We start from the raw sequence: 288358 nt of genomic DNA, 5'->3' as shown, positions 1-288358 counted from the left end.
ACCTACCAAACACAGACATTTTTGAAAACTGGACCCCGGGGGGAGTATGGCTTGCATGGATACCCCAACATTTTCCTACCTAGATTACCATACAAACCTTAAATGTCGCTGAAAAAAAAACATATTTTCTCATGTTTCTGTGTGGGAATGTTATGGGATCACTGGGCTGAAAGAAATGTACCAACACCCAGCGTTCCCCAGGTCTCCTAATAAAAATGCTACCTCACTTGTGTGGGTAGGCCTACTGCCCATGACAGGGAATGGCTTAAAAGCCAACGTGGGCGCATCACATTTTTCTAGTGAAAACTGATCCTTTTTTGCATTGAGACCAGCTGAGAATTTTGAACCCCAGCATGGCCGACACCTGGGGAAACCTAGCAAACCTATACATTTTTGAAAACTAGACACCCAGGCTAATCCTGGATGAGTGACTTGTGTGGCTCACACCAGCTTCTGTTACCCAGAGTGCCTTGCAAACCTCAAATGGTGTAAAAGAAAAACATTTTCCTCACATTTCTTTGATGGTAAGTACTGGACTCTGTGTAAATCCACAAACTTCGACCCTGCCAGCATTCCCAAAAGTCTCCCAATAAAAAGGGTACCTCACTTGTGTGGGTAGGCCTAGTGCCCGTGACAGGAAATGGCCCAAAACACAACAAAGGCACATCACATTTTTCCAGTGATAACTGACCCTTTTTTTGCAATGTGAGTAGCTGTGGATTTTGAACCCTAGCTCAGCCGGCACCTAGGGAAACCTAGCAAACCTATACATTTTTGAAATTAGACATCCATGGGAATCCAGGATGATGTGACTTGTGCGCTCTCACCAGGGTCTGTTACCCATAATCCCTTGCAAACCCCAAACTGTGTAAAAAAGTAAAAATTCCCCACATTTCTGTGATGGAAAATTCTTGAATCTGTGTGGATCCACAAACTTTAACACACCCAGCATTCCTCACAGTCTCCAAATAAACATGGTGTGTGGGTAGGCCAGGTATCAGCAGCAGGGATGGGCCCCAAACGTATTGTGGCGACATCAACATTGCCAATCACAAAATTATCTGATTTTGCCAGGGTGGCACCTGGGTTTTTGTCGCCGGGTTTGGCGGACATTTAAGGAAACCTACTAATACCAGACATTTATACACCCGGGGGAGTCCAGGGAGGCATGGCTTGTGTGGTTCTCCTAATGTTTTGTTAACCAGGATTCTCTGCAAACCTCAAATTTAGCTGAAAAATACCTAATATTTTCACATTTCTGTGTGGGAACGTTGTGGGATCACTGGGCTGAAACAAATTTCTCACCACCCTGTGGTCCCCCAGGTCTCTCGATAAAAATGGTGCCTCACTTATGTGGATGGGCTAAGTACCCATGGCTGGGAAGGACCCCAAACGTATTGTGGAGACATCAAAATTAACAATCACAAAACAACCTGGTTTTGCAAAGGAGGCACCTGGGTTTTTGGTCTTGGACTCGACGGCCATCTTAGCAGCTCCAGAAATGCTGGTTTCAAAGCACAAAGTATATAAATATTGAAGCCAAGCCTTCTGAATGTGACCCATAAAGTCACTTCACGGTCCATTCACATGCCATTCATGCACTACACACAAGACTTCCACACCGCCAGCCACGGGCCCAATCAAACAGATCACTTGCACTCACATCAACATACCCCAGTCATGCAAGGGCCCATCACATTCATAAGCCCCCAACATGTAATGAGTTTGACTACATTTGACCACCTGTCAATTATCTGATACCTTCTTCCTGAACATTACCAAATGCATGCAGAGTGAACCTTTACTAATGGCTCCCATGAAAGCCACATAAGGCCCAGGAAGACAGGTATTTCATGCACATTTAGCACACTCACTGTGCTAAATCCAACTCCTTCCAGTTTGTGGATGCAAGTTGGGGAGGGGCCGAGTATTCCGCAAAGACAGTCCCCTAACTGAGCGAGCAGATCTACCTTTGAAAATAAGGCAAACTTGCATGAAATTTTCCAAAGCTTTCTAAAGAAAACATCATAAACTATGAAAAATAGTAGAATGTGAAGCACGGGTGGTCCGTGACAACGTAGAATATATTCAATCCACTGTAATGTGCAGTGACTGTAATGCATTTATCATACAGCAAACTGAACATCTACTAAGTTCTGACAGAGAATGAACATGGCAAGCAGGTCAAGCATTGACTCATAAGTACTATACTGAGTACTAATGTGAGTGTGGCACCAATGGATTTGAATCCATGGGTGAAGATGAAGTCATGACGTGTATATGTAATACCTTTACTATCTGCCTTCTACCTATGTAATATTCCTGGGAAAGTACACCTACTGCAAGCTCTTCTTACCCATTCATGTGTCTGTCCTCATCAGAGTCTTAACTAATCCTGTCTAATTGTCAAGTGAAGCTATACTAATGCCTTCCATCTGTAGCTACTTGAAGCTCGAGAAAACGCTACTGTCATGCACCATCAGTGCACTCACTGTGCTAAATGTAACTCCTTCCAGTTTGTGAATGCAAGTTGGGGGCGTGTCCGAGTATGCTGCAAAGTCATATCTTGAACTGAGGAAACATATTTACCTTTGAAAATAAGGCAAACATGCTGGAGTATATTACCTAAGTTCCCTAAAGTAATAAGCCAAACAAATGTCCAGAGGGTCTCATTCACCAACACTTTTACTTTGACGGAGTGAAAACTCAATTACTAGCTTGCATCACACACAATGTTATTGAAAAAGGTGCAGAACACAATATCTTGCATGATTATTGTTTTCACATCTTAAACTAAAGAAAAGAAAAAAACACCTCTACCGTCGACCAGATTTTTAGACTCCAACTTCTTTTCTGGAAATCGGCTACAATAGAGGGTGGCAGTCTCTATTTATTATTTGTAGATCTGAAGTCGGCTTTCAATCTTGTACCAAGGGACAAACTTTAGGAGGTACTTAGAAAGCTGAGAGTCCCACCTTATCTCCTTAATATCCTAGAGAGGCTACATGTAAACAAGTTTGACCAAGTGAGATATGGAAAATATGGTGAACTAACCCCAATTCCCTGTCAAGAAAGGGGTACGGCAGGGTTGTGTTCTTGCACCCACCCTATTCTGCTTATTCATAAACTGACTCATAGAACAACTCAGAAAGGTAAAGGACAGCGATGACCCTAGGCTTGCCTCTGGCAGGGGGTCCGTGGTGATGTTCACTGATGATACCCTTTTACTCTCAAAGACGCCAATGGGAATTCAACGCATTCTCAGCAGCTTTGAAGCTTTTTGTAAGATCAGGAGTTTCGAGATTAACACAATGAAGACCAAATACATGTTCTTCAATCCTGCTACCAAGTCTCGCCCAAATCCATCCCTGAATGGCATTCCGCTCAAAAGAGTATCAGTCTTTGACTACCTGGGTATCACCTTTTCAGAACATCTTGAATGGGGCCCGTAGATCACCAAGACAAGCCTTAAGCTAGTCGAGACAGTGGGAGGCCTCCCAAAACTATTTTGATTGTCCATATTTAAACCAGCTGGCCCAATACCTGAAATTTACAAAATCAAAGCAAGACTGCCACACTGTATAGGGCAGAATTGTGGGGACATTGCCCGACTACTAGTCTGAGCACAATGGAGAACAATTTTAGGAGGCAGCTCTTAGGCCTCTCCCCTAGCAAACCCCTCACCTCATTACTTTTGGATCTGGGCATGAGGCCATGTCGTGAGAAGATTGCCCTCAGACCCGTAACCTTTTGGCGGCAGTTGTGGGCAACCTGGAGCTGACCACTTATCGAACAGAACTCAGAGAACTCAGAGAGCCTACAGAGCATTGCGAACATACCCTGGCTTAAGCATGTAAGGGACCTTTGTATCAAACTGGGCAAAATTGAGATGTGGACCTCACCTGCAGATTCATGTCCCCTGATTTTGCGGGTGGAATAGGAAGATCATACAAACTCTCTGTCACCAACATTTTGCAGATTAAAGATAAGTATAGCATGGAACCTTTCCTGGATGACATTCAACCAAACCTGGCCAGAAAACTGTATTTGCAGTTTAGACTAGGGACCTTACCACTCCGTGTTTTTACAAACAACTGGTCTAATTCCTGCTCGCATGGATGCCCTGCTTGTAACTGCAAGGAAGAAACAGAACTACATGTTTTCAACTTTTGCCCTGCTTACAAAATACCCCGGCAGCGCTTGATTATTCAATTATGCAGGAACCTAGGTTTTGTGCATTGTACGGAGGCATTGAGAGTATTAAAGCATGACACCCATCCTCCCAGTGTCTTTGCCGTATCCTGCTTCTTAAATTCAATGTGGCAGCTACAGCAAACTTATTTAAGATAACACTCATGCTTGCATCATTTTTAACTTCTGTTTTACCATTTTATACTGGTGTTATAATTCTTAATGTATATTACCCTGTAATGTGGATCCTGTTCACTGATACATGAACCCACTGCATTTCACTTTCGAACCAGGACCCGGCTAGAGCAGACTAAGTCATGCACTTTATTTCAGTCAGATGTTTTTACATGTACAGTTTTGTGTTAATATTGACAGATGAACTATTGTAAGATTATGTACCAGCCTGTATTTAATAGTACATACTCCTTGTGTTTTTATGACAATGCACTTTTATGGTCTTTGGGACCAAAATAAAGTCTTTTGAAAGGAATGGAAAGCAATCTTCATATAAGATATTGTCTCATGTATTTGAAAACCATGGCTATGGCACAAATTAATAATTGAGTTTGAACCCCTTCAAAACAAGAAGAAATGGTGGTGAATAAGTCTCATTGGATATTTTTTTGACTTACTAGGCTTACTACGGTTCTAGCTGGCAATCAGGGTGGTTCTTGTGTAGTATACATAAGTTCCCTAACAAGCACTTCAAAATCGAGTCAAGCCTTTAACATTTTGCCAAACAGGGTACTCCATGCCAATGTGGCACATGTTCTGTCCCCCAGTATGTGCAGTGTCGGGAATATATTGCATTTGTCAAATGGAGAACAGAAGACCTACCACGTTCTAAAAGCACATAAAGGTGTAGAAAAGTCCATGATTTCCTGAATAGAGGAACAAATATTCTGTAGCAGCTTCCCTAGCGAAGAAGTGGCCCACAGACAGTAGGTATCCATTCACAGCAATTGAAAGGTTTGCCTAATGGCAGCTCCACCTCAGTCATTTTCCCAGTACTTTGTTTTAGTATTATACAACATAAAACAAGTAGGAAAACAGAAGGGCAGGCTTACTTTGGCAATGGGGACAGTAAACATGAGTCTCCTGCCTCTTTCCCTGCATCGAGCACACTTTACTATTGATGACTTGGTTGCTTCTTTTTGGGTGCTGCAGGAATTTTATCAGCAAAATGTCACCCTTGCAGCATTGCCACATCCTCCAGAATTCATGAAGTGGAGGCTGCTACTTCTGTACCAGTGAGACTTTCAATCACAGACAACTGAATGTCAAGGAAAGACATGAGTCTTCCGGTGATGGTCTGACGATAAACAACATATGCATTGTATGTTGCATCAGGATCATGTGAGTAAACAGTTTCTTATACCAAGTGCAAGTTTTATGACTCGCATTGTGTGGCTGAAGAACTTGGTCTTTCCTTTCCACTCTGCCTATGTACTTGTTGTAGTCAAGTATACAGGTCGGCTTGTGGACTTTGGCCATCTGACCCCAAACCATGACGGGGAAGTGCTCTCATCATGAATTGTAGTGTGCACAGACACATCACGCCTATCTGAGTACTTGAATGCGAGCAATTCATTGGAATGCAATGCAGTGCTCTGGCCTTTCTGTAGGTTCTTGCAAACAAGCTCCTGTGGAAATCCTTTACGGCGACAACCAATTGTGCTGAAGTCCACAAAGCCAGCTTTGTAGAGCTCACTGAACAGCTCCACTCCTGTATAGAAATTGTCCACATAATGGTTATAAACTTTGTGAAGGAGTGGCTCGACAAGGAGAGTGTCCATAAACTTTTGCAGGCTTTACAGTTACCTGCCCAGATAGCCGCTGTGAAATGTAGCATAAATCCAATTGACACTGACTATGTAATAGTGGGTAAGAGGTATGCTGGTGAAAGAGCATGATGGTGTGTTCTGAATACTTGCATCTTTAATGGGGAGTACCCCAATGAAAAATGAGATACCACACATTGCAATTTATTGTTAACTGCAGTTGATTCTTTGGAGGAAGTTAAGAGGTTACAGTAAAAAGTGTAAGAAGCAGAACAGCAAGTCAGAATTACAGCAGGTTGTGTCAAAAGAGATGAGGATGACATTTTGGTTTCAGGAGATGCAAGAGCTGTGGTGCCAGATAGCTTCCTACCTCCTATGGCGAGACATTATCACAGACCTGAACTTGTAGGGAGAGATGCCATGGTGCGCTTGTTTAGACAAACGTGGTTTAACCAAAGTATTAGGCTGATGGCTAAAGGCTTATGTCACAGATGTGTTGTGTGCCAACAGCAGAATGTAGGCAGAAGATCAGCAGTAACACTGAGTCATACAGAGATATCAGGAGGTCCCTTCAACAGGATGCAATTGGACTTTAGTGAGATGCCTGTGTGTAATGTGTTGCGATATGTTCTAGTGATTGTGTGCATCTTTTCACATTGAGTTGAAGCTTACCTGACCCGGAGAAATTATAGTCTCAGAGTGGCTAGGTTGTTGTTAAGTAAGCTAATATTTCCTGACTTTTTTGTAGTCAGACAGAGGAACTCATTTTAATATTGAGGTCCCAAAGATCTTATGTGCAGCATTACAGGTCGAACAGAGGATATATCGCATTTACCGACTGCAGGCTTCTGGCATCGTGGAACAAGTAAATGTCACTTTGAAATTCATATTGGCTAAAGGACATCCTTTTACATCCCTGAAATGGCCTGACCTTGCCTCTTGAACTGATGAGTCTTTGCAATACTCCAGATAAGAGGACAGGATTGTCAACCCATGAAATCATCATGAGATGGGCCATGAGACGGTCAACTGTACTTGAGAAAGTGCTTATGAACATTACAGATGACATGATTCTTGATGATTACAAATGAGACAGGCTGATGTGGTGCATTCTCTGTCTCACCAGGTTGGAGAGGTTACAGGCCCACTTCGACAGGATCAGTGCCATGATCTCAATACCGGCGACCGGGTTATGATGAAGAAGTATGTGTGCAAGTCATGTTAAAGCCTCAGCGGCATGGCCCCTACAAAGTGATTCTGATCACAACAGCAGCTGTGACGTGTGGAGGTCTCCCCAACTGGGTACATGCTGCTCATAGTCACAGAGTCCCTTGTCCCTTTGATATAACAGCACCTGTTCCTTATGTGGCGATGGTTACAGTGAGACAGAGGGAGCAGGTTAGGTAAGCTGTTGGGCATCAGCAAGAAGCTGGGACAGCACTTATTAGTCTGAGTGGGACTGAGAGAGTCAACAGCTGAAGTTGGTACTGAAGGGTCACATTCTATGGTGTTGACTGTGCCAGATTCAGACCCTGACGAAGGGACTAGTGCAGCAGTAGCACGTGTTGTACCTGGAGACCGGCACCCCAGAAGACAGGAGAGAGTGAGACGCTGTTTGTCTGAAGTGCATGTACCACACAACATCCCAGAAGATACTGAAGGATCTGGTTTAAGTGACAGTGATGAAGAAGGGCCAAAAGTAGGGAGTTCACAGAGAGCTAGCGTACCATGTTGGAGGTATTCTTCACCTTAATGGACATACCTATTTGTCAATGATTGAAAGAGAGAATTTTGCAACTTTTGCTAGAGCAATTTACATCTACATGAGTCTCCTTCAACTGAACTTTGTATCTGAGCTAAGTTTTAAAATTGCATTGCCACTAAACAGACTGAGTCAATTAATTCTGGAAGTGATCATTAGCGAGTTTGAACTGAGCATTTATTAGAGAAAGAACTTAATAGATTTGCCCAAACTACTTAGAAGAGTACCATGGCCCGAGTCTGCTGAAGAAACATAAGGTTGTCCCTTAGAAGAATACGGAGCAGGGCTAAGGAAGTCTCATGAAGATCCTTATACATAGTTCAATGGAAAAGACATTTGGACTTTGCTTTGCTAATTGTGAAAGTGGAACCAGATTGAAAAGACTGTGCTGCAATCTTTTAGTTAAAAAGGTCTGTCACCAGAGAACTCTTTGTTGTTGTGACATTAGTATTGATTGCATTACTTGTAATTGTAAGTGTAACCCATTCTTCACAAGTGGAAGAGCTTAGGTCTACAAGTGCCCCTCAAACATCAATTTCCATTGACAATAGGTTACCTGCAATAGGTGAGAAATACTTGCAATGTAGATGCTGCTAGAGGAGATTATTCACTGAATCTTTATTTAAAATTACTTTAAGATTCTGCTAACACAATGGATGCTAGGGATTGCTACATTTGCATGCAATTGCCTTCATCAGCTGCTTTGGGGATTAGATATCATCTCCCATTACCTGTAACTTTTTGCCGAGCTTATTCTAAAAAAAGGTTCATCTTCAATATTATTATGCAAATCATGACTTGGTGTTTTCAGAAGTCCCTGTGCTAAAGCATTTGAATTGACAGCCTGATGCTACAAACACTGAGATAGTGGAGCATTTCTTCACACCTACTGTGGCATTAGACACAGCTTCAGCGCATAGACATCGCTTAAATGTTCCTTAACAGGGGTGGAAAAGACAATAATAGATTCAGAAGAAGACAGACGAAGAGACATATTGGCTAAAATAGCAAATCATTCAAAAGTGCCACAATGGGCTAAGACGAACTTGAACATAGTTTAGTGGGAAATATGGCAGCATTAGCTATTGATTGGCAATACACAGGGAAACTATGCATATTCCTTAGAAAATCCATAACTGATTCAAATTTCATAGGGAATAGTGAATGTAATCATACTTTTGAAGTTTGAGGAAACTGAAGATTATACTTAGATGGAGGAGATCCTGTTTTTCCTGGAGTTTATTACATTGGTGGGTATGGGAAAAAGGCTTTTCATAGGTTACCCAAGAAATGGTATGGAGCATGTTACATGGGGATAGTTTTCCCAAAGATTTATCATGTGGGACAACTTGATGATCCAACAGCGGAACAACCTTTGAGGACAAAAAGAGGAGCTAGTGAAATTGAAAGAGATATTTGTGGTTCTCTGATATCATCTGTAGAAGTGATACTTAACTCACACAAGATTAGAAATGTTTCTACTGCAGTTGATAAGCTATCCACTAGTAAACCTGGAGGATTTTTAGTTACAGATACTGAAATGATTTCAATAAGATCAATGGTTTTGCAGAATTGACTTGCATTAGACGTCCTTCTAGTAAAAGGGGGTGGAATCTGTGGATGTTAAAAGTTCAACAATGTTGTACTTACATTCCAGACGAAACTCAGGGCTTGAAAAAATACATTAGGAACATTACCGACTTAAAGAATGATTTGAAAAGTTTAACAGCAATAGGGAATGGATTTACTGCTATAGGCAAAATGTTAGGAAACCTAGGTAGTGGAATTGTTGGAATTATTTTGAAGCCCTTAGTGGTAATTGCTTTTTGAGTATTATTCTCATTTGTAATCTATCAGGGATACACACATGCACAAGGAAGAAAGGGAGTGAAGAGAAATAGAGCAGATGTAGAACTAGAAGATAGACAGAGCAAATACTATGATGACATGAAATTTCTGGAGAATTCCTGGACAAATATAATGAAAACAACCAGATTGAGATTTGTCCATTTGATAAGACATTGATTTGATGGCTTGATTCACCATCAGATGGGGGATTGGTGCTGCACGTTTGTCCATCCTTATACCTCATACATTTGTTATAATTGTATAAAGAAAAAATGACATGAACAGGCACCTAGCACCATGTATGATCTTACAATAAAATAAGTGTTGCACTTGACATTAATATTAAAGTGCATTTACTGTAGGATTAGTGAATTTACTCCTGAAGTGTGCCTTGAACTGTATTAACTAAAACATTATTCAACCATCTTATCTAGTATATATGTATTACCTATAAAGATGAATTTGATTAACAGAAGTGTACCTGTATACATTAAATGATATTTACTATTTGGAACTTTGAGTAGAAACTAAACGATCTTCACATTATAAAATCTCATTTACATTAGACAAATTAGAAACAAATTAGTTTATGTAATGTATGCACTAATGTTTCATATATATGGAACTAAGAATGTAGCTCCTAGACATATGTATATGTTTATGCAATATGAATCTAATTTACTGACCATTCATATGCATTTGTGTTTAATTGTGCACAGACATATTAAATGTGCGCCACTGAGTTAATACTTTAAGTTGTCTTTAGTAGGCCTGTTTCATGTGCTGTATAAAACATTGTTTCCAATTTCTGTTAGAATTATGTTTCATGTAGGTATTCACACGCATTGTTATTTGAGAATAGATAGAAGACCTTGTGGAAAGAACATGGAGAGCCAGAGCAGTAACTGAAAGGCCTATTCATCAAAGTTACAACCTGGCCTGTATGTGAGAAGACAATATCTTCCCAAGTCTTGTGTAAGATACTTTGAAAATGTTGAAGTCTGCAATATGAGAATGCAAGAGGACAATGGACCCCAATGATGCGTACAGAAGGGTGTTACCTGATTGATTTTATTTTGAACCACTGAAGTCTACACTGTGTGATGCTACCGCACTTTAATTTGGACTTTGAGATATTCATCCCTCTATGCTTCCCTTTTAATTCTCCTAAGTGTGGCTTGAGCTAACATGTATTCCCTTACTCAAGAAGAATCTTGACCGAGGTTCTGAAATACTGACCTTAATAACATATTTTTCCTTACCTGTTCTAAATTCCTTTATGGAAATCCCCTGATTTCTGAGATTCTTTAGGATTCTAAAACCATCCTCTTAGCTCGGATTTGGATTTAGGAGATTCAGATTTGCTAATGTATAGGGAAGAAAACTTAAGACTTTTCTCTGAGCATTACATTTTAATGTTAGTCTTTTGTATTGCTGTGACTGAACTTCTTGTTTGTCTAATATTGTTCTGACTCAATTTCTTCTTGAGGTTGGTCTTCCCCATTGTTATTCTTTATGTTTATAGTATGGTGCTAAGAGTGGTATACCTTAACATGATTGCTAATTTGCAAAAACCTTCTTAACCGTAGATACTGACTCCTCATCCGTTTTGTGTGGCAACATGCAATAGAATGCTAATTGAAAAGGGTTGATGTAATGTTAACTCCCATCACCTCTCAGGCGGAAAATAAATGGTCCATCAGAGCACCAGTGGTAATAGGGTAGGCCCAAAATGCTGGATCAGCAGTAAGACAGCATCAGGTGTACCAAGGGGCAAGCCTTAAGTGACAACTGCTGCCCCTTGTTCCCACTAATTGACATCCAAATCTGTAGTTCAAGCGCGGTGTTAAAGGCCAGCAATGGATCTAAGCACAGTGATCATAAAAATACATACTACCTTGAAACACACAGTATTTTAAACATTCCCTGAAATCAATTTATTGTATGATTAGGTGAAACCATTACAATCCTGCACACAAAAATGATAATGTCTTATATACACAAATATTTTAAAATGAACTACATTGAAATTGAAATAGTCATCATTTCATTCATCCATCATCATTAAGATAGATTTTTCTAAAATGTCTTAAGGAGCTATTTGGTCAAGAACTTCACAATCTGCAGCAAAGGAGAGACCCATGGAGTTTCTTATTATTTTAATGTGAGTTCTAGGGGCTTTACTAACTTCAGATTAATTCAACTATACTATCCAAAAAGCAGGCTTCACTTTTGACTTTGATCGAATGTAACCTCACTCATATAAAACACAGCCTTAAAATGTTTTTACTTAGCTAAAGAAGGATTCACCAGGAACAAATTATCTGTGTAAAAAATTCAAAATGATAACCACGTCCTCTACAGCATTCACATGACCAATCATTGAAAGGTTTCCTCACAGATCGTATTTCTGCTAGTGCCAAAAGCTGAAACCTGAATCTCACAGATGCATTCGTAGTTAAGGGTCTGAGAGGAATTTTCAATTATTCTGTTGGGATAGATAAACAAATGAAAATAATTAAGTTTGACCCCTTTTTAATTTTAAAAGCTCCTCAATATTGTCACCAAAAGAGGAATCTATTACTGCTTCTTTTGTCTTGATCATCAATGAGCTACAGTTCATGTTCATTTTCCAAAATTTGATCAAGCACAGTTTGGCAAGAATTCTATTTAAATTTGATAGACCATTTACTAAATTAATTTTAGGTAAGGAACATAGTTATTATAAATTAACCCCTTCCATGCTGATGACGAACCCCAGCCGTCATGCACTACGGTGCTCGTGTGCTGATGACGGCTGGGGTTCGTCACGGCCCGCCCCTGTTCGTGCTGTTTACAGCACACCAGGGGAATCGCGGCCGCATGGAAAGGGTTAATTAAGATCCAATTTCTGAGCTTTTAAATTATAGGCAATATTTAACAAACTGGAGATGTAAAATCCAACACGGATTGGTTAAGCCAAATTCTAGTCTAAATTGTGATACAGGGGAACTATTTGTAAGGACAAACATGTATCTAACTGCAGCAAGTCTTTATATAATTTGGACCCTTCAGTTTGCAATCCATATTGGGATGGATGGGATGGATGGAAAGTTTATTTCTTTTAATACTTCTCAATCGGAAGTTTCCATTGGACTCATAAATTTAGTGTATATCTATTCTGGAATTGATATTGTATGTATTGAACCCTATACTTAATAACCTACAGTTGCCAAAGTTGGCCCATTCAGTTAGCTAGCCAAACACCCAGATACTGGAAGGATTCTGTCTGATCTATAATTTCATGCCAATCTTCCAGAAGTTACAATACTTATTTTTCCCAAATATCAGTTTATTGTTTATTTCTTACATTAATTTTAAATCATGGCTTATGTTATACTCATTTGAGGCATCCATTGAGTGCTTCAAACCAATCTTAAGACTCAATCCTAAACTTACTACTGTTTTGGTATTCACAGATTGCACTTACTACTTTTGGTATTCACAGAATGAACTTACTCCTTTTGGCATTCACAGAATGCACTTACTACTTTTGGTATTCACAGAATGAACTTACTCATTTCGGTATTCACAGAAGTTAGGACTCCTAACTTTAGGACTCCTAAATGCCTTCTGTGAATACCGAAAGTCTTAAAATTAGGATTTTTCTCAATTTAGTAGTAGTAAAGTTAGGACTCCTAACTTTAGGACTCCAAAATGCCTTCTGTGAATACCGAAAGTCCTAAAATTACGATTTTTTCTCAATTTAGTAGTAGTAAAGTTAGGACTCCTAACTTTAGGACTCCTAAACTGAGAAAAATCCTAATGTTAAGGCTTTATAGTTGTTCTCAATGTGTTACCAATGATGGCCACTATGAACTCCTCCATTGTATCCTGCTGAATCTTGGGCCAGGGGTCTATCATAGTATGCATGACCGCTATTAGAGGCCTTAACCTATCAATAATTACCCTGCAAAAGCAGTGGTTATCTGGTCCTGATTGAATTTTATTGGTCATAATAACGGGCCCTGACGAAAACATTTTTTCCTCAAGGTCCTGCAAATGAGCGGATCTTAAATAAAATATCTATTTGTGGGTCTATCTTCTGGGAATGAATATTATCGGTGTTAATAGAGCACCCATTGAATTAAGTGTATCTGCTAATGGATCTTTAGTGACTGGGGTGTCTTAGTCACAATGAATGATGAGTCATTCGAGCACTCCTAAAAGTTTATTCCAAATTGCATTCAAATCAAAGCGTGCTGGCCTGGAAGGCCCTCCCTCCGTCCAACGGTCACAATGAATGTGCATTGCTATAATTGAGACCAATCACTGTCTCACGTTGCACTGAAAAATCAAGGTAAAAATCTCCAAATAGTTAAAGCAGTTTTCGGTCCTTACAGAACTATTAATGCCGTGACCAATTACTCCCTGGGATTGATTAAAACCCAAGGACTTGACTGGGAGTTGGGAGAACTGAAAAGGTATGCAGTACGAAACAAAATATTTATTACCTACGCTTTCAGCGTCATGTGGATTGTGTGAGATAGTGACATAAGAACAAGACTCCACCATATCTGCCAAGATTTAAACATAAATATATAAGACATTTCAATGTTTGCAGTAGGTCTTTGTGTGAAATTGGCCAAAATATTGTGTGTGAGATTTTGAGTGAACTATAGAACAGAAAACTCTGCACGTCCTTACTTTTGAATTGAAGTTTATGTAATTCTGCATTCAAAATGATAATATCAAAACGAAAATTATTAGAATGCAATGGAAAAATGTGAATTGATGAACTGCCTGTAGTTGTCCAAGGTGACGTTCCCCTTATTGATACGAATCTCAGATGCTCACAACTCAAATAGTCACAGCTCACCTGTAGCAGCTGTAATATTGCCAACAGATAAGGTTCCTGTTCTTCATCTGACATAAAACGTTATGTAGATGCCACTGGTGTGAAAAAACGAGAGGGTACGCTGCCCGCGGAATCAAAACTATTCCCCTGGGATGGGCTGGATTTAAGACTGAGGGGGGTACAGAATGCCACTCTATAGCTGGTTGCTTATCCTCCCTCAGAGCAAATTGACCTGTCAGACATGCTGTAGTCAACCGGAAGATTAGAGCTTTTAACTTCCCTTTAGAAGTGACCCAGTTCCGCAGTGGGCTACCTTTAGTGCTAATGCTTACAACTTTGTTTTTAAAGCAAGGGGCCGCTGACTTCTAAGACTGAGTACCTTTTGATATCTCAGAACCTTTTTTCCCATTACCCTGGCTCTTCTGGACTGGTTGCTTACCTCTTCTCACTTTCGGATACTGTACTGCTCAGAATATTATACGGAGTACTATCATTATTATCACCATTAGCATAGACAGAGGCAGACTTGAATGGGGCATTATTGAAATGTCTGAGTTCACAGCCTGCTGGGATGACACTTAAGCAGATGACATGGGGAGGTTAGGTGCCTTCTCCCATTTAGTTGCCTTTGCTGTTAGCCCGACCCCAACCTCCTTATCTCCTTCCATAGACTCCTAGGCAGTAAATTCAGAGCCTGGACTCTGCACTGTCTCCATCTCTGTCGCATTTCCAGAAACTGGCTCAGCAGAGACATCAGGTATTCCAGGGGCACAGGGATTGATAGTTTGTTGTGGTATGCAAGGAGTCGCCGTAGCCTCCGCAACATTGTTGCCTTCCACTGTTGAACATACAGGAGTGGCCACCGTAGATGAGTCAAGCCCCCGGGTTTGGACTGCAGCCATGACGACATCAGCGAGGACATAAAACAAGCTGCTCCTTGCTGCATGCCCGAAGCAGACCAATCGCTATACGAGATTTCAGCACCTTTACTCATGCAGCTACTTGTGGCTGACTTGAGCCGCCATGTTAATTGTGTAGCTGAGCAGTGTAGCAGCGATCGAAGGAGCACTCATGGAGAGAGTTCTTTCAGCTGCAGCATCGGCCTGCCATCTTCCTTCTCCCTCAAGGAAATCTTTTCGGAGCCATGACCTTCAAGTGGTATATGTGCAGTCTAAGATCAAAGACCTGGAGAATCGTCCTGAAGGTGTTTGGAATACCGGAAGAGAAAGAGAGTGATGACCCCCAGCAGTTTGTTGTTCAGCTGTTTGGGAGAGCGCTCCCTGATTTTGTTGACTGGGACATGGACTCACAAATACAGCATGCACATCACCTCCTAATAACTCAAAATCACATCACAGCTATTGCCAACACTAATCCAATGCACCCTTGCCCATTGTTAATATATGTGGGGAATTTTCTGTTAAGGCAGGCGATCTCTTTTAAGGTCCACTCAACTACCTCTGTGGTTGTGGATGCTATGTCCCTAACAGTGTGCTCAGATCTGTGCAAAACTCCCATGGATAGACGTTGGCAGCTGCGTCAAATGATCAACCCACTGAAGGTTGTTGGAGCTCAAGTTTTCTTAAAGGAACTTGCGAGATTTTCAAAGAAGGTCGGACACAGATCTGTTACACAGACAACGATGCAGCACAGGCTCCATATGCATTGTAGATTAGCCAATCAGTAGATCTAACTTGGATAAATATATAGTTGGTTGAAGTCGGTTTTGGCCCTGGGCTCTGAGATGATGATGATGATGCTGTTTATGTTTAAATAGTTTTAATATTTGCATAGATAAGTTTGCTGTCACTTATGCTTTTCAGCTTACTGTGATTTCTTCTTTATCTTTTCTCTTTTTTGCAGATTTGGGTTCTCTTTTTTCTTCTCTGGGCGGCATTGTGTTTGGGTGGTCAGGGGGTTGGGGGTAGAGGCCTCTCACTGCTGTAATTCCAGCAGATATCCAAGGGGTGAGATGATTCTTTTCTTTGGTATGAGGGTTCCTATCAAAGGTGCAGGAGGGGATGGTGGGGTCCCACAATACATGTGTGTGGAGAGAAAGTCTGGTATGTGTGGGAGGGACCTATCAAATTTCTGATAGAAAGTCAAGGTGCACAATCCGGGGTATTAAAGGCAGTGATTGAACAATACATTCCAATCTCCAGGCCATCGTGGACCAACTGTAATCCTTTGACCAGGATCTTTATAGTCAATTTCAAATAATCAGTCAGCCCGATCTTATGGAATATATTCAGGGTTGTGGAATACCCTACTTAGCGGAGAATCAGGCGCTAACACTTCAGAAAGATCTCTCCGTGGGTGAAACCGGGGCTGCTCCTATCGCTTTGCCCTCAGGCAAGGCAGCAGGAGAATATTCAATTCCACTTGAGTTCCATGAAGTGTTTAAGAATATCATAATATCAGAATGTTTAAGGGTGATTCAACATATTGACAAGGGTGGCGAAGTGGCTGCCACATGGAATTTGATTAGCATCACAGTGTTCATGAAGAAAAATAAGCCATCACATCATAGGGGCTCTAACTGACCTACATCTTTGAATAATGCAGACGCAAAGGTTTTTGCAAATATTCTTCCAATCCGACTTGCTCCCCTATTGCAAGCTTTAGTCTCACAGTCTGCAGTAAAATATAGGGGTTGGATGAATGTTTCATTCCACCTGCGGATAACAGCCCAATTTGTTGACTGCGAATTACACTTGTAAAACAGAATTGAGGCCAAATTCCGTCACATGCCGCAAGGTGGAATATTTTTCCTGCAAGGTTCCAGAAATGGGAGCTGGTGAGGGCGAGTGAGATTTAGTGTCCCCTAGCGTGAATTTCAAACACGGGCTATCACGGTCAGAAGGCTGCTTCTCGAGTTGATTTGCTGTTGCTCGAGTAAATTTTCTGCTTATGAGGCAGCCAACTCGAGTGACATTGTCCTATTGCACACCTTATGGTGCCGTTTGCGTTGATTTTTTGGTGCTGCTTGCTCTCCATTGTTAAATTGCAGCTAGACAAGCGCAACATCCATATTTTCCACCCATATTCCGGAACTCTGAAAATGTTGCTGAGTTTTTTTGTAACTCAGCGGAATCCCGCAGAGTGATACTCTGTGGGTTCTGCCTACTCCTGGTAATATGCAGAAATGTTCCTAAAGTGTTAGGTAAACCCTTGAGGTGTGGCACTTGGCAGGGCTGCTCAATTGAAGCGTACAAAATGTTTAGATTGTTTCTATAATGTTATCTTGCTGCCTTATGATTGTGACATAATCCGCAAAGCATAAAGGATACGGATAGTCAAAGCTTATAAAAATACTAGCAAACAATTAGAAACAACAAAATGAGGCATACACATCATCAGGCTAAAACATCATGCTGGTGTTATCCATTGCTTAAAGAGCCCTCTTGTCTTGCTTTGGATTATCAAACATGTAGCTCTGTATCATATGTTTAATTTGTTCAAACTTCTCTATATATACTGTCCAATGCATTATGATCATTGTAGTATAACATATATATATTGAGTTTACTTCCTGACATGTATTATTCTCTTCTTGCAGATCTTCAAAGGAATGCAACACAGCTACTCTGAAAGCAGTTCAAATTTCAATGTTTCAAAAAATGGTGTCAGTACATGTGAAAAACAGACTCCCTGCAGGTAACATCTCGCCCTTGGGTGTAGCGCCAGTAGTCCTAAGGAACCTACAATGGAAGATTCCACAACAACAGAATGGGGTGCCCACACTCTGTCAGGCAGCAAACTTAGAGGCGCAGGTCATGGCTTAAATATCCCTTGCTTCATTTCTTATCTTACTTTTGACCATGGAGCTGTGTATCAAGCCATACATTATGAACATTTCATGTATGTCTTTGCTGCAAGAAGCTCCGCTTAAACTGGCTCTGGTAGCCATGATACATGTATACTTCAAATCAAATCAAATCAAATAAACTTTATTCGATTTTTTGCATTTAAAAATCATAAAAGTCACATAGTAAAATTTACAAAATCCGTTTTTAAAAATAATTAAAATATTACATACAAAAATTACATGTATACTTGAATTAGAGCCGTCTCCTACTTAACCCAAGCCCTAAAATCCTAATTTAGAGATGTGAGGTAGCAATCACATATTCTCCTGAGCCACAGATTAAATGTTACAAAAGTAGCAGATAAGCCCAGGGCATCACAAATTATGTGCACCAAGCTGGTCAGAGGGAGGAATTGAATAAGATGGCGTTAGTAAGTTGCTGGCTGCCAAGTCATTTACATCATAGTCTATTTTAAACTGAGCATCTGCTCCAGTGAATATCTTTATAATAATATTGGCGTTCACTGACACCTGCAGTTGCTTTTCTGAGTCCTGCTCTCAATTTTCTGACTGCTGTGTGCAGTTGAGAGAGGAAGCAGATCACCTGTGGCAGACTTGCTGCCATAACCAGCATGGCTGCTCTGGATCATAGTTCAACCGGCGAGATCTTATGTCCCTTTACAGCAAAACCATGCAACATACTGACCACCACAAGACAAAAAATATTTCAAAAATGAATGCAAGTCACTGTGTATCTCAAACAAAACTATGAACACTGAAAGAGTCAGTAGCAGCCTAAGGCACAACTCTCACATGGTGTTTATATTGATGCAGTGCTTTGGGCCAACCATCTTACCGTTCATCCTCTGATGTACCTTTTTTCCTGACTGAGAGGTGAAGGAAGTTAATATTTAATCAATCCATTTCAATTTACAATGTAACCGATGTGGCTACACAATAAGGGCCAGGAATCAGTGACTAGAGTTAAGAAGGAATATTTCAAATTAGCAATCCAGTCAAGGTACATGAATCTCAGCACCTTGCTATAAAGATCGTGATTAACTGCTGGAAAACACAACCTCCTAAAGAGGTTTATGCATACCAGCATTAGGCAAATGAGAATTTCAGTCGGAGAAATGCAAACAATCATTAGTAAGATCTGCTCAGAGAATAGTTTCTAGTTCTCTCTTCTATACATGTGTACCATCTAGAGTCATCTAATTTGAAGTACAAACTAAGAGGATGGTTCCTTTGTCTAAGAAGTTTCAATAAGCAGGAAAATAGGAAAAATGAGAAATGGAAGAAACAGTGAAGTGTCAGTATTGCAGAAGCACAGTCAAGAGTCTTCTTGGGTCTGGGGAATTTTGCGTATTAGCCTAAGCCACACTCAAGTGGTGCAAGCATCAGACAGTGTAGACTCCAGTTATTCACACTAGTATCTCTCAGTTACCACCCCTCTGTTCACATCATCAGGGGTTCAATTGCCTTTTCCATTCTCACATTGTAAGATGAAACATTTATTAAATGCCCCACACTGAACACGGGATTGACATCTACCTTGCTCAGCCAATATATGTTGGAACATTGCTGAATAAGACTCTTTAGTTAATGTTCTGGCTCTCCATGTTCCTTCATCAAGGTCTTCTTCTCAGGCTCTCTCTCTATAACGAATAAGGCATTGTTATCAATTCTCAAACTAAAATTGTGTGTGAACGCACCTGAAAGGGAAAAGTCATGAAAGCAAAAGTAGAAAATGTATGCAGACTGGAAAACAGGCCTAGTACGTGCAATTTTAGAGTATTAAGTCAATGGTTCACATTTAATATGTGTGTGCACTTTCAAACATAAATGAATATAACTTGTCAGTGCATTAGATTCATATTGCATATGGCATACAGTACATGTGTAAGTATGGCTAAAAACTATTTTATATGAACTATACATGTTACATTAGTGCACACATTACATACATCTATTATAATTTCTAGAGTAATGACATTCTAAATATGTGAGGATGGTTAATTCAACAAGTCTCCACTGATTATCTCACTTAATACGGTTAAGGCACACAGGGACAGATGTAGGAGCCTTAATACCGGTCGAAACGGCCGATTTCGGCCGTTTCCGACCGGTATTATATTATTATTATTATTATTATATTATATCTGATTTTGTAGAGCGCTCAGCTACCCGTGGGTTTCCCGGCGCTAAGAAAACAGAAGTAGGAGAGGACAACGGAAGTTAAGGAATCGGTTACAGAGAAAACAGCCAGGTTTTCACACCTTTGCGGAATTTGATATAAGATGTTTCAGACCGCAGAGGGATGGGAAGTGAGTTCCAGAGCGCAGGTGCCAGGTGGGAGAACGAGCGTCCGCCGACTCTGGCACGCTTGAAGCGGGGAACAGAGAATCTGCAGTGAGTGGAAGACCTAAGGGTGCGGGAAGGACAATATTGCTGGACTAAGGTGGAGAGATAGTGGGGGGCTTTTCCAGCTTTGATGCGGTGCATAAAGCAAAGTGCTTTAAATTTGGTCCTAGATTCTATGCGCAGCCAGTGGAGGCTACGCAGGGAAGAAGAGACTGAGGTTGTTCTCGGGAGGTTACAGAGTAGACGGGCAGCCATGTTCTGAACTACTTGGAGCTTCCGGGTGACCTCCTTACAGGCACCCAGAAGGAGTACGTTGCTGTAGTCCAGCCGCGATGTCACTAGGGCCTGGACCACTGACTTCTGGGTATCTGGAGGCAACATCCATGTGATCTTCCTCAGCCACCTGATGATGGTGGTACAGGTGGCCGAGACCTTGACCACATGTTGTCTCATGGATAACTGATTATCCAAGAGGACCCCCAGATTGCGTGCTGAAGTTGCTGGGACCGGTAAAGGTCCCATTTGCTGAGGCCAATGTTGCGGGCCCCAGAGAGTAGAATCCGGCCCAAACAGGAGAAGCTCTGTTTTATCGCCGTTCAGCTTAAGCTTGTTAGTCAGCATCCAGTTGGCGATATCAGTGAGTCCAGAATAGAGAGAAGAGGAAGGGGAGTGTTGATTAGAGGAGCCGGTATTAGGGTTTTCAGATGTAGGGGCATGATATTTTAAAAATCAGTAATTTTACTGATTCGGTAAATATACTGATTCTGTAAAATACCGAATCGGTATATTTACCGAATCGGTAAATCCATATGTAGGTGACACTCCTAAGAGTGCCACAGGCCCTTAAGAGTCGGTATTTTACCACACAATCCTATTGTGTGGTAAAATTCCGAATTCAGGTGTGAATGCACATCTGTGCATGTACACCTGTGCAATGTGACACACAGACATGCATGTGTGCCACATGTCACACTAGCCTGTACTTGGGGTGCTAGAGGGTGTCAAAGTGACACCCCCTGCACCCTTGCAGGATTCGGTATTTACCGATTCAGTAAATACCGAATCGGTATTGCCCATTGATTACTATGGGCTTCAAGGCCCAAAGGAATCAGTGGGCAATACCGATTCGGTATTTACCGAATCGGTAAATACCGAATGTTACAGATTCGGTAAATTTGATTTTTAATTTACCTGCATCTGCCTCCTTCTAATTTACCGATTCATAAATACCGAATCGGTAAAATTCGGTATTTATGAGTTGGTAAATTAGATTTACCTACATCTAGCCCACACTGTTATCTATAAATTCTCCAATTCTATAGTGAATACCCTTCAATAATGATTTCAAGTGCAACATTTTATATTAATTGTTGTTAGCCCACACAGGAACCAGAATAAAAGGATAGGGCAATGCCAAGCAGTGAGGGGGGATGTCTAAAACAACAAGCACATGCAATTCAACAAAAAATCTGCACAAAATGTAGCTTTCAATAAGACTTAGGTTCCGCTCTCTCCTCAAGCAATGCTGCCCTCAAAGGGCTGCAGACCCCCCCTGCAACCTTATAGCCGCAGCTGTCCCTACTCAATACCCAGCCCCAAAAGGAGGTTATTCCACCCATGGAAGACATGGCCTGTCCACTCTTGCACAACTATCCAACAGTAACAACTGTCGCTCACAACTGCTCAACCCACACATCCTTCTCTCCTCTTCAAACAATTTTCAGCAACACACACTATGCCTATTATAATGGATCAAAATTTGTTTCTAAACAGGCAATTAGTAACCTCAACAGTAGATGTATAAGAACAAGAACGAAACGAGGCTTAATCATCAGCGCTCCAATACCAGTCAGACTAGATGGACATCCAGTTGTCCCTATTGAACACCTTGGTGATGTTCGTTGTCAGTATTGATGAGAAATTGGGGGATCTCAATGGGTTAATAAAGGGAGTTTAATGAGAGGTGAAATTAAGCTGTGGCTGCGACCATATCGTCGACAAACTGTCCACTCTCCCCTCAGTGCTAAACACCATGCTCAAGGACCTGAGGAATGCATCAACAGCTTCCATACCCTCGTCCCTCACAGGCAAGAACACTGAATTCGGCCCAGATTGAGGAAAGCTATGCAACCCAAATTACTTAGAACTGCTCCAGAATCATCAGCGGGAGGGTGCAGGTACCCGAAACAGCAAGGGGCCTATAGGAACCCATAAATAATCATCTGTGATGGAGCAAGCAGGAACTCAAAACCCAAAGCTCAATGCTAAACAATGTCACCAGCAAAAAAGGAAAGCCTAAAACCAGAAAATCTTCCCTCTTTTCCCCTTTTCTTGCCAAAAAGGGCCCAAACAGATACTACGCCCCGTGATTTAAATAATCAAAATAGGTATCTGCAACTATGTGACAGCCAAACCTTACCTTGACGCCCGTCTTCACTCCAAAACATCAGGCACTCATTCGCCCAAGGTATCATGGCCACGCCATCGGGCAAGACCACTCCTCACAGAAACAGATGTTATTCAGATCAAAGTCCAGAACACACCCAGGCCCCCCCAATGCATCCACCTCCTCAGCCCGGTCTTGCCGAGCCTTTGTAAGGGAGGAGTAACAAACAGGATCAGTGCCAGTAGCCACTAGGAACCTTGAAGCAGCTGAGGATACAAGTAATGATCCTGGACAAGAACGTGCAGTCAACAGAGATCGGCCGAGCAAGAGTGTGAGGCACACTGCTCAAAACAAGTTTAACACTAGGGCGTAGCCAGCAGCACATCTGTGCAATTCGCACTCTCCCGGGCAGCTTTCAACAGGACCTGCTACAATCAATTTAAAAGGCGACAACGCAGGATACAGATTCCCAAGAGAGCTGAATAAATTCAAAATCAATGAGGAGACCCATCTCAACTGCCCTTGTGTAACTGTGCAGCCCAACAGAGAGCTACCTCAGTCAACACAAAGCCCCAGCAGTACGCAGCTTGCCACAAATTCCATACTGTTCAAGCCTGAGCACACCTCAAAAGGGAACAATGATATTCGGAACAGGGGGAACATCCTGAGGATATTATGGGACACCCCAAACTTATGGATTTAAATTCAACTGACTTACTCTTAATAGAGTTCATCCGCCCTGTAAACCTCTCGATTCCTGAGGCCACAAGGGCTATGTGGAGAACTATTGCAATCACCCAGAAAGTACTAGCTGAGCACTGTACCTTCAAAGCCTGAGAAATTAACATTGCCCCTCACCAAAATTCAGGATTCTAATTGCCGCTGCTAGCCCGAGGCCCATAGCAACCAACCCTCCCAGGCGCATCAACTCAGTGCTCAGAGGGGCCTAGGGGCAAACACCAGAACAGAGGACAACCTCAATGGAAAACCAACAAGTGGCCCCTTTGGCAGCTCCAGACCCCTGAAGCAGACATCCAGACGATTACTGGAACTATAACCACCCTTCTGGACACCCAATGACAATACACACAGAAGGAGGTAGGCACTAGGGCTAAGAAATCTGTACTCCACCTCTGTTTGTGGAATGTCAAAGGACTGGCAACTAAAATTTCAGACCCACAGTTTCTGGAGTATTTCAAATCATTTGACATAATACTGCTGCAGGAAACCTGCCTTGCAGACCTGTTCAATTTAAAAGGTTTTATGTGCAGACCCGTCTCATTTAAAAGGTTTTATGTGCTTTTGAACACGGGCTGTAAAGGGTGGGAGACTTTGACAAACCTCAGGCTGGCACCCTATGTTTTCACGTCCTGCACAATGCCAGCAGTAGCAGTCTGTATAGCCTCATCGGCCACAACAGCAGTGAAGATCACCCACTCCCTCCAAGTAGCACATGAGACAGTGATAGTCCTAGCTTACATTCACCCAAAACGCCAAGCAAAAGACTCAGAACACCTAATCAGCAAACTAACAAGCTTCATAAGGAAGTTAGAAACCTCAAACGTTATTCTCTCAGGGCACTTGAACCATACAGCCATGCAGAGGGGGAATGAAGTGTGTATCCAATCCCTACTGTGGGACATACCCATTCAAAGGGGATCCTCCTACAGGAAGACAAATAGTAAAAACAGACATCTAGAGGATTTAGAACATCTTACTTTCAGTGCACTAAATGGAAGATTCCCTGGAGACACTCCTTCATCATGCTCAATATTAGATTACACTTTTGTCAGCCTCTCGTTGTTTCCCTGCATACTCGGGTTCTGATTGGGGGACAAGGGGGATAGTGACCACAGACCACAAGAAACCCTCCTATCAGCAACTGCTCCTCCTTTCATCTACCCAGCGGTGGCCTTGGGCTCTATTTACATGACAACCTATAAGAGAATCAAATTTGTGGTGGCAAATATTGAGTCCCTGTCAGCAACAGCAATCGATCTCCTACACTCACAATCAATAGCTGCAAATATCCACATAACCAACTGGGAATGCTTCACTGCTACAGTATTTACAACAAGGGGTGGTGAGGGACAGAGTCTCTGAATTAAGCAGAAAGCTCTCACCCAGTCAAGAGATCAGGGCTAGATCCAACACCGTTTTTTAGCTCACTGCACCATCCCAGTTTCAGAACCTGGCTGTATGCAAATTAGTCTGTTCCTGTCCCAGTGCATGATGGGAACAGGGCAAACCAAACTACAAAAGCCAATTCTTACACTGGGAAGGAAACAAGCTCCCGGGGACCGGTTTCTGGCATTACAGCCGTCTTCGGCCCGGTTTGCTTGAATCCTGATGGTGCAATGAGCAAGGGTCTCACATCTGAGAATACCCTTCCACGCTTAGGGTGGACAAAAATATTTACAACAAGGGGTGGTGAGGGACAGAGTCTCTGAATTAAGCAGAAAGCTCTCACCCAGTCAAGAGATCAGGGCTAGATCCAACACAATTTTTTAGCTCACTGCACCATCCCAGTTTCAGAACCTGGCTGTATGCAAATTAGTCTGTTCCTGTCCCAGTGCATGATGGGAACAGGGCAAACCAAACTACAAAAGCCAATTCTTACACTGGGAAGGAAACAAGCTCCCGGGGACCGGTTTCTGGCATTACAGCCGTCTTCGGCCCGGTTTGCTTGAATCCTGATGGTGCAATGCACCATCAGGCCAGGGACAATGCACTGGGCCAGGGACAATGCACTGGGCCAGGGACAGACTGATTTGCATATAGCCAGGTTCTGAGCTGGGGTAGGGCAGTGAGATAAATAACGGTGATGGATCAAGCCCTGATCTTTGGACTGGGTAAGAGTGGTCTGCTCAATTCAGACACTCTGTTCATCACCACCCCCTTTCTGAATCGTTTTTGGCCACTATAGGTGTGGCAGGGTATACTCAGACATGAGTCCCTTTCTCACTGCTCCATCAGGATTCAAGCAAGCCGGGCCGAAGACGGCTGAAATGCCAGAAACCGGGCCCGGTAGCTTGTCTCCTTTCTGGTGAAGAATTGGCTTGGTAGTTTAGTCTGCCCTGTTCCCATGATGCACTGGGCCAGGGACAGACTGATTTGCATATAGCCAGGTTCTGAGCTGGGGTGGGGCAGTGAGATAAATAACGGTGATGGATCAAGCCCTGATCTTTGGACTGGGTAAGAGTGGTCTGCTCAATTCAGACACTCTGTTCATCACCACCCCCTTTCTGAATCGTCACTGCTACAGTAGCAGCACTTCACTCCTCACCACCCTAAAAGAAACTATGCCAAAACACCAGGCTGGGAAGTAGGATCACAAAAACTCTAAGGACCCAAATAAAGTACTCCAAAAATCAGTAAATGGCACCTTAAGACCTCTATAATACCACCAGGGGAATCCAGCTGTCTGCATACTCCTGCAACAGCAAAAAACCTCACCCAAAATGTTGAATTGGGACCCTAACAGAGATCAGGAAGATGAGACCAGGGTAAAGTTCCTCCATGACATAAATCACAATGACAGTACTCGCTTTTGAAAGATGGAGAACATTATCATGCTCCTGCAGCATGGCGGAATTGCTTCCCATATCTCAGAGGAAACCTGGGCAACCTTTCTCAGCAAGCACTTTAACCATCAATCTGTGGGAGAAAAGATAACTCTGAAAACCAGGGCGACACCAGCGGAATGCTTCACAGGAGACCTTTTACACGAGGCAATCACACCAAAAACGCTAGATACAGCTAATGCACCTGAGCATGAGCCCAGAGCCTCAAGGATACTCTTAATAAAGCAACAGATCGCAAAAGGGAGAAGGGAAGGGGTCCCAGGCCGAATTGCACACCACAGACACTGTTGAAACAGAGGGTGGCTGAAAGGGCAGGCTCCCTAAATCACTGTTTCTCGGAAGTCAGATCATTTGGCAGGATTCCAGAATCATCGAAAGGCTCTATGATTTCCCCAATCCACAAAAGCCGCGATGAGCCCTTAACGGTAAATTACCATCTGGTGGCATTGATTGACAAACTACTTTGCGGGCACCGTGCTAGAGGAACTTACAGTTTGGGCAATTGAAAATGAGATAACATCACTAAATCAGATGGGATTTCGTAAAATGTCTGGCAATTACTCTACTCATAGAAGCAGCAGACGAGAACCTTCCACTACACCTATGCTTTATTGACTTCAGCGCTGCTTTCGACAATGTTGACAGGGCAAGACTGTGGGGAAAACTGGCTTGGTTGGGTATTCCACAAGCACTTTTACATATGTTGATAGTTCTCCACAAACACTTGGGTGCATGTGAAATTGGGTGCAGGTACTCACCTCTCCAAATGACTACTAACAACTAAAGACCTGAAGCAGGGCTATGTCCTCACTCCCACCCTGTTTAATGTATTCTTGACAGACTTGCTACAAGAACCTAACACCTGGAATTCCCATGCTCCCAGGTTGAGTGGCAAAACATTGACTAACCTTCTATACGCTGACAATGTAGTCCTCCTTAGTCACACCCAGGTCGGCCTGCAACATCTCCTGAACAAAATGCATTATTATGCAACAGAGAACAACCTAAAAGTCAATTACAGGAAAAGAAGGACAGTGACCATCTACAACAAGAGGAAACGGCAGAAGCTTTGGCACTTAGGTGGCACTCAACTAGAACCCTCAGTGGACTACAAGCATCTAGACGTCAGCAATGACAAAGAAGGATCCTTCACTCGACAGAAAGAAGAAATTAGAAGAAAGGGCTGGCATTAGCATTAACAAAAACCTTGCATCAAACAGACTGGGTCCACACTAAGCCCTCTCCGGAAAGTAACAGAGGCCAAAATTCTCCCTAAAATAACCTACGGCAGCAAATCAATGCCCGGCAGAGATGCCAAATTATTGGACAGTATCTTAGTTAAAGCATATAGAATCATGTTAAGTCTCCCAAACTACACCTCACCAGCCCAGATAAGGCTGGAGTTTGGACTATTAAAACAATCCCTGGCCAGGCACAGTGTCTACATCATCTGCTGGAACATGATCAGATCCGCCACTCCAAATACCTTAAACCAAGTATTATGCCAAGAACGCTAGCAGAGGGACACATCTCCTGCAAGAAGCTATCTTCAGAAATCATTGGCAACCACCAGGCTCTCTGATGTCTGGAACATACAGATCCACCACTCAACCTTTAAGAAATTGGATTAGAAATCACTAAAACAACTCTCACTGGTGGAGGACACAGCTGCATTCACAGCTAGAGCTCACACCTGGATGACCTTGAATAATTGCAAAGTGCTTGCATCCCAAACAACGTTAACCAAGTCTACCCCAAATAAGTAAGTACGAAATTCTTGAGGTACCATCTGGGTCTGCTCCTATGTCCTCAGAAACTTCCACCCTGGTTGAGGGTGCTGACTCAAACTTCTTGCCGCTTGTTTACAACGGAACAGAAGACATTCTGCATCTAATCTGCACCTGCAAGGAGCTGCTGAAGGAAAGGAGACAACTGCTAAAGGCTCCGTTCAATCAGAAATGAATTCGCTCTTGGTGGCAAGCAGTGCTGGCCTGCTTTGGTCCAGGGGACCCACAGCTGAACTCCAGACTGGTAAGATTTCTTATGCTAGCTGAACAAAAAAATGCCACGAACCTCCGACCGGAGATGAAGCCAGGACGCTAGTGAAGTCTCACTAGGAATCCATTGCTGGGACATTTGAAAGTAAAAATACTTAATCACTGAATCCAAGGCCCATCAGCAGCACACATATACTTGAAAGGGTAGCATCCACTACCTAATAAGGAAGAAGATGCCCCAACCGTCATTTACATTTTTTGCATTCTTTGGGTTTTAACTTACTTGGCCTTATTGCACCGGGTATCTTAACCGTGCAACAAATATAACTCACTAAACTTATTTACTGGGCAATTGACACTTCAGGGGGTGGCAGCCCTAAACATCTTACCCCAAAAAGCAAATCAATATGGCAGCTGAGATGGAGATCTGTGATGAAGCTCCGGGACTAGGGATCAATTAATCTGGAATATCCCTGTTTTTAGTCTTGCCTCATAACCCAGCTTTGCACCTGACTCATTTGTGATTATTAGTGAGGTCCTGTCCCCTGTGGAGAAAAGCAAGAGGACCTTTTATTGCCCTGGATTGAAGACTAGCGGGTCCAGCAGTCGGAGCACCCCAGTCATACTGAGCCTGGAGGAGCCAAACCCACCTAGAGACTGATCACTTGACCTTCACGAATTTTACCAATTATCTTCTGCAAATCCAGCCCGCCATCTCTAATTTGCTTGGCGGATCAAGTGTGTGCATGTCAATGTGGTTGCATGCCCATCGAGTTGCGGCCACTTCCGTACCTGGATTGGGGCACTTTTGGCGGTTCGCACTGTCCGACAGGGTGATTATCCCTCCGTTAGTTTCACTTCAGGCATTGCAGGATGTTCTGCCGCTCGGCAGGGGTTGCACCGAGGGATCCTGCTGAGTCTGAGGCCCCCTGTACCTACATGGACATATTCTCCTGCTGCAGCTGCCCATCCGTTTTGCTGGAGGTCTGCACTCCGGGTTGATGTGTTTTATCTAGGACCCCGATCAATATTGTGACCTCATGCCCCTATATGGCTATAATCAATACATATCCCTATAATGGCATAACAATCAGAGCCATATTTCAGTAACTCGCCTCTGCAGCCCATGACAGTCCATGACACAGCAGAAGCCATTTCCTTAGATTCCTAGATAGCATCCCGAGTTCTTTCGACATACCAAACCCCCAGCAACCTGGGAAAGCCCCGCTTGCTTTGTTTTGATTAGTAATAGAACTCCTGCGAGCACTGTAAGAACAACCAGTTCTTAGTGACATCTTTATTGACGTCTTATGTCCAAAAACGTACGTCAAACTTGGCACCTTTCAGGTATAAATATACCAACGTTGCCTTTAACAAGCACACGGTGGTGGTGAATACTGGAGCAGAACAGCTGTCCCCTTGCAGAGAGCCCAGCAGATGCGAGAAGCCCATGGACGCTGCCCCTCCTCCTTGACGCGCTGAGAAAGACACTGTCTTTTCTGCTGCCGAGAAAATCCAGCTCCGGCGATCCAGCCTACCCTTGCGGGTGACTGGGATATCGGGTCCTAAGAAGGAGATACCAGACCTCCTGCATTTTATTCCAGAGGTACAGTGCTGACTAAACCCTTAGAGAGAATTCTTGAAACAAACTCTTGGCAAAACCAACTTAACTTAAACTGCTACTTACTTACTCAGCGCTACGAGGCCTCCGGGTTGTTTGCGCTTAACAAAACACAATTAATAATAATAATACTCCCTCCCATGTATTAGGCTTCGGTCAGGTACACCGGGGTAGGCGTAGTTAGAAGCACCAGTTGAGGTCGTTAGCCAATGTATATATGAATGTATATATTTTATTCATTTTAACTATCTTATGACTAAGAAACCATATCAATGCTTTTTCAGTATTATTTCGTAATACTCCTTTTACTGTACGCACTTTTCATAATAACAAGTCTTGCAATTGTGGCAATTCATTTCTCTTGCATGAGAAGGAAGACTGCTCAATAAATAATATATTTTATTGAAAACGCCTGTCTCTCCATTCTCTGCACTCTGGTGATAGTAAATCTGCACAGCTAACTGAGTGAAAAAGCTGTCTATTGTTTCACACGACTCTAGAGATTGACTCTTATTCTGAGGAGCAAAGTTGTCATGTTTATGCGGTTGTCGGAAGCTGAATCCCTTCTTGTCTGAGCCAGGGAAGCTGATCACTTCCTATTCATTCAAGAAAGTTTCCAGTGACCTCTGAGCTAGCTCGCGCAAACCTAAATTAAGTCTAACATAGTCAGTAGAGACCTAGAAGACCGCAGTCCTACGTCTACACTGCTGTTTATGTTATTCCAATGCGCAGGGCCTATAGGGAAAATAGGAACTACACTACAGGGTTTAGCTGGGGGAACGTCCTGAGTCAGTCGTGGCTGTCCCACTCCCCGGTTTTTCATTGGTTTCACTTCTGGCATCACAGGCTATTCTGCCGCTCGCCCGTGGCTGCCCGAAGGATCCTGCTAAGTTTGCAGGGATGTCATCACATAGCCAGGATCCTTCCCGCCTATTATTGATAAGGTGCGACCGGGTGCAGTTGTCTAGTGCCAGAGGTTGTGGTCTGCCTACACTGGATGTGGCCTCTTCCTGCGCCCTTGCTCTGACCGAAAGTTGAACTGAGGCAATGTCTGCTTTGCGTAGGGAATCCTGGGATCTGTCAGACCGGCTCGTGCTTTGGATGCATATCGATTCGGGCTGGATTGGGCCCTATCCTGCCCTCCATTTTGAGAGCTTACCTCCGTTCTATCTTTTGGGCTTCCCAAGATGGCGATCAGCAGCCCTGGTGAAACGGAAAAGGACTCTCCAAGCACAGATTATTTTATTAAAACTGATGTAGGACTTTGCAACATTTCTTAGAAACAAAAGAAAGACTCCCTACCCTTAGCACAAGCAAAAATGCCACTGAGTCTTAACTAGTCGGCCATACCGGAACAGTGATTTAGGTGTTCCCTCAACCCTTTACTCCCAAACCTCACACTATTCAACTAATTGGCACTTCAACTGTAATCAAAGAATCCTTCCACTCCCCCTTACCCGGTATTAACCCTTGATAGCTCCTCGGACTCCAGCTGTCTCCAAGGTGCACCTCTGCAGAACCACTCCTTACTGGAATAGTCTCTGAGCTGCTCATTATTGACTCTCTCTAATCCTCTGATATTACTTGTGTTGCTCTTGCATATTAGTTGTGACTCTCCTTGTCCAGCGTTTAGTTCTAACAGAAACCTCCCAGTCTTAGACTGCATGTATTCAATTCTTGTAAAGAAGCATATCTCCAACAAAACCCCCTTACAATCCCCATGACTCTGCTCTTGTTAGTCATGGCTGAAACTCGTGGAGCATCATATATCCAACAAATATCTCAAAGAACGCTAATAAAAATTCCAAACATAAATTATTGAAACTTCATCCGGAAACTCTGATAGTTGATACATACCACAGCCTGTCTAGTACCATGAAGAAAACTGACGTTATGTTCTACTCCAAACGTCTGACTAAATGGAAAAACATCTTCCTTCTCCCCCTTCATATCACTAAAACAATCAAACTTCCATATGGAATTAAACTGACGACGTCCCCCTCCCTTTTGTTCAATGGGGAAACTGATATATCCATATACAGGACTTGGAATACTCTCATTCTAGCATCTGACCCTCACCTCAACATTTTTGACAGACATTTCAGTACTGTGGCCACTTTGCTCTCACAACTGGGCCAAACACCCCAATTGCCTATCTCTTCCTTGACTCAACTATCTCTCCCCGAACAGTCTCACTCCTAAAAACCTGCCATCCTTATCAAGGCCCCCCCTGAATTCTTCCAACAACCCAATCACCCCTTCCAAATCACACTGTCCATCCCTGTCCTCTTTACCGATTTCTTTGCCCTCCCTAACGTGCAGCCTCTTTAACACTATCCTTGACAATTTGCATGCCTCGCCAAGGTTTGTGGGCCCCTCTCACAGTCCTGCTTCAGCAATGCCCTTCCTCCTAGCTGTACTTCTTCAACACCCTTGCTGATGAGGGTCAATTGCAGGACCTCACACATGGACTCAATTCATAGCTTAGAACTCCCTGCCCCGTCCCAAGATTGACAGTATACTCACCTACTCTCACAAACGCTCGATCTCTACTGGACTCAACCAACTACCCCGATTCACCTTCGAACACTCATCCTATACAATTGCCTTCTAAATGGTCTCCTCCCGCTCTCTCCTCAATGTTCAGTTACACTGCAACTAATGAAGTCCATTGCAATCTGTGCGATTAGGCATTTTCCCTTGAGAACATCTTCGCACAATTACTCTTCCAACACTAACACCTTCTAATGGCAGACCCTAACCATATCACCCAGAGTTTATTAAATCCTAGTCCGAAAGACATTGATCAATCTCCTAGCGTGGTGTTTCCCTCTTCCATCTAGACTGATCCTCCTGCGTCTCCCCCCAACTTCACTGCAGGATGCTCCTCTAACTCTCTTTCACAGATTCTGAATCGAATGGAACTGAAACTTAACTCTCTGGCTACAGAATTAACACATCTTAGACAGGATCTCTCTAGCCAGAACACCCAGGCCCACTCCTACACTCATGATACTCCACCTAACTTCTCTCAACGCTCCCCTTGGCCTACCATCCCCCTTTGTAGGTTGGCACACAGGCCTTATTGCGCTCATTACTCTCTCCGCTCTGGAATTAAATGCCCTTAGCAAATCCTATCTCCCTAAGATCCAGGTGACCGACTATTTCCCCTCCTCCAACATCTCAGTAATAGTGGGTTTAAATCGAGCCCCTGCCACTCACAACTCACCTAAACTTCTGGCGCAATATACCACCATCCACACCCTCAAAACGGCTAAGGATAATCCTAACCCTCTTTCTTGCATGCTTGTAAACTGCAGATCTGCGGCACTACATGTTACGGAGATTGCTGAAACCATCCTCGGTGAGTATATCGATATTTCTTTCTTCACAGAAGCCTGGCTCAATGATCATTCGATGGCCATCCTGATGGCCAGAAACCTCAAACAAGTCCCTCTAGCTGAACTTGAGTCAAATATTTATGCTCAATTCCAACTTCTCCCACACTCTCAAAATGCAAATGAGCTCACCAACTACTTCAACCAGGCGATAACTGATGTTCTTGACCAAGTTGCACCGCTTAACCTAAAGCAAAGAGCATTCCAATCTAAATCTTGGTTTAATCCTAATCTCCATAACGAAAGAAGACAACTTAGAGTAGAGGAAAGGACTTGGAGACCTAGCCTCTCATCATTACATTTAGCTCTCCTTAGATCTACAAGGTTAGATTATAAGAAGCACATTTTCAGTGAAAAAGCATCTTTCTTCCGTACCCAACTTGATTGCGCTAAAAATAGGACCAGAGATCTCTTTAACATTGTCAGAAGACAAACCTCATCTGCCCCTCCTGACCTGACTGCCTCCAATGAAAGATGTGAGGAAATTGCCAGCTTCTTCACAGACAAAATTGCAAAAATTGATTAATCCTTCCCTCAAATAACGGCCTTTGCTACTAGGCCATTATCTCTTAACATCTTCCCTTTCTCCGCATCAACCCGACCTTTTGATCCTTTCATCAAGCAATCTACTCCAGTTGGTACTGTAGACTACCTTTCCAAAACCCAATTGAAAAATGACGCAAATTGGACAAATTTCAAACCCATGACCGGGCTAGATTTAATATCATTGCGAAATTAAAGCCCACCTCTCATACCAAAGACCCACTCCCGGCAAAACCAGTACACAACCTTAACCATATCATCGACTCATGTTGGACAAAAATGATTAACACGGGGGCGTGGCCAAGATGGCGGGCTGAGCGGTCGCACTTGCCGAGGGCTCCCGGACCCCTGAATTTCTGCACCGCTTGGAACCGCTGATTCCCCCCCGGATCAAGCGGCCACCGAGCCTGGTGCTTGCGGTGGATGTGTGGAGAGCCCGCTGAGCCTGGTTAGCGCCGTCGGGGACGAGATTTTGGCCGGTGTAGCCCAGATCGGACCCCGCTGCATGACCCGATTGGGAGCTGGAAGCCGCGCGTCTCCCGACCCTCGGAGCGCGACGGGGTGATCGGCCCCTGAGGTGTGAAGTCCGCGGTGGTGCATGGGCTGGTGGAGTTGGATTCGGCGACGGCTCCGCACGAGGCTTGGAGCTGTCCAGCAGTAGCTGTACGGAGCGGAGCGGAGCGGAGACGCAGAGCGGTGGCGGAGTCGGTGCCCCCTTGCTACGCCAGCCCGCGGCTCGGCGAGGCCTGCCGGTGGGGGTCGCCTCGGCTGGTTATCTGTGCGGATCTGGGGACCGAGTCTTTCGAGGTTACCCTCTCCCTGACGCAGCGGACCCCGGTAGCTGTGGCATTGTGACTTGGCCCCCTGACCGGATTTCTGGTTTTTGGGTCGGAGAAGGACAAAGGGTCTCCATTTTGGGCGTTGTCCCCAAGACGCTACTGAGCGGCCATTTTGTGGGGACCCGGCCGGGCAGCTCATCCCCTCTGGCGCTCGCTACGGACACTCCCGGCTGGCATATAGCCGCTTTCTCTGCCATTCAGCGAGTCTCAGTGTTTGTTCTCGCTCAACGATGTCGAATGCCAGGGGACAGCGAAGAGGCGACCGGACCTTGCCGGAGATGCTGGGACGAGGCGCCCTACGCAGCGGAGGTGCTCAGCTGGCTGCGACCTCCCCGGCTCCAGCCAGGGGGGCGGAAGGAGGAGAACCCCCGGTGACGAGGTCCTTTCTCGAGTCCCTGTTTAGCTCCCTGAGGGAAGACTTCCAAGCACTCAAGAACGAAGTGGCCGGGGAAGTCCGCGAAGTGAGGAGAGAGATGGACTCCCTGGGGGACCGGGTGAACACGGTGGAGGAAGCGGGCCACTCCAGGGATGAGGAGATCACCCATCTGCAGCAGGAGGTCATACGGCTCCGGGAGCAACAGATCGAGCTACAGGCCCACGCCGAGGACCTTGAAAATCGGTCCAGGCGGAACAACATTCGGGTCCGCGGAGTGCCGTCTGGTGAAGAGGGGGAAGACGTGACGGCATATCTGGTGGCCCTCTTCCGAGCGATCCTGGGAGAGCCGGAGGACTTTCGGATTCGCATTGACCGGGCGCACCGGGTGGGTCGCCCCCGCAGGGCTACGGCGCCCGCCCCGGACATTTTGGCATTCCTCCCGAACTTTCCTCTGAAGGAGCGGATCCTCCGTGAGGCACGAGGGCAGCAGCCTTTTCGATTCCGAGACCACCCTGTGACACTGTTTCAGGACTTATCTACGGTCACGTTGCAGAAAAGGAGGTCCTTCAAGATCGCTACGGACTTCCTTCGGGAGCATGAAACGCAGTACTCCTGGGGGCACCCCTTCCGCCTGATCTTCAGGTGGAACGGGGTCTTACATCAACTTCGGTCCCTTCAGGATGTTTGCGATGTGCTGGGCCTCACTGCAACGGACACGGATACCCCGGCCCCGCGACGGAGGCGCAGCAATCGTAACGGCTGGCAACGAGCTGAGGGGGGGGCCTCTCCCCCGGCGGAGCGCCCGGGCTCGCCTGCAATCCGGGCTGAAATGGCGGCTGCCATCCAGGAGGCCTCCAGAGTGGCGACGAATGGCGAAGTGGCCTTGACGGCCTGAACTTACTCCGGGGGGAGTCTACTTTAGCACATTCTTATTGCAGGTGCGGGGTTTCGGGGGGTGGCGCGGGAGGAAGGGCGAGTGCGAAAGGTGGTGGCTGGACGTCCACTAGGTTGACTTTCCACGGCCTTGTCCGTTTGGGCCGGACTGGGACAATGTTTCTTGTGAAAAGTTCGAGAAGTGGGGGAAGGGGTCGGGGCGGTCGGGTAGTTGTTTCGTTTTTGGGACCTAGAGGGGGGGCCAGTTGCGAGGGGTGGCGCGGTTTTGTTGGGGTGGGGGTAGGGGGGGGGGGTTTTGGTTGTGGGATGTTGGGGTCCGGGGACTGTACTGTGCCAATGGTTGATTCAACGTTGCTCTGTTTTGAGGTCTCGAAAGTGGCCTTCTGTGTTTGCTGACCAGGCTTCGCCTACTGATATGTGCTTCCGGACCTCTCTCTTAGATGGCTCTTAAGGTGCTTACTCTCAATGTGAAGGGACTGAATAATCCGGTTAAGCGGCGGGCAGTGTTGTCCCTGTTGGAAAACTCACAGGCGGACATCTGCCTGTTGCAGGAGACCCACTTGCTGGCTAAGGACTGCACACGGATGAGAACCCCCAGGTTCCCCACTCAGCTATTTTCCTCTAGTACCTCCAAGACGGCAGGGGTGGCCATTTTGTTTTCTAGAAGGTTCAGGGGTGAGGTTGTGAGCAAGGTGGCGGAGCAGAAAGGAAGACTCCTGGCATATAGAATCAAGGTGGGGGGCTTAGCACTGACTGTAGGATCCGTTTATTGCCCCAATGATCATCAGGACCAATTCTTACACAGGGCCTTGGACGACGTTGCATTCACCTCTGATAGGCACATAGTGTTGGGGGGTGATTTGAATCTGGTTTTTGATGCAGCGCTGGATAGGTCTGTGCAGCGGCGCCAGCAGTTGGGTGAGCTCTCGGGCTCGATTCGAACTCGACTTGCGGAGCTGGATCTGCATGACTTGTGGCGAGGCCTCCACCCCACCACCCGCGCGTATTCTTATTTTTCACACGCCCATAGATCCTATGCGCGCTTAGACCACCTTTTAGTGTCGGGCCCGCTGCTTCTTTTGGCTTCGAATGCAGACATGGGGGTCCTTTCTCTTTCTGACCACGCCCCAGTTGAGGGCACTTTCACTCTTCCGCCGGCGGCTCGGTCGAGGGGGGTCTGGAGGCTCCGAGATACGCTTTTGCATAGGCGGTCGGTAGTGGAGCAGATCAGGGCGGCCATTTTGGCTTTTCAGACCGTGAACGATAATGGGGACACCTCCCGTGCAACGCAGTGGGCGGCCCTGAAGGCAGTGCTCCGAGGTGAATTCATCGCGATTTCCGCTGCCGAGAATAGGGACCGGCAACTTAAGAGGGATGAGCTCACCCAGCAGGTGAGGGAGCTGGAACAGGTTCATCACAGGACAGGGGCCCCCAGGGTGTGGAGGCAGCTGAAGGCGGCGCGGAAGCTCCTGGCAGCCCTAGACACGGATCGGGCGGAGTACGCAGTGCTCCGCCTGAAGCACAAATATTACACGGGAGGCGATCGATGTGGGCGGCTCCTGGCTAACAAACTCAGGGTGCAGCACCAGCAGCACCGAGTGAAGGAATTGCTAGACCCGGCCGGAGGCAGAGTCACGACAGACGACCACATAGCAGACGTCTTCCGCGGCTTTTATGCGGACCTCTACTCCGGGGAGCCCCCTTCGGCCCAGGCTGAGGGGGACTACCTGGACTCGGTTCCGCTTCCGTCGCTGACTCAGGATCAGGCTCAGTATCTGGAGCGTGACATACGCATTGAGGAGGTGGTCACGGCGATATCCCGGCTCAAACTGGGCAAGGCTCCGGGCCCGGATGGCTTCATCCCGCTGTTTTACAAAACCTTCTGTCAGGAGCTGGCGCCTCTGTTGACTCGCCTTTTTAACTCCTTCGCAGAACCGGGGGCCATCCCATCCGAATTTCTTCAGGCCACGGTCTCAGTGATCCCTAAGCCGGGCAAGGACAGGACCGCTTGTGGGTCCTACCGTCCCATTTCGCTGCTGAACACCGACTTGAAGGTGTTCACCAGTATCTTGGCGGCACGCCTGGCGTTGCATCTCCCTGGCATGGTTGACGCGGACCAAGCGGGCTTCGTGCCCGGTAGGCAAACGGTGGATAATACAAAGAGGGTGACGCACATTCTCGAGAAGGCCTCTAGGGTCCCTGGAGAGAGGATGCTCCTGTCCATTGACGCGGAGAAGGCCTTTGACAGGGTGCACTGGCCCTACCTTGAGAAAGTTCTGAGTAAATTTGGGATAGGGGAGAAGTTTCGTCACCTGATCTTTAACTGCTACCGGTTTCCATCTGCGGTGGTCCGGGTGAACGGCGGCAGCTCTCGACCCTTCCCCATTGAACGGGGCACGAGACAAGGGTGCCCGCTCTCCCCTTTGCTCTTCGCCTTGTACATGGAGCCATTTGCCCAGAGAGTTCGGCAGAACCCTGACATTATCGGTGTCCAGATGGGAGGGTTTCGCCACGCGATTAGCCTGTACGCGGATGATGTCATACTGACACTGGATGACCCGCGGAGATCGCTTCCGGCCTGTGTGGAGGAACTGAACTTATTCGCGGATGTGGCGGGCTTTAAGGTGAACCTGGGTAAGTCGGCCGCCCTAGATATCTCGCTCTCTGCTGCCACTAGAGTGGAACTGCAGAGGCTTTACCCTCTGAGCTGGTCCAAGGACCAGATCCCGTATTTGGGGATCCTGCTGGCACCCTCCCTCCCGGAGATGGTCAAGGCCAATTACGCAGCTCTAGGCACTAAAATCAAGGAAGAGCTGGGCCGGTGGGATAAAGGCACGCTGTCGCTACTGGGTAGGGTATCCGCAGTGAAGATGACCCTTCTGCCTCAAGTGCTTTACCTCTTCAGAGCATTACCGCTCCACCCCCCTGCGGGGTGGCTTGCGGAGACTCAGACTGCCATTGCACGATTCGTGTGGCAGGGCCGTAGGCCGAGGATCAAGAGAAGCATCGCTATGCTCTCACCGGAGTCCGGAGGGCTGGGAATACCGGACTTACGGAAGTATTTTCAGGCCGCCCAGCTCCGATACCTCGTGGAATGGAGCCGGTGGGAATCAGATAAACACTGGTTGTTCCAAGATCAGGCGGTGGCGGGTCGGACGCTGCAGGAAGTCCCATTCTTGAGGAGAGCCCATCGGCCTCCCAATCTTTACGCGTCCCTGGTGACGCGGGTCCCGCTCCAGACGTGGGACTCGGTGGCTGCCAGATGCGAGCTGACTACCTTCCCCTCTCCCTTCACGCCGCTCATTGGCAACCCGGACTTCGGCCCGGGGCTGGAACAGGGAGCCTATGAACGCTGGCGGGTGGCCCGCTGCTGCACTCTGTACCACTTGTACTCCCCCGAGGGAGTTGTCTCCTTCCAGGACTTGCAGAGGGATTATGGCCTCCCTGAGACGGAACGCATGCGATATATGCAGGCCCGCCACTGGGCATTACAACCCCAAGTGCGCGACGCGGCACACAGGGAGATCACGGAATATGAGCGTTGGTTAATTACTCGCACATCGGACGCCAAACTGATCTCGGACCTGTATAGGATGCTGCAGCCCCCCTCATTTCACATTCACAACCCTGGTCGGGAACGTTGGGAGCGAGAGCTTGGGCGTGAGCTGAGTCATAAAGAATGGGACCACATCTCCTACCGCGCGCGACACTCGGCCTATCACACGGGTCTTACAGAGACCTTTACTAAGATTTCGACCTACTGGTACCGCACTCCGGAGAAACTGCATGAGCTGGATAGGGCGATACCAGGGACGTGCTGGCGCAACTGTGGCAACACTGGTACACTGACACACATTCTGTGGGAATGCCCCCTGCTGGCTCCGTACTGGGAAGAGGTCCTGAGCGAGGTTGACAAATGCTTCGGGATAGAACTGCCTAGGTTTCCGGCCTATGTCCTGTTGGGGTTGCCGAATGGGTTGATGTATCCCCTTAGGTCCAAGAGGGGTAGACAGATCGCAATTGCGCTGGGGTCAGCGGTGCAGAATATTCTCATACACTGGCGCACTACAACACTTCCTTCTGTAGTTGGTTGGCTGCACAGATTGTGGCACGTTCTTGGAATGGAAAAGATGTCCTTAGTGGCCCTGGGGGATACTGATACCTTTGAGGAATTGTGGGAGCCCTTTCACAGCCTGTTATGCTCTGAGTTCCGAGAGATTACCTGCCCTAGATATCTGCGTCTGTTGAGGCTGACGCCGCCGCCGGACCCGCCTGCCTGAATGGGTGGGGTCGGTGTTGCATAGTAGTGATTCATCGAGAGTTCACAGTGGCGGAGACTGTAGATGCTGGCACAGTACAGGGGGTGGGTTGGGAAAGGGTTGTTTGGGGTTTAGTTTGGTTGGGTAGGTTTTTTGGAGCGGGGTTGTTTCCCCTCCCTTTTCCTCTCCTCACTCCTCCCCTCCTCTCCCCTCCCCCCCCCCCCCCCTCCCCTCCCCCCGTCGTTTGGCCGTACCCACAGGTGCTGAAGCTACGCTCCCGAGTTGAATGGAGCCTCTCACGAATTATGTTTGCATTGTTGTACTGGCTGTATGATGCGCACTGAAGCGCGGATCTTGTGGGTCACCTGTTTCTTACCCCTCTGTGTCCTATCCCACCCTGCTTCAATAAAATACTTTAAACCTAAAAATGATTAACACCTTCCCCTCTGGGTGCATGCCTGACTCCCTGCAACTTTGGCAAATCACTCCCATACTTAAAAACCACAAGGCAGACCCTAATGATCCCAACAACCTCCTTCCCATCTCTAACCTCCCACTCCTAGCTAAAACCATGGAGAAATGTGTCTTACAACAACTCGACAGACACATAGGCAAATGCAACCTACTGGACTCCTTCCAATATGGTTTCAGGAAAGGCTGCAGCACATTAACCGCCATGCTTAACATTGCTGAGGAAATACACTGTTCCTTAGAGAATGGAGATGCCTGCCTTCTTATCCTACTGGACCTCTCAAAAGCTTTCAATACAGTCAACCACTTATCCTTACTGGAATCTCTGAAGACTCATTCTGGCTTCAATGGCACAGTCCTAAATTGGTTCACTTCCTACCTCCAACACTAAACACAACAAATAAAATCAACCCCTGCCTCTATAATCCTACTCCTTTCTCTCTTGGTGTCCCCCAGAGCTCAATTCTCTCACCCTCTCTCTTCAACCTCTTCATGGAACCCCTTACTATCATTTTGAAACAAGCTGGGATCAATTATCACCTTTACGCTGATGACACGCAACTCTACTACAGAATCAAATCACACTGCGACATCCTTCATCTTAACATCACACTGAGCAAGAATCAATCCTGGTTTCACACCAACCATCTAAAATTAAAGCCCAACAAAACCAAAATCATTATTTTCTCCCCCAAAAGAAACCACCTCCCTATCCAAAGCTGGATCACACACCTCAAAGCCCTAAACTGCCCGCTCACTCTATCCAACACGGCGAAATCCTTAGGATTTACCCTGGACAAAGTTCTGTCAATGATGGACAATATTGATAACTCAACCAAAGGAGCACTTTACACACTTAAACACCTCAAAAAAATCCAACCCTTCATCCCATATGACGACTTCAAATGGGCCGTTTAATCGGTAGTCTTCTCTAAACTTGACTACGGGAACGCTATACTCACCTGAGCCCCTAAAACTCACCTCGCTCCCCTCAGATCAGTGCTCAACATGGCTACCCGGCTTATAACAGACTGCAAACAGTATGATCCCATCATGCCTGCCCTCAAGTCCCTTAACTGGCCCCCCATTGAAGGAAGATGATTCTATAAGACTGCCTGCATCACCCACAAAGCACTTCATTCTCAATTCCCTGACTACTTAAACAATAAACTTACAAGAGCAGGAAGTACCAGACCGATGACATGCTCCAATCCTTCTCAGGAAATGCGCCCTGCATCTGGAACGCCATCCCGAGGGACCTCCGCTGCAACCTCCTACCTTGGCTTTAAAAGAGACCTCAAACACCATCTCCTCAATAAATACTGGGGCCCATGAATCTTCCAGAACCTGATTTCTATTGGGCTCCTGTGATCAGGTCATCCCCTCTGCTGATCTGCTTGCCTTTCTTCTTCTTGTGCTCACCCTATTGTTCCCACTTGCCTTGCTCTCCATGGTCCCTCATTTATTTTTTTTCCAACCACATTTCTGTTATTTTCTGTACAGTGCTCTGTTAATGCTGGCTCTAGCCTAGCCAGCACTTTTATGTCTCCTAATATTGTTAATTGTTTTAACTAATTTCAGTAACTCTATCCCTCATGTCCCTACAAATGTTTCTTTGTATATTTAATGGGTTGTTCCTCTGGTACACTCCCCTTATTTTTAACTGTATGTAACCATCGATCCTAAGATTGTTGCCTTGCCCCGGACACAGTGTTTATTTCCACGTCCCTTATTGTTATTTTGTATGTCTCCTTTGTTCCATTGATATTTGCCTTGCTCTTGATTCTTGAAAGTGCTGTAAAGGTCTAGCTAGCGCTATATAAAACCTTTACAATAAATAAATAGCCCACCCGACTGACTTCACTGCACCTTGCAATCGACCTGGCACGAGGCCCAATGATGCCCTTTTTAACTACATCTAAGCAACCATGAGATGTTTTTAAGATGATTTTTGCAAAGTGTTACTACCAGATATGCACGCTTAGCACTGTATTTTATTGTGTGTACTAACGGTTTTATTGGTTGTTTTAGTGTATTGCATGCGAAACTTGACACACAGGGACCATTTTCTAAATGCTCTTTTATTTTATGCATTTGTCATGTGAAAAGGTGTAGTCATATTTCCACTGCTCCAATATTGATCCCTCCGGTGGGTGCTAGACCCACAACTGACTACATGACATAAAGGAGAATTATGGTCAGCATGCTGAGACCTGTCTACACTGTGTAAACAAAATACATTGGTTCAATGGGGTTGTGGCTGGGCCACAGGGGTGTGTTTTCTTTCCATGCTTCTTTGCCTTTTGGTAGTCAATTAATCCAATGTAGGCTCTGGTGTAAAGGGGCAAAATGTCACTGCTCCTGATGACTGGCATTCAAGTTAGTATCTGCCATGTGGGTTGAATCAAAATGTAATGCCACTTCCAACAAAGTAATAACTCATGGTCTGGGACTACCGGCCACCCCCCTCCTTACTACACAAAATGCATTACTTAATTCAACAAGTCAACACATGGGTCTTTGGAAGGCAGGGGGTCAGGGACCCCCTGGCAGTATTTATTAAAATATGAAATAAAATGAAAATTTTAATAAAATAAACATTTTGACAATTATTAAATGCACATTTCAGAACATTAGATTTAACATCCATTTTGACATTGTATGATGGGCTAACCTTAACAAATATCTAGTACAGCGTGTTTCCTAACCTAATCTAACATCCTGAAAATTAAATGCATTCTAATAATTAAGTCGGACGGCAAGGTCGCTAACCGGTGTCAGATCCTTTACAGCTACGCTCTCACGTTCGAGATGCGCATGCGCAACCCAGGGCACGTTTCACCCACGTGCGCTCTGAACTCCATTAAACCATAACAGGAGGGCCCACACTCGCGCACCTTGATGACGTCACAGTGTCTGTGAGGGGTGGCTACCAGCCTGAGGAAAGCGTAGACTCCGTCCCCCGCACCCTTCTAAGTAATGGATATCATATCCTGCCCCTGAAGTTCTGGGAGAGACCAATGGCCCCTCCCGACGGGCGGCCCCTTTCGTGAATGGGCCCGCCCCTCCCTAAGGACCTTAAAAAGCTGCTCACCGATTATGACCTTACTGCCAGACCCACATAATAAATACGACATTGCTATTCTAAGAGGGAAAAAAGGCCTAAGGAGAAAATTAGTTAACAGCACAGCAAAGCACATAACATCTACATATGTACATTTTCCTGTAAACGGGAAAAAAGGCCTAAGGAGAGAATTAGTTAAAAAACCACAGCAAAGCACAAAGCATATACATATGCACATTCCACCTGTAAACGGGGAAAAAAGGCCTAAGGAAGCAAGCATTCCCTTCCTATGATCCTGGACATCGCTAGACAGTATACCTACCATTGTCTTTAACCCAATTCCGCTAACCAAGGGGATGGAGGGTGGGGAAAATTAAACAGCCCCACGGTGGGGCGAGGAACGAGCCTGGGGAGCGCGGGCACAAAGAGGCCGCTTCCCGCGCTCCCCAGGCTCTTAACCCCTTCGTGGTCGTGGCCCCGCCCCCTCGGCCCGGAAGTGCACAACTACTTCCGGGACGAGGGGGCGGGGGCAAGCCACCACGAAGGGACCGGGATATGGGAGGGGCCGGGCCCCGCCATGCATGCGTGGGGGCCGATTGGCCCCCCCTTTTCTGAAGGAGGTTGACGTATTGCCCTATTCTATGTATGCAGTCCTATGGGCCGATTCAACTGTTGAATGGCATTTACAGCGTGCTATGGCTGACATAGACTTACCCAAAGCCCCTCTTGATGTGTTAGTTTATTATGTATTTATTTCAAAAGCTCCACTAAACAGCTAACACAATCTTTTACAGACCAAAAGCTCGAGTGATACAGTTACTAAAGATTTGAAGTTGCATATTTCTGAAAAGTACAATTCTAGAATATTCTCAACTGACCCTTGGCCAGTTTATAACCAGGGCCACATTTGTGCTCGCACATGAGATGGCTATCACGGAGCGACGTCTGTCCCTTGAGCCTGTGTTCGCAAAACGATCATCCCCAGGGGCATCATGAATGTGCGCTCGCCGGATCGACACTGCCGGCGTGTATCCGCAATGGGCCCCCAGTCTGGAAATGCAAACTCACAGCAATCACGGACATCTCTCATTGAGGTTGGAGATCCCTTGAATTCTTCCCCATTGTCATGTATTACATTGCCTGGTCCACCGAAGAGCACGATTACGTGCGCAGTAGAAATCCATAAAGAGCCCTCTCAATCTACAGACCACACGCAGGGGGTGGCCACTAAGAGAAAAAGAGGAGGCACACGAGGAGGCGCACAGCAAAAAGAAAAGAAGCCCAAGATTTCTAAACCACAGAGAGAGCCGTTGCATACAGTCTTAACAATTATCGAAGTCTCACAAGAAACTGTTCCCGAAGTAAATGCTACAACTATGGGCGAAATTGCAACTGGCTTACCATTGTCTGATGAGATCTATTGGCAGAAAATAGGGGCCCTTATATCAACTTCTTTGGAGCCACCATTGAATAGACTTGCAATAATTGAAAATAGACTTGAGAAAATGGAAGAACTGATAATGTCAACTTTGGGAGGTATCAAAAATAAAGTAGCAGGCTGGGGAAATGCAAAGGAAGCAAAGAGGGAGGGAGGAAAGGACTTTATTGCACGTTCTAGTATCACAGACCTCTCGGCTGTGCATCCAACCGGCCGAGAAAATGCAAGGGGAGAGATAACGAGTGGTGGAAGGGTGGTTCACACAGAGACACATGTGGAAAGCGGCAGTAACGACAAGGTCAGGAATAAGAATGTAGCAAGGAATATGTGCTCCCATTTAGACCTACCCCCAGCTGTACACCTTATGTGGCTGTTTTGACAGGTGTTCCTGAACTGGAAGATGGCAAAGTTGAACGGTATGATCAACTATAAAACAAGGCCACACATTGGCTAAACAATAATAGACCTCTGCCCAAGATGTAAAGTGTAAGATTCTCTTTGTAAGGAGAGTGAGCTGGGTAGGAGGAAAACCAAAAAATTTAACAGGAGACTGCATTGTCATTAATTTTAATGACCCTAAGGTGCTGAACTATGTCTGTTGGGAAGCCCGGACACACCCACAATCTTCTATTGAGGTCCAGAATTTAAGTTAATCAATGAGGGAGGGGTGAGGCTCGGCACTCCCACTGTACAATAGATATGCACCACTCCACTGGGGAAGACACCTTAGTGAAGTTGTCTGACTACAGGGAGAGAGGGTAGGTCAAGAAAGGGTGTTAGTTGTGGTCTCTCCAAATTTAAGATCACAGGTCGAGGAGCAGGGAAGGGGGGTTATTTCGAATATACATCAGTTTGCTCCAGAAAAAATAGAGACTCTTAGAACTGAGGTATTCTAGGGTACCGATAGGCCAAATATAGGTATTTGCTCTTATGCAAGTACACCAGGGAGTGCAATAGAATTAGTATCCTGGAATGTAGCAGGCCTGTCAGGTAAGTTTCGGAATCAGGAATGGTTGGAATACATTAACAATTTTAAAATCAATTGTATCCAGGAAACCTAGGAGGTAAACCATTTTAATTTTCATCTAGCTGGGTATAAATCGTTTGGGATCCCTGCAAGTAAGTCGACGGCTGGAAGAGCGAGGGGAGGTCTCCTAATATTCGTAGATTTGTGCTTGGAAGGGGGGTGACTGATTTAAAATGGAATTTAGAAAATATGATAGGCCTTGATTTTAAAAGTAGGGGCCTTAATGTAATTCTGGTAAATTTTTGTAACCCAGGAGGGAACAGAGTGACAGAGCTGGATGGAAGATTAAGCCGTGTTCCTAATAGTGGGGGATTTCAATTGTCATCTGTGCCCCAAACTGTTACCAATTAGCGAAGTTTGGACTTCATGTAACACAGAGGAGGGACCACATTTTGAGCATACAATGGAGGGAAAGGAGTTGACTAGTGTGATGAAAAATCATATGCTCGAACACACAATGGACTTATTGGTGGTGGAACCTAACAAATCGATTACCCCCACCTTGAAAGGGAGGGGCTGCTTAAGAGGTGGTTACTGGGGTTGTCAATAGAATGGAGTGGTTTTAGTGACCACAACCCCATAGTAATGTCTCTAGTAGACCAAGTGAGAAGGAGGGTAAAAAAAAGGGGACAGGGTCTAATTTAGAAAAAGTCACCGATCAGGGCAGGTGATGGAAATGGTCACGTATTAATGGTGAAAAATGTTATAGGTCTCTAGTAACAGAAGGGAAACAACTCTTAGAGGAATGCCTAGACTTATCAGTGGAAGGGCCGCACTTAGTGGAGTCATTTGAGGAAATGGGCTGTCTAATTGGCGGCCTTTTAAGTAGACAGGGCAAGGTAAGCTTAAAAACGACCCCAGGTGGTTTGATAATGCATGTTCCCCTGCACAGAGAAAACTAAGAGCTGCCCTAAGACTTAATCCAAGGGATAAATATAGGGTCATGCAATGCAGGCTAAACTATAAGCAGGCAGTAAAGCGCAGGAAGTGTGCTCTCCAGACACAAACCTGGGAGGATTTGAGAGGAGCGGCCGAAAGGAAAGATTTGACAACTTTTTGGAAGATAATTAATAATCCTTGCTTCTAAGATGGGAATAGCCCGCAGATAGGATCTAATGTTCTCCGGGAACAGTGGGTGGAGCATCTTAGAGGGCTATACAATCGGGGGAATTGTGAGCCACCGTATAACGGGGAGGGGAAGGGGGTGGGGAATGTAACACTTGAATTTACCCTGGAAGAGATTACCGCTGGCATCCTGGGTCTTACTAGAAACAAAGCGCCTGGACCGGACGGGATCCCCCCGGACCTCTTCCTAAGTCAGGTGAACCTATGGGCACCAATTCTAGCAAGAAAAATAAATGCTGCTATAGCCATGGGGCTCCCTCGTTCATGGTCGTCGGCCATAATTGTGCCTATTTTCAAAAAGGGGAATAGAGATAACCCCCAATCTCCCTTATAGGTGTTACAGCTAAAGTTTTGGGACGAGCTGTTTTAAATCGCCTGATGAATTGGGTTGAGGAAAACCATATTATTACTGATGTCCAGTACGGATTCAGGGCTAAAAGATCTACAACAGACCAATGTTTAAATGTATACCTATTGGTGGCAAAATATACCATTGCCAGCAATGAAGAGGTCTATTCAGCCTTTATGGACCTTACCGCAGCGTTCGACTGCGGTAACAGGGAGAAGCTGTGGGCTTTACTGACCACTCTTGGGGCAGATCAAGAACTGATTAAGATTATGAAAGCCCTACACTGGAATACCTCAGCCAAAGTCAGATACAACTTAGAGGGCGGATGCACGGAGTCTTTTAGTTGCACCAGTGGCGTGTGACAGGGGTGTATCTTGACGCCATTCCTGTTCTCCCTATATATAAACGGTCTAGAACAAGCCCTAGTAAGTCTAAATGTGGATTCATCATCTCTGCTAAGTAAAGCATTACACTGGCTATCTAACAACATGGCAATATCCCCATGGGATAAGCAGCAGCTAGCGGGGGAATTAGTCATGGCAAGAAGAGTTGATTGGATAGGGAACAGCCTATTCTAGAAGAGGAAACGTTCTGAATTCAAGTATATTGAGGACCAAGTGGAATTTGGTGACAAAGAGAAGGGTTAAGGGTGGCCAAATTAGTGACGGGGCCTGAGTCTTGAAAATAGGTTCTCAGCACTATCCAATCTTAATTAATGTGATTGACTTGGTTAGGGTGAAAGCACCGAATGTAATGATTCAATAGTGCTTGATAGTTTCTGTACTACCGCTGAGAAGGGCAGTGTGTCTATTGCGCCCCTAGTAAGAAGGAGGGGACTACCTAATTCAAATGAAAGAGGGCTAGAGAGGGAAGTCCCTGTACAGCTGACTGTGAGCAATTCGGAGAGAAATATTGGCCTTGGGCTCGTAGTCTCTTCCCCCGAACCACTAGACCACCCCCCTGTTAATCTAGACCCCGAAGCTGTTTTGGTGTCTGCAAGACAAGACAGGCTGACACCTCCAGGGCATGCATGTCTAACTAGAGATAAGACAAGGCTGATTTTCCTTTCTTGGAATCTCGCCGGAATAGCTAATAAACTGACTTCCCCAGAATGATGTGACTTTATCGACCAACATGGTATTATCTTGTTTCAGGAAACATGGTCATTGAGTCCAGTCTATCGGCTTGGGTTTCTTAACTTCTATATCCCAGCTATAAAAAATCCAAAAGGGCGCCCATCTGGAGGCTTGACAACTTGGGTACGCCAATCATTACATTGTAAAATTCAGCAAAGGACCCTCCCATCAAGCGACATATTGCCAGTCAACATTACTTGGGCTAATGGCCGAGGGGTGGCTATTTTCAATATCTATTTATGTGAAAAAAATCCTAGGCAGTCTAACTAGTAGGCAAACAATTGATCTGACCCAATAGCAAAAGTAACATTCAAGAATTAAAATTATGAAACAAAACATATTTTTAATAAACATGATAAAAATCATATAGAGACCTGAACAAAAATCAGACTATATGATGAGATTTAACAAATGTCATAACAAGTGCATATAATAATCAAACCATATATATTTCATACATAAAAATTAAAAACAAAGGAAGATAAAACAATTTAATTAAAAAGACACCCTAAATCATAAATTGGCAGAAAACGCCCTCCTCAGGAGTCACAGTTGGTTGTATAGCAAAAACTGATAACAGGTAGACGATGTTGTCATGTAAAGATACAAACAACGACAAGCAATTGATGTTCCTGTAAAGAGCGAATTTGATGATACTAAGGTGTAATCGATCACTGGTCATCAAGGGTACAGGAGCAGTTTCTTAAAAATGGCATACAATGTATCTGGATGTTTACAAAACTTCTCCGATGTAGAGACTGGCAACGTGAATTGTTAGCCTGAAATTACATAGTAATAAACCAAATTTCTCTGAAATTATGGCAGAGGCTTACACTAATTTTCTTACTAGGCTTCAAGGGTTCTTTTTGAAAACAATAAAACAAAGGAAGGCTACGAAAAAGTTACCTAAGCTTGGGTGGTATGACCAATCCTGTAGAACAGCCCGCCAGAATCTTAGTACCGAACTCAGGTCTAGGAATATTACAGGAGTGAGGAAGGCCAGGGATATATATAGAAAAGCCCCAAAAAAAGCCAAGAAACAGTGGGATGAGGATCACTGGCGTGACTTGAAATTTGCTTGTGCTGCTAAAGATCAAAAGCAATTTTGGGCAATTGTTAAGTGTGACAGAGGAGGGACAGCAGAATCCGCACAAAATAATGTTGCTAAAAACCTGTGGATAGATTTTTTTAAGCCACAGTATACCTGTAACTTAGCTGCAGATTGCTATACCCTACCCCCCACGGTCTTCTACAACTGCCAAGTATTTACCATAAAAGATGTCAGTATCGCTTTAGACTGAGTGTCAGGGGGTAGAGCGCCAGGCATGGATGGCCTTCCGGCCGATGTGTTTTTAAGTGATCGGGAATCATGGTGTCAGTACTTTACATGGCTAGCCAACTCTGTGGCCCAGGGTGCACCTATACCCATCTCTTGGAAGGGTGCGGAAATAATTCCGGTTTTTAAAAAGGGTGACAAATCACTACCCAGCAACTATAGACCCATCAGTCTTATAGATTCAGCACAAAAACTGATAGGTCTATTAGTGCAGAACAAGCTCCAATCTTGGATAGATATTTTGTCTTCATATCAAGCTGGTTTTCGCCCCCTTACAAGCTCTATTGACCAGGTTTTCTTTTTTATAGCCCTCTATTGGAGGAATGTGACCCTGACCAATGGCCCACTTTATGCTGTATCCGTTGACCTAAAATCAGCTTTTGATTTAGTTCCACGGCCAAAACTCTAGAGTGTGCTTGCTGAAGCTGGTATAAGCCCAGAACTGCTAACACTGCTTGTCCGGTTGCATGAAAACAACTACGCTAGAATCAGGTGGGGGGGACAGGGTGAAGTGACTGACCCTTTCCCTGTGGAACGTGGGGTTAGGCAGGGGTGTGTCTTGGGCCCCACATTGTTTTCCATATACATCAATTACATTGTGGACTACCTAAGAAGGTCCCCCACCGATGCACCAGTACTAGCAGGGGCTCGTTTGCCAGTCTTCATGTTTGCGGACGACACGCTGATAGTATCACGAACTCCTAGTGGGCTTCAGAAGGCAGTTAATGCATTTGGTGAGTTTTGTCAGAACCGCGGTCTAGAGTTGAATACTTCTAAGACCAAGTTCATGTGTAAGACATTCAAAGGCTCAATTACTTTTAATGGTACCCCATTAGAGCAGGTAGAGGCCTTTACATATCTAGGAATATCCCTTCAGGGTAATATGAGATGGAAAAATCATATCGACATGGCAGTTTTAAAATTCCATCAGTTAGCAGTTGTAGTAGCGCTTAAACATAGAGCCTCACTGACTAAACCAATCACCCCTGCTTTGGAAATTTATAACATGAAGGTGATAAGCGCTTCACTGTACGGATCGGAAATATGGGGATTCTCTAATTTGAAGGAACTGTCACTGGCAGAGAATAGGTTCTTGCGGCGCCTTGTTGGCGCACCACAAAGTACTCCCACTGTTCCTTTGTTGCTTGATCTTGGCAGGAAAAGTATAGAGGACTTAGCTCGCCTACGCCCTCTGTTATATTGGAGACGGATAATGACAACCCCGGAACTAGCTCACTATGCTGCCGCACTAGTGGATATCATCAATGCTGACCGCTTTCATACCATCTTGTGGCTTAAAGAAATACGGGGTCTATTAACTAAGCTGGATCTAGACCACCTATGGGCTAATACCAATGCATCATGTTTCCCATCAAAGACTATTTTGAAGAAAATGTATTGGGACATGGTTCGGTTATCTGCTTTTTGTACTGGATCCAACTCCAAATTAACCCGTTGTTTTCTTGATATCAAAACAGTATCAAAACAGTACCATCTTGTGAACCCTACTGGGACATTATCGAAAAGCCGCTCGACAGAAAATTGTATTTTCAATTTAGATTTGGAACTCTTCCCCTAAACGCATTTACACAAAACTGGTCTGCGAACCGGGATGAGAAATGCCATTATTGCAAAGATCTAACTGAGAATGCTTCTCACTTGCTCTTTGTTTGCCCTCTTTATGTCTGCCCACGTCATAAATGGATAAAACCAGTGTGTCTCAATTTAGGGACACGCAGGCACATAAAGGCGCTTAGAATACTGGAAACAGATTGCACACCCTACTTTGCGATCGCTGTTGCAAAATCTTTAGGATGGGCCTGGACTATTCGCACCCGCACTTTACAACTATCTGATGCAGCTTAATGAATTATTGTCACCATGTTTTCTATGTATGATCAATTTTTATAATAATTCTTGATGGAATATTTTATATTGTGTACCGGAAGTGACAGCATAAAGTGTTTAATGTGTGTTTTAAATATATATGAATTTTAGGTTTAGTATTTATTGTGTAGTGATAGGATGTAAATTGCTTTTATGACTTGCTGTCGAATAAAGCTTTTGAAATTTGATTTGATTCACCTAGTGTAGGTAGAAGAGTAATCTCTGTTCTGCTTTATGCAGATGGCGCGGTACTGTTGGCACGCACTCCACTGGGACTTCAGCGATTGATAGATGGTTTCATGGATTTTATGAATAACCTAGAGCTGTCTGCCAACCTGACCAAGTCATGTGTAATGGAAATAGGGAATAAGTTAAGGAAAAGTTTTAACTATAGAATAGGTGACCATAAACTTGAGAAGGTGCAGTCCTTCTCGTACCTCGGCATTTTATTTGATGGGCATTTAAATTTTAAATCATTAACGGAGGAGCATTGTAACCAGTTAGTGTCTAGCATAGGGGCAATCATGACTTGGACGTTGGTCTCCGGCTGAAATGATGAAATTATATAACTCAATCTGTTATTCTAAAGCTGCATATGGGGCGGAACTCTGGGGGTTTGCTGACCCTAACAAACTGCAGGTAGAGGAGAATAAGTTTATGAGAAGGCTCCTCAAAATCCCACAGTGCGTCCCCTCTCATATTGCTCATGAAGAATTGGGTGAGGCTTTGTCCATAGAAGACAGGGTTCAGGTCAGACCCCTGATAGCATGGCTAAAGATCTGGGACAATCCAGAGGCAACATTGACTAGACAAATAATCAAGGATTGTCTTGCTAGGGACAGGGGAATGGCCATCCCATGGCTGAAGCATTTAAAGGTGGCTTTTGAAAAGATTGACTGTAAAGATCTCTTCGCAAACCCGACCGGAATTACAGGTCGGGGAAAGGGTAGTGTGAAGAGGAAGTTTTTTTTGCACAAAGTTCTCACAAGGGAAGAGAAGGAATGGGGCAAACAGTCGATCAAAGATTACAGTTTAGTGAGGACCAGCGATGGAATGGAACCGTACCTCGCCCTCATATACAACGCCCAGGATAGGTTTTTAATCACACGTTTTAGGCTCAATCTTTTACATCATTTGTGGGACACCCCCGCGCCGCACGGCCACCAGCTGCTGCGTGTGCCCCTTGCCTGCCCTCTGCCTCGCTGCTGCCTCGTTTGCCGGCTGCCGCCGCTGCGAGTGTTTTTGCCCTTGTTTTGACGGTTTTTTGTGCTTGCTTGTGTAAACTTGGTTTAACTCTCTTTTTGCCCTGTTTCTGCGTTAATTTGTGCCTGTTTAATTGTATTAGCATTTTTCCCCGTGTTTGCTCTCCTTCCTTGTTGTCCGCCTACCGCGCCGCCCCCCGCCCTCCCTTCCCGCCACCGCCGCTTGTCCCCGCCCCTTTTTGTCTTCTGTAACCCTCCCCGCTCCCGCCTCCCAGCTGCTCCGCCCACCCGCGCACTTGGCCTTAAATGGCGACCGTGCGACGCAGGTGAGTGTGACCCACTTGTGGGACACCCCCGCGCCGCACGGCCACCAGCTGCTGCGTGTGCCCCTTGCCTGCCCTCTGCCTCGCTGCTGCCTCGTTTGCCGGCTGCCGCCGCTGCGAGTGTTTTTGCCCTTGTTTTGACGGTTTTTTGTGCTTGCTTGTGTAAACTTGGTTTAACTCTCTTTTTGCCCTGTTTCTGCGTTAATTTGTGCCTGTTTAATTGTATTAGCATTTTTCCCCGTGTTTGCTCTCCTTCCTTGTTGTCCGCCTACCGCGCCGCCCCCCGCCCTCCCTTCCCGCCACCGCCGCTTGTCCCCGCCCCTTTTTGTCTTCTGTAACCCTCCCCGCTCCCGCCTCCCAGCTGCTCCGCCCACCCGCACACTTCACCTTAAATGGCGACCGTGCGAACGCGCAGCGGTCACGCGCAGCGGGCGCGCCGATTGTGCGCCGAAGGCGCGCCAAAGGTAAGCCCGTCTGCGCCCGTCCGCGACCGGACCGCGCCCAGCGCCAGGACCCCTGGACCTCGAAGACCTCGACCTACCCGCCTGACGTACTCAGCCGCCACCCTCATCGCTCTCAACACCGGCCGACTCCCAGAATGCCACCAAGCCACTCCAAGACGCACCCACGGACCTTTCAGCTGCCACGCCTGCAAGTTCTCCTGCATCCGGACCAGCCCCGCACCAGCACCCGCCAAGTCGAACTCCAGCAGCACCCACCTCAAGTGCATCCTGCTCAACACCCGCTCCGTCCACAGACACGCCATCGAACTCTGGAACCTCCTAGACGCCACAGCCCCTGACGTTGCCTTCCTCACGGAGACCTGGATGAACGCCTCTTCAGCTCCCGACATCGCCATCGCTATCCCAGAGGGCTACAAGATCGTCCGGAGGGACCGAAACGCCAACCAGGTGGGAGGAGGCATCGCCATCATCCACAGGAACACCATCCGTCTCACGACCAGCACCGACAACACCCTGACCAGCGCCGAACACCTGCATTTCCAGATCCACACCAACCCGAACACCACCCTCAGAGGCACCCTGATCTACCGACCCCCTGGACCACGCACGCAATTCAGCGAGGACATCGCCGACTTCATCAGCCCGCATGCCCTCCCCTCCGCTGACTACATCCTCCTGGGAGACCTCAACTTCCATCTGGAGAACAACAACGACCACAACACCAGCACCCTGCTCGACAACCTCGCCAACCTGGGACTCAAGCAACTGGTGTCCACCCCCACCCACCTCGCCGGACACACACTCGACGCCGTCTTCTCATCCAGCACAGACATCGACTTCAGCCACGCCACAGAGCTTCAATGGACGGACCACAGCTGCGTCCACTTCACCTTCAAGAGAACGACGACCCACCAACACCAGCAACAGACCGCCCGCAGAAGCTGGAACAAGATCACAGCAGACCAGCTCGCCACCTCCCTGAGCCAACACCCTCCTGCCAGCTCAGCGAATCCCAGCCAGGCCGCCGACAACCTCACGAAGTGGATCAGCAACTGCGCGGACGAACTCGCCCCGCTGAGGACCCCGCCTAGCAGACCCGGCAGCAAGAAGGCCCCATGGTTCACCCACGAACTCAAGAGCTCCAAGAAGAACTGCCGAGCCCTCGAGAAAGTCTGGAAAAGGGAACCGACACCGGACAACAGGACCTCCTACAAACTTGCCACCCGGATACACCACCAGCTGATCCGCGCCGCCAAGAAAACAGCATTCAAGGACCGGTTGGACAACAACGCACACAACTGCAAGGAACTCTTCAACATCGTGAAAGAGCTTTCCAACCCCAGCGCAGGAAACAACGACATCACCCCATCGCAAGACCTCTGCAACTCCCTCGCCTCATACTTCCACAACAAGATCACGGACATACACAGCAGTTTCAACAACCAACCAACGCACACCACGACCAACCAGCCACCCCCCCCCCACCACCACCCTCCACGCCTGGACCCCGATCAGCACCGAAGACACCATCCGCACGATGAACTCCATCCACTCCGGATCACCGACCGACCCCTGCCCTCACCACGTCTTCAACAAGGCCGACGCTGTCATCGCACCCCACCTGCGAGACATCATCAACACCTCCTTCGACACCGCCATCTTCCCTGAAAGCTGGAAACACGCCGAACTCAGCGCTCTACTCAAGAAACCAACAGCGGACCCCACCGACCTCAAGAATTACCGCCCCATCTCGCTTCTCCCGTTTCCAGCCAAAGTCATCGAGAAGACCGTCAACAAGCAGATGGCCGCCTTCCTCGAGACGAACGGATCCCTCGACCCCTCACAGTCCGGCTTCCGAGCCAAACACAGCACCGAGACCGCCCTCATCGCCGCCACCGATGACATCCGAGCCCTGATGGACAATGGAGAAACAGCGGCCCTCATCCTCCTAGACCTCTCCGCGGCATTCGACACGGTCTGCCACCGCACCCTAGTACGGCGCCTCAGCAACATCGGAATCCAGGACAAGGCGCTGGAATGGATCATCTCCTTCCTCGACGGAAGAACACAGCGAGTCCGCCTACCACCGTACAAGTCAGAGGCCTCCGAAGTCATCTGCGGCGTCCCCCAAGGATCATCCCTGAGCCCCACCCTCTTCAACGTCTACATGAGCCCCCTCGCGGCCATCGTACGCAAACACCACCTCAGCATAATCTCCTACGCCGACGACACCCAGCTGATCCTCTCCCTGACCAACGACCCCGCCGCCGCCAGAGCCAACCTGCACGAAGGGATGAAAGAGGTAGCCGAGTGGATGACGACCAGCCGCCTGAAACTGAACTCGGACAAGACGGAGGTCCTCATCCTGGGCTCCTCACCCTCCGCCTGGGACGACTCCTGGTGGCCTCCCGCCCTGGGCACCGCACCCAAACTGACAGACCATGCACGAAACCTGGGCTTCATCCTGGACTCCTCCCTCTCCATGACCAGGCAAGTCAACAGCGTCTCCTCGGCGTGCTTCAACATCCTACGCATGCTACGGAAGATCTTCTGGTGGATCCCCACAGAGACCAGGAAGACCGTCACCCAGGCCCTCGTCACCAGCCGACTGGACTACGGCAACGCCCTCTACGCCGGGACCACCGCCAAGCTCCAGAAGAGACTCCAGCGGATCCAAAACGCCTCAGCCAGACTCATCCTCGACATCCCACGATCCAGCCACATCTCCGGACATCTGAGAGACCTTCACTGGCTCCCCGTCAACAAGAGAATCACCTTCCGCCTCCTCACCCACGCACACAAAGCCCTACACGACCAAGGCCCTAGCTACCTCAACAGCCGAGTCAACTTCTACGCTCCCAAACGCCACCTCCGATCAGCCAACCACGCCCTCGCCGCCGTCCCCCGCATCCGAAGAGCGACTACAGGAGGAAGGTCCTTCTCCTACCTGGCCGCCAAGACCTGGAACTCCCTCCCGTCCGACCTGCGCCTGACCCAAGACCACCTCTCCTTCAGGAAGAAGCTGAAGACCTGGCTGTTCGAGCAGTAGCGGCACCCCCCCCCCCAGCGCCTTGAGACCCTACGGGTATGTTGCGCGCTTTATAAGTGTCACTGATTGATTGATTGATTGATCATTTATTAGCCGATCCAGCAGGTTTTATTGTAGCTGAGCCAAAGGGTTCCTGCAGCTGCGATCAATGATCTCCGCAGGATACCCTTCATTTTGTATTATTATGCCATTTTTATTCACTGCCCAGGCGCCGTTTTTTAGTTAGCTTATTGAAAAAAAAAATTTAAACATGCCAAGGTGGCTCTTCTATACTTACAAATGGCACAAGACCTCTTGACCCTACTCTCCATTACGAGTTTTTTAAGATTAGCAGTCAAACTAAGGGAGACAAGAGGAATTTGCTGAAAGGAGGGCCCCCGAAAACAAAAGCAAAAAGCGGGGGTGGGATTGGGGTTCAATTAATTGCAATTGATATAGTCTATATGTATTAATTAATGTTATTTTAAACTGTACTTTTATGGTGTTTTCTAATGCCGAATAAGATATGTGATGATGAAGTCTAAACCCCCTTGAAAAAAGTAACCCTTCAAAAAAGATAACACCAAATAGAATAATATCACAAAACCTAGCTGGGGATAAGAGTCAAACACAATTTGATGTAATCTAAGCACATCAAATGTATCTGTGTTCCTTTCTGGTGTCTTAGTAATTACTAACGAGAAATATGTTTCACATATAACTCAAGACATAAAACAGAGCACATGATTGGAAAAGCATTACTTTTAATGTCAAATATATTTGTCAACAGATCAGTTGATTTGAATACACAAAAATCCTATGGTACTTTAGGTTCATGTTATTTTCTGTAGCCCTTTCAAATTGTATTAGCATTGAAGCCATGCAATTCAGTATAATTTGTCCACAAATATATAACACTTTGCTTACAATTTTCAGTCCCAAAACAGACCTCAAAACAGTGCTTCTTATCTTATTTAGCACTTCAGTTAATACATCACATGATCTTGACAATCGAAATCTTACAAACCGATTATTAGCAAGAGCTAACTTAGGGGTCGATTATGATGGCGGACGGACCCCGAGGTGGAGGGACCGTCCGCAGGGGCTACGGCGTTCCCTCCAATGCAATTAGGATGTGACCGCCACCCTGGCGGTCACATCCTGTATATTTAACATTGCGGCGGGTGCTGCTCTAATGTTAAAAAGGCATGCTTTGCATTTGCATGCACAAAGCGGCAGGCACCGCCCACCCCCCACACCCACCTTCACCTTGGGGGCCCGCAACGGGCCTCCAAAGAAAAGACTGTATGCCTTTCCGTGGCGGCATTGCCGCCGCAGAAAGGCATGTCCCGAAGCAAATCCTAATATGGCTGGCGGTGTCTGATAGACACCACCACCATATTAGAGCTTTTCCGCCGCTGTCGGAAGGCGACCGCGGCGGAAAAGCGGCGGACGGTCTTCCCTTCCGCCACGGACCCCCCAGCAATCCTAATCTGGCGCGGGTCTTTTCTGGCTCCGCAGCGGTGAATCCGCATCCTCCGGGCCGGCGGTGGCTTCCGCCGGCCCGGAGGATGCGGATTCACCGCAATCCTAATCGGCCCCTTAGTTTGCAGTTTACCCATAGAAAAGGTCTGCTTCCTTTATTCCTCCTCAAAATGACGTACCTCCAGTGCAGAAGAGTGGCTTGCTTACAGGTTAATGTATACAGTGAACATGTGATATCAGATGGTCCCCAATATTGTACCTAAAGGGTATCTGTTATCCCTCTTAAGCGAACGAGCTCCAGAAAAAAACGAATCACCAAGGATAATTGCATCAGTATATCATTGATACAAGTAAAAGCAGCTTGATGTGTCCACTAAAGAAGTAATCTGACTCCTCCTGCATGATGCTGGAAAACTTTTTAGAGTGGAGGTGCTGCCTTCAATGTATGTTACAATACTGAAGTTATAATTATTTTGAAAAATCCAATTGTCACACAAAGAACAAGAGTAGACATAGAGCTAAGCCCATTAAGCAGGAGATTGGTATTGGTATGGTATGTAGCAGTGTGGTATGTGGTGGTGCATTTTGGAGCACAGTGTTGCACATATTTTAATAAACCATGGAATGCTGAGGCACAGAATAACAATTATAGCACACAAATGATAAATTGTGTGGAAATCGTGTTTCATCAAATATTTATCATTTGTCCATCAAGTCTTTTAATTTGCATTGATCTCATCAAAATCTTTGTTTCCATCACTCTTCAGAATTATAAAATAATGTGTGTCATGTGTGCTTTCCTAGCTACTGGTATATGTAAATGGCGTTGTGTTAGGAAAAAATAACAAGCTACAGCCTTTTTTCCACACTCCCTGTACCCCAGCAAGATTATCATAGTTCACTTTAAAATTTCTCCAAATTTGCAGTCAGAGAAAGAAAAGTAAACGATCTCCATTGTAAAAGAATAAGGATCAATGTGTCTGAAGACATAGCCTGGCATCTCACCTCTGTCCCAGCAAATGTGACAGGATAAAAACAAAATCGATTTAAAGTCACCTTTTGAGCTCCAGAATGGTTATTTTGCTGCACAACTTACACCCCTGCCTCCAATCTCAAATGCTTGTGCATTTTTTTTATAGTTCTATTGGGAGGGAACCGTTAAAATATTCTGAAAGGGTCAGCTAGACAATAATAGTGGGATACTCTAAATTAGGTGCAACAAACCCTACCTCAATAATCTTTTTTTTTATTTTTATTGGTGATATTTCTACAGCACATACCGAGCCAAAAGAGCCTCACAGCTCTTACATATAGCTGCAAAAAAATGAAGTAGAACACTTGCAGGAAAATAAAATAAATTCATTAAAGTGTTAGGTTAATTTCATTGCCCATTTAATTAATTATTCTTATTGTCCAGGTCTGTTTAAAGTAGTAAATTATGTTACTTTATCACTGATGTACTCCTATATTTTAACTATTGTTTTAAATATGCCTGGCTTTGAAATGCTTGTGGGTTTCAATGATGTCTGCATCGTTGTTTTGGAATGTTAATTTCAGCCTTTATTTTACTACTTTTTGTCATTCAGGACACTTGGTCCATTTCCTGGCTGTCCATTTCAGGGCGAAAGCACAGATGCTCCATACTTGCAGCAAAATATTTAAATGCTTTTATAAAGTGCTTTCATGACAGTTACCTGTATGCTCAAACATAATCCAAGTGGAAATGTGATTTTTTTAATGCCAACTCAAGTTCCAGTGTGTTGGAGAGCTCATCAACTGCACCCTTGTTATGTCTAAGAATCCAGGTCCAACAAAACGTCCAACGTGACCACCCGCTGCTATCCATACACCTCTTGGCAGCCATATTGTGGATTTACAATGCACCGCAATCCAGCAGAAGATAGTGTCATCCATCCCATTTGATCTTCCAACTGAACGCCATGGTTCCTGAGTAAAACAGGAATTATAAATTCAGTGAGCCTGAAATGCAGCTAATGGCAGAGGAGGTTGTAATAGACGAATCCTCGCAATGGGCTAGTATTACCAAAAACAAGCATAAACACCAAAGCAAATATTTGGAAACAAACCACACAAAGATTGAATGTAGGAACAGTCCACCCAAGGGAAGATTAAGGCTGCAAAAAGCAGTTCGATGGGGTGGGGGGGGCTGATGGTTATGGTTAGAGGACAATTTTTTCAGACCTCCTTGTGGGCCACCATGTATCCAAACTGCACCCACACCTAGCTTTGATTGAAGTTGTTAAAGTCAATGCAGCTTGGAGGTTGTTGGTACTTGGGTGCCCCTAGTGCTACTTGCTAACGGCCAATGATGCTTGTGGCGCTCAGTAAAAATGAGGAAAAAGAGCCTGTGGCAACCCTTATAACAGTGTCCTGTTAGCATGGGTCCTGCTTAGACATGGCTAAATGGACCCAGACAGAAAAGAGGGAGAGAGCTGAAAATCACAGGACACCCAATCCCATGAACAGAGTCTGATTATCAGGCTGCCGCTGTGCAGGATCCGACTGACTGATGAGTGTAAGCGGTGTGGTGACTGGGGCCGAGGAGGCCTGAACCAGACAGCAGAGATCAATTTAACTGGCAACAGAGAGAGAGAGCACTGCAGAGCTGTGATAGCCTCCTTAACTGCCACACAATGAGACAGAATGGCCCAGACCCGGATGAAATGATGGAGAGGTAGTTGGCATCATTGTGGAGGCTGCGTATGCTACTCACTGCAAGAAAGCCACAATCCTACCTCAGGTGGGACCCTCTAGAGCAGAGGGATGTGGAGGGTCTGTCCTGGGATCAATAGAGGGCATCTCACTCGTTTGAAGGATGACTGTTAAGGTGAGGTGACCTACAGGGTGGTTAAGCTGTCCTCAAGCCTCCTAGCTCCCAAATAGCCGACCTGCTGCCATGCCTGCAACTGCTGACTGTCAAGGCTCAGAATGGTTTCCAGGGATTTGGGGGTTACTCCAGGTCCTCCCTGTGGTGCACAGTTGTGAAGAGGGCACTCCTCACATCCATCACACCCATGTGGATTTGGCCTCAGAGCCAGAATAGTAACCAATGCTTTTGTTGAGTTTGAACCAAGTTCTACCTGAGTTGTCACCACGCAACAGCGGTTGGCCTTACTAGTAGAGTTATACACTTCAGAAGCATACCAAGAGTGAACAAACCCATGGAAAAGAACATCAAAACCATAACTGAACCCTAGAGAATGTATTTGCTAACCAATTACATTGAATAAACGAGAGCAATGAGCTCTCCACATTCCTGGCTGCAGCTGAAAGGGGGCAATATGAGACTTGGGGCCCGATGTAGGTAAAATAGATTTACCGATTTTTAATTACCGAATTTTACCGATTCGGTAATTAAAAATCGGTAAATCTAAGGGGTGGACATGTAGGTATTCCAGATGTGCTGGAATACCGATTCTGAAGAATTCGGAAAATACCGATTTTCGGCCGTTACCGACCGACCTACATCGGGCCCCAAGTTGCTTGTCTGAGAACTATGACTCCAAGCTTCATTCTCATTGGCATAGATAATATTGATATGTCACCAGACAATTCAGAGCTGAATTGCTTGGTGAGAAAGCCCATGGCGAGCCATGGACAAGGGCTCTCACAATTGAAGGCTGAGAAAGTAGCTGAAACCCTGACAAACGAGACACAATCATGGAAGCCATTGCAGCAACCAGAGAAGCCATTGAACACAAGATCCACACAGTGAGTGTTGCTGTTGGACTGCTGATATATGACAAAAAAAGACTGGCTGAGTGAACTTAATAAATGGAGGTCTCAACTTGAGGATCTCAACCCTTCCACCGGCAGATTGGAAAGACATCTTCTATTTGTCCTGGAGTGGGTAAGATCCTATAGTACAGAGCTGAAGATTCAGAGAGACACGCAAGAAGGAATAATTGCCACATTGTTGTACCAGTAGAGAGTACTGAGTGAATGGGCATGGTCTCTTTCATCAAATAACGGCTAACGAGGGAGGTTGCACCACATAGACTCTCTGATATCTGTGTTGTAGAAATAGCACTTAGAGTACTAATGTGGTACCTGCCATTGAGGTACTTCTCCCCATCCCCAAATCAGTGAAGGATCAACTTCCTCATTATCAGTACAGTGGTGTGAGTCTACAACATGCCTGCAAGGTTGGACACTAAGAGCTGGCTAATGGCAAGACCATAAAATTCCCAGGCTACACCACAATGGTTCAGCAGCAATGCTTCTCATTCCTAACTGTGTAAAACAGAACTGAGAGCAATGGGGGTATGATATGCTGCAAAACTAAAGGTAAGGAGAGTTGGCAAGAAAAAGAGAAAGAAGAAGAAACAAATGGGTAGATTTACCAAAAAGTAGCACAACTCAGTACAGCACAGCAACCAAAGTTGCTGTGCTTCCTTTGCACCGGTGAAGAAATCACTGCAAAGCCATAACTGCTACGATATGGTGATGGTGCTCTCTTCTCCTATGTTAGTGCACAAGCAACCTGCCCAGCGCCATCTACACATCTTTGCATCATAGTGCTAATGTGAGTGTCTAGTAAAGTTATTGGAAGGGTACTCTTTTAGTACAAAATACTATGCGCAGACATACTTTTATTCTTTTAATGCATTGGATGTATGCTATCCAGTGCTCGCGTCTACCTCAAGGAGACTTTAGTTTGTTGCCTTAAAGTCATATCTATCAATTTTAGTAAATATAGCTTTGCTTCCGAAACCATGGGTGGTGGCATAGAAACACCCATTTACCAATTATTGGATGCCAATTAGATCACCTGACAACACTTTGCATCACTTTGTGGGATTTTGCAGCAATGCAAGTAATGGTCAATCTATCTCCATAACTTTAAATAAATAAGAGACCATTGCCCTGCCAAGCACAATTGCACAGAGAGGTGGAATTGTGATGTTAGGCACTGACCAGGATCAGCACTCAGCAGGGCACTCCAGTAGTTTTGAATATAAGACCTGCATTGATAGACCAGACTCAACCTTAATGACTGGAATTGATCTGTCGACTGTTTCTCTAAAACCTGCAGATTAATTAATATGAACACTTGAGGTGGATCATTATATTATAAAATCTTTTGTGGACTTTACTGCTAATAATCTCCACAGCAAGGGTTGACCAGTACAGACGTCTGATAGGATGGAGGTGACTCACAGAGTAACTGATTGATATCTGTCATCCCCCTAGCCCCAATATCTGCATTGAGATGAACTGGACATAATCTAATTTCATGTTGTTTGATGTGAACAGGGTGTCATTACCATCACATCCTAGGACAGCTTTGGGGGAATGGTTGTTGTTGGTTACAATATGAGTCTAAGAGTAATTCTTTGCAGATTCTCCCATGAGTATAAGAGATATGAGGTGAAAAAAGATTAGTGTAGGTGGGTGGCTACGTACCCCTAACCGTAGGTGTGGTACTCAGATGATCATGCTTGCAATATGTCTTCAGTTACCAAATATAAGTGTATAACCTAGAACATGAGGTCTATTGTCATGCAGGTTCCACTAATCAGTGGGAGATGGGTGTTTGTGGACGGAATAAACATTGGGATGGTGCCCGACTGATTCCATGCAACCACTAAGGATATGCTGCCCCTTAGACCTGCTAGCTCAGAGTGCCTTCATAGCCCCCCTAAAACAAACAGGGAGCAAATAGTTCTGGAAACCACTGAACATGACAACCCTGATTCCTCAGGAATAGAGATGACAGATCTAGAATCCTTTTACTCAGACACTCATGCTCTCCTTCTCTCAGGGAATGGACACAGAATACACAGAGGGACATTTTGAATATTTATCGAACCAACGTGATTTTTGTATAGAATATATGCGCTACAATGATGAATAGACAGAAGCAGATGAAAGTTATTAGAATTATAATGACAGTGAATAAAATACAAAATTACACCATCTTCTTGAAACAATGTATATACACAAGAATATGAAACAGTATAACAATCTGGCATACCCCTACTATGCGTACCCTAACCTACGTGTGGAGGGTGTATGTGTGTGTTCTGCCAAGAACCCCGTTGCTGGGTGATCCAACCCCATTACCTCTAGGGAAAGAGTATAGGACCCCGTCTTGGTCACAAGCTGGACACCCCTCATGGGCATATCAGTCCGCTGCTGGGTGAAAGCATCAACGTGTAGAGACATCTCTATGACAGCAGAAGTGCGCTCTACCAGCACCCACAAACAGATTTTTATTTATAACAAAAGACATCCTTGTCCTGGGCTGAGATTGTAATAAGGTTGCCATTGTTTGTGTGCTAGAGATAGCTATGTTGCCATATGTACGAAAACAACAAGTGAATTTGCACAACCTATTTGTAGGCCTTGTACACGTTGTCAAGGCAATTCAATAGCATTTGTGCAAAGTTGAATTGAGTAAGCAAGGTTGGTGTTTCCAAAAAACTAATCAAAACTGTCACAAATGCAAATGTGTGTCAAAAATCAATGTGAAAAAGTGAAGGCAATTTTAGAAAGAACCCATGTTCATTTAAAATGGCAAAGTTTTCTTCCAGGCCTAACTGTGACACATGACTCTATGGGCACTGCAGAGAAAAAACACAGAATTCACTACTGCTTGAAGAGTTGTGGCATCTGAATTGTAATTATTCAGGAAACTCACTTGCCTCAATCTGAAATGATTCATCTGAAAAAGAGATGGAGGGGACAGTTATACTCCATGACTTATTCCTCTTATGATAGAGGTCCTGGTGTGCCATTTAGGCATGACAGAGTTGATGTGGATAGGGAATTTTCATATATACCCGTGACTGGGTGGCTAGACAGAGTGGAGGTGCTTTTAACTAATGTCTATGCTCTGAACGCTGATCAGTCTGGATTCTTGGACGCATTGTCAGGAAGAAGGCACTGCTTAAAGGTGAAGATAATACATCCATATCCCTGTATTTTTTTTCTTCTGAGTTTTATATAGCGTGAACTTTACCAGAAGGTATCAGGTACCTAAGCGCTTTTACATGAGCACCAGTTGCGTTACATAAGGAACTATTCATTTTTGTGTAAGGCACGGGGAGATTTAGGGGGGTATTTATGAGCCCCTTGTGTCACTTTTGCGCCACCGTTGCGTCACTTTTTGTAACGCAGCAGCGGCTTGAACAATGTGCAATATTTACACGGTGTTGTATCTAGGCAGATACATCACCTTGTAATGCCCTGCGCCACATCATACCTGTGTCAGGTATAGTGTATGCAGGGTGGGCGTTCCGACGTAAGAAAGCCTTGTAGAAGTGGCGCAGTGAAATCTATCAAATTTCACGGCGCCATTTATAGGACACCACTGCGTCAAATCCTTACGCCTGCCTCATAGCAGGCATAGGGGTGACGCAGTGCTATAATCATAGCCCTCCACCTGCATTGCTGGAGTTGCGTGATGCCTCTGAAACAACTCCAGCAATCTGTCAATTTTGCACGGACAGATACATCAGTAACACTGACGTATCTGTCATTCCTTGTGACATGATGCGTCATACAGTAAATATGATGCATCCCTCATGTTGCAAGTAGGGTGCAGTGAAAACTGTTGCATCACTGTTTTCACGCAGCGATGCAACAGTTTTCATAAATAAGGCCCTAAGTGATTTGCCCAGAATCACAGGATGTTGAGCATTGTTTTCAGACTCAAACCCGTTTCCCCAGATTTGAGATCCACCGCCCTAGCCATTGCGCCACATCCTCTCCCCACTGTATGCAGATCACAGACTAATTTATTTGGGGAACATGCAGTTGGGATTGGGCCCATTGGTCCTCTACCTAAAAGAGTTTGGGAAACTTTTTGGCTTGAGAGTAAATTGAGAATAAATCATGTAAATTTCCATTATAGAAGCAAGGAGTTTCCCAGGGCTTGGGCAGATATTTGCTTTGGAGCATATAACATTCCTCTATTTGAGGGTTCAATTGTAGAGATCTAAAGCAGATATCATTGAAAGCAATATCGGCAGGACGATAGAGTCTATCAAAAGTTGTGCCTTCTTTTAAAGGGTATTGCCACTCTTGGATATAGGCGGATAACGTTATCCAAAATGGTGGTTCTATCAAGACTTCTGTACCATTTGCCAACCTAGCAGTTTGACTTCCAGCATGAATATTTGAGGAAATGGATGCCATCCACCTGGACTGCTCTCCACATCCAAAGAATGGTTAGTAACCCAGATTATGAACTCCATTAAATATCTGCCTAATTTAATCCATCATCTACTGTATAATCTTCAGATTTTAAACCCAAACAATTGTTTCTAGCTTGAATTATCAAAAGGTACTAAAACTGTGACTATCTTTATTGCTGCAAAGTGGACGACCCTTTGCAAAGGTTAACTGGTCACCTTTCTGTTGCTAATTGTTGTATTTGGGTGTTAATTGATACTAATGAGGTGCAACAGCTGCTCAGACAGGGTTAGCAATTTAGCATGTGGGAAAATTCCAAAATAATATAGTAACACTATCACAAAATATGCCATATTACACCGCATAATTTGCATTTTCTTGCCTCATAACTCAACCCTGATGCATAATTAGGTCCTTTCCTGTCGCATAATTCCTGTGGCTCTGACTATGATGCATGCTATAAGTGGGCGAGTCAAAAAATTAACAGGGACAGTTAAGCCAAGGGTCGGCTTTAGCTCTCAAGCGCCCATGCACAAGCTGAGCCTTGTAAATACGTGGCATGTCAATCATGCAGCACAAATCATTTTTTTGGTAACAGATTATATTCAATAGCTTCCAAGCAGTTAGGAACAATACTATGGGATTCTAGAGTTTACATCGTACTTTTGACAATAGTTATCGACAACCATATCTGAGGATCGCACAGCCCCAGTTTCAGACTCTCGCCATGTGTGATCCTGTCATAAAATATCAACAGTACTTGTAGGTCAAATCAGAGTTCTCACGTGATCCATGCTCTATATCCCTGCGGTGGGTGATCAACATCTCAACAGTCCATTCGAGTGCGAACTCGCAAGAATCACAACAAATAATAAAATAACGGAACACTCCCTCCTCCCCCCTCCCTCCCACTCAACTCCTACCCACTCCCACCACCCCCAGGCATGTCGCTCATGAATTTGCTGGTAGTCTTATTCCGGGCGGTGTGAGGAAACCAGTGTAGTATGCAATATCCCAGGGTCAGTGTTATGTCGCGCTCCGTTATATCGCCTAATCTGGACGATACCTCCCTCCAAAACCCCTCCAGTAAGGGACAATCCCAGAACCTATGTAAAAATTCAGCATTTTCTAAGGTACACTGTGGACAGGCTACTCGGGCCCCAGAATACTCATTAATCTTGTGCTGGTTGAACACAGATCGTGTAAGACTATGATAAGGGGTTTTCAAAATTCAAAAATTAAAATGCGGAATTGTTTCACCTTATTCGGGGCCACTAGAATTATTTGATTCTGCGGCAGTGGGTTTTTTCTCTTAATTATGTATTTGCCGCACTTGCCACATAATCCATCATCGGATGCATAATCTGCAGATTTTGACCCCCCAAATTTTTTTTTAGGTCAAACTGATCAAAGGTTACTAAAAATGCGACCACATGTGTTTGCATGCAGTGGAAGGCCCTTTGCAAATGTTAACTGGTCATCTTTCAGCTGATTATTGCTTCATTTGGTTGTTAATCTGGTATTAATTAGGTGAAACCTGTGAATAGACAGTTCTATCATTGTAAAAATGGCAGTGAAGAAATACAATACAAAAATGTACCACGTTATGCCACGTAATTTGTCTTTTCTTGACGCATAATTTAGTCAACCTTGGTGCATATTTTGTGCACCCTTGCAGCATATTTCTTCTGGCCCTGACCTTGATGCATCAGATTTTGTACAGAAGTTTTTTTTTTTTTACAGTGATATGTAGCAAACACAGCCAGGAATTATAGGAGCACTTTATCTGACCATCAGACTGGAAGCTGTTTTCCCAGTCCAAGGTCAGCAGCTCTGGCAGTAATTCTACAAACTCACCCTCTCTTTGCCATTTGAAACACAATCACACATGTTTATTTCACACTGCCTCATAAACTGCTCCCACATTAAATGAAAGAAATAGCCCCTTTTGTCACTGAAGCATTTTCTGGGCCTGCTGGTGCGCATGCCACAAAGAGAAAAGAGGAGTTTTCACACCTCCCTTTAATCTCTATTAAGTCTGAGAGCGATGAGCGCGCTCCCTGAGAGAGTCTCAGTGCTCGAAGAAGAAAAGCTGTGCGCATGCGCAGCCTACAAGGAACATAGATTAAGATCTGAGAATGTTGCACTGGGGGTGTTCTCAAAAAGAACGCAACTTAGACCCTTTGGAAGAACAGGTCCAACCCAGTGCTTAATTTTAGCAGGTGGTTTCCAGTGCTTGGCACCCGCACTTATTAGTCAACATTGGCACGTGTAGGAGTCTGCCTCAGTTGTATATTAATAACATATACATTAAAATCACTATTCAGTGCTGCCCAAGTCATTCTTATAGCTCTGGGGGCACGGAACAGTCTGAATTGTAACACTTGTAGGAGTGTGAAGGGCAGTAGTTGTGTTGGATCTCTCATTGGCAGCATTGGCAGGGACAATGGGTGGTGCAGGCTACATTGGCCGCCTGAAGAGGGCCCTGGCAGTTATTGTTTTACTAATTAAGCAGTGATCAGACCATTTTAACTACACCACTATAGAGGGAATTGAAGGTGTTGCTGAAACTGAGGTAGCATAGGAACCAGATGAATTGCACTAACCATGTTGATACTCCAGTGGAAGAAACAGATCTATATGGCAGGTGCCTTATAACAAGATAGTATGACATAATGATGAGTTGCATGTGGGAACCTTCTAAAGTCTGGCAAGACTTCGTCCAATGCAAATAATGTAGACGAAGCCTGTGGCTGTTCAAAACCAGTGCAGACAAAAAGAATTAAATTGTTACACTGTTGTTGCATGTCTTGAGTTGTGATATTTGAGGTCATAAACAATTTGCCCTCGTTATCCTTGTGTGAAACACGGCAGAGGAGGATGCTTCGGAAGAGCACTCAAACAGCTATGCACCACCATTTGCAAAATGGGCACTGGGCAAAACATCCAACCAGACTAGTGGCATCAGTGGTTCCACAGCACAAAATGACAACTTTCACACTTGCCTGCACTGCAGAAGCTCTTATGGGCAGAGCACTAGCATTCACGTCATCTGCCACCTCAACACCAACTACCACAAATCCCACACACCCAGGCTTCCTCTGCTTCCGTCACCATGTCATGGCCGTGCACCATCTCCACTGTAGTGGGTGACGTCCATACACCCACAGCCCAGCAACACCCCAGGCTACTATTAGGGAAAATACGACTGCCACTGTTGCAGTCACAGCAACTGGTCCGAGCCGCCCCATTCCATATACCATCACTGATGTGCCAATGCGGGAAGGAAAGAGGAGGAGGAAGGTGAAGATGTGCCACTGCCAGAACAAGGGGCAGAGATTGAATAAAGCCCACTTTTCAAGGTATCTGGGCAGTCAGTGGCAGCTGAAGCACTTCCATCTGTGCCCACCACCATCAGCACTGTGGCCCAGACAGCTGAACACATTTCTCGAAGGATTGCTGTTGCGGTGTTCATTAATGTGGCATTGCAGGTACGGTCATATTTCTTGATTCAATTGTGGCAGTGGGTAATCTTACCTGCGGTTATTATGTGAGTTTTTGTTGGACAGCTGAAGGGAGTGCAACAACAGGAGCAGAGCTCGGCATCAGACCATTGATCTCCATATGTTGCATTGTGAGATCTTCATAAAAGCCTCGTCAGATTGACTTTGCAACTCAAAGGGCAAATAGAATGTCCATCCTTTGCAAGAAAGAAGCTGCCATATTTGGAGAGGGACGATTGTCCCCCTTAGAGTCACCGATATGTGTAAATGTGCACCGCAACAGAGTCTTATCCAAAACTTACCCAGCACACAGAGGTTTATTCGAGAAAGCACTTCCAGCAGTCATTTTTCTTTATTCTTCATTCTCCTCCCATTTCAACATATGCCACATTTTTTCAGCAAGTCTCCCGTATATGGCCTTGTAGGAGGTCTGCCTGTACCCCTCCGATTCCAGACCCTTCCGGTCCACCGGCCCAAAAAAAAGTGCACCCTAAGTGTGGTGTTTGAAAGCACATTGTTTGTCTGTATGCAGCATGGTGCATTTGTTTGTTTGTCTGTATGCGGCATGGTGCATTTGTTTTAGGCCAGGTTAAAATTGTGTGTGTAGAGGGTGGTATATAGCTATTAGTGTTAAACAGCTATATAATGACGCTATAGCTGTTATACACGGCTAGGACTTGAGTCCTGGGTAATTTGTTGGTGTGCGACTGTAGCATGGAGTCATTTTTTAAATATTTGGCATGCTTGGTGGGCTACGGGTGCCACTATGGTGTGACAGTTTAGGTTTGTTGTGTTTTGGTGTTTCGTTGGTGTGATGAGGTATTACTTTCTTGTTGCTACACTTTTGTTACTACATAACTCACTGTACACTGACACTGTGTTTATTGGCTAGTTAATGACAATTTCATAGTTTGAATACTGGTTTAGAAATATTTGTTTTACGAGGTAGTCTCTGATTCCAAGAATAATAGTACCTTGTGGCTGTTGTCCTTCTCCTACACATGACTGTGAAACAGCCTGACTATTTCTGTGTCCACATCAACATTTTCATCCTCCACAGGTAGAGACACCTTTCACCTGGTAGAGATACTGTGTAGCATGCAGCATAGGAGAGCAGAGTGATGGTGCACAACTTTCAGTAGTGTAGGCCAGTGCACCTCCCGATAGACATCTGAATGTATGGACATGACTTAAGAAGTCCAAATCGAAGCTCAATTATATTGCGTGCCTGGCTGACTGTTTCTTCACCAGTGGGGTCTGGTATCTGGTCAAACTTACCTGAGCCAACGTCCTCCGCTTCAGTTCTCTTCTGAGGAACTGGATGCTACAGTCTGTGCACCAATCCGCGCGCTCTTCTCATGCTGTGAGAGCAGCGCCCTGATTAGAGGGAGTGGCCTCACTTGGTGCTCCCCAGCGCACTAGAGACTTGCACTGACTCTGGTTGGCCGTTGGAAGACAGCTGGCCAAAGAAACATGCGCACTTTGATTAGCACAGAAGTTGTTCGCTTTACTATCTGCTGCTGTCATTCAGCAGTGGCCCCGCCCCCGACCTGACACCCGGTTCAGGACATGAGGATGAAAAATAAAATGATCTACCATTTGATTTTTAATCTTTGGGGGTAATTTAAGTGGGGCAACGCTCCTCGCTCCAACGGAGGCGTCACTTATGTTCTTTGCACATATTTTCTGCTGATGTCCTGCAAAGGAGCACAATGGTGAAACAGAAAGCGGTGGCATTGTTCAACATTAAGAAGGCTGCTTCCATTTTGAATGTCTACTTCCTGTGAAATAATCTGGACGCTCCCATCCCTTGTTTTGCTAATGGGGCCAGTTTTATTTTTGATGCCTGGGCCTATTTTCTGTTCCAGTTCGACCCTGTCTCCATGAACACAAGAACATCCATGCTGTAGCAGGGAAGGGTTTGGAGAGTTGATAGGGGCCAAAGGGTGCACCTTAGAAAGAATTTTGTTCACGAATCGTTTTCTTTGCTCTAATTCCGAATCTTCCTCATCAGTCTGCTTGAGTTTCCTTCTTCGTGCCCCAATACTGGCCATAGTGGAAAGATCAAGTTTGTTATACAGTAGAATGAGCTGGGGGAAGGGCTGTATAACACAGAATGAGGAAGTTGCTCATTTTATTTAACACATAGAGTGGGAAAGGATTTCTGAGAGCTATGGAAAGTGTTGCTGTGCCTTATTTATCAAAAAATGAAGACTGTAGCTAGAGAGTATTAAAGATACTTGTAAGGAATTGGTGCCTTTTCACACAGGGGAAAGGGAAGGGAAAACTTCCCATGGACAAGTATTGCTAAAGCCAAAGGTTTGGCTTCTTCAATGATTTTTTTAAAATGTTGCACAGCGGTGTGAGCTGCCGTGCCACATAGCTTAAAGTAAAAAAAAGTGATATGACATTGCCAGAACAGGTCGTAGTGCTTTTTTTACTTTAAGCTATGCACATTCAAACAAGTTAACATTTTTATTTTCCCTATACTTAATATGCAGTTTATGTTCTTGAACAAATGTCCATTGCAGGTATCAGTATGTCAAAGTTCAGCTAGCTTTAACACTGACCATGGAGAGGCTGTGGTGTTATGGTCAGAGCAGCTGACTTTGGAGCTGGGAATCCCGATTTAAGTCTTGGCGCCGGCTTAATATCCTATGATTTTGAGTAAATCACGTAATCCTCTGCACCTGTAAAAATGAATATGTCCTTGTGTAATGTAACTGCCACTCATGTAAAGAGATCCAAGACTTTCCAGTCGACTTTGCACTATATAAAACAAGCTATGATGAAGGCAGAAAGGAGGCAACTAGCGAGGGGGCAGGAAAGGAGCATGAAGTGATAGGAACAAGGTGGTGGGAGGGACAGGCCAGCAATAAACAGAAAAGAGGCATGCAGTGATGTAAGTGAGGTGGTGGTAGGGGCGGACAAGCATCAAACAGAACGCAGATGCTGGAAAGTAACAAAAAAAGTGCACAGCCACACTGGTCGCTGGAAGCAGTACTTGGTCCAGGCTCCATAGCAAGTACAAAGACATGAAGCTGAGCTGGAAGCTGGAGGCAGGTGGCATGACGAGGTGCAGACCAACAGGAAGAAAAGAAACAAGAATAATGTAAGTAAGGTAAGGTAAGTAATGGGCAGGCTCTAAGCCCCTTTTAAGATAATTTTTCATTGAAAGAGATTTTGCAAGCATGAGTCAAGCACCGTGTAGGTGAAACCTAAAAAATCTTATCCTGTGAAGGAAAAAATAAAACTTTTCTCATAAATATGATCAACTTCCCAACCCTACGCATATTTTCCTTTGCGCTGAAATGTTACACTCATAGAGTTACAAAAAGCATGTAAATACCATACATAAATTCTGAAAGTCAATGGTAAATTACCCAGATGGCTGTGAGTTTCATAAATCAATTAGACAGTAATACACCTCCATAATGTAGGAGTATGACTATATATTCTGGGGTGACTATGAATCAGCCCACAACTCACGACCTCACGACCTCTCATGTTGGTGACAAAAAAGAGGTCTGGGCTTAACGTGACCACAGTGTTGCATGGCACACAATAGCACAACTCAAGGATAGAGATTTGGCAGCTACGTAATGCTCCCCTATTGAGCTTCTGACAGTAATTCTAGCTTGCAAAGGGAGTGCGCAGTTTGGCTCACCAGCTGTCAAGGTTCCACTCAGGGTGCTACTCTAGTAATGACTTCCTGTATTCTTTCAAAGTTTTGATCAGTACAGCACTCTGATGCCCTTTATCTAGATAAGCACTACACCACATATCTATACATATATCAATACAATACATTAGGGGCCATAATAAGGCATTTGTAGCTCAGGGCTGTTCAGCAACTCACTTTGCTTCAATGAGTCACTGTTAAAGGACAGGACTGCATCGTATGTATACAATACGGTTCATTCCTGTCCTTTCTCCCTGCACTGGTGCCATTTTGGCTGCATTAGTGCAAACGCAGGCACCCATGTACCATGGTGCAAGATTGCCTGTGCTGTAGGCAGGATTGTTTATGTGTTTAATTTCCTGCACAAAAACAATCCTGAGAGGGTTTTCCTCTTTCTATATGTGCTGCAGAATGCAGCACTCCCAGAAAAAGGAAAGAACAAGGAGAAATAAAGATATTTCTCCATGTATGTTTTTGAATACGTCAAAAACCATGGGAGATGTCTGGTAACACCTGCTGCAATGCTCATGAAACGCCTCCCTTGCGCAGAGTAGGGCAACGCAGCAATTTGCCCTGCATTATCTAACTCCACATTTTTTAAGCCATTCAAAGCCATGCAAAGTGGCTTTGCATGGCTTCATAAATCTGACTTAGAGGCCTGCGCCATGCTATTATGATGTTGCATGGTGCGACCACGATGCAAAGCTCTCACAAAAGTGCACCTGAAATGTTGGGGAAAGAAGTCAGCAATAGATTTACATTTGGCCTATGTGAAATTTCTGTAACTTTCTTTGTCGGAATTACACTAAATACCCAACAATGTATGTGAAATTGCTCCTTATTAAGCAAAATGCTCATCTGACATTTTGTGTTATTTAGACACGAGGAGCATTGGCTTAGTTGTGGTGGGGGGGTGGCGGAAAGGAGCAAGTTGTGTATGTCGACTACCACCATCCCACAGCACCAGAGAACAAGTGTTGTCCGTCGGGCACCTCCCACTCCCCCCCTCACCCCCTCCACCCGAACAACATGACATCCATCGGCTGCAATTCCATACTTTTATTACCTGCACCAGGCGGCAAAATTAGGGGCTGTCCCGGGTGGCAGTAGGTCTAGCTACCAGCCGCGGACCGTGGAGGGAGTTGCGGTGGGGCAGGGAGGCGGGGCGGGGGAGGGGCAGGGGTGATAAAAACCGGCCTATGGATATTTGGAGGTAAGTAAACAATTTAATTAACAAAACGAATTTCGTAGTGTGCCCTGCATCGCAAAATGTGATGCAGCGCACGCTACGAAATTCGTTTTATTAATTAAATTGTTTACTTCCCTCCAAATATCCATATGCCGGTTTTTATCACCCCCCACCCTGCCTCTCTGCCCCACCTCAACTCCCTCCACGGGCCGTGGCTGCTAGCTACGTCATTTATGAGGAGAGCAAAATTGTACATAATAGGAACAACTGTTGCTCAAATTGGGTTCATTCACTTTCATCGACATTCTCCAGCAACAAGGATTTTTACCCAAAAGAAATCGCCAATATGGAACATATTGTAAATGCATAATCTCAGGCAATTCGCGTAACAATCATAACAATGACAGAAATTGCATTAGACTGTGCTGCCATTAACAAAAATTCGAAACCTCCTTAATGTATACGTCCTTTGTGTTATGTCTTGAATCTATGCATTGCCAGAGGAGGAAGTAAGCAGAACGAGTTTCTTTCTGAAAGCATGTTTAGTGAAATAAATAGCCATAATTCAGTAGCTTTGGGAACCACGGAAGAATACACCAAGAGATCGCATCTTCTCATTAATTACAGTAAAATAATTGCTGCACTCGTTGCACTGCTTAAAAAGGCGCCATATGAGCGCAGCCATGTGTTAATAATTAAATTGTAGGAAAATAACAAATCTTATTATTATTTTAATAAGTAGAAAGTATGAGCAAACAAGCTCTGATGTATATTTAGAGAAGTAAATGGAAATGAGAAGCCACGTTGTAATTAAACCAATTAATGGATTTACCAAAAGGAAAACTGCCAGATTGGGAAGATGAGACATGAATTTAACAACAGAACAGTCAAATTGAGGTCAAAAATGAAAGAAAACACAGAGAAAGAAGGTTAATATTTTGCTTGATTCCCGGTGGCATAAAAACATTTGAGAGCTTGTTCTGAAGGAGATGGCAACTTCAGCACAGCTCAAATTAGATTTTCTATGAATATTATACTCTCTTTATAAACTTTCCTAATTAGAAAGAAACATTGCTGTGAAAACAAACCTGCCACAATACTGTGATGTCAGATTGCGTTTCTAAATTAAATTGTAGTTTGAAAGTTCTGCTTTTTCTCAAGTTCCCTGGTAAATTAAAAAGTATATAGGTTTATGAAATGGGCACCGAGCATTATAACATATGAATATCGTATCATACGTGCTCTCATTCCTGAGACTCTTGAGCAATTATTTTTGCTGTCATTGATTGATTATAGGAACTGTCTTCTGACTGATCTTCCAAAATTACACATTGCCCCCTAATAGTAGTAATTATTTCTCCAGTGTCTTTAACACTTCACTGCCTTTCTTTGGAAGCTAGAATAGTCTTCATGACCCCTGTATTACTCACAAGACTTTACCCACTATTATCTCTTGATGTAAGAAATTGGGATTTTGGTTGACTGGGAGGTGAACCCTGGTCAAGAAGAAACCACAGTCCATGTGAGTTTGAGGCAGAAGCGAACGCTAAATTAACCTGCTCTCAACCCTCTTGTAGCTCGGCACCAAGCAGTCTGACCTAACTTAGAGTCAATGTGTAAAGGAAATTAGACAAAAAGCGATTTCTTTAATAAATAAAGCAAGAGCAAAATCACAAAAATTCCATCAGTAGAATTGGAGATATTCAAATTCAAAATATTAGTGAAAATAGCACCAAAAAGCACAAAGTGCCAACTGTGGGTATCCGTTCATGCCAGTCTGGGACAAATTTACAAATTCAGGCCGACTGTGATGGAGCGTGGGCCAGTTACAGGGAACCAATTAGGCCCGCTGAAAAGAGTAACTTAAATCCAGAATGCGTCGCACAGCTGAAGCGCTGCATTGGTTCCGAGATCTGTTGAGGCTGCGATGTGAGTGCCAGCATTGCCATAGAGGATCCTTTCAATGGGGCGTGCGATGCAAAGTCTGGCATGGAGTATGCAGCTCGAAGCCTGGGCGATGTGCCGGTTCTGAAGAGCTGTGAGGCTGCAATCCAGATTCCAGCATTATTGTAAATGCTGTTGTCGATGAGGGACTGCATCAAGGATGCATCGTGCAGTGGCAGTTCTAATGGGGCTGTGGCAGCAATGTGAGACTGTGTGGTGGGTCCAATCCCCAAGCAGCAGCAATCCGCAGCTCTGCTCGGGTTTGTGCCGTGCAACAGAGAAAATGTGTCTATGCCGCTAGATCAACAGACTGGGTTGGCACCACTTGGCAAGGTAGAATCACAGATAGCAGGATCCAGGTGCAAGGTTGACGGAAGCCTGTTAATGTCCCTGAGGCTTCAGATCAGGAGGCCAGCCAATTAGCCCTTGGAGTCACTCTGAGTTCTGGGTTCAAGAAGTACAAGTCCACTCCATCTCCCCATGGCAAGAGGGCAGCAGGCTGCAGGTCAGCACAGCAGGACAGAAGTCTTTCAGAGCAGCAGTCCAGGAGATTGGCAGTCATCTCAGCAGCACAGCAGTCCTTCCTGGCAGAGTATCCACACAGGTCCAGAAGTATTGAAGTGGTGGTGTCTAAGGTCCAGTATATTTATCCATATGTGCCTTTGAAGTGGGGAGAAGCTTCCAGAGTCATGCCCTTGAAGGGCACAGGTGCCCTGCTTTCCCGATAAAAAGATTTTAGCCTCAGGTATTGGGAAGTGCGCCTGACAAACATTATCATGGATGCCTTACCGATCAATTTCTTGAATTTAAAAGTACATTGGCCTTCCAATCTTTTCTCTATAACATAACACCTCTTGCACCTCATGGCACCTGCTGCCAAGCAGCTCTAAGTAAAACCCAGACATGGTGTCCTTCCATTCAATAACTTTAGCGGCAGGTGGTCTAAGAATCCTAGCATTGAAGATAAGTGCCGCGCACACAAAAGGAAAATAGAAACTGATTTTCGCGAGGTTTTTTTTTGTAAAACATATGTAATCTTCCTCAAGAAGTATCATTCCTATCTGTTGTTTAAGGGAATTTTCCGAAATGTTGAGGCGCTAAGAGTGTTAATTTAACTATCACAAATGACTCTTGATTTTTGGTGTCAAAGGACCTTTAGTCTATGTGGAATATCGGAAGGAAGATGTATACTGCGAGAACTGATCGTTTGGGCGAATGATTTGAAAGTGACTGCATTTTAATTGTAGTACTTTAGTGATGAAATTGTAAGTACATTTTTATGACTGTTTTATTCTTTGTATGATTGCATTTATATCTAAATGCTAAAGTATGTGTTTAAAGGCCTTGTCCCGAATAAACTCAAAATTAATTAAAAAAACAGAATAACGTCGAGAGTTTAGGAGAAGGGAACAGAGTATAAATACGTAATGAAGCGTGCTCTTTAAGCACTGTTTCACTTTCTGATCTTACCTTTGGAGCAGGGTGAGCAAACAAAATACCAGGCACAGCTGCTCCAAGTGATTTCACCTTTTTTCAGATGATGAGATTGCAAAATATTTGGTCACAGGACACTCCGGACATCAGCCCTGTAAGAATTGGGGAGGGCATCATTTTTGTTGTCCGTAAGTCATCAAAATGCATAATTTACTATTCTTAAGTTTTGTTTTATAATCTTGATTAAGGAGGATAAGTAAATTATGAAAATGATGGACTTGATTCCCAAAACGCTCAGTCTGAACATTTGACATTTATACACATTCACATATTCTTATTATTATGTTTATAATGTGCATACACTTCTGACTCATGTAGTTCATACACCCACCCAAAGATAGAACCGCTTTAGTGAGAATGTGTGTTTTATCTCTATTCTTATTTGCAGTTTTCATTATACCAGATAGTTAACAAGGATTATAAGGGCCACTAGGTCCAATAAGAAGCTCAAACCAGTTGGAAGGTTACAAAAGAGCAATGCGGAAGGTAGTTTAGCCCTGTCCAATTTTAAAGCTTGTTATAAGGCAGCTATATAACACTATGGGGCATATTCTCAAGGACTTATCGCTGAGTTATCAGCACTTTATCGAAGCCAAATTGGCGATAAATTTATTGCCCCATTCACAAGCCGGCGCTAACAGCCCATATCACCAGTTTACCTGTGATAGCAGCCACAAAACACATCGCCACAGATGACCTCGCCAACTAAAGCTAATGAGATGCTGAGTAGGCGTTCCCATACAAAAAACAGCGAACACACCACTTCGCAACATTCTCAACGACCAGCAAGATCAGCAATAAGATCACAAAACAGGCCATAAGGCCTGTTAGCTGCAGGAATTTAACACCTGCTCTGAACTGGTGTAAAGTCGGATGACAACCTGCGCCATGAAAGGGAGCCCAGCCCAGAGCCACACCAGAAGAAATCAGATGCCATGGAGCCAATGATGATGCAGCTCGGAAACCCAAGAGGGCCACAACATCCACCCCCAGGCCCGCAACCCCCCCGATCCCCTCCCGACAAAGATATGTGACATCAACTTTACGAAATCATGAACAAAACAATTTGCCTGATGTCGCACAAATACATCACTCAATATGCATGTGAGGTCGGAAAAAGGAGAATCACTCAGTCTTCTTTGAATTACCCCAAAAAAAATGTAATTCAAATTAAAATCAAAACCACTATTTGGAAGAGCCTGGGCAATCCGTAAGTCACAGACTGCAAGACAAAATTCGAGATAAAAAGGTGCGTCATGCACTCATCAAAGGGAGAGAGAGAGAAAGAGAGAAAGAGTGAGAAAGAGAGAGAAAGTGTGAGAAAGAGAAAGAGAGAGAATGAGTGAGAAAGAGAGAGAATGAGAGGGAGAGAAAGTGAGAGAGAAAGAGTGAGAAGAAGAGAAAGAGAGGGGGAGAGAGTGAGAGAGAAAGAGAGAGAGGGATAGGGAGAGAGAGAGAAAGAGAGGGAGAGAGAGTGAGAGAGAAAGAGAGAGAGGGAGAGAGAGAGAAAGAGAAAGAGAGAGACAGAGAAAGGAAGAGAGACTGCCGACACTGCGGACCCAGGCCTCATTGCTCACCTGCTGCCACCAACCTCGTGCCAGTACACACTGCAGTCCACCAGGTCCCTTATCTGAAATAGAGTCCAGATTTAGGAATTGCAGAGTACATACAATTGCACACGCCATTAGTGCATGCCCACCCATGCGCACACATGCTGCTGCACCCCAGCACCCCAGCCCCTCCCACCTCAGTGACAGCCCGCCCCTGCGCACCCAGGCCTCACTGCTCACCTTCCGCCACCGGCGTGTCTCCAAGAGGGCCCACCAGGACGGGGCATCATCACAGGCTGCACACCTGCTTAGCACTTAAGGGGCCCCTACCTCAGTGCACCGAAAGTCACCGTCCCTTGGCGGTGTGCCTGTGCCAGCCGCAGTGTGTCCGGTGCCACCAAGTCTGTGACCTGCAAGTCATGGACCCTCTATGACTGGGTAACGTGGTGAGGATGCCGTCATGTAACCCTATGCATAAATAATGAGCACACAGACACACCCAGATAGAGAGTGGAAATGGTGTCCAGGACGTGCGCCCGGGCTTTTTTATTGGCAGGGTCACATGTCCTGTGAGGCGTGTGCTGGATGGATGTGGCGTGGGTGTAAACTAGCTGTGAAGGAGTGGCTGTGGCATGCTGACAACTAGATCTGTGATCAGCAGTTCACTACAAGGAACGCTTGGTACATGTACCGTTGTCCCCCCCCCTGTAAGCGTAAGCGGAGTGTACTGGTTTGGTGTATGCCAGTCCAGCGTAAGGGTGTGAACAAGGACCCCGGGGCTCTGGGTGTGGTTCCGTTCTGGGCTGGACAGGGAAGTAACTGATGCGTGTTGTGGTGCTTGCGCCACCAGGACCACAATCGGCAATGTGTCACCCTGTGACTCAAGTCCCACAACGTGAGCAACATGGACGTAAGGGGGAGTCACTGACCCTACATTCATTCATACTTCCACACTTGAAAGATCATAGGCATGAAACATCTGTGTGAATATGAATGTTTAATGCACATTCAGTGGAGTGTTGCGGCTGGAGCAGTACAGGGCCATGCAAAACCCACTTTACATTATTGCCTACTAGAGGGCCAGCCAGAGTCCTTCAGGGAATGACAAGTTTAACGGAAGGGGAAGAGCTCAGTCCGCAGTCTCAATGCTGTGTCATTGTTGACCAATCAGAATATGGCAGTCCATTTTGAGGTCCAAGGTGAGTATCTCAGAGTGTATCGGCGGACAATGGAAGGTGATGATGCAGCGGGTAGAACCAAGCAGAAACTGTCCATATGGCACAGATGAATGCTACAGTTTTCTTCTTACCAGGAAGTCAGATTCATCCACACCTTCGTCCTCTGCTGTTTCATGTGCCTCACATGTGGATGGTGGTGTTCTGTCTCCAGCACCCTGGGGCAGTGATACCTCAGTGGCCAGAGGTGGAATGTCTGCCGCACTGTGTGACACTTCAGGGGGCGGAGATGTGGATGTAGTAGTAGCAGCAGCATTCAGCAGCGCCAAGCCTTGTAGCAGCAATGCCATGAGGAGGGTCTTTAGGTCATTGAGAAACCCAGCTACCACTCGCTGGTGTGCAGCCGTGGCAGCTGCTCTTTCCGCCTCCCTTTGCTCCATGGTCGCCATTAACCTCTGCATGTGTCCCAACCACTGGGTGACATCGCTGGAGCCACTCCGTCTAGACAGTTGTTCTTGTCTCAGAGTCAGGACTCCAGCGATGTCAGCCATGGTTCATTGGAGGGCATGGAGCGGACTGTGGGTGTCCGTTAGGGACTGTGAGTGGCCCCTTATGGCATCTAGTTTGGCTGCCATGCGGTCCAACCCTACCTGCGCCTGTTCAGCCAGCTGTTCCTTGCACCCCAACACTCAGCATTGGAAGGCCATGTGGTCTTCGTGGGGGTCCTGGGAGGCAGCTGTGGTGGTGGGTGATGCCTGCTGTGTGGTCTGTGCAGGGGGTTGGGTCTCCTCGTAGCATCTGTGCTGCCCTGCTCCTGGAGGTGGGCTGCGGAGGCTGTCCACGACCTGCAGGAGAGCGTTGAGGTTGAACGTGTGGTGGTCCTCTTCATCATCAGAGAAGAGAGGTTTGGACTGCTCTGTAGATGGCATTGGATTTCCCCCTGCAATGCCAAGCGGAAATGCATTTTAGCATTGTGTTCACATGTATGTTGCCACATTGTACATGTTTACATTTAGACTGCATGACAGTGTACATTGTGACTGTTTAGGAGGAGCTGACTATTTGATGCGGGACAGTGGACATTTCAACACCGTCATGGATGTGTGTTTGTACTTGTACTTTACTATCTCACATTTCCCTGCAATGCCAAATGTGATTGGCCAGTTTTTACATACAAGCGGAACCTGTTGTGTCCTCTGTTCTATTGTGTGCGTGTTGCGCTTTGTACCACATTGTTGTCAATGTTGATGTGCTTTGCCTGTTATGTGAGTGTGCAGCAATTTGGGTAGTCGCCTCTGCAGCTCTGATTTTTCTGCCTCTTCTCCCTTGCATGCAGTGTACCTTGACTTCTGTGCTTATACAGTGCTGTGATGTTGCAGACTTGGGTACATTGGTCTCTAGGTGGGAGTTGGGGGTCTAGGGCATGGTTTGTCCGCAGATGTGCTCTACTTAATTGTGCATGTGTGCCATTGTGCCCATCTCCCCCCGTCCCCCCAGTCCCTGGTCCTTACTCACCTTGGTGCTGTTGTGTCCGGTCATGTTGAGCAGTGTCCGGTCCCCCAACTCCTGCCACCGTCTCCCACTGATGACTGTGGACATCATTTCCGCCATCTCGTCCAGGTTCTCCTGTGGCGCTGGGCTCCATTCTTCAGTCTGCATTGCTGCCTTCCCATTGTTGGGGAGTTTGTGCTTGGTTTTGGGCTTCACATCATTCCAGAGTCTCTTGACCTCTTCCATTGTCCTCTTTAGCGCTCCGACTGCATTCCTCTTGTCCATGATGGACTGCCATATTCCATTTTTTGTTGCCAATGACACAGTGGAGGTGACAAACAGTTGTTGATGGTGTTCTACCACTTCCGTTATCAGGATCCTGTTTTCCTATGGACTGAACAGCTTCTTCCTACTCTTCTTGTCCTTGCCCTTCCCTGACCCTGAGGTCCCAGGCTGGTCCTCAGGGGGGCGTGTGGGGTTCTGGTTGTCCTCTGTACTTGCTCCGGCTACCTCCATTGTGCTTCGTTGTATTTTGGCTTTTTTTAAAATTTGTTTTTATCTGTATAGTGATTTTTCTTACCTGACGTTTGTGAATTGCAGCCCTGGGGATGATCGTTGCTGATTTTTTTATCGCGGCAGGGCCCATTGCAACTTTTTTCACGTTGGGGTTTGCTTTTTTATCACCGTCCCGGTGATTTTATCACAGACGCGTTATCGTGAGACTATCGCATGGTACCGCCGTATTGGAAATACAACGTTAACACAGTGTTATTTGCCTGCGATAGACTGCAATGTGAAAAGTTGTGTTAAGCTTATTTTGCAATGATTATCACAAGTTCTTGTGAATATTACCTACAATCACAAAATATTTCTCTAGAACATCCAACAACATTATAATACCTCTTCCTTAGGCAGAATGTCAGTGGTTATCCATAAGAAACGTTCAAGTTTTCTTACACAGATCCGTAATCTAAAAGATTTATATCATAAAACCATAGGATAAGTATGAAAATGGTGTATGGCCTGATATAAGATGGGATCCCTGTGACCCATACTGAGACAAGGGTACATAACTGAAGTGAAATCAGCTTTGCAATAGAACAAAGGACACATTGGAGCAGAATTAGTAAAAACTCACACAACGCAGCACAGCAACTAAAGTTTGTGTTGTGTGAGAGGATAGCACCATATCTATGTTCCAGTGCTCCTGTTCCTTTCCCTTGCACTGACACACAATCAGACTGCCTAGAACCACACAAAGATCTTTCCACTGTATTGCAAAGGGGTCTGCATGATCTCTAGTATAGGCTTTGTTCTGGAAGGGTGCACGTCAGGTACTAAATACTATGACTAGGCAATCTTTAAAACTTTTCTCACTTGGGATGTGCGCTATACTATGAAGCACTCGTGCAAAGACAGAAAAATTCCCAAAATTAAAACATCTCTCTTTTTTATTGCCAACCTCAAAGGGTTCTTTTTTGGCACATAGTCCTCTCTACAAATGTTAGTAGATAGGGCTTTGCGTCAAAAACGATGAGTGGTTGAATGGGATGCACTGTACCACCAATGGTAAAGCAGTGCAAAGCAACATTAGTGCTATTTTGTGTTTGTAATGTTAGAACTTTCATTATTAATATGTTTCAATTGTTTATTCTTCTGTGAGAGAGTTCCATGTGAGTCAGCTTGAGCTACTTAACTCAACATAGTTCAACAATGTAGAACAACGTAGTTCACAGCTGGGCTGCCGCGAGCCTGGAATAATAGTGTACTCTGCTTCATTAGAGACTAAGGCAAGTCTTTGGCTCAACTGTGTCTGAGTGTGGTAGTGTTCCCACAGGCTTTATCACCTATGAGTGATAGAGGTACTGTGGGATGCTTTGCTTTCTGTGGTGCTACTCACCTCTCCATAGCGCCTTGTTTTCTGTGCAGCCACTTAGTGTTAGTTACTTCTCGCCATTTCACTCTCCAGCTTATTTGGAAGACTCCTTCAGCTGGATGGCGTGTGAAGGCTGAGAAAAGCACCTTAGACACCACCACATGCTTACGTTTCCCAGTTGTGACAATAATATTGACAAACACTAAGGGCCAGATGTATCAAAGGGTTTTGCCCATTCTGTGTCTATGGGGAAATGTGTTGATACATATGGCCCTAAATGACGCTGCCTTTCATTTTTATTCAGTATCTGATTGCATGTGTTCAGTATGCAATCTTCAGCTATAATTGTTCCTTCCCCTTTCTTATCACAACCTGGGCATCTTCCTATTCAATGGGATAATTGGATTGATATATTTTAAAACTATTTAATAGCCTTAGATTGTCAAGAGGTTGACTCTGAATTGAAGAGCGCTTTACTGTTAAGTGTGTTGGGGAAGGAGGGTCACGATGGTTTTAAGTTTCTTCCTGAAGCACATGATCAAAGTGGTCTAACTATACCTGATTTGGATAAAGGAGCAAAATTAAGACTTGAACGTAGGTTTACTAGGAAACAAATATAGTAATCACAAGATACAAATTCTATACAAAACCATAGCGGACGGGGGAGCTAATTGATGAGTTTGTATCGCGATTGCGCGAACTCTCAATAAAATGTCAATTGGGTCAAATGACAGAGGAACTCATATGTGACCAATTATTTGTACAGTGCAATAATAACAATAACAACATACAGAAAAGATTATGGGCAGCAAAGAATCCTAATTAGATAGATGCTATTGACATAGTGAAAGTGGTGGGACAGTACTGTATGAGGGAAAAGGGGAGAAGGAAATGGTTGACGGGAAACGTGTGTTCTCTAAGGATACCTTGGGTAAAGAAGAACAAGACTATGATGTGGATCTAGTCATGAAGAATTATAATAAGCTGCAGAAGGGTGAATGTAATGTTGATGGTAGATTTAGGATCAATATACACTATTGTGCCTAAAGATATGTTTAAAAAGGAATGGCCTGCTGTTGCATTATCAGCTAAAGACATCTGTCCAGGAGGTTACCAAGGGGAAGAAATTGACATACTGGGGTATTTCTGCACTAAAAAAAGGTTTAGGGAAAGAGAGATTAAAGGAAGGGTGTATGTTGCAGAGGAAGGGCCACCCATCTTGGGTTAGATGCATCTATATGATCTACATATGGTGGTTAACTCAAGATCACCCAGACTTGCCAAATTGTCTTCGCATCTGCAAGTTATCGGTATGTTGTGGAATATACACCTGGTTTGTGAAATACTAAAACAAATTATCTTTCTTGCTTACCTGTGGATTGGTGTTTGGGTGACAACGATGCAGTTATGGCACAGATACAAGTGGGTGCTGTGGCTTGGATGGATGAAATTGAACAATATGTTGTGGGGGCTTTTTCTAAAATCATTTGAAAGCTTATGAAGTACATCTCAGCCATACCTTGACTAAATGGTAGATCAAAGAAAATTTTTGGTGGCTAGGGATTGCTGATCAAACTGCAACATGTGTTGAATATTGTTGTGATTGTAAGGAGTCAGTGAAAAGGCTCGAAGATGGTACACTGTCTGTGATGGGCCACATACATGATCCAGGTAAAGCGTGGAGCAGTGTTGGTTTGCACATGATTGGACCTCTAGCAGATGTTAAAGGTGATTTGAAATTTGCCTTAGTTTTGGTGAAGGTACATTCCAGGTGGTTGGCAGTTAGATTTATGAGAGTGATAACCACTAGATAACCACTAGATCCTCATTACTGTTTTGGAAGATGTGTCTCGGGAGGAAAGTTTCCCATGTTTGCTAATCATAGACAATGGCACTCAGTTAATGTCTTGTAAAATGAAAGAGTTCCTGGCAAGGTCTGGTATCAAACTTCATCACACAGCTCTTTACAATCCCTAGCTCAATGACATGGTGAAAAGGGCCAATTGCCCAATGAAAGGAGGTGAAACTGTTAATTGCCTTGTGAAAGGTGCTATTCAGTTGGATTTACAGAATAACAAGGACATTGTAAAAGCAGTCAAGGAGATGGTGTGGGCACAATGCACGATTTAAAATGGTGTACCCAAATGTTTACCCGTTGAGGCTTTGCGGGGAAGAATCTTGGTACCAAGTTAGTTCCTGATTGGTTAAGTCAATGCAAGATGAGAATTGATGGTCATGCTTTGTAGAAGGTTGAACAAGGGCTTATTGGTGTTGGTGATTGAACAAACGTGAAAAGCAGGCAGATAGGGGTTGGGGTGCCAAAGTTCTTAGGGCCATTTCAAGTTAAAGTGAAAGTTGTACATGATAGGTACGTTGTGCTGGAAAATGGTGAAAAATTGAATTTCAGAATAGTAGTGTTTTGTCAGAAAAAGTGTGTGTAGAAATGTTAAAAGGGACGATTAGTATGGTGCCTTTATGTCGATGCGTGAGGAGGAGTTGAGATGGACTGATAGAGGAAGAGGTAACAATGTGCGTATTGCTGAGGGAGGTGATTCAACTTTTGTTAGTCCAGTATCAGTGGAATCATTAGTTGAATTATGAAAAGCTTCAGGTAGTGGAGAGGTTGGAGGCAGAGTGAATAGGCCTATTTAGAGGTTTATATTCAATAGTAATGTTATCCCTTCCTCCTAATTTATTCCATGTGGGTGTTTTGATTTGTTGTATTTTTCTCCAGTTTGTTCTTTGTATAGAAAGAGGGGGATGTGTAGTTTTAGAACTTTCATTATTGTTATGTTCCGTTTGTTTATTCCTGGGTGAAAGAGTTTCATGCAAGTCTGTCTGTCGCTGGCTGGTAGAGGATGATCACACTCAGGCAGGTTGATACCAATAAACCTGTTTTTCTGGTTCCTCATTGGTGTCTATTTTGGTTATTGAACTGGCTCACCACAGTGTTACTTGAGGACTACTTTCCAGTGCAAATAAAGTTTCTCATTGCAAAGTGAATCCCAAACTAATATTTTGTGCCAGTATGTATCACTTTTATGACACAAACAAGTTCTAAAATGTTAGTAAATCTGACCCTGAGAACTTGCAAAGGAAGCACCATTATATCAATTAAGCAATTTCTTTTGAATGTGATAAAAAATAAATCAAGTGAATGGTACCTTAGGTTCTTTTTCTCTCATCGTCTAACAATTAGCGTCATAAGAATACTCCTAAGAACAAATAAAAAAATCATGTTTCAAGGGTATTGGATAAGAGTATAAACAGAATAATACTACCGGACCTTCACTGTGGCAAGTCAACATGGAGTAGAACTTTCACCATTCGTTTAGTCTGAATCTAGACACTGAGGGCCGGATTCGGAAACTGCACTTTGTATGAGTATTAGTACTATATTAGCACTACAAAATGTACTACAAAGTGCTATTGGCAAATTGCACTTTTATAGTAACTTACACTTTTGTGGTAACTTACAGGTGTTGCTTATACTTGTGTTGTAGCGTACACTTTTTTATTAACCTAGGGCCTGATTCACACATCCTGACTCCAGGAAAACAGTCACTCATGCACCCGTCACGAGAAGACTGGACTACGGCAATGCCCTCAATGCCAGAATCAACAAAAAAACTCCTACGCATCCAGAACGCCGCAGCCAAACTAATGCTTGATATCCCACGGCACAACCACATCACCCACATCACCCAACACCTCTGTGATCTCCACTGGCTCCCTATCAAAAGAGGAATAACTTTCAAGCTGCTCGCGCATGTCTACAAGGCCCTCCACAACATCAGACCTTAATACCTCAACAAGAGAAGCCTCCCTCTGACGAACTCTCCCTAGCCACCGTCCAATGCCTCTACAGGACCAGAGCGGGTGGAAGGTCCTTCTCCTATCTCGCAGCCAAGACCTGGAACAATCTCCCCCTTCACCTCCAGCGAAGCCTAACACTGTACCAATTCAGGAAAGGCCTCAAGACCTGGCTTTCTGGATGACCCCAGTTGAGCTGGGCACACCCACCCCCAAGCTCTTCGAGACCCTAACGGGTGAGTAGTTTGCTATACAAACCCCTGATTGATTGATTGATTACTGTAGAAACTTCACAACTGTTTTGGTATTTCCAAACTATGAGTGTAATTTTCCTACTAAGTAATTTTACAAGTGGAATTTTACTACTAGTAACATTTCTAATAGTAAAATTCCACACATAGGGCCCTATTCACAATGGTACATTTACAGTTTTTGGTGTGTGTTTACATTTTTTTTTACTATTCACAAACTATGAGTGAAGTTTTAGGTGTAGTATCTTTACGACTGCAGAGAATTCAGAAAATAAATATTACACTCCGCAATATAAATTAAAAACAGGATATTCCCCTGTCTAAGGCCATTGGGGGTGCCACTCTTTTCAGAAAGTTCCACTCTGGTCAACAAGTTGTATTGTACTTGGATTATCTATTTTAATAAACGTAGTGGGCAGTTCTAGCTAGACATCTTTTCCCAAAGTAAAGCCCTGCTTACAGCGTCAAACGCTGTTGTCAAATCGATGTAAGACATATAAAGGGGGTGGTTCCTATTCAAAGCATATTCTTCAGCCAAACGGTATAATACCAAGCAACCATGCGCAGTTGAATAACCTCTTCTAAAATCCATTTTTGGCCATTGGTAGAATACTGGCCATACTTTCCCAGTCATCCAGTAACAACAGCAAATGTCTTGCATGCATTTTACAGGGAATATCTAATAGGGTAATCATACAATAGTTTGAGGGCTGAGACCGTTCACCCTTTTTAAACAGTAGCACCTTAATGCTTCCTTTCTAGGATTCAGGCATACCCTGCCTGCAAATTATTTCCTCAAACAGCAGAGCCAGGACCTGGGCCCACAGACTAGGATTAAGCTTAATTATATTTGAAGAGAGACCATTAGCCCCTTGGGCTCTCGAGCCTTTTACACCTTTCATTATTGCCTTGATACTGCTTATTGAGGTAAGCAGGATACTCTCAACCACCCCCATCTCTGAGTGCCTGGGTCCCAAAGCATATCTTTCTCCTTTTACCTTCTACAGATCTGTTATATACCTGACCAAGATTTCTTTGGGAATTGGTGCTGCAGAGGTTTTTGTACCGCTTTGTTCGCCATAAGTTGGCAGGGTATGCTCAGATGTGAGTCCCTGGCTCACTTTGCCACTGGATTCAAGCAAGCCTGGCTGAAGATGGCTGTAATGCCATAAATGGTCCTAGGAAGCTTATGTCCGGTCCAGGGAAGGCATGGCTTGGCAGTTTGGGCTGGACTGTTCCCATGAGGCTCAGGGTCAGTCTGATTTGCATGTCTGAACTGGGATGGCAGGGTGGGCTAATGAACGGTGATGGATTAAACCCAGATCTATTGACTGGGTGTGAGTGTGTGATTGGTTCAGATGCTCCGTCCATCAACACCCCCTTTTTGTACCACTTTGTTCGCCATAAGTTGGCAGGGTATGCTCAGACGTGAGTTCCTTGCTCACTTTGCCACTGGATTCAAGCAAGCCTGGCTGAAGACGGCTGTAATGCCAGAAACCGGTCCTAGGAAGCTTGTTTCCGGTACAGGGAAGGCATGGCTTGGCAGTTCGGGCTGGACTATTCCCATGAGGCACAGGGTCAGACTGATTTGCATATGGCCATGTCTGAACTGGGGTGGCAGAGTGGGCTAAAGAACGGTGATGGATTAAACCCAGATGTGTTGACTGGGTGTGAGTGTCTGATTGGTTCAGATGCCCTGTCCATCACTACCCCCTTTTTGTACCGCTTTGTTTGCCATAGGTTGGCAGGGTATGCTCAGACGTGAGTGCCTTGCTCACTTTGTCACTGGATTCAAGCCAGCCTGGCTGAAGACGGCTGAAATGCCAGAAACCGGTCCTAGGTAGCTTGTTTCCGGTCCAGGGAAGACATGGCTTGGCAGTTCCGGCTGGACTGTTCCCATGAGGCACAGAGTCAGACTGATTTGCATATGGCCATGTCTGAATTGGGGTGGCAGAGTGGGCTAAAGAACCGTGATGGTTTAAACCCAGATTTGTTGACTGGGTGTGAGTGTGTGATTGGTTCAGATGCTCCATCCATCACACCCCCTTTTTGTACCGCTTTGTTCGCCATTTGTTGGCAGGGTATGCTCAGACGTGAGTTCCTTGCTCACTTTGCCACTGGATTCAAGCAAGCCTGGCTGAAGACGGCTGTAATGCCAGAAACCGGTCCTAGGAAACTTGTTTCTGGTGCAGGTAAGGCATGGCTTGGAAGTTCGGGCTGGACTGTTCCCATGAGGCACAGGGTCAGACTGATTTGCACATGGCCATGTCTGAACTGGGGTGGCAGAGTGGGCTAAAGAATGGTGATGGTTTAAACCCAGATCTGCTGGGTGTGAGTGTGTGATTGGTTCAGATGCTCCATCTATCACCACCCCCTTTTTGTACCACAGAGGTTTTTGGTAGCAGCCCAAGTATACTATTAGTTATATGCCAAAAGCTCCTGAGGCTGCTGATTTCAAAGGAAACTATTGCCTTCGCCCAAACACTTTCCTATTCCCTCCGCCTTATTTGTATTAGTTCTTTCCTAAAAACATTCCTGTATTTTTTTAATTAGGCCCTCCCTATTAGCTCAACCTATTTTGTGTGCGTCTCTTATTTTCTTATTTAGAGTTGACTTTGCCTTGTCACAGCCAAATGAGTCCTTCCTTACTGGGCCCCTACTCAAGCCCACAGCCATCAATTCCCCTATAGAGTCAATAAGCCTCTAGAAGTCCTGAACTGAGGGCCAGAAGCACGACGGTTTTTGCATGCGCAAACGGGTTTGTGAACCCGTTTGAGCATGCAAAAACGGCATGTATTACGTACAAACCCTAGTTTGCGACTTGCAACTTTTTGCAACTCGCAAAATAGGGTTTCGCGATTCGCTATTAGGAAGGGGAGTTCCCTTCCTAATAGCGTGCACAATCCTATGAACAAATGTTTTGTGACCGCGATTGATGTCGCAAAACTCTCGCAAATTACCACCCTCTTCAAGAGGGTGGTAATGGGGTTGCAAAAGGGAAGGTGTCCCCAGGTGACTCCTTCCCCTTTGCAAACACAGGGGAAAATATTTTAAGGGCTGGCAGTGGTCCCAGAAATGGGCTTCATAAAAAAAACTACTTTATTTAAAAGCAGTCCCAGACATTGTGGTCTGCTGAGCCCAGCAGGCCACCATACCTGGGAGGGCCTGCCATTCCCAATGGGGTAGCTACTTGCAAGAGGCTCATTATTATTCATGAGCCTCTCAGTTTGCGACCCCATTGGGAATCGCTAACAGTGAGAAAAACACTGTTGTACATAGTAAATTGTGCCTTGCAAATTGCGACATGCAATAGAATTGTAATTTCGAAGGCCCAATTTACTTGGTCGTACATCTGGCCCTATATCATGAGATGGATGATTAGACTGTGAATTCAACAATTCTGTCAAACCAGTTATAGTATGGAGTTTTAGCTTTGTGGACCACACTAATCTCCACTCATTCCTACAGTACATAGGATGACTGTTATACCAAAGGTCTCTAAAGCAAGCTCCTCTAAACAGTGAAAGAACAATTGGTATATGGTCTCTACCAGATGGATCGCCTATTACTAGCTCCTTAACCAACCGAAAATTCTCAGATGAAATTATAACATAATCTATTGCTGTAGTCACCCTCCCATATTAAACGTTGACTGGACCGGCTAAACACCTGCCATTTTTCACAGTCAGATTATGTTTATTAAGCAGGGTGCCTAATTGTCTTCCAGTCACGTCCCCCTGTTGGTACAACATGACCTGGCAAGGGATATTCAAAGCATTTACTTTCTCCCTTTGGAGGCCATCCTTCAACTGAGTGGGAGAAATCTTTGTGTTAGAGTCGCTGAATAGTAAGATTGGCATATTAGGAAAGGACAATTGAATTTCTTTCAAGTAGCAATGCCAACTCTCTAAGTTGTCTTTCCGGTCTATTTTTGGAAGGAAAGTAAATACTGATTATGATTAAATCCGTACAACCCCTTCGCCCTGTTTCCAGTGCTTAATATGTAAAATATGAAGTCCAGGTGCTCAAATGTTTGTCAGAGGCCTCCCCTTCTTTCCGCCGGCTATACCCACTTCCTCCACTGTCTCCCACAATTAATCATACGTATGTAAATCAGCAAATAAGAAATGTTACATAAGCCAGGCCTAGAGGACTACAAGGTGTTGGAGTGACATGTGATCCATATCGGTAGGCAGTATAGTTTAAGACTGCTTGGTTTGGAGTAGCACAACCTCTGAATTGAAAGTGGTACACCGTAATTGTGGGTTCTCTTTAATAATAAAACTTGATTTGTACCAAAATTAACCCTTTTTGCAACATTAATCTATGCTCTAAACTATACTTTGCACTGTGCATGCAGTTCTTTGACAACAGTTAATAATTCCCTGATCTAAATTAGGATTTTTACCATATAAAGAGTAACAAAAAGATGTCTCTTAGAAAAGCACTGACCTATTTACATTATGTGCACTTTTGATCTGCATGGTGCACATTTTTTACAACAGCCATATAAACCTTCTGCGCTGCCTACTGATGAGTCAAAACCTCTACTAGACACAACTCCCATCGCTCTCCATGGCATGAAGAACATTATTCATGGAGTTATCTTGACGTCTTTATTGTTGCTCGGAAATTGCTGGAGGCAAGGATCTGAAACACTGCACTTCCTGAAGCAAGCACCCAGTTTGGTGATACCGGTCGTACTACCCTAGAGCCGGCCATGAAACCAATTAAATACTGGGGTCACAGTGTAACCTCAAAGTGGCACAGGGAGGGTGCAACACTGCCAGTAAACCCAAATTCACCTCTGCAGCATATACTGCATTGTGGTGTTGTGCTCTAGTCTTTCAGAGCGCGGTCCCAGGGCATGCTGGGAACGTGTGGGCGGCCATTTTGAGACGCCGCTCGCACTTGCAGTTATCGGTCTTGTTCCTAGGCACTCGGGAGTAATAAACCAAGCAATTATCTAAAAACGTGGCTCTATATCTTTATTCATACAGTGCACTTCTACAAATTGGCGACGAGGCTTGGTGAGGCGCATGGACATAGTGCTGCGGCGCACGTCCGGAACCCATGAGACACCAGTAGAGTATCCAGAGCGTGGCAGAGGAGATGATCATACCACGTGGGGAGTGCATTCATGAGGCCAGAAGTGTCGCACAGCTGTGCTGAAGCCCACTCCTGCGGAGAAAGTATACACAGCCCCTAAAGGACCAGTAGGCCAATCCTAGGCACAACCAGCACGAGAGGCACCCTGTGACCAGTGCGCGTGGTGCAGAGTAATCCAACGAGCACCATCCAGGGACTGGAAACCCATCAGCAGTGCATAACTACACTCAGAGGCGGCCCATAATGCCAGGAAGGAGTAGGAGACGCTACCTCACACTAAACTGTAAGTGACCAGGGGAGACGCAGAGGCGCCCCTACACAACATTGACACAGCCCTGCAAGCACCAGTGTGACCCTACAGGCGTCAGGTACTACACCCCAAGAGAGCGGAGCACTGGAGATCCAAGGTCCTACCCAAGAAGGGGATAGCAACCCTTCACCCATGCTGGCAAGCGTGTACGGGGAGAGGCAAGCCCCAGAGAGCCCGCCGGGAGTCGCAGCACAACCGGCCCCACAACAACGCAACGCGAGCAAGATGTGCGCACAGTTGTCCTCCCTCACAAATCCAGTCCCCTTCTTGCCCAAAATGGGTGATCCAGCAATGCCATGGGAAGACTGGAAGTGTTATTTCCTGAATTACTTGTCCGCACTGGAAGAAGAAGGAGCAGGAGCCTTCTCCAACTCAAGGAGAATGAAGATACTCCTGCACAACCTAGGCCCAGAAGGAATTAGAGTATATGACAATCTGGTGAATAAGACCAGACCCCTAAATGACACGGACGAGTTCCAACACGCTCTAGAGGATCTGGATTCCCATTATCGCCCAGTAGTATGCACCGCAATAGACAGATGCAATTTCTTCCAAACGAAACAAAGCAGCGGAGAATCGATTGAGGAATACATAGCGGCACTACAGAAGCTAGCAGTGACATGCAAGTTCGGCACACTGCACGATGAGCTCATCAGAGATCAGATCATAATGCACACTGCGAACACAGCGATCCAAGAAAAGTTATTGGTCAACGGAGATGTACCCCTCAAATAAGTAGTGGAACTCGTGAAGAAGGCCGAACTGTCCAAGAAAAGAAGCGGCGAAAGGAGAGAGCATCAACAGTACCCCGGTGTGCAAAGTATCAGACAAAAACAAACAAGAAGTGACGCAGCAACAAACACCGCCAGGTGCAAGGCATCAGAAGAAATATCTTCAGAGGTTCACAAAGCCCCAAAGACCGCAAGGAGAAAGCAGAAATACCTGCTACAGCTGCGGTAACCAGACACATTCAAGCACCAACAAAGGATCCCCAGCCTTCAGAGCCAAGTGCTCCTACTACGGAATATTGGGGCACTACGAAAAGGTATGCCGGTGCAAACTCAGAAGATCGGAAGTGAAGTCACGTTCACAGGTGAACCAATACCCATGGTAGGTTATCGCCCATTGATGTTCGAGTTCAAGGGGCAAACAGCAGAAAGAAAATTATATGGTGCAGAGAAAGAACCTTCAGTACTAGGGTGGATGGACCAAGGAGCGCTCGGTATTCAACTCAACCCAGGGGGAGCGATTTAAGTGTTGATGACAGACACAGCCCAGACGTACGAAGAGAACGGATGGAAGGAAGAATATCCATAAGTCTTCAAAGGGACAATAGGTCGGCTAACAAAATTCACACACAAAATCTGCCTCAAGGCTGGAGCTAAACCAGTAAGCCACAAAGTTCTCAACATCCCCTTCAGGAGCAGAAAGGCAGTGCAGGAAGAACTACAACGCCTGGAAAAAATGGTGTCATAGAACCAATGGAAAGTGCAGAGTGGCTTGCACCACTAGTTGTCGCACAGAAACCCAATGGGAAGGTACGCCTCTGCATGGACCTGAGGGAACTCAACAAGAGCATAGTGGTGGACAAGTTCCCACTACCCCGGATAAACGAGATGCTAGCCAAGACAAAGAGAGTCAAGTGGTTCTCCACGGTGGACCTCTCATCAGCATACCACCAAATCAACTTGCACCCTTTGTGCAATCACCTGACATCGTTCATCATGCCTTTTGGATGCTACAAGTTCCTAAGGATGCCGTTCGGCCTGGCGTCTGCAACCGCAGTATTCCAAAAGCTCATGCAATGGTTATTCCAGAAGGTAGAAGGAGTACAATACTTACAGGACGACATCCTCATTATGGAAAGATTTAAAGCAGATCACGATGCCAAACTTAATGCAGTCTTGACTATACTGGCACAAAATGGACTCACTGCAGAGTGGGAGAAATGCAAGTTTGGGGTAGGATCAGTGACGTAGCTGGGTCGCGAGATTAGCGGAAGAGGGGTAGAGCCTAAAGGAGCTAACGTAGCAGCCATCAAGGAAGCACCCACACCCAAACAGAAGGAAGATGTTTGTTCCTTCCTAGGGATGGTGGAGTTTTACAGTAAATTCATTCCCCACTTTGCGTCCAAAACTTACCACTTGTGACAACTCCTGAAGGAGAAGACAACCTTCAAATGGACAGAAGATGAGCAAACAGAATTTGATCTTTTAAAACAGGACATCTGTGCCGCTGTTACTCTCAATGGGTTCGATCAAGCAGCCCTATCAATATTACCCATGGACGCTAGCGACAAAACACTTGGCGTCGTACTTACGCAAAGGTCCCAGGGATGAGAAGTCACCATGATCAGTTTCGCCTCAAGGTCTCTAGCACCCAATGAGGAAAAATTCAGCGTGATCAAAAAATAAATGTTGGCTCGACATTCTTGCTCCGCATGGATCACAAACCACTGGTGAGAGTCCTGACCTCTTGCGGACATGCACATGCGATACCTCCCATAGCGAAGATGACTTTGAGGTTACTTGACTACGTATATGATGTGGAATATCTTCCTGGCACCAAGAACAAGGTGGCTGATTTCTTAAGCAGGGCGGCAGCAAGCGAACCGGCTTTGAATCAACAGCTCTCGGAGTGGGAAGAGTACGTGGTTGCACTCACCCAAGACCATGAAGGGGTGATAAGTGCACAAGAATGGGAAGAGGCATACGCGAGTGATGACACACTGAAGGTCGTAAAGAAGTACAAGACGCAGGGGTGGCCGGACAAGAAACATCCAGACATCAATTTGAGGAAGTTCTGGGAAGTCTGGGAAGAATTATCCATTGAAGATAACCCTGTGTTTCTACTAAGAGGAGACAAAGTGATCCCCCCAGCCTTTAGTAAATTATCTTCTTACCATTCTACATGAAGGACACTTAGGAATAATGAAAACCAAAGCAAGAACAAAACAAGCGTATTGGTGGCCGGCCATGGACAGTCAAGTGGAAAGACATGTCAGGATGTGTTAACAATGCAACAAAGCAGATAAAACGCAAGTCCTGCTACGCCCGCCATTAGGAAAATTCGGTTGTCCATCCAGTCCATGAGAAGTGGTTTCAGTGGACATCCTGGGCCCCATTCTGGATACCAACAGTGTACCCAAATTCACAATAGTACTAGGGGCTAAGTACTCTAAATGGCCGGAAGTGGAAGTGTGTAAAGTGGCCGATTTAGAAGCGGTGTTATCCTTCCTCACCTCCACATTCTTAAGAGAAGGGATTCTGAAAATAATCACCTGCGACAATGGGCCGCAGTTCATCTCAACGAAGTGGAACCCATTCATGGACCGAAATGGAATCGAAGTCAAACACACCACAGTGTACCACCCAGCTGGAAATGGACTAGCAGAGAGGTTCAATCGAGTAATCATGGGTTCGGTACAGGCAGCGATAAGCGCCGGACATGACTGGGAGAAAGAACTAAAAAGGATGATATGGGCCTATCGTATCACACCAGCAAACACCAGTTATAGCCCATTGAAAATATTATGTGGAAGTGACCCCCTTCATGAGAGACAATCTAGCATGGAACCAGCTCATCATCCAAAGCAAGTGGTCCCCGGCTATAGTGCGTCGCAACATGGACAAGGCACAAGCCTACAACAAACGACACAATGTCAAGAAGGAAGTAACCCTAGAGAAAGGTGAGTGGGTGAGAGTGAAACAAGCAGTGCTGAAGAAGAAAGGTGACAGCAAGTTTAGCCCCCCATTTACAAGTAGTGGAATCATATGCCCGGTCAGCCCTACTGAGTGATGGGACAATATGGTCACAAGATAGGATGGCAAGGTGCAACAGAATCATAAGTGGGAAGACCCGGAAGGAGACCATTTGCATCAGAAGAAGGAAATCCACCAGAAACGAGGCAGGCACGTGAGAGAGCAGCACAAAGCCCAACTACGCCCAGCCGAGGAGGCGAAGATCAATACACCCAGGAGGGGAGTAAGGGCGAGGGAGTAGCCGGCCAGTCAACACCACTGAGCCCAAGTACCAGCGGACGTGAGAAACAGGGGCAGGCAAGCGCGGCTTGTGAAAGAGAACTCGCAGTGAGTGACCAACATATGGACGTTACTCCGACACACTCAAGCACCAGGCTGGGTAGACTGGTCAAGATGCCGAAGAGATTTGAGGACTTTGACATGAAGGCCAAGTAAGACTGTTACATATATTTATCCTTTAAACCCCCTTCCCTACCTGTCCTTTCCCACTCTTGCAAAGTGGGGAGATATGTGGTGTTGCGCTCTAGTCTTTCAGAGCGCGGTCCCAGGGCATGCTGGGAACGTGCGGGCGGCCATTTTGAGATGCCGCTCGCACTTGCAGTTATCGGTCGTGTTTCCGGCGCTCTGGAGTAATAAACCAAGCAATTATCTAAAATGTGGCTCTATGTCTTTATTCATACAGTGCAACTTCTACTGCGTGTGTAGATAGTGTTGTGGAAGGACTTCAACGAGGAAGAGGGAAGAAATAAAATGAAAACATGCACACAGCGTTTTGCTGAAACCAGCAGCATTCACAGGGATGTGTGGCTGCTCACACAACACGTATTTCGACCTACATCATACATGAAAAAAAGTAAATACAGAGTGAATTCTCTATGAGATATGCGCCACTTCCAGTGTCAGCAAACAAATACAGCTGAGCTATGGGGTGTGTGTCATGCTCTCACTACGGATGTTCCATGTGCTCACTAGAATGAAAAGCATCACTCTACTACGGGGGTGAAGGATGTACACCTTACCCACAGCAGCCACAGCCCTGCACAAACAAATTGATCCGCAAGCGCGAGGCTTGATGAGGTCGAAAATAAACTTTCAACAGGAGCACTGGGGAGAATAGGTATTAAACTACCAAAACCAATGAATGCAAAAGAGATATAAACAACGGAAAAAATGCATTGCGTGCAAGACAACTATGTCTATGATTAGACAGAAAAGGGTTAAGGCTGGCAATAAGACAAGGCCCTGCCCTGCAGCCACCAGGCCCAGAGCATTCCACACGGTGCCGGCGGTATGATTGCTGGGACTCGAAGTCTAACAAACGGTGACTGTCACACCCGCTCAATAAAAAGTAGCGTTGGTTTGGGTACTTACTGGTGGCACTGCCTTTATTAAGCCTGCTACTACACACACACTGCAGCACAACACTGGCGTCTTCAAAAACTACAATACATCCTGCTGAATTGGTGTTGACTCGTGCAGTGCATAGGTGCAGGCGTCGGAATTTCGAAAAAAATGTTACGCACACGCATGCACGCTGCTGCCTCTCCTACCCCACAGAACCAAATCCTGTCCAATGAGTGCCCACCCACCGGCAACAGTAAACTGAAGGCAACCATGAATATGGATTTACTATCGGCTCAGCACTGCAGCACTTTTCACTAGGGATTCACTCGAAGACTGTGATAGAGAGTGAACTACACCGCAGTGAGTCAAACATACAGTGTGACATATCACATGCAGTAGAGTCCTTCATGTGAGTTGGCAGTGACCCTCAGTTGTAGACCAGGCCCTGAAAAATAAGTGCTGGTGCTAAGCACCGGAAAGCACCAGCACAAATTAAGCACTGCCTGTTTAATTTCTCTTAGTTAATGGCAACCCAGTAACTGATAGAGTCAGAAAATTAGTATATTCCCTAAACAAGAAAGACACTGCAACATTATATTTTAATGAAATCAAAACAGCTTTGCCCCCAGCAGGACAACCAAGTTGCCCCTTAACTGCTTAAATACTAAAAACACTTTATTTACTCAACACCAGGTCCTTAGTTTCCCAGGTTTCTTGCAGAGCAGTAATCATGACATTCATATGATCGATAACTGACAAAAGAGATTCAAAATTGTTTTCTAACCCAGCAATGTTCCAGGACAGAAAATTCACCCCAGTGTCATCAGGATTTGCAGAAGAGGGGTTTTAACAACACACTTTTTGAGTTGATTGTGCCTGCTATCTAATTCCAGTTGATGTTGTTCTTTTTGGATGGTTCATAAAAATGTGCCTACCCTTAATCATTTTTATAACAAAGATCCTTTCAGGCATGGCACGCTCATGATACCTTCCCGCCCCCTCCATCAACTAGCGGGGAATCATGATTACGATGATCAGTTTGTACCCCCCCCAACATTCAACACAGCTCTTTTCATAAGTTGACTGGCCTTAAACAATTTTGAGAAAGTGTCATAAATGGCAAAGCCTGACCGACAAAGCTCATCCAGTGCGCTGAGTGTTTTTTCCAGTACTGTCCTGGAATAGAAATGAAACAAAATTTGTGGCCAGAAAGCAGATGTTTCACGAGTTTTGGGAAGAACAAACAGAACAATATCTTTAAATGATACTTTGGACTATAGTCTTTAATAGAGATAAAATGCATGATCTGTTTAACACACATACTGACTCAGAGTCAGCAAAGATGTCCACTAATTGAAGGAACCAGTCAGCTTCCTCATAGTTGTTATCAATTGCACCTTTACTCCTCCTTAAATCCCCATCTGGCCTAGGACTCTCAGCACCGGGAATGCCACCTTCCCCTGTAACGATGTTAATGCATCTTGACCAATCTGAGCAGAATTATGTGCAACACAATTGACAGTTAACACAGGTGTAGCCAATTTTGGGTTACGCAAGGGGGGAATACAGCCCCAGGAGAGCAGGGAGTGTGTCCTTAGTTGGTATAGGCAGGATAGGGTCAGCCGATTTTCAGATCATAAGGGAGGAATACATCCTTAAGGCTAGGATCCTGAATAGTCACTCCTGGATTGCAGCTTTTAACTTTGTTGAACATTGAAAAAACTTCACATGTTCTCCCTGGGTCCATGTGTGACTCTGGAGTTCCTGGACGTTCTTTATTCCCTCAGAGGCTGAGTGGACTTCTTTCTTAAAGAGAACTTCCAGCTAACTTAGATCTAGTAACTGGTCACATCTTTTGGCTTTTCTATGGTGTTTAGCCCTAGGACCCTTCACTTGTACACTATCATCCACAAACCTAAGAGCAGAGCTTTTTACACTGGACAGATTTTCATCCCTAAATGGTTTTATAGGTAGTTCTCTCAATATGACCAATAGGAGGTCTAGAATGTGGTCAGAACTGTTGGTGGTTTTCTCCAATAAAGACAGGAAGGATGACTGAAAATGCTTGCGGCTCTGCAAAGACCTAGAGAAACATACATAGTCAGAAGAAACATTAATTGGAGGATTCAACTGCAAGTCAAGAGATGCCGAAATATTTGAATGTATGGATTTATAAAACCAGGTGTTCTCAAAAACAGGGCCATAGACGATTTTGGCAGATTAGGTTTCTGGCAAAGCTCCCAAACTCCTATTAGCACCATTGACACTGGTTAGAGCGGTGAAATCTCTCCTAGGCTATATAATCCAAGACAAGTGAGGATTGCAAGGCCGTAGGACCATCTGAGCCTTCATAACATTACACCCTAAAAAATACATGATATGGGGTGTTTCTGGTAATCAAGAGAGAATGGACACTGGTATCTGCAGAAACCATTAGTTTTTTTATCGAAAACCCTCATAGACTTCCTAAAAATTGTCAAAGCGGTATATCTTTTTTCCGCCCCATCAGGAGTCTTGGCATAGTCATTGGGTCTACGATTGACGTGCAAGATGCCTGCCTCACCCGAGGCTACTTCTGGTGTATGCAGAAGTGTCCAGAAATGAAAAAGGGGAAGTTAAAAAAGAAATGACTAGAAAAAATGGAAAACTTTAATGAGTGCAAAGAACTAGTCACTCTTAATAAAAAATCTTAGTGATATGTGAGTAGCTGGGTTATAGAGCTACTATATCATTCCAAAGGTGTCGACATGTTTCAGCTCTCGGGGCCCACAGGGGTCAGGGGAGCTTTCGTCAGGACAATAACAAGGACAAACAAAAACAAAGTATATATATATGTCAAACACACACACCTTCTGTGTGAGTTACAGCAATGATAAGCTGGAATTTCCAAGCTGTGAAAAAAGCCAACAGAATCTTGTGTCAGTTGGTGCAATGGTAGGGTTTAGCAAGCAAAGGCAAATAATAATAAAGCATTTATTTAATGTAGGTAAAGACTAACCATATTTGTAGGATAACTCTACAAGCAAGAGGGAATAGGAGAAACAAGGAGGTCTGGTAAGGGAGTGCTCTTTTAAAAACGTCCATGATGTAATGTGGACAACAGACTTGGCAATTGGCTGATTCTAACCTTAAAGCTCTGAGTCATAAATAGTCAAATCAGTAAGACACCGAGAAACTTGATTCTGATGGAAATCGTATCTGCAATGTGGGTGTCGTTTCTGCCACAAATTGGCATACTAAGTCCTGCTGGTAGAGCCAAGAGGGCTCAGGAGTATGTTAAGACACAGTTTACAAATTCCCGGCTAAACTGTTCAATCACAAGGCTCACATGCATTAACTGCCCATCTCGCGTATGTAATCTTGTTCACAGTTCAGACAAAAATAACACTATATGTTATCTAAACCCTTGGTTGTACCCTCGGTGGATTCGATCGTTATAAACACTCGTAATGATGTATTATGTACTTGTGCTCAAAAATCGGCAAAAGAATAATGAATAATGCGTTACGCCCCATGCAAGACCCAAAGTGTTACCTTTTCCAATCCTCATTCGGACTTCAGCGGGGAGTCAGGGTCGCAGCTGTTTTTTTTTTACTAAGTGGAAGACAGAGGCATCTCTAGTTAGTCACATGGGCTTGTCTTACCTGGGGTCTTGTTGAGAACGATGAAAACGCCATTCTTACCCATGCGGCGCGTCTCTAGCGCCTTGTGCTGACTCTGCCCCCGGTTATGGGCGGGTCTGAGGTCACTAATCTTTTATCGTGGCCAACGACACTAAAAGGGGACTAGTATTTCACACGTAAGATGGTGAACCAATTGCAGGGAAATCAGGGTAGACAAACTGATTTGCCGAAACCATCCCAAAGGGGCGTTTTATAATGATATTGTCAGAAGGGAGCTAATCAATATCATAACGCTATGGGCAATTTATTTTTAAAAAAACTGTTAGAGAGCTGAGGAAAAAAAAAATTGTCAGTTTGTAAGCAGCATTTAGTAGTGACTTTCAGCTGTTTTGCGAGTGGATAATTATGTAAAGGCGCCAGACAGGCAAATAGTTACATATTCTCATCTTGTGTAGTCTTGGTACTGACCTTAAAAGATAGAATTAAATGCAGTCTACATCACTTCTCAAATGTCAATACAATTGGTGCCATGGGATATGGTCATTCATTCCTACTTCATCAGTTTTCAAACGGTCGACCCATCTTTGTTCTTTATTAAAAAGAATCTGTTCAGCGTTGTGGTCTTTAAATTGTTGCATTTCCAGTATTGTCCATTTCAAATCGTCACATGTGTGACCAGCCTCTACAAAATGTGTACATAGTTTTGTTGTACTTTTTTTCAACCTGACATTACTCCGATGTTCTCCTATCCGGAGTTTGACTTTACGGCAGGTCATGCCAACATATTGTTTCTGACATGGGCATGTGATTAGATATATCACATGTGTTGAGTTGCAATTTGTATGGCTTCTTTGTGTCCACAGTAAGTTGTCATTCAATTGTAAGGTCTTTGTACATGTGATAAATTTGCAGACTCCACACGTGCCACAAGGGTAATGTCCGGTGACTGGCATCATATGTACATCTCTCACAGTTGTTTTATGTGGTATTTTCTTTGGTCTTGTATGGACAAGAACATCTTTGATATTCTTTGTTCTCCTATTTGCAAACCTGGGCTTGGGCCAATTAAGGGTTCCTGAGGTTAATATCTGCCAATTCTTCTTTATGAGTCTCTGGACATCATAAGTAGCAGGACAGAAAGTGGTAACACATGTGACCAAATCTTTAACTGGTTCTCTGGTCGTACTTTGTAAGAGGCAGTCTCTAGGCTGATGTTTGGCCCGTTTTTCACATTTAGATATTATTGCCGGTGTATAATTCCTCTTCTTTAGCTTTTGGCACAATACTTTCGCTTGTTGTTTATAATCTTCCTTTTTGCTGCAGTTCCGCTTGTGTCTCAGAAATTGACTATATGGGAGATTATCCCGTAGGGGACGAGGATGATAGCTGTAATAAGACAGTAAGCAGTTCTTAGCTGTCGGTTTCGTAAATGTCCTTGTTTCCAGTTTACCATTTTCAGCGAAAATGGTCAGGTCCAAGAAATCAATTGTTTGGCTGTGTGATGTAAAGGTGAATTTCAACCAAGGGTCTCTGTCATTTAGCCATTCCATGAAAACGGTAAGGTCAAATTGTGTATCCCATATGAGTAGAACGGCATCAATATAACGTTTCCAGTATTTTATACTGGAAACGTAGGGGTTAGTGTTATTGAGAATACAGTTTTGTTCTAAGCGGCTCACATAGAGTCCTGCAACCGAAGGCGCGAATGCACTGCCCATAGAGGTACCATGGCATTGTAGAAATAGTTGTCCATTGTACTCGAAATAGTTCTCTTGTAACGCCAATCTGCAGCATTCAAGTATGAAGTGCCTGGGGGTCTTATATGTCCATTCTTGCATGAAGAGGAGATCCTCCAGCATTTTGAGAGTGTCTTCTTGGGGTAGGCTGTTGTAGAGGGATTCTACATCCAGCCCTACCAGTAGCATGGTATTCTGATTGAATTCTACATCTGTAATTTGGTTAAGAAGGTCTCTGGTGTCCTTTAAATACGTGGACGTTTTTTGAACCAGTGGTTTTAAATATTCGTCAGCAAACTTCGACAGTGGTTCCAACAGAGATCCAATACCCGATACTATCGGGCGACCAGGTGGGGGAGTTTTATTCTTATGAGTTTTGGGTAGTGAGTAGAAAAAAGGGGTTTTAGGTCCCTTCGGTGTTAAAAATTCTGCCTCTTTTTTTGAGATCCATCTATTTGTTTCGGCCTCATGAATCATTACTGCAATCATGTTGGTTAGCCTTTCAGTCGGATCAGTATCCAATTGTTTGTAGAAAGTTTCATTAGACAGTAATGCCAGACACTGTTCGTTGTATCCTTCTTTTGTAAGGATCACCACCCCGCCACCCTTATCTGCGGGTTTGATTACAATATTTTCATTGTCTCTCAGTTCAGATAAGGCTAATTTTTCTTTGTTAGTCATGTTCTGATAAGTTTTTTTGTGGTCCATGTTGTCGATCCCTTTCATTATCGCTTGTTCAAAGGCTTGAACTTCAATGGGCACTGCAGTAGATGGTGGGCAGAATTTAGATTTTCGTCTTAGATTGGTATCACCCCCCGTCAATTGGTCAGGGGAATTGCTGAAGAAGGCTTTTAACTTCAGAGTCCTACAAAATTCTGATACTTCACATTTCAACTTGAATCGGTCTGTGGTCGGTGTTGGGACGAAACCAAGTCCTTTATTGAGGACATTCTTCTGGTCTTCAGTCAGGGTTATTGTGGTCAAATTCACTATCAGTGAGTCTTCTTGCTCGGTCCTGGTTGTGCTGAGGCCATGCTCCTTGTCTGCACACTGGGCTGTTGGTCTTGCCACCTGAGATTTTTCTTTTTTCCTCTTGAAAGATTTTGGCCCCTCCCTAAAAAAGGCTGTGTTTGATGTTGGATCACATTCTCTGTCATATGGTGGTTTTCCATCTGATGATGTTGATTAACATTGGGATGAAAAGGATTCATCCAGCCCGTAAAGGGGGGCATGTAAGGAGGGTAATATGGCATTGGATTGCCATGGTAGAAAGGTGGTCTTTGCCATCTATTGCCTCGTCGAGGGCGTTGAGATCTAAAGTTGTTACGACCCCTTTTAGATGTTGACCCATCAAAACTCGCTTCAGAACCATCAGATGAGGTCCCTCCAGCGGAATCTCCATCTGATCCAAAGTTGGTACTGACAAAATCCTCCTTCGAATAGGGATGCATTTTCTCTTGGCTGAATTTTTTCAGCTCTCTTGACAGTTTTTGGAGTTTGTTCTGTGTCAAATATTCTTGCATGTCATCCATTTCTTTTGTGATTTCGTCTAGACGTTTTTTGTACACTTGCGGATTGATATTTTTCTTCAGTTCATTCTCACACTCTTGTATTTCTATTAACAGAGCGTCCGATAATCTCTTTGCTGTTTTGACTATTAGGACTAAATAGTCTAGTGTACATTTCCATGAAATGGAAGACCAGTCACGTCGAAAGATGAGGTCATGTAAAAAGATTCTTGGTGCATTTGTGACCCATAAGCCTTTTGGAGCAGATTTAGACCTTAAATATTCGGTCATAATAATTCCATGTATTGCTGTCCGAATTTGTTCACGTTTTTTATTGGTCAGGGTATCCCACTCATCCGTCTGTGCAATTGCTTCAGCAAGATCTTGATTTTGTAATAAGGAATGGCCTTTAGTATCTCGTCTATGTCACTCCCTGTGAAACTCAGACCAATGTTGTTCTCCATAGTTCCTCTCTCTGAGAATCAAGAATCTAGTCGGAAATGACTAGTTCTGCAATGATCCCTGCAGCTGTGCGCTGCTTAAATATCAAAAATGAAAAGGAGGGAAGAGGAAAAAAGTAGGGTCCATTCGTTTCCCCTATTTATACGTTTCTGGTAATCAAGAGAGAATGGACACTGGTATCTGCAGAAACCATTAGTTTTTTTATCGAAAACCCTCATAGACTTCCTGAAAATTGTCAAAGCGGTATATCTTTTTTCCGCCCCATCAGGAGTCTTGGCATAGTCATTGGGTCTACGATTGACGTGCAAGATGCCTGCCTCACCCGAGGCTACTTCTGGTGTATGCAGAAGTGTCCAGAAATGAAAAAGGGGAAGTTAAAAAAGAAATGACTAGAAAAAATGGAAAACTTTAATGAGTGCAAAGAACTAGTCACTCTTAATAAAAAATCTTAGTGATATGTGAGTAGCTGGGTTATAGAGCTACTATATCATTCCAAAGGTGTCGACATGTTTCAGCTCTCGGGGCCCACAGGGGTCAGGGGAGCTTTCGTCAGGACAATAACAAGGACAAACAAAAACAAAGTATATATATATGTCAAACACACACACCTTCTGTGTGAGTTACAGCAATGATAAGCTGGAATTTCCAAGCTGTGAAAAAAGCCAACAGAATCTTGTGTCAGTTGGTGCAATGGTAGGGTTTAGCAAGCAAAGGCAAATAATAATAAAGCATTTATTTAATGCAGGTAAAGACTAACCATATTTGTAGGATAACTCTACAAGCAAGAGGGAATAGGAGAAACAAGGAGGTCTGGTGATTGAGTGCTCTTTTAAAAACGTCCATGATGTAATGTGGACAACAGACTTGGCAATTGGCTGATTCTAACCTTAAAGCTCTGAGTCATAAATAGTCAAATCAGTAAGACACCGAGAAACTTGATTCTGATGGAAATCGTATCTGCAATGTGGGTGTCGTTTCTGCCACAAATTGGCATACTAAGTCCTGCTGGTAGAGCCAAGAGGGCTCAGGAGTATGTTAAGACACAGTTTACAAATTCCCGGCTAAACTGTTCAATCACAAGGCTCACATGCATTAACTGCCCATCTCGCGTATGTAATCTTGTTCACAGTTCAGACAAAAATAACACTATATGTTATCTAAACCCTTGGTTGTACCCTCGGTGGATTCGATCGTTATAAACACTTGTAATGATGTATTATGTATTTGTGCTCAAAAATCGGCAAAAGAATAATGAATAATGCGTTACGCCCCATGCAAGACCCAAAGTGTTACCTTTTCCAATCCTCATTCGGACTTCAGCGGGGAGTCAGGGTCGCAGCTGTTTTTTTTTACTAAGTGGAAGACAGAGGCGTCTCTAGTTAGTCACAAGGGCTTGTCTTACCTGGGGTCTTGTTGAGAACGATGAAAACGCCATTCTTACCCATGCGGCGCGTCTCTAGCGCCTTGTGCTGACTCTGCCCCCGGTTATGGGCGGGTCTGAGGTCACTAATCTTTTATCGTGGCCAACGACACTAAAAGGGGACTAGTATTTCACACGTAAGATGGTGAACCAATTGCAGGGAAATCAGGGTAGACAAACTGATTTGCCGAAACCATCCCAAAGGGGCGTTTTATAATGATATTGTCAGAAGGGAGCTAATCAATATCATAACGCTATGGGCAATTTATTTTAAAAAAAACTGTTAGAGAGCTGAGAAAAAAAAAAATTGTCAGTTTGTAAGCAGCATTTAGTAGTGACTTTCAGCTGTTTTGCGAGTGGATAATTATGTAAAGGCGCCAGACAGGCAAATAGTTACATATTCTCATCTTGTGTAGTCTTAATGGACCTATTGTTTCTTCAGGATTAGGAGATACTTGAGATTGCTTGAAATTCGAAGTAGGGGCTCCCTGCAGATCATCTGCACACTCCATAAAATGGATGTCGTCCTCCTTCAACTCCCATTTGTTTTAACTGAGCCTATGCCCTGGTGAGCGAGTTTCCTTCAGATTGTTTTAATAAATAGGCTGGTAATTTGCTGCTACCTTTAAGTATACCCAGATAAGGGTCTCTATTTCTCAATGGGTTAGCTTTAGTCTTTTCACACAGTCTAGCGGAAAATATTCTTCCTGATTTAAGCTTTCCTGCTGTGATATTTTTTCTTATTTCTACCTGGAGAAGCTCAGAGATAAAATAGAAAGAATAAAATCAGGGAGGATTACTTAGGGTAGCGACACCCTACGCCCTCTAGCAACACTCAGTCCTAAATGGGCTGCTTCTGCAGGAGCGGGCTCAAATCACTGTTGAAGCTGATAAAAATGTCAATGCAGCTCCTCTGACAGCACCCCAATAGGAGCTGCACAAGGTACTATAATGCTGAAAAAAGCGTCTGTAGTGGGCATGCAATTGACTGGTAACAGGAGAGAATGTGATGGAATAATGCTGTGTGTGGAACACCCTCACCTCCACTCATGGGTAGGGTCAGTGAATTTCGCAGGGCACATCTAGCTGATGTACCCACTTTAATCCCAGGCCCAAACTGTCCACTGCCGTGGGTCACCCAGGCACTCTCCTTTGCCTCCAGCACTACCCACACAACTCTATGCCGTCCCACTAATTACCAATGACATCTGCTCAAACCTTAGCTACCATACACCACTCCTCTGACGTTCTACATCTCCAAGGTGCCAGTTCAAATGAGAGAACTGAGGGAAAATGTACAAATATGCACACAATTAACTAGGAGATACAAATGGCAATATGCCGGAATACAGGGGCACCAAGAAGGACTTAAAGGAAGTGGAAGGTGAAAAGCAGCAAAATAAATTGCTGCTCGGTGAAAGGAGGGTTACGCAGCCCTACGTCATTGATGCACAAGCTGCACTGGCCTAATACCAGCCACCTCCGCGCCTCCTGGCAATGAGCCTTGGCCTTATGGCCTTAGCTCACTCCTAGCCCCTGCACCGAAATGCTCCATAAAGTTCTTTCTTTTATTATTCCTTTTCTGAGAGAGACAGCTCCTGTGGTCTCCTTCTTTTATGTCTGGCACAGTGGTTGCAGAGGCTGCCAAAGTCATTTCTGCTGCTACTAACACTACTGGCAACAAAACCCAACTGAACTAGCAAAGCTGCTCAGCCGGGGTAAATTGCCCAAAAAACACCCCCCCTGGGAGGGAGGAAGGCAGGCAGGTGGGAGGAAGACATGCTGCATGAAGAGGGGCGTTAAGTCCAAATTATCCATGGCCCCAAGCCCCTTCAACTTCGGGAGCCAGAGCTTGAAACAACATCCACCACTGCAACTCGCCGCTCTCTGCATCACTCCACCTGTGGGCTATCCACTTGAATTGCCGCAGCCTCCCTTATAAATGATGGAGGTAAGGACTTAAAATAAAACCTCATGGGAAATAATGTGAAATTAAATTAGATTATTTAAAATAGTTAAAAATAAATATAAATCAATGTTAAAAAAATATAGAAAAAGGGCATATATTTATGATTTCAATATAACATATTGCCATGGCTACCGCAGCTCCCTAGGGATGCATGTCAGCGCAGCTGTGACCTGAGGGGTTGGTGTACCGGCATGCAGAATGAGATCCCCAAGGTGCCTGCTATAGTTTTTCACGAACTCCGCCTCACTTACTTTATTGCCCATGTTCCAGCTCCTCTTTGCTGGTGCATCATGAATCTAGATGAGCGCAAACTTCACCCTCTGGGTTCTGCTCTCCACCTTCATTTCTGGTGTTCAGGAGAATGCAGAGGAACCTCAAGGTGCCTGCCACCAGGATCATTCATCAACAGGGGGCACCATAGGTACCCACTAGGCCACCATTCGTCAGCCTTGAACCCATGTGGCCCTGCTAGGGAACCACAAAGACAAATTCCCACTGCCTTTCTGTGTTGGAAAGGCCGGCACAGAAAGGCAGTGAGAAGCTGCCATCGTAATCCCTTGGCTAGAAGGAGCCGACTGAGGGATTACTGCAGGTTTTCCAAATGGCAGACTGACTCTCCAAGCCCTCGGAGCCCATTCGGAAAACCAATTTGGATTCCCTTCTGACCGACCCCATCAAAATGGGTCGTCAAAAATGAATCCAAAGGGCAATTTCGATGCAGTCAGAGCCGTTCCCAACAGCATCGGAACCGGGGTTCCTTATCTACTCACCAGCATTTGGACAAACTATTGGAAACACAAATATCATGGAACAGAAAATCGTGCCATAAACATCTAGGATAAGGAACAGGGAGGGCCCACCTGATTGCTGTCCGCACCTGGCACAGACTCCACCACCCCTCTCCCCCCCCCATCTTCCCCCCCCCCGTCCCGCGCGCTTCCTTACCCCCCCCCCCCCCCCCCGGTAGCAGGGGTCTTGCGCGATGGAGATGTCCCCTGCCGCTGTCGCCCCCTCCCCCCCGCCGCTCAGCCCCCCCCCTATTGCCCTACAGCCACGACGACGCCACCTCATCCATTGTCTCGGCCCCTACACGGCCTACACAGGATGCACTACACACAGCTAGACACCTAGATGCACTACCACACGCACGAATGCTAGTCTAACAGTTATTGAAATGTTCCTCCCCCACCCCCTGTTTTCGGCTACCCAGTTAATTCTTTTGGTTGACACAGAGGCGTTCATACTGTGCTCTTGATAACGCCCGAGTACCCTTCCTTGTCTGCATCTTATGTAAAGCTGCTCAGATGTGCCCAGAACTAGGAAGCGGGCACCCAGCGACCCACTAGACACCGGAGGGTATGAAGCTGCCTCTATCCCCTGCTACAATGACCAGGGAACTCCATTTCAAACAATGACTGTTGGCTTTTCGTTTTGGACACGCTGGTTCCTTGTTGCAGTGCTATGAACCGCAGACACTGCACCATGTGACATTTCCTGACACCGTCATTTATGAACTGATGCACTTCCACCAGCAACTGTTTGTTTTCACTCATGTGTACCTGATATGTCGACATGTACTATCTGCTGGGTTAATGTTTGTAACAATACTCCGTGGTTCTGACACTGTATGAATAATTACTGGCCTATCTGTGAAACTGAATAAAGTTTGGGACCGTTGGTCTTAAAAAAAAAAAAATAAACATCAAGGATAAGAATACTGAGCAGGTAATTTTCTACGAGTAAATTCGGTTTTAAGATATATAGCTTCACATATTTATATATATATATATATATATATATATATATATATATATATTTATTTATATATCTTCAAGGTACGTAGATCTGGAGTTAAGAATAGCACATTTATACTTACCTATTTGCACTTACCTTCTCTACATTCTTGTCCTCGATTTTTTTAACACAATATTCTGTCCACACAATATTTGTGTTTCTGATATTCTTTTACTGATCCTCAATTCATGAAAGGGTTCAAACACCTACAACATATTCATACATCTCCAATCTCCAACCCTGTTGACCCTATTCTTAAAAAGTCATTCTGCTTCCACACAGAACCACATCAGCAAATAAACTGAGGAAGTGTGTGCTAGTGAAGTGCAGTCCCAAGTCTTCTAACCAGCTTGGTAAAAGATCAAAACCAAAATCTGAGCATATGGGCTGAATGCAGATGCCTCAATATGATAATACACTTATGTGTTTTAAATCAGATTTTCTGGGCTATTACTGCTAGCCACCAGCCAACATCCCTGCATCTTTTGGTGAATTGCAGACGTGTTGTTATTACCTTTAGTTTGTCTTGGCAAAGTTGTAGATGAACAACAAAAATGTCTTGTGTGAAATAGCAAGTTCTACAATCTGCACATTTTTACTTGCCCAACAAAATTTTGACCAATCACACGTGAATGTTTGTGGATGTAGCACTGCTAGTCCATCACGTCTTCATGACTCTATATGTGCAACTCTGTCTATTTTGATACTCCACATGTATGCAGTTTTTAACTAAGAATTAATGTGAATATTTGCCTCACATATTCTCGGCATCCTTTAACACATTAGCAGGAATATTCACATGATAGATCCATTTCGCAAGTGCCTAGTTTAAGATTAATGTTTATTTATTTATGTTAGATTTATGCCAATCAGGCAAAGCAAACATTAGTTATTTCACTCGAAAGTACATTAAAATTTCATCATGCAAGTGAATACTTAATTCGGACTGGCGTGGCAATTGAAGTTACCAGCCCCATCGAAATTATGAGATTCATGGACACATGACGGTTATGTTTATTTTCAAGTGGAAATTTCGGCTGCTGACAGCAGATGTAATCTCCTGGTGGAACACTGGCCCCAAATAAAAAATAAAAAAGCATTTACAATGCAATAGGTCTCGCATTATCAAAGTTTGAGCTACTGGCATTGTATCTTGATACATCTGGCCCTTTGTTCCTTATACCTGGTTCACACAAACCCAGGCCAGATTTTGATTCTTCCAGGTGAAGTTTGTTCCAGACCTCCTGCAAACATCACTACAATTCCACTATCCCAACGGTGGCTGCATTTTGCAAAAGAGACCGCTTTACCTGACGCATATAATAAACATACACTGAAATGCAAAGGTTTTCAGACATTCAGGCCTACATAGATTAAGAGTTGCACTGGCGCTTCCAGTTAGTGCAATGCCCACGAAAAGCCTTACTACCGACCCACCCCAAACCCCAAAACATGGGCTGACAAAATCCTGACCATAAATAGAAGGTCGGCAAAAAAACAAAATGATGGTCTCTGCCAAATCCTATCACACACACACACTTGCCAACCTGACCGGGGCCCTCAACAAAAAAATTACATTGTAAGAAATATACCGGGCCTTGAGCAAAAATTGCCAAATGTACTCACTCCTAATACATGCCTATTGGAATGTTGTTGCAATAGGAACTAATTTCAGGTGTGTGTTTGTGTCGAGATTTTGGCAGAAACATACTTCTATTAATCGAGATTCATGAAGTGAATAATTTGGTTTAATTTAGAGTTGAGAACTGCAGATTATCCGCCTAAACGTGGCGGACGCCACCTCCACAGTGTTTAGGTACTGCTGACAACAGTGCTCTGGGGAAAATTTGGACGAGACATACGCCCCATTGCAGCCCAGCTATAAACATGGCCAACGTTCTTGCAACAACAACAAAGGCGAGCAAGCGCAAAACGGTGTTGTGTTTTTCTATTAAATCAGCATGTTCTCAATAACACCTTCACGGCGGCTCAGTGAAATATTTCCATCTAAAACCGAGGATTGTGGGAACTTTCCTCAGACTGACATCTCTCAAAGGTGTTCAGCAGGGACATCGTGTTTCGTCCAGTCGGTGGGACGTCATTATTTCGGACTGGTCAGTGTGAAGCGGAAGAACAGTCGAATAATAATGTACCGAAGTGTAACGTATAGAAAGACACATGAAGATCGCACCCACACTCTTCACTGCTGAAAGGGCATTGCATAGAGCCTAGGCCAGTGGCGGCTGGTGACATTTGAAAGTGGCGGGGCGTAAACTTATTGTCGTATAGTCTGAGCCAAAGATTACCTTGCTGATGGACCCCAGGAAGAACTGCCTGGCAGAAGAGGGGTAGCGGGGACAAGTCCACAGCAGCCTGCGAGTCACCTCATCTGCCACTGAGGGCATCCGAGGACCGGACCGGTTTCGAGGTAACACCTCTCATCAGCCCGGCTATCTTGACTCCAGTGGTGTGGAGTGCCTGGGACCCACGTCTGGGCATCCCCAGCGCACTTAGGGCGGAATATGCAAACACAACAGCTGGGGATGCCCAGACGTGGGTCCCAGGCACTCCACACCACTTGGAGTCAAGCTAGCCGGGCTGATGAGAGGTGTTACCTCGAAACCGGTCCGGTCCTCGGATGCTTGATTCTGTTCTGGGAAGGACATGGCTTTTGTAGTTCGGACTGGACTGTTCCCATGGGTGAACAGGGTCAGAGCTGATTTGCATATCGCCATTGTCTAACCCAGGGTGGTGTGGAGTGCAAAAAAACGATGGATTTGAGCCCAGATCTTTTGACTGGGGGAGTGTGTGACATTGATCCACATTCAGTCCATCACTTGTTGTTTTTGCAATTGCCGCCCTAAGTGCACTGGGGATGCCCAGACGTGGGTCCCAGGCACTCCACACCACTTGGAGTCAAGCTAGCCGGGCTGATGAGAGGTGTTACCTCGAAACCGGTCCGGTCCTCGGATGCTTGATTCTGTTCTGGGAAGGACATGGCTTTTGTAGTTCGGACTGGACTGTTCCCATGGGTGAACAGGGTCAGAGCTGATTTGCATATCGCCATTGTCTAACCCAGGGTGGTGTGGAGTGCAAAAAAACGATGGATTTGGGCCCAGATCTTTTGACTGGGGGAGTGTGTGACATTGATCCACATTCAGCCCATCACTTGTTGTTTTTGCAATTGCCGCCCTAAGTGCGCTGGGGATGCCCAGACGTGGGTCCCAGGCACTCCACACCACTTGGAGTCAAGCTAGCCGGGCTGATGAGAGGTATGACCTCGAAACCGGTCCGGTCCTCGGATGCTTGATTCTGTTCTGGGAAGGACATGGCTTTTGTAGTTCGGACTGGACTGTTCCCATGGGTGAACAGGGTCAGAGCTGATTTGCATATCGCCATTGTCTAACCCAGGGTGGTGTGGAGTGCAAAAAAACGATGGATTTGGGCCCAGATCTTTTGACTGGGGGAGTGTGTGACATTGATCCACATTCAGTCCATCACTTGTTGTTTTTGCACTTTTATTTTATATGGCAGCATTCCTAGCTCCCGTTCCTGCACACCACTTCTCCACCCCCAAATCTAGAATACTGCTAACAAATGTTCGCAGTGGGTTGCAACTAACTGAATTAACCCAATATGTCAACAGGCTGCAGCCGGAGCGAGGAGGGCAGGTAATGAGCAGTGACCCCAATAGAAAAGGTCTGGAAAGGGAATGCCATGCTCCATTCGGTTTCAAACGCTCACAAATAATGCAAAGGGAAAGGACTATAACGGAGAGCGGGTGCCACCTGTTTATTAAAATACATTTCTTCCAGACGACCCCCTAGTCCGCTGCATTACAAGGTCACAACATAAAGCAGGCCGGGGCACAAACTTAGATTTATAAAATAAATATAAAAAACGTTACGTACCTTGGCTTCCCGCGCTGACTCGAGTCCCGAGACTGCTCCCGCCATCCTGGATTTTTTTAATGCCGCCTCTCTCGTCACTGAAGGCTGCAGGCTGCCTCCCTCCCCTCCATGGCAGCCGGCGCTGATTGGTTCGGCCGGCTGCCCTAAAAACGTCATTCCTCCTAGTCTGCATCCTGCAGAACGGAGAGTGGGAGGAGGCTTGGCGGAGCGGCTTGCCCACTGTTGCTAATACTGTCTGTTTGGACAGCCTCTCAGGCTGTCCAAACAGTCCGTATTCACAACAGTGGGCAAGCCACTCCCCCAAGCCACTCCCCCCTGCCCTGAGGCTCGACTCGAGTAACCAGGAAGTTCTGCAGTGCTGACTGCTTTCTCGCCGTGCGAGAAGGGCAGGCAGAAACAAATGGTAGTTATAAATAAATAACTACCATATGTTTCTGCCTTCTTCTCGCACGGCGAGAAAACAGGGGGGGCGGCGCCCAAACGCCCCCATAGAGAAACCGCCACTGGCCTAGGCATACAATTTATGTCCCAGCTCGCAGGGTATCGAGGAGGATTGCGTCATCTTGAGGTTGGAAGGAGCTCAGTGGGTTGAGCACGCGGTGCAGAGGTCTGAGTATGGTCCACGTGGGTCACGAGTTCGACCTGCCACAGGGTTGACTCAGCCTTTCATCCTCCCGGGGTGAACATTTCAGGTAAAAATCATTTAAAGAATGACAGCGGGGGGGGGAATCTGAGCGAGGGGGGTAGAAAGAACACTTCCATCCTGGCGAGGGCTAGGACAGGCCGTAAACCCGCACATCTGGCCCGTGATCCAGGGGTGCAGGGGGTGTTTGCTCTCTAGCTCCTCTCGCACATACGAGGCGCTTCACAGAGGTCTGTGGAATTCTAGCCCCTCAGTGGTGGCAGGCCTTGAGATACCAAGAGCAGTGGCTGCTGGACCCTTTTCGTGGGGTTTGGAGGTGTGGGGGGGTTATCTACTGAAGAGGGGATAGAGATGCACTCCCTCTACCCACCTATGACACAATTCATCACCCCACACTGCAGTTAGCCTGGGGCCTAGCTGTCAACTGTGCAGCAGGTGGAGTGGCACGGAATCCCCTGCACCACAATTAGCATGGGCCTGTACTACTAAACTGGGGCCCCTTCCCTGCCTGCATAGCTGCCTGCATAGGGCTGTCATCCTGACTCCCGGTACCCATTCCCTGCCTGCATAGGCATCTCACCTCGGCCCCCATGATCGGCTAGGCCAAGAGTGTGAACAGCCAGAGTCCAGAGCGCGTGGCCCAGTGAGACCCTCCTAACTGGACAGGTTCTTTTGCATTTTGTATTAATGGGGTTCCTGAATCTTACTGTGTTTGCACAAGAGACAGGTAGGCGCTCCAGCCCCAGCGAGACGGGGAGAAAGAAACTGAGCGCTCGAGAGAGAGAGACAGCCTGCACAGGAAAGGAGAGAGAGGGAGAGAGGGAGCGCTGTAGGGCGGACGGAGAGATTGAGGGGCCGGGCATTAGTGGATCTGGGTAGGTGGATGGATACGCGGTGAGGGGGTGGCTGGCAGATGTCTGTGGGGTGGATGAAGAGGGCCGCAAAAAGGTGAATCATACCGATAGGAATGAGCCACCAGCAGGGGGGGGGGGTCATTTCATGAGAGTGTATGCGACGGAGAGGCGAGGTGACTGAAAGCGGGGCACTGGGGGCCGAGGAAGGAAGAGACATGTTCTAAATGCACCAAGGGCTGTCTCTCCCGTATGTGCAGGTCACTCACTTCTGAGCCTCCACCACTAATCAACGCCGCCTTAGAGCGGCGCAAAGCCCCCCGCATAAGGTGCTGTGCTGCTGCTGACTCTCATGGGGGGCTCCGAGGTACCGGAGCTGCAGCCTGCCCCACGAGCATGGTAGTGGCAGGAACCCGGAGTCAAGTCTCTTACCGATACTCACCCGCAGTGAGGGTGTGAACTTGCCAGTCAAGGCACTTGATAGATATGGAGACTTTCAAGCAAACCCAGTGCTTCGGCTGCACCCACAATCTGAGAGAAGTGCCAAAACGCGCTCCGGTCTGCAGGTTTCAGTCATTCCAGCGCTTGATCTCTAGCGATGGAAGGACCGCCGAGCACTCCTCCGAAAATCACAGAAAATGAATGGAAGCAGCGGTGAAAAGAGTGATCAAGTATTCCTGCGGCCTCTGTAAGGAGGACCGATGACCTCACAACATGAAAGAACAATAAAATGAAAGGGAACCGGAGTATTTCCATCGCATACTGGGGAGGGAGGAGGAAGGCGATTGCTAAACTGGAAGCGATTGGAAAAACAAAGCTGCGAGTGTTGGCAGAAATGCGCGTAATAGACACCAATAGGCCGGGGTGGTGCTATGCGCCAACCTCTGGGCTATTGGTGTCTACTTTACAAAACAGCAAGCAGTGAAAGGCCAACAGCAGGCCGCAAATGGAAAATCACATGCACGAGTGTGTGGAATTTCCAGGTCTATTTGCAAAACCCGGACAAGAGGACTCTTGCTGCGCAGTGCAACACAGGGCGCAAACCCTAAAAAGGAATTGAACTAAAGGAAATCTCAAGGTTCCACCTGTAATCTCCAGTAAACCTACGTCACTGGAGTTTGTGGGTATAAGTATCAGTAATTCTGAGGGTGTGGAACAAATCAAGAACACTTTTAATAGACCCCTTAGAGTCATGCTTTGATTCATTTTGGACACATTTTGACCCAGCTTAAGGGGTGCAGGAAACGGTTAAATACTTTGGTGAAAAAATATTTCAGGGAAATTTTATACATAAGCGTGCACAACGCTTTCAGCGCTTTATGACTGTATTTTACATTCCATGCACTTTGCATAGATCTCCGCAATGGAGGGGGGAGGGGGAGGAAAATCATAAAATGTTTTCTAAACTTAAAGAAATTCTAAAGGTATTGTGATATTACACATTAATGTAACTGAAATTTCTATATGTATTTTACATGTAGATCAAAATAGATAAAATTCTGTGCACTAGTAACTTCACATTGAATTTGATATTTAAAGGATAATAAATTAAATCAAACGTATTTCTTTAAAGGCTTATAAAACAATACCCAAAAAATGTAAAGGTTTATATTGATTCAATATGTATTAAAAGTTAAAAAACTGTACATATAGAAATAATTTAAATTAATGTAATATTTAAAACATTTGTATATTTATTTTTTAAATCCAAAGGTACTAAAATATTTTGAAATAAAATATTAATTATTTTTTATGTATGTATGATTTTTAACATTAAGTAATATTTCTATAGTTTAAAAATGTAGAAATAAATTATTTGCTTTAACATTCTTTCCTGTGGGGTCTATTAAACGTACCTAAATCCACTATTTTTTAAAGGAGTGTACTGTAGTACCTGTGATTGGCCACATGTGGTGCCCGGACTTACTCTAGGGCTAAGACAGAGTACATTTATCATGCTTTGGGTTCTTTTTGGCTGCCATACTATAGAATGTCAAGTTTGTGAATAAGAACAAGTTGGTGCATGTCCCTCCCTAAACCCCTCCACCACTTTCTTAACTCGACCCTATTTCTTCCTAAACGCCTCCGAATTTAGTAGTAAATCTTCCCTATTTTTCTGCCGCGCACCCCCTACATTTACTACTAAAACATAGGCATGCCCGTGCTGAGATCTCCATCCCAAAAAGAGAGGAGCAGCTGAGGTGTAGACATGGGTTATTGACTAGCATTTTGAAGTATGGGAGTAGTACTATTGGATTATACTGAATTTACACCGAATTACAGTTTGTGAATAAGCCCACTTTATTTAGAATACTGGTAGGTCAGGGGCTTCACAGAGTCTGGGTCCAACAACCCAATACATGGTAACCAGGATGATGTGCAAACGCTAACATTTTGCAAATTGCTCCAGCAGTGAAGATTTGGCCAATGATGGAATTTTAATTTTCTCTCTAATACACATCTACTCACTTCATTTCAGATTTAATTCTTGTGTGTGAACACCTGAATGGTCCTCAAATTTAGCCTTTAAATTCTAAAATGTCACTTTTGGGAAGGTCTGCATAAGAATTTCCTTAGATTTGGAAATAAAGGTGGAAATTACCAAACAAATAGTTATTATATGCTATGAATATGTGCTTTCAATAACCCTCAAAATGCTTCTTATGGAAAGACTTAGGGCCAAATGTAGGACCAAGAAAATTGCGACTTTTTTCAAGTCTCAATTTGCGAGGCACAATTTCCGATCTACAACATTGTATTTCACACTCTTTGCGATTCGCAATGGGGTCGCAAATTGCTAGGTTCATTAATATTAATGAGCCTCTGACAATTTGCAAGCCCATTGGGAATGACAGCCCTCTCAGGGATAGCAGCTTGCTGGGCTCTGCAGACCACCATGTCCTGGACTGCTTTTTAAATAAGCAGTTTTTTTTAATGCAACCCGTTTTCCTTAAAGGAAAACAGGATGCATTAAAAAAAGAAAAATGTAACTTTTCAGTTTCATATTTTTAAGAGCAGGTAGGGGTTACTCACGAAGGGGAAGGGGTCCCCTGGAGGCCCCTTACCCTTTACGAGTGGTTTACCACCTACTTGAAGTAGATGGTAAACTGCGAGTGTTTTGCGGCCGCAAATGCGGTCGCAAAACACTAGTACATATCATGTTGACTCGCTATTAGGAAGGGACGCCCCTTACCAATAGCAAGAGTTGCAAATGATATTTTGCGAGTCAGGGACTCACAAAATAGCATTTGTACATGCTATTACCCTTTTTTACAGCTGCAAACCGGAGGTACTCCCGCTTGTGGCCGCAAGAAAGGGTCGTACATCTGGCCCTTAAGGATTGCAAATAGGATTCTATTAAGGATATGAAAAAGCAACAACTTCCCTATTATGAATGAATGGAACAGTTATGTGTGTCCTCAAGTATCTCATGAGCATCTTATAAAAAAAAAAACAGACGATCACATATCTGACTGCATAAGTTTAAAATCTCTTGAATTATAGGTTGGGTAACAACAGACTTCTGTAGTTCTCTTGATATAAAACTGATATCTGGCCTTCACCCTGCCTCTTTTTAATTTTTTTCTACTGACTGTTTTTGTACCTGTGCATTTACCTTGTTGTGTCATCTCTTTCTCACCCGGGTTAACAGATGCATATACAATTCAACATATAGTTAGGGAAATCGTGAAAATATTGAAAAAGGTCATACATATAGGAGTTGATCAATGCTTTTTATTCAAGTAGTCTTGCAAATTACACAGCAGGAGCGTGGCTAGCTGGTGACAAAGATGGCAGCAAGCTAGAGAGGCTCCGCGGCAGCCTCGAACAAATTCTTATTATATCTGCCTATAATCCTACCAAACTGTGCAGAGCTGTGGTGTCAGGACAACCTTGATTCCCAGTATCCCTGAGGGGAGATCATCACCCTGCTGTGGTGCGTTGCTGGGAGAAATACATTTGCGATCCCTGCACTGCATGACTTGAGAAGAATGTGGCAGACAGGGCCTGTGTGGCCTGGTGACCCAGTGCGGAGAGACGGATAACTGGGATCGTAGATGCAGAGTGTCCACTTGCTCTCCCTCCCCTGCCCACCCCCTGCTGATCTGCAGTTGTGGTGCTTGGACCCTCGACTCAAATGGGGGATGACCCTCTTGCCTTTCTGACTGCTGGGGTCCTGGAGTTGGTAGACCCGATCGGGCCTGCCTCCTTGGAAGTGACTAGAGGGGAGTGATGAGCTTGCGGTGTCCGGTGTTGCCACAAAAAGAAAAGCGCTGTAGGGGATGGTATTAAGGTCTTGTGAGGTTCGCCTGATTGCTGAGTCTCGGTGGTGATCCCCAGGGCATCGGAGCTACCACATCTCTAGGGAAGGACCTGCCCAGCTGCGGGCAGTGCGGCTGTGACTGACCTGCACCCTGTGTAGGGATGTATGACTGGGAGGCCTTGCCTTGGACCGGGCAGTGGAAGACCCCTGGCAACAGCGTGCCATGCCATCCTGCTCCCTTTGTGATGGAGAACTGACTCTGTTTCCCTTAGTGGACATCATTAAGTCAACCTGAGGGGGGCCTGGTGTGGCAATTGGTGCCGCGGCAGAGGGTGGACCAACATTGGAGATTGAGGCTGGGTCTCGGACAGCCCCCTGAACTCTAATGTTATTGGTGGGTCCAGTTGGGGGGCCTTTCCACACAGGGAGTTTCTGCTGGGGGACAAGGGGTACCCACAGGTTGCTTCTGGAGTTTGCCCCACTCCCTCAGCTGCAATGAATATTACCTGAGTGGTGGAGCGTGCATGGACTTTTGGGGGCTCATGTGATAGAGGATAACCGGCCACCACAGAGAAGTGTATGTCATACCAAACCTGTGGTGGCCCCACTAGATCATAGCAAGCTCTGCGGGACACCAGTGAAATCGAGCTATTGCTACAGAGGGGAGAGGCAGACGACTCTCATAAACAGAACCAGGTAACTACTTGCTCCTGAGAGTACCCCGTGTTTTGCCTGCCCAGCGCTGCGGGCTTGAGTGGGAACATTCATCAGGGCTGGGACTGTGAGCAAAGCCCATAATACCCCCTAAATGGTAGTGGAGTGAGCAAGTCTTGTTCCCAAGGAGACGACCTGGGATATGGTGAGAGGTTGTCCCCAGAGGTCCATGCAATGAGGCAGCCTGAACAAATACGCAGTGAAGATGTCCACAGTGATCGCGGTGCAACGGGGTGGACAATGGTGGAGAAGCGGATGAGTCACAGCGAGTTGCAGAACCCACCCTGTGCTTCATCATGGCTGCCATCCAGGTCCTACGGGGCTAAATTGTGCCTATTGAGCCCAAACTTGACGCAGTTACCATAGAGGTCAACCTACTTCAGACGGATTCCCATAAGATATCTGAAAAAGTTGCAACAGCAGAGACGAACATTAACGGTCTACTCTCAGCAACAAAATGTCTCACGGAGTAGATGCAGGCCCTTACCAAGCAGAGCACTGCCATGACAGGGAAGTTGGAGTACCAAGAGGGACGAGCCAGAAGGAACAACATTAGAGTGGTATACATCACAGAGGGGGTAGAAGGTCCAAGTGTGGACCTTTTCCTAGTGGACATTATCCACAACAAACTCAAGTCCTCAACGTTATCCACCTTTCTTTTGGTGGAATCACACTCACAGGGTAAATTATATCTTGACAATGCAATGATCTACTTCTTTCCAGACACTACCCTGCATGTCAGCATCAACCAAAACATTTCAATGGTGTTAAGAAGGCATTGCATCCTGCCTCTTTTTCATTTCTTTCTACTGACTGTCTTTGTACCTCTGCATTTACCTTGTTGTGTCATCTCTTTCTCACCCCGGTTAACAGATGCATATACAATTCATCATATAGATAGGGAAATTGTGAAAATATTGAAAAAGGTCATACATTTAGGAGTTGATCAATGCTATTTATTCAAGAGTCTTGCAAATTACACAGCAGGGGCGTGGTTAGCTGGTGGCAAAGATGGCAGCAAGCTAGAGAGGCTCCGTGGCAGCCTGGAACAAATTCTTATTATATCTGCCTATAATCCTACCAAACTGCGCAGAACTGTGGTGTCAGGACAACCTTGATTCCCAGCAGCCCTGAGGGGAGATCATCACCTTGCTGTGGTGCGTTGCCGGGAGAAATACAGGTGTGATCTCTGCACTGCATGACTGGAGAAGAATGTGGCAGACAGGGCCTGTGTGGCCTGGTGACGCAGTGCAGAGAGACGGATAACTGGGATTGCAGATGCAGAGTGCTCCGCTTGCTTTCCCTCCCCTGCCCACTCCCTGCTGATCTGCAGTTGTGATGCTTGGACCCTCGACTCAAGTGGGGGATGACCTCTTGCCTTCCTGACTGCTGGGGTCCTGGAGACGGCGGACTCTATCGGGCCTGCCTCCTTGGAAGTGACTAGAGGAGAGCAATGAGCTTGCGGCATTTGGTGTTGCCGCAAAAAGACAAGCGCCGTAGCGGATGGTATTGAGATCTTGTGAGGTGCGCCTGATTGCTGAGTCTTGGTGGTGATCCCCAGGGCATCGAAGCTACCACATCTCTAGGGAAGGACCTGCCCAGCTGTGGGCAGTGCGACTGTGACTGGCCTGCTCCCTGTGGAGGAATGTATGATGGGGAGGACTTACCTTAGACCGGGCGGTGGAAGACCCCTGGCAACTGCGTGCCATGCCATCCTGCTCCCTTTGTGATGGAGAACAGACTCTGTTTCCCTTAGTGGCCATCGGTAAGTCAACCTGAGGGGGGCCTGGTGTGGCAGCTGGTGTCGAAGCAGAGGGTGGACCGACATTGGAGATTGAGGCTGGGTCTCGGACAGCCCCCTCAACTCTAATGTTATTGTTGGGCCCAGCTGGAGGGCCTTTCCACACAGGGAGTTTCTGCTGGGGGGACAAGGGGTGCCCACAGGTTGCTTCTGGAATTTCCCCCACCCCCTCAGCTGCAATGAATATTACCTGAGTGGTGGACATGCCTGGACTTTTGGGGCTCATGTGATAGAGGATAACCGGCCACCACAGAGAAGTGTATGTCATACCAAGCCTGTGGTGGCCCCACTAGATCATAACAATCTCTGCGGGACACCAGTGAAATCGAGCTATTGCTACAGAGGTGAGAGGCAGACGACTCTCTTAAGCAGAACCAGGTAACTTCTTGCTCCTGAGAGTACCTCGTGCTCTGCCTGCCCAGCGCTGGGGGCTGGAGTGGGAACATTCCTCAGGGCTGGGACTGTGAGCAAAGCCCATAATACCCCCTAAATGCTGGTGGGGTGGACAAGTCTGGTTCCCAAGGAAAACAGGGGTTTGGAGGCAAGGTGAAGACCCAAGATATGGTGAGGGGTTGTTCCCAGAGGTCCATGCAATGAGGCAGCCTGAACAAATACGCAGTGAAGATGTCAGAAGTGGGCGCGGTGCAATGGGGTGGACAATGGTGGAGAAGCCGATGAGTCACGGCGAGTTGCAGAACCCACCCCGTGCTTCATCATGGCTGCCATCCAAGCCCTCTGGGGCTCGATCGTGCCTATTGAGCCCAAACTTGACGCAGTTACCATAGAGGTCGACCTACTTCAGACGGATTCCCATAAGATATCTGAAAAAGTTGCAACAGCAGAGACGAACATTAACGGTCTACTCTCAGCAACAAAATGTCTCAAGGAGTAGATGCAGGCCCTTACCAAGCAGAGCACTGCCATGACAGGGAGGTTGGAGGACCAAGAGGGACGAGCCAGAAGGAACAACATTAGAGTGGTGGACATCACAGAGAGGGTAGAAGGCCCAAGTGTGCACCTTTTCCTAGTGGACATTATCCACAACAAACTCAAACCTTAGACGTTATCTAACTTTCTTTCGGTGGAGTCACACTCACAGGGTAAATTATATCTTGACAATGCAGTGATCCACTTCTTTCCAGACGCTACCCTCCATGTCAGCATCTACCAAAACCTTTCAATGGTGTTAAGAAGGCATTGCACCCCGCCTCTTTTTAACTGTCTTTGTACCTGTGCATTTACCTTGATGTGTCATCTCTTTCTCACCCGGGTTAACAGATGCATATACAATTCAACATATAGTTAGGGAAATTGTGAAAATATTGAAAAAGGTCATACATTTAGGAGTTGATCAATGCTATTTATTCAAGTAGTCTTCCAAATGACACAGCAGGGGCGTGGCTAGCTGGTGAAAAAGATGGCAGCAAGCTAAAGAGGCTCCGCGGCAGCCTGGAACAAATTCTTATTATATCTGCCTATAATCCTACCAAACTGCGCAGAGCTGTGGTGTCAGGACAGCCTGGTTTCCCAGCAGCCCTGAGGGGAGATCATCACCCTGCTGTGGTGCGTTTCCGGGAGAAATACAGTGGCGATCCATGCACCACATGACTGGAGAAGAATGTGGCAGACAGGGCCTGTGTGGCCTGGTGATGCAGTGCGGAGAGACGGATAACTGGGATAGCAGATGCAGAGTTCTCCGCTTGCTCTCCCTCCCCTGCCCACCCCCTGTTGATCTGCTGTTGTGGTGCTTGGACCCTCGACTCAAGTGGGGGATGACCCTCTTGCCTTCCTGACTGCTGGGGTACTGGAGACGGCAGACCTGATCGGGCCTGCCTCCTTGGAAGTGACTAGAGGAGGGTAATGAGCTTGCAGCGTCCGGTGTTGCTGCAAAAAGACAAGGGCCGTAGCGGATGGTATTGAGGTCTTGTGAGGTGCGCCTGATTGCTGGGTCTCGGTGGTGATCCCCATGGCATCAAAACTACTGCATCTCTAGGGAAGGACCTGCCCAGCTGCGGGCAGTGCGACCTTGACTGGCCTGCACCCTGTGGAGGAATGTATGACAGGGAGGCCTTGCTTTGGACCGGGCTGTGGAAGACCCCTGGCAAAAGCGTTTCATGCCATCCTGATTCCTTTGTGATGGAGAACAGATTCTGTTTCCCTTAGTGGCCATCAGTAAGTCAACCTGAGGGGGGCCTGGTATGGCAGCTGGTGCCGTGGCAGAGGGTGGACCGACATTGGAGATTGAGGCTGGGTCTCGGACAGCCCCCTGAACTCTAATGCTATTGGTGGGCCCAGCTGGGGGTCCTTTCCACACAGGGAGTTTCTGCTGGGGGACAAGGGTTGCCCACAGGTTGCTTCTGGAGTTTGTACCACCCCCTCAGCTGCAATGAATATTACCTGAGTGGTGGAGCGTGCCTGTACATTTCGGGGCTCATGTGATAGAGGATAAGCGGCCACCACAGACAAGTGTATGTCCTACCAAGCCTGTGGTGGCCCCACTAGATCATAACAAGCTATGCGGGACATCAGTGAAATCAAGCTATTTCTACAGAGGGGGGAGGCAGACAACTCTCATAAACAGAACCAGGTAACTACTTGCTCCTGAGAGTACCTCGTGTTCTGCCTGCCCAGCGCTGCGGTCTGGAGTGGGAACGTTCATCAGGGCTGGGACTGTGAGCAAAGCCCATAATACCCCCTAAATGCTGGTGGGGTGGACATGTCTGGTTCCCGAGGAAAGCAGGGGTTAGGAGGCAAGGTGACGAGACGGGAAATGGTGAGAGGTTGTCCCCAGAGGTCCATGCAATGAGGCAGCCTGAACAAATACGCAGTGAAGATGTCCACAGTGGGCGCAGTGCAACGAGGTGGACAATGGTAGAGAAGTCGATGAGTCACGGCGACTTGCAGAACCCACCCTGTGCTTCATCATGGCTGCCATCCAGGTCCTACGGGGCTCAATCGTGCCTACTAAACCCAAAATTGACGCAGTTACCATAGAGGTCAACCTACTACAGACGGATTCCCATAAGATATCTGAAAAAGTTGCAACAGGAGAGACGAACATTAACGGTCTACTCTCAGCAACAAAATGTCTCAAGGAGCAGATGCAGGCCCTTACCAAGCAGAGCACTGCCATGACAGGGAGGTTAGAGGACCAAGAGGGACGAGCCGGAAGGAACAACATTAGAGTGGTGGACATCACAGAGGGGGGTAAAAGGCCCAAGTGTGAACCTTTTTCTAGTGGACATTATCCACAACAAACTCAAACCTTAGACGTTATCCAACTTTCTTTCGGTGGAGTCACACTCACAGGGTAAATTATATCTTGACAATGCAGTGATCCACTTCTTTCCAGACACTACCCTGCATGTCAGCATCAACCAAAACATTTCAATGGTGTTAAGAGGCATTGCACATTAAAGAATGTAAGTACATGATTAATTTCCTTACTAAATTGAAAATAATTGCTGACGGTAAGACTTGCCATTTTGCTTCACCAGAGGAGATGTGGGACAGGCATGAAGGCCTGAAGGCTGGAGAGTGGTTGGTAAGGCAGCGAAGGGCAAAGGCAGAACTAATTGGCCCAGAGTGGATGGGAAGCGGGGGCTTTCCCCCTCCAGTGGGGCAGTGGTGATTGCAGTCCCTTTGGAGGACTCTCTGGTGGCATTCGAGGGGGCCCCTTTGAGGAGTAATGAGCAGTGGGGTGTGTAAATTGTGATGTACCTCCTATGCAGTATGGGGTGGGCAACATGAGTGGTGAGCGGGGGCTAGCAGATAGAAACCTGATGAACCTGGGCTGGACCGCAGTGGTCTGGTGCACATTTTGGACCTTCTTGTTTTAATGGAGATGTTATTACACAATAATGGAGTGTATCCAAACTGTACTCAATTAGGCAGCTAAAGCCTACCCCATTTACTAGATGTTTATGGGGGGGCGACAGGTGCTTTGCAAGTTGGGGGAGTGGGTAGTTCAAAACTCACGATGCAGGGTGGCAGGCAGGGGGAGTTGTGGGGACACACATACGAGTTACAGTTCACAGCTGTTTTAGCTTCATACAACACACACCTGTGGAAGTGTAGCGGTATTAGAGAGGGGATTCACAACAGGTTGACACATATAGAGGGAAGCCACCGGCCCAGGTGACAGGGGGTTGTATTCCCCAGATGGATACGAAGGCAGGGATGCACGCTGAAGCACATAACTTAATTGTTTGGTCCTGGAACGTTAACGTCTGGGAAGCAAGACAAAGTGCACACTAGCAATACAACACTTGAAGCAACACAGGCTTGACATTGTGATGCTACAAGAGACACTCTTGTGAGGTAGTCAGTACAGGGCATTAGATAGGTTTGGGTACATCTTGAGAGCACACGCCTGGTACACCATTGACTGCAGAGGAGTTGTAATTATTATTAAATGATTGCTGCCCTCATGCCCCACTGAGTGTGCCATGATGCCAAGAGCCATTTCATGCCATACCAGGGACATGGGAGGGTGACACAGTGAACCTCTGTTCAGTATTCTTCCCACCAAGGCTTCACGGAATGACCCTCCAAGACTTAGGAGAATTGCTACTCTCATTGTCAACCGGTATCCTAGTTGTGAATGTGGAGACAGACAGAGCAGGTAGCAGTTAGACGGGTGGAGGGTGGACCACTGCTGCAGTTTTTGGATGCTTTGATCCTGTTAGATTTGTGGAGCGAGTCCCATCTTCAGCAACAACACTACACATGCTTTTCTCCCTCACATGGCTGCTTCTCCCAGATAGATCACATTTTCATGCCCTGGACCCAGGTGTCTAGTTTTCGATCGATCATGCAGCACACCAGAGGAATCTCAGATCATTCCCCTGTGGTGTTTCAGCTACTGGTCCCAATTAAAGATATTATTTTGCCCCCTAGAATAGACCATTGTTTTTTGCAGTATAGGAAAACACGAGACAAGTGCCAACTTATATTTTAAGAGGAACAAGGAGTTGGTTGCATTAGCACTCACCCGTTGGGAGGCATTTAAGATAGTGGTCATAGGGGAGGCTCAGGTGTTCATAGGGTGGAAGAATAAAGACACTAGTGATAGAGAAGGAGATTTTGGCATTGGAGGAGGTAGCCAAGTCTACGGGAGAGACTGAGCACTGTCACAGACTGCGCATGTGCCAATAGGACCTGCGAGCCTTGATTTAGCACGTAAACATGCCTGGGCAACGCAGCATCACCTCTACGATGTGGCCAAAACGGCCAGTAGGCTTCTGGTGTGCCTTCACAGACAAGACAAGGAACACTTATGTGTACTGACAAATCTTGAATGATTTCGTCGTCCAACATATGTCCACCTTAGCCATAGTGGAGGCTTTAGCCTCCTATTAGGAGGACCTTTATTCCCCCAAGACTAACATGACAGCAGCTGACTGCACTGACCTCCTTGGAGATTTGTCCCTTCAGGAGCTGACCGCAGATGACCGCAAGGCTTTGGGGATAATTCAGGTTACAGAATTAATTGGTCCAAGTCAGTGATCAACCCACTCTCAGGAGCACAGCCCCGCCTGCCATGTGCTTTTACGCCTCTGATTTCCTGAGAAGAGTTCCGCTATTTGGGGATGTACATTATACAACACCCCAAGGAATTTCTCAAAAGAAATATTCTCCCTCAACTGGAAAGGCTTAAGGCGGATGTGATGCACAGGGGCAGGTTGCTGCTGACGCTAATGGAAAGAGCAGCCCTCTACAAAATGATGAGCCTCCCACAGTTCTTGTATGTTATGCAAAACACACCCTACAGAATCCCAACAGAGGTGTTTAAAAAAATAGACTAGGAGGTTCTAAAGTTATTGTGGCAGGGGGGATCCCCTAGAATAGCGCTGGTCAAACTGCAAAAGGGAGTCTACAATGGGGGGCTAGCAGTCCGGGACAATTAAGAAATGCTACTGTGCCTCAAAGCTACTAGTGATCAACAAGTGGGTTTTTGCTGACCACCAGAACCCTACAAATAGGGTAGATGGAGAGGCTATTGGACATGGGGGACTTGAAGATCTCCTCTATGGGGTGAAGAAAGACAGAGACATGCTGCAACACCCAAGAAAGATATCTAGGGTCTGGAGAGATGCCATAAGATTCCTGGCTTGGGCAGCAAGACTCATGGATATTACTCCCCTCTGGCACAGCCACTTATTGTCTGAAGTGGGGGGATTCAAGGGTTTTAGCGCATGAGAATTGCTGGGCCTCGAGCACTTGGGCAATGTCTGGAGAGACCAAGCCATTATCCCATTTAAAACCTCAGCTGAGAAAACGCATTGGCTGACTCCAAGGGGTTTCTGATAACTGCAATTCGGTCATGCACTTCTATGCCACATATAAGAGGAAGAGCAACTGGCTGAGTCCTCTCCCTTGGAGGACTGTGTCCTCATGGAAGCATTGCTGGACAAGGCGGTATCATTAATCTATTGTAAAATGATTAAAAATGCTCCTGACCAACTTGAGTCACTGAAAAGGGCATGGGAGGGAGCTATGGGTGACCTGGATAATGAGTACCGGGTGGAAACGCTCCAAAGCCCACAGGTGACGGTCATACGCACTTGTATGAGACTGGTCTAACAGAAAATACTACACCGGTCCTACTATTCACTGACGCTATTGCATAAAATTGGCAGGGTTGTGACCCTGCAATGTAAGAGGGGATTTGGGGATGAGGGCACCTTTCTCATATCCTCTCGGAATGCCTGTTCATACAGAATTTATCTACAACAACGCAGATAATGTCTCAAGTTGTGCGGGTGGAGTTGCCTTTTGATGTGAAATTACTGATTCTTGTCTAGATACACTGATATTTGAATACGATTGGCACCGGGGTGGCCAAGAGGAAAATCTTGAAGGCTTGGGGTGCTATGAAGCCGCCGGATGTTGTGGACTGGGAAGCATATTTTCTTCATCATTGGTGTGAAGTATATTTTACTCTTGAAAGACAGTTTAGTTTTGTAACAATGGGATATTCACCAAGGTGAGGAGTGTATGTTCTTGGTAAATGTTTGCGTTTGCTGACACAACTACTATCTGCATTAATTCTTGTGTAATCAAAGTCTATAACATATAGTCCTGATAAATTATTTACCTGTGAAAGTTCAGCGTGTGTCATTCTCATTTTGAATATGGTAAAGTCAATTTTAAATATTGCATAATCTAAATTTAGCCCTTGTGATGTTGTAACCACGCAAGTGAAATAAAGAAGAAACTGTTCTCTTTGAATATATTAATCTTTGATGAGTGAGATTCTGGCCGTACACAGAGACTTTTTTTTCGGTTCTTCAATGTGGTCAAACTTCACTAGTTTAAATTATATATCTTTATTATTCGCAGAGATTAAAAACTGAACCACAAATATCATGGCTCCATTTACAAGTCCTTCTTCCATATGTAAATTTTGATGTACAATAACTCGACTATTTTTCCACGCCTGCTGTCCGAAACACAGATTTTTTGATATTTCATAATTTTGTAGGTAAGATTTTGCTAATAAGTATTTTTAATCTGTGATTTTCCATTGTAGCTTTACAAGGCAGTTTTGCTATTTCTTGTTTTTCCAGATGCAGCATTTGGTTACATATTTCAGTACATTCTTGCAAAGTTGGCATCAAACAAACCACAGCTTGTGCTTTTGAAAGCATTACTTCTGGAGCTGAAGAAAGATTAGGGAACAATGGAGAGAGCAATTCTGAGTTCGGTTCTGCAAAGGTTTTTTGAAAATTGGCTCACCTTTTACAGGTTTAAGTTGTAATAAGTCTTCAAAAACAATGGTGTGTTTTCCTCCAAACAGGATATTATAAGATGTCCTCAGTACTTCTTGCACCCATAAATGAACAAAGGCCAACAATAAGTTAGAAATCATGCTGACTTCATCAATGATCAAACTTGTAATTTTTTGAGAACTCTCCTGAGTTCTTGACATTTGTTATGTTAAAATGTTATGTAAAGAGTATTTATAGAGCCTTCATACACCAACCAGTTTCTTGGCGCTTGTTAAGGAAACATAACTTACAACTCATAATCTTATTTATATGCTTGCGTAAACAACCAGGGGGCATAATATCAACAAATAGCGATATTTGTCGCTAAGTAGGGTTAGCGGCAATTTTTTTATCGCCGCGCATAACGGGATTTTATCGCTGAGATAACGTGCTATTAGCAACGTTTATCTCAAAAGCAAAAAAATTCCTGGCAATAGCGGCAAAATCCGTGAATATTGCTGAGAATACAGCGATATATTCACGCATTATCGCTAACAGGGTCTTAGCCATTATACCCACCTCCCATTGGATATAATGGCGAAGAACTGGTCTGAGCAGGTGTTAGTTTTTGGAGATATTCGCGCTTAGCGCGAATATTTCCATCGCTATGCCTGTGTTGCTAATAGGCGATAGAGATGTTAGCGACTGCTTTCAGTCGCTAACAGATTGGGTACGCCCACTTTGCATGTCATTAGCGATAAATATCACTGACATGCAAGGCGGGCCCCAAACCGCTCGCTATCGCCTACAAGCTGTCGCTAACTGCTGTTAACGACAGCTTTCTATTAGGGCGATAGTATTATCGTCGCTTAGCGGGCCAAAAACGGCCGCTAAAGGGGCAAAAATTGCCTATCGCCCCCCTTAATAATATGTCCTCAGGTTTTCAAGAGTTGTTTAAATCTGGTATAGCATGAAGTTCATCTGATATTAGGTGGACAGTAATTCCAAAAGCGTGGGGCAAATACAGAGAATCTGACACCTCCTTGCCTCTTGTTCTAGAAGGGAGGAATGACCAGAAGGTTGAGATGCAAAGACCTTAGATAACAAGAAGGAGTATACCTATGGATGCAGGAAGAAATAAACTCAGAGCAGTTGCCATACAATGATTAAAAAAGGGTGCAGCCAATATTAAAGGCAGACTGTTGTTTCACTGGAAGCCAGTGGAGCTTCCTCATCAGCGGGGTGATATGACACCTCCTTGGCTATTGGCAGATCAGTCTGGTCACCTGATTTTGTACCAATTGTAGTCTCTTTAGCAAGTATTTGGATAAACCAAAATAAAGCGAATTTGCATAGTCTAAATGCAAAGACTACATGGACAAGGGTTCCAAAAGCAAGAAATCTTCTGATTTTCCTGATCTTCTAGGAATGAAGTAAACAAGAGTAGACTACAGACCCTACCATAGAGAGATTGCTGTTGATAAAAACTCCCAGAATCTTTGCTGACATTGTAGGCAGGAGAGGAATGCCCATTTCAACAGGCTAAAAATTGGAGTTCTACAGATTTTGGAAGCCTACAGTCAGAATAAGCTCTGTCTTGTCAGGTTCTAACTTAAGTTGATTGCTATTCATCAAGTGCAGATGTATAGCATGGTGTTTGTAAAATCGAAATAGAATCAGGAGAGTTATTGATTGCAAAAAGAAGTTGCATATCATCAGCATAGTTTTCTTCAAAGATTGTACCAGAGAGTGGATATATAAGTGAAAAAGATGGGGGCCAGAGACGATCCCTGGGGTTAACCACAAGTCAGTTTGACCTATGGAGATCCAGAAGGGTATAGTCGAACTGTCTGAGAGTGAGCTTTCAAAAAGGACACGAAAATCCACCAAAAATACATGGTCAACAATGTCGAAGGCTGTGGATAAACCAAGGAGCTCAAGCACCTGTGTAGCACCCCTGTCAGCCTCTTCCTTTATTTCTTCCAGCACAGCCAGAATAACTACCTCAGTAGAAAGTGATGGGTGAAAGCCTGTCTAATGAGGGTCGAGGAATGAGATTGCTCAAGGAAGAAGCAAAGGCAATTGGCCACATAAGATTTTAACAGTTTGGCCAAAAAGGGAAGCAATGAAATGGGATGATAGTTCATCAGAACAAGAAAGACTGCATCAGTTTTCTTAAGAAGAGGGACCACAATTGCTTTCTGAAAGGCTCTTGGGACAAGGCCCTGTGTTAAGGAGTCACTGAGCAGAAATAAAACCGAGTCAGGGAATACAGAGAATACTTCTTTTAAATCTTTAGGGGGCAACTATCGGAGGGAGAACCATATTTTACTTTATTCAACAAGTTATAGAAGAGTTCCTTACTAATAGCTGGTAATTCCATCAATGAATTGTGGTACCTAGCCTTAGCAGGTAAGTTCTCAGAGGGGGAGGTTAAAGGAGTCCTATCTTTATTTGACATTGATCTTATCATTAATATGTCAATATTTACTTTCAAGTATTGCAATTTGTTATCATGCTCCACAGGAGGCAAAATAGATGATATAAGGAAATTCCTATTCTGTTAGGTGCTGCTAATCTAGTAGGATCAATCACTACACATGATAAATTAGTAGTAGCTGTATGGATGTAAGCTGTAATTACTTTGATAAAGACGTTTTTTTCTGGTTCTGGTTTGTCCGCTGATATATTGCAATGTAGGTTCAAAATTATTATATTTACATAATCTATTTTCATGTTGAAGTCCATGATCTACAATCTGCTGAATGTCTTTGACTATCTCAAGTCGCTCAGAATTTAATTTGGATACTTAGCACAGCCTTTTGAATTTCACTCATTGCAACTTCAACCTCATCCATGGTAACCATAAATTTACTATCAACTATTTGTTTTCCAAGCGGGTCACTAGTCCTAGTAGTGGAAGTGTTAGTATTTATTTGAGTATCGCTTACAATTTATGCATTTATTTTATTTTCTTCTGAGATTTCTTGTTCCAGCATTTCTAAACATGTGTACAATTATGGTACTGCAATTTAATTTTTATATACATGGAAAGCAGTTTACTATGGGATTCGAATGGATCTAAAATTTCTTCATCAGTGTGCCACAGTTCAAATAGTTGCAGAAATGCTAAGTTTTAGAATTCCTTTTTTTCTCCTGTCTCGCAACTTAGTTTGTGATGATTAATGAGTGTAGGGTTTGAATGACTTATCAAACATCCATTTTTCGCTTAAACTTGAAATTTCTCAGTGTTAATATCTCCTGCTACCTTATTGTGATATGTGTAGAACTGAGCAACTCCAGAGAGTGATAGATGTTCTACCATGGGGCTTCCGTTTTGGTGAATGTGTCCAGAAGATTGTTTTTACAGTGTCTTTGTTATTTGGATCAAATTGTGCAAGACATTCAATTTCAGGTAGACTTTACAAAACTTGTGTGATGATGACAATCCTAAACAGAGCGAGACAGTTGGTCAAGATTTACTATTTAATCTTGAAGAACTTAAAATTAAACGTTCACATGCTTCCTAGCTGCTGACCTCTCAATGAGAGAGCATTTGAAGGCTAAATCAGTACAGTCTTTTGCTTAAAGATTGTGCTGCAGATATTGCTTCCCATACTTCCTTCATATCATTTTTTTCTGTCAGTGTAATATAGGAAGTAACATAGCATGCTACAGTGTGGGGTACTCTGCAACAGACTACATATCCATATTAGCATTATTTACTATTATGTAGACTTAAGGGGTTGTAGTCGTTGATCCACTGTGATGCTTGCTGTGTTTTAAGATTGTAGTTATTCTTAAGATTTTTTCTAGTTGTGGCATGTCTTACAGATGACATAAAATTGTTAAAACTTCCTTTTTGCAAAATTGGTCTCGGAAATCCAAATTTAGATGAAGTATTTAAGCATAGCTTGAAATTTGTGGTTGAAAAATCTGCAAACATTGGACGTAATTGTCAGGAATATTAGCATTTGCCTCAAGTAGACATTTATATAGTTCTTCCCACAGGTACTCTGCACAGCTTAAACTAGTAAACCAAGTAGACAGACCTGCTTGTCTCAATCAGCAGTTTGTAAAATGCAGCTACTCACCTGTGAGGGTCTCAAGGCACTGGGGGGCATTGGGGAGGGACTGCTGATCCTGCAGGTCTGGAGGTTCAATCGAAGAGCCAGATCTTGAGGTCCTTCCTGAACTGAGTCAACAATGTGGATTTCCTGAGGTGAAGGGGTAGATTGTTCCAGGTCTTGGCAGCAAAGTAGGCAAAGGATCTTCCTTTGGTCCTGGTCTTGTGGATTCGTGGGGTGCAGGCCAGTGCTAAGTGGGCTGAGCGGAGTTGTCTGGCAGGTGTGTGGAAAATGAGGCAGTGGTTCAGATATTCTGGTCCTGCATCGTGGAGGGTCTTGTAGGCATGTGTGAGGATACATTTCAATTCTTCATGTCTTCTAAACCAATATTTGTTTATCCCTCGCTGGCATGCCATTATGTTAATCAAGTTGTATTCATGGTTTTCATCCATGTTTTCCAAAATCTTTGCAGTTATATTAGAGAAGCCAGTTCCAGTTCACAAAACATGCGCAACAGCATAAAAATTGACGGAATGTTCACTTTCCTATAATAGTGTAAGCATGTAAGGAATGTCATGACAAAAGTTTGGCTCTTCGAATTGTAATCTGTTTGCTCGGTACTCTGAAGCAGAAATGTGTACCGGATGATCATTATATTGTCCTCCTTTCCCAGTTGGAAAAAATGTGGATAACATCTTTTTTTTAATGTTTGAAAGCTTTATTAAGGTAAAAATAGATATTACAATAAGGTGACATTAGCAAATAACAAGAAAAAAGTTAAATGTCGGGAAAAACCAAACAGAAGTAGCCGGTGGCACAATGAAGAAGCAAAGCATTTTGAAGTTTTTTAGGGGGGGTGGGAGGGAGGGGAAGGAAAGGAAATAAAACCCATGCTAATATCATATAATAATGAATAAAAATAAACACAATGAATATTGGCAATAAAGTACAGTAAATACACAATGTTCAGCAAATACCTAAAAAAGAACCTTAGAAAAAACATGAAGAAAGATTAAAAACTGCATTAGTGAAATTGAAAACACCATAAACTGCAAGCAGGAGTACAGGTGCTCAAGGGGGTTTGAAATTGTCAGAGGAAAGTGGAGAGTATGTCTTTTTGGCGGATTGATCCAAATATAGGGTGAGAGGCAACCAATAGAGTTCAACATTTCGAGAAGGTTTGCAGGAGGACGCAAAAGCAACATCAAGTCTATGTGAATGGCATACTAGATTCCACCAGCAAATTAAGGACAGTTTGTTCAGGGATTTCCAGTTAGAAACAATATGTTGTAGTGCAAGGGCCAGCATAAGGTCAAAGAGACCATGTGAATGTGGAGGGAGTTCCAAAGCTTCTGAAAGGCTACCCAGAAAAACGAAAGAGGTGGAAAAAGGAATAGAGAGGCTAAAGATACGGGAGATACGAGACCATATCTGAGTCCAAAAAAGTCAAACTGAGGGACAGAGGAAGAAGAGATGAAAAAGTTCAGCATTAGGAGCATTACAGGTCCAACAATTAGCCACAGAAGAGGATAGAAAGAGAGAGACAGAAAGAGGAGAAAGATAGAGTCTGTGATAGAAGAAAAATAGGGACTGAGTAAGAGAGGCAGTACGGGAAATCTTCAAGGACCTGGCCCAGAGCTTGTCCCAAAGAGAAGTCGGCCAGGAGTAACCTAAATCCTTCTCCCAAGAAAGTTCCAATTTTGATTTGGGACGATCCGGATCAGGAGCTGAGAAATATCGATAAATAAGGGAAGCTTTAGGAATAGTAGAAAGAATGGTAAGTAGAGAGGGAGACGAGGCAGGTAAAACTTCAGAAGTAAGAGAATAGTAACGATCAAGAATGGTTTCCATAAGAATGAAGTATTTCTTTGCAAAAGAAGAATGGCAGTGAAATTGAGATTGAAATTGAGGAAATGAGCAGGGAGATGATCCATCAAAAAGATGACGCACCCAGATGATACCTTTCGATCTCCACGAGGGCCAGGCGATAGGTCTATTATGTATTAAAATGAGTGAATTGTACCAGATAGGTAATAATAAGAAGGATTCCCGAGAGACAGAGACAGAGGAAACCAAAGGCCGCAAAAGAGAAGAAGTGTGTTTAAATAGGAGGGGGTTAAGGCATGGAGCTTTAGCAGTGAAGCGAATTGCCTCCTGGAAAGAATAAGGGAGTAATAATTCATGTTCAACAGAGAGCCAAAGGGGAGAAAAAGGGGAGATATCCTTTGATAACCAGCGAGAAGCTTGGCGAAGAGAGAAGGACTTATGGTAGAGACGGAAGTCTGGAAAATTGGTCCCACCATTAGATTTAGACTTACGAAGGGTTGAGAGAGATATACGAGCCTTTTTCTGCTTCCAGAAAAATTTGGACAATACAGAGTCAATGCGACGGAAGTAGAGCGCTGGGATACGGATTGGGAGCATGGACAATAAGTAGATTAAAATCGGGGAAATCATCATCTTGATGGAGTCAAGACGACCCCACCAGGAAAGAAATAAAGGATTCCAAGAGGAGAGTAAAGAATCTATTCTAGAGATGACCGCATTCATGTTAAGTTGAATAGAGGAGGAGATAGAGTTAGAAAAAAGAACACCAAGATATTTTATTTTCTTAGAATTCCAAGCAAAGCCGGTAGAAGTGAAAAAGTGAGGAAGGCAAAATTTAGTAAGAGGAAGAATTTCTGTTTTATCAGAATTTATTTTATAGCCTGAAACCAAGGAAAAATTTTCAAATTCAGTTAATAAAGAAGGAACGGAGGTAGCAGGGTCTGAAATGAATAAAAGAATATCATCAGCATAGGCAGATAATTTGAGATGATGATCACCATACGGGAATCCAGAAATGGAGGGATTGTTACGTATAGAAGATAGGAAGGGTTCAAGAGCTAAAATGAACAAAAGGGGTGACAGAGGACAGCCCTGACGAACTCCACGTTGAAGTGTGAATGGGGAAGTGAGGTGACCATTGACGAGAACGGAAGCCTTGGGCATAGAATAAATTAAGGAAATATAGGAGATAAATTTAGGACTGAAGCCATGCCATTTCGGTGAAGCCATTAGAAAAGACCAGTCAACCCGATCAAAGGCTTTCTCAGCATCGACTGAGATGGCTGCTAGGGGGATCGACAGCGAGGGGGCCTTACTTAAAACATTAAGGAAGAGTCTGGAATTGTCCGAGGTAAGGCGGCCATAAACAAAACCACATTGCTCTTTTCCGATGAGATGTGGCATGAGCGGGTCAAGGCGAAGAGCTAATAATTTTGCAAAAATCTTATAGTCCACATTAACTAGAGATATAGGACGATAATTCTTACAAAATTTAGGATTTCTACCTTCTTTAGGGATAAGGCATATGGTAGCGTCTTGAAATGAGCCTTGGGCCAGACCAGCAGAACAAAAAGACTGAAAAAGAGAGAGAAGTTTGGGTAAGAGAAGATCGGAGAAATGTAAGTAAAATTCAACTGGAAAGCCATCAGGTCCTGGAGTTTTGCCTTTAGTGAGAGAGGACAAAGCAGTGGATAATTCAGAAATAGTGAGATCAGTATCAATGTCCGAAAAATTAAGTTGGGAGGTATCTGGCTTAGGCAGGTTCTCAAAATAAGATTGAAGAAGTTCTGGGGTAGGGGGATTTTCAGGAGAGTATAAAGATTCATAAAAAGAGTGAAATTGCTCCAAAATTTCTGCATCTGTATGTACAAGGACATTAGAAGGGGAATAGATAGAATCTATGTTAGTTCGTTCTTTACGCAATTTTAGATAGTTAGCTAGTAATTTACCCGATTTATTGCAACCTCCATAGTATTGTGCACTGCTCCGGAGAAGAAAAGAGGAAGCTGAATCCGTAGTAAGTTTGTTAAAAGCAATTTTAGCCTTAAGAAGTTCAGGAGACATATGATTTGGAGAAGAAGTGTAGAATTGATGCTCTAACGACTTAATGTGCGCAAGGGTAACTTTACGTTTTTGAAGGAACTTTTTCTTCTTTTTAGAGACAAAGTCAATAATAAATCCGCGGGCTGTGGCCTTGAAGGAATCCCAAAGAACATGAGGAGGGGTGTCAGGTTTAGAATTAAGTTGGAAAAATTCAGAAGTAAAAGAGCGAAAAGAGGAGGAGTAGGGGGAAGAAGATCAAATACAGTGATAATAGGAGCATGATCAGAGATAACAATAGGTTCAATAGAAGAGGATAGAAGGTGTTGAGATAAAGATGAGGATAGAAAAATATAGTCCAGACGAGAGAAAGAAGCATGAGGAGGAGAGAAAAAAGAAAAATCCATAACATCTGGGTGAGTGAGTCTCCATGAGTCCACAAGATGCACCTGAGTGATAGTGTCAAGAAACTGTTTATGGGGCTTGTGAGGGGTGAAACGAACAGAGGATTACGATCTAAAAAGGGATCGATAATCTGATTACAGTCTCCGCCTAATAGGAAAGATTCATCTTTGTATTGAATACATTTTGCTGTAATGGAGGGCCAAAAAGAGGAGTCAAAGCATGTAGGGCCATAAACGTTGAACAAAGTAATTGGGATAGCATTAATGAGCAATTTAGCTAAAATCCAACGACCCTCATCATCCTTTTCTTCAAGAAGTGCTTTACAATTAAGACGTTTGTGAATCAAAATAGCAACACCGTTCTTTTTATGAGAAGCAGGAGAGAACAAAACAGTACCAACCCACAATCTCTTTAGCTTTAAAGATTCAACATCTGAAAGATGGGTTTCTTGAATAAGAACAATATCAGGATTGTAAGAGGAGAGGTGTGAAAGTACTCTCTGCCGCTTAATAGGATGGTTAAATCCTTTCACATTCCATGAAACAACTTTGAAGGTGAAAGAATAATAAACTGTTCAAAATTGAAAAATGCAAAAACATACTGTACAAGCAGTAATTCAAACTTTGAGGGGGTAAAAAATATGCAAACCGTTAAAAGGGTAGAAGGAAGAATAGGAGGAGGAGGAAGAAGAGAAGGGGAAAGGGAAAAAGTTAGGGGAGAGGAAAGAGGGTTAGCAAAGGAAGGAGAAGAAAGAAAAGAGAGAAAGCATAGAAGACAGTACAAATCCAAAAGGATGACTGTAATGAACATACCTGAAAGGGGAGATACACAAAGGGGAAGTGGGGAGGTGGTGATGTGTTACAAGACGGGTTGACCAGGAACAGGAGCAGAACCACACCGAGACCTCACAAAAAGGAACAAAGGATGGAACAAGATGGTGAAGGGAGCATCCGACACATATCTGCATGGGGAAAAAGGAGATAATTATTAACATACGGAACATGTGACACAAGGTATATAGCCAGAAATCAGAAATAAGATTTATGTAGATCATACGCAAGGAGACACAAGAAAAAGAAGATAACCAAGATGAGAAGATTGAGAAGACTAAGAGAAGGAGTAGAAAAGAGTACATGAACCAGAGAAAAACAACTAGAGAGCAATACATGGATACAACAGAAACATTTCAGCCACTGTTCGAAGGAGAGGAAGATGCTTCCATCCCCTCCTCACTCTGCAAAAAGATGAAGTTGCATAGTTCACCAGGGTCTTGAAATGACCAAGTCTTATTCCGATAAGTGACTCTGAAGGTACAAGGGTGAAATAAGTCATATCTTGCTCCAAGGGATCGCAAAGAAGGACGCATTGCTAGAAATTCCTTACGTCTGGAGGCAGTAGCATTAGAGACATCTTGAGATAAGTAAACTCGCTGACCTTGCCAAGTCAATTGTTTTTTGCTCCTCGCTGCTGAAAGGATCGAGAGAAGATCTGTGAACTTCAAAAATAGGATAATAACCCCACGAGGTTTAGTCGATGAAGATGTTCTTGCGCATAGTCTATGAGCTCTTTGAATACTGATGGACGTAGATGGGGGCATGTCCAAAAGTTTCGGTAGGAAGGAGGTAAAGAAAGTCACTGGATTGTCACCCTCAAGATTTTCTGGTAAATTGTAAATACGAAGGTTGTTTCTTCTATTGCGATTTTCCAAATCCTCCGTATGTTTCTATAGAGAGAGGACAGTCTTTTCCAATGCTACAATGCGTTCCGTGTTGGATTGAACCTCAGGAATCTGTAGTTCAACAGAAGAAAGGCGAGAATCCATGGACTCCCATTTGTCTTTCAAAAGCTGCATATCCTTGCTTGTCTCTTCGACAAAAGGACGCATTGCACGAAGTTCTTCCAAAATTTGATCAATAGGAGATGAGGAAGAGGGGTCCTCCGGTGTAGGAGAATTTTGTTTAAGACGCTTGCCGGATGGAGCAGGTGGAGAGGTTCTACTGGAAGATGAGTGACTCGAAGGGGTTCGCTGAGAGGAAGAAGTCGACATTTTTGCAGAGTGAGTCGATGTAGACGCAACAGTTGAGGAACTCACCGGAGTACTCACAGAGGAAGCAAAGACAAATTTAGGTTTGCGTAATGTCACCATAGGAAGTTCCTACTTCAGTCAACAACTAATCTCAATGCACTGAGAAGTAGAGAAAAGTGTGTTGGCAGTGTCTCAGAAGGTCATCTTAGCATAAGGTAAGCCAGGCGCTTATATAATACAAGATGCTCCAAATAGATAGTACTGTGAAAAATGCCAATTAGAAAGAAGTAGTACCATTGAAGGCTTTAGTTGAACATGACAGAGTGCACCAAAACACCTTTATCGGGTCCAAAATATATACTTGGCATGAAAAAGTAGTATATAGATAATAAGAATATAGGACCGAAAGGTGGCATATCATGAGGTGGATAAAATGAATTATCTCCCTGAGGAAGCGCTTGTAAGTTGCGCTAGAAAGCGCCAGTGGATTGAATGGTGCATACGCTGGCAATGTTGAAGAGAGAGGGCGCTGAATATGGCAGTTAGGGAAAGCGTATCATGAGGCACCTGAGGCATAATGTAATTAACAGAAAGTCAGAAAGTCAGTAAAAAGCTATGAAGAACAGCAGGGGTGCACTGTCAGTGAGTAGCGCTGAGGCGGCGAAGCGTCTGAAGAAAGCAGGTCTCACAGGGGAAGCGCCATGACGTAGAGCCTGAGCAAACACTCCTCAGAACAGAGAGAGCAGTAAAAAACATAGGAAAAAATCACGAACACTTGAATAGCTCACCCCCAAATTACACATGGCAGTAGAGGTCGTCCCGGCGTGTTGTGGAATCAGAGGTCCAGCAGCTCGAGGAGCATCTAAGATGGCGGCTCCGTGAGGAGCGACAGGAACATCGCGGAAACAGATGAAGAGCGGCACTCCGAAAGCCGCAAAACCACTCCGCTTGTTCCCCCGAAGCTCTGATATAAGAATTCGGCAAAGAGGCGCAGAGACAGTCCCGTTCACATCGGGAAAATAGCTGTGAGGTGAACGGTGCGGCGGAGCTCAGCACCTAGCTGGCCATCTTGCGCGGCACCCAAGCCACGCCCCAAAAATGTGGATAGCATCTTGCTTCTAGACTTTTTTCCCATAAACTAAGGGGCATATTTACAAGCTGTTTGAATTCATATAAATTCAGTTTCATGAGGTCTGATGGTATTGGATAAATTATTATGAATTCCACATGAAGGCATAAAGTAATGGTCTAGTTTTTCCAAATAGTAAGTGCATATGAACTGATATCGTTCTTCAACAATTAAAAGTTGACACACATTTCTTGATGCAACTCTGTCTTCATTTTCTATTTTTTCAAGGGGATCAATAGTTTTCACTTGGTTTTTATACTGTGTTCTTTTGTAGTAAATGCAAATAAGATTTGGTATTTCGGAAATGGTTTCTTGAAAGGCCAAAATATCCATTTCATAAATATGTAAGTAAAGTAATGCATTGTCTGATGGACTGTTAATGCACACAATATTTGGACAGTTCTTGGTTTAAGATAGGGCATAAAGTATTTGAATTGTTTGTACTCTGTAATACTGTTCACTTGTGTTGGATTTGAGTGAATTATAGCATAATTAAGTTGTTCCATTTGCATGGCTGGGGTTTTACAAAGCATAATAGGAACACACATTTTTTATACTCGAATGGTGAGTGGAAAGTATTTTATTGTGACAGACACTGGAGTCGCACATCTCATTTTGAAGGCAACCTAAAGAATGTCCTCGAAGCTGAGTTATGTCGCAAAATGGGAAAATGTGTAAGGTTTGTAGCAACTTATTAGAATGTTTTGTGCTTGTTTAAATGTCATCAAAAATGTCTTGTGCTTCAGAAGGGAAGTCTTTCGAGAATTGCAAATGAAAAGTGATATTCCATTCATTATAGATATACTTGATTCTGTGCTTAATTGTATGTGCCTACGACACTTCCATGTAAGACTTCATAACAACATCTGTTATTTGTGGCAAACAGTAAACAATTAGGGGCAGATGTATCAAGCCTTTTGTGACTCGCAAAGGCCGAAAATCGCAGAATTTCGGCCTTTGCGAATCGCAAAAGGTCTTTTTGCATGTTTTAGCATGCATCGAACATTCGCAGAATAAGAAATAGCAAAAATTTGCGATTCCTTATTTTGCCATAGCATTTAAGGAATCGCAATTTTGCGATTCCTTAAATGCTATGTATGTAGCATTTTTGAAATGCGATTTTTGTTTAAGAATTCGTAAATTACCACCCAGTTGTAGTTGATGGTAATTTGCGAAGTCTTTAAAAAATTGCACAATTTAGCATTTTTGATGGTGGCATGTGACACACATACATGCCCGTAGGGCATGTATGTGCACCATATGCACACACATGTACATTTCAGGGTAAAGCAGGGTGTCTTTGAAACACCCCTGCACCCTTGAAATAATTCTCAAATTGCGATTAGCAAATTGCGAATTCGCAATTTGAGAATTACTTCACAATCATTCCTATGGGCCTCCTGGCCCATAGGAATGCATGGGAAATTATTCCTTATTTGCAAATTCACAAAATGCGAATTCGCAAATAAGGAAGATTAAGGAATCGCAAAAAAATTGCTATTTTTTTCATACATTCCAGTTTGCAAATTCTAAATAGCGATTCCTTAAAAATCGCTATTTAGGAATCGCAAAATGGAATCTTGATACATCTGCCCCTTAGTGTGTTGATGGTAAGTTTCTTGATGAAGGTATGGTTCAGTACTCGACGTATGATGCCAATTTCCTTGGAAAATGTTGCAGAAGTTTAGTGTACTTACTGGCACATGCATCAAGCTATTTTGCGATCGCAAGCATTGCGAATCACAAACAAAGGCTGTTTGCGATCGCAAAATAGCCCTTCGTAATGCACCAACTCAAAATTGCGAAATTACAAGGAATTCACAAAAATAAAGAATTGCAAAATTGCGAGACCTGAAATAGCGAATCCTTATTTGATATTTGAAAAGAAAGAAACGCAAAGCTATGCACAAAAAATCGCGAATAGAGATTTCCATCAAACTCGCTATTTAGCGCTTATAAGTTATTGAATTTTACAGGCAGGTGGTAAACAGGTAAAAACAATCTCATCAGGTGCAGCACATCAGCAAAGTATTTAAACAGGCCCAGGAGAAATCAGAATGTTTCACTATGGCAGCTCTCTACGTCATGGCGAGGAGGATGAGGCTACAAGCGGCAGCACAGAGAAGAAGGAGATTACAGGAGCACATTTTTAGAGTATGCATCACATTGTTGGGGCAGACTGAAGAGGAGAGCTATGACAAGTGCAGGCTAAATGCTGCCATGATCCTTGATTTGATTGCAGAATTGAATCCACTACTGCTGCGCCAGACTCACAGGACACATGCCATTCCCACTCATGTGCAGGTCTTATGTTACCTGCACCTACTAGCGTCAGGCAGCTTCCACGGTGTAGTAGCTGTAGCTGGAGGGGTGCCACAAAGTTCCCTGTCACTTTTCTTCAATGCATTCCTGCAGGCCATGTTGACAAGGATACACCACCACATCAGCTCCCCCGCATCCCCACAAGATTTGCTTAACACTAAACTAGACTTCTATCAGGTAGCCCAGTTTCCCCATGTAATAGGTTGCATAGATGGAACTCATGTTGCCATTTGTCCACCATCGATGAATGAGTAAATCTTTAGGAACCACAAGCCATATAATTCACTGAATATCCAAGTAGTCTGCAATGCAAAAAATATCATCACTGACATTGTGGCACAATACCCTAACAGCACACATGACTTGTACATATTTAGACACAGTGCCATACACACTCAGCTCCTTGGGGGTGAATTTGGAGAAGGACATCTGCTTGGTAAACATATGTTACATTTGTTCTGACACTACAGCCTAATGGAAATGCATATCAGTTACTAACCGTTTGCCTACTACCCTGTAGATGACAGCGCATAAGCCATGCGCAACTACATCCTGACACATACCTCAACCCAACTACCCAAAGTGAGCAGCGTTATAATGAAGCACACATTGCAACCCGAAAAGTCATAGACTTGAGGAGAGTTCTAACTGCTGCCAGTAGTCATTACTCCAAATGAAACTAAAAATTCCACAGTTAAATAATCAGAAATGAAACTTACCGCAGCTGCAGTAATGCTTCTGCTGTTATAATTCTTTCGCAAAATACTAACGGACCCCTGTTAAATTCAGTAAAATAAAGATGAAGGGTCCTTGTTGTAATGTACATGTAGTATATTTATTCTTGAGATTAGATAGAAGGTACAGCATTCAGGTAGGAATGTAATATGGTAAGAAACCCCACTGGGAGCAGATAACTTCCTGCTCAGCCTCCAGGTAACTGATACATCCCTTGAATAGCAACAGGTAGAATCCTGGATGACATCACAGAGACATGACATAGACAAGCAGACACTAACACTAAGGAGGGACAAAGAGAGAGGAAGAGCAGGATATAACAACCCCAAATTCAAAAGTTCAGGAATTTCGGAATCCAAAAATGAAACAATAGCAAGAATGCAACTGTTTCCTGACAGAACTCAGCTGAAGTGTGCAGTTCAAGAGCCGTTGAACCGCGAACACAGCTGCGATCGTTTCCCGGTTGAAACACTAGACCGGCAACAACTGCAAACCATGGCGGCCATCTTAGATTTCCGCCCCAGTTGCGGCAGCAGTCTTTTTAGCAGCAAGGAAGCTCTTCGTGTAGTATGGTAACCATTTAACCTGAAATAGCGATTCTGCTGGATCTTATTTAACATGGGGAGTATGTGATGATCTACAAGAGAGTTTATTAGCCCAATCCTGACAGTAGCAGTCTGAAATTGCTCTACGGCATTTGTAACCTGGACGAGTACCCTGGCCACATCCCCACAACAACGGCTCATTTTGACCTGCATGGCCACAGACAGATGGGACAGCAGTGCTGTGTTGTTGCTCAGGCGGTTGTTGGATTTCGTGTAGCCATCTAAGCGCACTAATAATTGGCAATGCCTTTTTCTTTGTGACACCTGGTCCTCCTGCTTCACCAGACATAGCTCCTGCATGGCCTCATTGGACTGCATATTGCCTTCCACCACTGCTGTAGTCAGCGCCTTCACACAATCTCTCATTTCTGCCATGTTTGCCTTTTTGCTAAGTTGTGCCTGCATTGATCTCAAGTGTTTAGCCTGCAGGTGCTGCACCCTCAGCATCTGGCTCTCCAGCCCACCCAGACATTTGGACTTTTGTCCTCCTGTGATGACATTCGTGCCCTTGACCTGCGCCTCCAGCTCTGGTTTGTGCTGCGCTGGACCTGTGACTGGGGTCTTGCTGTGACTGGACCTCCAGTCTGGGTTGTCTGGGGATCTGGTTCACACTCCTCAAGTTCCATGGGCTGAAGTGGTGGGGCACTTGTGTCTAGTTGGTGCGGGGTCTGTACATTGTGAGGCCAGAGGTTTTTCTACATCTGCCTCAGCCAGAGTTTCCTGTGTGTCTCCGCCTTCACTTTCCTCCAACTCTGCTTCATCTGTGATGTTAAACAGTGCAATTTTTGGTAATTCTCATAAGAATGTGTTGTCACATTCAACATCTTTTCAGTCTCTTTAACTTACTGTCTGACACACAGGGGAGACAGAGCAATACTCACCTGCTTGACGCCGCCACGCCGCCACCGCCAGGAGTCATTTTGGGGCACACAGGAACCTGGAAGTAAGCCGCCACCGCCGAGAGTCATCTTCCATCAGGACTACACGCGCCGCCGCTCCGGGACTTCAATTCCCAGCAGCCTACGCGGCGGCGCCCTTCCCAACGACGAGAGGGCGCCAGGAGGCGCACAAAAGCGCCTCAGATACCGGCGGAGCGGGGGAGACAGAGCAATACTCACCTGCTTGACGCCGCCACGCCGCCACCGCCAGGAGTCATTTTGGGGCACACAGGAACCTGGAAGTAAGCCGCCACCGCCGAGAGTCATCTTCCATCAGGACTACACGCGCCGCCGCTCCGGGACTTCAATTCCCGGCAGGCTACGCGGCGGCGCGCTTCCCAACGACGCGAGGGCGCCAGGAGGCGCACAAAAGCGCCTCAGATACCGGCAGAGCGGGGGAGACAGAGCAATACTCGCCTGCTTGACGCCGCCAGCGCCAGGAGTCATTTTGGGGCACACAGGAACCTGGAAGTAAGCCGCCACCGCCGAGAGTCATCTTCCATCAGGACTACACGCGCCGCCGCTCCGGGACTTCAATTCCCGGCAGCCTACGCGGTGGCGCCCTTCCCAACGACGCGAGGGCGCCAGGAGGCGCACAAAAGCGCCTCAGATACCCGCTTCGCGGGACGCCCGGGGCTAAGCCCGGGCAAAGGGCGGGCCCTCTACGGCCCTCAGCGGCAGGAAGAGGCTGGGCTGGGCCAGAAACGCTGTTGAAAATTTTGCCACAGTCATCTCACAAGTAAGACTCAATCTCCAGTTCCTTTCTTTCTTGTTTAAACACTGATTTAGTGTGCTACACATACACCATGCCTAAGAAACTGGAGGAAGTTCAGAGCAACACCATTAATAATTACCTGGTGCAAACTGTTAAAAAAATAAACATTCAGAGAAGAGAATCTTTGGGACTGAGCCAGTCCCCTGATATGAGATGTTTGTCACCTCCTACAACTACTTTGACTAATGACATTATCTCGCAAGAAGATCATTGTGTGGAGATTTCCAGCGGGCCTATCTCCCAAGATTCTATTGACATATCTATTAATGTTACCCGGGCACTTGAGGGATTACACGAGGAAGCTGAGGGTAATATAGACATGACCACTGAAATTGATCTAGAAAAACAGATTTGTGTATCACCGGATGAGCAGTCTCCCATAAGACACGGTCCTAGGCCAAGACGACTTTGTACTAAAAACCCACCAAAGAGGGTAGGGCTTCGCTCAGGTGCAAAACGGAAGAGGGTTACTACCCCAAAAGCTAAGCAAGTGATTAGCGACGATGATGATACACCTAAATTATCCCTTGAGGATGCTTTTTATGAAAAAATCACAGAATTCCTCGAGATAAAAATTAATACCCTCATCAAACCTCTAATGTCAAAAATTGATAAGTTGCAAGCAGAGGTTAAGAAGTTGAGTGGGCTTCACAATGTGGTTGCTGGTGGGATAGAAAATATAACCACACTAGTCACACACCTAAGCGATAATACAGGGGGAAATGTTGCTGGAGATGTCATTGTAACTGAAAATGTGTTAAATCAATTACCAGGGGATATATTACCATCTCAACCACCAACACTTATTGTTGACAGTGAGGGCCCCTTGTCAGTTAACATTCCCATAGATATAACCCCCCATGTAAACACCTCCTCAGCACAAATTCTTTCATCAGACCCTCTACAATTTTTGGTAGAAGCTACACCTGTGGTTTTGGTTTTAGCAAACGTGCCTTCTCTGGAAGAGGGAACAGTGGAAAGCCCTACTTCCCTTAGTAGTAAGGCCCTACACTGGTTGACCAGTAATACACGGTTTGCACCAAGGGGAAAGCGTCATCTGGCTAGTGTCATCAAGTCAGTAACCAGGGTCCCCTGGTTGGGAAATCGACCCAAAAAATTCAAAGGGGACTGCGTGGCAGTGAGTTTTTCAACAAATGATGTCCTCCCCAATATCCTTGCTAATATCTTTCCCCCCCAGCGCAGACGAGGTACTGTTGTTCCCTTGACTTTAAAGTTTTTTTATGGTGAACAGCAGAGCGTCACTTATCCAAGAACTCCAGCACCGGGGTGGGATAGCAACTGGGACTTGAATTTTAGATGGGATCAGGAATCTAGGCAAAACATAGCAGCTCACCACCGTTACCCAGCACAGTTTAATTCGGTTGCACAACCCCTTCAATTGTTCAACCGCTATGCTCCATTATCCTTTATGGATCAAAACGATTGACTCTCCCCAAGACAAGATAATAGAGGCGTTGGCCTTTTGCCTGCTCCTAGATCATTGGTACAGAGTCCTGCAGGAGTTAGCGTTTGCAAAATTATGAGTTGGAACATCGCTGGTCTCAGAGCCAAATTAACTGATAAGCATTGGCTGGACACAATTAGCTCCTACGACGTTCTTGCTTTCCAAGAAACTTGGGAAACATCAGAAAGCTTGGTTCTGGATGGTTTTTCCCATTTTTCTGTACCTGCAGACCCCAGCAAAGCAGGAAGGGCAAAGGGGGGCTTGGCTATATATATTTCATTAGATCTCCAAGGAAAGCCAAGACACATTAAATCTAACTCAACCAACTGCTTAGCGGTGGAATTATCCATGCCAAATTCCTCTCCCATAGTATTAGTTAATTTTTATAATTCGCCTGTCAGTCAAACTATTAACGAGCATTTGGCAACTTTAGAGGAATTCCTGTCTACCTACAGTGAGAATAGTACATATGGGTACGAGGTGATCCTTATGGGAGATTTCAACATTCATCCTTGTCAAGTGGATTGCCACGTGGAACAAGAGGATTTTTTCTTTCATTCCTCTCCACCACATTTTGAACATACATCACGTGGACAGATGTTGGAATTGCTCTTAGCCACTTTTAATCTGTATGAGTCATCTTGTTGCCCTATAGGCCAGAGGGCACCGACATACGTAGGCAATAACACGGGCACAATCATAGATTATATTTTTTTATCTTCTAGTTTTCTACCTGTAGTCTTTAATTATAAAGTAGAAACTACAGTTTTTAGCGATCACAATCCTGTGATTTTAGAGATTATATCTCAAGGAGTCTTGGGAAAAAGAAAGGTTGATACTTTATGTGTGACAGATTTAGTCTTAAAAGACCAGAATCGAAGACTAAAGTGGGACCAAGTGACTCCTATTGCCTTTTTACAGGAAACCCTGGCAAAGGTAGAGGGGGAGGTTGCAATTTGCCTGGATAATAAGAACCCTGGGCCCAACTTGATTGAGGCCTTTGACGCCATTTGCCGTCAGGTTAACTTAGATCTAACTGTAAAGATAAAGGCAGACAGGATCAGGGGCCCTAGATGGTTCAACTCAAACTGCTCCAAGGCTCACTCAATTCTCTTAAAGGCTTTAAAAAACAAACCAAGAGACAAAGCACAGATAGCTTTGCTGAGGAAGCAATACAATCACGCTATCAGGCTAAGGAAACTTGAGATAAAAAATGATGCCTGGAGTGAATTATTATTGCCAGAAACACAACGAGATAGCGCTAAATTTTGGGCAATTATAAATCACCCATATTTTGCTGGAACAGATAACCAGAGAGCAGATTGTATCATACCAGATGATCAATGGGTGACTCATTTTAGTAATATCTATAGCCACCCTGATACCCCTTCAGACTGCGAGATGTTATTTTCGCAATCATCAATGGCCACAATCTCTCCCTTTACTTCTGAGGAGGTTAAGAAAGCGATTAATGACACACTCTGTAAAAAGGCACCAGGGCCCGATGGGGTCCCTGCAGATTTTTCAAAAGTGCCCCAGAATTTAGTACCAAGATCCTTACAAATATTTTTAATGTTACTAGGGACCTTATCTTTCCTATTAGTTGGACAAAGTCTACCATAGTACCTATTTTTAAAAAAGGACAAAGGACAGATCCGGCCTGTTACAGGCCAATATCCCTTATAGATTCAAGTGTTAAAATTTTGGGGAGAGTCCTTTTAGGAAGACTGACCCAGCTCATAGAGGGGAAGGGCATTTTATCAAACGTACAATATGGTTTCAGAGCAAAAAGGGGTACCATAGATCAATGCTTAAACCTGGAACTAATTTTAGATAAATACGTAATTGCCAAGGGGGGCTCCCTGTACATGGCCTTCATGGACCTCTCTTCAGCTTTTGACCTGGTCAACAGGGGTAAGCTGTGGAGGATCCTTTTGGCCATGGGCATTGACCCCCCTTTGGTCAATTACTTAGCGGAATTACACAGGGAGCTTAAGACATCGGTCAGAGTGACTAGGGAAGGAAGATGCACTTGCCACTTTAACTCGGAGAGGGGGGTTAGGCAAGGATGTATCCTTGCCCCCCTCCTCTTCACTCTTTATATAAACGATTTGGAGAAAGTCATGGCCGCATCTCACATCGATATCCCACGTGCAGGTGAGACAAAGTTACCTGTCCTTCTGTACGCGGACGATGCAGTCCTACTAGCACGCTCCGGAGTGGCCCTAAATAAACTCCTCTCATCATTTGGAGATTTCATGACCTCGTTGGACATGAAAACCAACACAGAGAAGTCCCATGTGATGATTGCAGGAGCAGCAGGTAGGAAAAGAAAGACTAAAACATTTTATTGTACAGGGAAAGAGGTTAGGAGAGTCCCATCTTTCCCATATTTAGGTGTGACCTTTGACGAAAAGGGCACTTGGGGCCCTCAGCACTCCGTCAAAAGCAACGCTGTTGCTAGAGCGGCTGCAGGGTTGCTCGGTTTTGCTAAGAAATTAGGTGCCCGTCCCATGGGAAGCATCATCAAAGTTTACAAAGCAAAATGTGTGTCCATTGCCCAGTATGGCTCTGCTATTTGGGGGTATACTAGCCACGATAAAACCCAGAAAGTAGAAAACAAATTCTTGAGATCTCTGCTTTTGGTCCCCCAATCGACTCCCACTTATGTATTACATGCAGAGCTAGGTTTGGGCTATATAATGGACTCTTTAAAATAGCCCCTGTCATTGGATGGATGAAAACCTGGCTCAACCAGGAGCTCACATTAAATCATATCATCTTAAAAGATTGTTTAACCCTGGATAGAGCCTTGTATATTCCGTGGATAAAATTTGTACAAACACAGTTGACTCTTGCCGGTCGTCCGGAGCTTTTTTCTTCCCCAGACTTAATAACTCAAGATGATCTTAAAACAGTAAAAAATACCTTGACTGAGTTGTATGTCTTGAAGAGGGAAGCTATAGAGTTAAGTAAACCCACGGTAAGGAAACATTGTATGTTGAAATCTGGCCCAGGAATAGAACCATACCTTTTCCTGGTAACTAAACCATACCATCGTTTCCTTTTAACAAGATTTCGTTTTGACTGATCCATCTTATTTTAGGCAATTATAAAACTTGGAGTAGACCTGATGATGCTGATCCATGCGACTGTGACCACTTTTCTACTCAGGACACCACACACCTCATTATGTTCTGTGAACATTACACTGATATTAGAAAAAAATATCTGTTTCCAATCCTGCGTAATCAAGGTTTCACTCAGGTTAAACCAGCCCTGATGTTTTTGCAACTCCTTCCTAATGCAAAAGTAGCCTTTCACGTCGCTAGCTTTTTAGTTGCTGGAGCTCGGATAAATAAGAACCGCACTAGAGTTAGGCACCTTACTGACCATTGAATAATGTCTCCCATCTTAAACTCCAATTTTTAATTCTTTGTCTCCCGGAGGGTCTCTTTTTAACACTTTTTAAATATATTTTTATAATATATTTCGTGTGTATATTGTGATTTTAAAATGTTTTTTAAATATATATTTTTAAATATGTTGATTATGTAAATCCATGTATGAATTTGTGCTCTGCTGAATTGCTATGTATTTTGCTCGTTCTTCTTCTTTTATGATTTTTAATAATCGAATAAAGAATTTTGACTGACTGACTGACTGACACACAGTGTTCAGATGTTTTACTCCCTTGTTGTATTTGCCTACAACTTGCCTGCCTGTTACTCCCATAATGCATTTGGGTGTCGCACGTAAAATGTGGACTGAAGTTTGAGTCTGAACACTAGAGCTGAACTGACGTGGTGTTTTTAAATTAATAATCAGCATTAAATGAACATTTGCATGCATCTTACCTTGTGAAGTACTGCCCGCTGCTGAGGTGTCCAACTGCGTCACTCCCACTACAGCTTCAGGCTGGAGTGTGGACTCAACTAGGTCCTACAGGGGTGTATTCCCAGGCAGTGTTGCAGGCCCCCCTCCAGTCTTCTTTGCCTCTTTGAGCCCGTCTGCAATGCTTCCCTTGGGACGCCTGCACAGGTCATACAACCTTTTTTTCAGTTTGTCATTTATGCAGTGGGTGACCCCCACTGCGTTTACTTTTGATTGTATCCTGAGAAAGATTTTTTTCTTCTCTGACTCTGGGACCTGGAGAAATACTTTGCCAAAAACCTTATTGTGGCTCCTCGCAAGCTCCTCAATGAGGATTTCTATTTCCTACTCATTAAATTTTAGTTTTCGTTTTCTTGTAGCTGCTTTCTTCCCTGGTGCTCCTTATTCCATGTTTTTGGCACAGGACAGTATTTGCAAGCCCAAAATTGCTTTTCCGCTGTGCTCCTGCACTCTGCCTCCTCCTCTGACTCTCTCAGTGCACTGGAATCAGCATTGGATGCATCACTTCCTGGATGTGATGCCATCACCCTGCACCAAAAGCAGTTTGCGATTTTGCTATTAGAGATTTTGCAATGTGGAATATTGCTAATAGCGATGCCGCAGATAGCGATTTCTTTATTAGCGATAGGGTAATATGGAATCGCTATATATGAATGCAAATTTGACCAATTCGCTAATTATTTCCAAAATACTTCCTGCATTGGATTTAGCAATTTCTTAATAGCATTTCGTAAAAAATCGTTATTAAGGACTCGGTAATTCCGACTTTGATGATTGTGCACCTTAGTTCTTTCATACATAACTGATGTATGTTATAGGAAGAAATTAAACTCACCAGACCTTTCATTCCATTAATGATCAAAGTTAACAGTTTTCTTTTCGTAGTAAATGGTTTGTCCATAATGGGATGAAAAAATTGTTTCTGAAAGAGTTTGTCTCTCTTTTTCCCTATAAAAGGAAGTGGTTGTAGTAAATTTGTGAGGACACAAGTTTGAAATTGTTTTCTGTAATATTCCTAATATTATCTCTTTTTGCCTGACTGTATAATTAGTGGCGTAGCAAGGTCAGGTGGTACCCGGTGCGGAAAAATTCTTGTCACCACTGGCTTGACAAAATGGCATAAATACGTGTTCTAAACACATATTTTGGCCATTTTGTCACCCCCTTCAGAGATGACACCCGGGGCAGCCGCACCCCCTTCCTATGCCACTGTGTATATTGTAACTGAATAATGAGATGTGGCAATGTTGTGAAGTGTAACAGATATAATGTCATAAACAATAATTGGTCCCCGAGCAACGGAATACAATATTAGGAAGAAATTATTTTCAAGGTTTCAGTCCAAAGAAATCCTCCAGATAGTGCCTTTAAACAATATGTTCTTTATTTTCTTTGTGTAGGTATTTCAAGTCACAAGTTCTAGGGGATGATCCTGTGTGCTTGGTATCATCCAGTGTAGCCAAGCAGCCTAGGCCCTCAGCAGTGCCTTCAGGACATGGAGCCCGCAGTGGTGTCATTGATGATGTTGGATGCTTTCCCCCTCTGTGGCAACTGAAACCAACAGTTCCAGAGGTGGTACCCAGAGGAAAATGAAGTCTTTGCTGTCCCAGAGACTTTTTGAACAGGATTCAAGCTCTATTTGAAGCCCTTGGAGATACTCAGTGACAAGTGAAGAAAGTTCAGCCCAGTCCTTTCACTGCCCGAGGCAGAAGTAGCAACTGCAGACTAGCTCAGCAAATCAATAACACCGCAAAAGGGCAGCACTCCTCCTGGCAGTTCTTCCATCTCTTCCTTTTGGCAGGCCCCTTGATCCATGTGAGTTCTACATTTCTGGGGTCTGGGCCCCAATATTTATACTCAGTGTCTCTTTGTCCTCTTGGGCAGAGAGTATCTGTGCTCAGTCCAAACCAGTTTGGTCCTCTCTGGCCCAGCTTCCCGGCAAGAGGTGGGGACAGCATTGTCCAAATCAGACCAGGCCCATTCAGGTGCATGGAAATCTCCTCCCACTAATCTAAGTGCAGCCCAGGTCTATTCAGCCCAGCACTGACTCATTCAGGAAAGGCAGGAAACACCTCGACCCCCCCAGTGGTTGTCTGTAGAGAATGCACAACCCCAGCCCATGTCACTCAAAAGCCAGACAGTCAATCCACAACCCAGCAGCGGCACACAGGATGGGTAAGCAAACAAATACCTTCTTCCTAAAAGTGGTATTTTCAAACACAGAACATAAAAACCATCTTTACTAAAAGATGCATTTTTACATTCTGAGTTCAGGCATACTAAACTCCATTTCTCTATCTTGCCCCAATGGAAAGATATACTCGTTAAAATATTACCATTGTATCCTATGTGACAGATAGCCTTTCAACAGTGAAAAACGCAATATACTGTATTTCACTCTCAGGACATGTCACACACACCAGTACATGTCCTACCTTTCAAATGCACTGCACCAAGCCCATAAGGGTACCTTGGGCCTACCTTAGGGGTGACTCGCATGTAATAAAAGGGAAGTTTAGGGCTTTGCAAATGGGTGCACTTGCCAAGTCGACATGGCAGTAAACACTGCACGCAGACACTGCAGTGGCAGGTCTGAGAACCTGTGAGAGGCTGCTCCTGTGGGTGTCACACTCAGAGCAACCCATCTGCTGGTGTCCACTAGCAGCATTTGATTTACAGACCCTTGCACTCCCAGTGCATTTTACTAGGGACTTACCAGTAAATCAAATATGCCACTCATGGAAACACCAATGCATAATCCAATTTATAATAGGAGCACTTGCACTTTAACACTGAACAGCAGTAAGAAAGTGTGCAGAGAGTCAAATTCAGGAGTTCAGAAAGCAGAAAGACAGGGGAAACATGCCCAAATATGGTGGGTCTAACACATGTCCCCTCCTGCTGAAAGTAGGGAGAACTACCCAACCTCATTGTAGTTCTCTTAACGAAGGCGGAAGAACCTCGACAGACCATCAGCGTTGGTGTGTTTTGTGCCAGGGCAGCGTTCCACTGTAAAGTCCATTCCCTGTAGGGAGATGGACCACCTCAACAGCATTGGGTTTTCACCCCACATTTGAATCACCGATCTGAGGGGCCTATGGTCTGTCTGAACTCATGAGTCCCAAACAGGTAGGGTCTTAGCTTCTTCAGTGCCCAGCCTACAGCAAAAGCTTCTCGATCTAGGCCCTCATTGTTTAGTTGTGAAAGAGCCACTCTCACACCATGCTCTGAAGAGTTAGTCTGCACTACAAATTCCTTGGAGAAGTTGGTTGCCTTTAGCATGGGCGCCGTGCACATGGCTGCTTTCATGGTCTCAAAAGCTTTCTGACAGGCGTCATTTCAGCTCACCTTCCTGAGCTGCTTCCTGGAAGTCAGCTCTGTCAAGGGGGCAACAATAGTGCCACAGCCCTTGTCAAATCTACTATAGCAGCCCACAAGACCTAAAAAGGCTCTTACCTCTGTATGGATCTGTATGGATCTTAAGGGGTTTCCAAGCCAGAATGGTATCAATCTTAGGCTGTACGGGCACCACCTGCCCACTTCCTACCTGGTGCCCTAAGTACACCACAGATCCCTGCCCGATCTGGCACTTACTGGTTTTGACCGTGAGGCCTGCCCTCTGCAGAGCCTTCAACACTTCCCAGAGGTGCTGCAAGTGTTCTTCCCAGCTGGAACTGAACACTGCAATGTCGTCCAGGGAGGCAGCACTGAAATCCTCCAACCCAGCCAACACCTGGTTGACCAACCTCTGAAAGGTGGCAGGGGAATTCTTCAACCCAAAGAGCATCACCCAAAACTGGTAGTGCCCCTCTGGGGTTGAAAATGCTCACCTCTGCTTGCCCCTCTTGGTTAAGGCAATCTGTCAGTACCCAGACGTCAAATCAACCGTGCTGAGTATCTTGGCAGCTCTCAACCGATCAATGAGCGCATCAGTTCTGGGGATTGTGTGCTTGTCTGTTCTGTTGATGGCGTTGAGCCCACGTTTGTCCACGCAGAACCGCAGTTCATGAATGGCACCAGGTTTGGCAGCCTTCGGGACCAAGACCACTTGGTTGACCCAAGGACTGTTTGAGGGCTCGATCACCTCTAACGCCAACATCTTAGAGACCTCCTCTTTGATGCTGGTTCTGACCCGGTCAGTCAACCTGTAAATCTTGTGTTTCGGAGGAGGGTTGTCACCAGTGTCCACATCATGGGTACACCAGTGAGGAATATCCTGGGTCAGGGAGAACAGCGTGGTGAACTGCCCCAACAATTGGTGACAGTGACACTGCTGCTCTGGGGTCAGTGCAGGGGCGAGGATCACACCTTCTACTGACCCATAGTGCTCCTTGGTAGACAGGAGGTCTGGGAGAGGTTCACTTCAAACCAAGAGCATGCTCAGTTCAGACGTCTCAAAGTGAGGCTTGAGGTGGTTCACATGGAGTACCCCCAAAGGGTTCCTGGGAGTCCACAAATTCACCAGGCAGGTGACATTACTTTAGTGCTCCACCACCTCAAAAGAACTGGGCAACTTGTCATGCAAGGCACAAGGTTTGACTGGCCATGACTTTCTCGCCAGACTGAAAGACTATCAGAGTTGCATTGCATTTTGTTCATAGCAGCGTTTAATCTCCTCCTGGCTTCCTTCCAGGTTCACCTGAGTGAGTTTCCTGAAGCTTGAAGCTTGGTTTTTGAAGGCCAGCTTGTAGCTAAATATATCTTGGAGAGTTTTCCTGTGAGCTGTCTCCTAGCATTCCTTGACCAAACAGAGGTCCTCTCACAGGGTACCCATACAGAAGCGCAAAGGGGCTGAACCCTAATAACTTCTGTGGTACTTCCCTGTATGCAAAGAGAAGGCATGATTAGAGGATATCCCACTTATGACTCACCGGTTCTGTTAGACCCTTGCTCATGCCCTTTAAATTTTGGTTAAATCTCCTCCCAACCATTAGCTTGTGGGTGGTAAGGAGTGTTGAAATTGTAGGTTACACCACACTCCTCCCACAGTGATGTCAAATACTTGGATATGAAATTGGTCTCACGGTCAGATACCACCTCTCTGTGGAAGCCCACATGGGAAAAGATCCTCATTACTGCCAGACCCACCACTGGCACCAGCATTGTCCTGAGAGGGATAGCCTTCGGATACCGGGTGGTATGGTCCACCAAGACCAGGATGTGCCTGTTACCCATGGCTGTCTTTGGATCCTGTGGCCCCAAAATGTCCATTCAAACCCTTTCAAAGGGGGTTCCTAAAACTGGAAAAGGTTGGAGAGGAGCCAAAACGTCCTCTCACTCTTACCACTTGACTGGCAAGTCTGGCATGGCCTACGATGAGCATCTGACTGCCTTCGCATTAAAGCCAAAAGGAGTGGGTGACAATCCTGTCAAAGGTCTTTTCCTGCCTCAAATGTCATGCCAAAGGCACGTCGTGAGCCAGACCCAGTAGGTAGGTCCTGAAGTGCTGAGGTACCGCCAGCACACAGGCTGACCCAGGTTCAGTGACTTTAGGCTCGCTGTATACGTGACCATACTCCCAGTAGATCCAGTGTGATCCAGACTAATTACCAGCTGCCTGGTTTGCAATCTTCCACCTCAAACCCCCCAGAGAAGGGCATTCCTTCTGCTCCCTGCAGAATTCTTCCTTGGTGGGTCGCCTTCTTTCTGCCAATGGGTCAGCTCAGATTAGTCCCCCAGTTCAGCTATCTGCTCCCCTGTAGGTACCAGGGTATCCCCCTCAAGGCCAGCCTCCTTCCGGACTGTGGGAACCTCAGGGGTGGGTTTCACGCATTCCCTGCCCTTCCTCTTGGCAGGAACTTGGGCCACTGTTTCAGACTCCGGGTCCTTCTGAATAGCTTTTCTGGCTGCCATTGACTGAGTGGTCACGCTTGCGCACTTTGACAACCCAAGCATCTGCAAGTGAGACCTGAGCTCAACATCCTTCCACAAGGACTGCTCCAGGTCCTTTCCTAGAAGACAATCTACAGGCATGGTAGGGCTCACAACCAATCTCAAGGGACCTGAGACACCCCCCAATTCAAAGGGAACCTGCGCCACCAGGCACTGTTCCTATGAGTTGTCCACGGCATCTACTGGGTGAAATGCCCAAGGAGTACTTACCCCTCAGAGACCAGGTGACACCGAACTGAGGTACACTGGCTCCAGTATCTCTTAGAGCCTCTACCCTTCTCCCATTGATGATCACCCAGGTGCTGTATTTCTTGGTGTTAGCAGGCACCTGGTTTCCTGGGACCATCTCACTGTCTCCTAGTGTGACATGGGTCATCTCTGCAGGATCCCCACACTCCTGTGGTTACCCCTCCTCCCCAAGCACTATACTACCCAATACCTTGGACTGCCCACCAGTGGGTGGCTGTTCCCTCTGGGGACACTTGAATGAATGAATGATTACGTATTTGTATAGCGCATGGCTACCCGGAGGCATCCCAGCGCTTCAACCACATTCATTCTCAGAGTCTAGGCAAACAGGAGCGTTTTCAGCATCTTCCTGAACCTAAGGGGATTTACTTCCATTCTGATGGAGTCTGGGAGATTATTCCACAGTTTTGTGGCCTGTAAAGAGAAACGTCGGCCACCCATGCGCACTTTCCTTGTTTTGGGGACTGCTAATAAATTCTTATTGTTGGATCTTAGCTCCCGACCAGTATGATACAGGCGGAACATTGATCGAATCAGTGCGGGTTCTGATTTATTAACTGCCTTATGAACCGTAGTAAGAGCTTTAAACTCGATTCTCTGTTGCACTGGAAGCCAGTGAAGCTGACGTAGTGCAATTTTGGCAGAGGTTCTTCGTGTGACATTCAACAGCATCCGTGCTGAGCAATTCTGCACAGTCTGCAGGATCTTAATTGTCCCCTGAGGAGTGCCTAGGTATAGTGCGTTGGAATAGTCTAGGCGCGACAGTATCAGCGCCTGTACTAAGATCCTTCTAGCTTCAAAGGGAAGGATTATGATGATTTTCCTAAGCAGCCTAACCATGCCTGCACCGAACAATTAAGAGCTGGGTCCATCCAAACTCCAAAACTCTTGATTTACGCTTTGGGCTTAGGCGGATGGCCTAGACTTTCCGGCCACTAGTCCTCCACCGTGGTGGCTGCCTTATGTCCCAGCATCATCACCTCTGTTTTTGCTCCATTAAGTTTTAGAAAGGATTCGTCCATACTTGGGCTCCCCGTCAAGTGACCCACCTGATCATAGGCATAGCACTTGCGGGGGCCGGTCTCTGCAGGCTTCCCTGAAGAGACCCCTTGTTTCTTATCCCCTGGGGAATGGGAACCTTTATCCTGGGTATTAGTTTGGGGCCCTTTACGGAACTTGTGTGCTTTACCCTTGTCCCCACCATTCTCTTGGCGGGGACCCTTCCCACCTTTGGTAGAGTCTCCCCCATACACCTTCTTGTGAATCTTGGGACTCACCCAGCGGTCGGCCTCCATAGTAAGCTTCCTGGGGTCAGTCAACTCATTATCAGTTAAGTGCTGGCGCAGCTCTGCAAAACATTGACTAGACAAGTGCTCCCATGAAATCAAATTGTAGAGCCCCTGAAAATCGGTCCCATTACTGCCCTTCACCCAACCACCAGTGACCTGCAAAAAGAATCCATACATTCCAACCCAGTGATTGCATCTGTTTTCCTACTAGACCTAAATGGATCCCTGTACTTGTCAGGAGTGAGACCATACCTGATGAGAAGGGCCACCATCATGTCAGCGTAGGTGAGGCTCTTTCCCTTACACAAAGGCACTAAAGTGTCCCTCCCCTCTTCTTGGAAAAGTGGCCATAATCCCACTCCCCAATTCTTTTCAGGGACCCCATTCATGCATATAGACCCCTGAAACCACCTTTGAATGTCATCCCCCTTCTTGAATTCCTTGTCTACATTCTTGGGGATGTGCACAATTCTGTCTGTCTGCACTGAGAAATTGCAGCCACTATCTGTGCTAGACCTACTTTTTAGCTCCATCTCCTTAATTCCACAATCAGGATCCAAGACCATCTTCTTTTCTTCCATGGCTATTCTTTTGTCTTCCCTCTCATTCTCCAGCAGGAGTTTTTCTAGGTCAAACTTCCTTGCCTCATGTCTGTCCTCCAGCTCCTCTTGGGACAAGCCACTGCTGCCTGGCCTGGAGAGTTCCCCCCTCCTAAAAGCACATTCATCCTAGGAATAGGCTCCTCCGCCTCCACACTGAGATCTCCAGACTGCCCACTGGCATGTCTGGCTGCTAACCAGGCCATTAGCACCTTTTGTTGCTTTTCTTTCCTTGTGAGACCACTGATTTGTACTTTGAGGTTCTTGCAGATAGTCTTCAACTCCTTCAAGTTGTAGGTTTCGAACCTCTCCTCCTCAAAGGCCATTTCCAAGGATGCAATAGATGATGCTCTTGATACAGGCATAATGCAATGGAAAGTTCAAGTTCAACAATCATTTGCAATGCAATAGGTCTTGCATTTACGTGAGTTTTAGCTATTGGCATTGTAAATGACAATAACTTTTATTTATGTTTTGGTTTTTAAAATGTAAATAAATGGACACACAACCCAGAGGGCAACTGAACGTGCTCCGGCCATACCCATCGAACTCCGTGAAGTGTTCATCTCATAACTAGACAAACACAAACACTGCAAGTGAGAATGGAGCCTCAAACACACCGATGATGTGATGGCACATGAACCCACCTGTATCCTGGTGTGTGTTGAAGATCACATGGTGGGAGTGTCCCAGTTGCGGATGGTATTGTAAGGCTGTATCAATGGCTGGCTGGATGGATGGCACCTAGCTCCCCTCATCTCTGTACTCCGGTGTGCTGCGGTCCTTCCCTGGCATCTGTTTGTATTTCGTTGGCAGTTCTGTGGCCAGGCCCAGCTAGTGCCATCCACCGTGATGCCACAGTGTGCCCTTAAGCTCCCTTCTGTGCTCAGGAGCCCTGCAGGCTTTTTATCACCAGAGCTCAGCTCACAAAGGCATTCACGAGTGTTTGGAGTAGTTCTCCTGTTGCACCACTTCACACACTCATAAATGCACTTCGCAAAGATAGGGGCTTCGCTCTTCTCCAACGCTGGGCCTATCTCGTATATACAGAGCCCTCAGGTGAGAGCAGAGAACACACAGAGTCCTACATTTTAGGTGAGATAATGGGAGTGGCTTGGAAATGGGAACTACAATAGACCATCAAATATTGTACATTTCCCTCTGTTCAAGCACCATCCGGTCCCTGGTCAAGGTTTTGTTTACTGCCTCAAGTATGTATCTCCAGCGAGAGAGGGTGTAACTATGAAGCTCTCTCCAGAAGATGCGCTTGGGCATACTACGCCTGATTGGCTTGATGCTTCTCCTTCTTTAGAAGGCTGTAAGAAAAGCCCCCTAGACCAACCATCGATGAAAATTGTAGTGAGGATCAAGTGTGGGGTGCCAGACCATCACCAATCATTTGTATGCTGGTTGCTTAGGCAACCGTTTAACATTTTGGCCCAATCACAGCCACCATTCATGCCAGCACTTCTTCACAAAGAGCTAAAGAGTAGCTTTAGAGCCCACCTGCTGGTGATGTATAAAAGTGATTGATTTTTTCAGCACAGAGGGAGCACTCCAAGAGTCAAAATTAAAATTTGCCTAAGGCGTTAAATCTATATCCACAAGTTGTAACGATAAAGGACAGCAAAAGTCCAAGAAATCAAAAGCACCCCAACAACATGATGCCCACCGCAGCCATAGGAACGAGCAACAGACCTCTCACCCCACATGGCCCTAAATAATCACCTGTTATGTTAGAAGACAGTGTATGGGAAGGAATCGAACCAGAATCCTGACTGCCGCTTTCAAGGGGGTTGAGCCTGTGCAGGTGCGCCAATCAAGAAGGGAAATTAGGCAAATGTTTACGCTATGGGATTTCACATAATCGTCTTCTTAACTATAATATTAATTCTAAAGTCTATTTGATGAAATTGTAGTCGTTTACAGAATGAGTTGTAGTTGCATCTGATTAATGCTTTTGAAAAATGAATGTCTTACCAACCAAATAAAGAAATGGCTGAGCAGTGCTGGTGATGATGGGCCTGAATGGCAGCAGAAACACAGATGTGATCAATAGTAAATTTACTCTCCCAGTGTCGGCCAGGGCCACCTAGCAGCCTCCTACTTTTAGGGAAACTCCAGGCACCGGGTGTTCCCTGAGCTCAGCCTTCCACCAGTTTCGGCCATACGATGCGGGAACTCAAAGGCCGAGTGCAATATATAGAATTATAGGTGGATAACAGTGAATCATGAGGGTGGTTTTCACTGAGTCGCTCCTGAGTAGGGATGTGTATGGAAAATGATGTGAAATTACACCATATTATGCAAAATATAAATCCACTGTTTAGTACTATAATTGAGCAAGAAATGCATCCTTGCTTCAGTTTTTAAAGTGAAGGCACAAAAATAGCACACGAAAAACACAAGTTCCCAGAAAAAACAGCTTGTTTTTTTGGTTCTTCGTGATGTTCTCCAGCTTTTATGCTTATTATTTCGCCATGAGTTGAAGCGTAATTACACAATGCTGTGTAAAGCCGGAGTGGTGCACTAGAGCGCGCGCGCGTTTCTGTGAGGGAGCAGGCCATCTGTTTTGCATCATGGCTCACGGGTCTGGGCACGATAATGCAAATCAGATGTCGGCCGTGCAGGTAACCGTCACCAATAGGCCATGGGCGGAGCAAAGGCGGGACATGCACCCACCTTTGCCCAATTGCGTACTGTCTTTCTTAGAAAGATTAACGCAAAGCTCAATAGCCTGCGAACAAAACTAAACCACAGGTTGGTCAGATTTCCAAAGCCCTTTTATTGTTTACATACATAAAGTCTCGCCAGAGCAGTGCATGCGCACTGCTACAGGCTTGACCTAAAAATGATCGGATCACAAAAATAGACCAAACAAAAACAGTATGTGGTAAGTAGTGGTCTGCAATATGGTAGTAGTGTACACCCATCACTGCAGGTCAAGTGCAAATGCAAGTCTTATCCTCACCACTGACAACCAATGTTCGAAATGGGGGTCTCTAGTTGGCAATGGTTTGCTCCTTTGTCCAAATAGGGGCCCTTCCTTCTAGTCAGCATCAGGGGGATACACTACTGAAATAACCCCTGCTCACCCCCTTGATAACTTGGCATGAGCAGTCAGGATTACCTCAGAGGCAGTGTGTGAAGCATTTGCACATAACATACAGTAAAAAGGTGAAAACACTTCAAAAGGACACCACACCAGTTTTGGAAAAATAACCAATATTTTTATCTGTGCAAACAAGACCAAAACAATAAAAGACCAACATAGAGTAATCAAAAATATGCACCTCGCAAGAATAACTCTGAAATGCAGTTCCTTAAAGGCCGGTAGCTCTGTCCGGGGCTACAGCGGCGCTGAAAACAACAGAAACCAACAGTTCTGGCTGACCACGCCGGTGTGGACAGGCGGCTTGAAAACAGTAGCTTTGGTCGCGGTTGTGATGTGATGCATAGTGGTGTGTTGTATGGCACCATCAAGTTGAGATGCAGGCAGCGGCTCAGTGAGGGTCGTCCAGCAGCATTGGTGATACCAGGGCAGTAGTGCGGAGTTAGGCGGTGCTTGTGGTGGTGATGACAGGTCTCAGTGAAAGTGACAGTGCTAGTTGATGGGAGCTGGTGTCGGTCGGCCCAGGGTGAGGAGTGGGATGGGGCAGTGTGTTGTGTACTTACATGCGGTGTCCCCAAACCACGGTGCTGCCACAGGTGTCGAGGTCAGCAGGCAGCGACGTCTTCAGGGAGACCAGGGTGGTGGAGTGAAGTGAGGTGGTGCGGAGCGTGGTGCCCACAGGTCGTAGTGCAAGCTGCAGCTCAGTGGCGGTAGAGGTCGTCGTCGTCGGTGTGAAGTGTGGCCGTGCCCTCTGTGGTCCCTTCAGGGCATTGAACCTGTAGCGGTGTCAGTGACGGTGTCAGGTGCATCCCCCATCTGTGGCAGCTGAATCCCACGGTTCCAGAGGCGGTACCCAAAGGAAAGTGAAGTCTTTGCTGTTCCTAAGACTTCGTGAACAGGAGGCAAGCTCTATTCCAAGCCCTCGGAGATACTCTGTAACAAGTGAAGAAAGTTCTGTCCAGTCCTTTCATTGCCCAAGGCAAAAACAGCAACTGCAGGCCAGCCCAACAAAGCAACAACACCTCAAAAGAGCATTACTCCTCCTGACAGTTCTTCCATCTCTTCTTCTTGGCAGGTTCCTCGATCCAAGCGAGTTCTAAAGGTCTGGAGTCTGGCCCCCAATATTTATACTCAGTTTCTCCTTGTCCTCTTAGGCAGAGAGTGTCTGTGCTCAGTCCAAACCAGTTTGGTTCTCTCTGGCCGAGCTTCCAGGCAGGCCCATTCAGGTGCAAGGAAATGTCCTCCAACTACTCTAAATGCAGCCCAGTTCTATTCAGCCCACCCTGGCTCATCCAGGAAAGGCATGACACACCTCAACCCCCCTCCCCCCGCCCCAGTGGCTGTCTGAAGAGGATGCACATCCCCAGCCCCTGTCACTCCAAAGCCAGACAGACTATCCACAACCCATCAGAGGCACAGAGGATGTGGGGTATTTTCAAACACAGAACATAAAAATCATCTTTACTAAAATATGCATTTCTACATTCTGAGTTCAGGCATACTAAACTCCATTTCTCCATCTTTTCCCAATGGGAAGATATACTTGTTAAAATGTTACCAAGTATTCCCCATCCTATCCTATGGGAGAGATAGCCCTTCAATGATGAATAACAAAATATACTGTACTTCACTCTTAGGACATGTCACACACACCAGTACAAGTCCTACCTTATAATAAAAGGGAAGGATAGGGCTTTGCAAGTGGGTGCACTTGCCAAGTCGACATTGTAGTAAAAACTGTGCGCAGACATTGCGGTGGCAGGTCTGAGAACTCTTTGAGAGGCTGCTTGTGTGGGTGGCATAATCAGTGCTACAGGCCTACTAGAAGCATTTGATTTACATGCCTGACACTCTCAGTGCAATTTACATGGGACTTACCAGTACATCAAATATGCTAATCATGGAAACACCAATCAATAATCCAATTTACAATAGGAGCACTTGCACTTTAACACTGAACAGCTGTGAGAAAGTGTGCAGAGACGCTAAACCAGTGAAAACCAGGAGGCCAGAAAGCAAAATCTCACAGAGAATACATGCAAGGATTATATAGAAGCATGTGCCTCACAGTCTTGCCCGAAAGTTTGGAAGGGATGACCCCTTACGTAAGGCAGAGGGTCCTGGCATAGTTACTGGAAAACTGGTAGCCCCAAATGGAGAGAAAGTTAAGTTCCAGATGGTTAGATAATTAGCATTGGTGGCGCCGTATTAGCAGATTAGTCCTAGTTAGACACAAGTGTAAGACAGTTTGTAGAGACACTTACTGGAAGAAAACTTCAAGAAAAGTTGAAAGCACGGATGTTCTAAAGAAAGGGTGCATTCTTGCCCCTCTGCTTTTTAATCTGTTCATCTCTGACCTCACTGAGTCACTGAATGAGGTAAGCTCACACCTACCAAAGCTTGGGAAGAAATCTCCCTGTAATCTACTAGACGCGGATGACCTAGTGCTGCTGAACTGAACAAGAGTGGGCCTGCAAAGCTGAATAAACTTGAGGTAAACCTATAAAAAGTAAAAACATCATCTTCGGGGAAAAAAAATAATAAACCGGGCTCTTGGCAGGTGGGTGGCACCAACATCATCAAAGTGTTTGAATATAAATATCATCATCAAAGCTTTATTTCGATATAAATATATCTTTAAAGCATTTTACAGATTACATAAAAAAGCACCATTTATAATAATTGCACAAAGAAATCAGATTAAAATTCTTAAAAGACATCTCTCAAAGCATGCAAATTACTTTACAGAACAGTGGAATACCTATTCTAAGTTTAGGACAATTCGTAAGTTACATTCCTGAGAAATTCATTTGACATAAACATTCCATCAATAAATAACAGCTCAAAAGGATAAAAACCCACAAGGGAAGTTAAAAGTGAATTAAACTATCTCAGCTTTGATGGAACTTAAAGACGAATTTAATAAGAATTTTCAGCCTGGTCATATTACCCAGGCCTAGCTAAGGACTTTGGCCACAGCACGAGCAAAAGTTGTATTGGTTTCTGCTCGCAAAATTCTTAGTGCTTCGTGGTGGTTCCTGGTTCCTAGTTGCCAACAAATGGGTTTTAACCATCTAGTTCTTGGTTTATAATAAGCTGGGCATGCAAACAGGAAATGTGGGACATTTTCAACTACTCCTTCACAGTGCGGACAAGTTGGGACTGTTTGATGGGGAGGCTTCCATTTATTTGTATATTCGCGAATGGGAAGCGTATCCAATCTAAACTGAATGAAAAGGGCCCTATCCCTGGGTTTCTGAAAAAAATCTAAGTAGGGCTCCAAATGGGTCATCTGCTTGTGCTGACGAAACTCGTCGGTCAATCTGCCTGGACTGGGATTTCTATTTTCCTGGCTCTCGACCCATGCCAAGTAAGCTCCCTTGATATTTAATTTGGCCAACGGGGCCCCTGACTCCCAAGCTGCTTTGAATCCCAATGCTAAAAGAAACCTTTTTGTATTTGTTAGCCAACTAATCTTATGGGATCCCTCAAGTTTCATCACTTCTCTTAGGCCGTCAGCGTATTTAGATAACTCAGGTGTACACCAAAGAAGAGCCCAGTATAGAAGAGGACGTAAGATAACAATATCCTTGATTGAGCGGCGTCCCAAGTCGCTCAGTAGTGGCTTAGTGGGGGTTCCCTGTGGAAGTGAGACCAATTCTCTAAAGAATTTATTTTCCGCTTTTACAATGGCATCAATGTTGTCAAAGCCCCAAAGCTCAGCACCGTATAGTGCTGAACCTACGGCCCTGGCAGCGTAAATCTCAAGGGCAGGAGCATTTTTTCCTAGATTTTGAAGCATGATGTTCCCTTCCTATCACACCCACAACTCGCTTGTGATTCAGAGCCATTTTGTCAATATGTGGTCGTCAGCTGAGATTGTCTAAGATTCTAATTCCCAGATAATCAAACGTTTTGACGCACTCTTAGGATGCCCCATCGAGTGTGAGGGTGGACTTAACCGACCTACTGGGATTAAAATAGGGGCTTTGTCTTGGAGGTATTAATTACTAAGCCCCTCGAATGGCAAAAAAGATAAAACCTATTTCTGCAGTCCGACAGGGGTTTTAGATATTAAAGAAGTGTCGTCCGCGAAGAGTAATGCAGGCACCTTATCACCCGCCAAAACTGGGACATCAGCATTTATTTCCAATAAAAAAGAAACCACCCCATTCACAAAAAGCGAGAAAAGGGTGGGGGCCATAACACATCCCTAACGGACGCCTCTTTTGACAGGGATTTTATCTGTTTTCTGTTCCTGTGAGCCCTACCTAACTCGGGCGTAATTGTCCTCGTGCATATGGACCAAAAGACTTAGAATGGGCTGGGGGAACCCCATCCCCTGTAAGACCGACCATAGGCGATCTCGAGGGACCAGGTCAACGGCAGTCTTTAGGTCAATGAAGGTGAGACAAAGACTGCCCTTGCCCATGGTCACCACTTTCCAGTACAAAAGGGCCAGCCTGAAGGCCTGATCGACCGTGTTTGTGCATGCCCTAAAGCCAGCCTGAAATTGTGACAGGATATTGCTATCCCCGGCTCAAGAGAGAATTCTCTCCAGTAGGACACCTGCCAACCACCTTCTGACCAGCATCAATAAGGCTGATGGGACGATAGTTGGCAGGATCCTCCCTGGGGCCCTTCTTATAGATAGGAATTACTTCCACCCCCTTCCATGAGTCGGGGACGGGGGCCCCTTCCAGGAGAGCATTAATCAAAAGTGCAAAATATACAGCCCATTTTTCAGAATTTGCATGAAATAGATCGCCCGGTAGGCCATCTTGGCCAGGGGCTTTTACCGGGACAATCTTATTTATGGCGGCCTCTACCTCGCTTGTCACTATGGGATCAATTCAATTCAAAAACTTTATTCGATCATTTTAAAAAAATAATCATAAAAGTGCATACAGTACATCACATAACTTACAATTAACAAATTAAATTTTAAAGACATTAAGTTACAAAGGACATACTTTTCCTAACAGATACAGATTTTAGGATATATACAGCAGTAAAAAAGCACACATCAGGTGCATCAAGTGCAAATAAAAGGCTCATGGCTGATTTCATAGAAAATACCTTATATTTTTTAAAAAGTAGTTTCAAATAGATGATACGGAATTGTTGGTAATAAGGGCAAATCAATAAAAAGTGCTCAGTGCTCTGCTTTGAGGTCCCGTCACACGGGCATGGGGCTACGGTATGTATCTTGATGTGCGGACAAGCAACAAGCATGTGAACAGTCCCCATTCGTAGTCTAGTAAGAACATACTGGTGTGAGCGTATAGTTACCATTTTTAGATATTCTGCAAAACCAGATTCAGCCAGGTTATATGTATTGTAAAAACGGTGTTTAGAATACTGGCTGGTGGCAACACTATGCTTTTGTGCCTTGGCCCTCATATACACGAGCTTTAGCTCTTTTTTTGGGATATCCGAGGCACTGGAAGGGTCTTCATGGACATTCAGCTTAAAGACATCTTTAAATGAAGTAAAAATGTAATTGAGCCAGGGAATCAGGTTACACTTGTCCAAGTGGAGGCAGTCATGAATGATTTTCCTCGTGAAACTGGTTTGTTCTTTAAGCCAGATAGATCTCCATACCAGTAAGGGTCGAAGACCAATAAGGTCTGATAAATGCTCCAATCCAACCTCCTGGTGAATCAAGCTGGTAGAGACTGAGGATGGTAAACAGAGGAGTTTCTTAATGAATTTGTTTTCTTCAACTTGAAGCAAGTTATGGTTACAGTGTCCCCATACCCCTGACCCATAAAGGGCCAGAGCTACATATCTATGGCGATATATGTACAACATATCAAATAAGCTCCTGGAACCCAATTTGGATGCAAATTTAAAAATACCAAATGCACATTTGCCCATTTTTGCCCTGACGTTGGTCATCTCATGAGACCATATACCTCCGCTGTTAAAAGTAATACCTAGATAGCAAAATTTGTCAACCACTTGGATCGTTTGATCCTTAAACAAAAATGATCTTAATTTATTTACTTTCTTTCCACAAGCCAAGATGAAAGTTTTTGAATTGTTGATCTTAAGTTTTCTCCCGTTGATAAAATCCAGAAATTTATCCATAAGTCTCTGCAGCCCGACGGGGGTTCTGGATAAGAGAACTGTGTCGTCCGCATAAAGCAGTACTGGAATTGCTAGACCATCTGCAGACGGAGCATCGGCACTAACTAATCGCAATTCCGACTCTATGGCATTAATAAAAAGAGAGAAAAGAAGGGGGGCGAGAACACATCCTTGCCTAATGCCGGAACCTACTCGGATACTAGAGGTACATTCACCCATTTGCCCAAAGCGGATCTTAGCGGACAAATTACTATACAAACGTGCCAAGAAATGAATAATTTCGGGTGGGGCCCCCATGTTCAATAAGGTTGTCCATAGTAAACCGTGGTCAACAAAGTCGAATGCACTTGAAAGGTCCGCAAAACAGAGGAACAACGAACCCTGTTTGGCACGCGTATACTTGCCTATAATAAGGTCTAGGTTGATGCACTGTTCCTTAGTGCCTAGCCCCTTGCGAAACCCAAACTGGGAGTCCGCAAGGATGCCATTATCTTCTACCCATTCCTCCAGGCGAATCAATAACACCCTGCTCATTATTTTCATGGAGGAGTCGAGAAGAGAAATAGGGCGATAGTTCTTGGCCTCGCCCCTATCTCCCTTTTTATAAATTGGGATAATAATCTGCTCTCCCCAGGTCTGTGGTGCAGAGGCCATAGCAACAGCGTTAAAGACCTTGGTCAACAGGGGGCTCCATAGCAATACATCTGCTTTGTATAGGTCGATAGGGACCCCATCAGGGCCGGGTGCCTTCCCTCCCTTACTACATCAAATGGCATTATCCACCTCGGCGATTGTAATATTAAGCGGTGTAGGGGGACCAGAGTCAGCAACTGTGTCTCTCCCTGGGGATGTCCCTCCTCGATTAAATATACTAGAAAAGTAGGATACCCAATTTTCCTCGCTTACTTGGGCAGAAAGTACAGAGTATACCTCGTTATGTAGGAATGGGCTATTAACAGTATTCCAAAATAACTTGGTGTCCCGGAGTTCCACGGCCTTGGACATGTTATCCCACGCTTCCTCCCTTAATTCCTGCTTCCTTAAGTTCAGGTGCATTTTGTAAATGCGCCTTAAAGACCTGACCGCTTCCCTATCCCTGGGTTTATTAGTGAGGGCATTTTTTAAGTTTTGTAAGGATTTTGTACATGCCCTGTTAAACCACCCTCTAGGAGCCCCTAGTCCCTTTACCTTGTTGCTAGTCAGAATCTTTTTCGTAATCTCGTTAATTATATCAAACCCAGCTAATATACCTGTCAGGCCTGTATTGGGCTCGAGACAGCATTCCACCTCCTGGAGACATGCAGACACGATTTTGACCAACAGCTGCTCCTCATTATGCCTCCCCCATTTAATCCTAGGACCATTCTGTCTATGCGGGATTAAATCCACCACTGTTCCATGTGACACTCCAGCCTTCTCCCCCCACAAAAACAAATGCGTTGTAAGACAATTGTGATCACTAAGGGCCAGATCTAGTACTTCCGGGGTGCTACACAAAGTGTTAATGCTTGCTGAGTCTATGAGGTAGTCTATGATAGTGGCGGAGTTCCTTCCCACAAAGGTTGGTACCGGATTACCCTTATTATCTTTCCTGGGCGACAAAATCAACAAGTACAATTTAAGCATAAGGGTATTAAGTGAATCACAATAGGCCGTATGTAAGAAATTAGCCTGGTCCTGTGAAAGTTAAAGAAATTGATGTACATAGACAGCATTCATCCCCCTTCTTCTCCCACTCCTCTCCCTGTGGGCACCATGGATACTGTAAATTATTGACCGTATCACCCTGCCAGTAAGAGCCCGTACCCCTATGCATATGTACAGCCATTCTGGGCACCATGGCCTTTTTACCCATTGGAATCCCCGGCTTCCCTCCTGCGCGTATCTTGCACCCCCTCTCTCATGTATAGACCATGAACCCCTTTCCCTTTGCGCGACCCTGATGTGAAAGGCAACCCTCCTGCTTGACCCAGGCATTCCCCATTTCCCTCTCGAAGAAGCATCCTTCGCCTCAGCTGACATAGCCCCCCCCCCCCCCAGCTGTATCTGACTGCCCCTGCTCTCCCATGTACAGGTCATAGGATCTCTCTCTCTCTCTCTGTGCGACTCTGACCCTGCGCGCACCCTGACCCCCTCCCTCTCCTCACATGGGCAAGTCATAAACCTTCTTCTTCTGCAAGACCCTGTCCTTGAGAGTCACGGCCGCGCCTGACCAACACCTCCTTCCCTTCCATGAATGCCCCTCTGTTGACAAGCCTTCCCTCCGCGCTCGATTGTCCACGCAGGCATGAATACCACTCCTTTGATGACCCCTTCCCCCGAGTCCGGCTGACCACACATGTCCGAGGCCATCGCCTAAGCCAGGAGATACCATTTACTGCCCTTATTGTATGCCTAGCCACCCCACCCCCTGGGCCATGATCAGGCGTACACATCCTACGAAACACTCAGCTGCGTGATTGCCCTCCCCTCTTATCAGCAGGTCAAGGGTCCCCATTGTGAACGTATGTGGAGTAGGATCACCACGAGGATTATAGGGATGTCTTTCTTTTGCGTCATACTGTCCTGATTGTTTTATCAAGTGTTTTGTAAGATATAAAAGCAAGAGTCTCAGCTCACTTGTTAGAGCACCTCCCGATGACACCTTGCTTCGTGTCTGAAATGACTGGCTCTCCTCATGAGAATTAAACTCTGTTCTTGATTCCTGCATCCAGCGCCCGTCTCTTTATTTGATAACTATTCAGAATGGGAACTAAGAGGCGTCTTGCGCCAGCAGCCTGGGCATCGATAGGATTATGGGCTCCTTTTCTACAATTGGCGTCCCAACGCGGGGTCCATCAGTGACATAGGGTTCGGTAAGAAAGATCCAGACGAAGAAGTGAACGTCTAAAATGATCGGAGTATACCTGCCTTGAGAGGGCCCTAGCCCGGCTGCCGATCAAAAGAACTTCACCAATTCTGAAAGGACCTCTCTTGAGTGACCTATTGTCCTGACTGGAATCCCACAGGAATGCTACATGGAGTAAGAGAACGATCGGGCGCTGGAAGGAGGAAGGCGAAGAACTGCCCACACGGTCCGGTCCGGGTAAGGTCGCGTAAATGCGACAAATTGTGAAATAATTGTTTTGGATAATACTAGTATTACGCTTTGTTGAAACCCTCTGGAGATTCACTGTCTGCAAACGGAGAAAACAACAGGCTCTCTCTCTGCAAGCAGTGAAGGATAGGTAACGCAGACTTTTGTCCCCATTGTAATCCGTCGTGCTTATCTTCCTCCCCCACTGTTTCCCGAACTGTCGTTCGTGGATTATTGTCTGGAGATTCTTTGTCTGCAAACAGGGAAGAACAAGGTCTCGCTTTGCAGGTAGAGAAAGAGTGGGCAACGATAACTTTTCGTGCCCACTTATTCTCCCCACTGAATTGTTTGATTTGCCGATTATTCGGTATTGGTTCGTTTGAGGTATTCACCGCCGCCAAACAACGGAGAATAGAAATATTCTGCCTAGTCTTTGCCCGCCGTGATAAGATAGGTAATGCAGACTTTTGTCCCCGTTGTAATCCGTCATGCCTATCTTCTCCCCATTGGTTGGTAGCCTGTTTAGCCCGGACCGCTTATTGGAGTCGAACCATCCAGCTCCACTGGAGGGCACATCTAATAAGGACCTGTTCATTAAAGTGTGGACTAGTCGCTATAGCTTATAATAGGTTATGGCATAAAAATAAAAAGAAAAGGAGTTGAGCGAAATCAGTAGGCCACTGAGGAGTTATCAACTTCGCTAAAAATAAAATAAGAAACGTTAGAAATAACCCGTAATAAGAAACATAAAAATGGCGAGGGAAGACAAGCTTGACACCAAGGCAAGCCACGAGGTAGCTAGGTTCCGTTGCCTATTCCAGCCCTAAAACATGTCTGCCTCATTGCCCACCACACCCAAATAACGGTCACACGAAATAGAAACAATTCAATAGGTACCTACCCCCATTCCGGAAACTCCCGAAGTGCCACAGGTCCGCGGTTACGCCCATCCGGTAGGCGAGGCCTCGAGGCATGCGGGGCTCGCCTGGACGCAGTCGGAAGGGGAGGTTGTGGGGCGGACGGCCCAGAAAACGGTGATGGCCTCTCCTTCTCTCCTCTTCTGCTGCCCTGCGGGCCACGGGGGGGGGGGCTGTCTTGCCTCAGCCACCGACCACCCCCCCCCCATCTTCAATGGCTGGCACGGCCAATATCGAAGCGACGGAGCCGAGGAACGGCGCGGGGTCGCTGGAAGGGGGAGGCGGCGCGAACGAGCCTCCCCCACCTCCCTCCAGGTGGAGGCTTCCAGCGACACCCCAATGCTCTTACTTAAAGAGGGTCAACATCAAAAAGCGGTCTTCTGCCCAGGACGGGCACACGCTCCATATCGTCTCTCCTCGACCTTGAAGATTCTATAAGAGCCGGGGGGCCCCCGACCCCCCCTGCATGGGTGCCCCCGCCCCCTTCACTGGGAACCACGACATCGGTGCAACTCCTGCCGGCGCCAGCCTCGGATTGGAAATGGCTAAAATGCAGCCACGGCACAGACTTGTTCAGTTCCGGAGGAACACCAGAATGACCCGGTAGGAAAATCGTTGCCGCCCTCCCCACTCGTTGACTAATGGTCCATGTTTGTTAGACTGTTAACCACATAGCACAAAACTTTTTGAACTGCCAACGGAAGGTTCTGGGCCAACCATGCGAGACTAGAGACACTCTGACTGTACTGGAACTCGCCTGACCCCACCCAAAATGGCGCCGACACAAAATAAGACGTTTTGAATAAACTTTGTTGCACCCTGATTGCGCAAGCTTTTTGCCCCGAGATATATATAACGTTTTGGATAATGAAAGTAGATATGAAGGATATTGAGTATGTGCTTGGACAATGAATTGACTTAGGGTGGGTACTGATTATGAGTTGGGAAATGAATTGGTGCAATTTAGGTAATGAATGAACATTGGATAATGTATTTATGAATTTATTAAAGATGAATTACTGACATGCATCATGTTTGCTCTGTAGGGGAGTTTAATACGATTTTATTGCACTGCCGCACTTTATGCAATGAACTGCCACCAGCCTTGTTCTTCCTATGTACAGTTCCAATCTGCTCCGTGGCCAGTCCACTGGGTTGTAGGCCTGTATTTATACATCAACACTTTTTATTAAAAGTATTTTGAAAAACGAAAGCATAGTTGTAGCGGTTGCATTAATGAGTTTTGAATGTATTACTACTGTGAGCAACGAGAAAGTATGATGAAGGTTAAAGGTTAAAAAGGACCCGATATTTAGCAGCCACACTATGTGTCACAGGCAGCCGGAAAAGTGCTTTAGAAGCCCTAAAACGACACCACAGAAATGCCACCTGACCGCCACCCTTGTACCCGATCAAAAGGGGTTACGACCAAGTAACTCATGTAGATACGCAGATCGTCAATGATTATCTGTCTGACATTACTGGTCCCTCTGGGCTTAAACGCCGGGATAGTAGAGAAATGCACTACGTGGAGATAGGTCGAGTATGTGGTAGGTAAAAACATTTCCGGATTACTGCATGCTGATGAGGTTTGAATATTGCCCCCCCCCCCACCCCTTCTTTCTCCTCCCTTCTGCAGGTCACGTCGGAACCTTGGCTGATGTATGGAAGGACGATGACCGAACCGCCAATGAGAAGGGGAAGAAGGGAATATGAGCATGGTCCTTATGACAAATAAAAGTTATTAAAAAAGACGTAGACTTAAACATGACTGTTCCTCCTTAGAACATAGCAACTGGGAGGACGGACTGACATAGAAACTGGACAGGTACTGAATGACGAAAAATTGACTAGAAACGACGCGTTAAATAATGTAACTGGACGTTATGACTAGGTAGGGAAAGGACAAAGAAAAATATACGGGTAAGGGTTACCACGGCACCACCCGCCTAGGAAGTTAGAAATGTTGCCGATGTTCAAAATGCACTGCCCCCTTTCTCACACTCTTATAGATACAGCCAAGCTGTCCGACTGTTTTCCCGATCAATACTTGCCGTTGTCTCAGCCTGGAGAACTTCCCACCAAAGGAGGGAACAGAAAAATGGTTTAAGATCCAACCATGGGTAACTAGCGCGACCAGGTTAATTTCTGATCAACCAACCGAGGTGTGAGTATTGGTAATTGGGAACGCTCGCAGGCGTGACAAGCGAGAAGGAAAAGGGGGGAAGGGTAGAAAGAGCTAAGCACGTAGATAAATAGGATAGTAAAGATACGTAGGATATATATAAAAACAGATCTTGTAGACTAATAATTGTTTCCTGTCCTGTCGTGAATGTCTTATATATGTGTAATGCCTGTGCTGTCTTCCCTGTCTGAGTTTGTGTGTGTAATGTACGGATTTATGTCTTCCCTCTGTCTGTATTTGCATGTTACCTGACCTTTGCTGTTCTGTGTTGTGAGCGCACTAAATGACCTATTTTCGTACACGTCTCTCTCTCTCTCTCTCTCTCTCACCACCCCCTTATCTCTCTCTCTCCCTCTCTCTCTCTCTCTCTTTACATGTCATACGTGTACCGAATGGCTCGTTTAGATTGCGGACGACTCTCACTCTCTATGAGAGTCTCCCTATTTTCTCTCCCTCTTTTTGGTAAAATTGTGCCCCACCGGCACCAGTCTGATTTGATACTTATTGAACGCGGAGGTGTTCAGCGAAATTGACCGAAATAAAAATGATTGTAACTTGCCATATTACTACCTCTCCTTTCTACAAAAATAAATGAACGTGAATTGGCTGAGAAGGAAAGGACAGGTAAGACGACTAAAGTCCCCCAAATCTGGCCATTTATAGGGGAACTGTATGTCAATGGCACCTTATGTCTGTTCTTCAGAGACGAACGCCAATGTCTAGATTGACACCCAATGCCCAGATTGCCCCACCCCTTCGCACCCAAGCGCGAGCGCCCGAAGTATACCCTCCCCATTTGATAGACCCCAGCTGCTGTCCCGGATATAAACATGATGACCATGAGTAGCTGTTGACCCTCGAGAAAACCTTGTTTTGCCCGACTCTCGACGATAGCGCCCCCCCGCCCTGTGTGAAAAGGTTAGCCAGTCCTGAAGGGAAATGCTCCGCAAATGTTGAATATGATGTAATGCACAGTTGATGGAAATATTATTTTGTCCTCACTTGAATTCTAAATGGGACGATGAATAAACCTGCCATAAATTCAGTAGGAATGCTGACACATGCACTGCTTGGTAATAGACCTCTGACTGTGACCGATGAGCATACACTCTCAAATGCGTAGAATTGAGGGAGGAATTCATATGCGTAGATGTCTTCTTCTGCCATTTCTCTAAAACGTTGTCTTGTACCTATTCAAAGATTCACGATCACCGAAGGAGATGGGTCAGATGTGACGTACAGCCTGACTGCAGATCTTGGGACACGTATGACATCGACCAGAGGTGGAGCTGCAGAGCAACAAGACACGGGACGAGACCGCAATTTCAACGTGGAAAATGAAAAATGACGGGCCGCCTTGAAGCCCTCCGACTGCTAACCCACGTGTGCCTGGAGTCTCCGTCCGCCTTCTTTGGGCCCGATTGATGGGCCTGCCTGCTTGTTATCCTTTGCTCCCTTGGTCCCTTTTGTGTGTCCCAGGAACTCTGACCCAACTCCGCGCTCTCTCTCTCTCTCCTATCGACTATTTGAACCACATTCACCCTCTTTCCCACGTGACTATTTTGCCAAAGGAAAGAACTGCATTCATATGGGAATAGGGTGTTGCCACAGAACTATAGGTGCCGAGCATAAGGCGCCGCCAAACGGATTGTTTAGGGAACAGGACTGTGGTCTAACAGCAGAGGACTGACCGCACCCTGCAACGCGTAAGGATAGAACCGAGCTGGACCCATAGCTCCACCGCCGGTGCTCAACAGCGCCAACGAAAGTACCCGGATTAGAGCCTACCAGTGATGGCTCGCTGATAAAAAGACACTGTGACGAAGAAATATTGTGTATTGAACTGAATTCCGCTCTCAACTACCTGGTCAAAACTGTTCATTGGTCACGTTTTTTAGTTAGAAAGATTTATGCTATGTAGTGCGTTTAATTGTCAGGAACACAACGAAAATGTAATTCCCTATGTACTGCATTCTGCCCATCACCTTAACTGTCTATGATCGTACGCCACATGTTAGTATCAACAAAATGCTAATTCATCAACGATGCCTGTATACCTGTAAACCCGTCAGTTGCAAAAATGACTGCTGTTATGTAAAAAGGGGCGACTGTGAAAGTTAAAGAAATTGATGTACATAGACAGCATTCATCCCCCTTCTTCTCCCACTCCTCTCCCTGTGGGCACCATGGATACTGTAAATTATTGACCGTATCACCCTGCCAGTAAGAGCCCGTACCCCTATGCATATGTACAGCCATTCTGGGCACCATGGCCTTTTTACCCATTGGAATCCCCGGCTTCCCTCCTGCGCGTATCTTGCACCCCCTCTCTCATGTATAGACCATGAACCCCTTTCCCTTTGCGCGACCCTGATGTGAAAGGCAACCCTCCTGCTTGACCCAGGCATTCCCCATTTCCCTCTCGAAGAAGCATCCTTCGCCTCAGCTGACATAGCCCCCCCCCCCCAGCTGTATCTGACTGCCCCTGCTCTCCCATGTACAGGTCATAGGATCTCTCTCTCTCTCTCTGTGCGACTCTGACCCTGCGCGCACCCTGACCCCCTCCCTCTCCTCACATGGGCAAGTCATAAACCTTCTTCTTCTGCAAGACCCTGTCCTTGAGAGTCACGGCCGCGCCTGACCAACACCTCCTTCCCTTCCATGAATGCCCCTCTGTTGACAAGCCTTCCCTCCGCGCTCGATTGTCCACGCAGGCATGAATACCACTCCTTTGATGACCCCTTCCCCCGAGTCCGGCTGACCACACATGTCCGAGGCCATCGCCTAAGCCAGGAGATACCATTTACTGCCCTTATTGTATGCCTAGCCACCCCACCCCCTGGGCCATGATCAGGCGTACACATCCTACGAAACACTCAGCTGCGTGATTGCCCTCCCCTCTTATCAGCAGGTCAAGGGTCCCCATTGTGAACGTATGTGGAGTAGGATCACCACGAGGATTATAGGGATGTCTTTCTTTTGCGTCATACTGTCCTGATTGTTTTATCAAGTGTTTTGTAAGATATAAAAGCAAGAGTCTCAGCTCACTTGTTAGAGCACCTCCCGATGACACCTTGCTTCGTGTCTGAAATGACTGGCTCTCCTCATGAGAATTAAACTCTGTTCTTGATTCCTGCATCCAGCGCCCGTCTCTTTATTTGATAACTATTCAGAATGGGAACTAAGAGGCGTCTTGCGCCAGCAGCCTGGGCATCGATAGGATTATGGGCTCATTTTCTACAGTCCTCCCCGTCCTCCCCGTCCTCCCCTCCAAAACCACACACCCTCAAGAAAGAATAAGAGCACATATGAATATTAAAATCTCCTCCCCACAAAATATCAAAGGGAACACAGGTTTGCCCACACAAATTGTCAACTGCCGCATCAAGTTCATCGACAACTAAAGAACTGGAATGGTTGAACACATTATTATAATGGTTGATTATTAAAACATTCCGGCCACCATTGTGCTGCAACCATAGTACCTGTGAATGTGAGTCAACTGTCATGTGAGTTTTGACTCGCACCGGAAGACTCACTGACAGCAGAATCACCAACCCACCTCTGGCTCTACCCATGTTGGAACTCTGGGCCGGACAGTTATAAGCAACATAGCCATCCAGTAGGATATCTTCAGTAGACCACGTCTCATGGAGACAAAGAATATCAAACTTTGTAACAAAATCCGACCAACCTAGGCGGTCCGCCTTATTACACCACCCTGCAATATTCCAACTCACTAACTTGTATCCTTTTCCTGGAATACTTGCTTCCCCGGCTATATGTGTTCCCATGTGGGGAGGGTGCAGAAACCTATTCAATGGTTCATCTAAAAACAGGGGATTCATAGGTGCCATCCGGGGTGCCATGGGGGATAAACTATCACTTTGGGCAATGACTTGACCCGGGTATACCCCTAATCCCTCATCTCCATTTGCCGGGCAACCTACAATGAGTCCAGCGTCATGATCATGACAATAACCTGGAAATCCCTGCACCCCAGGGTCATTAAGGGGTTCCATTTGGGCCTGATTATATTGTGAGCAGACTTCCCCGTGAAGAGTGATGGATCCCGAGGGATCATTGCACCCCATGGACCTCTGAATATTATCAAGCAATCTCAGGGCTTCCGCTTCAGTTCTTCCCATCGGACTACTTAAGCGTGTTACAGTAGTTAGAGTGTTATCCCTAGGAATCCCCATCACATCAACTCCGTTGTCAGTGCCCTCCGAGCTGAAGGTATGTATTCCACTTCCCTCATCCCCTAAACTCATTAAACTTCAATCACAATCATCCAATCCATTAAATATCTCGAACCTATTTGTGGTCTCCAGTGGCGTAAATGGCTTTAAATGGTCCATTCTCCTATTGGCGGTTGTATTGAACCTAGAAGGTACAATATTCCACCAGTAGGGATCAGGAACCGGTACAGAATAGGGCACATATGGAGGGTTCCTGACGTTCTGTGTGATTGGAGGGTAAGTATTAGAGTAAGCTTGTATTTGCGGGTGTTGAGGAGTTGGTGTTGAGGTGGGAACACCACGGATCTTGGGTAAAAATACGTCAATGGTCGGGGGATGATGCGGTTGTTAGCATTACCTGGAGGCCAATTTAATATAAAATGAACAGCGTTTTGGTCTCTAAAATTCACTACCACCACATCGCCCTCAATGTCCTTTGGTCTACCCCCCAACCACTGAAGGCGGCGGACATGTACAATTTCGCCACTGATGTTACTTGCAATTGGCCTGTGTAAGCTCAGCAAGTGCATAATTTTATTCTTCAGCTGGGCGAATCCCTCCCACTTGTTCTCTTCCAGCTCAGGCACCCCTGTAAGAACTACCACGAAAGGCACTGCTTCCGGTGGAAGTTCTGGAAGGGGGCCCCTATTTTGTATCCCCCGAGTGTGCCTGATACTTCCCCCCTCCCTTGTTGGTATCCCCAGGGATGCATTACCCAGGCCCTTAGATGGTCTGCTAACAGAATTAGCAGGAGTTGGGTCGGGTTTGTTTGTCGGTATTATAGGAGGTGGATTGTGTTGGTTATTATTTTTATTGTGGGAAGGTTTCGGGTAGCTGGAATCGGGTTCAATACAGGGTTGGGGGCGGGTGTAATAGGTTGGGTAGGCAATGTAATGGTTTGCGCAGCGTTGTTTGCTGCAGCCCTTATAGGGACTTCCTTTCTTCCCAATTCCCGCTCTATTTTCCCTAGTCTTTCTTCCACCTTGTTTAATCTCTCTATGATTGCTAGGGTATAGCTCCTAATTATACACTCAATACTATCCAGTGTAACACTATTATGAGCTACTTGCGGCACAATGTCAGCTGAAGGAGTATCAATACTAGCCTCCCTAACTATATGTGTGGAGGCTGGAGATGCTGGCATTGGGCCTGTTGCTTCGGGAGCAGCTATTGGAGCCTTATCGCTCCTAGTGATAGTCTTTACCTTTATGCCAAAATCGGAGTGACTCAACTTTTGTTTATGTACATCCCCCCTTTTCCGCCTTTTTTTGTTAGGTGGTGGGCCATAATTTCTAAGCGGCGTAATTTTCTTAGCCCTATTTCGTATGATTTTACATGGAATAGGTGTAGGAGTAATCCGTGCCTCAGTTACAATGGAAGTGCTGGTAAGGTTAGGGGGCGAAAAACCATTCACAATTTTCTTAGGGCAGGTACTGGGTGTCGGCGTGCAATCTCTAAATACAAGAGGTACGCTGTCCAATAAAACAACGCTATCATTGCCATTTTGGCTCCCTTCAATGGTGGAAACAACTAGTAAAGATGACTCAATCAATGACCTATTCTTCATGCTTTCAACAGAACGACGGCGTTCCGCTCGCCGCTCTGCTAGAATAATTTCCTTGGGAGCATCAGCGGCAGTCTTTTTAAAATAATTATCAAGAGTTCCATTAAGCAGACCCCCGGACCTGTCCGACATTACAGTGTCTGTGCTTAGCGCTAGCAATGACATTATAAAAGTTTAAAACACCAGTAAATGATGGACCTGAGTAAACTGACTCAGAATGTGCTCAACGGGACGATGAACAACCAAGGGTTCTGGCCCAGTCCAGTCTCCTCGGGCCTCTGAGGGCCACAGAGGGCCCGCCCTTTGCCCGGGCTTAGCCCCGGGCGCTCCCGCGCGCTACCGCGCAGCGGTCTAGTAAATTATGTAAATATAGCTAGGTCGGGGGCGTGGCCGGCAGGGAGAGCGGCCCAGGTTTTGCGGGCTGATATAGCAGGGACTCCTGGGAAATTGAGTCCCTGCTGCACTGCTCGCAGCCATGCCGGTGCGTTGACCCTTCCCCCGGCGATCCAGCGTCCAGCAGCCCCTTCAAAAGTTCCACAGGGCTGTCCCTCCTGCAGGCACAAGGCACAAAGCGGGACCCGCGCAGCGGGTCCGGCGAGGTGTTGGTGTGCACCCAGGCACACGAGAAGCAATCCGCCAGCAAGGAGCAGTCCGCCCAGCGTCCTCAAGGCGTGTCTCTAACAAAAGGTATCCTATGGGATCAAAGGGTGCAGGGGAGAAGGAGGTTGGGGGGCAACAAAGGAGCCCTCGGCCCTCGGGAATATAAATATCTAGATGTCTGGTTAGACTTGAGAAGGACCTTCTAGAGATAGAACGAATCCTCTAAGAATAAAGTGCATGCCCTTCAAGCCACTTTTGTAACCTAGGCAAAAAATTTGCGGGACTTTAACCTGGATCCAATTCTCCAGGTTATGAAGGCAAAGTTGTCCCCAGTAATATCATTCGGAAGTGAAATCATGCTGAGTGCTAATGCTAAGCTGGTGGACACACTAGTAACAACAAATTATAAATGCCTTTTCCAACTGCCAAATTTAGCCCCACTGGTCACGTTTGCATGGAATTTGACTTTCTTATGCAATATGTGGCCAGGCAAAGTGTGTTCCTCAAGCTGTATCACAAGATCAGAGCGGCAAACTGTAATACACTTGACAGCGTTTTAAGGAATGAGCTGAAGAGCATCCGAGCAAAGGTCGGCTCATGCACAATACTAGAAATTCGAAAGCATGTCTGGAGAGTATGCACATCCGGTAAGTATGGAGTCTGAGCACTTGTCAGAAAGAGTTCAAAGGAGTGGTGAACGTCAATACCCAACTCACAAGGAGACTTTTGAACAAAAATACACTGTCTCAGTGGTCCTACACATGAATGGTTTTGAATCTTTACATTATCCCAGGCACACAATCATACCTGGGAATTAATTATTCAACGCACACATAAAGCAGGCTTATGGCCAGTGGCGTAGCAGACCTTGAGGGAACCCCAATGCAAAGTACAAGAAGTGCCACTCAGAACCCTGTCAGGAGCTCTCAGGTCAGGGGCCTGCCACTCATGCACTGTGCCGGAAGGGAGCCCCTGGACCTCGCTTACCCCCTCGCACTGTGAGGACTGCAGGGGCTAATGTTACGCCACTGCTAATGGCCTTTCGACTTGGAGTCCTGCCAACACTGGATCTGACGCAGAAGTGTCAGAATCAATCAAATGAGGTCACATGTAGACTGCGCACAAAGGAAATCGAAACAATTCTGCACGTTGTGTGCCTGTAGGCAGCGTTGTTAGAAGCGCGCAGATGCCTGCTCCAGGCGCCGTTCAATGCATGGAACGTTTGGCCATGCAAGCAGGCTGTCACCCAGCCTTAAATCCGATCAATATTGCATTGAATGCCTGACTGATTAAATTAATGTCCATATTTTTGCACGTGCTTAACCACCCAGAGAAGGAAGGTTGAAAGGTGCAACCTCTAGTATGTTTAGCTGTGTGTTATTAAAGTTTTATTTCAAATGCACCTTTCTTTTTAACATACACCCCTGACGTTTCCTGACAATAAGGTTGATTTTAATCTGCTATATAGCTTCTATTTTTCTATTTTTATGACTGATTTTTATCATGCAGGGTTTTAATTAACTTAAACATGTGCATTAAATTGATTTGAATTAGCCCCCAACCGTCCTTGTAAGAAGATCCCATAGAGAAGCAACATCTACTAAAATTGTAGCCACTAAGGACAAGTTGTCAAACAGACTGCATTACCAGAGTTAAGCTGTACCCTCAAAGAAGAGTGCTGTGAAAAGGAGTCTGATGTTGACGTGGTTGTTGTAAGAGGGCAGCTTAAAAGGCATACACAGCAAAATATTTCCTTTAACAAAGGACCTGCGTTTACTTTGCGTTTTTCAGAAAGCCTCTGCCTTTACATATACTATTTTGTGAACAAAACAAGTAAGAAATCCTAAACAGCGTATTCTGATGACAGCAAAGTAAAACATACTGATTAATGGATAGTATGTCTTATGACAAACTAGGACATTCGAATAGCATGCTGTACTGCCTAAAAAACAAAAGCATAAATAGGCAATCAAAATGTTATTTCAGCAAAGTAAACCTCAAAGCACACAGGCTGTTTCTTAATTACAAGCATCATGTCGCACTCACACTCTTACAAAAACGTGTTACACCATCATTAAAGCCTAGCGGGAACAGAAATTGGACAGTGTAACCTTCCACAATTCCCTTGGCCTTGATGGACAGTACAACAAAACAATGACAAACATAAAAACACCTGAAAGGCCTGACCTCAAAGAGTATTGCCCACACATCCCCCTCTCTCTATATACTTCTTGTTATAGCACATTTTTAAAGAATTGGCGGGAAACCGAAAAAAGGTCTCTTTAGCATCAAAGGGGCAGATGTATCAAGAAACCATTTTGCACTTCTCTAATAGCGATTGTTAAGGAATCGCTATTTGAGAAGTGCAAAATGGTATGTATGTAGAATTTCGCTATTTTTTAGCGATTCCTTACAATTCCTTAATTGCGATTAGCAAATTGCTAATCGCAATTAAGGAATAATTTTCCCATTCATTTCTATGGGCCAGGAGGCCCATAGGAATGATTGTGCAGTAATTCTCAAATTGCGAATTCGCAATTTGCTAATCGCAATTTGAGAATTATTTCAAGGGTGCAGGGGTGTCTCAAAGACACCCTGCTGCACCCCTCAAATCTACATGTGTGTGCATGTGGCACACATACATGCATGAGTGTCACATGCCACCCTTACAAATGCCAATTAGGGCATTTTTGTAAAAAATCGCAATTTACCACCAACTACAAGTTGATGGTAAAATGCGATTTTTTTTACACAAATTCGCACACCAAAAATGTGTCATACATATCATTTAAGGAATCGCAAAATTTGCGATTCCTTAAATGCTATGCAAAAGAAGGAATCGCAAATAATTGCGATTAAATAAATTGCGATTATTTCATACATGTGAAATATCGCAAAACGGCCGTTTGCGAGTCGCAAAGGCCGAAAATCTGCGATTTTCAGCCTTTGCGAGTCGCAAAAGCCTTGATACATCTGGCCCTATATCTCTGTAGCCAGGCTTAAAAATGCCAAAAGGGACGGAGTCAGAACTGCCATGTTGAATCGCCTGGCATCAGTCAGGCCGCAACAACACGCACTGAAATCAATAACAGAAACTCAATAGTCGTCAAAATAGACCACTAATGCCCTACTTATGTGTGATGTTTGTCATTGCTTGAGGTTCTGAAGCCTGGGACTCAGAGGACATTCTCATATTTTTTGTACATTACAGGTCAGTGCACTCTTTGTCCAGGCCATACTGTAGGTGTTTGGAGAAACTGCCCGATTAATGTTGCATGCTGCAGACATTAGCTTTGTGGGACGTGCCCTCAAGCGTAGTTGTTGCCAGCACAGCCGTTGTTTGTGTCAGGATTATTTTACGTCACCGTGTTAATTGGGTATTGACCTGCGCGACAAAGGTCACGGAGAAGCTTAGCAGTTTCCAATCCTTCAATGGCTTACTCTACTCACAAGCATGAAGTTGATCTTCTTTGTTATTCATGTACTTGAATACATAGCCTTTACTATACGGCTAACCAAACTAAATACTTGTGTAAACATTTGTAAGAAAGAATGCCACCACTGCACTGTCGGAAAACACTTTCAATTGATTCCAACCAGTGCTTAATAAGCGGATGCACACAATGACTTTATTTGTCAGCTGTCATGGTCTATTCTTTAAATCTGAAATATACCACAAGACCAATTACCTATGGTAAGCAAGCACTTTAGAGCAATACCTAAATACCTAAGATAAATATGTCAATGCATGGGTTTTAATACCTTTTGAGAATATTATTTTGAGAACATTGTAGTTACATTCAAAACTACGTGTTAGTACGTTCTACTTCGATCCTTTAATAGAGAATATAAAAATGTATTTCTATAAAAAGAAAAATAAGCTTCAATGCACAGACTTGCTGAAATAAAAAAAAATATGGCTGACAGTGATTGAGCCCTACAGAGTGCTAGAAACGTATTTAACTAAACCAAGGTTTGCACCATCTTTTAAATGCCCAGAAAGTTAGAGCCAAGGTTTCTGGGCAATGTGCTGTTTATTCTCAACACGATAGGCCACATACGGCCGCTGTACTTGGTAAACATGTATGTTTCGTCATTCACGGGCCATGTACTACTATTTCCTTCACCCACCCTAAACATGCTGACCTGGGCGGGCCACACCTGTACTAGTGGAGTTGCAGATGACCCTCATACTTCTTCAATGATGCCGTCCGGCACTCAAAGTATCGCACACAAGCCCTGAGGTGGCAGCCGTGGTCCATGCAGGTAACAGCGGAGGGGCGGTGAGGCCATGTAAGGGGGTATTTCGAGGAACGATGCAGAGGGAAAATTAATTATTTATTTAATTTTCCCGGCATCGTCCCTCTAAATCCTCCCTTACACGCCCCCACTGCCCCACTGCTGTTACCTGCACGGACAGTGGCTGTGTGGTGGACTACACTTAAACGTTGACATCAAGTCAACAAAAATCTCGGGGTAGTGGACATGACATCACACACACACTTCAACTGTGAGTGACACCAATGGTCTGATACCATGCCCCATTGTGGGCCCCTCAACAGCCATATTTATGGCAGGCAGTCATGGGGAAGAGCAAAAAATGGAAAATATAGTTAATCAGCAGTGCTTTCGAATTCTGTTTACTTTCTGTTTCTGCTATAGAGGTAGTGGTGTTGTCTCAGGGGTACTGAATGGCATGCCAACATAGCTGCTAAGTTCGATTTGCATATATGTGACATTTACATGCTTTTAGTGTACTTATGGGTGAGATTTCTTTGGCTCTGTCATACAAGGCAGCCAAAGTAGGCGGGAGTAAAAGTGATTGCGGCATATCCTGCATCTCTCAGGAGGTGATTGGGTACATCACAGTGCTTAGACATTTTGCTGTTCTTGCGTGAGAGTGATGTTACCGTATGTCAGCCATGGATGACACAGCTCAGGGGCGCAACTAGACCCAAACTTAAGGCTCCCAGCCAGGGACGCCTCGAGGGCTAGTGGCGGTCTTTACGACAGTCCTTTTTGGCTCTCTCCTCCCCCATAACCTCCTTCTTCATGAAATCCCTCCTTGTTGAACTGTAGAAAATGTATTCTGTTAAGTTTGCTTCTGCTCCTCTTGCATTTTGTCAACCATCCCCCATTTTGTGTTTCTGTGGGGCCTCTTTTTGCAAAGTCAAAAGTTACTTGTTCACTGAAACCTGGTTGTGCTGATAATAGTACGAGCCAGAATAGAGGCCCTGCCCTGCCCTGCCGAAAGACCCTGAGCACGCATATGTTCCTATCTACAAGCCCACCAATGCCTGTACCCACCCCTGCCTATCTACAAAGATGACGTGGGCAGGGGTATATCCGAATTCAACAGTTCCGCATGTAAGCATTATACAAAGGGTTGTGTAAGCATTATGTAACAATGACAAAGTAGTTTCGATGTGTTTCACGAGGTACCGAAAAGTATAAATGCCATGTCTGAACTTGTACTTGTTACTTCAGTCCCTCTGGCACTTGCTGTGTCTGAGTGATGGGACTACTCTCATGAGTGAAATAAACTTGTATTTTGTTTCCACTCCAGTGTTGATCCTCATTTTGTGAACCCGTAGTCTAAGAGTGTCCCTGCACCAGTGAGATTGATAGGAATCTCACTTCTACATCATTACCACTCCCAAAACCTCCTTATTCATTACCACGATCCAACAGTGCACCTAATATCCCTGTAGCCTCTCTCTGATGTATTTTGCATTTTTTATAGTGATCCTCCTAGTTCACTCACACTCAGTTCTGTGATCTGCAAGGTAAACTACTTATCGATGGGCCAGAACTGCCACTAGACAAAATTCAGAACTTTCATTAATTACCAGAACACATCTTGAAAATGTTATTATTGACTGAAAGCTGCCTGATGCACAATGAAGTGCATGTGCTTTCAAACCCAAAAATATTTTTAAACACAGCACCACCATGTGTTGCAGCACCGGTGGCACCGCCCTAAAGCCAGTCCTGCTCATAGCAATGGGGCACCACAAGCATTTCCAGAAAAGGGGTTAGAGCTAACCTCATAGCCATCATATGAGGAAAAAGATCTATGCAAGTGGTGGAGTGTGATACTTTCCCAAATTCTTGCAAGCAAAACCATTTAACAGATTTCCTATTGATGATATAAGGGAGAGGAGAAGGTACCCTGAGAAGGTATTTGAAATTTATGGGATCAAATTTCTAAAATGCTGCAGATTACGATAGGACGTTCATGAAATATTCCAGTACTTTCAAGGTACACCAGGGAAACCTTGCCTTTCCTAGGAGTAGATCTAATTTTTTCAAATGCCTTGAGTCAGAAATTATTTCCAGTATGTCAAAGTCATTATTTTTTCAGGGGTTAGCCCCTTATACCAAGGCGTACATTTAATACGACAGTGCCGGAAATTTACCATGGATACTTCAGCCACACTCATGGGTACCCCTAAAAATTCACTCCAGTATACAAGGGTTAATCTTTTGCAATTGACACCCCCTATAAAAAAAAGGAAAAGAAAATCTTATGACAAGAGTTACCTCAAATTTCAATTTCAACATTTTACTGTGGATCTACCCCATATGCTAAGAATTATGTGCATTATGTCAGGGCTTTCGGCCGGGTGTGGTGGTGCATGGTTTGTGTCCCTGCCACTGGTTATGACTAAGTTAGCAGCTTTCTCAGTTAGACAGTTCGAGTCCCCACAGCCAATTATGGTGTCTTCATAAAAGCATGTCAGGGCCTGCAGTTTGCCATAGGTAACACCTCCCATCCATATTCTATTAGTTCCCTTGTCCATAAGGCAAGAATAACCTCTAGTATGCCCGACCAGAAGCACACTTGCATGCATAACACACATACACTCACACACACACACACACACACACACATTCTCTTTATAGTTCTTGCATTTTTTCATACCTTTGTACTCTGTCATACTCACACACAGAAACACGGCCACTCACACTTCCATTAGTCAATCTGCTTTTAAGGTGTTAGGAAGGCTTGCCCTGCTGCTTCTGCTGTACCTGCATTGCCTTTTAGTGAAGCTTAATAAAAACACATTCTTTATATGCTGTTTAAAAATAATAATATATTGCACTGTCAATGTTTGTTACAAGTATGATGAGAAGGATAAGTGTGTTTCCTTAAAATAGACGTACGGAGCTTATATTTGTTTTCATGTGTGGATCAAACAGTTGCAGTATTGGAAATGAACTAATCCATGTCTTAACATGTAATATCACAGCATCCAACTGATCTTATGAAATGCTTGACTTCTTCAGCAACAATGGATTTCATCAAGTAACACTTTTCATTTTTGGGGTTTTGGGACCCAACTTTCAATGTGAAACAAAGACCTATGTGTCCCAGAATAAAGTATTGTGGTGAATGGATAGCCCGGAAAGGCTGAAGATGTCACATGATCCTCAATCCAGCACGATACCCCAAAGCTTCAGCCCTAGTCTCCCTCCTTGTGCCATCCCACATTCTCAGTCCTCTCTCCCCTCTTACACCAGCCCCGTTGTTGAAGATGGAATTAAGCAGGCATCTAGCACCAAAGGAAAGAGAAGGTATTCTGTGGGTGCTTGTGTAGAAATATTTGTATATTCATGAGAGTTGCGTAATTTTTATATGTGCAGAGTAAGAGGTGTGCTCATGTAAATGCTGGGTGATGGGTAATAGTGTGATTGAGTGCAGTGTGAGTGGTGCGAGTGTAGAATGAAAAATGTGCCGATGTGAGTGTCGGGTGAGTTGCATGAATGCAATGTGAGAGGAGGGCTCTTATGAGTGTCGGGTGAGAGGAGTGCATGCAGAGTGAGAGGAATGAGTGCATGGTAGTGGGAGAAGTGTAAATGCAGGGTGAGTAGTGTGCCTGTTTGTGGTGCAGGGTGAAGGGTGATCTGTGCGACTGACTGATGACATTGTCAGAGGAGTTAGTTCAGAGTGAGTGGTGTGTCCCTATGAGTTCTTGCAGACGATTGTCCCTGTGTGCACGCAGGATGAACAGTGTGCCTGTATGAGTGCAGGCTTAAAGGTTTGTCTGTGTGAGTGCAGGGTGAGAGGAGGGAGTGCAAGGTGAGTGGTGTGACTCCAGGGTGAGTGCTGTGCTTGTTTGTGTGGTGTAAATGCAGGGTGAATGCTGTGCCCATATGAGTGAAGGCTGAGCTTTGTGAGTGACGGGAGTGCCTATGTTACTGCACAGTGAGCTATGTGACAGTGTGAGAGTAGGGTGAGAGGGGTGACTGCCAGGTGAGTGATGTGACATATGAGTTTGAGTGCGGTGAAAGTGGAAAGCTTGAGGAATTAATAAATGGTGAGTGATGTACTTGTTTGAGTGAGATTGCAATGTGAGCAATGAGAGTGACAGGTGAGTGAAGTGCCACCTGAGTGCAGGGTGAGTAGAGTGCTTGTGTAAGTGCATTGTGAAAAACATGAGTGCATGGTGAGTGATTTGAGTGGTGTGATCACTGTGAGTGCAGGGTGAGGGGTGTGCTCATGTGAGTGAAAGGGAAAGTGGAGGGAGGATGGCATGTGTTTATGGTGAGGGGCATGAGTGCAGTTTGGTCGCGGTGTGTGCAAGGTGAGCGGTGTGCTCGCATGAGCGCAGGGTAAGAGGAAGATGAGCAGTGTGAATGTAGGATAACAGCGTGAATGCAGTGTGATCGCTGTGAGTGTAGGGCGAGTGGTGAAAGTGATGAGTGGAGTGTCGTGCATGCAGGGTGAGCGGTGTGGTCATGTGCCTGCAGGGCAGAGGAGGTGAATGGCGTGAGTGCATGCTGAGTAGTGTGAGTGCAGGTGGATCGCTGTGAGTGCAGGATGAGCGTGAAAGTGAAGGGTGAGTGACTGAGAATGATGAGTGAGTTGTCTGAATGCAGGATATATACCCAGACACCTGAGGTAACTCAGCATTGTATTGGTAGCTGGCGTAGTATTTCAGATATGTAAAACTATTGCTAATATGACAGCAATCAGGGATGGAGGGTGGTGGAAATAAATAATGTGCTGATCCTGCAACTGACTTTCAGTCCCCTGATCAGGGTTTTCAGCTGCTAGGATTTCTACTGGCACCACAAGGATTGTGATGTCCCAGCCAGAACAAAACTAAGCAAAATCACCTAAAGGCAGTATTTGTAGCACTTATTTGCGCATACTTCAAACAACAAATACGAATAGAAAGCACTATTAAATGTTTTCTAGGTCTGCACTAATGATCCATAACTAATAATTATAGTTTACATTTAATTAAGCAAAAGGAAACTAAGATAGAAAAGTCATGCTACAAATGAACACATACCATTTTATTGACAGTCCTATTTAGTTTCAAGGCAGGGCTCTGCAGACTCTTTCAACAGCAGCAAATGGCAGGTATTTTTCTTTTGGAAAGGTGGCATCCCTACTTGTGAGATGCCTTTTCACCAAATTCTGCCACTGTGGCAGTAAACATAAAATGCAAATCTAGAAAATAGCAAGTAGGCAGGGTGGGATCCAGGGGGTACTGGAACCAGTAAACAAAATAAACAAAGCCTCATTAACCAGCTCTAAAAGGATGTGAATGGTCTTTTAAAGACCTGTGAAAAACTTGGGTGTGGCAGGCATAAGACTCCAGACACTGCCCAGCCGAGTCCACAGCAGCGCAATCTACAGCATCCCAGGTTGAGACACACGTCTGGGAGGGGGAGCTAAATCCTTTTAGCCCTATGGGCGTTGTGCGCCTGGCTCAGCTCCCCTTTGTGCACGTAGACAGCTTTAGTTTAGCTGCTCAGCACAGCATGCGCATGTGATAAAGTGCTCATAAACTAACAAAGTAGCGGATGCATCCACCTTTCGAACCCTGGCGGTGCCCTACCTATGGCAACCTCACCTCTAGTCGAACCCTGGCTGAGGATCTTCACTGCAGGCGGACAGCCTCCAGGTACCAGTCAGCAGAGTGCCTCGAGCGATAAGGAGCAGACAAGACGAGCTTGATTTGCGTTACTTTACATTTCAGTGCAGTGATGCGAACACCGACACTGAAATGTTTTAAAATAACCCCTGATGCGTGGCATTTGGCAGGGGAGTGCTAGAGTGAGCAGCTGCACCTAATGGCTAAGGTCCATGGGCCTCATTTATGGAAAGGGGCGACCACTCGGTCCCCCCGAACGTATGGCGGAGTGCCTCGATCCCCCCGGGAAGCCATTTTTGGGCGGGAGGCGCGTCTCGGCTGGTATGCCCGAAGCGGCGTAGCCGGGGCGCGCCTGTTCCCGCCCTAGAGTGGGCTGGCCTAGACACTGACGCAGCCAGCCACGCCCTCGGGACGGGCAGGGGCGGGTTTACGCCCGCCCTGAAGACGGATAAAAGGAGACGCAAGGCCAGAAGACGTCCTCTTGTTCTTGTGCTCCGAAGCTGCACCTCCTCGCTACACGTGAGCTCGGGACAGAACAAAGAGCCAATTTTGAGCGTTTTGATCTTTTTCTTTGTCTTCCAGATACTTCGTCGAAGAGGATGCCCAGGAAAGGCGAAAAGAGAATGACGACTGACCAGATGGTTCGGGCACTCTTTAAAGATATGTCCGACATAAAGAAACGGTTGGCGGAGCGAGATGGGGAGGAGGGTTCGGGCCCTTCGCCGGCTGGAGGGAGACCTAAGAGACCGAGAAAGGTTCCAGCCGGTGGGGACGTCCCGGTTCCCTCTGCCCCTCTCGAGGCGCCGACCCCAGTACCGATAGAGGGGAATCCAATCCCGGGGGTCGTCTCCCCGACATCCAAGGAAGACATGCCCCCCGAGCTGGCAGCACAGCTAGCAGCGTGGTTGGGGGATAGTGGTGATGGCGCCACGGCTGCCGAGGCACAGGCGCTGATAAAAGGGCTTCGTGAGAAGAAAGAGGCAGCTAGAGTGGCGGGGACAGACAAGCCGCAAGCGGCAGAAGCTGCGTCCGGTGCAGGTAAGCGGCCATTGCCGATTGCAAGGGACGAGTCAGCACCCTCTCGTAGAGAGAGATTGGGACAACATGTGCCGTTAGCTATAAAAGAAAAGATCTGGGCGGGAGAGTACGTGAATATTTTTTCCCTGCTTGTTGATCATTATGATGTGGAGCATGTGAAAAGTCAGAAGGACTTGATGCATCCGAGTGTTTGGCGCGCAAAAATGGCCGCCTTTAAGGTTAATGAGAACATTGGCAACTGGGGCAATGCATGGGGTATTTTCACATCGATTTTGGGGGAACGTAGGCCCAAGTTGCTCCCTGAGTTTCCCGTTTACCAATCACGAATTATGGGTTACTCGACAACGTATCAAGGTAACCATTGGTTTTGTTATGACAATCTGTTCAGAAAGGAAAAGGAACATAACAAGAGTTTGACTTGGGATTGTTACGATTCGTTAACTTGGGACAAAATGAAAGAATCAGGAATGTTAAGAATGCCATTGGTCGGGAGCAATGTTGTTGATTACTCCCGCCAAAATGTGGGGACGCCCTTTCGACCAAGTACGAGCACCGACGACCAGTCAAGGCCCGCAGGCAATACAGGGAAAAAGGGTTTCTGTTTTAATTTCAACAAGGGGAAATGTACCAGGCCTCCGGGATCGTGTAAGTTCAAACATGAGTGTAGTACGTGTGGGTCGTCCCATCCTGAGTCATCGTGCAGAGCCAGAACGGGTGAGAATGGGGGTAAGGGGGGCGCCAAACAGGTCTAAGCTAGGCCGAGGGGCGCCTTTACCAACCCCGATTGATACCTTGGCAATGATTCCCTGGCTCAGCGAATACCCGGATCGTACTTCTGCCGGGGTGCTACGGAACGGTTTTACACATGGTTTCCGCATCCCGGTAGGGGACTTTCAGGGTGTAGGGACGTGCAAAAATCAACTTTCCGTTTTACAACATACATCGGTAGTGCAAGAGAAAATTCAGAAAGAGGTTAGCCGGGGACGGGTCGCCGGCCCGTTTAGTGAACCCCCGGTACCAGGTTTCGTTTGTTCTCCGTTAGGGGTGGTCCCCAAGAAGGACCCGGGTGAGTTCCGTTTGATCCATAATCTGTCTGCTCCACGAGGTCTTTCGGTGAACGACGCAATTGATCCAGAAGTTTGTTCGGTGCGATACGCATCTTTTGATGAGGCAGTAGCCATCTTGAATCGCCTGGGGCACGGGACGTTGATGGCGAAATCTGATATCGAGTCAGCGTTCCGGTTGCTCCCGGTACACCCAGACGATCAGCGTCTTTTGGGATTCGGGTTCCAGGGGTCATTTTACATGGATAGGTGTATGCCAATGGGTTGCTCTATTTCATGTGCTTACTTTGAGCAATTCAGTACTTTCCTGCAGTGGGTGTTCACTGAGACAGCGGGTTTCCGAAATGTAATGCATTACCTTGACGACTTTCTGTTCCTTGGCCCCGCCGGTAGTCCCGAATGTGCCCAGGCTTTAGACGAATTCTGTGTGTTAATGGGTCATCTCGGCGTGCCGTTGGCACCGGGTAAAACTATGGGTCCCACGACTTGCCTCGAGTTTCTGGGGATCGAGTTGGACTCAAGGGAGGGGTGCTTCCGTTTACCAGCTAGCAAGGTATCGAAATTCAGGGCAGCCCTCCAAGTATGTTTAACTGCATCCAAGGTTACACTGCATCAGTTGCAACAGTTAGTGGGAAAGTTGAACTTTGCCTTGAGAGTGATACCAATGGCTCGCCCCTTTTCCCGCTCAATTGCCCAAGCGATGGTTGGCCTGAAGGAGGGTCATCATCGCACAAGGTTATCGACTGAGGTCCGCCAGGACATGCGGATTTGGTTAGCATTCTTGGCGGACTTCAATGGCCGAGTCGTCTGGAACAAGCCAGTCATGTCCTCCGATGAGCTTGGGCTATGGACAGATTCAGCAGGAAGCGTAGGTTTTGGCGCCATCTTCGGCACAAAATGGTCGGCACAGAAGTGGCCCCTATGGTGGCACGAGAAGGGGCTGACAAGTAACATCGCTTTCCTCGAATTATTTCCCATTCTGGTGGCCCTGAGAACCTGGCCAGAAGGGTTCAGGGATCATTCTGTTGTGTTCTGGTCCGACAATATGACCGTGGTAGAATGCATCAATAGTCAGGCAGCCCGTTGTAAATTGATTTTGAGGCTGCTCAAAGAAATTGTCTTACTGTGTATGCAACTGAACGTGGTATTCAGAGCAAAACATGTCCCTGGGGTGATGAATCAGGCCGCTGATGCACTGTCTCGTTTTCACATGCAGGCTTTCTCGGGTTTCCTTCCTTCAGCGGACCCGGAGCCGGCACCCTTCCCCGAAGCTCTCTGGTCTCTCGGTGCCCCGAACTTCGTCACCTCGTGGGAGAGAGTCTAGCACCCAGGACAAGGAAGGCATATGAAGGGGCGTTCCAGGCCTATTTAGCCTTTTTGGGGGCAGAGAGAGGGGGACTTTGGGGGCAGGAGGAGTTGGTAGTACTTTTCCTGATGTCCTTACGTAGGGCTGGGAAATCGGTGGCCACGGCCCAAAGGCATCGTGCCGCCATTTCCTTTGTTGCCAGGGCCCATGGCATCCTGGACCCGACAGCGTCTTTTACGGTACAGAAAGCGCTGCGTGGGTGGCAACGTCTGGAGGGTCGCAGAGTAGACGTAAGACGACCGATAGGTCTAGACAGGTTGTCCCAGTTGCTGACCACACTCCCTAACACATGCTCGTCCCCGTTCGAGACCTGTTTGTTCCGGACTGCATTTATGCTGGCATTTCACGGGGCTATGAGAGTTAGTGAGCTAGTTGCAAGGAACAAACGGGATGTGACGGGGGGCTTGTGCAGGGAGCAGGTTCAGATCAGGGGTGATGCGATGATTGTCTCCTTTCTCAGGTCCAAGACTGACCAAGATGGGAGGGGGGACTGCACGATCATTCGCAGGATCCCCGAGTCATCCATGTGTCCGGTTCAGTGCTTAGAAGATTACCTAGCACGAAGGGTGGCATCATGGGGGGGGACATTGTTGAGGCATGTAGACGCCACCCCGCTGACGAGGTTTCAGTTTCAGCGGGTGCTTGCAATGGCCATTGCCGCAGCGGGCTTGGACCCGGGTGAATTTGGGACCCATTCCTTTCGTATAGGGGCTGCCACAGAAGCTACAGCCAGGGGTCTTAATGTAGAACAAGTGAAACGGGTGGGGCGTTGGTCCTCCAATTGTTATAAGAGGTATGTGCGATTGCACATGTTGTGAAGCTGTAATCATGTACTCACGCTTCTTGTCTTTTGTTTGTTTTCAGTTGCGCAAGCCTACGCGGCAGGGCGGACTGTGCAGTTGACCCAACACCAGGCCAGCGGTCACACATCACCGGCTGAGAGAAAGGAGGTGTGGGTTGTAGGCCACTCATACGTGAGACGGGCCGCAGACGTATTCAAAGCAGGTGATATGATTCACGTACCTGGGGAATACGGGTACAGAGTGTCCTTCTACGGAAGGGGCGGTCTCTGTATTGACCAGTTTCAGGCATTTTTTGAGGGTTTGTTAGAGCGGATGAGGTCACCGCCGTCCATAGTCATAGTACATTTGGGGGGCAATGATCTAGTCACCACCGGTAGACGACTTCTCCTGGAGGCTATGCTTTCCACGGTAAGTTGGTTAGCAAGGAGAGTTCCGGGGTGTACAATTGCGTGGTCTCATATGATCCCACGAAAAGTGTGGCGGGGGGCTATCTCGATCCCTGCTTTGAATCATTCCGTTAAAAAATTGAATAACAAAGTGAGTCGGTTGTTCCGTTCCAAGACATTGCATTCGATCTCGCATAGTTGTATTAATGATGACAGTATGTATTTGGGGGATGGTGTGCATTTGTCGAGGGTGGGCAATGAGTTACTCATAGGTGACTTCCTAGCTTGGTTAAAATCGTTAAAACATGACCTTTAGGTAGGAGTTTGGTGGGGGGTCCGGATAGCCGGTCAACTATCCGGACCTGTGGCGGTAAGGTCATGATCGGTGAGCACTAATTGGTAGATCCCTATGAGTGGGCGTCACCCAACACGGATGGGAGCGCTCGGGGGAGGTGGCCATTGGCCCCTCAATGGGGAGGCGGTCCCGTCTAAGGGCGGGTCGCCGGAAGTTAAGGAAAGGCGGTCAAGGCCCCTTCCTGTGTAGGAGGGGTTACAGCCCCCTCCTGAGGAATTTCCCGGGGCCAGGGTCATCTGCGACGGCAGATGCGGTAAGTTGTGTGGGGTGGGGGGAGGTCCACGATACCTTCTAGATACCACACACAAGTATTCGAACGACCTTTAAATGGCGTCGAGTCTTAAGTGCCCCCGACAAGTCAAGGGAAATTGTTAGTAGTTGCACTTGAGGTAAGCCTCTGTGCTGTCGCCCTTCCCAAGTGGGAGGGGTAAGTCTGGTTAGGGATCTTGACACCGGTTATGACCTTGCCGTTGGCCCTTAAACGTTAGGATGTACAATTTCAGTGTTTATAGAGAATGTTTCTGTAGGATGCTAGTTCGGCTAGGAGAACCTCTGTATTAGAGAATATGTTAAGATTAGCCAAACATCGCAAATGTGATAATGAAATTGTACATAATATGAAACGTTTAATGTTTAATTTTTTGTTTTAATAAATACGGCCGCGGGAGGGTCACTCCCTCCCACATCCAAAAACTTTGAAGAACTGTTTCCGGTTTCCCTTCTTTTGGGGATCGTGTTGAGAGGGGGTGGCGGGTATCTCAGCCATATGGAAAGGGGCGACCACTCGGTCCCCCCGAACGTATGGCGGAGTGCCTCGATCCCCCCGGGAAGCCATTTTTGGGCGGGAGGCGCGTCTCGGCTGGTATGCCCGAAGCGGCGTAGCCGGGGCGCGCCTGTTCCCGCCCTAGAGTGGGCTGGCCTAGACACTGACGCAGCCAGCCACGCCCTCGGGACGGGCAGGGGCGGGTTTACGCCCGCCCTGAAGACGGATAAAAGGAGACGCAAGGCCAGAAGACGTCCTCTTGTTCTTGTGCTCCGAAGCTGCACCTCCTCGCTACACGTGAGCTCGGGACAGAACAAAGAGCCAATTTTGACCCACCCACCAGCCCCTGAGGACAGCAAGTTGTTGTGCAATAAAGTGGATTTTCTAAGTATGTTCTTCCTTTTTCGTTTACAGGTTGTGAAAGTATCAGTTTTGTTGTTTTTCATAATAAAGTATGGTGAATATCATTTAGGTTGTTACGATTAAAAGGACTTGATGTAGTGTTACTTTTGAGCATGCTCTTTCGGTCGTAGCGACCAATGTTTTCATAAGTTCGAATTGTCGTATTTATTTTTGGTAGGCGGTAAGGTCATGATCGGTGAGCACTAATTGGTAGATCCCTATGAGTGGGCGTCACCCAACACGGATGGGAGCGCTCGGGGGAGGTGGCCATTGGCCCCTCAATGGGGAGGCGGTCCCGTCTAAGGGCGGGTCGCCGGAAGTTAAGGAAAGGCGGTCAAGGCCCCTTCCTGTGTAGGAGGGGTTACAGCCCCCTCCTGAGGAATTTCCCGGGGCCAGGGTCATCTGCGACGGCAGATGCGGTAAGTTGTGTGGGGTGGGGGGAGGTCCACGATACCTTCTAGATACCACACACAAGTATTCGAACGACCTTTAAATGGCGTCGAGTCTTAAGTGCCCCCGACAAGTCAAGGGAAATTGTTAGTAGTTGCACTTGAGGTAAGCCTCTGTGCTGTCGCCCTTCCCAAGTGGGAGGGGTAAGTCTGGTTAGGGATCTTGACACCGGTTATGACCTTGCCGTTGGCCCTTAAACGTTAGGATGTACAATTTCAGTGTTTATAGAGAATGTTTCTGTAGGATGCTAGTTCGGCTAGGAGAACCTCTGTATTAGAGAATATGTTAAGATTAGCCAAACATCGCAAATGTGATAATGAAATTGTACATAATATGAAACGTTTAATGTTTAATTTTTTGTTTTAATAAATACGGCCGCGGGAGGGTCACTCCCTCCCACATCCAAAAACTTTGAAGAACTGTTTCCGGTTTCCCTTCTTTTGGGGATCGTGTTGAGAGGGGGTGGCGGGTATCTCAGCCATATGAAAAGTGACGCATCGCTGCGTGAAAACAGCGATGCGTCACTTTTCACTGCGCACTCCTTGCGACACCAATGATGCGTCATATTTAATGTATGACGCATCATGTCGCAAGGAGTTACAGATACGTCAGTATTTCTGTCGTATCTGGAAGCGCAAAAGTGACGCATTGCTGGAGAGTGTCACAAAAGTGACGCAACTCCAGCAATGCGTCCTTTCACATGGGGAAAGCCCCATGTGAAAGGGCGTGCGTCAGTCTTACGCCTGCTGTGAGGCAGGCGCAAGATTTTGACGCAACAGCGCAATAATTATTTTCTTTAACTTCTGGAGCCTTTTTTTTTTTTTACAACACATAGCAGGATATCTGAAACCACGGCAAATTAATATAAACAGTGAGAAAACAAGAGTGTCATGGGCCCTATTCAAAGCAAGGGAATGAGCTGCTTTCATTGCTGTTTAGGTAGCAAAATACCCAAAACAATCATAGTCCGAAAGGGCCTTCAGGTCCTGCGCCCTGGTGCCACTGCACCTGCTGCACCACAGGGAGCTACGCCCCTGGTCTGAACCTCCCTCCCTTGCACCTCCCATGTTTCCTTGGTCCATCCAGGATGTTTTAACAAATACTTCAGAGTGGTGTGGGCTGCTGTGCAACATGGCTTAAAGGGAAATAAACTATGACACTGTCAAGGCTAGCTGAGTCATAGTGCTCTTTATCTTTTACCTTATACCATGCAGCACCGCAGTTTGGGCTGCAGTGCAACATGTGTAAACAATGCTAAAGCCAATAGATCTTGCTTAGACTAAACTTATTGGTTTTGCCAATGCTTGTTATTCATTTCTTTCTCTTTCATTTTTGTATCAAAATACTTTTTTTATGTGCAGGTTCTGAGCAAATATTTTGGTTTTGCATTTTGATGGTTTGTAAAGAAATAGCTTGCGCCGTATTTTTCTGTTTGTTTAGTTGTTTAGTGGAAATGAAAAAGTAATACATTTGATTGCTATTTGTTGGGTGAGTCGGAAAGAGTGAGGCCAGATTGCCATGGTTCAATGGGCAGCCTTGAGCTGCACTAACTGTTCCAGTGACTTTGATGCTGAAGACTCTCTAACTTGTTACCCATGTCACAAGGAAAGGCTTGATGTCTAAAATTGCTGTTCCTAGTTGTGGTGCAGTAGTGCTGCCCATGCATAGCTTTCCGGCGGCCCCCCAATCCTGACAGACCTTGGGGACTGTCACCAGGGTCACAATGTGAATGGTGACAAATGATATAAAAGTAAGAAATTGAGGGTAGGATGTGAGTGACAATGTGACCTACGAAGGATAAATTAGTCCCAAAAGCAAACAATGTACAATTTAAATTCTAAGCTTAGCACAGTTGCTTGGAACACTTGCTGCATGTCTCCCCTAAATACAGGTATGGCTTACCCATTGGGACATTAGGATGCTGCACCACTTATTTTCCCATTCCAATGAGGTTCTAATGGCATGCAGCATTGTGTCTGAGGCATAATGGAGTAATGGGGGAAACACTAACTGTGCATGAATGATGGGTTTGGTGACCCACTCATGGTCCTTCACGCATGCCCAGTGTGTCTATTTTAAGCCCTGGTTCACAGTGTTTGGTTTGACAGAGAGATGCTGAAAACTCAACTTGAGAGATAGCTTTATGAGCAACATGTTCTATAACAGCTCTGCATAGCCGGTGGCAGGCCCTGCATTCCACTTACATTGTGGTTGAAAGCACAGGTTCCAACCAGGTCCTAATCAGTCACCCACACTGTACATGGGATGCAGAATCTTGCCATGTTGTGGAAAATGCAACTAGGAGAACAGCGAAGAACTGGACGCCTTGTGAGGGGCGAAACAAAGAGTAAAATTGCAACAACCAACCAACAAAAAGAAATCATTGAAATACATATTTTCGAATGATGCTTGTGTGTAAGTAAGTCTGTGGACCAAATGACTGTGTGTGCCCAGGTGGGGTGGTGGTGTTAGTGTGTACAGGTTGTTTGTGTATGCAGATGCGTGAGTGAAAACGAGTGTTCAGTCGTCTCTCGGTAAAATGCTGTTGCTGCCAAAATTGTTTATTCCTGGCATATTTTGCATATCTTGAGGGCGTTGCTGCACATCCCTGGTAAAAAAAAAAAAGCTGGCCTAGCACCATAGTAGTAATTGTAAAGATGTGATGTATTTTCACTGTATGATGATGCCCACAGGCTAGTCGTGATGGAGTACCCACTCCTCATGCTTAGTATTTTGATATGATGTGGTCATCCATGGTATGATGGTGCTCACCCTCGGTAGCATTGCTACTGGCATAATGTAATTTTGGGATGATTGTGGGCATCCATGGGATGATGGCACCCACTACCCTTGATTAGAATAATGCTCGACTGACATAATGGTTGTAATTGTTGCAGATTGTGGTGAAGCATGACATCATGATACTCACCCAGGAATGATGATGGTAATTCTTGATAAAGTTTGTAAATCCAAGCCACGGTGATGGCAGATGCTGGCACAGACATTTCATTGACACTTTATGGCATAGTGTGGTCACCCATAGCGTAATGATGCTCTCACCTTCGACAAAGCTGTCTCTGGTATAAGATTTTTAATTCCTGGAACCTTGTGGCCATCCATGGCATGGTGATTGTTCCTTACATGATGTGTTCCTTCCTTACATGTGAATATACATGATATATTGGTACCCAACCTTAGTATAATGCTGCGTCTGATGTTAGTGTAATACTTTTTCGTATGTTGTGGACACCTATGGGGTAATGGATCACACCACGAGGGTAATCCTAGCTCTGGGATAATGGTGATGATTTTTGGAATATTGTGGGCATCCAAGGCATAATTGGTATAATTGTGTCTCTGGCATAATGGTAGTAAATCTTGCCACATTTTGGTCATTTTTAGCATGATAATGTGTACTCCTTGTGTAATGAAGAACTTGGAATAATATCAGTAATTTCTGGCATATCGGGGTATTGACAGGAAGATGAATCCTACCACTTGTATGTACAATGCTGGTACTGGCTTAGAGGGGCTATTTATTAGCACACAGTTGCCACCAAGGACACGATGGTTAGGGGTGTACAAAATTCGCCTGTTTTGCGTTTGTATAATTACGGAAAATATCAGTACAATTGTACAAAATGACACATAATGACATGAAATCAAGTCAAGTCAAAAAGGCTTTATTTCGATAAAAAGTTATCATAAAAGCTGCACATCAATCACAAATACATCAAGTTTAAAAGCAAGCAATCATAGACATACAGTAAAAGTGTAACCCAATAGAAAAAGTTGGTTAAGAATATTTTTTACAGATTTGAGAAACAATTCATTTGGCAGTCAGTTTAAAAAGAGAATTAAACAGTTAATTTTAGCCTTTTAGTTCGAATGGACCAGGCCCATGATAAAAATTTGGCTAGGGCGCAAGCATAGATGGCACGACTGTCAGACATTAAAATCCGAATTGCGGCCATGTGGCTCCTAGTGCCCAGCTGCCGGCATAAGTTTTTGAGCCAAACCCTCCTGGGAAGGGCATACTCTACGCATTCAAACATGAAATGTGCCACTGTCTCTGGTTTATTTAGGCATACTGGGCAGAACTCTGTAGTCTGTGCAGAGGATTTCCAACGTGAAGTAAAAGAGTACAAAGGAAGAGTTCCTGCTCTAAATTTGAAGTACAAAGCCCTATCAAAGGGTTTTTCGATGATATCAAGGTACACTTCCCGTTTTGGTTGGTCCTTAAACTTCAAGAAGTCCTCCGTAAGTCTGTCCATAGTATTGCTAGTGTTCCTTTGTAGCAAAATCCAGTCCCAATAAAGTTTCTTAAGAATTGACTTCGGGGGTGAGGATCTGTTTACCCACGCTTCGTTTAAGCCCAGATTTAGTAACAATGTCTTCATATCTCTCAACCATTTGATTTTATGCCACCTTGGTGATGACATAATTTCTGCTAGACCTTGCGCATATTTGCCAAGTTCCTCCACTCGCCACAGTCGTGCCCATAGCAAAAGTGGGCGGAATCTAGCAAGGTCATCAATTGGGCGACAACCTAGGTCCAACATTAGCGGGACCGTGGGAGTGCCCTGAGGGAGAGACATAATCCCTCTGCAAAATTTCTTCTCTGATCGTGGTAAATCGTTAGTGATGGATGACCCCCAAAGTTCTGCCCCATAGAGAGCGGAACTAACCCCTTTGGCCGAGTAGATCTCAAGGACTACAGCTATTGGTCTTATTGTACAGGAGCGTTGTTCTTTCAGGAGAGCTCCTGTTATTCTCTTGTTAGTTAGCAGCATTTTGTCCAAGTGTGGGGTCCATTCCATTTTATGTGAGAGGCGAATACCTAGATAGTCAAAGACTTCTACCCTCTCCAGAGGTTCAGCGTTCAGGGTAGGAGGGCGGACTGGTTTTTTGGGAGGATTCAACACAAGATATTTTGTCTTGCTTGTGTTGATTACCAGGCCTCGTTTGGAGCAGAAGGATTGGAAGTTATTTAGGAGCCTTTGGAGGCCTATTGGGGTTTTTTATATTAAAAGCGTATCATCCGCGAAGAGGAGGGTAGGTATGTGTTCGCCAGCCAGGGATGGTTCATCTGAAGGATGTTCCCGGAGATGCTCAACCACCCCATTGATGTAGAGGGAAAAGAGGGTGGGAGCTAACACACATCCCTGGCGGACACCTCTCTCAACCGGAATACTGTTTGTTTTTTCCCCCCTGGGCCCCACCTAATCTGGGCAAAGCTATTTTCGTGTAGCCCAACGAGTAGTGATAGTAAGTAGAGAGGCAGCCCCATATCGGCCAATACACTCCAAAGGGTCTCCCTAGGTACAAGGTCAAAGGCAGTCTTTAAGTCGATGAACGCGAGATAAAGACTGCCCTTGCCTATAACCACGACTTTCCAATACACCATCATTAATCTAAAAGCTTGTTCGATTGTCCCAGTGCCCACTCTAAAGCCCGCCTGGTAGTCAGAAAGGATTTTGTTTTCTTCTACCCAGTCGAGTATTCTGACCAGTAAGACCTTGCCAACTACTTTTTGACTAATGTCTAACAGGCTAATGGGCCTATAGTTTGATGGATCTTCTCTGGGGCCTTTTTTATAGATAGGGACCACCTCCGCCCCTTTCCACGAAGAGGGGATAGGGGCGCCCCTACAGATGGCGACAAGTAGGGAGTGGATCAATTTTCCCCACTTCGGGATGTCAGATCTCAAAAGGTCGCCAGGGATACCGTCCGGGCCAGCATCCTTTTGAGGGATGATAGTGCCTATTGCATATTGCACTTCTTTAATTGTAAAGTCGAAGTCTTTAAGATTGGTGTCCCAAATTGGAGGGAACGATAGTGGAGCCACGACCCCCCCTTCAGAAACACTGGAAGCAATGGGAATAAGGTGATCATCTTGGCGGGTGTAGAGCTTTGAGAAATGATTAACCCACGCCTGACTTGGGATATTACATGTAATCAAGTCGCTATCTGGCCTATTTCTAGAGCTTCTTTAAGGGTAGACCAATAGGCCTCTTCCCACTCCTTTTTTGCTTGTACCAGTGTCTTCTTGTGCTCTTTCCTGGCTGTCTGTATGTGGGGTTGGGATTTGCCTTTAATGGCCTTGATTAGGCGGGTCTTAGCTTTCCTACATGCTGTGGTGTACCAGTCATACATCCCCTTAGTTTTATGCTGGGACATATTCCTCCCTGCGGAGCCCTTTACCCAGAAAGCTTTGCCTATATCCTTGACAGCTGCTTCAAAAATGGGTGTTGCCTTATCCGCTAGCATGGCTAAGTTGATGTTGTCGAGCTCTGTTTGTGAGGCCATAAGAACCTTGTCTATACTAGAAAGTTTATCAGCATTACTGGCAACTTTATTCCACTTTAAGCATCTACCACAAGAGGAGACAGTAACCTTGTGTATGCATTTGGATGGTGCTAACAATGCGCCAATTGACCAGGGGTTCGAGATAATTAGGGAGAGCAAATTATGGTCGCTCTCCACAGTTGGTGTAACTACCATATCCTCGACCAGACTCCAAAGTTTTAAGTCCAACAGAATATAGTCAATCCTCGAGGTATGACCAACTCGTTGAACGTAGGAGCACCTATCCGGTCGGAAGATGTGCGGCCATTAGTGGCTCTTAGCCCAAACTCTAAAGTCAGTGCATTTAACTGCACTGCGCTACGAGTTCAACGCTTAATCGGAGGGATGGAGAGTGAGGGAATACCCCATCTACTATCTTCTTCACCCAGGTCAGGGATACCGTCCAAGGGAAGTGGCTCGTAGGTGCAATTAAAATCGCCTGCTACTAGGGTATGATCAGCTTCCTTATGGTCCCTGAGTTGCACCTCAAGATCAGATATTAAAGATGAGGTGCACCCATTTTTTGTGCCTCTAGCGTAGACGTTATACAGAACTAGAGACAGACCTCTACAGGGGTTGGACAGTAAGATACCTAGAATACCTGGGTTATTTATCTGCTTTGATGTTATTCGGCAGTTAAGGGAAATGCTTACCCAGATAATGAGACCCCCCGAGGGGCGCCCCTTCCTGTGCCTGGGTTTCTCAGCTGGGACAAAGTAGGTTACGAACCCAACCCGGTGGAGTGGTTCAGTGCTCCAGGTCTCCTGGAACATGCAGATCTTATGTGCTTCAACCAAAACATTCCACTCGGGCAGACCCAATTTCCTATGGATCCCTGCGAGGTTCCAACTAAGGATTTTTATTTTCTCCTTGGTGGTTTCTCCTCTAGTGCCAGTAATGTTACTATGACTTTGAAGTTCTGCATGTTCCTTCTCTAGAGCAGATAATATTACCTGAATCTGGCTAGTAGCCATCATAGTTGGAAGATTAGGGCATATCGAATATGATGTAACTTGAGAACCCTCCTCCTCACCCCTATTGATATCCAGATGTAAGGAGGAAGTTTCATCAACGGTAAGTCAGTCTACCTCATCAAGGGCACAGAATCTATTCCAGTGGGCAAACTGAGATACAAAGGGGTCAAATGGAGGAGGTGGTCCTAGCCATGGTTGCTGCCACTGATGAATAGTATGTTGTGGAGCATGTGTATACCCTCTATTAATTGGAAGACTGAATCTAGGGGGATGTTGTCTTGGTGGCATGGGTAGAAAGTAGGACAGAGGAAGTGGATGGATTTGGGTAGCTGGTCCACTACTAGGTGCATTACATATATAATTCACTACCCCTGTATCCCTGAAGTTAACAGTTACAACATCTCCTGCTATAGTCTTAATATTTCTGCCCACCCACTCTCCTCTTCTAACTGCAGGTATTTCACCACACATGTGAATGGGTAGTGGTTTATGCAGCTGAACCCACTGAGCACACTTGTTTTTCAATTCGACAAAGGTTTCTCTTCTACCCTCCTTCAGTGGTGGTACACCCGTCAGTACAACCACAAAGGGTGAGACTTCCGGCGGCAAGTTAATTGACTTAAAACAAGCCGGCCTTGTTTTTGGTTCTTGGGTCTTGTTTGAGGAGGTAGTTGATGTCAAATTAGTGTCCAGACTTTTAGAGCCCTTTGCAGGTTGATTGAACACTTTTTTGGGTCCAGAGGTTATTTGTGACTCCGGGGTAGGGCCAGTAACACTAGGAGTTGGGGGAGGTGCAGCGGCTTTTTCCCCCTTTTGGGACAGTTGTTGTGATGCTGCTCCTAAGTTGTCTGGTAAGGTTTTGGCCTTTGTGGTAAGATCTTTTGAAAATTTGCTACTAGTGGTATTTCCCAGAGGCGCTTCTTTTGTTTTCCCCTGTGTCTGTAAGGGCACATTTCCACTTGAATTATTAGTCCATTTTGTGTTGATTAATGATGTTAATCTGTCAATTTTGGACATTAAGGGCTTGATGTGAGCCGTTATCGTTGCTTCCAGGTCCGATTTTAAATCTGCTACCATATTTTCAACCCAACATGGTATGCCTGATGCAGAATTTGGGGCGGGTGACACTAAGTTATGGTTCCTGGTGTTATTTTTAGGCTTTTTCTTTGTCTTGGGTTCGTTCTTAGAAGGACCTATATTCCCTAGTTCTGGCAATACACTAACTTGCATTCCATCTATCCTCAGGGGAACTGGGTCAGACGACATGTTTTGAAGGTTTCCCTGAGATTCAATTAAAGGCTGACCACATGGAAGATCAGCAAAAGAGGCGGTGACTCCAAGGCTTATATCTAGGTCGTCAGTAACATCATGTGGGAGACCTACAGGATCAGGATCGGCAGCCGCCACTTGGGTGTCAGCCAGAAATATTGTTGGCGGCAAAGATAACCTCCTTTCGGTACTAGCGATAGCAGAAGATACTGCCCCAATAGTTTGCTGTAGCATGATGTCAATTGCTGTGAGGGTAGGGACCGGTTGCGGCAAAGATTCCTTTTGTCTCGTTTTGGAGCGAAGGACAGGCACTCTGCCGGTTTTCAAACCCTTCCTCATGTTTATGACAGGGCAATAGGGTAGTGACCGGTTGTGAGCAAGATAGACAGTCTTAGAATCCTCACCTTTGTCTCACATTGTTCCACAGGACAGAGTTGTGGCCCGGCCCGGCCTCTTCTGGCCGCAGATGGCCGTAGAAGGCCCACCCTTTGCCCGGGCTTAGCCCCGGGTGCTCCCCCGCGCGCTCCCGCGATGTGTAATAAGTCCCTGGTGATGGGGTAGGCGGGGGGGCGGGGCCGGCAGGGAGATCAGGCCAGCTGGCGGTGATCAGGCCCACGCAGGGACTCCTGGTCCACGGAGTCCCTGCTCGCAGCTCGCAGCCCTGCCGGTTCACTCGCACAAGCCCCTCCTCCTGGTCAACTTCAGCTCCCGCGGCGATCCGCGCTGCGGGACCCGTGAAGCGGGTCCGGCGAGCTTTTGCTGGTGGCAGCCCTGTTGCCTGAAGGGCCAAAAAGCAAGCTTCTGCTGTCAGGTAAGGTCCGTAGCGGTTTGAAAGCAGAGGTGTGACATGAAATACAAAACTGGAATTTAACTCTATATTTTATTGCACAATGCATCCACAGTATTTTTGGCGAAAGGGTGCATTTAAGCACAGCACTGCAAACAACGACTGCTTGTGTTCTGTTGTTCCTGTCTTCTGTGGTAAAGTTTTACAGTAAATGGCACCATTCCCAGTAGATGTTTACTGCAAATGGCGCCAAATTACTCTAAGTGGCTTAGTGGCATGATTTTGGAAATTCCGTTTAAACGGCATAATGAAATTGCACAAATTATACCAGCGTAATTTAAATTTCATCCATCCTAATGATGGTGCCATCCTTTGTTGTTAAAGTGCTTGAAAGTGGCTGTTGAAGAATAGAGTTATTCTAGGCATTTATGGGCGTATGATACATGTGCATGCAAGGCAGAATCTGTCCATGCGAGGCAGTAGTACACGTGGTTGCTTGATAGAAATGGAAAAGAGATGTTTGGAAAATGAACGTGTAATTACTGAAAACAAAAATCTGGTATATCAGGACAATAATGTTGTTGAGACCCAGCAAATCTGACTTTTCTACATGGCCTTTTCTGGACTCAGTTTTTTGCTGGAATGTGTTCCATGCGACACTGCTAAACAACACCACAGTGCAAGTGCTCCAGCCCAAATGGAAGTTATATAATTAGTTTCACCCAAATGATCATTTTAACTGTCCTGTATGACAATTGTTGAAGGTGCATATATGGCAACTTAGGTGTGCAACTTAAATATATGTAGGGTACAATGTGTATTTACACCACTAACATCCAAGACAAACATATATTTATGTCAGGAACACCACAGTGCTCTGGCTGAGCTGCATTTAGGTTTAAAGTATTTTATTAAGGTATAAAAAACATGGGGAAGGGAATAGGAGGTCAAGCGAACATACAGTACAAAAAGCGAGATGTTGCAGCGGTTCAGAAGGAAAGTAGGGAGACAGGAAGCCCCAGAGGGTAACAAGGCATAAGTTTTAAGGCAATAAGGCATCGCGAATGACCCCCCAGGAGACCCCCATTCTCTTAGCAAGGCCGAGCTGAAATAGCGTCCCGCAACACAGTAAAAAAACACATCATCCCTCCAGCCCCCCAACCCCGGAAAATTAGGAGAAAGAGAAGCAAAGGAAGAAAAGGAAGAAAACAATACCCCAACATCCCCGTCCGAAGGTCAGCATTAGAAGCATATAACCCCGCCCCCCACCCCCCGCCCCAAACCCCTGACCGCGCACATTCACTCCGCTGGAGCCGCCGGCGGCGTCAGCCTAAGAAGTCGCAGGTACCGTGGGCATGTGAGCTCGCGGAATTCCGTGGATAGCAGTGCCAAAAAGGGGTGCCAGAGTTCTTCAAACTGGTCAACATTCCCAGCCACCGTCAGCGACATCTTCTCCATGCCCAGTACCTGCCAGAGCCTGTGTAACCAACCAGTGACAGAGGGGGCAGTGGGGGTACGCCAGAGTACCAGGATGTTTTGAACCGCGGAGCCCAGCGCAATCGCAATCTGCCTACCCCTGCGGGACTTCAGCGGGTACATCAGGTCATTGGGGAGGCCTAGCAAGACATACGCAGGGAAGCGCGGGAGCTCAATCTCAAAATGCCTGTCTACCTCATCCAAGACCTCTTTTCAATAGGCCGACAGCACCAGGCACTCCCAGAGAATGTGCGTGAGGGTACCCTCCTGTCCGCAGCCGCGCCAGCAACCTCTATCGCCGATTTTGCGCATCTCGTAAAGCCGCTCCGGGGTGTAGTACCAATAGGTGGACACCTTAGTAAAGGTCTCCGTCAGCCCAGTGTGGTACGCCGAGTGCCTCGCCCGATACGCAATCCTGTCCCACTCTTGGTGGCTCAAGGTCCTGCCCAATTCCCTGTGCCAGCGCTCCCTCCCTGGGTTATGGTAATGAAACGGCGGGGGTTGGAGAAACTTGTACAAGTCGGTGATAAGCTTGGCATCCGAGGTCCGGGTAACCAGCCAACGCTCATAGGGCGTAATCGAGCAGGCAGCGACGTCGCGCACTGGGGGTTGTAGAGCCCAGTGGCGGACTTGCATATAACGCAGTCTGTCCCCCTCCGTCAGGCCAAACTCCTGTCGGAGCTGCTGGAAGGGGAGTACGCCCTCCGGCCCGTAGATCTGGAAAAGCGCCCTGCAGCCCGCGCTCACCCAGTGGGAAAAGGCTCCCGGTTCCAGGCCCGGAGTGAAGTCCGGATTGCCAGCAATGGGGGTGAACGGCGATGGAAAAGTGGTGAGCTCGCGCAGCTCGCACACCGCGTCCCACGCTCTCAGCGGAACCCGGGTGATAAAAGAGGCGTAGAGGTTTGGCGGGCGGTGAGTGCGCCGCAGGAACGGAACTTCCTGGAGCGTACGGCCCGCAACTGCCTGGTCTTGAAAGAGCCAGTGCTTGTCCGATTCCTGTGAAATCTGACAAAATCTATGTACATAGACAGCATTCATTTCACTTCTTCTCCCACTCCTCTCCCTGTGGGCACCATGGATACTGTAAATTATTGACCGTATCACCCTGCCAGTAAGAACCCGTACCCCTGTGTATATGCACGGCCATTCTAGGCACCATGGCCCTTTTTACCCATTAGACTCCCCAGCTTCCCTCCTGCGCGTATCTTACACCCCCTCTCTCATGTATAGGCCATGAAACCCGCTCCCTCTACGCGATCCTGATGTGAAAGGTAACCCTCCTGCTTGACCCAGGCCTTCCCCATTTCCTTCTTGAAGAAGCATCCTTCGCCTCAGCTGACATAGCCCCCCCCCCCCCAGTTGTATCTGGCTGCCCCTGTTCTCTCATGTACAGGTCATAAGATCTCTCTCTCTCTCTCTCTCTCTCTCTCTCTCTGCGCGACTCTAGCCCTGCACGCACCCTGACCCCCTCCTTCTCCTCACATGAACAAGTCATAAACCCTCTTCTTCCGCAAAGCCTTGTCCTTGAGAGTCACGGCCGCGCCTGACCAGCACCTCCTTCCCTTCCATGAATGCCCCTCTATTGACGAGCCCTCCCTCCGCGCTCGATTGTCCACGCAGGCATGAATACCACTCCTTTGATGACCCCTTCCCCCGAGTCCGGCTGACCACACATGTCCGAGGCCATCGCCTAAGCCAGGAGATACCATTTACTGCCCTTATTGTATGCCTAGCCACCCCACCCCCTGGGCCATGATCAGGCGCACACATCCTACGACACACTCAGCTGCATGATTGCCCTCCCCTCTTATCAGCAGGTCAAGGGTCCCCATTGTGAATGTATGTGGAATAGGATCATCACGAGGATTATAGGAATGTTTCCCTTTTGCGACACATTGACCTGATTGTATCATCAAATGTTCTGCAAATGTATAAAAGCCGGAGTCTCACGCTCACTTGTTAGAGCACCTCCCGAAAGACACTGTGTTTCGTGTCCGAAATGACATGCTCTCCTCATGAGAAATAAACTCTGTTCTTGATTCCTGCTCCCAGCGCCCGTCTCTTTATTTGATAATTATCCAGAATGGGAACTGAGAGGCGGTTTGCGCCAGCAGCCTGGGCATCGTTAGAATTATGGGCTCACTTTCCACAATTGGCGTCCCAACGCGGGGTCCATCAGTGACATAGGGTTCGGTAAGAGAGATCCAGACGAAAAAGTGAACGTCTAAAATGATCGGGGTATGCCTGCCTTGAGAGGGCCCTAGCCCGGCTGCCGATCGACAGAACTTCACCAATTCTGAACGGACCTCTCTTGAGTGACCTATTGTCCTGACTGGAATCCCACAGGAATGCTACATGGAGTAAGAGAACGATCGGGCGCTGGAGGAAGGAGTCGAAGAACTGTCCGTATGGTCCGGTCCGGGTAAGATTAAGTAGGGTGTTTTTACGCCTGATTGGTAGGGTGGCTCTATCCACCTGATTGATTGATTGTTTGTATTGAAATCGGTATTTGTATACTGATATTGTATTGGTTGGTATTGGTTCATTTAGCTTTGAGGGCTACTTGACATATTGGTTCTCTTGTGAGAACGAGACATTCTCTGTTTGCAAACAGCGGCGAATAGGAACGTCGTCCCTCTTTGCAGATAGAGAAGGGTAGGTAATGCAGACTTTTGTCCCCGTTGTAATCCGTCATGCCTACTTTTCTCCCCACTGATTGTTTGAAATCGATTAATAATCGATTGTTGCTCTTTGAGATCTTCCCTGTCTACAAACTGAGACGAATAGAAATATTCTGTCTTCCTTTTTGGATAGCGAAGGGCAGGTAATGCAGACATTTGTCCCCGTTGTAATCCGTCATGCCTGTTTTTCTCCCCACTGATTGGTTGGTTGCCTGGACATTGTTGTTCCAGGAATTGTTTCGTTTGAGGTATTTTCTATTTGCAAACAACGTAAAATAGAAACACTCTGTCTAGTCTTTGCAAGTAGAAAAGGGTAGGTTATGCCCCTTTGTGAATTCGTCAGTCCTACCCACTCCCCACTGGTTGGTTATTGTGGGGTAGCTCGCATGGTCCGCCCAGGAGACTACTCTTATGGAGGACATATGCTCTCTACTCATGGGCCATTTAATAGAAATAGACCGACTGGTCCGTCCAGGAGGCTACCCTAGTAAGTGGAAGTACATCGCTCGGTCTGTCCAGGATGATACCCTAATGAAGGAATATATGTTCCCCTTTTTGATCGATAATCTCGTTCCACCCCGGACCATTTATTGGAGGGGACTCGTCTGGTCCGTCCAGATGTACCCCCCTAGTGAAAAGGACACATAAAAATATGAAGTGATCACCGTTCCCTACTAACAAAAAACTTTAGCTCGAAACACGCTAAGGAAGAGAAAGAAAAATAAAAGGAAATCAGGCTAAGTCAGTAACCCCCTGATGAGCTTTTGACTTCACCAAAAATAAGAAACATTAGAAGTAGTTCGTAATAAGAAATGTAAAATGGCGAAAAGATTCGATATCAGAACATAGCCACGAGGTAGCTAGGCTTCACTGCCTGTTCCTGTTCCCAACATGTCTGCCTCATTGCCCGCCCCGCCCAAATAACGGTCACATGAAATAGAAACAACTCAATAGGTACCTACCCCCATTCCGGAAGCTCCCGAAGTGCAACAGGCCCGCGGTTACGCCCATCCGGAAGGCGAGGCCTGGAGGCACGAGGGACTCGCCTGCCCACGGTCAGAAGGAGACGATGTTGGGCAGGCGGTCCAAAAAGGATGACAAGGATCTCTCCGTCTTCTCCCTTCTGCCGCCCTGCAGGCCGCGGGGAGAGAGGGGGCTGTCTTGCCTCGGCCACCGACCACCCCTCTCTCTCACCCGATCCGGCTTTTGCCAAAGGCCAACGCCAAGGCGACAACGGCGGCGAATCAAGTAGTCCCGCCACATTTCAAATTCGCCGCATGCCATCATCTGCTGGTCCAGAGCCGAAGCCAAGGCAAGAACGGCGGCAAATCAGATAGTCCCGCCACATGCCAAATTCACCGCCTGCCTTCATAGGTATAGGCAGTCCTGCCACATTCCACGCTCCCTGGAGAGTCGAAGGTAGTCCCGCCACATGTCGCCGAGGGAAGGGGGGGGGCTGTCTTGCCTCAGCCGCCGACCACCCCCCCCCCATCATCAATGGCTGGCACGGCCGATGTCGAAAACTATGGAGCCGGGGAACGGCGCGGGGTCGCTGGAAGGGGGAGGTGCCGCGAACGACCCTCCCCCACCTCCCTCCAGGTGGAGGCTTCCAGCGACACCCCAACACTCTTCGCTTAAGGGCCAACATCAAAAAGAGGTCCTCTGCCCAGGACGGGCACACGCTCCATATCGCCTCTCCTCGACCTTGAAGATTCTATAAGAGCCGGGGGGCCCCCGACCCTCTGCATGGGTGCCCCCGCCCCCTTCACTGGGAACCACGACATCGGTGCTACTCCTGCCGGCACCAGACTCGGATCGGAAATGGCTAAGATGCCGCCACGGCACAGGCTTGTTCAGTTCCGGAGGAACACCAGAATGACCCGGTAGGAAAATTGTTGCCGCCCTTCCCACTCTTTGACTCATGGTCCATATTGTTAGACTGTTAACCACATTGCACGAGACTTTCTGAACTGCCAATGGAAAGTTCTGGGCCAACCTTGCGAGACTAGAGACACCCTGCCTGTGCTGGAACTCGCCTGACCCCACCCAAAATGGCGCCGACACAAAATGAGACTTTTGAATGAACTTTATTGCACCATGACCACGCAGCTTTTTTCCGCGAGATATATATATAATGTTTTGGATAAATGAAAGTAGATATGAAGGATATTGAGCATGTGCTTGGACAATGAATTGACTTAGGGTGGGTACTGATTATGAGTTGGAAAATGAATTGGTATAATTTAGATAAAGAATGAGTATCGGATAATGAATCTATGAATTGATTAAAACTGAATTCTTGACATGCATCATGCCTGCTCTGAAGGAAAATTTTAATACGATTTTACTGCACTGCTGCACTTTATGCAAATGAACTGCCACCGATATCGTTTATTAAAGTATTTTGAAAAAGAAAGCATGGTTGTAGCAGTCGCATTAATGAGTTTTGAATGTCCTCCGACTATGAGCGAAGAATAAGTATGATGAAGGATGTAGACAAAAAGGGATCAGATATTTGACAGCTACAATTATGTATCGCAGACAGCCAGGAAAGGTGTTTTAGGCACCCTTAAAACGACTCCGCAGAAAATGCCACCTGACCGTCACCCTTGTACCCGACAAAGAGGGTTACGACCGAGTAACTCATGTAGATAGGCAGTTCGTCAATGATTATCTGTCTGACCTTTCTGGTCCATCTGGGCTTAAACGCCGTGATGGTAGGGAAATGCACTACGTGAAAATAGGTCGAGTATGTGGTAGGTAAAGCGTTTCCGGATTACTGCACGTTGATGAGGTTTTGAATGTTGCCCCCACCCCTTTTTTTTTCCCTCCCTTCTGCAGGTCACGTCGGAACACTGGCTGATGTATGGATGGACGACGACCGAACCGCCGACGAGAGGGGGAGAAGGGGAATGTGAGCATGGTCCTTAGGACAAATAAAGGTTTTTTTTTAAAGGACGTAGACTTAAACATGACTGTTCCTCCTTAGAGCATAGCAATGGGAGGATGAACTGACATAGAGACTGGACAGGTACTGAGTGACAAAAATAAAATCGACTAGAAAAGGCGCGTTAGATGAAATGACTGGACGTTTTGACTAGGTAGGGAAAGGACAAAAAGAAAAATTGTACGGGTTGCCACGGCTCCATCCGCCTAGGAAGTTAGAAATGTCGCCGATGTTCAAAATGCACTACTCCCTTTCTCACACTCTTGCAGATATAGCCAAGCTGTCCGACTGTTTTCCCGATCAATACTTGCCGTTGCCTCAGCCTGGAGAACTTCCCACCACAGGAGGGAACAGAAAAATGGTTTAAGATCCAAACCATGGGTAACTAGCATGACCAGGTTAATTTCCGATCAGCCAACGGAGGTGTGAGTATTGGTAATTGGGAACGCTCACAGGCGTGACAAACGAGAAGGAAAAGGGGGGAAAGGCAGAAAGAGCTAAGCACGTAGATAAATAGGATAGTAAAGATATGTAGGATATATATATAAAAAACAGATGTTGTAGACTAACAATTGTTTCCCGTCTTGTTGTGAATGTCTCGTCTATGTGTAATACATGTGCCGTCTTCCCTGTCTGAGTTTGTGTGTGTGTAACGTACGAATATATGTCTCCCCTCTGTCTATATCTGCATGTTACCTGACCTTTGCTGTTCCGTGTTGTGAACGCACTAAATGACCTATTTTCGTACACGTCTCTCTCTCCACCCTTCTTCCTCTCTCTCTCTCCTTACATGTCATACGTGTACCGAATGGCTCGTTTAGACTGCGGACGACTCTCACTCTCTTTGAGAGCCTCCCTATTTTCTGTCCATCTTTTTGGTAAAATTGTGCCCCACCGGCACCAGTCCGATTTGATACGTATTTGAACACGAAGGTGTTCAGCGAAATTGACCGAAACTAAAATGACTGTATCTCGCCATGTTACTGCCTCTCCTTTCTGCAAAATGAATGAACTTGAATTGGCTAAAAAGGAAAGGACAGGTAAGACGACTAAAGTCCCCCAAATCAGGCCATTTCTAGGGGAACTGTATGTCAATGGCATCCTATGTCTGTTCTTCAGAGACGAACGCCAACGTCTAGATTGACACCCAATACCCAGATTACCCCACCCCTTTGCACCCAAGCGCAAGCGCCCGAGGCATCCCCGCCCCACTTTTTGATAGAACCGCTTCCGTTGTCCCAGGTATGAACATAATGACCCTGGGTAGCTGCTGACCCTTGAGGAAATCTTGTTTCGCCCGACCCCCGATGATGGCATCCCCGCCCTGTCTGAAAATGTTAGCCAAGTCCTGAAGGGAAATGCTCTGTAATATTGAATGCAATGTAACGCACAGTTGATGGAAATGTCATTTATCCTCACATGAGTTATAAATAGGACAATGAATAGACATGCCATGAACTCGGTAGGAATACTGACATATGCACTGCTTGGTAATAGACCTCTGACTGTGACCAATGAGCGTATCTCCCAACTGCGTAGAATTGAGGGAGGAATTCACATGCGTAGATATCTTCTTCTGCATTTCTCTAAAACATTGTCTTGTACTCATTCAAAGATTCACGATCACTGGAGGAGATGGGTCGGATGTGACGCACAGCCTGGCTACAGATCCTGGGACACGCGTGACCTCGACCAAAGGTGGAGCTGCAGAGCAACAAGATACGGACGAGACAGCACTTTCGACGTGGAAAATGAAAAATGACGGGCTGCCCTGAAGCCCTCCGTCTGCTAACCCACGTGTGCCTGGAGTCTCCGTCCCCCTTCTTTGGGCCCGATTGATGGGCCTGCCTGCTTGTTATCCTTTGCCCCCTTGGTCCCTTTTGTGTGTCCCAGGAACACTGACCCAACTCCGCTCACTCTCTCTCTCCTATCAGCTATTTGAACAACATTCACCCACCTTCCCACGTCACCTTTTGCCAAAGGAAAGAACTGCATTCATATGGGAATAGGGTGTTGCCATAGAACTATAGGTGCCGAGCATAAGGCGCCGCCAAACGGACTGTTTAGGGAACAGGACTGTGGTCTAACAGCAGAGGACTGACCGCACCCTGCAACGCGTGAGGATGGAACCGAGCTGGACCCGTAGCTCCATCGCCGGTGCTCAACAGCGCCACCGAAAGTACCCGGATTAGAGCCTACCAGTGATGGCTCGCTGATAAAAAGACACTGTGACGAAGAAATACTGTGCATTGAACTGAATTCCGCTCTCAACTACCTGGTCAAAACTGTTCATTGGTCACATTTTTAAGTTAGAAAGATTTATGCTATGTAATGCGTTTAATTGTCAGGAGCACACCGAAAATGTAATTCCCTACGTACTGCAATCCGCCCACCACCTTCATTGCCTATGATTATACGCCACATGTTAGTATTACCAAAATGCTAATTCACCAACAATGCCTGCCTACCTGTAAACCCGTCAGTTGCAGAAATGATTGCTGTTATGTAAAAAGGGGCGACTGTGAAATCTGACAAAATCTATGTACATAGACAGCATTCATTTCACTTCTTCTCCCACTCCTCTCCCTGTGGGCACCATGGATACTGTAAATTATTGACCGTATCACCCTGCCAGTAAGAACCCGTACCCCTGTGTATATGCACGGCCATTCTAGGCACCATGGCCCTTTTTACCCATTAGACTCCCCAGCTTCCCTCCTGCGCGTATCTTACACCCCCTCTCTCATGTATAGGCCATGAAACCCGCTCCCTCTACGCGATCCTGATGTGAAAGGTAACCCTCCTGCTTGACCCAGGCCTTCCCCATTTCCTTCTTGAAGAAGCATCCTTCGCCTCAGCTGACATAGCCCCCCCCCCCCCCAGTTGTATCTGGCTGCCCCTGTTCTCTCATGTACAGGTCATAAGATCTCTCTCTCTCTCTCTCTCTCTCTCTCTCTCTGCGCGACTCTAGCCCTGCACGCACCCTGACCCCCTCCTTCTCCTCACATGAACAAGTCATAAACCCTCTTCTTCCGCAAAGCCTTGTCCTTGAGAGTCACGGCCGCGCCTGACCAGCACCTCCTTCCCTTCCATGAATGCCCCTCTATTGACGAGCCCTCCCTCCGCGCTCGATTGTCCACGCAGGCATGAATACCACTCCTTTGATGACCCCTTCCCCCGAGTCCGGCTGACCACACATGTCCGAGGCCATCGCCTAAGCCAGGAGATACCATTTACTGCCCTTATTGTATGCCTAGCCACCCCACCCCCTGGGCCATGATCAGGCGCACACATCCTACGACACACTCAGCTGCATGATTGCCCTCCCCTCTTATCAGCAGGTCAAGGGTCCCCATTGTGAATGTATGTGGAATAGGATCATCACGAGGATTATAGGAATGTTTCCCTTTTGCGACACATTGACCTGATTGTATCATCAAATGTTCTGCAAATGTATAAAAGCCGGAGTCTCACGCTCACTTGTTAGAGCACCTCCCGAAAGACACTGTGTTTCGTGTCCGAAATGACATGCTCTCCTCATGAGAAATAAACTCTGTTCTTGATTCCTGCTCCCAGCGCCCGTCTCTTTATTTGATAATTATCCAGAATGGGAACTGAGAGGCGGTTTGCGCCAGCAGCCTGGGCATCGTTAGAATTATGGGCTCACTTTCCACATTCCCACCGGCTCCACTCCACCAGATACCGAAGTTGTGCCGCCTGGAAGTTTCCGGAGGTCCGGAACCCCGAGACCCCCCGCCAAGCATGGAGAGGACCCGCTTCATCCGAGGCTTACGGCCCTGCCACACAAAGCGGGAGATGTCTGCCTGCGCCTGTCGTATCCAGCCTACAGGGGGCTGGAGAGGTAGGGCGCGAAAAAGATACAGGATCTGAGGCAGTATCGTCATCTTCACCGCTGCGATACGGCCCAGCCACGAGAGCAGGCCCTTGTTCCATCGGCCGAGTTCCTCTTTGATCTTTTTGCCCAGAGAGGAATAGTTAGCAGCGACCATTGCAGGCAGGGAAGGCGCAAGCAAAATCCCCAGGTAAGGCACCGTGGAGGAGGACCATTGCAGAGGAAAAAGACGCTGGAGGTCCCGCCTGGTGTCAACAGAGAGGGACACGTCCAGGGCGGCCGACTTAGACATATTCATTTTGAAGCCTGCCACACGGGCAAAGGAGTTCAGTTCCTGGACGCAGGCAGGGAGCGACCGCCTAGGGTCATCTAGGGTCAGCAAGACATCGTCCGCATACAGGCTGACAGTATGCGTGTATTGCCCCATCTTCACTCCGATAGCGTCCGGGTTATCGCGAATCCTCTGGGCAAACGGCTCCATATAGAGGGCAAACAGGAGCGGTGAAAGGGGGCAACCCTGTCTCGTGCCACGCTCAATGGCAAAGCTGCCGGAGCTGTGTCCGTTTACACGCACCGATGCTGACGGTCTCTTATAGCAATTAAAGATCATAGTGCGGAACTTCTCGCCGATCCCCAGTTTCCCAAGAACCAGCTCGAGGTACGGCCAATGAACCCTATCAAAGGCCTTCTCCGCGTCTACCGATAGCAGCATCCGCTCCCCCGGGACGCGTGAGGCCTTTTCTAGCACGTGCGTCACCCTCTTGGTGTTGTCGACCGTCTGCCTACCGGGTACAAAGCCGGTCTGGTCCGCCTCCACCAAACCTGGTAGATGTAGACCCAGTCTGGCCGCCAAGATCCCCGTGTACAGCTTGAGGTCCACATTTAGAAGCGAGATGGGCCGATACGAGCCGCATAGAGTCCGGTCTTTTCCCGGTTTCGGGATAACCGACACGGTCGCCGAAAGAAGGTCTGGCGGGATGGCTCCCGGTTCGGAGAAGGAGTTGAATAAACGAGCTAGGAGAGGCGCGACAGTGGGACAGAAGGTCTTGTAAAACAAGGCCGTATAGCCGTCCGGGCCCGGGGCCTTGCCGTGTTTCAGCCGTGCAATAGCGGAGATGACTTCCTCCACGTGAATATCCCTCTCCAGGTGGGTCGCCTGGGCGGGGTCCAAGGCCGGGAGGGTCACTGATTCCAGATAGGCCTCAGCCTCTCCCGGTGGGGAGGGCTCTGCAGCGTACAGCGCCTCGTAAAAGGCACGGAAGGAGTCCGCCACCTCCGCGCCACCGGAAACCGGGACCCCATCTGCTCCCACTAGCTCCTTCACGACGTTGCGTTGCTGCGCAGCCCTGAGCCGGTGGGCCAGGAGCTTACCGCACCTATCTCCGCCGGTGTAAAAGGCATGTTTCAGGCGCAACGCCGCATACTCCGCCCGGTCCAGGTCCAACGCAGAGAGAAGTTTCCGCGCCGCCTTCAGCTGCCTCCAAACACGAGGCGCCCCCGTCCGGCGGTGAACTTGCTCAAGTTCCCTGACCTGCGCCGTTAATTCCTCCCTCTTGCGTTGACGCTCCTTGTTCTCCGCCGAGGAGATGGAGATAAACTCCCCTCTGATGACCGCTTTCAGAGCTGCCCACTGCGTTACCAGGGACGTATCGGGGTTGCTGTTGTGGATCAGGTACTCTTGAATAACCTCCTCCACTCGCTTCACCACCGATTTCTTATGGAGAAGCGTGTCCCGAAGCCGCCACATCCCTCTGGAGGGGGGGGCCGCCGGCCAGGCAAAAACTCCGGAAACCGGCGCATGGTCGGACAGGGACAAAACCCCGATGTCAGCCGCCGTGGCGGCAAAGCGGAGCGGGCCACTCACCAAGAGGTAATCCAACCGCGAGTAAGTGCGGTGTGCGTGGGAGAAATATGAGTAGTCCCTATCGGCGGGGTGCATGATGCGCCAGAGATCATGCAGATCCATCTCTGCGATCTGGTCCTGTACCGCTCCAGAAAGCTCCCCCGTCTGCGGAGAGCGCTGGGCCGACCTATCTAAGGTGGAGTCAAAGACCATGTTCAGGTCTCCCCCCAAGATGACGTGGCGGTCGGGCGAGGCAGTAACGTCTACCAACACAGATTCCAGGAAGCGATCCTGGTGGTCATTTGGGCTGTATACGGAACCAACCGTAAAGGCAACACCCCCAGACGCATGCGATACACTAGGAGCCTCCCCTTCTGCTCGGCATGTTTATATAGCACCTCACCTCGGAAGGAGCTGGCTAGAAGAATGGCCACCCCTGCAGTCTTAGTCGCCGCCGAGGAAAAGAGTTGCGTGGGAAACTTGGCAGAGCGCAGCCTATGGCAATCTTTAGAGAGTAAATGGGTTTCCTGCAGGAGGCAGATATCCGCCTGCGACCCTTCTAGCAGGGAAAGAATTGCCCTACGCTTCACAGGGTTGTTCAGACCCTTAACATTAAGGGTCACTACTTTCAGGGGCGGCATCACTCCCAGGGAAGCAAAGCGCTGTGCAGCAAGCTCGGGATCAGTGGAAGGGGCGCGCGGGGCAGGGGCGCAGGGAAGGCCAGAATCGGCTCCGCATATGTTCGGACAGTATCGGACGGGACCCCCCCAACACCAAACCAGCTTCGAAACCCCCCAAAACCAACCCATGGCAACCCGCCAAAACCAAAAACAAGAAAAAACACCCCATAGTCTCAGTCCAGCCCAGATGGGCGAGTCTGCAGAAAACAGTCAAGTGGACGTTCAGCCACACACCTCCAACCTCACCCCCCCAACCCCCAGCCCCAACCCAGCATCGAAGAAGCTAAGAGTCTCTCCCCCCGGAGAAAAGTTAGGCCGTCTGGGCCACGCCATTAGATTCAGGCAAGTTCCTGGCCGCAGTCCTCAGGGCCTCCGCCATATCCGCCCTGATGGTAGGGGAGTCAGGGCGACTCGCTGGTGCTGACGATTGGCGCCTCCTCGATCTCCGTCGGCCTCGCCGCTCGGGGCGCCTCCATGCGGGTGTCGCCCCTTCTTCCTCTGTAGCTGTGAGTCCCAGCACCCCACAGACATCTTGTAAGGAGCGCAGCTGATGTAGCACCCCATTCCATCGGAAAATAAGACGGAAGGGGTGACCCCAGGAGTAGTTTGTCTCATGCTCTCGCAGAAAGTCTGTAGCAATGCGGAAAGACCTGCGCTTCTGCAGTGTGATGGCGGACAGGTCTTGATAGAGCGCCACGGGTCGTTCTCGGAAGGACAGCGGCTGCTTCCTGCGGGCCTCCGTCATAATGCGCTCCTTTAGGGGAAAATCCGGCAGGAATGCCAGGATATCAGGTGGGGGTGCCGATGATTGGCGCTGGCGGCCCACTCTGTGTGCTCTGTCTATGCGGATCGGGAAGTCCGCTCCTTCTCCCAAGATGTCGCGGAACAGGTCCTGCAAATAGGCCACTAGGTCCGCACCCTCATCCGCGGACGGAACGCCCCGCACCCGGATATTATTCCGCCTGGATCTGTTCTCGAGGTCCTCCGAGTGGGCCTGGAGCTCGACACACTGCTCCCGTAGGCGGAGGACGTCCTGCTGGAGATGAACTATCTCCTCGTCGCGGCGCTGGGCCGCCGTTTCCACCGTGTCGACTCGTTCGCCCAGGCCTTCGATTTCTCTCCGCACTTCACGGACCTCTCCCGCCACCTCGGTCTTGAGAGTCTGAAATTCCTCCTTGAGGGAGCTGAATAAGTCCTCCATGAAGGACCTCGTGACAGGCGGTTCGCCCCCGGTGGCGTCCGTTGAGGCTCGGGAGGACCCCGGGGATGGCTGAGCCCTGTCGCGTAGTTGCTGGGCCCTGCCGAGCATGTCCGGCAAAGTGCGATCTCCCCGTGTTGCGCCTCGTCTTCCGGCCATCCTGGCCTCCGCGGTAGTCGAGGCCCAGAGCCGGCCGTTGTAGACGCGCCCAGGCGCTCGTGGGCACCAGATGCGAAGTCCTCACCGAGGACAAGGGTAGTGCGTCACAGGCGACAAAATGGCGGCCCGGGTCAGGGCGAGACGACCACCGGGCCAGGCAGGGCGGTCAGCAATGTCCGAGTCGGAGGCCCTCAGCCGTGTGCCCCCAGGGAGGACAGCAGATGTGTAGGTGCCAAGAGAAACCCAGGCGCCCGTACGACCAGGGCGCGGGCGAGGGTCACCAGCATTAGTTCGGCAAAGACAAGATGGCGGGAGGGTAGAACCCAGGATGCCAGCCCAGACCAGCCAGTCTATGGGCGACCCTCAAATGGCCACGGGTCGGGGAAGTGCGAACCCAATGTCTCCCAGTACCATCGGCCAAGACGCCCGGCCCGGGCTCCGCTCAGACTTCACCGTTCCACTCCTCCAGGCTCGGGGTCCGCAAGGCGTCACACTCCGATACCCATGGCGGGGGAGTAGATCGTCGTCGCAGGGCAGGGGTCTGTCGTCTAGCGATGGTCCCGATCACCAGGGCGCCGGTCAGGAAGCCTCCACACTCCGCGAAGTCCGTCGAGTCCGTCCCCCGGGATCTCCAGCTTTCAGCACTCGACTCCGCCGAGGCGCGCGGACAGCGCCGCAGTATGCTCCGCCTCCAGGCCCTTCTCCTCGGGGCGACCCAGGCTCCCTTTCTCGGTTCGATCGTTGAACAAACTTTTAGGGGACTTCCCCCGGGGCAACAGAAGTCAAAGTGGTATCAAAACGTGCCCCAAGAACTCCGGCACAGTTCTCTCGCCCGCAGTGCGACCGCGGGGGGAGAGAAGCGCAGGAATCGGGGCTTGAGCTGAGCCGGGCCGGAGGAGCTACGGGAGGAAGCGTCCGCTCACCCCGCCATCTTGGCCACGCCCCTGAGCTGCATTTAAATGGACTGTAGCAACTTATGGCAGGGAAAAGTTCCCTTGCCATGTAGGAAAGGCTTATATATTCAGAAGTCACCCCTAGTGTGTGCCTTGTAAGCCCACAAGGCAGGGCGCTATTATAGAAATATAGGGCATATATTACATTGGGGTTAGTGAACTCTCATAATGAAACTAAATCCAAAAGTTATTACATTGTGTAATCTTTGGTGGATTTTGTTTTCCTGAATAGGCCTAGATGAGATTAAAATCTTTATTCCCTTTTTGTGTTTGGGGAAATGCTAGAGAAATGCTTCAAAGTTGTTTCCTGCTTAGGGACTGTTTTAGACCCTGGCCTTGTGGTGATTTGTGCGTTTTCACAAGGGCCTCGGCCAAGACTGCTCCTGTCAAGGCACAAATATTTTGGTGACCTCTGTCATTGTCTGCTGGCACACAATCAATGTTTTTGTTCTTGAGAATTAAACTCCTAAAGCGGGAATGTGGTTCTGAAAAACAAAAAAGAATGTCCTGCAAGTAATTGCAGTCTTCTATCAGGGTGTGAGTTCAATATTTTTATCTGTTTGCGACTGGTAGTAATGGGCAGATAAAGAGGTCATCAGACCCTTCTATCTAAATAGGGCTAGGGTCTGATGCCCTTACTCCGATTGCCGCTACTTCACTGGCTTGTCATAGTGTTTTCCCATAGCAGAGCCAGTAGGGGAACTGCTATCAGAAAACTGATGGTCCTTCAGACTCATAATTGACTCATAACCAAGTGTTTAGCAGACAGGGTTCTCTGCCACACTTGTCATGGAATACCTTGTCCACCAAACTCTAAATCAGGACCTTGGAATTTAAATTTGTTATTTGAGGAATCTGATTGTTGATGACTTAAGTGGAAATATAACGTTGTAAACATGCACTTTAGGCTCGCTGAACCAGAACAGGCTTAAAACTAGTTTTGCCCCTCATCACATCTCCAGAGCTAAAATACACGTCCTTGGCTAGGACAGATAATAACTCTGGTTCAGAGGACAATAGCCTGGCCCTAAGACCGGGAAGAGCAAATGGGTATTAACTGCTGACCACTTGGTAAGCATTTCCTATATGGGAGTGGATAATGACAGTTGTTAGAAAGGCCAATTTAAGCACTACCTCTTTTGACCTGCGATGCTACGGAGGGTTTTTCCTCGTCATTCCCTGGACACTCCCAGACAGCCAGGTTACAGTCACAATAGGGGCGAGGGGAGAGGAGCTCATCTAAATAGGGGAGCAGCTTTGGATCTGAAACATGCCTGCCTAATGGCAGTTGGGTTCTGCACTTTTGAAACAGAGTCTACTGGGTAATTTTACAGTACGGCAAAGAGGAAGTGTTACAAAATGTGGTGGCAGGACTACAAGAATATAGGATTTAGTAATGGAATTTCTCCAATCAGTGTTTAGTGCACAGGATAATACTGACACCTCAACCATCATCTCCACACACCTCACCATTATTGGGCCTAAGAAGGCTTTATCTGAAGATGAAGGGACTGCTGACAAATTACTTTTGATTCCTGCTAGAAGAAGAGAACTCACTAAAGTGCAATGACTCGAGGGCACCTGAATCCTGCTGGCTACCATGGACAGAAACTACTCTTGAAGGGTGAAGTGGTTGGCCTCCTGTCTGTCTTCGTTAGATGAACAAACATCAGAAGGACCTCTGAGTCCAAGAAGGCCCAGATAACCCTAGAGCCCTTGAACCTGTGGAAGAGCTGGCGGAGAGGGATTTGTTTCCGAAAACCTCCTCTGACGTGCTAGGGGCTGTAGATTTAACCAGGAGAAACATATCCAGAACTTTCGGACATAGTCATTTTTCCACCTATGGAGCACCAGGGCAGTGTCCCAAGGCGTGCCCAGGTAGGTCACACCCAAACAAGGAAAAGAAAGGGGTTTATTCATAAGGAAAGGGCTCAGCATGGCGCTGTTCCAAATTTTGCATCACTGTGCTGCATCTTTTAAAAAACGCAGGGATGCGCCATATTCACAAGAATACAGTGCACCCTTGTGCTTTCCCTTGTACTAAAAATAGCTGCCTAGCCTAAACGCAGACACCATTGCTCCATAGTGCAAGAGGGCGTGCGTCACAGGGATGATTTCCTGCAACACAGGCACCCTTGCACTGTGGTGCAAGGGTGCCTGTATTGCAAGGAATGATTGTTTATTTGCAGAAAGGGACACCTTCCTGCACATAAACAATCTTTAAAGGCGATTTGCACTTTCTATGTGTGCTGCACAATGCAGCACACATAGGAATATCAAAAACTAGGAGAAACAAAACTAACTCCTGCTTTTCCATGGCGTTAGTTTTTAGTGCTGCCTCAGATTTACACATCCATGTAAATCTGGGGCAACATAAAAAAGCAATGGGTGTTGCGGTGGAACACCCACAGCAACACCCACTGCATGCCCCTTTCATGCAGAGACCTGCTTGAAAGGGTGCCATATTTACAAAGCGGCTTAGTGTCGCTTTGTAAATATGGTGCAGGGCATTGCACCATCGGAACGTCAAAAACAGTGATGTTTGGTGGCACAATCCCTTGTAAATATGCCCCCAAGTTTGTCCCATTCAGAGCATTTTACTGCACTGAAAACAGGTTAACTGCAACCTCACTGCAATTGCATCTGGTATTGAGGAGCCCTGCCTGCTACAGGTTTCAGTCATGCCCTGTTGTAGGAGTTTGACATAAAAAACTGTGACTGCAGGGCAGATGTATGAATTGTAGCTCTCAACAATTGTCAACAGTTCATGACCAGTAAATCATTTTTCGACTAATGCTATTTAGGTTGGCTTGTAAAATTATGATCTGGAGTGACCATCATCTGACCTACTTCATAAATATTAATGTGGTAGGTTGCAAAGTTCAACTCACTCTGAGGTGCTCACCACAAGGATAGTGGTCTGTTAGGGTGAGCAGACAACAATGTCTGTGATCGCCTTTTAGTAAAATAAGCTTTCTCTTAAATGCAGCACATTTTCTATAAAGGAAACAGGGCTGTGTTCAAACAAAAGTTTTCTTTTTTTAAGTTTGAGAATTGACAGTGGTCCCCTTTTTTTAGCATTCACAAGAAGGGTGGCATCCCAGGGTGGAGGGCTTTGCCTTTTGTGAATGGCTTAGCACACCAACCAGAGAGTTGATAATTGTAGGTTTAGTGACTGGATTTCGGTGCAAAACAGTGACACCCTGACATAAAGGTTCAGTATTCAGATAAAACATATAAAACTCACTTTTCCAAATACTAGTGTCCTATTTTAGGAGTCATTAAAAGTAGGCAGACTCCTAAAATGGGATTTGTAAAGTGCAAAAAAATATTTTTGATATCACAGACAGTGACTTCTGTGGGAGCTCAATGATGAGGCATCTGAATTCAAGTAACCCATGTAGTTCATAGCCTTGCACCTTGCACCTTGCCCTGCTGGAGGATTTTGACTTCCATTTTAGACACTAAATCCCAGGTAAAATGTTTGACTGGGATGACCCACTTGCTTTTTCCGACTTCTGCTCCCTCACAGGCAGCCTGAAATCATACACAGGTCTTGTTCAACGGCAAACAGTAACTTCTGATTGGTGCTATAATTCTTCTTAGCGCTTTTTGACCAAAAGCTTAACAGTCACACCTGTGGTTCCCCTGAACCTACTTTTATGATCTTGGTTTCCTTTTACTGATTACATTTTTTTTCACATTTTCTAAATTAATTTGAAATTTTTTTTGTGTTATGTTCTTTACCTAAAAATTGTTAGTAGTGCTTGAATTTAGTCTGGAGATTACCACCTGCTTTTGCCACCATAGCTTCCAGGGGTTAAGCAAAGATTCTCTCAGAACTATTTTGGTTTAAGCAGACTGAAGGCCTGATTTAAAGTTTAGAGGAGAGGGTACTCCATCACAAAGGTAACGGAGTACCCTCTCTGCCAAAGTGAGGTTTTGCCCAGCTCATTTGAAGGAGGGTGGAACTAAAGTATTTCAGTAGCGGAGACTACTCTGTCTCCACCGCTCGCTAACAAACGCATCCATTGGCCCGACAAAGTAAAGGCCATTGGAGGTGTGGCTGTTTGGCCACCTGTCCGATTTGGAGTGGGTGGTCAATGGAACAGGTTTCAATGTCCATCACCACCAGATAAAATCTGGCAGTAAGGGGCAGTGAAAACTTGTAAATCCCCACCATGCCATTGCAAAAGTGTCATTGCATGTTTGAAATTGAGAGAGAAAATCCGGCTTTGGGTTTTTGTTTTTGACAATAGAAATATATTGAATGTTTGCTGTTCCACTCCATCATGTTGGCAGATTCTCCCGTCAAGTTTTCAATGCATTGCTAGTAGCCTCGGTGATGGAGGTTCCTGCCAATGCAAGAGATGTGCCCTTTGCTGGTGGACATATTTAAATTTGGCAGGCAGAGTACCTTCAGCATGGTGATAGTAAAATACACGGCCATGTTGATGGCACATTTGCCGTTCGATGAACTCTAAATGAGGCCCTGAATTTACTGAGTTGATAGTGGTCCTACCCTTCCAAATTATTAACCCTTTCCTAAAAGGAACCCAAGGAGAAATATACTAACACTTTCCACCGGGATTGAATCACAAAAGTGACACAAACACACCTCAAATTGTAATGGGATTTACTTCCCAATGCACATCCTGAGTTGTATTAAAATAGCATAGTAATGGAAAGTAGAGTTATGCACTACTTTACATCAAGTGGGAATTTGATGTATCATACATGGGTGCCTTAAGTGCAGCTGCGCAGGGGGAGAGAGAAACTGCCCAATATTTTAATAGATAGTACTTTGGATGCGGTGTGGCATGAAAACATAGTTAAATTTGATTCTCTCTTTTTTCCCCAAAAATTCTTAATGCTGATCCAAATAATTCCTTAAGTGGAGGTGATTAGAGAACTAAATTAATGGACATAGGGCCCGATTCACAGAATATACTTTAGACTAAATCCTAAACTTACTACTATTTGGTATTCACAGAATGCACTTACTACTTTCGGGATTCATAGAGTGAACTTACTACTTTCGGGATTCACAGAATGAATTTACCACTTTCGGTATTCACAGATTAGATTTAAGACTACTAACTTTACGTCCGCACTCGGGCCGTAAATTCCGGCCCGGAGGCGGAGTTTCCGGCTTCGGGGCGGAGCTTGCGGCCCGGAGGCGGAGCTTCCGGGCCGGAGGCGGAGCTTCCGGCCCAGAGGTGGAGATTTCAGCCATGGCTAAATACCCACCTGCGAGCCGGAAGTCCCGCCATCAAGCCGCAAGCTCCGCCTCTGGCCTGGAAGCTCCGCCTCCGGGCCGTAAGCTCCGCCCCCAAGCCGGAAACTCCGCCTCCAGGCCGGAATTTACGGCCCGAGTGCGGACGTAAAGTTAGTAGTCTTAAATCTATTCTGTGAATACCGAAAGTAGTAAATTCATTCTGTGAATCCCGAAAGTAGTAAGTTCACTTTGCGAATCCCGAAAGTAGTAAGTGCATTCTGTGAATACCAAATAGTAGTAAGTTTAGGATTTAGTCTTAAGTTCATTCTGTGAATCGGGCCCACAGTATATACAGCCTTACTCAAAAATGTTCATTGACAGACTGCACTGACTATAGAGCCAGGCGGTCTGGCTGGCTGGCCCACAATGTAATATCTAAACGCAGGTTAAGTGTTCTAACCTGCCTCCTTCTTTGTGCCAAAATTAATTTTTCTGTCCTGCAAAGGCCATCAGAAACAAAAAATTCATATGACAAAAGTAACAGAGAAGCAGACTAGAATGTGGAACTCAGTTAATGCAAGCATGAATGTGCTGAATGACTTTTGGAACCTCAGAAACCAAGGGGCAGATTTAATAAAAACTAGCACAACATTGTGCAGTAATCTATGTTGCTCCACTGCTGTGCACAGTGCTGGTCTCTTCCCTGCACTGGTGGACAAATAGGGTATGTAGAATCACACTACATGTCATGTCTAAAATAATGTTTTGTACTGGAAGGATACACTTCTAAAATGAAATCCTATGGATCGATATTTTTTTAAAGAGTTCCCACACGGGAAGTGTGCTCTATAGTACAGCACACATTAAATGAGTGGAATTTCGGAGAAATGAAAACAAGGGCATGTGTGTGTGTACAATGGAACTTTTAAAAATGCACTTTAGAGCATTTTTCAAAGTTTTTGCAAATTACCATGAAGTTCAACTTCATGGTAATTTACGACCCCTATTAGCGAAATCGCTAGTTTTATTTTACTTTAATGCATTGCATTTAAGGAATCTCAATTTGCGATTCCTTAAATGCAATGGCAATTTAAGTAATCGCAATTTAGAGATTACTTAAATTGCGATTTTTGCATTTGAGATGATGCATCCCAAATGCAAAAATACCTGTCGCAATAGGGGCAGATTCTGAGAATCTGCCCGTTTGCGACCTGTTTTTGCTTTGATGCATGTGTGCCTAAGTGCCTTATTACGAGTATGACCATCCATAGGACTGCTACTCGCAGTGGTGATCTGATGACCACCACACTGCAAGCCCGCCCTCAGTATTACGGTTGTGGCAGTTGGACCACAGCTGGATTGCTGGTCTGTGGAGAATACAGGATCCCGCAGCAGTCGTGCAGTGGTCAGGAGAAACAACATACTGGCTGTAATGTTGCGGCACCTCCAAGCATATTATGAGGTGGCTTTCCACCTCCCCTTTCATGGCAGATGCAACTAAGGGGGCACTGATTCCTGCACGGTGTGGTATGCATGTCACACAATGCAGGAACATGCAGTCGGTGCTCTCACGGCAGCGGGCTGCATGTTAGGCTCTCCCATGAGCCTGACAGACCACTGCCGTCAGACCACCACTGCACCACCCTCCCACCATGGATTGCAATCGTAATCTGTTGGGCGAGCGTACCACAGCCGTGGCTGTCCTCGAGCACAGTGGCGGCGCTGCTGGAGAACCGCCAAAAGTCATAATAAGGCCCTAAGTATATTTATGTGTATTTTTCCAAACCCAGCTTCTCCTTATGTATATTAGAACCTGAGCTACCTTTTCCCATCTTCCTTAACTCTCTCTTTAGTGCTTATTGGACGACAACAATGTGTTTTGAAGTAGTTGTAAGGTGACAAGAGTGGCAGTATAAATGAAGGCATTTACATACATAAATCAATAAATACATGGATTTGCTGCAAACATTACCAATATTCTTCGTGATTGCCATAATCATGTGCCGTATTTCATCCAACTTTTCTGTGTATATTACTGGCCCCAATCGACCTTCTGTGCATTTGTGTTTCCACTCATCAGCAAGCAGTGGCGTCCTGAACCCATTGTTTAGCAGCTTATGCTGTGGTGGTGTTGACTCTACAAAACCTGTGATTTATGAGCCTGTTCTGTCTGCAGCTTTGCAGGCAATAGCTCTTAAATAAACAAAGTCTGGAATCCCAGAACAGAGGTATGGATCGAAGTGGGGAGTATTTTCATTCCTTGCTATTCCTTTTTTCGATGTCCTGTTTTTTTAAAAATGCCAGTACGTCTATACATCATATGACGTCTGTCTTAATGCTAAGAGACTATCTTTCATTTAAGCTCCCTCTAGAAAGTGCTGCTAAGATTTCTTTATTGGGTATAGTTTCTCCATTTTTCTCCCTCTTATCCACTGCACGATTAAGATATTTGAAGTACAGGTTATTGCAACTTTCTGTTGACATTTGAAATGTGCTGTTCAGAGATCCAAGTGTCAGCTACTGAGTAGAATTGATTAAGCAAACATAAGCCTGTGCACACTTTGTTTTTCGATATGTTAGTGGACAAATATAAGCGATTGCTAAGCCACCTTAAGCCCTGCTTATACTAACCTATTTATGGCTAACCTTTAAATCGGATCTTTGAATGTCACGGGGTTAATCCAGCTTCAGAAATGATGAACTCTTTTGAATACTATGAAAAGTTATCTACTTTCATACAGAATGTGTTTTCATTTTTTTGTTTAAGTTTTAATGCAAGTGACATTTTTCATAACCTGTATTTATAAATAAATGACCTTGAATGAAAACAAAGAAGCTACCCAGCAGACTCTCGAGGTGAATTGAGAAAAGTTTATATCGTTATAACTACCATAAGTAACCATGCTGGACATCCGCATAAAAATATGGATATTTGGCAAGGGGAAATTATTTACACATTAAGCAAGTAATCAGGGAGTTGGCAACAGCACCCATTTTGCCTACATTATGGGAGAACAAGTCCTACAATTGCAAGCATCTCCATTATCATATTTATTCAAGCAATTGATCAAAGGATCGAAATGTTGGAACAAAAAGAACTAAAAATTGTGTCTCTTAAGCACACGCAAGTTGACAAATGCCTTCCTTAAATCAAACCAAAGGCATGTTGAACACACTCAACCATCCGAAATCAAAACCCCTCAATATGATTTTCAATGAAAACGGAATGCACAGACATTGTATTTTTTTTCAGAGCAAACAAACATAGAAAACAAATCCATAAAACAAATACACATACTCAGCAAGAAAAAAAAATTAAAGGGTAAACACCAGCTGCAGACATCTCTGGCATCAATATCAGTGCAAATTCAGCCACTGATTGGCATGAGGCTGAGGAAACAAAACTACAAACACCATAAACACACACAGGCTACACACTTTTTTACATCCACAAAGCTGCACCACATGGGCTATTATGATGCATACAGCTTGTCGGAAGACCACAATCTGTTACATATTCAACTCCACATTACACCCATACCCAGAGAATTGGTGAGCCCGCAGAAAAATCAAGTTTAGCTGACACTATGAGTCTATACTAAATAGGATTTCGTATGGATATTTGGGTTTAACAAGGGTATCCCAATCCTCATCAATGCTGAAGTCACATACAGAAGACCTAATTTCTTGCCATCACCATAGAGACACTGCATGCTATAGAACTATACTAAACCCTATTCGTAATAATCAATGGCACAACTGGCATTTCACAAACTTTGTCTGCATGGCTGTATAGCAAGATATTAATACAATCAGACCAAGTCAAAATAAAAATTACTGTCCCACACATAACAGGAGAAATGACAAGCATTGGTCGACTTTGATATCAATGGTTTAACTCAGCATATAGTAGCCACCATTGGTACATTAACAGACATGAAGAAGACCTACAGGCTTTGTATATTTCACTATCAACGTATACCCTGCTCCCAATGGGAACAGTACAGCCTGAACTTCCAGGCCAGCTCCTCCCTCGACCGGAAAGCTACCATCCTGGGTCAGGTTTCGGGGTATCAACCCTCATTGGCCAGGCTAACTTGCATCCAGTGGCACTGGATGACACTGTGCTTATCCTATGCTTAAAAACTTTGATAGAAAAGCAGACGTTTGAGGTGAGCAAATTTGGGGGCATAGTACCAAGGGCAAGTATCGCCGCTTTTTCGGCGAATTGTGCCGAGAAAGGGCGATACTGCTAGAGCCCTATTAACAAGTGCATTTTAAAGCCTGGCCCAAGCCCACTTTGCATGTCGGCGATAAACATCGCTAATGACATGCAAAGTGGGCGTTCCCACGTCCAACCACATGAAAAATGTGGTTGGAGGTAAGAACACCCTATTACCAAGGCAAGCGTTGGGAGGAAAAGATCTGCGATAAACTTGTTTATCGTAGGCCTCTCAACGCCTGCTCTGACCAGGCGTTAGGCATTCATAACATGGGGGTGTGGATCATAAAGCTGAATCCACCCCCCATATTATCAAGGCCCACATTAGCGCGTGAAAACAACGTTTGTTTTCATGCGCTAATGTGCCATATCGCCGACTATCGCCGGATTTCAATTCGCCTACCTGATGCGCATTGATAATTGTGCGCTAAAACGGCGAAGAAATCCGGCGATAGCCGGCGATACGGGAATGTGCGTTGTGCGTTTTCCAATGCACTCATTGGTAATATGCCCCTTATAGTGTCACTGTTGTTGCAGGGTGCTCCATACCGGAGCTGCTCTCCAGCTAAACTTGTGCACTCCCCAGTGAGAAATTCATCTAACTATAGCTTTACTTTAACCTTTTTTTTTTCATTTAATTTCTAGTTTTTTTTTTAAAGTAGGTTTTTTTAAGTGTATGCATGGTAGAATAACTGAATAAGAGTGCACACTTTACAAAATGTTTCTAAAAATGTTTGAAAATAAAACAGAGTAATACCACATTATTGGTGTTAAGATTGTCTATCTCCTTAGTTCTTTTGACTCTCATATTAAAACAATTTCCCAGCAAGCTAATTATTATTGTAGTAGCATATTTTTGATAGCCTTTTTTTATTATTATTATTTGTTTTTTGTAATGCGCATGAGTCACCCAAAAGGGATATCCCAGCGCAGCAGGAACACAAACGTCGGCAGTCGTGTGGGATACTACCAGATTTCAGTTTTTAATAATATCCTAAAATTTGCGATGGGCAGTCCTTTCTCGCAGGTGTAGGGTAAGTTTATTCCAAAGGTAGAGGGCTAGACATTTAAATATACGGCCTCCTGAGCAGGTTTTCTTGATGCGTGGTATAGTAAGTAGTGCTTTGTTCGTAGATCTTAGAGACCTTATTGGTCGATAGGGAACACGTTTTCCATCAAGTCCCTTGACATTAAGCACTTTGTGCACTTGGTAGCAGATTTTGAAAGTGATTCTGTTCATCACCGGCAGCCAGTGTAGTGCACGCAGTAAAGGAACCGAGGCAGATCTTGCTGGTAGATTGTGAATTCAGCGAGCCGCTGTATTTGGAACCATCTGGAGTTTACAGGAGGGATTTGTTGACTACAGCCAGAAGAGCATTGCCATAGTCTAGGCGACTTATAGACTAGTGCCTGGACTTGGGTCTCGGGCACTGCAAGTGGGATCATTGGGAAGACTCTTCGTAGTAGCCTCATAACATGAAAGCAAGTGCCAGTGGTAGACATCACCTGAGCTTTCATAGTTAGATTCTAGTCTAATTTTATGTCCAGATTTTTTCACTGAGGATTTTGAAATAGGTGGCACTCCCAATTCGGTTGGCCACCACTCAGGGGACCATGACAGTTGAGTGGCACCAAAGAACATGACTTCAGTTTTTCCAATATTCAGCTGGAGAAAATGTGTGGCCATCCAGGCTGTGATAGCTTTCATGCCATTTATAAAATGGTCTCATGTCTCAGACAAATCTTTTTCCAAAGTTAGCAGAAGTTGGGTATCGTCCTCATATGAGATAGGTATGAAACCACGGGCTCTTACAAAACAGTGTGGGGCACAGTTAGGAGCCCTGGGGCATGCCCTTATTAATTATCATGGTCCGTGACCTAAATGGTTCCAGGTGGATGGTCTGAGTTCAGTCGGCCAAAAAATTTCCAAACCACTGTAGCACCTGGCCCTGGATGCCTATCTCTTCCAGTCTCTGTATCAAACTTAAATGAGATATTGTATCGAACGCCACTGACAAATCTAAAAGCATAGCCTTGGTATGTGTTTTTACATTAAAGTCGTAATTATAATTCAGAGAGTAATCTGTTTTTTTTTATATTGTATAGTATTGTTTTATTATATACATCTACTTTGAAGTGTGTGATTACTCACTAGAGTTCTATCTTTTTGTTTACTCTACTGTTTGGAGTTCTTTTTCATGTGTGCTGTTGTTATTTAATATTAATCTGTAAAACGAGAGTCATTAAAATATGGCACTAATATGCATTTACATTTTTTTTAAAGGTAGAGACTCTAGCAAGATGCTCTTGGAAGTTAAATACACAATCCCCTGCATGGACTCCAAGGGGATGTACTTCCTGGTCGGCTCTTTGAGATCGTACATTTGGGAATAAGTTAAGAACTGTGTTTTCCTGCAATGCTGAACAAAGCAACAGATTACAGAAGTTGATTCTGTTTGTAAAACTGATTACAATTTTCTTTGAAGATAAAAAAACAATAATATTTTTATGGTCCCACAAGAGTTTCACAGGACTCGAACAAACAATCCTGTTCAGCACTCAGGATCTACTCGCAAGATCGTGCATTTGGAATTAGGTTAATAACAGTGCTTTCTAGTAGGTATGAAAAAAATTAGGCCTTAAAATGCTGATTAGCCTGGAAAAATTGATTATGAATTGTTTCATGAAATATATAAAGCAATCATATTTTTACAATCTCGTAAGACGCTCGTGAGTATTTCACAAGATTTGCGAGAGAGGAACCACACCTAAGGAAGGATTGTGATTGGTTCATATGGATGTCTATATTTAGAAGCAGTAGAGTCCACCCTTTTTGCTTTATTTCACTATTGAATTTTGGTGAGAATAGACATAGTTGGCTTGCTCTCCTTCCCTGTTTTCCTCTCTTTACAAAGATGTCTTCATCAGATCAGTTGAGCAGGCAGGACCTTCTACACCAGCTCAGCAATCGCAGCCACCAAAGGAATCTTAGATGTGGCAATTCAGACAGCAAGAAAGCTTTAGCAAAGTATGTTAAATGTAAACTTTGCAGCAAAGAGTTAAGCTGAGGGAGAAGAAATAAACAATAAAGCATGAATACCAGAAGGATGTGGATCCTCCTGAGGTCAATGCTTCTGTAAAGGCTTGCATGGGCAGAGTTGGCTCATGTTGCAGAGCTAGATAACTCTACAGGGGATTCAAAATCATTTGCTCCAGGAGAGGCTGTGTCTGAGCAGGTTTTAAGTGAACAAGTGGACAATTATCATGCTTTTTTAAATAAATTGCTATTTTCCTGCTTGTGTGAAGCAGATCATTTAATCAGCAATAGCAAGCAGATCTCCCTAGGATAAACTTATACAAGAGCACAAGTGCAGTTTTCTTTTTTTTGCTGTTGGTGTTTATTTCACACATTCAAGTTCTATGTTTTTGTCATACCCCTTAAAATATTTAGAACACCAAAACAAGGGGGGGACATGGCAGCCGTGTTCTTGCTTTGGTGACTTCTCTCGCTCCCGTTCACCCCTTACCGCTTGATCCAGGCACTCATACGGTTACCTGGCTCTTCCCCCGATTAGTCTGGTGAGGCAGGTGTCTAAAGCATCTGCAGTGGGCACTTGCCTTGGGGCCCCTCTAGGAGATTCACGCTGGAAGAGCCTGGCGCATGAGCTGTGGTGAAGTAGGGCAGCCAGAGTATGGATCCGGTGCAGCAGTGGTGGTGTCAGCACAAACCAGCGGGTCGAGTGGGATTAGTGCTTGCAGCCTGCTGCGATCTACTTCAAGGAGACCAGCAGTGTGCTGGTACAGGTACAGAGCAGGAGCAAGAGAGACATTTTCTCTCAGAAGGCAGGCAAGCCTTTTCTGCCTCTCAACAGCGTGCTGTTCCAGGGAAGGAACTGTGAGGCAGCGACTGAAACCTGGTGGATTCACTGCCCCATGTCTATGGAGAGGGGCAATAAGCTCCAAAAAAAGGTTATAGGCAAAGTCTCTAGGTAAACACTTCACACCAGACGCTTGGCAGTAGAGCCAGGTGGGTGCCCTGGACTGGAATTTCCACCTGTCACAGTAACCCCCAATTCTAAGGAAACCCCAGAAGGGCAAAATCTAATAGCTGGGAGGGTGATGGATGAAGGTGCCCCTTTAACAAAAGTGCAGAAAACCGGCAAATCTGTGAAGTTGCTGGGGAAGAGTCCACAGGGAGGTGGAAACATTGCCCCTCCTCCTCAGATCAAGGTCACTCCCTCCCTTCAATCTTTTTTTCAAGTATTGACATTGCCAGGCCCTCAAAGTGAAGTGAGAGAGACCACTGCAAGCCAGAAGACACCAAATATGGATAACACCAAATCTGAGTCAATAGCTAGTGTGACAAGTCGGCCCAGAAGAAATCAGCTTTGAATGTTAATGATGACACAGCTGTTGATCTAAATAACTTAGCTCAGGTCCCTACCTGTAATGGATTTGATGTCTTATTTGAGGTAAATGAGCCAAGATCTGCTGGGGATATTCCGAGCATGTGTTAGACAGTCAAGTCAAGTCAAGTCATAAAATTTGTATAGCGCACTACATACCCAGAGGGTTTCAAGGCGCTTAGGAAGGGGAGGAGGATTATTTGTCAAATATCCACGTTTTAAGCTGCTTTCTGAACGCTAGGTGGTTCTGGGTGAGGCGCAGGTAAGCGGGGAGTGAGTTCCATGTTTTAGCAGCCAGGTATGAAAAGGATCTGCCTCCCATGGTGGTCTTGTTGATGCGAGGTACAGTGGCGAGGGCTTGGCTGGAAGACCGTAGTTGCCGGGGGGGGTGTAGAAGGACAGTCGAGAGTTGAGGCAATCTGGTCCGATGTCGTAGAGTGATTTGTGTGCGTGGGTAAGCAGTCGGAAAGTGATCCTCTTATTGACGGGTAGCCAGTGGAGGTCTTTAAGGTGACCAGAGATGTGTTCGTTGCGTGGGATGTCTAATATGAGCCTGGCTGATGCGTTTTGGATTCGTTGGAGTTTCTTCTGGAGTTTTGCGGTAGTACCCGCGTAGAGGGTGTTTCCGTAGTCCAGTCGGCTCGTGACCAGAGCGTGGGTGACTGTTTTCCTTGTTTCGGAGGGGATCCAGCGAAATGTTTTTCTGAGCATGCGAAGAATGTTGAAGCAGGAAGAGGATACGGCGCTGACTTGTCTGTTCATCGAAAGTGAGGAATCCAGGATGACGCCCAGGTTCCGTGCGTGGTCTGTCGGGATGGGTGCTTTTCCGAGGGCTTCCAGCCACCAGGAGTCGTCCCATGCAGAGGGGGAAGTACCTAAGATGAGGACTTCTGTTTTGAGTTCAGTTTCAGACGGCTTTGTTTCATCCATTCGGCAACTTCTTTCATTCCTTCGTGTAGGTTAGTTTTGGCGGTGCTGGGGTCATTGGTGAGAGAAAGGATTAGTTGAGTGTCGTCCGCGTAGGAGATGATGTTGAGGTTGTGTTGGCGTGCAATGGCCGCGAGAGGGCTCATGTATACGTTGAAGAGGGTGGGACTGAGTGAGGATCCTTGAGGTACGCCGCAGATGACTTCAGAGGCCTCGGACTTGAATGGAGGAAGGCGGACTCTCTGGGTTCTTCCGGTGAGGAACGAGGTGATCCATTCAAGTGCTTTTCCTTGGATTCCGATGTTATTGAGGCGTTGTAGAAGGGTGCTGTGGCAGACTGTATCGAATGCTGCAGAGAGGTCGAGGAGGATGAGGGCGACTGTGTCTCCATTGTCCAGTAGAGTTCGAATGTCGTCTGTTGCTGCGATGAGGGCGGTCTCAGTGCTATGTTTTGCTCGGAAGCCAGATTGTGAGGGGTCGAGGGATTTGTTGGCTTCGAGGAAAGCGGCGAGTTGGTTGTTGACGGCTTTCTCGATGACTTTGGCCGGGAATGGAAGAAGCGAGATGGGGCGGTAATTTTTTAGTTCGGTGGGGTCCGCTGTTGGTTTTTTCAGAAGGGCGGTGAGTTCAGCGTGTTTCCAGTCTTCTGGGAAGGTGGCGGAGTTGAAGGAGCAGTTGATGACGTCTCGGAGGTGCGGTGCGATGACGGAGTCTGCTTTGTTGAAGATGTGGTGAGGGCATGAGTCTGTGGGGGATCTTGAGTGGATGGAATTCATCAGGCGGATGGTGTCCTCAGTGGAGATTGGGTTCCAGGCGTTAAGGGTGTTCACGGGGGGAAGATGGTCAGCAGATGGTAGGGTGGGTTGGTTTCCGGGTTGGTTGTCAAAGCTGTTGTGGATGTCTGCAATCTTGTTGTGGAAAAAAGAGGCTAGGGAGTCGCAGAGGGTTTGAGAGGGTGTGATGTCGTTGGAGTTGGCCGAGGGATTGGAAAATTCCTTGACGATGTTGAAAAGTTCCTTGCTGTTGTGGGCGTTGTTGTCAAGTCGATCTTTGAATGCTGTTTTCTTGGCTTTTCGGATCAGTTGGTGATGAGAGCGGGTGGCGCTTTTGAAGGCGTCCTTGGTGCTGGTGGTTGGGTCTTTTTTCCAGGCCTTTTCAAGGGAGCGGCAGAGTTTCTTGGACTTTTTGAGATCATCGTTGAACCATGAGGCTGGTTCAACTGGGGGCACTGGTAGGGAGAAGCCAATGGAGTCTCTGAACTCCATCTTACTGGGGCTGAAAGAGCAGATAAAGAATAGATTCAAGATATTGGAGGCTAATCAGACAGACATCCAGGCCTCCTGCACTGCTCTGGCACAAAAAGGTGAGGATTTGGCCCTTCAGATAGGTACATTGGTGGAGGAGGTAGTTAGAATGGTTTGCAGCCATTATCCCGCATTTTTTATCCCGCGGACTTTCAGGCCCCATACCATTTACCCGCAAGGACATTGACCTCGCATACTATCATGCCGCACTTTTTCAAAACGCATGTGCATTTATCACGCATGCCTTTACAACAAATTATGTTGTAAAGGCATGTATGGTAAATGCATTTGCGTTTTGAAAACCACAATGACGAGAGAGGTAAGGGGGTTTGGGTTAATTTTTTAGGGGTGGGGGTTGTGCTGGGGTAGTTATTGTGTAGTCTAGTGTTGTGTTAGTGTAGTGTTGAGTTGTTGTGGTTGTTTAGTGTAGGGTCGTGCTGGGGGAAGTGTTATAGGGGTTAGGGTAGTGTTGTAGTGTTTGTGTAGTGTAGGGTCATGCTGGGGGTAGTGTTTTAGGGTTTAGGGTAGTGTTGTAGTGTTTGTGTAGTGTAGGGTCATGCTGGGGGTAGTGTTTTAGGGTTTAGGGTAGTGTTGTAGTGTTTGTGTAGTGTAGGGTTATGTTGGGGGTAGTGTTTTAGGGTTTAGAGTAGTGTTGGAGTGTTTGTGTTGTGTAGTGTAGGGTCATGCAGGGGTAGTGTTTTAGGGGTTAGGGTAGTGTTGTAAGGTTTAGGGAAGTGTTGTCGTTTTTGTGTAGTTTAGGATCATGTTGGGGTTAGTGTTTTAGGGCTTAGGGTAGTGTTGTAGTGTGTGTGTAGTGTAGGTTTATGCTGGGGGTAGTGTTTTAGGGTTTAGGGTAGTGCTGTAGTGTTTGTGTAGTGTAGGGTCATGCTGGGGGTAGTGCTTTAGGGTTTTGGGTAGTGTTGTGGTGTAGGGTCATGCTGGGGGAAGTGTTATAGGGTTTAGGGTAGTGTTGTAGTGTAGGGTCATGCACGGGTAGAGTTTTAGGGTTTAGGGTAGTGTTGTAGTGTTTGTGTAGTGTAGGGTCATGCTGGGGGTAGTGTTTTAGGGTTTAGGGTAGTGTTGTAGTTTTTTGTGTAGTGTAGGGTCATGTAGGGGTAGTGTTTTAGAGTTTAGGGTAGTGTTATAGTGTTTGTGTAGTGTAGGATCATGCTGGGGTGTAGTGTTTTAGGGTTTAGGGTAGTGATGTAGTGTTTGTGTAGTGTAGGGTCATGCTTGGGTGTAGTGGTTTAGGGTAGTATTGTAGTGTTTTTGTAGGGTCATGCTGGGGGTAGTGTATTAAAGTAGTGTTGTAGTGTATGTGTAGGGAAGTAAAGTCCTTATGGTAGTGTTGGGGGGTCGTGCTGGGTTGTGTAAATGTAGTAAAAGGACTGTGTGTCAAGGGTGGGTGGTGCAGGGGTACTACATTACAGTGTAGTGTAGGGTTGGGTAGGGTACTCTTACTTACCATAACTACTTTAACAACGAGTATACCTTTAATATGCATGCCTTTTCGTTGTAAAGGCATGCGTGTTAAAGGCATATTCATTTTAAAAGTATTTGTTCTCTTTATTTGCGGCCTAATAGTACTTGTGGGATAACATTTGCGGTATGATGGTATGCGGGATGTTTGTCTGCGGTCTGACATCATATATTCAGTTAGAATGCGGCAGAATATTGTAAAAAATACTTCCGGTATAAGCACACTATCCAAACTGAATCAATAATTGAAAGATGACCTTAAAAAGATAGAACACCACTCTCTGAGGAACAACCTGCGGCTTCTGAATGTCCCTGAGGCGGAGGAGGACTCCGACATTAAGGCTTTTGTAATCACGCTGTTTCAGGACACTGCGCTGCGATACAAGCCAGATATAAATCTCGATTTTGAAATCCTGCGTGTGCATAGGGATCCTTTCAAAAGAAACACTCAGAAGCAGGGACCAAGGAAGATAGTTGTGACCTTCCTCTCATATGTAGTGAAGGAGGCGATACTGAGTGCTGCCCTCAGAAATGGCCCTTATTTGAAAGGTACTTATAACCCCTCCTTTAGATCAGATGTTAGTCGGCCAACGGATCAGAACCAGTGGGAGCTGGGGAAAGAATGGAAGAGCTGCATAGGGTAGGGGCTAAAGTTGAATTGAAATTCCCAGCAATGCTCCGTGTCTTGTGGAACAATCATGCGTACAACTGTCAATCAATAAAAGAAGTAGATGGTCTGATTGAAATTATAACAAATGGGGCATACCCTTGTCGTCCCTTAGGATTGTGAGAGCTAAGTAGCTGCCGGATTAGGGGGGGTTGAGTTGGGGGGGACGGAGCCTGCCCCTGTGTAGTTTAATGGTTTAAAATTACTCACCAGGCAGCTTATGCCTGCAATCCATGGGAGGGTTCCCCAGGGAGGGAAAGGGTTGGTGGAGGGTAGGGTTGGGTGGGAAGGGCACTGGGTGGGGAGCAGTGGGAGAAAATGAGAAAAATAAGTCCTCTTTATCACCTAGATATATCTCTGTTATCAGTAGGTCTAGGGTAATGTGTCGTTAAAAAAACCCTGGGAAACAATGGGGTTAGCAACGAGTTGTCCCTTTTAATATGGAATGTGAATAGCCTCGGGTCTAAATTCCGGCAAAAATTGGCTATGAGATACTTTGAAGAAAGTTTGGCTCATATTGTCACTTTGTAAAAAATGTATCTAACGACTAGTGAGAGTAAAGCTCTTTTTTCTAAATTTAGATAGGGAGGTAGTTTTGTCATCTCTGACCAAGCAGGGTATTGCAAGGGAGTGGATATCCTGATTAGGAGTAGGGCTGGAGTTGGGGTAAAATTCCCAAAAACTGACAGCACAGGAAGGTGGGTTTTGGCGCCTATGAGTTATGGGGGTAATGAGTTTGTGTGTGCTGGGTTTTATGGCCTGAATCATGATAACCCCCAGTACATATGTAAAGTGGAGTGGATCCTAGTAGAGGCTGCCTCTTCGATGATTATCAAGGGCAATTTTAATATCCTCCTAGACCCCGTCCGGATAGTTAAACCAAAAGGAAGTGTGTCCAAGCCCCCAGGGTGGGAAAGGTTCTCAAAAATATGCTCCAGGACATAGACTTAGTAAACGCTTGGAGGGTTCTAGGAGGGGATATACATTCCACAGTAAAAAATATGGTCACTTTTCCAGACTACATTATATATTTGTACTTAGATATATGACGGAGAATATAAAGGAGGTCCATATTTTGCCAGTCCATATTTTGGATAATACTGCTGCAGTTAGTATGACTTTAAGGTGGCCTAGTTGTAGACAAAATGCGAGGTGTACCTTAAAAAAGGTTATTCTCTCAGATCCCGAGGATCTTGCCACCCTGAAACAAGCCTGAGCCGATTTCCTTACTGACACCGCTGGATCTGCCCCCTTGATGTATTTTGGATCCTTTTAAAGCATCCATTAGATGGGTGTTGCAAAGACTTGCTCATTTTAAGAATAAGTCCAAAAGAAAAGATCTTATAAGATTGGAGGATAGATTGGGGATAGTGGAGGCCGAGTTGCAGCAGCAAGGTTTTCGGTCAAATGAAGACAGGGAAGGTTTATCGTAGCAGTTGGAAGAGGCCAGGCTGAATTCTAATATTATGCTAGACAAGATGTGTAGGGCTCATTGGCAAATAGGGAGCATCACACAACTTGAATATATTGAGAGGGCGGGGTCCTTTATGGCCTGGAAGGCAAGAGCTGAGAGAACTACAAATCATATTAGTGAATTGGTTATTAACTCACCGGGGGAAGCCTCCAATAAGGTAGTAGAAATGCAGGCATGTTTAGTGTCCTCATTCTACAAATTATACAAAAGAGGGTCAACCCGATCCCCTGAGGCATCGAGCCTGGATCGAAAGAGCTCAGCTCCCGGGGAATTACAACGGAGAATAGAGAAGGTTTGGAGGTACCAATAACTAAGTAAGAAATTAGGACATACCTTCTGAGGACTAGGAATGGTAAGGTTGCTGGCCCAGATGCCATTCCATCACAGTTGTATAAACATCTAATAGAAGAGCTGGTCCCAAAATGGGAGTTAATGTTTAATTCAAATTTATCGGCAGGGCCAACAGATTCTAAACTTGTGGAAAGAGGCTGCAATTGTATTGGTTTTGAAACCTGCAAAGGACCCTAGGAAAGTAGATTCCTATCGCCCAGTCTCTCCACTAAAAACAGATTATAAAATCTTTATAAGCATTTGGGCAGGGAAATTGGCTAAGCTTGCCCCTATCCTGATATATACAGATGAGAAAGGTTTTTTCTGCAGTGGCAAATTCAGGAGCTAATGCAACAGCTGATAGGTGCTAACGATCTTGCAAAGACTCATTCAATTCTTCTGGCAGTTGTCACGATTGATGAGGCTAAGGCCTTTGATCAGGTATGTCCGGCGTTTTTGTGGGAGGGCCGAGATATAATGGTATTTGGCTCAGGATTCATCCATATTCTCCAGGAAATTAAATAAAAATTAATTTGCCAAGATTCTTCTCAATGGTTCTTTCACCAGGGGATTCACCATACATAGGGGTACAAGGCAGGGCTGTCCTTTATCCACTTTTTATTTGATTTATACATTGAGCCTTTGGCACAACAGCTTCGGATAGATATTCTGGTTATTCTCTTTCATGCATCCACCCTTTGTAGCAAGAGCGCCATGACAGACTACCACCAATGCATAAGATCCACAAAGAAGACTTTCATAAGGAATAGAATCCTCATCAACTCTAGCAAATCAAAGCTACACTTCAACATCATCCAGCAATTCACCAAGCCCCACAGCAAAGCCACAGAGGTCACCCCCTCCCAAGACCTCTGCAATAAGCTCAGCACCTACTTCCACCTGAAAATCAAAGCCCTCTATGACAACTTCAGTGAGCAGACTGCAAAATCCACCCTCCCCTCTAGCAAAGATAGCTGGCCCACTATCACCACCTGGACCCCGGTCACCATCGAAGATATCATCTCAGCCATGAAGAGCACCCACTCAGAAACTCCCACGGCCCCTGCCCCCTGCATATCTTCCACAGACCTGCCTCCCCCATAACTCCCCAGCTATGACACACCATCAACGCCTCCTTCAAATCCGGCACCTTCCCTGATGACTGGAAATGGGCAGAAGTGAAGCCCCTACTCAGGAAACCCTCTGCGGACCCGACAGACCCAAAAAATTACTCATCCATCTCTCTCCTTCTCTTCACAGCGGAAGTTGTTGAGACGATTGTCAATGCCCAGCTGACCAACTACATCGAAGAAAACTACATCCAATACCCCTCCCAATCAGGATTCTGCAGCAACCACAGCACTGAGACCGCCCTCCTCGCTGCCACAGATGGCATCCGCAAGTTCCTCGACCAAGGCCACACCACAGCCCTCATCCTACTCAACCTCTCCGCAGCCTTCGACGCCCACCGTACCCTCGCAGACAGACTCCACGATTCCGGAATACAGGGGACTGCCCTAGACTGGCTTTGCTCCTTCCTCACCGGCAGTGCCAAAAGAATCAGACTACCACCTTTCCTCTCAAACACACAGAGATCAACTGCGGAGTGCCACAAGGATCATCGCTCAGCCCCACACTATTCCACATCTACATGACCCCCCTTGCCGCCATCGTCTGACAGCATGGACTCAGCATTGAATCCTTCGTCAATGACACCCAGCTCATCCGCTCCCTCATGAAGGACCCCGAAACCACTAGACTCAGTTTCTAAGATGGAATGAAAGACACTCCAGCCTGGATGAGTAGCAGCTGTCTGAAACTCAAATCAGAGAAGACAGAAGTCATATTCCTCAGACCCTCCCCCACCGCATGGGACAACTCCTGGTGGCTCTCCGCCCTTGACACCCCCCACCCCCATGCAACACACCCGGAAACTCGGCATCATACTCGACTCCTCCCTCACCATGACTCGACAGCTCAATGCAGTCACCTCCACCTGTTTCAACACACTCTGCATCCTCCGCAAGACCTTCAAGTCGATCCCCCCGAAGCCAGAAATACCTTCACCCACGCACTCATAACAAGCAGACTGGATTACAGAAAAGCCGTCTATGCTAGAATCAACAAATCCCTGCTATGCAAACTCCAGACCATCCAGAACACTGCGGCCAGACTCCTTGACATCCCACGGCATGAGCACATCACCCACGACCTGCAAAACCTCCACTGACTCCCAGTAGAAAAGAGAGTAACCTTCAAACTACTCACCCATGCCTTTAACTCCCTCCACAACATTTGACCCAAATACCTCAACAAAAGAGTCTCCTTCCACGTACCAAAAAGGGACCTCCGCTTTGCTGACCTCGCCCTGGCAGAAATCCCACTCATCCGCAGAACCAGAGTGGATAGAAGAGCCTTCTCATACACCGCAGCCAAAGCCTGGAATGAGCTCCCAGTCAGAATCAGACACTCCCATACTCTACACGCTTTCAGGAAGAGCCTAAAGACCTGGCACGTCTGCTGATTCCGGAGCTACACCCCAGTGCCTTGAGACCCTCATGGGCAAGTAGCACACTTTAAACCCCCCGATTAATTAATTGATTGATTGGTTGCACTGTAATCTGATGATTTGATAATCTAGACATCAGACCCTGTTAAAACTGTAACGAGGGCGGAGTGGATCATGGCAGAGTTCAGGGCCCTGTCGTGTTATTTGGTAAATAACTCCAAGACGGAGGTTATGTGCTGGAATGTTGAAAGCTGGAGAGGGCAAGTGAGTACAGAGATCTAATATTTAGGTATTGCTATTGTCAATTTAGTGAGCTATATTCCGTCACATAATTTAAAAAAAGTGGCTAAGGAAATCAACTCTCTACTCTCCAGATGGAGGAACTATCCACTAACAATCTAAGAGAAAGTTAACCTAATCAAGATGTCGATCCTCCCTAAATTGACGTGCCTTTTTAACTGCATCCCCCTCACATTTCCAAGATTAATTATAGATAAGATTTAGGGCAAAATATCTTGTTTAATATGGGCCTACAGGGGTGTTAGGTTGGAATAGAAGAAGATGAGGTGTGGGCTTGAGAAAGATGGCTTAGCTTTCCTCGACTTAAATCTTTACTGTATAGCTTTTCATTTCAAGAATCTCCTGATGCTTTTGAGAAAGCTGGAGAGTACAACATGGGGAGTGCTTCTAGGAGAAATGATGAGAGAGTTTAGCTCTGAGGAGTTTCTGTACAAGTTTGGAGCTCCAAAATACTTTAAAAAAGGTACTTTGAAGGTCTAAAGGACAGCACTCAACCTATGGTGCAAGGTGAAGAAAATGCTCAGTATTGGGTATTATTCTGACTTTGCACCAATTTGGGACACCCGAGAATGTTTGAAGGATGGGCTGAGTCTCCCTTTAAGGTGAACCGGGATTGACACTTGGGGGACCTGATGACCGTACAAGGGATATTACCCAGGGAAGTCCTGAGAGCCAAAACTGGGCACAGTTTATCCAGGTTTAAATGTTTGCAGTTGTTCTCTTGGTGCGGGTCCTTGGCATTAAAGAATCGGGGGAATGTGAGTTTGAGTCCTCTCTCCAGGCTGTTAGACCAAAAGGAAGGAGGTCACCAGATGGTATGGGTATCTCCTGGCTGCAGAGGAAAAGAAAATGAACTGCCCATTTATAGTCTGGTTTGACACCTTTCAGGGGGTAAATTTACAATGACTATGACGCAACCCGTTAAAACTAATATATCCTATCATCAAGCCAGCAAGCTTAAAGCAAAATCATTTCTTTACTGTTAACAGGTCATATTGAACTCCACAAACAACTGCCAAGTTCACTTCATCCTCTATCCTCAGGTGTAGAAGGTGTGGTTTTCTAAAAGCTGGCAATGTTCATATATTTTTTTGTTCCCTGAGACTAAACCATTCTGGACTGACATTGAGATCATCTTAAAATATATTTTAGGGGTAATGATTGCCTTACATTCTGTATTAGTTCTGCTTGGAGTAAATAAGACCTTTCAGAGTGCACTGAGCTGGGAGTAGAACTCTCTCATGTGCTACTTGATACTTTTGGCAAGGAGGGAAATTTTTAAACAATAGATCGATCCATTCTCATCAACTTTTGCTGATTGGAATAAGGTGATTTGGACCTATCGCATGGAAATGGAGTGTAAGACTGGAACGCGTCTGGGATATGGGCAGATTTTGCCAAGTGGTATGGAATATAGGAAGGATTATCAGATAGAAAAATGAGCTCTTATGATTACACCTAGGCACTGCTTCAGGAGATGGCCTGACGGGGAGCCTGGAGTGGCAGAGCCAAGCAAAAATGCAATAGACCACAGGTGGACGGATAGATCCGTCTCAGAATTGCTGACAATATGGTGATATGAGGACAAATAAAAATAATTTGTACCAAAACATGTTTCAAAATGTTTGAAAACACAAAAAAGAGATATTACCTCTCCACTCACACCTTTCCCCAAGCTTAGCAATAAGGATAGTAGGGTGGAGAAAGTACACACATCACATGTAAGACCCTACTATCTATAGAAAGTACTGACCTTTCCACTGAGACTTTTTCCCCGGAAAATAACAATATTTATCAGGGGGTGGAAATTGATTTGACTATCCATTCACAGCTTTCCCCAACATGACAGACATACACAGTAGTGTGCAGGGAAACATTCTCCTCTACACTAACACCTACCTAAAGGACACATAGATGAGCAGTAAGGTGTAGGCTAGCAGTGGCCTCCCCACTGGCAGCTCTCCCTAGAGCAACAGGGATACGCATTGGTGTATGAGAAAAGAGTGACCTGTCCGATAGCACATTTTACTAGGGTGAGAGGTGTCTGTATTAGGCTTTCACAAAAATCTATCTCTCTGCTCATACCTCTTCCCATGCTGACAGGTATGCATAGTAGGCTGTAGGGAGGAAAATACCAGTTTGCTGAAACATCTCTCTTGCATGATAGGTCTCCATAGTAGCGTGGAGAGACGTACTTCTCTCCTGTGACCTGAGTCTTGGATTCTGGGCGTGCAAATAAGGGTGTGAAAAGAGGCTTACCTCTCTGGTCACAGCTCTCTCCAAGATGACAGATGTACAAATAAGGCGTGGGGATGTAATTACCTCTTAGCTAAGAATACCGTCTTGCTTCCAACTATACAGACAATGATATGGAAACACACTGCCCTGGCAGCTGAGATATCTCCCCAGAGTAACACGTGTGCAAGGTAGGCTGTGGCTAGAGACTGCTCTCTCTGCACATATCTCTCATCATAATGATGAATGCCCATAATAAGGTATAAAAGGAATATCATTTCTGTTGAGAACTACCATTTTCAGTCAATATTGCAATAGTATAATAAACATTAAATGTATTATGTGTTAGACAAAGAAATCCGAAGAAACTTTAAAGATTTTTTATTGCAACAAAACAATTTAACAGAAATACAAAACTACAACAACTACATTAACAAACTATATCAACAACCATTAAACAAAAAAGTATATAATATATTTTTTAAAAATCTGACTCTCATCAGCAGGCGCTAATGTGTCCCCTCCCCCCTTTTTGCTTTATTTTCCTACTGGATTTAGATTTTTCCAGTCTTTTAGCCAGCTTAGCCTGCCAAAGAGTCTTTAGTTTACAGTTATATTGTAGCAGGCTAGGTGGCAAGAAAGTCTCAGCAAAGCAGCATATCTATAAATTATAACTAACAGAGCCTAGCTTGTCCAGAGTTAACTTATGCTGCTGAACTGCACAACTGATCAGGTTCATCCACATCTTTCCAGCCTGAATGCATTTTGCCTGAAGAGGTAGTTATTGTTGAACAGCACAATCATCCTGCTTATGTTAGCAATACTCTTTTTTGCTGCTTATGTATGCATATAACTATTATCCTCAGAGATGAGTTTCCATTTAGTCCTAAAAAAAGACAAAACAAGCAAAAAGATAATAGTTACAAATTGATCCATGATTGATAACAGTAATACATCACTATACTGTCTAAGCTTTACTACATTTTTCACCCATAACCTCTCTATTTTCATATGTTCACAATTAAATTAGAACATGCCATGAAGTCTGCTTCCAGTTTATAAAGTAACACATTCATCTTCACACACTTTTGCTAACACTCACCACAGTGTTTCACACTAGCAATAGCAATATTATCACTCAGACACATGATAGGGCTAAAGTATTTGGTTGACAGTTTTAGATTTTTGCCACTGCAATTTAAAGAAGCTGTGTAAAATTGTCTCTAGTAGTCCTCTGACCTACTTTTATGTGAGTTTGCTTATTAGTAAGTATGGCAGACTGAGTTATGTCACCTTATGCGTGAGACAGGCTATCTTGAAGTTGATTTTCACCTTCAGTGGTAGTCAGTGGAAGGCTCCTAAAATACTGTTGCATTAGGGTGAGCTGTGTAGTGGGATGCCATGACTTGTCTTTTTATATTGTGATCCTTTGTAGTGTCTTCTAAGTGTTCTTTTTTGGAGAGTGTTTAGCTGTTATTAGCTGTCTAAGCCTGATTTGTTGCTAGGGCTTTGGTGCTGCCAGAGAAATCTGTCTTTTTCTGCACATTGTTTGGACCAGTCTATCAGACTGGCGTGCTCACACCTATAAGTGGAAGTCCCTTTAGCTGGGCTGGACATTTATTGGCATGGGAGCAGGCGCCCTGCATGAGTTGATGATGATGGGCTGGGTGTCATACCGTCAGGCAAAGTAGATAGAAAGTTGATAGAGTACAGTTTTTATTCAATATGGGTGCAGCTTGAGTGACCAGCAATAGTCCTTCTTAGCCATACTTCTTGACTATTGCAATCTTTACGAGCTTGTTGGTTTGTAAATGTTCTGGCATTGTATTCAATAAGGGTAAGGTGGGATATGTATTGTGATTTAGTTCAGGTCTACCTTTCTGCATTTTGGCTGGCCTTGATTCTCCTTTGTCCAAGCCAGTGGTCAATTTATGCATGGGAATGAGCGGTTTTCAGCTTTGTGTGTCTATTGTGGCAGGGTGTTTGTCTGTACAATGCCCATTTCCAGTTGGTCTTAATTGTGACAAATTCACAGGATGTTGCTATTGAACTGCCATTCTTTGAAATTTGCAAAGATGTGTATCAGCTTGCAGGTCCAGATTAGAGCAGAAATTTGAAGGTAGGTACTGTGGTTGTATGCATATAGTGGCTTAGAAAAGTATTTAAATGAGTGACACCTAAATGTAAGTCTGAGTTGCTGAATACATAATGGCCTGGTTTGGGGTGGCCCGATGCTGTTCTTGTGCATATGTAGTCTCATTTTATTGCTTGACAAGAAATCATGGACCAGATGAATGAAGGATTAGCAAGTCGCAAATCAGTTGCAAATCATTTTGCAATTGCAAAAATGGGTGTACGCGTTGTACAACTAGCATTCGCAAAACTAAAATAGCGATGTGAACGTTTTGCGACTCGCTATAAATGCAGCCGGGTTTTGTGAGTCAAAATTAGGGATGCCTAATTGTGAGCATGTATAAATGAGTTGAAATTTGCGAATAATCAAAAAATGACCAGTTTGCACATGCAATTTATCACCAATTCAAAACAGGTGGTAACAGGGCCCAAGCTATAAAAAAACAGAATGCACCTGGTACTTCCACAATGGCTGCCCTGTATGTGATAGCGAGAAAAATCTGCTGGCCATGTTTCAGAAGACAGATGAAGAGATATAAGAACAATACAGGCTGATTAGCAATGTGATCTTGGAGCTAATAGCCACCTTAAAGCCACATCTTGAAATCTTGAAAGCTGTATGCAGCACAGCAATGCAATCAACATCCTTGTCCAGCTGTTGTGCTCCCTCCACCTACTAGCCAGTGGCTTTTACCAAAAAGTCATAGCAGTGGCCGGAGGAGTGTCACAGAGTGCCCATTCACCTTTCTCCACGCTTTTCTAGATGCCATGGTCCTCTACATATACCAACACATCGACCTGCCCAGGAATAATGTGGAAATGTAAACTGTGAGCCAGATTCCCACAGGTAATTGGGTGCATAGACGGGACCCATGTGCATTATGTCCCCCATCCCCAATGGAATACATATTTAGGAACCTTAAGAACACCAATTTCTTGAACATCCAATTTGTCTGCAGAGCACAAAATATCATTACAGATATTGTGGCCAAATATCCAGGGACCACCTATCACTGTTTAGGCACAGTGGCATATACCAGCAACTATAGAGAGGGGATTTTGATGAAGGTTACCTAATAGGTACTTGTTAGAAATGAAATTTCTGTTTGGCTAGTGCTTGCACCTAACATGCAGAAACCACCACTCTAGTCAGGGCAAGGAAGTTACACGCTGAAGATAAACCCTGCTCAACCGCTTGGTAGCTTGGCACGAGCAGTCAGGCTTATCCCACAGGCAATGTGTAAAGCGTTTGTGCAATACACACACACACAGCAACAACACACTAGGCACACTACAAAAGAATCTCCACACAAGGTTATATAAAAAGTAGCCTTTGCGTTATCCAAAGCACATTAGAATCATAATCACACATATACACTGTGCCAACTGGCACCAGGTAATAATTTACAGGGGATTATATACAAGACAGGGCCAATCGGGCCACTGTCAGAACCATCACAAAGCACAAGTAGCAAATATAACACAACCAGTAACTACTTGTACAATACAGTACTTAGCATTATCACCTGCAACATAAATGCATTATGTGTGCATCACTTTGGGCCAAAAACATCATAGCATGACATTTGGCAACACCACTTTAGGCAATAACATTAGGCATAAAACGCATTCTGCCCAAACTTCACAATACTAAAGTGCACCGCAGTAACACTCCCTAGGTGCATACATCACCTTTGACATAACTTCATTATGCCTTCCTTTAGGGCCTTGCGCTCTCCCAGTACACTTAGGTACCCAAACTGACCTCAGGCCGACTGGCCTTTCTCTGGGGCTCAAATGCCCTCTGTCCAAAATGTCAGGGCGTAACTGGGGCCTTCCATTGGCTACTTGGCTGCCAATGCAGCAAAACCTACTCGTGGGGTGCATCTCACCCCTTCCTTATCACCTTTAAGAACTGTCCCCCATGTTGCTGCTGCCCGCACTCTTGCGGTGCAGCTGTGAATATCAACAAGCACTGTCACAAATAGTGGCTTAGAGAACCCCGCTCACTGGGCTCCTCCCAGTGCACTTCACTCGTCATCAAATTACCCCCAATGCTGTGGGAGTCTCCTTCACCGGCACTCTCCTGGTGCCACTCAGACGGCATCAACAATGCACCATTCCAGCCCAACTTACCGGGCTCTCCTTCTTCTCTGAGCCACTTTGGGGATTAGGGTGGGTGCATGTTGCGTCATCCTGTGGCTTCTCCGCTCTCTCCTCTGTGTGCCTGGGACCCACGCCGGACTAAAGCTGGGAGCCTGTGACGCTCCGGTCCGTACTACACCATCAGGCACACGCGTGGCTCTCCTCACACACAGGAGCCCCGCCTACAGCCAGGCAACAACTCTGCCTGTCTTCCGCTGCCTTTCCACCAGATTGGCCGCTCGCAGCACGTCTCTGCAGAGGAATAGGCACCGCCCACAGTCTGGCAAGGGCGCCTGACTTCAGTTTTTCTGCGCTCCTCTTCTCCGGGCCAATGCGGGGTGGGCTCCGGCTTTCAAATATTTATCATTGCAGGCTGGGCTTCCGCTCAAAAGGCATCAATGCGGGGGAATCCCCATGTCGGGATCTCCTCCGGGCACTTTGCAGCCCAGCTCTGCCAGTTTACGCCCGACTCGCCCTCCTCTGTGCCTTCAGCCAGATCCTTGAAGTGCTCATGAGGCGCTAGGAGCCAAGAGGCTCAAAAGGCAAATTGGACCAAAAGGTGTGCCAAAACAGAGAAGCAGTCCTTTCCTCTTGCACCCACAGTCCCACAGGGCAGAGCTGGGACCAGGCAGGCCAGCTCACAGGGCCCTCCAGCAGAATGGCAATCTCTCATGGTGGTTCCTCGTGGGGCCAAGCAGCTCAAGCACCCATAAGCACAGGGAAGCACACAAACATGGGGTCACAGCCCCAGTATATATACAGCATTTTCCTTTTTCTGCGTTGGCACAAGTCTTGGGGGAACCAGCCTCAACTGGTTCTGGAGGGTATTAGAGCACTTTGGTTGCAGGGCTCCTCTTCCTCTTTGTCAGGTGGGGGCTCGGTCATCAGACACACCACAGGGGCAGAGCCAGCATTCAGCTAGGCAGGCACAGACCTATTCAGGGTCAGGGGACTACTCCTCCCACTACTCCAAATGCAGATCTCCTATTCATCCTAGCGCTGACTCACCCTGCCCTCCCTGGAGCCACACGCACCTCCCCAGCCTCCGTCACGTCAGAACCAGACACGCAATACACATAAGGCAGACAGACACATAGCACACAGAAATGCCAACTTCTAAAAGTGCCATTTCTAAAATAGTGATTCTAAATCTGCTAACACCGTTGCACAGCATTTATTATCACTATTCCAAACATACCAAACTTGACCACGCTGCTCCTCTCATATCAGGCATTACCACTGAAACACTTATCAGGGGATCCCTAATGCATTCCTATCAGAGGGCAGCATCACAGCAGTAAAAAACCAAAATGGGTGTTTGTCACTACCAGGACATGTCACACACTTAAGGTACATGTCCTACCTTTTACCTTCAATGCACCCTGACCATAGGGCTTGCTAGGGCCTACATTAGAGGTGGCTGACATGCACAAAAAGGGGGATCACAGACGAGGTACACTCTTTAGGTGTCACGTCACAGTGGCAGTAACACTGTGTGCACAGGCCCTGCAATGGCAAAGGCCTGAGACAGACTACTTTGGTGGGTGGTGCAATTAGCACTGCAAGCCTACCAGTAGCATTTAATTTAATGGCCCTGGTTATCTGAAATACCACTTTACAAGGGACTGACAGGTAAATTAAATACGCCAAACAGGCGCAGACCAAACTTACCATGTTTACCACAGAGAGCATACACACTTTACACTGGACAGCAGTGCTTAAGTGCCCAGAGTCCTAGAACCACCAACACCATGTCAGAAAAAAGGCTAGGAGGAAAGCAAAAAGTTCAGGGATGACCCTGCAAAAAGGGCCAAGTCCAATAATACTTAAATGTGTTGTCAAAATGTAAATGTATTTTTACAATCATCACTTCCTGTATCTTATCTGACCCTTATACTTGCTTAACCAGGTGATAGTGCGTATGACCTGAGTCCATGCATCCTCACACCCTACCTGTCTCCCAACAACGCACATGAAAGGCAGTAAAACACAGTACAAAGACGCATCAGGTACGTGATTGAGTGCACATATGACCTCCTCAAATCTCGCTTCAGGTTCCGGCACAAGAGTGGGGGAGCCTTGCAGTATGCGCCCGAGACTGCATGCAAGTTTGTGGCGACCTGTGCCATAATCCACAACATAACCTGAAGGAAAGGCTTACCCATTGAGGTGACCAGATCAGACTTAGAGGATGATGACCCTGGCCCACCTGCCCAGCAGCTAATCGATGAAAGCAGTGCAATGAGTGGAGAAGGCACAGGGACCACATAGCCAGGCATTACTTTGCAGTGTCAGACTTATCCAGTAACACAATACTTACACAAAAGGCCACAACAAGTAATTGAATGCTCAGAATATGCTTCCTTTGATGCCATTTTTTACAAACACATTGATGGGCAACCTGCCCTTCAGACAAAAGATATGTCCTTTGACTGCACATGTTGTGCGGTTACATGCACCGCAAACAGTAAATGAACATAACAAAACACAATGTCACACTGTCACTGTGCATTCATTTTTTTGCTATACATTCTGTTTTGGATCTGGTGCCATGTGTAGTTGCAGGTGGACAGCTTCTACTCCTGGGCAGAAATCTGCGCGGGAAAGACTAATGAGAATTGATACCTCACTGGCCGGTGCCTCAGCACTATTCCCATTGGCAATGTGGGCTCCACGGCTGCTGTAATCTGTGCCAGGCCCCATGACACATCACCACTGTAGTGTCCCTACAGGTCAAGGTGTTGTAGTTGCCTGCGAAAGGCTCCTTATGTCCTTTGTCATAGCCTCCAACCTGATGTCTCTGCTTCTTTTCCTGCGCATTTGCAGGGTCCTGCGCCCAGCCAGCGCAGTACACATATGGCCATATGGCACCTGTAAGGCCATCCATTTTTATAGTCCATTCGGGCCTGGTTTTCAGCCAACTGCTGTGTCAAGGTGTTGAATCCCTGGGTGAGTTTTCAGTTAAACAACTCTATCTGGCTCTGCTGCAGGCACTGACCCTGTAGCATTGCCTCCTCCAACCTGCCACACATCTCATGCTTGTTGAATGCCACCTGGGACCGAGAGGCCAGCCTTGTCTGCTGGTGCCTATGTGCCTGCTGAGACTCTGGTGACTGGATTTGTCAAGGAGTAGGTGGCTGTTGGATCTCCTGCACCTCTACAGAAGCTGCCTGTGGGGAGTTGGACGCATTTGTGGCCCAGCCATTTGATAACCTTGGGAGACTCATAGGAACCTCACTCTCCCCTTCCTGAATTTGGCCCTGGTCTTCTCCCTCATCTGAAGCCCATGGGGAGGTTAATAAAAGTGACATGTTAAACACTGTTTCATTGGTCGTACAACATTATTCAGCCGATACCTGACAGTAACTGCACTGTTTATGTATATGACCACCTTTCCCATAATGTGCCATGTGTGACATTATGATCATCTACTGGGATCATTCAGATATATCTGGGTAAGGGTGTGTTGCATGCATGTAGACACCAGGTTTAAGGGGATATATGTTGGCAGAGTAGTAGTATAGCACTTACCTACTGATGGTGGAGGAGGAAACGTGTTGAAGGACCATCTTCTTTTTCCTGAAAGTCCTGCAGGCGTGTTGCCACCTTCTCTTTGGTATAAGGGAACAGGTCATACCAGTGCTTCTTGATTTCCACAATGGAAAAATCTGCCACTCCGAGGGCATTGATTCTCTGCTGCATGTTCCTCAATATCTTCCTTTTTTAAGACTCACGCACACTCATGGAGACACGACCGAATAACTGGTCATGGTTGTTACAGCATTCCTCTGTGAGGATTTCAAGTTCCCTCTAAGAGTACTTCAATTTTCTGCACCTCTCCCCTGCTGCCTTCTAAGACTGTTGGACTGTTGGGTAGCCATTGAAAAGGTTTGACTGGAAGGTGTAAGGGCTCCTCTGCTCGGTTAGTGTGTGCTGCCGGGCTAACCACTGCACTATGGCTGCTGTCCAGGCTTATCCAGGGAAACCATTTCCTGTCTTTTTTTGGTCCTTCACCTGATTCAAGAAGTTGAAAGGCATTTTTCAGACCTTGTGGTTGCTAATTGCGACTGCTCTTGCAAATTGTGACCGCAGTCACTATTTGCAACCTGATACCGCCTTGTTAATAGCATTTTGTGGTATCTGCAATGCAACTTGTTAGCGAGTCACTATTTTGGCCCTGGTTTTGTGTGTGCATCAGATTTTGGGCCATATGTATCAAAAAGTCATTTTGCGATTCTCAAATAGCGATTTTTTTGCGACTCGCTATTTGAGAATCGCAAAATGCGATGTAAGTAGGATTTGCAATACATTTTGCGAATCCTACATATTCCTTAATTGCAAATCTCAAATTGTGATTCACAATTAAGGGATACCTCCGCATTCATTCCTATGGGCCTAGAGACCCTTAGGAATGAATTGGAAGACATTCTCAATTTGCGATTAGCAATTAGCGAATTGCAAATTGAGAATGCAACTTCAAGGGTGCAGGGGTGTCAAAAGGACACCCTGTTGCAATCCTGACATAAGCATGGGCGCACATGTGGTGCACATACATGCCCTAAGGGCATGTATGTGCTTCACATAGCACTTTAAAAAATGCATAAATGTGCATTTTTCAAAGAAATCGCAAATTACCACCAATTGAAGTTAGTGGTAATTTGCGATTCCTTAAGGCCATATTGCACTTTTTTGGTGCTTCTTACATTGGATTTAAAGAATCGCAAAATTTGCGATTCCTTAAATGCAATCGCAAAATAAGGAATCGTAAATTTTGCGATTACTTATTTTACACGCAGATTTGTCTCATACATACCATTTGGCAAAATTGCGATCGCAAACGCCAAAATTCTGCGATTCTGCTTGATACATATGGCCCTTTGTGGCTCAATAATTGCAAGTTGCTAAAAAGCGCAATTTGTGAGTCGCAAAATCTGACAGTCGTACATGTGTCCCCATGTTCCATGGGACTTGTATGCCCTCAGGCCTGACTGTGATGTACAGTGTCAGCATTTTCTCTAACTTTTTAATGTTTACCGTATTATGCTGCTTTTGATTTATGTACGACAATATGCATATTGTGTCCAATCAAAGGTTTTATGATCAGGGGAGGAGCTTCGCGCGTTTCCAAGATGGACGCGTGAGCACAGGGCTCCCGAGACCCTTTCTGCCTCCCGCATCTATCCTGTAACGAATCCGGATTTGGACGACGGGTACCTTTTGCTGATGCCCTGCTGATACTAAGAACTTTTTCCGAAAATTAATTTGGCCGCCGGGAACCGGACTTATGGCGCCTTGAAGTTTGCGGCCTACATCGTAGACCATCCACGGACTTGAGTCCCCGAGGTACCCAGGTGGCAATTGAACAACAACGGCTTATGTGACACGCCCACAACCCCTGTGGTACTTTCGGTTTCGCTCTTGGTCATTGTTGACGGCGATCTGCTGCCGCTTTCCGCAGCTGTCTTGCTATTGCTGCTGGTCCTACGGTTTCTTTGGACTCTGGCCCTCTTGTCTCTACGAGCTTGCCGTGCAAGGGACCATTTTGACCAGATCTTACCGGTTCCGTCGGAGCTCGTTGCCCATCATGACGGGCAAGGCGGACGCCGAGAAACGGAACACCAAGGGTTCATATCGTGGTGGGGTTCCTCAGTCCCAGACCATTGAGCGCTATACCCGCCCTAAAGGATCCCCAGGCGGAGCGAGTAAGGCCCTTGAGGGGACCGGCGATGGTCCTCCTACGACTGAAGAGCCGACATTGAAAGATGTTATGGGCGCCATCGCAAGTGTTAGAACGACTATGCGTCAGCAGTATGAAACCCTTGCTGCTAAGATTGACACAGTGGCGATCGAAGTCAATCTTATTAGGACGGACTTGGGGAAAACCAATGAGCGGGTCAAGTCCTTGGATATTAAGACTGTAAGCCTGACCACAGATGTCTCGGACCTCCAAGCTAAAACATCTGGTACCTAAGGGCCTCAGTAACTTTTTCACGGTGGAGCGCTCTCACAGAGTCCCCGGTGGAAGGCCCAAGCTGGGGGCCGCTCCGAGGCCTATCATAGCTAGGATTTTCAATTTCCGGGACAGGGATGCTATCCTGCAAACTTCACGTACTAATGGTCCCACTAAGTTTGAAAATGCGTCGGTCAGTTTCTATCCTGACTTCACGCAGGCGGTACAGAAACAGCGCATGGGTTTTACGGGAGTGAAGAGGCGACTCAGGGATATGGGACTGAAATACGCCATGCATTTTCCGGCCCGCCTGAGGATTGAATATGAAGACCGTGCACTCTTCTTTGACCGCCCCGAGGTGGCCGGTGACTGGTTGGACACTTTGCCTGCAAATCGTACCAGCGGCGAGAGTTTGAGAGGTGCCGAAGGTGGCTTGGAAGAACAGGAGTAGTGAGTCTGCGCCGGCGAGCCAACTTTTTTTCTGGACTTATGGCAGTGGCTTTGTGTCCATTATGTTTTACAGTGTGGATACCCGGGGGTGGGGGGAATCGGGACTCTTCCTCCTCTAGGGACTTTATTCTCTCTTCTTGTAGGTTAGTTTAACGGGGCGACAGGCACACTGCAAGTTGGGGTGGCTTTTTGGTCTACCGCAGGGGTGCAGGGTGGGGGTGTGTGTTTTGAGGGGTTCACTGGGGGCGGTGGGGGGGTCTTTTTCTTTTTGTTTTCATCGAGGCTGCGCTTTGTACTGGCTATTATCCTATGTGTCTGTTTCGGGGCGGGGGAGGCAGAGTGTTCAATGCTGGGATGGGGGGTAGGGGGCTAAGGGTGCTGAGCTGGAACGTTAACGGTCTTGGTGACCGGATAAAACGGGGGATAGTTTTGCAATATTTGAAGCGATGGTTCCCTGATGTGATTTTACTCCAGGAGACACATTTAGTAGGAAATACGTGCGATGCGCTGAATAGGCGGGGCTACCGTTTGGTGGCCTATTCTGGATTTACCACTGGTTAAAGAGGGGCAGGTGTCCTGGCTAGAAATTCCCTCCCCCTAGAGATAGATGACGTAGTGTTGGATGATAGGGGACGCTACGCGGCTATTACGGGTCGATGGGAGGGGAAGACGATCTCCATTTTGTCTGTGTATGTTCTGCCCGGCCTGCAGTCTACTACATTTGCTGACTTGGGTACGGTGATCCTGGGTCTTCTTGATGGCATGCTGGTTGTGGGTGGCGATTTTAATTCAGTAGTCAGTGGGGATGAAGACCGTAGCCCCCCCAGAACCCAGCCCGCGTCACAGCTATGGCTGGGGAGTCTCTTGGATATGTTTGGCCTAGCTGATTGTTGGAGGCAACTGCACCCTGGACAGCTCCAGTATACCTATTACTCGGGATCACATGGGAGTCTCTCGAGACTTGATTATATCCTTGTGCCAGCGGTGCAGATGGTCGCTGTACGGGAAATCAGGCATTTGGCTAGGGGGATCTCTGACCACTCTCCGCTCTGGCTTACTATTGATATACAGTTGGGGGCCGAGGGCCGGATCGCTCCGATCAACCCCTGGCACCTTCGTAATCCCAAGATTAGGAGGGAGGCGGTTAAGTGTATGGATTATTACTTCGCTGAGAATGAGGGATCGGTGTCCTCCCCTGTCTCATTGTGAGAGGCGTATAAAACTGTGATTTGTGGCCAAACCCTATCCCTGATTGCCAGCGAGAGAAAGCGCAAAAATGCGGTAGTGGTGGACCTGGAGAATGAAATCACTGAGTTGGAGGAGCGGATGGAGTCTGGAGTTACACCTGAGGGGCTGCACTCTTTCGCCCTTAAACAATCTGAATATAGGGCGCTAGTCACTGACGCGGCCAAGGTGATGAATCGTGAGCAGCAGGGGCGTTTGTATGACGTTGGTGATAAAGCGGGAAAGTTGATTGCTTGGCTGGATAAAAGGGATAGATTGAATCGGGTGGTGCCTGTTGTTGAAAGGGTGGATGGTACGCGAGTGGTTGACCCGGTTGAGATAGTTCAGGTTTTTGCCCAGTACTTTCAGGCGGTTTATGCGACGGTCTCGGATAGGCCGGAAGAGGACTCACATTTGCTGCTTCGAGATATCGCACTCCCTAGCCTGTCGGACTCGGACAAGGAGCTTATGGAGGCGGAATTTTCCTCCGATGAAATAGCGCTCGCTATTCGCTCTCTTCGTTCTGGGAAGGCTTTGGGTCCGAATAGTATACCAGTGGAATTGTACAAATTGTGCCCTGATAAACTGGCGCCATATCTCCGTCGCTTCCCCGAGATTAGAGATTAGCGTCCATTGTGGTTATCCACAAGGATGGCAAGCCTCGTGAACAGTGTTCATCGTACCGGCCGATTTTGCTTTTGAATGTAGAGCCCAAAATCCTGGCAAAGCTTTTGGCAAATCGGCTGATTACGGTAATTAGTGACTTGGTCCATCCGGACCAATCCGGCTTCATCTCCCATCGCAACATCGCGCTCAATCTTCGTCGTCTTCATGGCGTCTTGGCATGGGCGGGGTCTCTTAAGGAGCCGGCCATCTTGGTTTCACTCGATGCCTCGATGGCCTTCGATACGGTGGAGTGGCCATATTTGTGGGCGGCCCTCGCTAAGTTTGGTTTCGGCCCTAAGTTTATCGGATGGATTAGGCTTCTGTATGAGCAGCCACTGGCTCAGGTGGTGGTTAATGGCAGGGCCTCGAAACCCTTTGCTCTCGGACGCGGCACGAGACAGGGATGCCCTTTGTCGCCACTCCTTTTTGCGCTTGCCCTTGAACCCCTGGCCGCATGGCTTCGCTCGGAACCTTCGCCTAAGGGTATTCGGTGGTCTCCTGACTTCGAAGACCGAATATCACTTTAAGCCGACGACATATTGTTGTACCTCACCTCTCCCCGTAAATCACTGGGTGTCCTGTTTTATGTTCTGAGTTCCTTTGGGAAGAACTCTGGTTTAGTTATTAATTGGGCCAAGTCTTGTATCAACCCGCTCACGGGAGACATACCCTCTCTACCCCGCTTTTGCCCGATACCTGCTCTAGAGTTGGCTTTAAGTACTTGGGGATTTACATTTCCTTGGACCCCACAGTCCGCTATGAGCGGAATTTGCTACCTCCGCTTTCCCGACTTAGGTCGGATGTTGCGGCGTGGTGTGGCCTCTATCCCCTTTAGGTAGAGCGGCCCTGTTCAAAATGATGTCTCTCCCCCGATTCCTGTATGCTCTCCAAAACACACTTGATTTGGTGCCGGCCAGCTATTTCCGCGAGATTGAGGGCTTGCAGAGGAAGTTGATGTGGGGCGGGCGACCGCGCATCGCATTGGCAAAATTGACTTTGCCTTGGTACGACGGTGGTATTGCGTTGCCTGACATTAAACGCTACTACTGGGCGTCCCAACTGAGTGCTGTGAACCATGCTATGTACGGTCCTGTCCCGAATCCTGCATTCGAGATGGACAGGTGGCAGCTGCCCGGAGGAGACTACAATAGAGCGCTCTATTCTAGAGCCGACAGGAAGTACCTGACGGGCCCCACTGAGGTCGCGGTGCGAATATGGGGAAGTGCGACCGCAGCCACGGGATGGACGGATAAATTGACTAAATCGACCCCCTTATATGCTGCGGAGAAACTGGGTAGGCTATGGACGTCGAAGGGGTTTGACAGATGGGACCTTACTGGTATTAGTAAAGTGGGCGATCTCTGGGCCAAGGGCAGAGTCAAGACCTTTGATGAACTCCAGCGGGAGTATAAATTCAGTGACAGGAAATATTTCCGGTATCTCCAAGTCCGACACGCGCTCGGATCGGCTTTCCCGGCTGGAACCACTATCCCGGAGTCCTCCCCCCTGGAGGATAGAGTGCTAGATGGGTATGTCCCCGACAGCACCATCTTGCTTATTTACAAAAAACTGATTAACGACTGCTCGGACCTACTTGTACAACTTCGGGGTGCCTGGACTGGCGATGGGCTGGAATTTGACGATGAAGACTGGCAGGCGGCGATATCCTCCCCTAAAGAGGTCGCAATTCCGGCACGTCTCAGACTGGTGCAACTTAAGATACTGCACCGGGTCTATGTCACGGGTCCACGAATGGTGCATATGGGTTATTCGGTTGATGGGTTATGTAGGCGTGGTTGTGGTATGCTGGCTACATTCCTTCACATTTTGTGGGAATGTCCGGAAGTGGTGGTTTTCTGGAATCGAGTGCATGCGGTGATGGGTGAGGTGACGGGTGTTGAGTTGCTGCCTGAGGCCAGACGCTGCCTGTTGAATGTTTGGGAGCTGACTGATTGCACTGTTGCTCAGGCTCAATGGGTCACACTGGGTAACATGGTCGTGAAACGGGACATAGCCCAATTGTGGGGATCTCAGAGGCCACCATCACTCTTAACCTGGAAAGAAAACATGGACTGGTCCATAATCAGGGAAAAAACTGTATATGTCTCCCGTGGCAGGCCCAAGAAATGGGGCAGGATCTGGGGTCAATGGTATTCGTACCGTGGTGAAATTTGCACCCCCCCTTTCACTGACACTCCTGATCCTCTTCGCCTCCCTTGACTGTGCGTTTCAGATTCTTAGCTTTTTGATGTTGGTGGTGTATCGTTTTGCCCTCGCCCCCCCCCCTCCTCCCAGGAACTCTACTTTTCCATAGTGTTGCACATCCATCATTCATCTCCCCCTGCCAAATGGGACAGCCAATCTACTTTACGGTACTGCCTCGATCTTTTTTGTGTTCTGTTTTTGTTATTATTTATGAAAATACAAAATGTAAAACCTTTCACTAATCCTCTTGATGCCACATGTTTCCTACGTTCTCGATACTCTTCGCTGCCGGACCCTCGGGTTGTCGGCTGATGAGCTGTGTATTATTGTGCTATTATTGTTGTGTGTAACTGACCAGCCTCCGTGGTTGTAGTTCTGTAACTGTATTTACTATTTACAAAATAAAGGTTTTCAAAAAAAAAAAAAAAAGGTATTATGATCTTTAATATTTGCTCATTTGTGGGATGTGTTTCTTCTAGTTTGGATGCCTGTTTTTCATATGTACAGGTGTTGAGTATTCACAACCATTTACAATTGGATTTTGCACCCCGTCTGGGTGCATAAATTAAGTCCTGGAAATGGTTGAATAATAGTTTGTAAACCTTGGAACATATTTTCCAGATGTATAGAAAAGTTGTTATAGAAGTATGTGTTGCTGGTGAAGTAAGAATGTGTTGCCTGAATGTGTTAGGAGTGCTGATTCACACAATTTGAACAAGTCCAATAGAATTTTGTGGATCACCAAAAGTAGTGCTGTCATGTATTATAAAAGTAGTGGAATAAAAATGTTCTGTTCTCTCCTGAAGTTTTGTGCATCCTTCTTTTGAATTTCTTCAAAATATTGTAAAGAAATGATGCCAAACCATAAAAGAACATAGTTGAAACAACTTCTAATTGGGTCTTATTCACAAATGCATTTATGGGTACATGAATACTCCTTTATGAGTTTTTTTTTTTTATTAAATTTATACTTTATTGCACTTCCAAGTTACATACACAGCCGACATCGCCTACAACCCGGGGGCCGGCGGCAACAAAGAAAAAAACCATTCTCCAATCCCCGGGTGCGGGTAAGTTACACAGCCATAAAGACCAACAGCCTAAGGGCCTGGCGGCGAAACTGCAGGTGTTGAACAGGTGTACAGAAGCAATCGATCGTAGCATCTACTATTGGATGACCGCAACTCATAAGCAGGATGCACACCCCACCGCACCAACAATATCAGACCCCAGGGGAGCAGGACGCGCCAGATTGGCAGGATCAAAATAGCCACCTGTGAAGAACTGCGTAGAAACCCAGAATCTAGGGGAACAGCAACAAGTATTCAGGGAATGGTGAATAAAGGGAAGGGGACCCCCCAAACAATAGCAAACCCACCCACCCCAAGAAAGAACAAGCCAGACTACCGAAACCCGTGCCCACTACCCACCACCCGCCCCGTACCTCAACCATGTGTCCCTCAGACAGACCAAGGGAGATCAGCAAGCGCCCGCTAGGGCGGGATTACGCCCTGGGAAGGGGACAGAGGTCGCCATAAACCAGAACAGCTGTCACAAGCAACTCTTAACGCAGAAACATCTCAAACAGTCAGGCACGAATCACCACACTGTCACAACTGTAAGATCTTCAGCCGGCACACTCCTCAACCACCGCTGACTCAGCCCCCTCCTCCTGCAACAAATCTGCCTCCACACTCTCAGGATCCGACTCACCATCCTCTTTCGCACTTTGAAACGCTCGAAACAAACCCCAAAAGTTTTTGGGCCTACTCTTTGGAGGTAGGAGTTCGCTATACACCTCTGATTGCGTGCAGCAGTAAAGCAAGTCTGTTTCCCACCGTTTTCTAGTCGGGACTGGTCCCCGCATCCAGCATAACGCCACCAGTCGCTTTGCCGTCAATAACGCCATGTCCGCTAGTCGCCGCATAGCCACAGGAAGTGGTTTTGAAAAACTAAGTAAGGCGAGCGCCGGGTTAGGCAAGATCGTGTCACCGAGGATAGCACTGAGGCCCGCAAAGACCTCAACCCAGTACTTATGTATGGCAGGACAGGTCCAGGCCATATGGAGAAAGTCTGCTGTGTGAAAGTGGCAACGCTCACACTCCGCTGACTCTCTAAGGCCATACCTATGCAGCCTCTCGGGCGTATAGTAGACACGCTGTAGGAATTTAAAATGCACCAGACGGTGCCTACCATTGAGCGAGATTTTCTTGGTATTAGTCGCACAATAACGCCACATGTCGTCTGAGATGGGAGATTGGAGGTCAGCCTGCCAGGCCAAACGGGCCTTGGAGGGGGGATATTTCCGTTGCCTGTCACCCAGTGAGCGAAGGGCCGTGATCAGTTTGCGAGCGGAGGGGGTCTTGATGACATAGGTGAGTTCCGGGACCTCCGGCGGCTCAGCCAGGTCCGGGCCTAAAACGGCAAGGGCCGCTCTACGAACCCTGTGATATTGAAAACTATGAAGCAGCGTTGACCCGGGGCAGGAGTGAAGGACCTGCTGCAGCGTTTTCAGAGTGCCGTTTAAGAAGAGATCACCCATGGTAAGAATGCCTAGGTCACGGAGTGCCTTCAGGACGCCCTTCTCAGTCAGCGGAGCCAGCCAGGCCGCCCATTCTACCCGGAGCAAAGGTGAATACAGCAGCTTGCAATCCCGGGAGCCAATCAGTGCATGCCAAGCATGATTCGTGGTGGCTATAGAGTCCAGATTGCCGACCCTTCTATCAGGTGGATAACACACTGTCGCCGGAAGCGGGACAGGGTCTGCAAAGAGTCTCTCCAGTTTCACATGAGGGATACCCGGGTCCCCATGAATCCAAGTATGCAGGTGTGCGCCCTGAGCAAGTCTGTAGTATCGCTCCAGATCCGGTGCCCCAAGGCCTCCCTGGTCGTACGGAAGGGTGAGTGTTTGCCACTGCACCCGCGGCTGTTTGCCCCCCCACGCCAGGCGGACGAGTGTTTGGGTGAGTTGCCGGAAGAAAGCCTTGGAGAGGACTACTGGAATATTCACAAAGAGGAAGAGGAACCTGGGGAGTACCACCATTTTCATGAGCGCAATCCTGCCCATGAGCGAAAGCGGGAGCCTAGACCACACTTCGACGTCGTCTACCAGTTTGGAGTAGGCCACACCATAGTTCTCGCGTATCAGGACTTCCGGGTCCGTATGTATGCGTATCCCCAAATAGCGGATAGCATCCGTGGTCCATTGCAAGGGGTACTCCGAGTCGAAAGGGAGCGTCACCGGCGTCAGGGGCAACGCTACTGACTTATTCCAGTTGACGCGAAGACCAGAAAGAGCCCCGAACCTAACCACCTCCCGTAGCACCGCAGAGAGATTAGTCTCCGGGTCCCGAACATATAGCAGAGTGTCGTCCGCATAAGTGGAGATACCGATCTGGTACGTCGGGAAGTTGATCCCTTCAAACCGGTGGTACTCTCGTATAGCGCAGGCGAGCGGCTCCGCTACCAAGGCATACAGCAGGGGAGAGAGGGGGCAGCCTTGACGTGTGCCCCTCCCAATATCGATGGGAGCAGTGACCAGGCTACCTATCTTTAGCCTCGCAGTAGGTTTGTAGTATAGGGCGCTCAACATTTGCAAAAGCGGCTCTCCTAGGCCAAATTTACGGAGGACTCTCAGCATAAACGGCCACTCAACGGAGTCAAAGGCCTTCTCCATATCCAAGAAGATGGCCACCGCTTTGTGTTCGTGTTTGACATGCTGGATTGTGCCCAGGACCGTGCGAATATTATAAGTGAGATTGCGTGAGGGGACAAATCCCGCCTGCTCCGGGGCAACCAGATCCGGAACCAGCAACGCCAAACGAGTCGCAAGAACTTTAGCATACAGCTTCGCGTCCACATTTATCAGCGATAGCGGCCGGTAGGAGCCACACTGATTCGGGGGCTTGCCAGGTTTCGGGATGGTAATAAGCAACGCCTCTCTCATGGATTTCGACATGCTGCCCTGCTGGCAGATGTCATCGAACAAGAGCATCAAGTACGGGACCAGTTGCTCCTGGAAGGCCTTATAGAAGGACACCGTGAGACCGTCCGCACCAGGAGCGCTACCAGATTTCATGCCCTCCAGCGCTTCCGTTATCTCCTCTTTCTGAATGGGGGCCATTAGAAACTCCCTCTGCCAGTCAGCTAGGAAGGGCATTCGGATGTAGCTCAAGTAGTCGTCTATTTCGTCCTCAAGGCGTGCGTCCCTCGAGGAGTAGAGGGCAGTGTAGTAGGCATGAAATTCCGCCAAGATGTCCTGCTCCTCCGTAACCACCGCCCCAGTAGCCGTCTCCAACTCCTCGATAACCAATGGGGGCCTACTGTTGCGCATAAGTTTGGCTAGGAGTGCACCAGGCCGCTCCCGTTCCCCATACACACGCGCCGTCGCGTATTTGCCCATATGCTTAATTTCCCTGTCCGCCTCCTCCTGAAATTCATCTAGCAGGGACTTAAGCGTGACCATATTGGCTGCGTCCCCCGTGTCTACCGCCTGATTATCCAGGCTAGAGAGCTGAGTCTCGAGCACTTGCAGGCGTCGCCTGATAGCCTTGAGCACCCCAGAGTGTTTCGCCATAGTCATCCCTCTGATGAAAACTTTAAAAGCGTCCCAGAGAACTTGGACGCTGTCCACTGAGCCCACATTGGTCGCGAAATAGGTCTCTATGTCTTCGGCGAGTTCCCCTCTGAAAACCTCATCTAAGAGGGAGTACGGGGGGAACCTCCACGTGAAGGGGGGGATCCTCCTGGGAGGAGCCACCAGTTGCAAGAGCAAGGGCGAGTGATCAGACAGCGTGCGCGGGAAAACCGTGCAGGCTTTCACCATATCTAGCAAAGAGCGGGAAACAAACCAATAATCTATACGTGTGTGAATGTTGTGATAGGCCGAGTAGTGAGTGAACCCACCCCGCCCCGAGTGTCTATGTCGCCACACATCAAGCAAATCAAGTTTCACACATTCCGACAAAAGGAGGGACGCAGAAGCAGCAGGGGACCTAGGGGGGCCCGCAGATCTGTCAAGGTCCGGGTTCAGCACTAAGTTAAAGTCCCCCCCCCACAGCATTCTAGCGCCCACAAACTGCCTGCAACTGTCAGCAAGCGAAGCATAGAACTCCGGGGAGTCGTAATTTGGGCCATACACATTCACCAGCAGAAGATCATGATCCTTTCCAACACAGCGCGCAACCACAAACCTCCCTTCAGGGTCTACCGCCAGTCGGGTCAGTGACAAACGGGATTTGGGATTAGCCCATATGAGCACCCCCCTAGCGTGTGTCGTGAACCCCGCAGCGACACAAGCGGGGCCAAGGCCCCTCACCTGTAACATAGGGCTGGATAGTGGCAAATGTGTTTCCTGCAGTAACGCAAGGTCAATGTGATGTCGATGCAAATAGGCTAAGACCTTCCTGAGCTTGCGGAAATCGTTGAGCCCCCTTACATTCCAGGACAGTAATCGCAGGGAGCTCGGGGAGCACTCCGCATTCAATGATTCAACAGTCGACATGGTAGATTAGAAGGAAAATGTTGCAGAGCAGACAGCGTGGCAGACACAGTGCAGTAGTCGGCAAAAACATACCCCCCACCCGGCAAACCCTGAACCCCAAACAGCATGGCAGCAAGAATACACAAGCACAACCAACAGCCACCCACCCACAGCCGACCAACCCCAACCCGGTCAGACAGAGCTTAGCACTACCCACCCTGAACCCACCCGAAACACCCCACTACAAACCCAGGACCCCCTAGAGGGTCGAAAAGCCGAAAGCGCAGGGGCAGAGGTACTGGCCAGACAACAATATACTCCAACAAAGGCCAGAAACAGTCGGTGCTCCCAGCCCTACCCCCATAGCGTTCGGCACCCCACCCACGCCCCAGCAATAGAACAAGCAGAGTGGCGAATAATCAGTCCCTACATACCATCGGGGGCACCCTTCCGACAACCAAGGAAGAACAGCAAAAGTTCGAGCCCCATTATGTGGCACCACCCCGAACCAGGCAGATTAAGGGGCACAAACCAACATGTCGTGAAGGCAAAGGAGAGTCATATCAAAAACTGGAATCCAATACATACAGTGACAGTAAAATAGCCAAGCCAAGCCACGCAGCGTGAGACAGTTCAGCCTTGGCCCTCCGAAGATCTAGCCTCCTCATCCTCCGTACGCTGACCCCTCGGGTTGTTGCGCTGTTCTTTGGCCCATTCCTTAAGCGACTTTTTCAGATCAGCCGGGTCGGTGAAAAAATGCGAATGTCCTTGTTTATTTATCCGAAGTCTCGCCGGGTATAGCATGGCGTAGTCGAGCCCCATGTCTCGCATCTGTTTCTTGTAGGGAGCGAACCGCTTTCGCTCCTCCTGCACCCTAGCAGTGAAGTCAGGATAGAGGGAGATGTTCATTCCTTCAAACTGCAATTCCCCCTTCTCTCGCGCCAGACGGAGGGCCAGGTCGCGGTCCCTGTAATTCAAAAGTTTTGCGATGATTGGTCTCGGCGGGAGGCCAGGCTGCGGCTGGGGTCCGAGAGTGCGATGTGCCCGTTCAACAATAAACATGGGGGAGAAGACGTCCTCCCCCAGGAGCTTGTGAAGCAGCTTCTCGACAAACAGTTCCATCTTACCGGTGTTGGTGGATTCCGCAACCCCCGTGATGCGGATGTTGGAGCGCCGCGAGCGCGCTTCCAAATCCTCCGTTTTGTCTTGTATGACCTGGAGAAGACGGCCGAAGTGCTTACGGTCCCTATCCCACTCCGTTTGGGCCTCCTCTGCCTCCGTCAGCCTACGCTCCGCCATGTCCAAACGTTCCGCATGTTTGTCCACCCTTTCGGACATCCGGTCCATACGGAATGATAAGGCGTCGATTTTCGAGCCGATCGCCGACATACTGTCCTGCAGGCCTTTCTCCATGGCGCCTAGCATCTCACGAATGTCCGCACAGAGCGAGCCCTCCGCCGCCTGCGCTGATGTTTCCGGAGGAGCATTCTCCGCGCCCTTCGGCCTCCGCTGGTCGAACGTGAGCTTCGGTTGATTTCTGTCTCCTTTCACCATGGTAGAGGTCCCAGAAGATATGGCAAGCAAAGAGCAAGAGGTGGCTCGACGTAGGAGAAGAGCCAGGGGAGCAAACTCCGCGAAGCAGTCCGGAGCAAAGCAGGGGACGACGGCCAAAGATGGCGGCCGCGAGCCTCGTGGCACAGACTAGTCCAAGGGGAGAAGCCCAAACTCCAGTGTCACACTACGGTGCAGGGCACACCGCGGGGTGTCGAGAAGCGCCAGTACACACAGAAGCACACGGCCCAATACCAGTGTCTTTCCAGTCCTCGGGGCAATCCGAGTTGCGGTGGAGCCCGTCAACCGGCAGCAGTAGGGCGCTACTTCCCGCGGTCCAGCCAGTAGGTCACTTCAGGGAGCCCCAGGTCTCCACCAAGGGGTCGCAGCAAACACACACGAGGCAGAGGGGCCACAGTGAACTGGCACTGGTGATGACCGGTCCAGAAACCGCACAGGGTAGTGGGTCGTCCGGCAGGACGGGGCCACGCAGGAACCTCACGCCGCACGTCGCGTTACGCAGGGCAGGCAGCCCCCAAGGATAGTCCGCGGATTGCGGCCTGGTCCGCAACTCCAAACACCGCCGGTCCGGTGATCGATGCCACCACCGATTTCGATCAGGAAAGGTGCCCCCAGCAGCTCCAGGGGTCGTAGAAGCAAATTCCGCTCTCGCTGGAGACCGCGAGGTGCCAAAAAGGATCAGTTTGATGGATATTAAAGGGGCTCAGGCGAGGAGCTCAGCACTCACACGTCTTGCATGGACGCCAGCAAGCTCCGCCCCCCTCCTTTATGAGTTTTTACCAGTGTTTGTAAATTGGACTAAAATGTCCAACTTCATATTTCTAAAAGTACAAAGAGGGCATAGTCCTTTCTATTTGCACAAATTTGATATGAATATTGCCTGAAAACTGTCATTTGGTTCCTATTTTAGATGTTTTTGTGGCCAATGCACAAAGGCATGCAATGTGTGAAGCTGGCTCTTTATATGATATACCAAAAAGAGGGATATCTTGTAAAGTGTCCTGGGGTTCCCATATGAGTGTATATATATATATAGTACTTTATTTGATTTGTAAAAATGATAATAGGGTGGATCTTACCATCATGCAAACAGCATGTACATCGTGAGGTCAACATAAAAACAGCTTTAAAATAATAAGTTAAAATAACGTAATCATGGCTAACTTACACAAATATACAATCGCAGTGTAGACTTATAAAGATATAGCTAAAGGAAAGTATGACTATCTCATTGGAACTTCAAAACAACAGAAGATTGTTCTGGGAAAAGGTGCACATACTTTGGGGAATAAATGTAATTTGGTGGGAGATACACATTATCCGTTAGGAAAGAGGGTGGGGGTCCAGGGTCAGCCGTGATGAGACCAGATGGCCAGGGTCATCTTTAAATTACTGCCTTGTTTTCTAGCTCTTCAGCAACATGAGCCAAGAATTTTATAGTTTTGCAAGCTAGTTGTATCCGAGATCCGCTAAGGCATTCTATCACAGCCGCCCTGCAAGTTCTCGCCTGAGCTTCTCTTAAAAGTGGTAGCAAAAGCGTTTTCCTTGGTTTTTGCAGTACCGGGCATATGCATATTAAATGCAATAAAGTCTCTACGGCGTTGCCGCAGAGGCGACAGGCAGAAGTTAGCCAGGACCGTTGCCATTTGGGGGTGAGGTCTTTACTCGAAAAGCATCCCAACCTCAGAAGGCTTAATTTCCTCTTATAATAGTCCCTAAAACAATCTTGCAAGTATGGTTGAGGTTTCATGGGTTTGTAAGTTGGCAACACAATCCAGGCATGGCTTTTGCCAGCCACTGCGGCTTTGTCCATTAGCAGCGATACTTGTTTGATGGCTTTGTTGGTAAGCTGTTTAAAAGCATTGTTTGACATAGGTGAAAGTCAGGCTTCTTCCAGCTTTTATGAATCGAGCGCTTGCCTAAGGGATTTGTATGTTGAATTAGGGGACCCGGCCTTTTTTTCGACCTCTAGCCAGCAGAGGTGGGCAAGTGTGTTGTCTTCAGCATCCCTCATACGCCAGTAGTATTTGGCCAGAGCACCTTGTCTTGCAGGAGTCTGATTAGTTAGTCCATATTACAAACGTATTTGGACTTGTGAGATGTGTCTCGGGATCGAAAAGAGGTTTTTAAACAGTCTGGATTGGGCGAGATTTAGCGTTGTGGAGTCCCTGATTGCCATCATTTCCGAGCCATATGTGAGCGATGGCAAGAATTTGTCAGCTACGATCTTTAGCATATGGCCGGTGGAACTGCCACTTAGGTGTTTTTGTATGGTTTTAAAGGCAAATTTAGGCTGTTTGGCTTTTGATTTCCCCAGTTCTGAGTGGTGATTGTACTTTAATTGATGGTCGAGTAAAATGCCCAAATATTTATATTTGTCCACCTGTGTTAATGTAGAATAATTTATCCTCCATACAAATTCTGTTTTTTTCTTTCGCGAGCTGGAGAAGCATAGGATACTTGATTTTTTGAGGTTTATGGTTAATTGTGGTTAATTGTGCTTTGGTGATATCTAACACGAGTTTGGAAATCAAATGTTGTAGGCCGATCGGGGTTTTTGAGAGGAGCACAATGTCGTCAGCACATTGTAGACTGGCTATGGGTGTTTGGTCCAGCTTCGGTGGATCTCCCTGGATTGTACGTAGATCACTTTCTAGGTCTGTGGTGTAGATGTTAAAGAGGCTGTGAGCCAACACGCAGCCTTGTTTTAGGCCGTTCAAAGATGTGAATTTCTTAGTTAGGCATCGGCCGTCTCCTTTTTTTATTTGAACCCAGGTGTGCGAGTATAGCTCTACCGTATTTTCCGGCGTATAAGACGACCCGGCGTATAAGACGACCCCCTACTTTTCTTGATAAAATGTAGGTTTAGTGCTGTACTCGCCGTATAAGACTACCCCCACTTCCAACGCAGTCCTGCATAGCCATTTGGAGAATTGTGCATAAGATTTGCACCCAAAGCATTCTTTCTGATATTTGGTTTACGGTACTTGATATCCTTTCTTTGGCATTTCATCCAAAATCAATTCAAAATGTAATGTGGATGCTGTCATATTGGATCATAGAATGTCCTCACCAGATGTGCCCCCCACTTCCCTGTGTTGTACATTGCCATTATCCACATTAGTATTGTTAGATTACCGGTACTGTAACTGTAATTTATTTCCCTCTTTCAAATCCGCTTTCAGTGGGTTTGCTTTTGATACTTCCACAGTGCCCCCATCGCCTACGAAACGTTAGTTCTTGTGTTTGAGTGCCCTCCATTTATTGCAGTATTATACCGTACCTCTACTTGCACACATGTCACTTTTTCCTCCTGTAATGCACCATTTCCTATTGAGAAGCGGTCTGACACCTTCGGGTGAAGTCCGCGCAATGTAAAAACGCATGAAAACATACTCTCAAATTTCACACCCGGCGTATAAGACGACCCCCGACTTTCCAGAACATTTTAAGGGGTTAAAAAGTCATCTTATACGCCGGAAAATACGGTATTTTGCTCCCAGTAGATTTGGCAGCGCGCCCCAGGCTTTCATTTTGGCCCAAAGTTTGGATCTAGGCACTTTATCAAAAGCAGCTGTCAAGTCTAAGAAACAAGTGTAAAGCATAGCGGAGTTATCGATTGCCTTTTTAGCCAGGAGGGTTAGCGCGGATAGGTTTGTGAGAGTGCCCGTTCCAGCCCTAAAACCTGTTTGTGTCGGAGGGATTAACCCTTTGCTGCTGACCCAAGATTCCATTTCTACCAAAAGATTTGATGCGTAGATTTTGGCCTCTACGTCTATTAAGGCTATTAGACTGTAATTATTTGGGTCTGAGCGGGGCCCTGATTTGTATATCGGGTGTAAAATGCTGCCCCTCCAGGAGTCAGGAATATTCCTGGTGCTTAGGTTGTGGCAAAACATGGGAGATAATTGGCTGACCCAAAACTTGGATCTTGCCTAAATAGAGCATTGAAGAGGCCGTTTGGACCAGGAGCTCCGCCTGCTCTTAATTTTTTTATGGTATTCAGTACCTGCGTCGTTGTAATTTGGTCGATTGCTCCTTTTTTCTCCAGTGTCAATGGTTTGCAGGTGGCTTTGGGTAAACAGACAAAATATCGACTACAAAATATCGAATGGACATAATATCGAGTTCAAAATATAGGCTGGACAGAATATCGAATGGACAGAATATAGACATCAAAAATATTGTTTTGAAGGTAAGTAATGTAATATCGAAATTTAAAATATAGATAGTCAAAATATCGAAGTACATAATATAGGTTATTAAAAATATCGAAAATGTAATAATATCTAACTTTTTATAGTGTATTTTATGTGTTAAAAGTGTATATATATGTTAAAATGTATTTAAATTAATGAATGTAATGTTATTTAAATTTTGCGTAATTTATTTCTGTAGCGGGTTGTGGGTTTATAGAGGAATAGGGTGGGAAGTAATTTAATTATAATTAATTAAATATGTAAATGTATTTATTAATATTTGTTTATGAATAATTGTTAATTAATTTTTATTTTGTAATTAATCACATTTTAACTGCCAATTAATTTTATTTAATTGATCAATTGATAATTATGTTAATTTAATTAATGTAATTTTTGTAGCGGGTTGTGGGTTTATAGGGGAATAGGGTGGGAAGTGATTTAATTATAAATATTTAAATATGTAAATTTATTTACTGTTATTTGTTCATAATTAATTGTTAATTAATTTTTATTTTGTAATTAATTACATTTTAATTGCCAATTAATTTTATTTAATTGATTAATTGATAATTATGCTAATTTAATTAATTTTATTTTTTGTGGCGGGTTGTGGGTTTATAGGGGAGTAGGGTGGGAAGTAATTTATTTATAATTAATTAAATATGTACATTTATTTATTGGTATTTTTTGCACTCTTTGGAGTGGGTATAGTAATTTTAACCCTACGCTATCCAACGCTTTCCCTACTGTTACACTCTCTGGAGTGGGAATAGTAATTTTTACCCCTACGCTATCCAACGCTTTCCCTACTGTTGCACTCTCTGTTTTTCCCCACTATACGGAAAATTAATCGAGCAAGAGGAGGCGGCGGCGTTTACACCAGCCTAGGAGAGCGCCCGGCACTAGGACCCTGGGGGAGCAGAGGGACGGTGAGAACGAGGACGGAGACGGAGTCAGGAAGCGAAGGCAGCCGGCGGTGAGACAGTTAGTTAACGCACATCGGTGGGGTGTGCAATGAGCTCGATTAGGCTTCTTCCAGAATTCGATTCTGGTCCAACGGGCAGCGAAGTCAAAGGTTCCTGTATCCATTCTACAGCACAAAAGGAGAGGAGGTATTTCGGCAGATTAGCGCGGGGATCAAGGGACTGGGCTTATGCGTGGAGGCAAGCTAGGCGGCTGTTGGCAAGAGTAAGCCTCGGCTCGCCGTTAATTAACAATTTTGCGTATCGTGCCTTGTTAAAGGAGGGTGAGGAGAAGGAGGGTGAGGAGAAGGGGGGCCAGATACCTAGGCACCAGAGGAGCACTGTCGTGCTGAAACTCAGTAGTGGAGGAGTAGTATGTAAGCTGCAGCGTTTGCTACAGGATAAGGGCATGGACTCTGAAGCAAGTTCAATACCAGTGAATCTGCCTACACACCCCAGGCAAGACGAGGAGATAGTCACGCTTTCAGAGAATCTGGTGGGGGAGGTCTATAAGAATAAGAATAAGAATAAGACTGCCATTAAAGATAAGGGAAAGAGTAAGGTGCCCTCTAACATACCCTCTAACGTATCCTTTAACGTTCTTTCCTCTCCCCCCCTCCCTCCCCACCTCTTCCCCCATTCAAACCACCAGTTCGGAATAGTTAAGGTCAAGATTCACGATACAGAAGTAAGGAGCTGAGGTACCCGTCGCTGTCTCTACAGGTGTCATCCCAATCTCCCCGATAGGAAGAAGAAGGAGGAGTAGTAGGAGTAATATCGTGGGGGAAGTGACTAAGCAAAAGCAAAAGCAGAAGCTAAAGCTGAAGCCACTAAAGACCCGCGGGACTGTTCCAAAGCCCACCCCTTCCTTAAAGGCCTATTTTAAAATAATGGAGAAGGTGGTTGACACCCCATTAGGGGGAGGGAGTGCCCCCTGTCCCAGTTCATCAGGATCACCGGGTACGTCTAGTCACCCTATGTCAAAGGGCCCAAAAGCTATAGACCCACAAAGTGTCAGAAAAGTATCGGATCACACTTCTCCTGATATACCAGGTGTTTCTTTCGCAGTGACTCTAAAAAACAGCTATACGGTTCTGGGACAGTTAGAGGATGCAACGAATCAAGGGAGTCAGGAGAGGTTAGAGGAAGAGCTAGTGCAAGAAGATGAAACCAGAATAGAGGGAGGACCTTTAGGTCAGAGGCCGGCACAGGCCGCCCAGGCCAGCCCCCTACCTCCTGCAAGATCGTTGGAGACAACCCCGGACGCAGGCTTGTCACAGGTGGGAGCTCTTCTTTTAAGTCTTAGAGAGGATTTGTTGACAAAACTTGATCAGAAATTTGACACATCCGAGGCCAACCAAAAAATCATTCATGATCAGTGCGCCAGTCTGGAGCAAAAATTGGTGGATGTCAGTAAACGCACAGAGGTGCTGGAGGAAGATGTCAGTTTCTTAAAAGGAGCCTCACAATGACATCAAAGAGACATTGAGACACTAAGAGCTCGAAATAGAGACCTTCAGATGGACGTGGAAAGATTAGAAATCCACTCAAGAAGGAACAATCTGAAATTTTTGAAAATTCCTGAAGGGCTGGAAAATGGGGATGTCAAAGCCTTTATATGTAAAATCCTCAGAGAGGGCGTCCTAAAAGACAGTCCAGAAATAGATCTTGAAAGAGAGATACAAAGAGCCCACAGAGATCCTTTTAGGCAGCGCACAGGGAGGTCAGAGCCACGAAAAATCTTGGTGAATTTTCTATCCTTTTCGGTTAAAGAATTGATTTTGAGTAAAGCTCTGAAGGAAAAATCCCTACAATTAGGTTCAGCTAACTACTTGATTCGTTCTGATGTAGGGAAGATAACAGCACAAAGGCAGTGGGAGTTGGGGAGTCGAATGCCTGATCTGAGGAGTTTAGGGGCACAGGTGCAGATGAAGTTCCCTGCCTTTTTGAGAGTGGTTCGGAAAAACAAAACTCATAACTTTAATTCAGTACAAGAGGTCGACTCCTTCCTCACCTTGATGCGCGAAAAAACATTTGAGGAAGATGTATAGGCCTCTGAAAAGCCCCTGGGGGGGTAGAGAGCAAAATTAGTTAGATCTTTAGCTTAGAATCTAAGAAACACGTGTTTTAAGGTGATAAATGGTGTGTGTAGGGTCTCTGGGTCTCTGGGTGCGAGTAGGTTTCAAAAACAAGGAAATAAATGGTAAAGTAAATCAGGAGGTTGAAAAAGAAGGGAAAAAAGAGGGTTATAATGTAAAAAAAAAAAGAAAAAAAAAAAATTCTCTTTCAAGATAAGGGGTGTTCAACTTGGGAATAGTAGGGAAGAGGGGATGAATTGATTAATCTATTTAGCCTTTGTCGTATGTATATAGAAAAATAATCGCATAAGGGTTTCCACCCGGGAGTCTGGTGAGCTCCCGACTGGCGACAAGATCGCCGTAGGAGTAAAGGGGGGGGTTCCTCAGGGGAGGGGGGGAGGAGGGAGGGGAGCAGGGGAAAAAAGTAAAATAAATCCTCATATTGGTTTGAAAATAATTCATGTTCAGGTAGGGACCTGGCTCAAAATGCTCAAAGGGATCTCAGAGAATTATGGCCGATACGATATATAGCATAAAATTTATAAGCTGGAATGTTAACGGGTTAAGGGATAGGTCTAAAGCAAGAAGGGTCATAGATTTTTTGTTCAGATCAGGGGCACATATTTGTCTATTAGAGGAGACGCATGTAGAGAGGGAAGAATGCAGTCAAATATTTGGGAGATGTAGATGGGTCCAGGATATCATTTCCTCGGGACAAAGCGGTAGTACACGGGGGGTGGCGTGATTATTAGAGCAGGCACAGGGATCAGGTTGATAAAACACGAAACAGACATTTCAGGCAGATGGTTGATAGCTTCTTTGATGGTGGGAAGTGCCCCTTTGGTCTGCGCAGTATACTACGGTCCGAATCTAGACGCCCCGGGGGCTTTGATAAAACTTAAAACCAACTTAATAGAGACAACAGGCCCGATAATTGTAGGGGGAGATTTTAATCTTATTTTTGATAGAGATCTTGATAGAACATCAAGAGTGAAGTTTTCCCCCCCAAAAAAAACTAGTCTAGAACTTAAGAATATCATGATGGATTTTAATTTGATGGACATTTGGAGATTCAAAAACCCAGGGGGAAGAGATAATTCTTTCTACAGTAGAAGATATGGGCACCATTCGAGGATAGATTTTTTCCTGGTAGATAAGAACCTCTCATCGGCAGTCGACTCTATATCTTATGTCCCTGCAATTCTGTCAGACCACTCAATGGTGGAAATGGTAGTCATTATGAAACAGAAAAAACATCACAGGAGATGGACACTGGATCGGACGCTGCTGCTAGAAGAAAGAGTCAGATAGGATTTAGTTACCCAGTCTGAAGAATTTTTTAGGGTCAATACAGGGTCAGCAAATAAACAAATCGTCTGGGAATCGTATAAAGCTTTTTCCCGAGGCTTGTTAACAACTCTGATGATCAGGAGGAACAGACTGAGGAAAGAGAGAAGGGAAGCATGGATTTCTAGAATCAAGCTTAAGGAGCTGGAGTTACAGAGGGCATCGGCAGAGGAGTCGGACAACAGGCAAATACATCAGAGAGAGCTCGATTGTCTGCGAGCAGAATTTCAAGCAGGGTTGGACAAGGATTTGAAGGAAAAGTGGGACATTAGTAATTTACAGCAGTTTGCTTACGGTGAGAAGTGTGGACGTCTCCTGGCATGGAAGGCCCGAGCCGACAGAACAAGAAATCAGATAGATAGTTTGGTTTTATCAGGTACAGGGGAAAAAACTAACGAGGATGACTGTATCAGAGAAGAAGCAAAGAGATACATGCAGTCTCTTTATGGACCTAACTCCTCTAGGGGTAAGCAACAAGCAGAATCCTGGTTTGCAAATGTCCAGCTCCCTAAGCTATCTGAGACTGATTGTTCTTACCTTAGTTCAGAAATCAAAGAAGGGGAAGTCAGGGCCTAGGTGGCGAAAATGGCTAAGGGCAAAGCCGCAGGCCCAGATGGGCTTCCAGTGGAGCTGTTTAAGATCGTTTTAGAGCAGATCATAGGGGTTCTGACCCTATTGTTTAACGAAGTCTTACTCAGGGGAGGACAGGTCCCTAGGTCTTGGGCGGAGGCAACGGTCACATTACTGTTGAAGCCAAATAAGGACCCGAGTAGGATAGAGTCCTACAGGTCCATTTCACTTCTAAATGTTGACTATAAAATATTCGCGGGGGTATTGGCTACAAGACTAGCAAAGGTAGTAAAATCGGTAGTACATTGTGACCAAAGGGGCTTCATTCCGGACAGGCAGCTCAATGAGCTGACCTTTCAAGTGGTGGCTGCCATTGATGTAGCTCAAGAAAAGAAACAGCCTCTGACCATAGTAGCAGTAGACGCCGCGAAGGCATTTGACCAATTTGACTGGAACTACTTGTGGTTGGCGATGGAAAAATTTGGCTTTCCGATGAACTACATAACAGCCATTAAGCTTTTATACTCAGACCCAACAGCAAAGGTCCTAGTAAATGGTTCTCTGACAGAGCAGTTTCATATCTCCCGAGGCACTCGTCAGGGATGTCCCCTATCCCCCCTTTTGTTTGACTTGTATATAGAGCCCTTCGTTTGTTTATTAAGAGCCGATCCAATAATTAAACCCTTTAAGATTGCGGATATGGAGTTTAAGTTGGCTTTGTACGCGGATGACTTGTTAATGTATACAATAAATCCGGATGTGGCAATCCCCAGACTATTAGATTTTGCAAAGGGGTTTGGTAATATTTCGGGGTACTCAATCAATGCTGAAAAGACGGAAATAATGGAATGGAACCAGCAGTCTAGCTCGATAGGGAAGAAGAATAAAATGAGGTACCTGGGAATCCATTTGGTCAATGAGATAGATGAAATCCCCAAAATTAATTTAGAAAGGATCATTAAAGATACAATTGCTCTATTGCAACGTTGGTCCTCTCTGCCTCTAAACATATACGGGAGAGTGAATCTCCTGAAAATGATAGTGCTCCCTAAGGTTACTTTTCTATTTAATGCCATCCCATTATCTTTTCCAGCACCCTTAATTAAAAAACTACAAGGAAAACTGGGCTCATTCATTTGGAATGCCAAAGGCCCTCGCATAGCATGGAAGAAATTAAGAAGGGGTCTCAAGACAGGAGGACTCGCCTTTCCAGACTTAATGCTGTATTGCCACGCTTTTCATTTTAAGCATTTTAGAATTATTGCGGGTCATATGGACCAATCATCAATGGGGTTGCTATTCTCTGTTCTATTAAAGGAGGTTCCTCAGGGTTCCAGTTTTTTTCTTTATAAGTTTGGGGACCCAAAATTCTTTAAAAAAGTAAGGTTGAAGATTTTAAGGTCAGCTTTGAAAAATTGGGTATTTGTTAGGATTAAACTAAACATTACTTATTACGCGCCGCAGGCACCCATATGGGACTCACCAGGCCTCCCAGCCTGCCTTAATGATCAACTGTCACTACCTTTGAAACAGGCAGGGCTGCAGAGGTGGGGAGATCTGCAGGGAGATGGCCAACTCTTAAGCTGGGACGCATTGTCCAATCTAACTAGGGGGGCCCTGACGCGGTTTAAATACTACCAATTGTCAGGCTGGTGGACAACGAGATCTGGGATACCCAATGATAATAACCCCCCCAACCCTAAATTAGATGCGGTAGCTAGAAGGGGTAAGTGGAAAAGCCAAATATCTTTTTGGTATTCGGCAATGTTAGAAGGGGAGGATGTGACGGAGGCTGAAATCAGTAAATTGTGGTGTAATGCCCTTACCCCGACTAACGGGCCTCTTTTGGATTTCTGGCGCGACTCCTTCAGGGTGTTAAATGCCGTAATCAAGCCGGCTGCGTTGAAAAGGAATCACCTATACACTATGAATAGGGTCTATATAACTCCGAAGAAATTGGCAAAATTCTCAAATATTGACTACAATTGCCCAAGGTGTGGCCTCTTGAAGGCAGACGATGTTCATATGTTTATGGATTGTCCTGATTTAGCGGAATATTGGGGGAAGATAAAGAAATTTCTGGAAGAAGTCCTCTTAATGCCCATAGCACTCCCAAGGTTTACAGTCATGTTTGGGCTTGTGATGAACTATCAAGTTAATGACCTTCCCACTAAATTTGTATTTTTTATCATCCTCTTAGCAAGGCGCGATATTTGTAGGGCATGGAAAGATCCAACTCCCCCAACCTTTGCTAATTGCCTGAGGCAGATTATGTTAACTTGTAAATCAGATGTGGCATGCGATCCCAGAAGTGTGACGAATGTTTGGGCAGCCTTGGTGGCATGGCAATCTCGATGATTGGTTTTCCAATGATTTGTCTGGAGCCCTGCTGGTTCCCCGTACTCCTAAGTAGCAAAGGGCGCACACAGATCGGCGAAAGAAAAGGAGTTTGGAGGGGAAGGTAGTGGCTGCTTGAGGGTACGGGCAAACCAACTTGCATCAGGCCAAAACCAACGAGGGTCGGTGCAGAACGGCCAGCAGTGCATGGAGGAGCCAGTGTCCCATCAAGAGTTCCATCTGTGATATATGAGGATTACCAAAAAAAAAAAAAAAAAAAAAGGGAATAGTAATTTTACACTTCCGCTATCCTACGGTAATAATATTGGACATTTTCTTAATTATATTATGTTACTATATATATAAATATGTTTTAACAAATATGATTGTAAAAAAATGTTTTATTACTTTAATTAATATTTAATTATTATAGGTCAATTTAAGTATATTTTAGTAAATAATTTTTAATATTAATTTAATTTAACATTGTTTTTACTAAAGTCGATATTTTTACAAACTATATTTTAGTAAATGATATTTTTTACTCGATATTTTTGTTCTTACCTGTTTGTAGATACAAAGTCGATATTCTGTCTGTAGATATTTTGTCAACGATATTTTAGGTAGTCGATAATATGTCCCTCGATATTATGTCAGTGATCCGTGGCTTTGGATTCGGAGGACTTTGATTCTTCCATTCGACTCGGGCTTTGAGTTAGAGTGGACTCAGATGGTGGTGGCAATGTGATATCGGTGGATGTGTCGTGCGTGAAGTTATATAGTGATCGAGGTGGCTGCACCAGAGCTGGTCGGTCATGTCTGAGTTAAACTGCTGATGTTTGCCGTTGAGCATGAGATTTATTTTTGCCCAAAAGTCTTTGGAATTCCACTGTTTGCTTGCATGGAGTATAATGCACTCAAGTTTTCCCATGTGTTGTCGCTTGGCCATTTTGATCTCTCGTTTTAGCTCTTTTTTTAAGGATTACATTTTTTTCAGGGTTTGTTGTGGTAGTTGAGGATCCTATTTACGTTGAGCCCTGAGATAAGCGTTCAGTTGCCTTTTTAATAAGCGTAGTTTTGGAGTGTACCATTTCCCTCCTCCGTTTCTTATTGTTTTCTGTCCTCTACGTTTACTTTGGTATTTCTTGTTTATATCCGCCATGAAGGATTCCCAGGTCTTTACTATGTCTTTTGACGTGGCAGGTGGCGACAACAATGAGTGGCATGTCTACATTAAGTTGGGAATGTTCTCTTCATACCAATTTAGCCTTTGCAGGTTGAAAAGTTGGGTATTAAAAGATAAAGACTGCGCTTGCTCTGACTTAGTTGGCAGAATTGTTAATGCGAAGGTCTGTGGGTAGTGATCGCTTTCTCCCCGTGCCTGGATATGGAAATCTTTGATATGAGGGAATAGGTCGGGGTCAACCAAAGTATAGTCTATTGTTGAACCTGAAGTCTTGCTAACCCTCGTTAGGGCTGCTGGTTTGTCCAAGTGGCCACTTCCATTTAGTGTGTATTAGTGGAGGGCTTCCAGTTCGGTAGCGCATTTCCTCCCCATTGCGCTTTTCCTACTTTGGTTGCCCTGTCGTGGATCAATGTGTGTGCGGAGAGTTCCCTCGCCACCCTGCAGTAAATTCAGGTTGAAATCTCCGGTTATAAGAATGTTATCGCTCGGGTAGGTGGTTTTCAGTGTGCTAATTACAGTGATTAGTTGTTTTATCCTTTTCCCTTTGTGTTTTCCTCCGGAGTGCATGTATAAATTTACGATCAATAAACCCATAATGGGCGAAATTTCAATTTTGATGCATTGCATCCATGTGGAGTCTAGTTCAATGCAGCTGGATGACCAAGAGAAGTCAGTAGATATGTAGATAGATAGGCCACCCTTGGCCCTGCCAAGACGTGCCTCCGTATGTGCTGATGTGAAAAATTCTTTGTATCCCACCAGCGGTGTGTTTTTTGTCAACCATGTAAGTAGTTTGTACTGGGTGCTGAATTCTATGAAGTCATCTTCCTCCAGCTTTGTGTTTAGTCCGTTGACGTTCCACGAACAGATCTTGCAGCCCTGCTCTTTCCCTGTTGTTCGTCTATCATTGGTTCATTCTAGGTTCCTTTGGGTTAGTGCCAGGGAGGCTTGTTGGTGCCTTTCGGCTATGGCTGCGTCCTGATGGGCAAAAGTAATTGTAATTTGCCTGAGTGGATGAGCTTCATCTTCAATACTGCTTCTTTGTTCTGGACCTTTGGCATTTTTTAGAAGACTTTGTTTGTGGCTTTCTTTCTGCAACGGGCTGGGGTATCGTGCAGGCTCCACCTTTTTTAGCTCTACGCCCCATAAAGCAAAGTCCTCCCTATGTGTCAGGATTAGTTCGATGACAGTATGTTTGGTCCACGTTGTTATCGTGGATTCAGGGGCTAATTTGAGAGGGTTTGGTTTAAACTCGATTGATACCAAGTCGCTTGATTTTAAATGTCGGAGACCAGGTAGTACTTCTAGGAGTTTTAAAATGGACCCTCTATTTAGTATGTTGTGAGGCCCTCTCGAGCTATATTGCGGAATTAGCTCGATTTTATTACTTGGGATATGCCATTTTTGATCTTTTGGACGTCTTCTCTCTTCTGGATTTGACGAGGCTGTTCCTGCCCGTTCTGCCTCTAACTCTAATATGGGCGAGTTAGATGTGTTCACACTGCTTTTTGCCTCCTTACCATTACCATTAGGGGCCGGGACTGAGGATGCTTGAATTTCTGAACTCAGCATGTCTCTTGTCTTTTTTGTCTTACTCTTGACGGGTTTGTCTGCGTCTGCTTGCCCGTCGTTTACTAGCACTTGCATGAGTTGGGAGCTAGCTTTTGGTTGAGATCCTTGCTCAATCTCTGCATTATGAACTGAGTCTGGACTTGGTGAGTTGCGTTCTGCTTTCTCCCCTGGAGAGTTGAAAATGCTATACACTTTCCTCGCGTTCTGGTTTGGACGTATACGTTCTATTGGACCGTTAGAAATAGAGGTTTCCTTGGGTGGAGAATTAGTTATTGAAGGTAGCCCTTGCTCTGATGTTATTTTGTTTTGAGGTGGGGCAGCCTCTGACTGCTGTGTAACTTCTTTGCTGTTGGAATTATTGTTTGTTGTTTGGGACTGAGTTTGTAGCACCCCTCGAGTCTGTGGTTTGAGTTTTCTTGCTTTTCTCAGGCGCTTCCTTTCTCTCTTTGTGAGAGTGGGTGCCTGTTCAGTATGGTTGGAGCCTGTTACCTTGATTGGTGGTAGTACCTGAGTTAGCAAAGCTTCCTCTCGGAGGTAACTAGATTTTGATCATATGAGGTTACTGGCATGGGGGTGTCGTTGGTAGAGAGAGAGGAGGATTTGTCTCGGAGTTCCTTGCCACAGCTATCATCGTCTATGGGCCGGCCAGATTCCTTATTGACGTCTTGTTGGACGTTTGCTTGGTTTATGGTTATCTTTGTTTCCTTTGATGAATCCCTAACGGCCCCCAGTATTTGTGTCATCAAACTGGGTACGGTGGCCAGTTTATCTGTTATTTGGGAGTAGTGACAGGTATAAAAAGAGGAGTCCTTATTGAGTTGCACCTTAGTAATCATACTATTTAAGTCCTGTAAATTTGATTCAATTCCCTGGACATGAAAAGCCAAGAGGTTGAGCAGGTCGACTTGCATGTCTAATTTGTCTGCGTGGTAGGACATGGCTATGCCTATGGTTTCCATTGTCTTTAATAGTTGTGGCGATATTGTGGCTGTTTGAATGCTCTCGAAGGTTTCCCCCTGGGTGTGACTGAGTATAAATGAGGAGTCAAGATGTTTAGAAGGATCGATTTGGGTTTGATGCTTGCACAGGTAGGCACTCCTTCACGATGCCCATTTTAAGATGCTGTCTTCATTACCAGGACTTAAGTCGTAAAGGACGGGAAACGGTTGAGTGCTTCGTTTGAGCTCTGCAGTATCATTTGCTGGAACATTATCTTCTAGTGACTTCGAGATTCTACTAACTTTGATATCTTCAATCACGTCAGTTGCTGGTCCAGCAGAGAGGAAGCTATGGTTTCCCTCCTTTTTGTCTGATTCCAGTGTAAAGTGACCACTCGTTGAACTAGGGGAGCTCATCGTTGGCGGTGTCGGCAGCTTTTAGGTGCAGTTTTGGTTTTGAGGTGAGCCTTCCTCTGTTCTTTCAGGGATGGTTGTCTGGGTCGATCGTGGACTTTGCCCCAGGAAGACCGAATCGTTGCTCACGTCGTTACTTGAGTCTGAAGACCGATGGACTAAAGCACAAACTGATGAAGTGTGGAATGCTTGTTGAGCCTTGGAAGGTGGATACTACGAGAGACGGCCGGATCTTTGA

This window comes from Lissotriton vulgaris, chromosome 4_1 (assembly GCF_964263255.1).
Source record: "Lissotriton vulgaris chromosome 4_1, aLisVul1.2, whole genome shotgun sequence".
NCBI classification, from domain to species: Eukaryota; Metazoa; Chordata; class Amphibia; order Caudata; family Salamandridae; genus Lissotriton; species Lissotriton vulgaris.
The sequence above is the reverse complement of the archived record's forward strand: the minus strand, read 5'-3'. Positions refer to the sequence as shown.